At 36.7% G+C, this 288,358-nt stretch overlaps 2 protein-coding genes, 1 long non-coding RNA gene, 2 other non-coding genes and 1 pseudogene across 5 annotated transcripts; 4 read left to right on the top strand and 2 right to left on the bottom strand.

The window, feature by feature from the left end:
• Window positions 1-67,216: 67,216 nt before the first annotated feature.
• Window positions 67,217-244,153, bottom strand: LOC140014268 (oxoglutarate-dependent flavonoid 7-O-demethylase 1-like). The gene is made up of 3 exons (XM_072064716.1): window positions 244,120-244,153; window positions 68,446-68,746; window positions 67,217-67,548 (listed from the first exon to the last, which is right to left on the bottom strand). Exons 1-3 carry the CDS (start codon window positions 244,122-244,124, stop codon window positions 67,291-67,293), a joined length of 564 nt encoding a protein of 187 aa, XP_071920817.1. The 5' UTR covers window positions 244,125-244,153; the 3' UTR covers window positions 67,217-67,290.
• LOC113717437 (small nucleolar RNA R71) lies at window positions 108,707-108,813 on the top strand. The gene has a single exon (XR_003454368.1). It is a non-coding gene; the product is annotated as a small nucleolar RNA R71 (small nucleolar RNA).
• Window positions 163,058-203,619, top strand: LOC113708432 (oxoglutarate-dependent flavonoid 7-O-demethylase 1-like). The gene is made up of 5 exons (XM_072064284.1): window positions 163,058-163,140; window positions 163,302-163,476; window positions 163,900-164,147; window positions 201,834-202,158; window positions 203,056-203,619. Exons 1-5 carry the CDS (start codon window positions 163,058-163,060, stop codon window positions 203,311-203,313), a joined length of 1,089 nt encoding a protein of 362 aa, XP_071920385.1. The 3' UTR covers window positions 203,314-203,619.
• On the top strand, window positions 243,154-248,188 carry LOC113709126 (oxoglutarate-dependent flavonoid 7-O-demethylase 1-like; annotated as a pseudogene).
• A 2,419-nt stretch (window positions 248,189-250,607) lies between these two features.
• Window positions 250,608-268,040, top strand: LOC113709127 (uncharacterized). Its single transcript, XR_011820982.1, has 2 exons — window positions 250,608-250,885; window positions 267,328-268,040. It is a non-coding gene; the product is annotated as an uncharacterized lncRNA (long non-coding RNA).
• Window positions 268,041-275,445: 7,405 nt separating this feature from the next.
• On the bottom strand, window positions 275,446-275,552 carry LOC113709179 (small nucleolar RNA R71). Its single transcript, XR_003452600.2, has one exon. It is a non-coding gene; the product is annotated as a small nucleolar RNA R71 (small nucleolar RNA).
• Window positions 275,553-288,358: the final 12,806 nt, after the last annotated feature.

The following is a 288,358-nucleotide window of genomic DNA, read 5'->3' as shown; positions in this document are numbered from 1 at the left end:
GTTCAAACTAGATGGTGAATTTTATATCGTTGGAAAATTACAAATGTCTAGTTTCAAATGCCACAAATGGCACTTGATTTCAAACTTTGTACAAAGAGTTATGTTCGATCAAAGGTACACTATTTGGACAGCCAGAACCCATTTCCAGTTTTCTTCCAATTTCGAAAATTCAAGTTTTGCTTAACCAAATCAAATGATTTTTGGACAACACTTTGTACACACCATATTCAACATATAAGCATCAATGTTACAGTGAACAATCATCAAAAATTTCAAAATATCACAGAGAAACATGACCAGAAATTTTCAGCCAGCACAAGTCTCCACTTCCTTTGATTTCCTTTCACTTTTCTAACCATAATCAACTCACTTAACATATAAACAACATTAATCAAGCATTTAATCCTCAAGGAAGCTACCTAAAGGTCACACCAAGTCCGCTAGTCTAGAGTTTAAAACAAGAAATATAGATTTCCTCAAGTCCTCTGCCTAGTTTCATACTTAGGGTTCAAACCCTTGCAAATCCAACCGTAAATCTTGTATTAAATGGAGAGATTAGAAGAGTTGATGGGTTTACCTCTAACCCTTATAGAAACCAGAATTTTTCACCACTAATCTTCCAAGAATCACCACAAGATGAAGCCTTCCTCCAAGCTCAAATTAATCTCCAAGGTGTTTAGGAGTTGGGTGCAATTTTGGAGGTGAAATGGAAGCAAGAATTGAACAAGTTGAAGAAGCTTTCTTCCTCCTTTCTTTTTGCTGGTTCGGCCGAGACTATGGAGAGGAGAGAGAGAGGGTTTTATGTTGTGAAGCTTTCTTTGGAAGTTTAAGGAATTTGTGGCCAAAGTTTGTGCAAAAGTCAATTAGGCATAGTGTCGTGCGCGGGTATCGTACCACCATTTTCTCTCTTGTTTGTTACACTTGTGCACTAAACCTCCAATATAATTCCTTTAACACTATAATTATTCACTTTTAGTAGTCTAGTATAAATTTCTTAAATCTCCACTTAGTCGATTTGACGCGAAATATGCGAACTTTTGATTCGCGCGCGATAAGGCGAAATTTAAAAACGATGTAACGATAATATAATTAACCAATACTAAGGCAAATAATTATAAAAATAATTATTTTAAGAATAAAACACGAGTCTTCACATCCTCTCTCCCTTAGGAAAATTTCGTCCTCGAAATTTATACCTTGATTAGGAAATGGATCTGGATATTTTCCTCGAATTTCTTTTTCTACTTCCCAAGTTGTTTTCTCTAGTCCGTGGTTCCTCAGAACTTTCACCAACGAAATTCGCTTATTCCTCAATCCTTTCACTTTACGATCTAGAAGTTTTATTGGTTTTTCGTCATAGGTCAGTGTCTCATCAATCTCAATATTCTCCGGTTGCAAAACGTGAGACGGGTCTGGATGATATTTCTTGAGTATCGATACATGAAAAACATTATGGATCCGAGATAGAGTTGATGGCAATTCCAACTTATAAGCCATATTCCCTACAAGTTGAAGGATCTTGTATGGTCCTACAAATCTCGGTTGTAACTTCTCTTCCTTTCCTGCCAACAAACTTGCTTTTAAGGGAGTAATTTTAAAAAAAACTTGATCTCCAACCGCAAACTCTAAATCCTTCCTTCAATTGTCGGCATAACTCTTCTGACGACTCTATGCGGTTTGTATCCTCTAGCGTATTAACTTTACTTTTTCTCGCGCCTCATCAATCGAAGGAACTGTAGTTGGGTCTAAACCCTTTTTTCATCTATTTCATCCCAACAAATCGGAGATCTAGACTTCCGACCATATAGCGCTTTATATGGAGCCATTTGAATGGATGAATGGAAACTATTATTATAAGCAAACTCCACCAATATCAAATACTTACTCTAACTCTCTCCAAATTCCAAAATACAAGTTTTTAACATGTCCTTGAGAGTCTAAATCGTCCTCTCAGACTGGGGATGGTAAGTAGTACTAAAATTCAATTTAGTCCCCAACACTTCTTGTATCTTTTGCCAGAACTACGAGACAAATTTAGGGTCTCGATCGGATACAATACTTACAGGTATCTCGTATAGCCTTATAATCTCATCCGAGTATAGCTTAGTTAACTTCTCTAACGGGTATTTCATACTAATCGACAGAAAATGGGCCGATTTGATCAATCTATCCACTATTATCCAAACTGCATCATGACTCTTTTGTGTTTTAGGTAATCTAGATACAAAATCCATGGTGATATTTTCTCATTTCCACTCGGGTATCTCCAAAGGTTGCAAAAGACCTTATGGTTTCTGATGCTCGACTTTAACTTGCTGGCAAATTAAACAAGTTTGGACAAATTGGGCAATCTTCTTTTTCATACTCTCCTACCAATACAAACTTTTCAAATTTTGGTACATTTTATTCCCTCCAGGATGTACCGTATACTTAGATCAGTGTACTTTCTCCACAATTTCTTTCTTAAGCCCTTCGTTCTTAGGCACTACTATATGATTCTGAAATCTTAATGCACCATTCAATCCAAAATTAAATCCGACTTTTCTCCTCTTTTGACTTTCTCGAACCACTTTTGTACTTCAGGGTCCGTTTCCTGAGTTTTCTTGATACGTTCCAACAAAATGGATTTCACGACAGTATTTTCAAAGATCACTTTTCTTGGTTCAAGTCGAGGGCTCCATATACTAACCTCCTCCAACAAGTGTAACTCTTTAATCATCAATCTTACCACTTGCACTTGACGATTTAAAGTATCGGCCACTACGTTGGCGTTTCCTAGATGGTACTTTATCATGCAATCATAGTCTTCCAAGAATTCTATCCACCTACATTGTCTCAAATTTAGCTCCTTTTGAGAAAATAAATACTTAAGACTCTTGTGGTCTGTAAAAACCTCAAATGTTACCCCATAGAGGTAATGCCTTTACTTTTTTAATACAAACACCACAGCCGCTAACTCCAAGTCATGAGTTGGGTAATTATCTCGTGCAGTTTTAATTTCCTAGAGGCATACGCTATCAATTTCTCATTTTGCATTAATACACATCCCAAACTTTTCTTTGAAATATCTGTGTAGACCACAAAACTACCCTTCCCATTTGGTAAAGCTAATACGGGTGTTCTCATCAAACGTCTCTTTAACTTTTGGAAACTTTCTTCACACTTAGGATTTCATATAAATTTCCCACTTTTCTTAGTCAGTTCAGTCATGGGTCCAGCAATTTTAGAAAAATTCTTGATAAATCTCCGATAATACCCTGTTAACCCTATAAAACTTCGAAATTCAGTAGAGTTTTCCGGTTGTTTCCATTTAGAGATTGCTTCAACTTTGATTAGATCTACTTTAATCCCGTTCTTGAAAATTATATGACCTAAGAATGTCATTTCTTTCAACAAGAACTCACATTTGCTAAATTTCGCATACAGCTGATGTTTCCTCAAAGTTTGTAAAATAATTTTCAAATGTTTCTGATGTTCCTTCATAGTTTTAGAGTATACCAGTATATTATCAATGAACATCACTATAAACTGGTCTAGATAAGACTTAAAGACTCGATGCATTAAATTCATAAAAGCCACAGGTGAATTCGTTAACCCGAACGGCATTACAGCAAACTCAAAATGTCCATACCTTGAGTTAAAGGCAGTTTTAGGTATATCTTTTTCCAAAATCCTCAATTGATAGTAACCCTGCCTAAGATCCAATTTCGAAAATACAACCGCTCCTTGCAATTGGTCGAACAACTCATCAATATGGAGCAAAGGGTACTTGTTCTTAATATTAATATCGTTCAAGCCTCGGTAATTGATACACAATCTTAAACTCCCATCTTTCTTTTTAACAAACAAGACTGGGGCTCCCCACGGTGAATTACTCTCCTTTATAAAATCTCGCTCTAACAAATCTTGTAATTGCAATTTCAACTCTTTCAATTCAGCCGGTGCCATTCTATACGGTGACTTAAAGATAGGTGCTACTCTCGGAGTCACATCAATTTTAAAAGGTATCTCCCTTTCTGGGGGTAAAAACTATAACTCTTTAGGAAAGATATTCGGATACTCCTTTACTACAGGCATATCTTCCAATCTCACTTTATCGCTAAGGGTATTTATAAGAAAGGCCAAATATCCCTAAACTCCCTTACTTAACATTTTCCTAATCCGAATTCCTGAGATAAGTGCAGACGAAACTAATCTACCCCTTACATTCAATTTTAGGGTTGCCTCTCCTGGAATGCACAACTCTACCGTTTTCGTTTTACAGTTCAACTGAGCATGGTAGCGTGATAACCAGTCCATTCCTAAGATAATATCATACCCCTTAATTGCTAGGCCCATTAAATCGGCCAGTAATTTTCGTTCTCCAACCCAAATCTCGCAATCCTTGTACACCAAGTTAGCGATTAAACTTTGATCTCCAGTAGGTGTTCTAACCTCCAGATCATAAGGTAAGTTAATTGGTTTCACATCTATTCCACTCATAAAGTTAGGGTTTACAAAAGAATGTGTCGCATCCGGATCAATTAAAACCTTAGCTAAACGGTAGAAAATAAGGATCGTACCTTCGACTACCTCAGTAACATCGAGAATCTGCTAATAGTCCAATGCGTAAACCCTAACAGATACCTTTGGTCGACTCCCTCCAGCACTAGTCTACTTAGAGGTTGACTTTTCTGACCTTTGAATGCTACCTCCTACCTTCAGCTTATTCGGACAATTTGGGAGTTGGTGCTCGGCACTGCCACAGTACAAACACTTTCCCAGTAGGCACAACAAACTTGAGGAATTATGACCGGACCACTAGAAGGTGTTTCTCTCACTTGACCCTGTCCACTACGACCTCCTCTTGATAAAGCTTCTCTTGAAACTCCTGCGGTTCTTACTCCTCACATTCCTCTTTCTATCTTGGAAGGTGTGGCACTTTTACTTGCCTGATCAGAAGTATAACTAGAATTGTTCCTTTTCTTAGCGTGAAAGTGTGACGACCCCACCTCCCCCTAGGGCTTACCCTAGGGTTTAGCAGACCACCTGCTTACCTCTCGCCAGGATTCGCTCACGCTTAACTCGAGAAAGGATATCACGACCATAGAAAAGAAATGAAACAACAATTTCAAACTTAACATATACATTGATACTCAAATCCAACTACAAGGCTTATACACGCCCAAATACGTTAAAGTGTTTACAACCCAAGTATAATTAACTCTAGTCTAGTATTAGCGCGAGTATAATTGTAAAATCCAAAAACTAGACTACGCTAGTCTGTACAAGTCCCACGCCTCGCTCGTACCCCTTGTAAGGAAAACAAATGGCATGGAAAGAGCTAAAAGCCCAGTGAGGTTCCAAATAGCAAGTTGACCATCATTGAAAAGTTCACAAATCAAAGTAGCAAACTAGCGAGTATAACCAGTCCATAAAAGTGAGTAATAACACTTCAAATAACAAATCTCAAAATGAGCGAATGTAAAATTTTTCAAAAGAAGCAATAACCCGATAAGTAATACTCATGTCAAAGTATAAGGATACAGATGACTCTCAGTAGCCAATTTCCTGTTGTTTCACCAGAGGTTGATCAAGTATTAGTTGACACTCCGTAAATTTTCAAGTAAAGTAACCAATCCAATAGTGCTTCGCTTCACACCAATCTGTCCACCATTCTACCCCCTTACTGGGCCCAAACACCAACTAAACACTAGTGGTAATACTTGAGTATACTAATTAGTCGAGGAAATAACACTCCACTCAACAACACTAAATACCCATGGTTCGTTATCTAATCGACCAAACGCTTGTCGGCTTGACTCGATTAATTAGCCAATGGGGTTTGAGTTCCCAAGTAGTTACTATAGTTAATGACCAATAGATTTAGTCAAGAGAAAAGTATGGAGACGGGAATGAGAGGTGCCTCCCACTCGGATCGAGTGTGATACATACTGCCGCTCAGCACTTACAAGTCAAGCACAAGTATATCAAGTCGATTGCAACAATAAACAAGTACATATCACATTAGGGCAATTGCAATAAAGTATATCCATTGCCCAACCATACCAATCAAATATCATTAGATCACATCGGTCAAGTATTGAAAACAAGTGTCAAGTTCAATCAGGAATTTGGAAGCACTTACTGAAAATTTAGTGCTTGTCAAAAATCATGTTCAGGTGTAACTCCTTGGTTGGAGTCCAAATCTGTGATACAATATCATTTAAAAGCTTGAAATCAACTAGGGTTTGAAACATAGGAGTTTCATTTCAAGAAGACCAAGTAAATGAAACTCATTTAGATAGGATTCATGTTACATATTAAACTCCAGAAAATTCAAACTCGCTCTTTTAGGGTTGCTAAAGAAGCAACTAAAACTTTGGAATTCGCATTTGAGTCGTAAAGACGAGGAAAACATATTTCTATTGATTTTTCTAAGGGTACGAATTTTGGCCGAATTCTATCTTATATACGTATACGAAAGAGGACTCAAATAACCTAGATAATTCAAATTCAATTCAACCTCAATTCTTTGCTCGAATCACAAGTATACACACCTAGTTCTCGAGTGAAAATTTGGATGGCATGCCCTTTGTATTTAGCTATTTTTCAGCCATTAATGGCTTCCTTGTTTTTCTCAATTCAACCCCACAATCACACACAAGTAATGTTACTGACATAGCCCTTCAATTAGACTCTAAAATGATCCAATTACAACACAAGTGTAATAATATAATCGAAAATCAGTTTTGAAGACAAAAAGCTAAACAACAAATTTGACATCTTATAGCATTTTGGTCACAACTGGAGCTACGTTTATCGATTGGGGTACACCTGATACCGTTTCGAAACTAAGACAAAGGGTTACAACTTTCATGAAGACAACCTAACCCAGTTTGTCGCGCCCCATTTTTTGATAAATAAATAAATGGTTTTAAAAAAAAATGTATTTTTGTGATTGAAAAATGAATTTTGATTTAAAAGAAAAGTGGGTCTAAATGGGGGTTTGAGAATGCGACGATTTGACCCAAAATTATAGTTTAAAAAGGGTTTTTTGAAAAATACGAAGTCGCCACTTGGAAATGAGTTAAGGTGTACCAAGTCACCTAAAAATGTATTTTTTGAAGAAAAAATAGGAAAAAGTAGTAAGAAACCCCTTTTAAACGACTCCTAGTCCACGAAAACCAACGAAAAGGGTTCGGGAGTCACATTTGACGAAGGGGAAGGCAAGGATAAAATCCAAGGCACCCCTTCGACCTAGCCAAGGCTAGTTGCATGATTTAATCAAAGATTTTCTCGTTTTAACCAAAGAATTTATTACATTTGGATGCACTACATGAATACAAACCCTAGACCTAGGGGTATTGGGGGAAATTTCTCTTCAAAGGTTGAGTGGTGCCAACCACATTAATTGTGAATCCCAATAACGATCCTTTGAAGAAGTCACGAATAATGCGAGTGGGATGCAAATGAATGGAATGCATGTATGCAATGTGAGTACATGAGTTGGAGAAAGTAATAAAAGACAATAAATATGTAAATGAAAATGTGCACGTGAGTGGGCCAGGTACGGTATGTGAAATGATAATATGAAGTGCATGTGTGCAAGTGATGATAAAAGTGTTCGTGTGCAAGTGAAGAAACATAAAGGTGCACGTGTGCAAAATGGGAGGAAAAATGAAAGTGTGATGAGGGTACAAAATGGTAGAGTGGATTTAAAAATGCATGAGCCTAGGGAATTCATGCATATTGGGTACGGGGAGACCTAAATCGTGACTCAATTTGCCCTTTTATAGAGGGAATACAAGCGTGCTAAGGCTTAGAAAAAGCCACACTCGTCTATATCCCATGTTTTAGGGGACTCTCAAGCAAATGAACCCTATAACTAGCATGAAATGCAAAAATCCTAAAATGGAGGGAAAAGGGGTTCGAGGGGCATGCAAAATGATAAAACTAAAAGTAATGCATGACATGTAATGAACATGCAAACATGTACTAACGAGGGGAAATCCCTAAGGGTCTAGCGTTGGACTAGCCCATTCTATGAATTCCGACTAGCGTTGGACTAGCGGAAACGTACATTCATCCATCACATTCATTCATGGCTATGGAAAGCAAGTAGACATGCCACACACTCATAAACACATAGCACATAACATTTAGCATGCTCGACTAGATGCAAGGCCCTAACAAAGCAAATCAACCCGTAGCAACTAAGCATGCAAGACACATAAAACAATTAAAGCCCTAACTATTACATTTGCTAGCTAGGCACATGACTTCGATAGGTCTTCATTGAATGCTCCTCCAAGCCCTATCTATTACATTAGGGAGACCTTACTACAATCTAAAAAGGGGGAATAAGATGGAATAAAACAATTAAATCCCTAACTATTACAAGCCAAGAGGTGTACACATACCCCATAAAGAAAAACTTAAATAAAAAGCAAAAGTAAATGAAGTAAATGAAAGGAATTAAAGAAAAACAAGGGAAGCAAGTAGACATGCAATTTTCACGTAGCGTGTGAGAACCCGTAAAACCCTAATATTTTCCTAGGGTTTATTTCCCCTTAATTGCATGTTTTCTGCATTTTCTGGCTTAGAAATATTTTCTTAGTGGATTTTATGAGCAATTATAGTTTTAAGATGATTTTTCTAGCATTGGAGAATTTTTAGAAAATTAAGAGTAAATAGTGGACGTGGGACCCACTAGTGCGAAAAGTTCGGAAAAATTCGGCCAATAAGGTTAAGTTTCGGATACTGTGTAAAATTTATCGGGTGTTAAGGGATAAGTAGAGTATATGAAGTGATTGATGTGAGAGAGAAAAGAATGATAAGATTGCATTTAATAGAGTGACACATGTCACTTTCTTATTGGATACCTTTTATGAAACACTATTCACCTTTTGACATTTTTTTTGACTTTTGACCCAACTAAGTAAATATCCAAAATTCACCAAAAATCACCATTTTTCTTCTCTTGTTGGCCGGCTCTCCTTAGCTCAAGAAGGAAGGGAACTTCTCCATTTTTGCAAGCTTCCATTTGGTCCAATCTACCACAAACCAAAGCTTAGAGTTGATTTCACTCCATAAAAACTTTCCTTCTAGTGTTAGTAAGTAGTTTGGTGAGATTTGTTTGAAGGCCTAAGGTGGTCAACATCCCTCTCTCTCTTGGTTCTTGGTAAGTGAAGCTTGAAACACCCTACTATCTCTAATGATGCTTATTTTGTGCTTAATGGAGGCATGAGAGGAGTAATATGTGATTTGTTTCTTGATTGGGTTTGTTTTGGTGAAGTTTTTATTTTATTGGGAATTTTTCTGGTTTAATATGATCTTGATGTTGGGGGCTTGTATGATGAATTGTAATGGTTGGAAATGGCTCTAGTGGATGTCAAATGTGGTTAAATGCAACTAATTTTGGATTTGGATGGAAAATTGGAAAGTTAGGGTTCTTGAAGCCCCAATTCTGTCCGGTTTTAGATCACTGTGTTAGAGGCCGAATTTGACTTTGCTCAAAACATGAAAGTTTTAGGTATTGATGAGGTTGATGTGCCTGTAAAATTTCAGGTCATTTGGATTAATGTAGAATGAGTTATGACGAAATTACTGTAGCTGTTCTGCTTTGAGCAGAATGCGAAAACTGCGATAGTAATTGGCCATTTTGACTGGAATTGGTTTGGATTTTGGAGTTGGTGTCTTCTGATGAAATGTAGCTGAGTGTCTTAGCTAACATATGCCTTTGGAATTTCGGCATTTGGACTTGTAAGGACTGAGATATACCGATTACAGTTTTTTGTGTTTTGCGAACCTGTTTTAGGAATTCTGGGCTAGTATTTGGCATATTTGACCTAGTTGTGTTACGCACTGGATTGAGTGGTCTTCTACATTATTGTAGCCCTGTTTCATAGCTTCGAAATGGTGGGTCTTACACCCCCAACCGATATTTGTAGTGAGAGTTGTACCATTACCGCATAATGAGTGTAAAACAGTTTTCTATTTGGGGCCAAGACTAAGGCCATTTTCTAATTTCTGGTTTGCTATTATGCCCATTTATGCATATGAAACCCTATTAGGGTTGTGAATTGGTGTTGTTTATGGCTCGGCATGGAGTCTTATTGTATGTGTTGCATGATTCTAGGGCGTGAAGGTAGTGCACGACGGCTTGGTGATCGTGGTACATGAAATACCACTTACTTGCTTGGTGAGTATACCACTCACTAAATTGTTACTATGTGGCTTTGTTAAATGTTATGTGATGCCTTGATGGCTTATTCGAATATTGAAATTGATTAAGGTGAGGGTGTACTTGACCGCCCTCACCTCTTTTGATATTGTCACTGAATGGCTACCGTTTTATTGCATTACTGAACTTGATATATTGGTTGGTGAATTCCATTTCATGGAACTGAATTGATGTCGTTTGGACGATGTCCAACGGCCTTACTGCATTACTGAGCTCAACCCCGTTTGGTAGTCAATTGGATCGAGCCGGCGAGGGCTTGGTCGTGAAGATTGAATCGCCACGGGGACTGTACTGGGGAACCTTGTGGTAATGAGACCCTTGGTTCCGGTAAACTCGAGTATTACCAAAAATATTACTGAATGGAGTGCGGGCCCGGTTGGGGTATGTTGGGTGGAAGGAATGGAAGTAAAGAGTTGTCTACAATTTGGTATTTTAACATTGACGGAGAGTCAATGAGGTTGGTTCAAGATTGCAAGCGTGGAAATGGGCTCTTGAGAGCCGACCGTATCCTTTTACTGTTTTGCTTCATTGCTTATTTGTGCACTTTAAATGAAGGTTCATTCTTATATGACTTTGATTGCTTATTGGGTGGTATACCACTGGGCTTTAGCTCATTCCGTGTTATTTGTTTTCCTTACAGGGTTATAATTACTTTTGAGAAGGGATTGGATAGTCAATTGCCGATTGAGCATGTAAATGCCTTTTGTATTGCTCTTGAAGTGAAACCCTAATGTTAAACGGGTTCATTTCCTTTTGATAGGCAAATCGAATGTGTACTTGTTAGTGAATGGTTTTGGTTTGCCGTTGTGGCTTGTAAATGGCTAATGTTTATGTTGTATATGTTTTTAAATGCTTGGTTGGGTTTCGGACGGGTCGGTTACCATTCATGGCCGACTCTGGAGTTCGTTTCTTTTATTTTGGGTTATTTTGCCCTTTTGCATTGTTGCGCGCGTTATAAGTTTCAAAACGTGATAGATTGCTTTATACTGCACCGTTAGTCCTGGCGAGAGCTGGGCAGGCAGTCCGCTAACCTCTTTGCTTCGCCTTAGAGGAAGGTGGGGCTGTCACAGGTGGTATCAGAGCCTAGGTTTGAATTAGCCTGGGTGTTATAGGAATGCTTGATCTGAGGGTTTATTGTTTATGGTTTTTAAGCTTATTGATTCTTATTTTTACACTTTTGGTGTAGGATGGACAGTTCCAGTGGACCTAGTGATGGCCCTGCGGCCAAGCGACCCCGTGTAGCGCTCCCGATGATTAAGTACCAGATCCGGCCAAAGGGGGCCGTTATTCGTTGGAGCCCGTCTAACCGTCTTCGGCGGTGCGCGTGTAAGGAGAAGTATGCTTACCAGAATGCCCTCGTTTTGGCAGTTGTGAAGGAAAGAAAGGAGCTGGCAAAAGTTAATGCCAAGCTTGAGGTTGAGGTGAATCTGTTAAAGGCGGCCAACGAGGGGCAAGCCAAAAGGATAGAGGATCTGAAGTACGATGTACTAGAGGCGGAGGATAGAGTCGATGACCTCTGTGCCCAGCTGAGGGAGGCGCGTGAGCACGAGTCTAAGAGGGCTCGGAAGGTGAGGACTCGAGCCGCTGCAATCCTAAACCTCTGTGCCGAGGTGGTGGAAGGAGTGAGCGATAAGGACTCCTGTGCGGGGTCTGAGGCTAGGGTTGGATCCACTCCGTCGAGTGGGTCTCATAGCTCATCTTCGGGCTAGGCTATGACTCCTAGAGTTGTTATAGATAGTTTTGGTCTTGTGTACAGGGCAGATAGGGATAGAGCCTTAGCTAACCGTTTTGGATGTAGAGTTAGCTACGTGTAAATCTCTTTTTTGATAGGCCTATCCTCAGGTGGATCTTTTGTGTACGTACGTGCTTTGGCCGTACTTGACTGACTGCTTGTATATATATGTTTGGCTTGTATATATGAGTGCTTGTGACCCTGTTTGAAATGTATCAATATGTGTTAAGTGAAAGTTTATTGGTTACTTACCTGCTTTATTACTGCTTTGGTTTAGTACTTTTGCCTAGACCGAGTGAATTTATGGAAGGAACACGAAGTGGTCGGGGACGCGGGCGTGGAACTAGACAAACCGCACCGGTTAGGGAAACGGGGGAACCCTCTACTGGACCTAACCCTGGACCGCAATTAGACCCCAATGTACAAATAGCTGCTGCCATGCAGCAAATGACCAACCTACTCGCACAAGTAGTGCAACAACAGGGCCAGAACCCAAACCCTAACCCCGGAAACCCTGGCCATCATGTCGAGAGTGAAGATAGAGCGCTAGAACGGTTTCAAAAGTTTTCTCCGCCAAAGTTTATTGGGGGACCCGACCCTGATGTGGCTGAGAAATGGCTTGAGAAAATGGTTGATATATTCGCGGCCCTACACTACCCGGACGAACGGCAGGTCACTTTTGCCGTGTTTCAACTTGAAGGGGCTGCCCGTTCCTGGTGGAACGTAATTAGACAGAAATGGGAACGGGAGCAGACACCGAGGACTTGGGTGAACTTCATCCGGGAATTTAATGCCAAGTTTTTCCCTCCTTTAGTCCAGGAGAGGAAGGAGGACGAGTTTATCCGGCTCCGGCAAGGGGCTCAGACGGTGGCGGAGTACGAGAGCCAGTTTACCCGCCTGTCCAAATTCGCGCCTGAACTGATCATGACTGAGCAACGACGGGTGAGGCGCTTCATTCAGGGTTTGAATGTGGAGATCCAGAAAGACCTCGCAGCGGCTCAAATCACTACATTTAGCGAGGCAATGGAGAAGGCCCAACGGGTTGAGAGTGCACGGCTTCAGGTCCGAAACTTCCAGGCTAAAAAGCGTGGTTTTCCTGGGAGTACATCTGGACAGGGTGAGAAGAGCACTCCCTCTAAGTTTGGACGAGGCCCGGGAGGTGGTCGACAATCTGGATCAGGCAGAGGGACTCCGTTCAGGGGCGGCCAAGCTGGGCGAGGACAAAGGGGAAACGCTCGGAGTGGCTCGGCTTTGGCACCTCGCGGTCCCTGTGGGCACTGTGGGAAAGCAAACCACACCGAAGATGTTTGCTGGAGGAAACTGGGTAAGTGCCTGCGGTGTGGAAGTGCGGACCATCAACTGGCTACATGCCCGGTCCTGAAACAAGACGGAAAGGGAAGTCAGCTACCGTCGAGGACCAATACTGGACCAGCCAAGGGAGACGGATCCAAACCAAAGGTGCCAGCTAGGGTGTATTCCTTAGAGCCCCATCAGGTCCCGGAGTCTTCCGAGGTGGTGGAAGGTACGATCCCTATATTCCACCGCTTTGCCAAAGTTTTAATTGATCCGGGTGCCACTCATTCGTTTGTTAACCCTGATTTCATGTGTGGCATCGATATAAAACCTGCTAGCTTACCATATGACTTAGAGGTTAGTACACCTACGGGGAATCAACGTTTGGTGACTAGTATGGTTTATAAGGATTGCGATGTATGGGTAGGTGAAAGGAAGTTTCTAGGGGACTTGATTAGCTTATCCATTAAGGGGTACGACGTAATCCTGGGTATGGACTGGTTAGCCAAATATAACGCCCAACTGGACTGTAAAACGAAAATAGTTGAATTTCGTATTCCTGGCGAGGCAACCTTAAGGTTAGATATAAGGGGTAGGTTAGCCTCATCTGCTCTCATTTCGGGCATTCGAGCTAGGAAATTGATAAGTAGAGGGGCGCAAGGATTTTTGGCCTTCTTAATTAATACCCCTACGGATAAGTTAAAGGTAGAAGATGTGACCATAGTGAGGGAATTTCCGGATGTATTTCCTGACGAGTTAGTAGCCCTACCGCCAGAAAGAGAGATAGAATTTCGAATTGACCTTTTACCTGGAACTGCACCTATCTCAAAAACCCCTTACCGAATGGCGCCTGCAGAACTTAAGGAGCTTAAGTTGCAATTGCAAGATCTGTTGGAGCGCGGTTTCATTCACGAGAGTGAGTCTCCTTGGGGAGCTCCTGTTCTATTTGTGAAGAAAAAGGATGGAACCTTGAGGATGTGCATTGACTATCGGGGTCTAAATAATGTAACGATCAAGAATAAGTATCCACTGCCCCACATCGACGAATTGTTCGACCAGTTGCAAGGAGCAGTGGTCTTCTCCAAGTTGGACCTCCGACAGGGATACTACCAGTTGTTGATTAGGAAGGAGGACATTCCGAAAACTGCTTTCAATTCAAGATACGGGCATTACGAGTTCGCCGTTATGCCCTTTGGACTGACTAATGCTCCCGCCGCTTTCATGGACCTAATGCATAGGGTTTTCAAACCCTACCTGGACCGATTTGTCGTGGTGTTTATTGACGACATTTTGGTCTACTCTAAGACACGCGAGGAGCACGAGGAGCATTTGAGAGTGGTACTGCAGACGTTACGGGAACATCAACTGTATGTCAAGTTTAGTAAATGCGAGTTCTGGTTGGAGAAAGTAGCGTTTCTAGGGCACGTGATCTCCCACGAAGGTATTTCGGTGGACCCGGCGAAGGTTGAGGCCGTGACAAATTGGAAGAGGCCAGAAACCCCCACTGAGATTCGCAGCTTTCTAGGGCTAGCTGGATACTACCGAAGGTTTATTAAGGATTTTTCCAAACTAGCAGGACCTTTAACTGACTTGACAAAGAAGCATGGCCAGTTTATCTGGAACGGCCGTTGCGAAACGAGTTTTCAGGAATTAAAGAAAAGATTGACCATGGCTCCAGTACTGGTCTTGCCAAATGGAGTGGACGGGTTTGTAGTTTATGCGGACGCGTCGCGAGAGGGATTGGGATGTGTTTTGATGCAGAACCGGAATGTGATTGCTTTTACCTCTAGGAAATTGAAGCTTCACGAGCAGAACCATCCGACTCATGATCTGGAATTAGCCGCAGTTGTGTTTGCACTGAAAAAGTGGAGGCATTACCTATATGGGGTGACCTTCGAAGTGTTTTCGGATCACAAGAGTCTTAGATATCTTTTCTCCCAGAAAGAATTAAATATGAGACAACGACGATGGATGGAATTCCTGGAAGATTACGACTGTACGATCAATTACCATCCGGGAAAGGCAAATGTGGTAGCAGATGCCTTGAGTCGTAAGGTGCAAGTAGCAGGACTAATGATTAAGGAGTGGGAATTGCTAGAATCCGTATGTGAGTGGAAACCCTGTCTAGGGAGCCATAAGGTGATATTTGGCAATGTTAGGGTTACCTCCACTCTACTGGAACGTATAAAAGAGGCACAAGGCGAGGATTTGATGGTACGGAAGTGGAGAGAGAAATTGGAAAAGGGAGAAACTACGGACTTTAATTTGAGTCCCGAGGGTATTTTGAAGTATCGGAACCGAATCGTAGTACCAAAGGATGAATCGTTGAAAGCAGAAATTCTGGAGGAAGCTCATAGGTCTAAGTATACAATCCATCCGGGTAGCAGCAAGATGTATCAAGACCTGAAGGGAACTTACTGGTGGGATAATATGAAGAGGGAAATCGCGCAGTACGTGCAGAAATGTCTTATTTGCCAGCAAGTGAAGGCGGAGCATCAAAAACCATCGGGTTTGTTACAACCCTTGGAGATACCCGAGTGGAAGTGGGAAAACATCACTATGGACTTCGTTTCAGGTTTACCAAGGACGCAAAGGGGACACGATGCCGTTTGGGTGATCGTTGATCGATTAACCAAGTCGGCCCATTTCTTGCCGGTGAACATGAAGTACTCAATGGACAAATTGACCCGATTGTACATGGATGAAATTGTAAGGTTACACGGCGTGCCTGTGAGCATTGTCTCTGATCGGGATCCACGGTTTGTATCGCGATTTTGGCAGAAGTTTCAAGAAACCCTGGGGACGAAACTCAACTTGAGCACTACTTATCATCCTCAGACGGATGGCCAGTCAGAACGGACGATTCAAACTCTCGAGGACATGCTACGAACTTGCATTCTGGACTTTGGAGGCAGTTGGGGTCAGCACATGACCTTGGTGGAGTTCGCGTACAACAATAGCTTCCATTCGTCAATTCAAATGGCTCCGTACGAAGCTCTCTACGGACGCAAGTGCCGCTCACCGATTTACTGGGACGAAATAGGTGAAAAGAAAGCACTGGACCCGGCAACCATTCCCTGGATGGAAGAGGCTCAGGAAAAGGTCAAGTTAATTCGGCAACGACTTCAAACAGCTCAAAGTCGACAAAAGAGCTACGCGGATAATCGAAGGAAGGACTTGGAGTTTGAAGTTGGAGACTACGTATTCCTCAAGATCACACCCTTACGAAGTCTTATAGCGGGGAAAGGAAAGAAGCTTCAACCGCGGTACGTCGGACCCTACAAGATCCTTCAGAGGGTTGGAGCGGTCGCGTATCGATTGGAACTGCCATCCAATCTTTCTCGAATCCATGATGTATTCCACGTCTCGATGCTAAAGAAGTACCATCCTGATCCATCCCATGTATTGCAACCGGAAGAGATCGAAGTAGATGAATCGCTTGCCTATAAAGAGAAACCGGTTCAAGTACTCGATCGAAAGGTCAAAGAGCTCCGAAACAAGAAGATTCCACTAGTGAAAGTGCTATGGAGAAACCACGGAGTGGAGGAAGCTACCTGGGAGATGGAAAAGGAAATGCGAGATAAATACCCAAACCTTTTCGAGAATTAAGGTGAGAAATTTCGAGGGCGAAATTCTTTTAAGGGGGGGAGAGTGTGAGAACCCGTAAAACCCTAATATTTTCCTAGGGTTTATTTCCCCTTAATTGCATGTTTTCTGCATTTTCTGGCTTAGAAATATTTTCTTAGTGGATTTTATGAGCAATTATAGTTTTAAGATGATTTTTCTAGCATTGGAGAATTTTTAGAAAATTAAGAGTAAATAGTGGACGTGGGACCCACTAGTGCGAAAAGTTCGGAAAAATTCGGCCAATAAGGTTAAGTTTCGGATACTGTGTAAAATTTATCGGGTGTTAAGGGATAAGTAGAGTATATGAAGTGATTGATGTGAGAGAGAAAAGAATGATAAGATTGCATTTAATAGAGTGACACATGTCACTTTCTTATTGGATACCTTTTATGAAACACTATTCACCTTTTGACATTTTTTTTTGACTTTTGACCCAACTAAGTAAATATCCAAAATTCACCAAAAATCACCATTTTTCTTCTCTTGTTGGCCGGCTCTCCTTAGCTCAAGAAGGAAGGGAACTTCTCCATTTTTGCAAGCTTCCATTTGGTCCAATCTACCACAAACCAAAGCTTAGAGTTGATTTCACTCCATAAAAACTTTCCTTCTAGTGTTAGTAAGTAGTTTGGTGAGATTTGTTTGAAGGCCTAAGGTGGTCAACATCCCTCTCTCTCTTGGTTCTTGGTAAGTGAAGCTTGAAACACCCTACTATCTCTAATGATGCTTATTTTGTGCTTAATGGAGGCATGAGAGGAGTAATATGTGATTTGTTTCTTGATTGGGTTTGTTTTGGTGAAGTTTTTATTTTATTGGGAATTTTTCTGGTTTAATATGATCTTGATGTTGGGGGCTTGTATGATGAATTGTAATGGTTGGAAATGGCTCTAGTGGATGTCAAATGTGGTTAAATGCAACTAATTTTGGATTTGGATGGAAAATTGGAAAGTTAGGGTTCTTGAAGCCCCAATTCTGTCCGGTTTTAGATCACTGTGTTAGAGGCCGAATTTGACTTTGCTCAAAACATGAAAGTTTTAGGTATTGATGAGGTTGATGTGCCTGTAAAATTTCAGGTCATTTGGATTAATGTAGAATGAGTTATGACGAAATTACTGTAGCTGTTCTGCTTTGAGCAGAATGCGAAAACTGCGATAGTAATTGGCCATTTTGACTGGAATTGGTTTGGATTTTGGAGTTGGTGTCTTCTGATGAAATGTAGCTGAGTGTCTTAGCTAACATATGCCTTTGGAATTTCGGCATTTGGACTTGTAAGGACTGAGATATACCGATTAGAGTTTTTTGTGTTTTGCGAACCTGTTTTAGGAATTCTGGGCTAGTATTTGGCATATTTGACCTAGTTGTGTTACGAACTGGATTGAGTGGTCTTCTACATTATTGTAGCCCTGTTTCATAGCTTCGAAACGGTGGGTCTTACACCCCCAACCGATATTTGTAGTGAGAGTTGTACCATTACCGCATAATGAGTGTAAAACAGTTTTCTATTTGGGGCCAAGACTAAGGCCATTTTCTAATTTCTGGTTTGCTATTATGCCCATTTATGCATATGAAACCCTATTAGGGTTGTGAATTGGTGTTGTTTATGGCTCGGCATGGAGTTTTATTGTATGTGTTGCATGATTCTAGGGCGTGAAGGTAGTGCACGACGGCTTGGCGATCGTGGTACATGAAATACCACTTACTTGCTTGGTGAGTATACCACTCACTAAATTGTTACTATGTGGCTTTGTTAAATGTTATGTGATGCCTTGATGGCTTATTCGAATATTGAAATTGATTAAGGTGAGGGTGTACTTGACCGCCCTCACCTCTTTTGATATTGTCACTGAATGGCTACCGTTTTATTGCATTACTGAACTTGATATATTGGTTGGTGAATTCCATTTCATGGAACTGAATTGATGTCGTTTGGACGATGTCCAACGGCCTTACTGCATTACTGAGCTCAACCCCGTTTGGTAGTCAATTGGATCGAGCCGGCGAGGGCTTGGTCGTGAAGATTGAATCGCCACGGGGACTGTACTGGGGAACCTTGTGGTAATGAGACCCTTGGTTCCGGTAAACTCGAGTATTACCAAAAATATTACTGAATGGAGTGCGGGCCCGGTTGGGGTATGTTGGGTGGAAGGAATGGAAGTAAAGAGTTGTCTACGGTTTGGTATTTTAACATTGACGGAGAGTCAATGAGGTTGGTTCAAGATTGCAAGCGTGGAAATGGGCTCTTGAGAGCCGACCGTATCCTTTTACTGTTTTGCTTCATTGCTTATTTGTGCACTTTAAATGAAGGTTCATTCTTATATGACTTTGATTGCTTATTGGGTGGTATACCACTGGGCTTTAGCTCATTCCGTGTTATTTGTTTTCCTTACAGGGTTCTAATTACTTTTGAGAAGGGATTGGATAGTCAATTGCCGATTGAGCATGTAAATGCCTTTTGTATTGCTCTTGAAGTGAAACCCTAATGTTAAACGGGTTCATTTCCTTTTGATAGGCAAATCGAATGTGTACTTGTTAGTGAATGGTTTTGGTTTGCCGTTGTGGCTTGTAAATGGCTAATGTTATGTTGTATATGTTTTTAAATGCTTGGTTGGGTTTCGGACGGGTCGGTTACCATTCATGGCCGACTCTGGAGTTCGTTTCTTTTATTTTGGGTTATTTTGCCCTTTTGCATTGTTGCGCGCGTTATAAGTTTCAAAACGTGATAGATTGCTTTATACTGCACCGTTAGTCCTGGCGAGAGCTGGGCAGGCAGTCCGCTAACCTCTTTGGTTCGCCTTAGAGGAAGGTGGGGCTGTCAGATAGCACGTTGGATCACATAGGGGAGAGACAAAAAAGATAAAAGAAATTATACCTCCCTTGAAATGGAGCCCAAATGAAAGAAAACTGGCTTATTTATCCTCCAAAATAGAAGAAATGGTCAAGGTACCAATTTATTTGGGAAAATTAAAGAAAAACATGCAAACATTGGCTCACATGGTCATAAAACTCTTAAATTTTATGCATGAAGTGCAATTTAAACAAAGCATGGTAGTTAATTGAAGCAAACAAGCAATGAAATTGTAAAATCAAAACTACCAAGGACCAAATTGAGGAGATTATTCGATTGATTGGGTCATAGTAAAACAAGGGGAGACTTGGGGTGTTGGAATGCAATTTTTGGAAGTCATTTTCATGCAAAAACCATGCAAACACGTAGAAGGCCCTCTGCAATTCTGGTTTCCTTTCCTATATGATATGCTGTGTTTCATTATTAACCAAATGCGTCACCAAACATACATCAACAAACCACAAAACATCACTCCTAATCATCAACCAATTCGAGTGACAGTTCATTACAAGACGAAAACAGAAAATCTGGATTGGTGGCTACCAGAGATACAAGAAATATCAACCAAAGAAAGGAGTAAAGTGCTGCAATTTTCCAGTTGCAGCTTTGCCGCCACTCCCTTGATGCTTTGGATCAAAACATGCAACTTCGTCAATCATTTTGCACAAGATTTAACTAGCAAATTGGATGAATAAAACCCAGGTTCTTGTGACAATGCTATGAATCAAAGACATGAAAGCTAATGCAGCTTCATGCTATCCACGAAGGAAAAACAAATTTCTGCAACACTTTGCCCTTAAGATTTCAGCAGCCAAAACAAATTTCAAACGCAACTTGCTCTGAAAACACAATTTTTGATCAAAATAATGTCGTGAAACTAAGCAACAAGGACCATAACTAAAATGCAATCCTGCAAGTTCCGGCAATGCTATATACAAAGAAAATTCAGAATTTTCTTGTTTTCTGCTGCGCTTTGCATTCGACAACTTTTGCAGCTCCAAAAGGCTTTCGGCCAGCAAGGTTCATGCCAAGCCTTGATTCGTTTCTAATCCAACATGGCTACCATTTAATAACAAATGAGATTCCTGGAAGACTTCCATGCAAGTTCATGCAAAGCTTACGGGAAATCTGTTTCTGCAACTAGAGTGAATGCCGGCTGTATTTTTATCTTTAACCATAAATTTCAGAAAACTAGCTCAAACTTTGAATTAAACAACACAACACATAATTTTGACATTCAAACCAGTAAAACGCAGAAAGAAATGATGCAAAATCAAGGAAATATTCATGCCAAGCAACGTAACATGCTTCAACAAAAATTTCAGCAAGATATGAAGCTTTCAGCAATCTGAAATTCATTTTCAGCAAGCATTTGATCCTTGTCCAAATATTTCAGCCCCCCAACATGCAAATGAACTCTACTTCAAAACGTGATTCTACCTCATGGCATATGTGCACACGGTATCCCAATCACATGGCAAACAAATCACACACTTCAACAATGCAAAAAACTTCAGCCAATCGAAAGTGTAAGCCTGCTGCATTTTCTGTTTTTACAGGCAGTCATTTATCCAGGCTTCAAACTAAGCATTAAAACAAGCAACTTCCATATCCAACAAAACGGAAACAAAGCAGGAAACTATGCCAATTGTTATGAAACTTCATGCAAGCTCGAAAAGGATTTCTGCAACAGAGGGTCTCAGCAATTGATGAAGCCTTTTAGCAACCAAACTAACTGCAACTTTCATTTTTCAGGACTATGCTAAACGCAAATAATGAGAGCCAAATAGACAACATTCTTTCATCCAACAAGCAAACATGCATTGTATCATTAAGGCCCAGTCCTATACTCTGCATTCCCATGATTTTTCACCCAAATCACGCACAAAGGAAACCAAAAGGAGCAGCAGTGAACTCTTCACAGATCCATCAACTAATCCCAGAGAACTTTAACCCAGCAAGAAACCGTACAAATGACATGAGATTAAAACAATTTTCTGAACAATTTCCAGCAGAATCTATCCAAAGATCTTGAGAACCAAAGCAGACAATAATACAGGCTGTGAAATAGGTTTCCATCAAGCGTTCGCATCCAAAACTGCCGTACCATGAAATGAAAACGAATTGACTGACTTATCTAGTTTGCTCATATGCAAGTGCAGAAAATCATCTTCAAGTATAATTTCCGGTTGAACATTTCATCGAACAACATATGGGCTAAAGAAAATTCACCAATTTTTGCTTAATTGAAACCGTAGTCATCCCCCAAAATTTTCAACATGAACAATCAGAAGCAAGCAAAACAACAACTTCAGTCCAATCGAATACATAACACAAATGTATTCTAAAATCCATGAACAATCCGCATGGAAGTTAAAATAACAACTCACGAAAAAACAGGCTCTGAAGGAAAACTAAAATGTAAATGGAGAAGTCACCTTACAACGGTCTCTTACGGCGACAATTCATGGACAGCAGCAGCGGGTTCAAGCGAGGGGAAGACTCCGGTTCTTGGGCAAGCGGTTGAGGTGTTGGATGGGCAGTCGGCGGTGGGAGCAGAATTGGCAGCGCCGCCGTTGGCTTCTCCCTTCTCTCTATTTTTTCCGTGAAGCCCCTTCGACCTTCCCCTGTTTCCCTTAGCTTTTCCTCTGTTTTTTAGCCGATCCCCTCTGCCGTTCTTTTCTTTTCTTTTTTCGTTGTTGACTCCCGCAAACCCCTCAGCCGCCACTCCATTTTCTTCTCTGTTTTGTTCAGCCGTCAGCCCTTTTCAGAAACCCCCCGTAGCTCTCTTCTCTAATTGGCACCCTCTCTCGGCTCTCTTTTCTTTTTCTATCTTTTTTTGCTCGCTGAAGCCTTTCTCCTCTCATTTTCTTGCCCGATCTCCTCCGCGGCCTTTTCTTCCTCTCTTTTTGTTCTGTTTTTTTCTTTTCAGCTCTCCGCCCAGCCGAAGCCCTCTCTTCCATTTTTCAATTTTTCTTCTTCTCGTTCTATTTCCCAACCCCAAAGCCCCCTCTGTTTTCCCTTTGAGATTTTCACCCCCCTCCAACCGAGAGCCTTTCGCATTTTTTTTTAGCCTTTTTCTCCCGCTCCCTCTAATCGTTCCCCCCACCTAGCCTCCCCTTGTTTGCGGCTCTTTCATCTTTTTAAGGCACTCCAAAGAAAAACTAAACCTAAGATCAAAGGCTAAGATCTCATCCTCCCAAAAATAGGCTTATGTGCAAAAAATAAAATAAAATAAGATAAAGTAAAATCCTAACATCGAAACAAATTAAATTAAAAACTAAATGATTAAAGTTTAACTAAATGATAAAATGAAAAACAAAAAATAAAAATAAAAATAAAAATAAAATGAAATTAATCAAAATAGAAATAATAGTAAACAAAATTCCTTAAAAATTTGGTGTCTACAGTTTGCCCCTCTTTGTCTGAGTTTTGAAAAAATTTGAGACAAAGAATTAGACACCAAATACTTACCTGCATTATTCGGCTGCAAAATGATTCCATCGAACAAGAATTCTAAAATGGGAATGACCCAATCATGAAATTTAAAACGGGACTGACCCGAACAGGAATTTTAAAACGGGACTGACCCGAACAGGAATTTAAACGGGATAGACCCGAACAAGAAATTTAAATGGGATATACCCACGGGATAGACCCGAACAGGAGATTTAAAACGGGACAGACCCAGACAGAAATGGGATAGACCCAGACAGAAAATTTAAAACGGGATAGACCCGGACAGGAAATTTGAAACGGGATAGACCCAGACAGAAATGTAAATGAGATAGACCCAGACAGAAAATTTAAAACGGGATAGATCCGGACAGGAAATTTAAAACGGGATAAACCCAAACAGAAATGTAAATGGGATAGACCCACGGGATAGACCCGGACAGAAATTTAAATGGGATAGACCTAGCCAGAAATTTAAAATCATGGGACTGACCCGAATAAGCTTTAAATCATGGGACTGACCCGAATAAGCTTTTAATCATGGGACTGACCCGAATAAAAGGAAAATCATGGGACTGACCCGAATAAAATGAAAATCATGGGACTGACCCGAATCATGGGACTGGCCCGAATAAGATGAAAATTATGGGACTGGCCCGAATAAAATGAAAATCATGGGACCGGCCCGAATAAAATGAAAAACATGACTCCACTGGGGAAGTTTAAACAATGACTTGAGTTTTTACCTCAGGGTAGTTCAAATTTTGTACCAAGAGGGATGTTGATCTTGATCCCTATCTTTTGATGTTTACAAAACAAATGGATGATACTAATATTTCTTCAAGATATATTTTCAGTTATGAAATTATTTGATTCCATGAACAAGTGCAATTGGAAGAAGACAAAGTATGCTGAAGCTGTCGGACGCTCAAAAAGACTGCATCGGACGTCCGACAACCATTGAATATCTTCGGACGCAGAAAACCAGCCTATCGGACGTCCGAAAGAATTGAAGAAAATTTCTCAAACTCACTGCCTGCTGTCGGACGCATAAAACAGTGCTATCGGACGTCCGACACTACCAACGGCTAGTTGACTGTTCAGCTACTTTCTATCCGTTGGAAGCTTTAATGAGGCTCTTTTTTGGTCCTATATAAATAGTGGTTGGTCAGATACTTCAAACAACTTTGGCACACTGAAGATACAAAAGATCTAGAGAGATTTTAGTGAGAAAATACTCCAAAAAGAATATTTGTAGTTTTAGTGGTGTGAGATTCATTGTAAGCTTTTCATTTGTGAGTGAATCTTTCATGAGTGTAGCTCTGTGAGGGTTGTCCTGAGAGATAGTAAAATGTCCTGGCTTGACCGAGTGCTGCTTGGGGCAAGGAGGAGGTGAACCTTCCTTTGTACACAAGAGTGATTGTAATTCATCAACTTGAAGTAGCTTGTTTCAATTAATCTACAAGCTCAAGAGGAGTTGGGTAGTTAATTGGTTTGCAATCCTTTCCTTTTTATTTACTTATTGTTTCGTTTATGATCTTTGCATTGGTTGTTTTGGGCCTTACAATTGGTATCAGAGCTTGGTCTCCTAGAGATTAAGCTCAATCGGCTTTGGAGTAAAGATGACAACCAATAATGCTATGTTTTTTGAAGGACATTATGTTATTAGACCACCTGTGTTTAATGGGTCAAATTATATGAGTTGGAAAGAAAGAATGATTATCTTTTTGCAATCTATTGATATCGAATTGTGGTTTATTATTAGTGAAGGTCCATATGATGCCTCTCTTATAGATGAAAATACTCATGCATCTAGACCGAAAACAAGAAGTGAACTGACTGCTGTGGATAGAGTTCATCTCACCTTAAATGCAAAAGCCATGAATGTGTTATATTGTGCATTAGACTCAAATGAATCTATTAGAGTCAAGGGTTGCAAGTCAGCTAAAGAAATTTGGGACAAACTGAAAGAAATTCATGAAGGTAGTGAGAATGTTAGAGAACAAAAGAAGTCCATTCTAGTTACAAAGTATGAATCTTTCAAGATGGAACCTCATGAAAATGTTGATCAAATGTATTGTAGATTCAATGATCTCATTAAAGATTTAGAGGCGCTGGAAAAAGAATATTCTCTTGGTGAGAAAAATAGAAAAATCCTGAATGCCTTGTCCAATGATTGGGAAAATAAAGTGACTGCTATTGAGGAGGCTAGAGATTTGAATACTATACCTATTGAATCTCTTATTAATTCTCTTATCTCTTATGAGCTGAAACTTAAGACTAAGGTGCAAGAGAAAGAGGATGCAAAAGTACGAAAGAATATTGCTCTAAAAGCCTCACAAGATGAAGATGATTCTGCCTCCCTAGATGAAGAAGATGTGGAAGGTGATGACAATGATATCGCTCTCATCACAAAAAGTTTCAAAAGAATACTCAACAAGAGGAGATTCAGAAATGGTGGACCAAGCAATTCATTCCCAAATCAGTTCAACAACTCGAGAAACAAAGGGAAGTTAGAGTTCAACAAAAAGCAAACTGATCAGTGCTTTGAATGCGGCCAACCTGGACACTATGCAAGTGACTGTCCAGTGATGAAGAAGAAAGAAGGAAGAAAACCAAGAATAAACAAATTTCAATTCACATGGAATGAATGCAATTCCGATGGTGAAATTGAAGAGGAAGATCAATCTGCTCAATTGGCTTTCATGGCCATTGGAGATGATGAGGTAACATCTTCTAGCTCTCAATTTGAAAGTGATGATGAAAATGATGATGATCTTGAATCTTTCATTATAAAATTGCATGATAGTTTGAAAGAATCTTATATTAGAAACAAGGAGTTAAAACAGAAAATTAGTTTTTTGCTTCGAGATAATGCAAATCTTTTTCAACAAAACAAAAAGTTGAAAATTGAAAATGATTACTTCAGAAAAAATGAGACTGCTTTACACTTGGATCTTGATAGAAAAACAAGTGTTTGTGAAATGTTCAAAAGGGAACAAGATGATTTGAAAAGAAGAATGGATGATTTAAATGAGTTGCTTCAACATAAAAAACAGGACTGTTTTCAAAGTAATAAATCTAAACTTCATTTTAAGATAAATTCTGCTGCAAATGAGTTTGTTATCCATAGGAGAAGACAAGTAAGATTTATTAAACCTGTTCATATAAATAATTCCCTGATTATGTGTAATTTCTGTTGTCAAAAAGGTCACATGAAAAGTGATTGCTATGTGAGAAAGAATATAAAAAAAGGCATGAAATACATGTGGATAGTTAGACATAATGCTAACTTTAACAAGTAGGAAATTTTGTTAATCACTGCAGTGATTCTTGTTCACAATATTCTTCTTTTGATATTTCTGATATTTTGATTTGAGTTTTCGCTGATATTTTTGAATACTACTGAATCTATATGATGTCAAAAAGGGAGAGAAAAGAACTATTCTGATCTAACGATGATTTGCTAATTTCTCTGTAATAAGTTGGTATGTTGGTATTGCTGAATTCTGCTATCATTTCTCTGTTTTTGTTTGAAATATTGGATTTTCTGTTATTGTTGTTGGATTATGGTTGCTGGTTATTACTCTCATCTTATGATGACAAAAAGGGGGAGAGATGGATGCAATGTGTAAGGGGGAGTTATTATGAGATTATGAGTTTGGCTCTTAAAAGTTTTGATTGCAATGATTGAGGGGGAGCTTATACTTATTTTTGTTTCTTTCCATCCATTGTTTTGTCATCATCAAAAAGGGGGAGATTGTTGATCTTGATCCCTATCTTTTGATGTTTACAAAACAAATGGATGATACTAATATTTCTTCAAAATATATTTTCAGTTATGAAATTATTTGATTCCATGAACAAGTGCAATTGGAAGAAGACAAAGTATGCTGAAGCTGTCGGACGCTCAAAAAGACTGCATCGGACGTCCGACAACCATTGAGTATCTTCGGACGCAGAAAACCAGCCTATCGGACGTCCGAAAGAATTGAAGAAAATTTCTCAAACTCACTGCCTGCTGTCGGACGCATAAAACAGTGCTATCGGACGTCCGACACTACCAACGGCTAGTTGACTGTTCAGCTACTTTCTATCCGTTGGAAGCTTTAATGAGACTCTTTCTTGGTCCTATATAAATAGTGGTTGGTCAGATACTTCAAACAACTTTGGCACACTGAAGATACAAAAGATCTAGAGAGATTTTAGTGAGAAAATACTCCAAAAAGAATATTTGTAGTCTTAGTGGTGTGAGGTTCATTGTAAGCTTTTCATTTGTGAGTGAATCTTTCATGAGTGTAGCTCTGTGAGGGTTGTCCTGAGAGATAGTAAAATGTCCTGGCTTGACCGAGTGCTGCTTGGGGCAAGGAGGAGGTGAACCTTCCTTTGTACACAAGAGTGATTGTAATTCATCAACTTGAAGTAGCTTGTTTCAATTAATCTACAAGCTCAAGAGGAGTTGGGTAGTTAATTGGTTTGCAATCCTTTCCTTTTTATTTACTTATTGTTTCGTTTATGATCTTTGCATTGGTTGTTTTGGGCCTTACAAGGGAGATTTGATCTCTGTGGCTGAAATGATAGCTGATGTTATTTCTTATGATCAGGCTTTGCCATTATCTCTTCGTTTTTGCTTGCTGGCGGGACAAACCCAGCTCCAGTGGCGATGAAAATAAAATGCTTACTGGCGGGACAAACCCAGCTCTAATAGCGATGAGAATGAAATGCTTACTGACGGGACAAACCCGTCTCCAGTAGCAGTAAAATGCTTTTGACAATCGGACAGTGGGATCAAACCCGAGCCTGCCGAGGTCGGAGGGATAAAACCCGTGCCCTAATGAAAATAAAAGCGGTCAGTGGGATAAAATCCGAGCCTGTCGAGAATAAAAGCGGTCAGTGGGATAAAACCCGAGCCTGCCGAGGTCGGAGGGATAAAACCCATGCCCAACGAAAGTAAAAGCGGTCAGTGGGATAAAACCCGAGCCTGCCGAGGTCGGAGGGATAAAACCCGTGCCCAACGAAAATAAAAGCGGTCAGTGGGATAATACCCGAGCCTGCCGAGGTCGGAGAGATAAAACCCATGCCCAACGAAAGTAAAAGCTGTCAGTGGGATCATACTCGAGCCTGCCGAGGTCGGAGGGAAAAACCCATGCCCAACGAAAATAAAAGCGATCAGTGGGATGATACCCGAGCCTGCCGAGGTCAAAGGGATAAAACCCATGCCCAACGAAAGTAAAAGCGATCAGTGGGATAAAACCCGAGCCTGCCGAAGATAAAAAGCCGTCAGTGGGATAAAACCCGAGCCTGCCGAGGATAAAAGCGGTCAGTGGGATAAAACCCGAGTCTGCCGTGATGAACTTGATTTGATTTTTGATTTTTTGATTTTTTTATTTTTGATTTTTATTTTTTTTTCAAAAGATAATTTGCTCCAGTGTCAAATCCATTTTCCTCCTTCTTCTGCTTCTCTTTCCAGTATCGGCCTTCCGCCTCACTGGATGCTTTTCGTCATTTTGAACCATGAATACCTGCACAGGGGGCTTGCCAAAGTATGACATGCATTCAAATTTCTTATTTGAAAAGAGCTACGTGATTGGTTTTGACATCCTCAAATGTATTACAAAAAATTTTGCCCTAGTGTGGGCTATTTTGCAAAATCTCTCACATGAAAATTTGCCCCAATGTAGGCCTATTTAATTGCAAAAAAATTGTTTTGAATGACTCTCCATTTATTTGAACAAAGTAAGCAATTGCTTTTCCTAACATAGCATGTGAAGGAAATTGAAATGTCTTACTTAAACTCACATAGCAAATTTCATGATGAATTTCTCAAAATAATGTCAAATTACGAAAGATTTCTTCCCCACTTTAGCATCAATGCTTTGGGTGATGGGCCACCATTCCTTATTGGCTCATTTTTCAGGAGCAATCCAGTGATCGTATTTCTGATTTTTGAGGGGGTTAAGGAAAATGAGATGTCAGGATTTTATTTTTGTGTGCCCAAATTGTATGTAATCCCTTCAATACCACATCTTAGTGAAAGCAAAGAGTTTGTCACCCTTATTTCTTAAGAAAACTTAATCAACGTATAAGCTTTATAGGCTTGCAACAAAATGGGTAGAAACGATAGCTAAACATGCGAAAACTGGTTATACCCCTATGATCACAAATAATTGATGGATTTCTTACGAGCATAATCCTCACTTTGGCTTGCCATGAAGGAATAAGTCAACGATGGACTTTGTTAGCTTGTAATGTAGCTTGAAAACGATAGTTAAAGAATAAATCTTTCAAGGACATCGCACCGAAGATCGCATTTTTCAAAATTGCCCCTACGTTGGAACTCAAAGAAAAATCTCAGACTTTGTTTACATTTTTTTCCTCATCATTCACCAGGGACTTCAGCGTCGAATTTTTCTGCATTTTCTTGCATTTACTTTTCTTGTTTTGCTTTTTGCCTCTTTTTCCTTTCCCCTCGAGCTGATGGGTTTTCACATGGTGAGTAGTGTCAACCTCATACTCAAACAATTCAGAAATACAGCTAAAATTTTCCGGCATCAGAAATTTTCTTGACAGGGCCATTGCAAAGAACAGAAGTCAGGACTTTCGGCTTTTGTAATAGCGTCAGGTGGGGTGCTTAGAAAAGTTAAGGGTTGAAGGCAGATTTCAAGAGTGGTTTAAGTAATCTGAGATCGCATTGTTGTGCCAACCCTATTTTAGGGTTAAATCAAGACTTGCCCCAGAGTTTATACTTAATTGAGGCTTTTTCTCTTTCATTTCCTTTCTTCTTTTGATTTTTCGGCCTTCTGCCATTTTTTAACTTTCACAAAATTTGCCCCAGTTTATTTTTGAACTGAGGTTCTCTTTTCTTCTTTTGTCTTTTGATTTTGTGGCCTTTCACTTTTTCACTTCTTGAAATTTTCCTTTTCAACTCAAACTTGCCCCAGTGTGGGGTTTGCGATTCTCAGGGGTTGCCAAATGAAGTATTTGTTCTGATGGCTCAAAAGGGATAACTAAGGATAGAATGTTTGATTGAAAAAGAAGAGGGCCTGACCTTTGTTCCGCCCCTTACAATAACTCTGAAAGGAAACTTTCATTAATGGGAAATTTTTTTGCATGTATTTGAATTAACTGTCTGAGGAAGACCATTGTTCATCCATATTTGTGAAACATAGGCGGTCCGTGCGGACAAATCATCTTCCTTTTTTCTTTTCGAAAACTCATGATAACCAAAGTAACGAAATGGTCATTTGAAAATCCATTCCCCTTTTTGATATTTGAAAATTTTCCAATATATGGTATTGATCATTAGGGCTCTTATTTGAAACGAAATTATTCTTTTAAAGACTCAAATGGGAGAGCAAATGATAAAATGTGTATAGGTAGAGAAAAGAATGCTCAAAGTATCATTCCAAATTTTCACCTCTCTCTAGGGCTTACCCCAGAATTTAGCAGACCGCCTGCCTAACTCTCGTCAGAACTCACTTACGCTTAACTCAAGAAAAGATATCACGACCATAGAAAAGAAATGAAACAACAATTTAAAACTTAACATATACATTGATGCTCAAATCCAACTACAAGACTTATACACGCCCAAAAACGTTAAAGTGTTTACAACCCAAGTACAATCAACTCTAATCGGGTGTTAGGGCGAGTACAGTTGCAAAATCTAAAAACTAGACAACGCTAACCTGTACAAGTCTCATGCCTCGCTCGTACCCTTATAAGGAAAACAAATGGCATGGAATGAACTAAAAATCCAGTGAGATTCCAAATAGCAAGTTGACCATCATTGAAAAGTTCACGTATCAAAGTAGCAAAGTAGCGAGCATAACCAGTCCATAAAAGTGAGTAATAACACTTCAAATAACAAATTTCAAAATGAGCGAGTGTAAAATTTTTCAAAAGAAGTAATAACCCGATAAGTAATACTCATGTCAAAGTTTAAGGATACAGATGGCTCTTAGGAGACAATTTTCCGTTGCTTCACCAGAGTTTGATCAAGTATTAATTGACACTCCGTCAACCTTCAAATAAAGTAACCAATCCAGTAGTGCTTTACTTCACACCAATCCGTCCACCATTCAACCCCCTTACCGGGTCCGAACACCAACTAAACACTGGTGGTAATACTCGAGTATACCGATTAGTTGAAAAGATAACACTCCACTCGACAACACTAGATACCCATGGTTCGTTATCTAATCGACCAAACCCTTGCCGGCTCGACTCGACTAACTAGCCAATGAGGTTCGGGTTTCCAAGTAGTCACTATAGTCGATGACCAATCGACTTAGTCAAGAGAAATGTACGGAGACGGGAATAAGAGGTACCTCCCACTAGGATCGAGTGTGGTACATACTGCCGCTCAACACTTACAAATCAAGCACAAGTATATCAAGTCGATTCCAACAATAAACAAGTAAATATCACATTAGGGCAAGTGCGATAAAATACACCCTTACCCGACTATACCAATCAAATATCATTAGATCACATTGGCCAAGTATTGAAAACAAGTGTCAAGTTTAATCAAGTATTTGGAAGCACTCACCAAAGATTTAGTGCTTGTCAAAAATCACATTCAGGTGTAACTCCTTGGTTGAAGTCCAAATCTGCGATACAATATCGTTTAAAACCTTGAAATCAACTAGGGTTCGAAACATAGAGTTTCGCTTCAAGAAAACCAAGTAAATGAAACTCATTTAGATAGGATTCATGTTACGTATCAAACTCTAGAAATTCAGGCTCGCTCTTTTGGTGTTGCTAATTAAGCAACTAAAACTTTGGAATTCGCATTTGAGTCGCAAAGACGAGGAAAACGTATTGCAAGGGTACGAGTTTTGGCTGAATTCTGGCTTATATGCCTCTACGAAAGAGGACTCAAATAATCTAGATAATTCAAATTCAATTCAACCTCAATTCTTTGCCCGAATCACAAGTACACACACCTAGTTCTCGTGTAAAAATTTGGGCGACATGCCCTTTGTATTTAGCTTTTTTTTCCAGCCATTTATGGCTTTCCTTGTTTTTCTCAATTCAATCCCACAATCACACACAAGTAATGTTACTAACACAGCCCTACAATTAGGCTCCAAAATGTCTTGGTCAAAGGTCTTGGTCAAGACCTTAGTTGGATTCTTGACAAATGGCTTAATCACAAATATTTTCACCAAAATATCTCTCTTTTCCTTAGTCAATAATGGTGGCTGACTTAAGGGTTAATTAAGAGCTAATTAGCTCAACTAAACAAGGAGATTAAGGTAATAAAGTGGTGGTCAAGTGGTGTATTCCATCGGTAGCGAACGGTACCCGTCGGTTCAAACCGATTTTCCTTAAAATACGTGTACTAGGGTTTTATCTTATGATTCCCTAACTTGTTATTCTCACTTCTAATCACACACTTTTTCTTATCTAAAACTCACTCTTAACCGCCAAATTTAGTACACATTCCGTACCGAGTAATCATACTGCCAAAAGATGTAAAAAAACCTTAATTTACCTTAACGATGATAGAAAAGGGAAAACCCCTAGTTTTATGATTAATTGTAACTATTGAGAAAGTGAATGAGTAGTAAAGCTATTGTTGGATTCCAAATAAAAAGAAATTTTTAAGAAAATATGAGGGATTTTACAAGTCCTCACAATAACGCTACCAAAATGCACACAAAAACACACACCAAAACCCTAGTATGCACAAAAACCCTAACTTATGCCCTTCCTTTTGAAAAATCATAACTTGAGTTATAAATATCAAAAATTTATACAACATGGTTTGCTAAAAACTAGACTTCAAATGCTAAGAATCTTTAGAAGACATCTCAAAGAGATTTAGTTCATAAGTTGGTCCAAATTGAGTCATAAGCTATTACAATATTCCTATGTTTATTTGTGCTGGGTAGAATTTTCAGTCAATTTTGCCAATTTCCTAGAATTTATAGACATTTAATCAAACTCTGAATTTTACATTGTAGGAATCCCTCTGAGTCTAGTTTCAAATGCAACAAACAAAACTCAATTCTAACTTTCCTATACAAAGTTATAGCCAATTTCCCAAAGCCTCCTGCGAAAATTTCTAGATTTTCTAATAAGTTGAGATTATGAAACTTTTCTTAACAAAATTCACTCCATTGACTCAAATTCAACCATTAAAGTAACTAAGAATCAAAGGTAAGTGAGTTCACATAAGAGTTATAAAGAAAAGTAAAATTTCGGGGTCTCACAAAAACTCCCTAACTTGCAGTCTTGCGCTCTCAACTCTCTGCGCTTTCTCCAAAGTTTCGGTAAACGTAGAGATTTGGGTGCTGCCAACCCTTCCTGAATCTCCACATTAAGTGCTTGCATGAAACGCCTTGTCCTTTTCCGCTCATTAATCACCAATTCTAATGTGTATTTAGAAAGTTTAGTGAATTTCCCTTCACACTCGGCTATACTAAGAGTTCCTTGTCTTAACTTTATAAATTCGTCCTCCCGCTTCTCTTGGATTGATGGTGGAAGAAACTTCTCATTAAATTTCCTCGTAATGTTTTTCCAAGTTCAAGGGGTTTGGGCTCTCTACTACTTCCCCTTATCACATCCCACTAAGCACGTGCTACTCCCTCAAATTGGAAATCAGCAAAGTTCACCCTTCTCTCTTCAGTACAATCTAAAGCGGCAAAAATATTAGTTATCCGCTCTAGCCAATTCTCCGCTACCTCGGGATCTGGCTCCCCGGTGAATTTAGGTGGAGCAAACTTCAAAATCCTCTCCAAAACCCTATCATCATCTCTATTTTGGGCCTCGGGTTGGTTAATTGGCTCTAGACCCTGTCTCTCAACTAACCGTTCAAGGATATCAGTCATCCTATTAATGGTAGTAGCCACTTGGTTACCCTCTAAACTCTCTTATCCCTGAGTCCGTCCAGTTGCCGATCCCTGATCTTTCCCTTGAGGTTGGGTTTGCTTAGTCCCACGCCCATGACCTCGACTACTCTTTCGTCCGTCCATAATCCTAGTTATGCCTAGTGTAAGAAATAAAATAATTACGCGAGAAAATACTTGATATACAAGCCACTTGAAAATATCAAAAATAACAATAATTAACATGTATTTATACTTCAAAGTTCATACAATTAGCAAGTCATGTGGCATTTACAAAAATATGACATACAGGTGCCACAAAAGTACTTTTAGTCATGTACGACCAAAGTAGAGCCAAGTGCCTCAAAAGTAGGCCACACAGTCAAGCAAAATACAATAGCCTCTGTACTAGCATCACCCCAGCTATTTCTAACTATACAAGTCAAAAGATCTATCACTCTAGACTAATCCTCAGCAGGACTATCAGGTAGAACCTCCTCTTTAGGGTCCTCCATTTCCATTCTCCATCCCTGCAAAATAACCACAATTTCCAAATTAGAAAGTTAAAGTCACTAACTCGCTCAAACATCACTCAAGGTATAACTAAGGTATCTCATTTCAAATTTCCAAAGTAAAGTCTCTAATATCTCCCAAATAGATTTCTAACCTAGTGCTCTAATACCAATTGTGACGCCCCCACTTCTCCTTAAGGCAAACCAAAGGGTATCAGCGGGAGGCCTGCCCAACTCTCGCCAAGATTCAGTATAGTTCCAATTCAAACTTAAAGTATAACAACTAATAATGAAAGTCGAAATAAAGACAAGAAGCCATTTCCATAGATGAATATTCAATTTTACATCACAAGTTTCAAAATACAACCACTTTCCCAAAATATACAACTTCCAAAAGATGTCTAGTCAAATACATCCAAAACCCTAATCAAAAGTGGCCTCAAGTCGGCTTCTCCATAACTCTTTCCATCTCGGCCCCTGCTAAGGAAACAAATCTAATGGGATGAGCTAACGCTCAGTGAAACCAAGAAAACATGCAAACACATAATTCAAGGAGCAATAGCATTTAAGCGAGAATAAAGCTATAACATTCAAGCAATTCACAATTTTCAATTTAACACATTCAATGAGGATACAAGAGTTTTCAGGAGTTAGGTTCCACTTTCTTTGCCAAGGTTCGATCAAATACCTCCCCGCGATGACACTCCGTCAACAGGGTCAGCATTAAGTCCGTAGAACTCTACTTTCTTCGTCTTGGATCTATCAGGGTATTGCTTCTGAATTCTATCTCCAATGTTTTTGGGGCATAACACTGGTTATAGGTGAACTCACAAGATTACCTTGTTAACCATATCCTATTATTGAGCCTAATTGAACTTTTATGAGAATGTATGCTACATAGTACACAGTTGGGAATAATGTGACCTTTTTTTACTGAGATGCAGATTGTGACAAATGGGATTTACAAGAGTGTTGAGCATCGGGCAACTGTGAATTTGCACAGCGAAAGGCTTTCCATTGCAACGTTCTTTTCCCCAAAACTGAATGGTGACATGGGTCCAGCACCAAGTCTTATCACCCCCGAAAATCCGGCAATTTTCAGAAGAATTAGTATGATTGACTATTTAAAAGCATTTTTTTCCCGTGAACTAGATGGGAAATCATTCATTGACGCAATGAGGACCCAAATCGAAGACTTTTAGGCTCTTAGTCCCTCTATGATTTTTCTCTTTGAAACTTATGTACACTGTTGATATGGTGTCCCCTCTTCATCGCCTCCCCCAACTTTCATTCACCACAATATGTATAATTGCTTAAGAATTAATCCTGTATACACTGTATACGCTATTAGATTCGAATGCATGACAACTAATATTAATTTAAATTCAAAATTCAAAATTTGAAACAAATAGTATGCATTCAGATTTAATACTGTATACATTATTAATGTATAGAAAATTAATCTATTTTTAAATATGAAAGAGAATGATGAGTGATTGTATGTGTTATCAACGACGTATTAGAAGTCACTCTTTATGCCAGATCTTGATAAGGGGAACCAAAAAAAAAACCCTTTGCTATTTTACCTTTTCCTCTTGTACTTATTTTAGGCACAATTATAAATCTTTGAATATATTGCTATTCCATAAGTACTCTTTGTATTAAATTCAAATTTTGGGTTTTTCTATTATGTCCTTAAAAGTATAGCACAGAATAAGCATATAAAATAGAAAGGATGGACTCGCTATAAATTTCAATTATTATTATTTATTTTTTGAATTATAAAATCTTGTTCAAATAAGTGGAAAATAGATCATTTTCTTTCATGTGTCCTGAATAGAACAATTCTTAAAATTTTAAACCTTGTTACTTGATTACATCTCAACCATCAATGATTTGCAAAGATTTGCTGATTAGACAATTATATACCAAGTATTGTGAGGAGACCATTCAGGAGCAATCGGTCTGATGACCGCTCTTGCCCCTAATCACACTCTGTTGCGTGATCCATCATCGAGGTGATTGACTGAGGCACGACAATTCGTCCTTGAGACTTCATCTTCATGGTATCATTATTCAAAGCTAGAAATGAAACCATTCAATGCTATAGATCACCCTAACCATGGGGGCAGCATGGATGCCAACTTTATTCACTTTCATTCTAAATTGGCCCTTCTAATGGCACGGGAATTAAGAGATGGAGAGGGGTCACGATCGGTAAGTTTGCCCACCCCGTAGGTACAGAAATGGGGCGGAGAGAAATGCGGAGTGGGAGTAGGGGTTACGGGAATTTGTCTCAATACTATCCCCACATAAATTAAATAAATTAATTAATAGGTAACTATATTTGTCAATATCTATGAACATATTATATATAGTACGGGTGGTGGGGATTTGTATCGGTACTATCCCCACTTCTGTATATATATATATATATATTGACACACACACATACACATACAAACATATACATTATAATTTGAAAACTCATAATATCATGATTTGTGTGGTAAAATGATGATTTTGTTATTTTTAGTTTACGGAATTTTTTTTTGTGTATTGCATGTTTGCAATAAGATAATAATAGTAGCAGATATTACTTTAGTTATGCTAATAAACGGAGAAATACTTTTAAAAGATTAAAGTATATTTTAAACTTAATTTCATGTTGAATTTTAGTTAAAAGTTCAAAAGATTGATTTAAACAGTTATTTGTTGATATTATGTATGAAAAATTATGAAAAATAGAAGTTTATTTTGAACCACCCATTGGGCACCCATATTGGGTAGTGGGGTGGGGGCAGGGGGGATAGCTTAGGGCAAGAGGAAGTTTTAAAGCATAGGAGGGGAGACAGGAGAGGGTTCTCTAATTCCAAATCCATCTCGTTGTCATTCCTAGTCACCAACTCTTTAAAACCTAGAAATTTTAGTTTTCCCTCACATAAGGTTTGAAGTAAATGTTAACTTCTACCTCCAAAAAAAATTCTATAAAATATTATTACAAAATTAAATATTATTTGTATAAACATCATGAAGTGAAGGTGATGAACCATTTTCAAGGACAATAGCTAATAGACTCTTAAAAGTCAATTTTGAAGTTTGGAACGGCAAAACTTGCTTTCTTCATGTGCCCAAGATGAGTTTTTTAGATTTTAATTATCAGATTTGGAATTTTTTGGATCTATTTGATAGAGCTCACCATATTATCCTATTTTTTGATATCTGTGTATGTTTAATGATGTAATTTCTATCATTAATGCAAATTTTAATAAAACTATGATATTTTATATAAAAAAAAATGGAGGTAATTATCCAGGGACAAGGTTTAATTTATATTGTATAGTATAGGTATTTTAATGGATAGGGTTTGATTTAGATCTCTTTGATCTACATTCATACTTATTAAATTTAGTTAGATCCAAACCTATATCCAACCCCTTATGGGTTTGAAAAAGTAAACTCAAACTCGAACCCTCATAAGTTTAGGTATTCAACGGGTATTCATGAATACTTTTTTGAACATACAATGAAGAACCAAAGTAAAAATATTTTGAAAATATATAGAGTTAAAAAATAACATAAATATCATCCAATTTTTATTTTCAAATAATAAAATCAACATTCATGATGTTGAACACAATATTATGAATTCAAAGAAAGAATTATTATCAACTAAAACTATTTGTTTTCAAAGTTTCATCTGTGTCTATATTCAATCTTTTATTTTTTTGCTTTCATTTTTTCTTTTTTTCTTGAAAATGTTTGTACTAATTATAATGACATAGAATATTAGGTTATTTTCTGAATTTACTGATACACACACACATAGAATATTGCATGGGCATTGGTAGGGTCTAATTTGAATTTGAATTTGGATCTAAATCATAGAAAACCATACTCCACCCAAATTCATGATTCTCTTACGGGATCTAGATTTGGTTAGGGTCTGGGTTAATAAATTAAACCTAAACCCTACTCAAATATACTGGATTTGGATTTGATTTGGATAAAATCCGACCCACTGACATACCTAGTTCGGTACCATAGGCTACCCTTAAAACAATGCGTTTAGGTGAAATATGGATGAAATTAATTGGAATAGCACCTTTTTAATTAGATAAGACATCATTGTCAGCCTATAATCTAGTTCCGTAAACAACTTCTTTTATAATCCAAATCTAGAACGTTGCTTTCGATTAATAATAAACAATAATGTTGATTAATGAAACATACGGTGGCATGAATAATTGAAGAGTACACCTATCTTTTATTATGTTCCGTGAATAGAAGAATCCGAAAAGTTTTAAACTTCTTGTTACTTGACTTTCATCTCAACCATCAATGATGTTTTTTGACGTGCGCGGGGCCGGTATACATATATCAATTAGCTCATCCATAATCAAGTTTTACATTTATAATTCCTAAATACCCCACACGCGATTTATCGCAAGTATACGAATCGTGAGCGAGTATAGGGTATTAAGAGTCGATCCCACAGAGAAGATTGCAATTACCGGTGTTTTTCGAACTCCTTTATTATCTAGACTACCATAAACATAAAAGAAATCAAAATTAGCACTAGAAAGCTCCTAGAGATATGGAATTCCTTACTACTCTTGCAAATGAGATTACTGGTTAAGTGAATGCTATTATCTTGGCTAGTTATGGCGTAATTTCCTAATATATGTGAAACCTACTCTCGTAGTGAATCAACTATACTTGTAGCTAAATCATACCTACTCTCGTGGTTATGAAATTAACTACAAGTTCATTTCTTCTATGAAATTATATGAACAAGTCACTAAAGCCACATAGGTGCACCTCTACTCTCGTGAGTGTACTCCCTAGGTTTATCACTTCCTTGAACTAGTGTTAAATTCCAATTCTCATTGCAATCTTAACACCTTTAGATAATCACAATTAATGGCCGGTTAATCATGATTAGAAAAGCAAAAGTGATAAATAACTTGCTCAAAATAATACCATCAAATAACCAAGTAAACATAAAAAACAAGATATAGCAAGTTCAACCATAACTCTAGGCATAAACTTTAACTAAACATGTTAAAAACACAAATCCAAACTTGTATTATCGCTAAACATGAAATCTAATACAAGAGAGAAAGTAGTAGAAGAGATATCACCCTTGTCACATGAGGTCAACCTCTCAATCGTTGCTCCTCAATCTTCATCCAAATTTAGCTACAAACACAAGATGGATAAACTACACTACCTATCCCCACGCCATCCTTGCCTATAAATTAAACAAATTAATTAATATGCAGCTATATTTGCCAATATCTATGTACATATTATATTATTTATAATTTTGTAACAATAATAGTAACAGCTGTTAGTTTAGAATTGCTAACAAATACGGAGTAATGCTTTTAAAAGATTAAAGTAGATTTTAAACATAATGTAATGTTGAATATTAGTTAAAAGTCCAAAAGATTGATTTATAAAGTTATTTGTTAATATTATATATGAAAACATAAGATCAAAATAAAAAATAAAATTTTATTTTGAACCACCCATCAGGGCACCCTGGTTGGGTAGACGGATGGGGGTGGGGTAAGAGAAGTGGGGGGATAGCACTAAAGCCAGGAGAAGTTTTTAAAGCACAAGGAGGGAGACGGGTGAGGGTTTCCTAGCCTCATATCCACGTCATTGCCATTCCTTTAGTCACCCACTCTCTAAAGCCTAGAAATTTTAGTTTTCCCTCATTAAAGGTTTGAAAGCATAAATGTTAATTTTTGCCTCCAAAAAAATTTATAAAATTTAATGATAAAAGTTATATATATATATATATATATATATATATATATATATATATATATATATATATATATACAGTTTTTTTTAATCAAAGTAATTGTTATGCTTCCGTCTACGTAGCAAGGCCAGTATAATTTCAATATTTTTTTTAATCAAGAAGGTTTTATATTATTCCTTGAAGAAGAGAGACAAAGACGGAGGGGGACATCGACCTTAGCTCCTAGGAGTACAATGCATACCCTAGCATTTTCTAAGGGAAGGGAGACCACATTTGTCTAGTTTAAATGCCCCTTGGGCTTGAGTAGGGAGATCCGAAAGTTGATGATATGCTCTATCACAGCCTAGTATAATTTCAATAAATATTTGAGGATAATCTAAAATTTGGATACCATCATGAAGTGCAGGTGATGAACCATTTTTGAAGACAGTAGCTGATAGACCCTTATTCATAAGTCAATTTCAAAATTTCGAAGCAATAAAACTTGCTTTTTTTTTTAATGTGACCAAGGAGGAGGTAATTATCAATGGGTCTACCAAATCAACGTAATTTGTAGGCCTAAGAGATATGACAAGGTTTAATTTGTACTATATGGTTCCATGGGTTACCTTTGAAACACTGCATTTAGGTGGAATATGGATGAAATTAATTATAATAGCAGCTCTTTAGGTGAGACATCATTGTCAAGCCTACAACTAGTTCTGTATAGAAATTCTTATATTATCCAAACCTAGCACCTTGCATTTCGACTAATAATAAACAATGTTGGATTAATGAAACATCTAGTGCGAAAAATATATATATATTCTGAACTAGGGATTCAGTGGATAGATACAAGAATTAGAACTTTGAAGTTGAAAATAACCACAATCATGGATCCCAAGACAAGAAAGCTTGGGGGATCTCTGAAAGTTCCTTTTGTCCAAGAGTTGGCTAAGGAAAATCCCTCTTCTGTTCCAACCATGGTTCGAAATCTCGGCCGAGTCGTCACCTTTTCGGCCCCTACCGATACGAGACCGTGACGAAACGATATCGAGTTACTTGACTAGCCGAGAAATTAGCCGAGACATCACCGCGACGGATTGACTCGGCCGTTTTTTTTTGCTATTTTTTATTATTTTTGTTTAGCATACTTTTTTTATATTATTAACAATTTTTAGAATATTAAATGCCTTAAAATTTGTGTCTCACCGAGACCGCGAACCGATATGTCGAGACCGATATAGAACGTTCCGGACTGCGACCGCGACTTTGAGCATGGTTCCAACTCGTTACATGCGCCCCGACAAAGACCAATGTCCAACCATCTCTAACGGTGGTTCTTTCCACCAAATACCGGTTGTGGATATGCAATGCTTGTTTAGTTCTGCTGTGGAGGTAAGTGATTTGGAGCTTTAGAAGCTGCATTCTGCTTGCAAGGAGGGGGGTTTTCCAGGTATATATACAAGGATTGAATGTATGACAAACATATATTTGTGTGACAAGCTATTGTATGTTTGAAGTAGTTTGATTATACAACTTTTTTACAAAACTAAATTATCAAGTGTTGCTATTTCAATGTTTGAACCGTCGATTTTGTGTAAAGTTTGAACCCTAACCAACATTCTAGAAAGGAACTTTAAATTCCCCTTGGTGGCCACTTGACCAAGGCTCTATGGTTACCTTTTTCAAGGTTTGAGACCATCCCACTTTTTTTTTTTTTTTTGTATCGAAAAAAAAAGAAATCATCTTCAAATGAAATCAAAGTCCTATGAAAAATGAATCCGTTGATGACTTAATCATCTTTTACCTCAATTTTACGAGTGCAAATCAGTTGAAAGTATACATATGCTTATGTGCTATTCCATCCAGATGCTATTACTTATGAGAATAACTGTCAGCAGTTGATTAATCATGGAGTTAACTCTTCATTAGTGGAGAAATTGAAATCAGAAGTTCAAGATTTTTTCAATCTGCCGATGGCTGAAAAGAACAAATATGGTCAAGAACCAGGAGATGTAGAAGGATATGGGCAGGCCTTTGTCAAATCAGAGGAGCAAAAGCTTGACTGGGCTGGCATGTTATACATGATCACTCAACCAGAAGATTTAAGAAAACCTCATTTATTCCCTAAGCTGCCTCTTCCTCAAAGGTATATTTGACCAACCATGCACAACACACACAAAACGGGGAATTTAAATCAAGTGTGCTATCTTTAGTCTTGTAATTCTTAAACCATGCAGTTTTAGGATAAAAACTGTTTTTGACATGAACTAACATACGTAGCATGCTAAAATTTTAGGCAAACTGTACTACTAGTTACTGAACTTTCTTGAATGAAAAAAGAATTATGTTGGATGGCCGAAAAGAGACATTCACGAAAATTTAATGGCCACTGATGCACTTTGCCAGATGGTTTTGATTGAAGCAATTCAATGATACCATTTAATTTGACGTTTTCACGTCTATCTAAATTTGAACGCTAATGCATCAGATAGGTGAGATTTTTTAGTAGGTAAAGTTGATTTTTCTGTAAAGTTATCTACTGAGAAAGATAGAATAAAAGAATATGTTGATGTGATAATTTTTAAAGTTAACATTTCAGATTTTATTTTAGGGAAGTATACAGATCCAGAAATGGCTGAATACATGATGACGAAAGGTCAAGTAAAAAAATAAGCTGAAATGCCAATGAGAAATTAATTACCCTGCCGCCCTCCATCCACTATCTTCCAAACCAAATAAAAGGAGAAAAATATATTTAGAACAATAATATGAATAATTCAAAACATTAACCTATTGTACATATGCTAGTAAGTCCACTAAGGCTTAAGAAGCTCTCTTTTTCACTTTTTGTGAGATCGAGAAAAATAATGACCTGCCAAGAATTTCCGTTTGTGTTTTGATCAAAGATGATTTTTTTAAATAAAATATCATATTTTCATTAAAATTTATACTAATGGTAGAAATTATATCATCAAATATATATAGATATCAAATAACAGATCTGAAGAAAGGATACTACAGATAAGATGAACAATAAAAATTACATTATAAAGCTCTAAATTTAAAAAATAAGATAAAATAATTGTAGCTCCATATATGGATATCTATGCATGCTTGTAATCGTCAAATCTGCTGATTAACGGCTTCAAGTCCATATATTATAGTGAGATCTACTGAATATATCTAAGAAATTCCAGATCTAATAATCACAATCTGAAAAACTCAAATGTAATAAAAGAAAAATGAAAATATTATCAAAAACTCTCACTAGGAATCCTTAGGAGAGAATAAAACTCCACTAAAAAATTTAGGAGAGAAGAAAACTCTCACTAGACAACTTTAACGAGAGAAGATGACAGGTGTCGAGCTTGTACAATAATAATTATCTTCTCAAGAAAAATATAAATTTTGTATATAGCGGTGAGTAGGGTCGAATCCACAGGGATTGGGGATAATTCATTTTTTCAGTGTCCGAAGTATGGGGAATTTTTGGAGAATATAAAATATCTAATTAACTAACTAATGAAACGACTAATAGAAAATAAATAAGAATTAATTAATAACCAATACGACTCTAACCAAAGGTGCAATTTTTCAGAAACGGTTCATTCAACTGATCATCGATGCAAAGATAATTCAATTACTCATTAATAGATTGGTTATAGTTGTCATACACGCGATAAACAACCAGCCTTTCCTTACTTTTTCGATAGCTAAGGTACGACCGTTAACTATTTCTCTAACCAAAAAATAACTATAGGTACAACCGTAGGATTTAATTTATAGATTGCATTAAGAATTAGAAAAACCCAACCCTAACTAACAAACACACTACGAGGGTTTGTTTAAATTAGATCATATGTTTTCCTAACATGGAACCAATCACGCTAGTCGCCACTGGTATTAATCAATTGAACAATTACGGATTCAATCAATTAATCTGGTAGTAGATTATTAGGTCAATTTGAATATCAAGCCCTTGACATTCAAATAACAAGACAATCATAAGAAGTTAAACTAGAAAACGTACAAACACCAATGAATAAAAGAAATAAGTAAAATAATTCTATCTCACAGATGTTTGGAATCGAGTCTTCAAGTTGACCTTTGACTAGATGACGAACTTAGCCACGCCTCATAGAGAAATTTTCACGCCAATTAGTAGAATTCATGAATATCAAACTTTGTTCTTAAAACAATCTAATATGTTTCACGCAAGAAGAGTAAAGGCACGAAGAAGGAATTATCTCCTGTCTTGCGGCCTCGGGACTAAGACGAATAATAGAAGAATCTCCCTAATCTAAACAATGACTAGTCCCTCATCTCGTTGGTTTTTCCACCGAATAAGGAAAACAAAGAGATAAGGCAACTACTGAAGTTTCCTTCTTTCTTGTTTCCTAATGCTAGTAAACTCTAGTCACGAAAGGAAAGGTATTGGTTTAGCACATCTTGGAGCCGGATTTGCAAGGATTCTCAAGGCTTCCCACGTGCACGGCATTTTCTCAAGAAAGTCACACTTTTTAGTATTTTTCTGCGCCACTTCTTGTAATTAGGTCCAAATACCAAATATAAGTATATTTCATCAATTAAAATAATATTTGGCAAGGACAAAGTGGAAAATTAACCATAAAATTAATAACAAATTATGCCCTATCAATTCCCCACACACCTAAACCATGCTTGTACTCAAGCATGAGAACAACAAATCAAACAATCAAATTCAAACAATGGCTATTGCTCAAATCTTCTATTGTCAAGATACAATTAAAACATATGTCAAGTATTAGTGATTAAGTTTCAAGAAACATCTCTCCGGTTATCTTTCAAAATCAAAGACCTTTCCAATTTTCGACTAACTAATCTAAGAATATAAAATATTCAACTAACATTCGTAAGCAAATGGTTTGACTATTAAGCAAAATCTCAACATTAAAATTCATGAATCAGCAGGCTAACAATTCATTCAAACACTTCCACATTTTTTACTATTGACACATTTTTTTTCTAAAATATTCCCACACTTGATTGATTTTTTTTTTTCAGGAGAAATGCTTAGTCTTTAGCCATTTAAGCGTTTTGAAGCGGACTCCGGGCAAATGAAGGAGCCCAGTTACTCAGTCATCATCGCATAAAAACCACATACTCATAGTCATTGTCACTTTTTGACATGAAAATCGACATTCATGGTGAAGAACTCCTGTTACTAGGTAACGATACTAGCGGAGTATAGCCAAACATGATTCAAATATGCATCAAAAATAAAATTAAAGATCACACAAGCCCACTTCATTTCTTAAATATGGAGAACTAAGATTAATAGTTGAACCAATTTGCATAAAAATGCTAGACAAATATTTACAATACTTAGAGAAATTAACCAAAAAGTGCAAAAGTCACAAAATCTCAAATATTCACCAAAGAGATACCCTAAACTTAATCATGCTATACTTAACACCTTAGCGTATAAAATCTTAGCAATAGAAAAATTTGAGACATCTAACCATCGTTTATCTGAAACACTCACAAGTATGCATAAAAATAGGCAAAGATTGGATAAAATTTGACAAAATCAAAACAAAAAATTCCAACAAAAATGCCTACACTTGCACTTTTCCAATATATTATCAATATACTACTCCCCCCACACCTAAATCTTACATTATCCCAATGTAAGAGATAAAGAATAGAATACGAAACAAAAGGGACAACGAAACTTCCCTGATAATTGTAGAGGCCGTGGACAGCTACGGGTGAGGGCCAAATGATTGTGGAGCTCGACGTAAGTTGATGGTTGGCAGTGGTGGAGTTTGAATGGAGAAGGATGGAAGAAAGAAGGAAGAAAGAAAAAGAAAAGAGAAAGAAAATGGAAAAAGAAAAGGAAAAGGAAGAGAAAAGAAAAGAATTTTTTTTTAGAACCACTGTGTTAGGTGTGGGCATGCCAAGATAGGGAAAAGTAATCTGAACTTGGGAATCGCTTTTCGCAATTTAACGCGTGCTCTCCTCGCGTGGGCATTCCAAGATTTGGAAAAGTAATATGATCCTGGGGTGACTTTTTTGCAAATTAATGCATGCCCTCCTTGCGTGGGCACGCCAAGATTCCTTAACCTGCCTGTGTTGCGAACAGTTGAGGTTTTATCAACATGTCATGGGCACCCCCATGTTTTGCAAAAGCCTCCTGACCATGAGATTGAGGCTTGCAAGATTAACGCGTGCCCTCCTTGCATGGACACGCCAAGATTACCTGTCCTGGTCATAGTGGAGGAAAATATCAATATTAACTAGTACCCAAGTGAGAAACGACAAATTTAAAGCAATGAACAACGAAAAAAATAAACAAAACCAGTATTTGGGTTGCCTCCCAAAAAGCGCCTTTCTTTTAACGTCTTTGACTAGACATTGTCATGTTTGTTCAGGGAGGATAAAATCTTGTGGCTCGTTTTAGTGCTTCATTCTCTATGTAATCCTGATAGCCCTCGTAAATATAGTAATTCTTGAGCACACGAGCTACGGTCTTCCATGGACTAGTAGATGGCGCCAAACAAGTCAACAATAATCTAAATTCTCCACCCATTCCTCCATCACGCGCATTTACTGGTCCAAGATATTTTGTCATCGCCACTCTTAACTTATTCCTATCATGAAATTCAAAATTTTCTGGTATAATAAAGTCAATCTCACCAACAAAAATTGAAGAATAAGAGTCAGAAGAATATTGATTAAGGAATGGAGAAAATGTCACCGCATTTGGAGATTGTTCACAGGATTCATTCACTTGGATGAGTTGATATTGGGGTTTCGTTTCTTGCACTTCAACTTCCTTTTCAACTGCATCTTTAGATCCGTTTTCTTGAAACTCTTGCAGTTCCACGTCATTTATCCGGATAATTGCACTCTCATCTTCTTCAAGGTTGATATTAGTCTATGAGAGCAATTCTGACATCGATGATGGCTGTTGCTGTTGATATTGATGTTGAAAATCGATTGGGTCTGGTGCATAATTAAAGTTGGAGTTGCCCCACCATCTTTGATCATACCCATTTGAATAAGGGTCATGCCACGTCCGAGATTGAGGTGAGAAACCTCCAAAATTATTGAGATAGGCATTCAGGTAATCTTGATATTCAGAGCACATACTAGTTGAATGATCTGTGGCATAACAAATCCCACAAGTTGCAGCAGCCATTTTGTCTATAAGAAAGCTTAGTGAATCTGAATATTGATCATCAGAAAAAACACAAGCTTCATTTCCTTTCGTAGGAATAAAATCTAGTCTATCACCAAAATATGAAATGTCAGCAGCCATAAACTAGTAGAAAAAAGAAATAAAAGAAAAAAATAGAAATAAAAATAAGATGAACTCAAAAAGAAACAAATTAATCAGGCCCCAGTCCCCGGCAACAGGTGTCGAGCCTATGCAATAATAATTATCTACTCAAGAAAAATACAAATTTTGTATACAGCAGTAAGTAGGGTCGAATCCACAGGGACTGGAGATAATTCGTTTCTTCCAGAGTCCGAAATATGGGTTTTTTAGAGAATATAAAATAACTAATTAACCAACTAATAGAAATAAACAAGAATTAATAAATAACCAATACGACTCTAACTAAAGGTGCAACTTTTCAAATACGGTTCATTCAACTGATCATCGATCCAAAGATAATTCAATTACTCATTAATAGATTAGTTATAGTTGTCATACACGCGATAAACAACCAACCTTTCCTTACTTTTTCGATAGTTAAGGTACGACTGTTAACTATTTCTCTAACCAAAAAATAACCCTAGGTACGACCGTAGGATTTAATTTCTAGATTGCATTAAGAATTAGAAAAACCCAACCCCTAACTAACAAACACGCTACGAGGGTTTGTTTAAATTAGATCATGCGTTTCCCTAACATGGAACCAATCACGCTAGTTGCCACTGGTATTAATCAATTGAACAATTACGGATCCAATCAATTAATCTGGCAGTAGATTATTAGGTTAATTTGAATATCGAGCCCTTGACATTCAAATAACAAAACAATCATAAGAAGTTAAGCTGGAAAACGTACAAATACCAATGAATAAAAGAAATAAGTAAAATAATTTGATCTCGTAGATGTTTGGAATCGAGTCTTCAAGTTGACCTTCAACTAGATGACGAACTTAGCCACTCCTCATAGAGAAATTTTCACGCGAATTAGTAGAATTCATGAATATCAAACTTTGTTATTAAAACAATCTAATATGTTTCACGCAAGAAGAGTAAAGGCACGAAGAAGGAATTATCTCCTGTCTTGCGGCCTCGGGGCGAAGACAAATAATAGAAGAATCTCCCTAATCCAAACAATGACTAGTCCCTCATCTCGTTGGTTTTTCCACCGAATAAGGAAAACAAAGAGATAAGACAACTACTGAAGTTTCCTTCTTTCTTGTTTCCTAATGCTAGTAAACTACTAGTCACGAAAGGAAAGGAATTGGTTTAGCACATCTTGGAGCCGGATTTGCAAGGATTCTCAAGGCTTCCCACGTGCACGGCATTTTCTCAAGAAAGTCACCCTTTTTAGTATTTTTCTGCTCCACTTCCTGTAATTAGGTCCAAATACCAAATATAAGTATATTTCAACAATTAAAACAATATTTGGCAAGGACAAAGAGGAAAATTAACCATAAAATTAATAACAAATTATGCCCTATCAGAAGAAACTCTCATTAGAAAATCTTAAGAAATATTTTATTCACATAAATGAAAAGAAACTATAGAGAGAGCTCCTCACATGAAGAGAGATTAGAAAAATCTGATCTCTCTCTCATGAGAGAGTTGAATGAGAGTTTTAGTTAGATAGCTTTTTCTAAAGAAAAGAAAGATAGAAGAAGGATGGCCGAAGATATTTTAGGTCAAAATGTTACTGATATTATAAAAGATGAAGTTGAACAATAAAAAATCACCAATTCACTGTGATTTTAAGTTCATTATAATATACATCTAAATTTATACTTAGACTTAGGTATGCTCAGTTCTCCTTATAGTTTATTTGCATGTTAATCAATCCAATAACACTGCAAAACATGAAACTAACATTGAAGTTTGTGCGCAAAATTTTCTTTTCTTTTCTTTTGTTATGATACTAAACCGATATTTATGCTAGTTACCTTTATATTCCTTCAAATGTTCTTGGTTTTGCTGCATAGGGAAAGTCTTCAAGAGTACTCTATAGAGCTCAAAAGTCTTGCCTTGAAGATTCTCAACCTAATAGCAAAAGCATTAGGAATGAAGCATGAAGAAATTGAAGTGCTTTTAGAAGAAGGGTTGCAATTAGGGCTGCAAACGAATCGAGTCGCTCGCGAGTCGAGCTCGAGTCGAGCTCGATCAATATCCAGCTCGAGCTGGCTCGAGTTGGAATCGAGCTGGAACTCGAGCTCAAAATATTAAGTTCGTTAGTTCGCGAGCCGGTTCGAGTATATATATATATATATATATATATTTTTTATTTTTTTTATTTTAAGTATATATTTCTTTTATTTTAAGTGTATATTTAAATTTTTTTATTTTCTTATTTTAATAGTAAAATTACATATATATCCTTAATATTTTATTATTTATTAAGAAAAAATATTATTTTATTTATTTTTTAAAAAATAAAATAATTATTTTTATTTTTTTAAAGCTCGAGCTCGACTCGAATTGATTCGAATCGAACTTGAGCTTTAAATTGCCGGCTTGTCGAGCACGAGTTCGAGCTTGATAAAATTTAGTCGAAATTCGGCTCGATTAGCTCAAAACTCGACTCGACTCGGCTCATTTGCAGCCCTAGTTACAATCCATGAGGCTCACTTACCATCCTCCATGTCCTCAACCTGAGCTGGTCACAGGCCTATGCCATCACTTTGATCCTGTTAGCCCGCCATTTTACTTCAAATCAACGATGTACAAGGTCTCCAAATCAAGGAAAATGAAGCTTGGGTTCTTGTTATTCCACTTCCTAATGCTTTTATAGTCAACGTTGGTGATATCTTAGAGGTAAGTATTCGCATAAATATAAGGCTTTATTGTGAATTGCCCCATTAACAAGTACATGCTTTTCAATTTGCTCCATGTCAGTCACACTCTGCTCTGCTAAACTTTGGGGGTAGGCACACTTTTGACTTTACTATTACGAGCCTTAAAATTGTATGCTTGGCCCCTTGAAAACTAGTCAAAGATATAAATATTAACGTCATAAGGAAAAAATTGAGTGTAAGAATGTTAATGCCCTTTCATTTCTGAAATGATTAATAATTTATCATTATTGCCATTTTGTTTGGATCCGAACTTTATATCTTCTCTATAGTATCTAATATACAAAAAATCAAATTAATAAAACCAAAAAAAGCTTTTTCAATTTAATATCCTTAAAGTCTTTTCAAATTCATGTTGAATTAATGTTCTTTTATCTTATACATTGTTTTCAATTTATTGGACTTTAAATCTAATAGTAATAATAAATAATGTAGTAATAAAAAAATAATATAGTAATAACAATAAATAAAGTTGGCAAAATTTTGAAATCATGCTTTAATATTAAGCTTGTTACTACTTAATAGCGTAATATTTTATTCTTTTAGTTTATGTAAATTGTTAGAAGAATATTTTTGTTATATTTTGTTTGTCAGATTAGTCAACTATGAATTACTTAACTAAATTTTTAATAAGGACTAATATATATTACATCTAGACTTAGAGGAGAATAAATAGAGATTAAATAAAAAAAATCACTTTCTCCACCAGTAAAAGGGCATTAATAGTAAACTATATATAGTGTCATCAACAAAGGAGCAATATTGTCATAACACTCAATTTTCTTGACAAAGTTAAGATTGCAAACATTGACAAAGGTAAGATTTCAAATATTCACTAGATTTCTGGTGGTATGAGGTGCATATTTTTAAGGTTTAAGGTGGTAAAGTATGAGTACCTCCAAATCCAAAGCTCAGGGGAACAAAATGGTGAATAAGCTTTGTTTTGATTGAATCTGTCCTCTCCCTAGACTTCCAATATTTACATTTTGTTTCCAACATTTACCTAATGTGCCACAACACTCCTATAAAAGCCCAAATTGTCATGTGGAATGCACTTACTCTCCGAGTACAATTAGCTTACGTACCAAATTTTTAGTAACTTAGTCATCAGAATCTTTTGCTAAGCTGTGACTGATAAAGCTATCAGAACTTCCAGTGTCCACCAATACGTTCACTACTACAGTTCTCATAACCTGTTGTAGAGTAATGGTCTTTCTTTTGAGCCCAGAAGACAAAGCTAATTGTACTCGGAGAGTAAGTGCATTCCACATGACAATTTGGGCTTTTATAGGAGTGTTGTGGCACATTAGGTAAATGTTGGAAACAAAATGTAAATATTGGAAGTCTAGGGAGAGGACAGATTCAATCAAAACAAAGCTTATTCACCATTTTGTTCCCCTGAGCTTTGGATTTGGAGGTACTCATACTTTACCACCTTAAACCTTAAAAATATGCACCTCATACCACCAGAAATCTAGTGAATATTTGAAATCTTACCTTTGTCAATGTTTGCAATCTTAACTTTGTCAAGAAAATTGAGTGTTATGACAATATTGCTCCTTTGTTGATGACACTATATATAGTTTACTATTAATGCCCTTTTACTGGTGGAGAAAGTGATTTTTTTTATTTAATCTCTATTTATTCTCCTCTAAGTCTAGATGTAATATATATTAGTCCTTATTAAAAATTTAGTTAAGTAATTCATAGTTGACTAATCTGACAAACAAAATATAACAAAAATATTCTTCTAACAATTTACATAAACTAAAAGAATAAAATATTACGCTATTAAGTAGTAACAAGCTTAATATTAAAGCATGATTTCAAAATTTTGCCAACTTTATTTATTGTTATTACTATATTATTTTTTTATTACTACATTATTTATTATTACTATTAGATTTAAAGTCCAATAAATTGAAAACAATGTATAAGATAAAAGAACATTAATTCAACATGAATTTGAAAAGACTTTAAGGATATTAAATTGAAAAAGCTTTTTTTGGTTTTATTAATTTGATTTTTTGTATATTAGATACTATAGAGAAGATATAAAGTTCGGATCCAAACAAAATGGCAATAATGATAAATTATTAATCATTTCAGAAATGAAAGGGCATTAACATTCTTACACTCAATTTTTTCCTTATGACGTTAATATTTATATCTTTGACTAGTTTTCAAGGGGCCAAGCATACAATTTTAAGGCTCGTAATAGTAAAGTCAAAAGTGTGCCTACCCCCAAAGTTTAGCAGAGCAGAGTGTGACTGACATGGAGCAAATTGAAAAGCATGTACTTGTTAATGGGGCAATTCACAATAAAGCCTTATATTTATGCGAATACTTACCTCTAAGATATCACCAACGTTGACTATAAAAGCATTAGGAAGTGGAATAACAAGAACCCAAGCTTCATTTTCCTTGATTTGGAGACCTTGTACATCGTTGATTTGAAGTAAAATGGCGGGCTAACAGGATCAAAGTGATGGCATAGGCCTGTGACCAGCTCAGGTTGAGGACATGGAGGATGGTAAGTGAGCCTCATGGATTGTAACTAGGGCTGCAAATGAGCCGAGTCGAGTCGAGTTTTGAGCTAATCGAGCCGAATTTCGACTAAATTTTATCAAGCTCGAACTCGTGCTCGACAAGCCGGCAATTTAAAGCTCAAGTTCGATTCGAATCAATTCGAGTCGAGCTCGAGCTTTAAAAAAATAAAAATAATTATTTTATTTTTTAAAAAATAAATAAAATAATATTTTTTCTTAATAAATAATAAAATATTAAGGATATATATGTAATTTTACTATTAAAATAAGAAAATAAAAAAATTTAAATATACACTTAAAATAAAAGAAATATATACTTAAAATAAAAAAAATAAAAAATATTATATATATATATATATATATACTCGAACCGGCTCGCGAACTAACGAACTTAATATTTTGAGCTCGAGTTCCAGCTCGATTCCAACTCGAGCCAGCTCGAGCTGGATATTGATCGAGCTCGACTCGAGCTCGACTCGCGAGCGACTCGATTCGTTTGCAGCCCTAATTGCAACCCTTCTTCTAAAAGCACTTCAATTTCTTCATGCTTCATTCCTAATGCTTTTGCTATTAGGTTGAGAATCTTCAAGGCAAGACTTTTGAGCTCTATAGAGTACTCTTGAAGACTTTCCCTATGCAGCAAAACCAAGAACATTTGAAGGAATATAAAGGTAACTAGCATAAATATCGGTTTAGTATCATAACAAAAGAAAAGAAAAGAAAATTTTGCGCACAAACTTCAATGTTAGTTTCATGTTTTGCAGTGTTATTGGATTGATTAACATGCAAATAAACTATAAGGAGAACTGAGCATACCTAAGTCTAAGTATAAATTTAGATGTATATTATAATGAACTTAAAATCACAGTGAATTGGTGATTTTTTATTGTTCAACTTCATCTTTTATAATATCAGTAACATTTTGACCTAAAATATCTTCGGCCATCCTTCTTCTATCTTTCTTTTCTTTAGAAAAAGCTATCTAACTAAAACTCTCATTCAACTCTCTCATGAGAGAGAGATCAGATTTTTCTAATCTCTCTTCATGTGAGGAGCTCTCTCTATAGTTTCTTTTCATTTATGTGAATAAAATATTTCTTAAGATTTTCTAATGAGAGTTTCTTCTGATAGGGCATAATTTGTTATTAATTTTATGGTTAATTTTCCTCTTTGTCCTTGCCAAATATTGTTTTAATTGTTGAAATATACTTATATTTGGTATTTGGACCTAATTACAGGAAGTGGAGCAGAAAAATACTAAAAAGGGTGACTTTCTTGAGAAAATGCCGTGCACGTGGGAAGCCTTGAGAATCCTTGCAAATCCGGCTCCAAGATGTGCTAAACCAATTCCTTTCCTTTCGTGACTAGTAGTTTACTAGCATTAGGAAACAAGAAAGAAGGAAACTTCAGTAGTTGTCTTATCTCTTTGTTTTCCTTATTCGGTGGAAAAACCAACGAGATGAGGGACTAGTCATTGTTTGGATTAGGGAGATTCTTCTATTATTTGTCTTCGCCCCGAGGCCGCAAGACAGGAGATAATTCCTTCTTCGTGCCTTTACTCTTCTTGCGTGAAACATATTAGATTGTTTTAATAACAAAGTTTGATATTCATGAATTCTACTAATTCGCGTGAAAATTTCTCTATGAGGAGTGGCTAAGTTCGTCATCTAGTTGAAGGTCAACTTGAAGACTCGATTCCAAACATCTACGAGATCAAATTATTTTACTTATTTCTTTTATTCATTGGTATTTGTACGTTTTCCAGCTTAACTTCTTATGATTGTTTTGTTATTTGAATGTCAAGGGCTCGATATTCAAATTAACCTAATAATCTACTGCCAGATTAATTGATTGGATCCGTAATTGTTCAATTGATTAATACCAGTGGCAACTAGCGTGATTGGTTCCATGTTAGGGAAACGCATGATCTAATTTAAACAAACCCTCGTAGCGTGTTTGTTAGTTAGGGGTTGGGTTTTTCTAATTCTTAATGCAATCTAGAAATTAAATCCTACGGTCGTACCTAGGGTTATTTTTTGGTTAGAGAAATAGTTAACAGTCGTACCTTAACTATCGAAAAAGTAAGGAAAGGTTGGTTGTTTATCGCGTGTATGACAACTATAACTAATCTATTAATGAGTAATTGAATTATCTTTGGATCGATGATCAGTTGAATGAACCGTATTTGAAAAGTTGCACCTTTAGTTAGAGTCGTATTGGTTATTTATTAATTCTTGTTTATTTCTATTAGTTGGTTAATTAGTTATTTTATATTCTCTAAAAAACCCATATTTCGGACTCTGGAAGAAACGAATTATCTCCAGTCCCTGTGGATTCGACCCTACTTACTGCTGTATACAAAATTTGTATTTTTCTTGAGTAGATAATTATTATTGCATAGGCTCGACACCTGTTGCCGGGGACTGGGGCCTGATTAATTTGTTTCTTTTTGAGTTCATCTTATTTTTATTTCTATTTTTTTCTTTTATTTCTTTTTTCTACTAGTTTATGGCTGCTGACATTTCATATTTTGGTGATAGACTAGATTTTATTCCTACGAAAGGAAATGAAGCTTGTGTTTTTTCTGATGATCAATATTCAGATTCACTAAGCTTTCTTATAGACAAAATGGCTGCTGCAACTTGTGGGATTTGTTATGCCACAGATCATTCAACTAGTATGTGCTCTGAATATCAAGATTACCTGAATGCCTATCTCAATAATTTTGGAGGTTTCTCACCTCAATCTCGGACGTGGCATGACCCTTATTCAAATGGGTATGATCAAAGATGGTGGGGCAACTCCAACTTTAATTATGCACCAGACCCAATCGATTTTCAACATCAATATCAACAGCAACAGCCATCATCGATGTCAGAATTGCTCTCATAGACTAATATCAACCTTGAAGAAGATGAGAGTGCAATTATCCGGATAAATGACGTGGAACTGCAAGAGTTTCAAGAAAACGGATCTAAAGATGCAGTTGAAAAGGAAGTTGAAGTGCAAGAAACGAAACCCCAATATCAACTCATCCAAGTGAATGAATCCTGTGAACAATCTCCAAATGCGGTGACATTTTCTCCATTCCTTAATCAATATTCTTCTGACTCTTATTCTTCAATTTTTGTTGGTGAGATTGACTTTATTATACCAGAAAATTTTGAATTTCATGATAGGAATAAGTTAAGAGTGGCGATGACAAAATATCTTGGACCAGTAAATGCGCGTGATGGAGGAATGGGTGGAGAATTTAGATTATTGTTGACTTGTTTGGCGCCATCTACTAGTCCATGGAAGACCGTAGCTCGTGTGCTCAAGAATTACTATATTTACGAGGGCTATCAGGATTACATAGAGAATGAAGCACTAAAACGAGCCACAAGATTTTATCCTCCCTGAACAAACATGACAATGTCTAGTCAAAGACGTTAAAAGAAAGGCGCTTTTTGGGAGGCAACCCAAATACTGGTTTTGTTTATTTTTTTCGTTGTTCATTGCTTTAAATTTGTCGTTTCTCACTTGGGTACTAGTTAATATTGATATTTTCCTCCACTATGACCAGGACAGGTAATCTTGGCGTGTCCATGCAAGGAGGGCACGCGTTAATCTTGCAAGCCTCAATCTCATGGTCAGGAGGCTTTTGCAAAACATGGGGGTGCCCATGACATGTTGATAAAACCTCAACTGTTCGCAACACAGGCAGGTTAAGGAATCTTGGCGTGCCCACGCAAGGAGGGCATGCATTAATTTGCAAAAAAGTCACCCCAGGATCATATTACTTTTCCAAATCTTGGAATGCCCACGCGAGGAGAGCACGCGTTAAATTGCGAAAAGCGATTCCCAAGTTCAGATTACTTTTCCCTATCTTGGCATGCCCACACCTAACACAGTGGTTCTAAAAAAAAATTCTTTTCTTTTCTCTTCCTTTTCCTTTTCTTTTTCCATTTTCTTTCTCTTTTCTTTTTCTTTCTTCCTTCTTTCTTCCATCCTTCTCCATTCAAACTCCACCACTGCCAACCATCAACTTACGTCGAGCTCCACAATCATTTGGCCCTCACCCGTAGCTGTCCACGGCCTCTACAATTATCAGGGAAGTTTCGTTGTCCCTTTTGTTTCGTATTCTATTCTTTATCTCTTACATTGGGATAATGTAAGATTTAGGTGTGGGGGGAGTAGTATATTGATAATATATTGGAAAAGTGCAAGTGTAGGCATTTTTGTTGGAATTTTTTGTTTTGATTTTGTCAAATTTTATCCAATCTTTGCCTATTTTTATGCATACTTGTGAGTGTTTCAGATAAACGATGGTTAGATGTCTCAAATTTTTCTATTGCTAAGATTTTATACGCTAAGGTGTTAAGTATAGCATGATTAAGTTTAGGGTATCTCTTTGGTGAATATTTGAGATTTTGTGACTTTTGCACTTTTTGGTTAATTTCTCTAAGTATTGTAAATATTTGTCTAGCATTTTTATGCAAATTGGTTCAACTATTAATCTTAGTTCTCCATATTTAAGAAATGAAGTGGGCTTGTGTGATCTTTAATTTTATTTTTGATGCATATTTGAATCATGTTTGGCTATACTCCGCTAGTATCGTTACCTAGTAACAGGAGTTCTTCACCATGAATGTCGATTTTCATGTCAAAAAGTGACAATGACTATGAGTATGTGGTTTTTATGCGATGATGACTGAGTAACTGGGCTCCTTCATTTGCCCGGAGTCCGCTTCAAAACGCTTAAATGGCTAAAGACTAAGCATTTCTCCTGAAAAAAAAAAATCAATCAAGTGTGGGAATATTTTAGAAAAAAAATGTGTCAATAGTAAAAAATGTGGAAGTGTTTGAATGAATTGTTAGCCTGCTGATTCATGAATTTTAATGTTGAGATTTTGCTTAATAGTCAAACCATTTGCTTACGAATGTTAGTTGAATATTTTATATTCTTAGATTAGTTAGTCGAAAATTGGAAAGGTCTTTGATTTTGAAAGATAACCGGAGAGATGTTTCTTGAAACTTAATCACTAATACTTGACATATGTTTTAATTGTATCTTGACAATAGAAGATTTGAGCAATAGCCATTGTTTGAATTTGATTGTTTGATTTGTTGTTCTCATGCTTGAGTACAAGCATGGTTTAGGTGTGTGGGGAATTGATAGGGCATAATTTGTTATTAATTTTATGGTTAATTTTCCACTTTGTCCTTGCCAAATATTATTTTAATTGATGAAATATACTTATATTTGGTATTTGGACCTAATTACAAGAAGTGGCGCAGAAAAATACTAAAAAGTGTGACTTTCTTGAGAAAATGCCGTGCACGTGGGAAGCCTTGAGAATCCTTGCAAATCCGGCTCCAAGATGTGCTAAACCAATACCTTTCCTTTCGTGACTAGAGTTTACTAGCATTAGGAAACAAGAAAGAAGGAAACTTCAGTAGTTGCCTTATCTCTTTGTTTTCCTTATTCGGTGGAAAAACCAACGAGATGAGGGACTAGTCATTGTTTAGATTAGGGAGATTCTTCTATTATTCGTCTTAGTCCCGAGGCCGCAAGACAGGAGATAATTCCTTCTTCGTGCCTTTACTCTTCTTGCGTGAAACATATTAGATTGTTTTAAGAACAAAGTTTGATATTCATGAATTCTACTAATTGGCGTGAAAATTTCTCTATGAGGCGTGGCTAAGTTCGTCATCTAGTCAAAGGTCAACTTGAAGACTCGATTCCAAACATCTGTGAGATAGAATTATTTTACTTATTTCTTTTATTCATTGGTGTTTGTACGTTTTCTAGTTTAACTTCTTATGATTGTCTTGTTATTTGAATGTCAAGGGCTTGATATTCAAATTGACCTAATAATCTACTACCAGATTAATTGATTGAATCCGTAATTGTTCAATTGATTAATACCAGTGGCGACTAGCGTGATTGGTTCCATGTTAGGAAAACATATGATCTAATTTAAACAAACCCTCGTAGTGTGTTTGTTAGTTAGGGTTGGGTTTTTCTAATTCTTAATGCAATCTATAAATTAAATCCTACGGTTGTACCTATAGTTATTTTTTGGTTAGAGAAATAGTTAACGGTCGTACCTTAGCTATCGAAAAAGTAAGGAAAGGCTGGTTGTTTATCGCGTGTATGACAACTATAACCAATCTATTAATGAGTAATTGAATTATCTTTGCATCGATGATCAGTTGAATGAACCGTTTCTGAAAAATTGCACCTTTGGTTAGAGTCGTATTGGTTATTAATTAATTCTTATTTATTTTCTATTAGTCGTTTCATTAGTTAGTTAATTAGATATTTTATATTCTCCAAAAATTCCCCATACTTCGGACACTGAAAAAATGAATTATCCCCAATCCCTGTGGATTCGACCCTACTCACCGCTATATACAAAATTTATATTTTTCTTGAGAAGATAATTATTATTGTACAAGCTCGACACCTGTCATCTTCTCTCGTTAAAGTTGTCTAGTGAGAGTTTTCTTCTCTCCTAAATTTTTTAGTGGAGTTTTATTCTCTCCTAAGGATTCCTAGTGAGAGTTTTTGATAATATTTTCATTTTTCTTTTATTACATTTGAGTTTTTCAGATTGTGATTATTAGATCTGGAATTTCTTAGATATATTCAGTAGATCTCACTATAATATATGGACTTGAAGCCGTTAATCAGCAGATTTGACGATTACAAGCATGCATAGATATCCATATATGGAGCTACAATTATTTTATCTTATTTTTTAAATTTAGAGCTTTATAATGTAATTTTTATTGTTCATCTTATCTGTAGTATCCTTTCTTCAGATCTGTTATTTGATATCTATATATATTTGATGATATAATTTCTACCATTAGTATAAATTTTAATGAAAATATGATATTTTATTTAAAAAAATCATCTTTGATCAAAACACAAACGGAAATTCTTGGCAGGTCATTATTTTTCTCGATCTCACAAAAAGTGAAAAAGAGAGCTTCTTAAGCCTTAGTGGACTTACTAGCATATGTACAATAGGTTAATGTTTTGAATTATTCATATTATTGTTCTAAATATATTTTTCTCCTTTTATTTGGTTTGGAAGATAGTGGATGGAGGGCGGCAGGGTAATTAATTTCTCATTGGCATTTCAGCTTATTTTTTTACTTGACCTTTCGTCATCATGTATTCAGCCATTTCTGGATCTGTATACTTCCCTAAAATAAAATCTGAAATGTTAACTTTAAAAATTATCACATCAACATATTCTTTTATTCTATCTTTCTCAGTAGATAACTTTACAGAAAAATCAACTTTACCTACTAAAAAATCTCACCTATCTGATGCATTAGCGTTCAAATTTAGATAGACGTGAAAACGTCAAATTAAATGGTATCATTGAATTGCTTCAATCAAAACCATCTGGCAAAGTGCATCAGTGGCCATTAAATTTTCGTGAATGTCTCTTTTCGGCCATCCAACATAATTCTTTTTTCATTCAAGAAAGTTCAGTAACTAGTAGTACAGTTTGCCTAAAATTTTAGCATGCTACGTATGTTAGTTCATGTCAAAAACAGTTTTTATCCTAAAACTGCATGGTTTAAGAATTACAAGACTAAAGATAGCACACTTGATTTAAATTCCCCGTTTTGTGTGTGTTGTGCATGGTTGGTCAAATATACCTTTGAGGAAGAGGCAGCTTAGGGAATAAATGAGGTTTTCTTAAATCTTCTGGTTGAGTGATCATGTATAACATGCCAGCCCAGTCAAGCTTTTGCTCCTCTGATTTGACAAAGGCCTGCCCATATCCTTCTACATCTCCTGGTTCTTGACCATATTTGTTCTTTTCAGCCATCGGCAGATTGAAAAAATCTTGAACTTCTGATTTCAATTTCTCCACTAATGAAGAGTTAACTCCATGATTAATCAACTGCTGACAGTTATTCTCATAAGTAATAGCATCTGGATGGAATAGCACATAAGCATATGTATACTTTCAACTGATTTGCACTCGTAAAATTGAGGTAAAAGATGATTAAGTCATCAACGGATTCATTTTTCATAGGACTTTGATTTCATTTGAAGATGATTTCTTTTTTTTTCGATACAAAAAAAAAAAAAAAAGTGGGATGGTCTCAAACCTTGAAAAAGGTAACCATAGAGCCTTGGTCAAGTGGCCACCAAGGGGAATTTAAAGTTCCTTTCTAGAATGTTGGTTAGGGTTCAAACTTTACACAAAATCGACGGTTCAAACATTGAAATAGCAACACTTGATAATTTAGTTTTGTAAAAAAGTTGTATAATCAAACTACTTCAAACATACAATAGCTTGTCACACAAATATATGTTTGTCATACATTCAATCCTTGTATATATACCTGGAAAACCCCCCTCCTTGCAAGCAGAATGCAGCTTCTAAAGCTCCAAATCACTTACCTCCACAGCAGAACTAAACAAGCATTGCATATCCACAACCGGTATTTGGTGGAAAGAACCACCGTTAGAGATGGTTGGACATTGGTCTTTGTCGGGGCGCATGTAACGAGTTGGAACCATGCTCAAAGTCGCGGTCGCAGTCCGGAACGTTCTATATCGGTCTCGACATATCGGTTCGCGGTCTCGGTGAGACACAAATTTTAAGGCATTTAATATTCTAAAAATTGTTAATAATATAAAAAAAGTATGCTAAACAAAAATAATAAAAAATAGCAAAAAAAAACGGCCGAGTCAATCCGTCGCGGTGATGTCTCGGCTAATTTCTCGGCTAGTCAAGTAACTCGATATCGTTTCGTCACGGTCTCGTATCGGTAGGGGCCGAAAAGGTGACGACTCGGCCGAGATTTCGAACCATGGTTGGAACAGAAGAGGGATTTTCCTTAGCCAACTCTTGGACAAAAGGAACTTTCAGAGATCCCCCAAGCTTTCTTGTCTTGGGATCCATGATTGTGGTTATTTTCAACTTCAAAGTTCTAATTCTTGTATCTATCCACTGAATCCCTAGTTCAGAATATATATATATTTTTCGCACTAGATGTTTCATTAATCCAACATTGTTTATTATTAGTCGAAATGCAAGGTGCTAGGTTTGGATAATATAAGAATTTCTATACAGAACTAGTTGTAGGCTTGACAATGATGTCTCACCTAAAGAGCTGCTATTATAATTAATTTCATCCATATTCCACCTAAATGCAGTGTTTCAAAGGTAACCCATGGAACCATATAGTACAAATTAAACCTTGTCATATCTCTTAGGCCTACAAATTACGTTGATTTGGTAGACCCATTGATAATTACCTCCTCCTTGGTCACATTAAAAAAAAAAGCAAGTTTTATTGCTTCGAAATTTTGAAATTGACTTATGAATAAGGGTCTATCAGCTACTGTCTTCAAAAATGGTTCATCACCTGCACTTCATGATGGTATCCAAATTTTAGATTATCCTCAAATATTTATTGAAATTATACTAGGCTGTGATAGAGCATATCATCAACTTTCGGATCTCCCTACTCAAGCCCAAGGGGCATTTAAACTAGACAAATGTGGTCTCCCTTCCCTTAGAAAATGCTAGGGTATGCATTGTACTCCTAGGAGCTAAGGTCGATGTCCCCCTCCGTCTTTGTCTCTCTTCTTCAAGGAATAATATAAAACCTTCTTGATTAAAAAAAATATTGAAATTATACTGGCCTTGCTACGTAGACGGAAGCATAACAATTACTTTGATTAAAAAAAACTGTATATATATATATATATATATATATATATATATATATATATATATATATATATATATATAACTTTTATCATTAAATTTTATAAATTTTTTTGGAGGCAAAAATTAACATTTATGCTTTCAAACCTTTAATGAGGGAAAACTAAAATTTCTAGGCTTTAGAGAGTGGGTGACTAAAGGAATGGCAATGACGTGGATATGAGGCTAGGAAACCCTCACCCGTCTCCCTCCTTGTGCTTTAAAAACTTCTCCTGGCTTTAGTGCTATCCCCCCACTTCTCTTACCCCACCCCCATCCGTCTACCCAACCAGGGTGCCCTGATGGGTGGTTCAAAATAAAATTTTATTTTTTATTTTGATCTTATGTTTTCATATATAATATTAACAAATAACTTTATAAATCAATCTTTTGGACTTTTAACTAATATTCAACATTACATTATGTTTAAAATCTACTTTAATCTTTTAAAAGCATTACTCCGTATTTGTTAGCAATTCTAAACTAACAGCTGTTACTATTATTGTTACAAAATTATAAATAATATAATATGTACATAGATATTGGCAAATATAGCTGCATATTAATTAATTTGTTTAATTTATAGGCAAGGATGGCGTGGGGATAGGTAGTGTAGTTTATCCATCTTGTGTTTGTAGCTAAATTTGGATGAAGATTGAGGAGCAACGATTGAGAGGTTGACCTCATGTGACAAGGGTGATATCTCTTCTACTACTTTCTCTCTTGTATTAGATTTCATGTTTAGCGATAATACAAGTTTGGATTTGTGTTTTTAACATGTTTAGTTAAAGTTTATGCCTAGAGTTATGGTTGAACTTGCTATATCTTGTTTTTTATGTTTACTTGGTTATTTGATGGTATTATTTTGAGCAAGTTATTTATCACTTTTGCTTTTCTAATCATGATTAACCGGCCATTAATTGTGATTATCTAAAGGTGTTAAGATTGCAATGAGAATTGGAATTTAACACTAGTTCAAGGAAGTGATAAACCTAGGGAGTACACTCACGAGAGTAGAGGTGCACCTATGTGGCTTTAGTGACTTGTTCATATAATTTCATAGAAGAAATGAACTTGTAGTTAATTTCATAACCACGAGAGTAGGTATGATTTAGCTACAAGTATAGTTGATTCACTACGAGAGTAGGTTTCACATATATTAGGAAATTACGCCATAACTAGCCAAGATAATAGCATTCACTTAACCAGTAATCTCATTTGCAAGAGTAGTAAGGAATTCCATATCTCTAGGAGCTTTCTAGTGCTAATTTTGATTTCTTTTATGTTTATGGTAGTCTAGATAATAAAGGAGTTCGAAAAACACCGGTAATTGCAATCTTCTCTGTGGGATCGACTCTTAATACCCTATACTCGCTCACGATTCGTATACTTGCGATAAATCGCGTGTGGGGTATTTAGGAATTATAAATGTAAAACTTGATTATGGATGAGCTAATTGATATATGTATACCGGCCCCGCGCACGTCAAAAAACATCATTGATGGTTGAGATGAAAGTCAAGTAACAAGAAGTTTAAAACTTTTCGGATTCTTCTATTCACGGAACATAATAAAAGATAGGTGTACTCTTCAATTATTCATGCCACCGTATGTTTCATTAATCAACATTATTGTTTATTATTAATCGAAAGCAACGTTCTAGATTTGGATTATAAAAGAAGTTGTTTACGGAACTAGATTATAGGCTGACAATGATGTCTTATCTAATTAAAAAGGTGCTATTCCAATTAATTTCATCCATATTTCACCTAAACGCATTGTTTTAAGGGTAGCCTATGGTACCGAACTAGGTATGTCAGTGGGTCGGATTTTATCCAAATCAAATCCAAATCCAGTATATTTGAGTAGGGTTTAGGTTTAATTTATTAACCCAGACCCTAACCAAATCTAGATCCCGTAAGAGAATCATGAATTTGGGTGGAGTATGGTTTTCTATGATTTAGATCCAAATTCAAATTCAAATTAGACCCTACCAATGCCCATGCAATATTCTATGTGTGTGTGTATCAGTAAATTCAGAAAATAACCTAATATTCTATGTCATTATAATTAGTACAAACATTTTCAAGAAAAAAAGAAAAAATGAAAGCAAAAAAATAAAAGATTGAATATAGACACAGATGAAACTTTGAAAACAAATAGTTTTAGTTGATAATAATTCTTTCTTTGAATTCATAATATTGTGTTCAACATCATGAATGTTGATTTTATTATTTGAAAATAAAAATTGGATGATATTTATGTTATTTTTTAACTCTATATATTTTCAAAATATTTTTACTTTGGTTCTTCATTGTATGTTCAAAAAAGTATTCATGAATACCCGTTGAATACCTAAACTTATGAGGGTTCGAGTTTGAGTTTACTTTTTCAAACCCATAAGGGGTTGGATATAGGTTTGGATCTAACTAAATTTAATAAGTATGAATGTAGATCAAAGAGATCTAAATCAAACCCTATCCATTAAAATACCTATACTATACAATATAAATTAAACCTTGTCAAATCCCTTGGGCCCACAAATTATGTTGACTTGGTAAACCCCTGGATAATTACCTCCATTTTTTTTTATATAAAATATCATAGTTTTATTAAAATTTGCATTAATGATAGAAATTACATCATTAAACATACACAGATATCAAAAAATAGGATAATATGGTGAGCTCTATCAAATAGATCCAAAAAATTCCAAATCTGATAATTAAAATCTAAAAAACTCATCTTGGGCACATGAAGAAAGCAAGTTTTGCCGTTCCAAACTTCAAAATTGACTTTTAAGAGTCTATTAGCTATTGTCCTTGAAAATGGTTCATCACCTTCACTTCATGATGTTTATACAAATAATATTTAATTTTGTAATAATATTTTATAGAATTTTTTTTGGAGGTAGAAGTTAACATTTACTTCAAACCTTATGTGAGGGAAAACTAAAATTTCTAGGTTTTAAAGAGTTGGTGACTAGGAATGACAACGAGATGGATTTGGAATTAGAGAACCCTCTCCTGTCTCCCCTCCTATGCTTTAAAACTTCCTCTTGCCCTAAGCTATCCCCCCTGCCCCCACCCCACTACCCAATATGGGTGCCCAATGGGTGGTTCAAAATAAACTTCTATTTTTCATAATTTTTCATACATAATATCAACAAATAACTGTTTAAATCAATCTTTTGAACTTTTAACTAAAATTCAACATGAAATTAAGTTTAAAATATACTTTAATCTTTTAAAAGTATTTCTCCGTTTATTAGCATAACTAAAGTAATATCTGCTACTATTATTATCTTATTGCAAACATGCAATACACAAAAAAAAATTCCGTAAACTAAAAATAACAAAATCATCATTTTACCACACAAATCATGATATTATGAGTTTTCAAATTATAATGTATATGTTTGTATGTGTATGTGTGTGTGTCAATATATATATATATATATACAGAAGTGGGGATAGTACCGATACAAATCCCCACCACCCGTACTATATATAATATGTTCATAGATATTGACAAATATAGTTACCTATTAATTAATTTATTTAATTTATGTGGGGATAGTATTGAGACAAATTCCCGTAACCCCTACTCCCACTCCGCATTTCTCTCCGCCCCATTTCTGTACCTACGGGGTGGGCAAACTTACCGATCGTGACCCCTCTCCATCTCTTAATTCCCGTGCCATTAGAAGGGCCAATTTAGAATGAAAGTGAATAAAGTTGGCATCCATGCTGCCCCCATGGTTAGGGTGATCTATAGCATTGAATGGTTTCATTTCTAGCTTTGAATAATGATACCATGAAGATGAAGTCTCAAGGACGAATTGTCGTGCCTCAGTCAATCACCTCGATGATGGATCACGCAACAGAGTGTGATTAGGGGCAAGAGCGGTCATCAGACCGATTGCTCCTGAATGGTCTCCTCACAATACTTGGTATATAATTGTCTAATCAGCAAATCTTTGCAAATCATTGATGGTTGAGATGTAATCAAGTAACAAGGTTTAAAATTTTAAGAATTGTTCTATTCAGGACACATGAAAGAAAATGATCTATTTTCCACTTATTTGAACAAGATTTTATAATTCAAAAAATAAATAATAATAATTGAAATTTATAGCGAGTCCATCCTTTCTATTTTATATGCTTATTCTGTGCTATACTTTTAAGGACATAATAGAAAAACCCAAAATTTGAATTTAATACAAAGAGTACTTATGGAATAGCAATATATTCAAAGATTTATAATTGTGCCTAAAATAAGTACAAGAGGAAAAGGTAAAATAGCAAAGGGTTTTTTTTTTGGTTCCCCTTATCAAGATCTGGCATAAAGAGTGACTTCTAATACGTCGTTGATAACACATACAATCACTCATCATTCTCTTTCATATTTAAAAATAGATTAATTTTCTATACATTAATAATGTATACAGTATTAAATCTGAATGCATACTATTTGTTTCAAATTTTGAATTTTGAATTTAAATTAATATTAGTTGTCATGCATTCGAATCTAATAGCGTATACAGTGTATACAGGATTAATTCTTAAGCAATTATACATATTGTGGTGAATGAAAGTTGGGGGAGGCGATGAAGAGGGGACACCATATCAACAGTGTACATAAGTTTCAAAGAGAAAAATCATAGAGGGACTAAGAGCCTAAAAGTCTTCGATTTGGGTCCTCATTGCGTCAATGAATGATTTCCCATCTAGTTCACGGGAAAAAAATGCTTTTAAATAGTCAATCATACTAATTCTTCTGAAAATTGCCGGATTTTCGGGGGTGATAAGACTTGGTGCTGGACCCATGTCACCATTCAGTTTTGGGGAAAAGAACGTTGCAATGGAAAGCCTTTCGCTGTGCAAATTCACAGTTGCCCGATGCTCAACACTCTTGTAAATCCCATTTGTCACAATCTGCATCTCAGTAAAAAAAGGTCACATTATTCCCAACTGTGTACTATGTAGCATACATTCTCATAAAAGTTCAATTAGGCTCAATAATAGGATATGGTTAACAAGGTAATCTTGTGAGTTCACCTATAACCAGTGTTATGCCCCAAAAACATTGGAGATAGAATTCAGAAGCAATACCCTGATAGATCCAAGACATGATTTGTAAGTAACTCGTGTAATTAGCATTGAAATCAAGACAAAAAGTAAATTCCTTTCTGAAAATGAAAACAAATTTGTTGGGGAAAAGAGCAAGTATTTTTTTCAAAACAATGAAAGGAAAGTAGTTTGAATTTTACCACTCGTACATCACAAGTAAGCAATAATTTGGAGGGTGGGGTGTAAGGGCATGTACAATACTAATTTTGAAGTTATTATGCTCGAGTTTTTTCAATATAAGACCTTTTCATCCATATATTTTATGCTTTTTTTGACTTTATAAAGATACATGTTCTATTAAAATAGTTAATATTCTACCAATAAACAACATTCGTTTAACTCTGACAAAGTAGCCAAAGTTAGAAGTTTAGGCACAAATTTGTCAAAAGTTAAATTTTGGGATGAAAGCTACACTTTGACCTTGCCTCATTTTCTGGGCGGTGCAAGTTGATAATTAGTCTTACACATCAACCTAGTGTAGGCATCATAATCGGAAAGATTATCTCTTGAATCCTATTAAAATATGGGAAGGACATTCTAATTTCCATATATGTTCATAATTGTAGAAACCAATTTGAAAATATCTCATAAGGGAGGCCAAAAACTAGATAGATGTTGTAATTATATAAACAGAAAAGCAATTTGAAGAGATTGTTCATATTCACATTGCATCTTGGGAGAAAGGATTTTGAGCATGATTACCTCTAAAATGTCTCCAACATTGACTATGAATGCATTGGGAAGTGGTACAACAGGAACCCAAGCTCCAGCCTTTTTGATTTGGAGGCCTTCCACTTCATTGCCTTGAAGCACTACGGTAAGCCCAGCAGCATCAGAGTGGGGGCAAAGGCCCATCACTAGCTCAGGTTGGGGACACGGTGGATAATTGTTCATCCTCATTGATTGCAGCCCTTCTTGAAAAAGCATTGTCATATCTTCAAGCTTCATTCCTAATGCTTTTGTCATTTGCTCAAGGACCTTGATGGCAAGGATTTTCAATTTCCTTGAGTACTGGTCTAGAGTTTCTCTACAATGTTTAAAAAGTTGTAAATAAAAAGTAAAGAATATCCAATATATAATAACAATGCACAATGCTTTAGATGTTAACTAATTTTTAATGCATGCAAGGAGCCTTCCGTTCTTGAGTTCTTGATTGGTTTAATCTTAACCAGAATTTCAGCCACGAAACTTTGTTGTTATAGCCTCACAACTTGAACCATTAGACACCAAAAATCACACCCAAATTGGTGTTTTTGAGGGTGACACTACAGCTGAACAATAAAAACAACAAAACAGCAGCAACTACAACCCAAATCCCTTTTGGATTATAAACCCTGAATCCGACAGCCCTTTATTCCAACTTTGTTTCGGAAACTTGTGAAACCAGCTGTTAAATCCTTAAACCAGTGGGAAAAGGGGATCGAAACAGACTTGTTTCAAGATATCATAGTCCAAAAAAAAAGATTCCAGATTGCAACAATCAGTCATGAACAAGTCCAGAAATTGGAGTTGAGTCACCAAGTACCAAATTGTCTTGCATCGAGTCTTTAGTTTTTCCTTGTGGCATTATTTTACTCCTTTTGTGACGGCCCCACCTCCTCCTAAGGCGAACCAAAGGTTCGGCGGGCCCGCCTGCCCCAGCTCTCGTCAGGACTACGGATCAAATCATCGGAGAGTGCTAAGGACTGCGGCTGCGTCAAAAATCCGACAAAATTTTTTTTTCTTCTTCGTTCAAGCTTCACACTCGCTCGTTTTTTCCCCAATGGATACAAGAAAGTTGACATAGCTATAGAAACATACAATTTCAAATGAATACGTGTGAAACACTTGATTAAACACTTATTTACATATGTACATCGGAGTTTTCAACCAGTTAACTTGAAGTGCAAACCATAGTAGTCATACTTATATAAATTATATTTAGAGTTTGCCAGTACAGAAAAGCCTAATCAAAGGAAACGTTTAGAACTGGCTCAACTCTTATCTTCAAAAATCATAACTCTCAAAATATTGAACCCTGTAAGGAAGATAAAGATAACGGAAACGGGGTGAGTTTACGCTCAATGAGGTACTACAAGTACAAGTAGTAAAGAATCATGGCCATTTCACTTTTAAGGCATATACACAAACATATAAGAAAATGAATAAACACCTCAGATAGAAAGGATACAGGTGACTCTCAGGAGCCAAATTCCCGTTGCAGTACTTGATCCACCCTCGTTGACTCTCCGTCAACATTTAGAGAACATACATGACCGTAGACCCCACTTGTCAACAAATTCCGTCCACCGACCATACCTCTTGCCAGGCCCGAACACCACATACAGAGCAGAGGTGATAACACTCCCAAAGGATGGCTTTGATTACCATCACGTCCTATCAACAACCAAGATAGAACAATTATGGTTTCTCCCATCCACTAACCCAGGAAACGAAATGCACAAATGAAGCTCGACTATAAGTCGTGTGCCCAGCCAAGTGAACTACTAGTGCGAAGAAATAACAATGTGACGTTGGAGTAAAAAGGTAGCAGTTGGTCTTAAAACCTGAACAACCCTAAAAAACCTTTGCTCAAGTCATAAGTACATCCAACTAGCCAGTGAGTGAAGATTTGGGCAGCATACCCCTTGTGTTTACCTATTTTTCAGCCATTTATGGCTTCATTATTTTCCTCAAATCAGCCCCAATGTCACACACAAGAAAGGTATCATCATAGTCCTTCAATTAGGCTCCACAATCACCCAAGCACAACACAAGTATAATGATTCAAGCGGAAATCAAGATTTGAAGGCAAAAAGCCTAAATAGCAGATTTGACATCCCTTAGCGTTTCGATCACAACGGATGGTACACTTATCGGATTGGGGTGAATTTTATACCGTTTTGAAAATAAGACAAAGGGCTACAACTTTCATGAAGACCACTAGATCCAGTTCACAAGTGATCTAGGGTCAAAAGTATAGAATACAGAACCAGAAGGTCCTTGTCAGTATGGTTGTCAGTACTGAATTCAAATGGCAATAACTCAGGCTACACAATTCCGTTTGAGGTGTTTTTTGATTGTGTTAGAAAGCTGAAACATAGGGCTAAAACTTTTATGTTTTGGCCAAAGGCTGATTTGAAAACGGATCAAGGTGAAAAAAATGCAGCCAGAAAGATGAAATGTCAAAACTGTCCACAGAGCTCTACCTATGGCAGTCAAGGGTATTTTTTGTCTTTTCACATGATACAGTTCTCGGATTGAACTGAATTTTTACAGGAATCTATAAAAAATCATTTCCTACAACTTTCATGTTTTAAGCTAAGCCCAATTCGGCCTCCATCATGGCCGAATGAAACTGGTCAGAACAAGACAAATTGGTTTCCAACTTCTGGAATTTGAACTTTTCCTCTAAAAATTCATATCTAACAAGTACTCTATCATCAAAAACCATCAACTACTAGCTCAATAACATCAATTAAGAGGTAGATAACTATAATCAAAGCTGAAATGTAAAACCCTAGCTCCATATTCCAACAAATCAATCAAAAACTAACCGATTAACCGTCATAAGGCAAGATTAAGAGCTTCTAACTAAACTTTAACAAGATTAAAGAAGAGAAAAGGGATAGGTAGCCATGGTACCTTCCAAAGGTCCCTTGTAAGTGAGAAACACACCACTTTCTTCCAAAAAATTTTTTCACACAAAGCTTGCCAAACACCACAAGGTAAGTTTAATCGGTTTAGGTTTTGAAATTTCACTCAAACAAGAAGGATTCAAGGTTAAAGTGGAACTTTTCTCTCTTGGTTTTTCTCCTCCCTCAAGCTCGGCCACAAGATGCAGAAATGAAGAAGAAATGAAGTAAAGTTGGTGATAAAAATGAAAGAAAATTGGTTGGTCAAAACAACCATTGGATGGTTGCCACTTGTCACTCTAAGATTAGGTCTTGAATTTTTCTTCTTTTCCTTTCTTTTTGGGTCAATATTTTCGGCCCTTTGGAGGAGATATTTAGGGCCAATTTTGCTGAAATAAAAGTGAGAAAATTAAGGTAATAAAGTAGTGGTCAAGTGGTGTACTCAATCGGTAACGAACGGTACCTGTCGATTCAACCCGTTTTTCCTTATTTTCGCATGTACTAGGGTTTTAACTCGTTCGTCCGGATAGTGTAAAGCCGCGAATATGTCTACCATCTTCTCCAGCCATTTCTCAGCAACATCAGGGTCGGGTCCCCCAATAAACTTTGGCGGAGAAAACTTTTGAAACCGTTCTAGCGCTCTATCTTCACTCTCGACATGATGGCCAGGGTTTCCGGGGTTAGGGTTTGGGTTCTGGCCCTGTTGTTGCACTACTTGTGCGAGTAGGTTGGTCATTTGCTGCATGGCAGCAGCTATTTGTACATTGGGGTCTAATTGCGGTCCAGGGTTAGGTCCAGTAGAGGGTTCCCCCGTTTCCCTAACCGGTGCGGTTTGTCTAGTTCCGCGCCCGCGTCCCCGACTACTTCGTGTTCCTTCCATAGGGTATACTTTGTCTAGGCAAGAGTACTAAACCAAAGCGGTAACAAAACATGTAAGTAACACATAACTTTTCACATAACACATATTGATGCATTTCAAACAAGATCACAAGCACACATATATACAGGCCAAACATATATTTACAATCAGTCAGTCAAGTACGGCCAAAGCACGTACATACATACACGATCCTCCCGAGGATAGGCCTATCAAAATAAATTTACACGTAGCTAACCCTACATCCAAAACGGTTAGCTAAGGCTCTATCCCTATCCCTAGGTACATACCAAAACCACCACCTATCCAAAAGAAGCTTCTAAGATCAAGGCCTAATCAGTCGCCGGGGTCTGAGACCCAGACGATGGGGTAGACTCCTCCCCAGTCTCGGCCCCAGCGTACGAGGCCTCATCACTAGACTCCTCGAGTCCGTCGTCGCATAAGTTAAGGATCGCCTCCGCACGACCCCTGACCTTGCGAGCTCTCTTAGTCTCACGCTCACGTGCATCTCTCAGTTGATCACATAGATCATCGACTCGATCCTCGGCCTCATGCACGTCATACTCTAGCTCCATGATACGTGCGGCTTGCTTCTCATTGGTTGCCTTAGCCTGAGTCACCTCGGCTTCCAGCGTAGCAACCACAGCTTCAAGCTTAGTGTTATCCTTAGCAAACTCCTCACGTTCCTTAGCCACCGCCAACACTAGGGCGTTCGGATAGGCGTAGTTGCTACGGTACTCGCACTGTCGAACGCGGCTGGCCGGGCTCCAACGCACCACGACCCCCTTTTGCCTAAGTTGATACTTAATTGGCGGCAGCGAGCTACGAGGACGATCTCCTGCCGGGCGGTCATTCGGATCACCACTCGCATCCATCCTATAACAAAGGAAAATCACATGAATAAACTTAATAGGCATAAACAATAGCATCCCCAAGTCGAGCACTTCTATTATCCCCAGGCTAATTCAAACCTAGGCTCTGATACCACCTGTGACAGCCCCACCTTCCCCTAAGGCGAACCAAAGAGGTTAGCGGACTGCCTGCCCAACTCTCGCCAGGACTAACGGTGCAGTATAAAGCGATCTATCACGTTTGAAACTTATAACGCGCGCAACAAGGCAAAAGGGTAAAATATCCCAAAATAAAAGAAACGAACTCCAGAGTCGGCCATGAATAGTAACCGACCCGTCTGAAACCCAACCAAGCATCGAAATACATATACAACATAACATTAGCCATTTACAAGCCACAACGGCAAGCCAAAACCATTCACTAAGGAAGTACACATTCGATTTGCCTATCAAAAGGAAATGAACCCGTTATACATTAGGGTTTCACTTCAAGAGCAATACAAAAGACATTTACATGCTCAATTCGGCAATTGACTATCCAATCCATTCTCAAAAGTAATTATCACCCTGTAAGGAAAACAAATAACACGGAATGAGCTAAAGCCCAGTGGTATACCACCCAATAAGCAATCAAAGTCATATAAGAATGAACTTTCATTTAAAGTGCACAATTAAGCAATGAAGCAAAACGGTAAAAGGATACGGTCGGCTCTCAAGAGCCCATTTCCACGCTTGCAATCTTGATCCAACCTCATTGACTCTCCGTCAATGTAAAAGTACCAAACCATAGACCACCCTTTACTTCCAATCCTTCCACCTAACATACCCCAACCGGGCCCGCACTTCATTTCAGTAGTTTTTGGTAATACTCGAGTTTACCGGAACCAAGGGTCTCATTACCACAAGGTTCTCCAGTACAGTCCCCGTGGCAATTCAATCTTCACGACCAAGCCCTCGCCGGCTCGATCCAATTGACTACCAAACGGGGTTGAGCTCAGTAATGCAGTAAGGCCGTTGGACACCGTCCAAACGACATCAATTCAGTTTCCATGAAATGGAATTCACCAACCAATATATCAAGTTAGATAAAAACCAGAAATTTTAGCACTCTTGTCACTAATAAGCACAACATAAGCATCATTAGGTGTAGTAGGGTGTTTCAAGCTTCACTTACCAAGAACCAAGAGAGAAGAAGATGTTGGGCACCTTAATCCTTCAAACAAAGTTCACCAAACAACTTACTAGCTCTAGAAGGAAGAATTTTATGGAGTGAAATGGATGGAAGCAAATGTTTTTGGTTGATTTGCACCAAGTAGAAGCTTGAAAATTGAAGAAATCTCCTTCCTTTCTTGCTCAAGGTGGCCGGCCAACAAGGAGAGAAAAATGGTGAATTTTGTGCAATTTTTGGATATTTAACCTTTGGTCAAAAAAGTCAAAATTGTGAATAGTAATTCTTAAAAGGCATCCAATAAGAAGGTGACACTTGTCACCTTCATAAATGCATTCTTATCTTTCTTTCCTCTCTCACATCAATCACTTCACACACTCTACTTATCATTTAACACCCGATAAATTTTACACAGTATCCGAAACTTAACCTTATTGGCCGAATTTTTCCGAACTTGTCGCACTAGTGGGTCCCACATCCAATATATATTCTTAATTTTCTAAAAATTCACCAATGCTAGAAAAATCATCTTAAAACTATAATTGCTCATAAAATCCACTAAGAAAATATTTCTAAGCCAGAAAATGCAGAAAACATGCAATTAAGGGAAAATAAACCCTAGGAAAATAATTAGGGTTTTACGGGTTCTCACACACTCACCAAAAGTGAAGCTCAAAAGTCAAGCTGGGAATCGAAGTCCATGCCCTTGCTAAACCCTATAAATCCAAGTTTCAAAAACTATAAGTTTTACTAAACAAACCCTTGGTTTATATACAAAAGATTATCTGGTATTAAACTAATTTATTTACTCGGAATAAATCAATAAATCTCTTCGAATTAACTCTAGTAAAGTAATAAAATATTTCGTACAATTCCTTTAAAGCTACTTTTCTTTCTAGAGGTACAACCAAAGCCAATTTAATTCAAACAAATTTTCTTGCCGAACAAGTTTTCTAAGTCTTTCTTTTTAAAAGTATTAAAATCTCATGTTTTTAACAATTTTCCTCTAAAATAACTAGCCAAGGATAATTTTATGAAAAACTTAAAGTTTGGAAGTTAATACAATTATTTCTTAAAAAAAAAATACTAGAACTAGTTTGAGCAAAGAAAAGAATTAACTAGTTAGCACGGTTCTAAAAAAAATCCTGACATTTAAATTTTAGTTTTATCGTACTACACATAATTTCTATAACTTGATATTAAGATAAAATATTTCAATAAAGCTTGATAAAAAATACTCGAATTCAAAAGACCAAAACGGACTTCACGATTCCAACTCATTTGCACTTTAAATTCCAAGTCACCAATATAGAAAAATCACAAACCAAACATCAATTTCACTAGGGCTTCATCAATCATTAGCCCTAGGTCTCAACAGATTCAGTTCCAAACAAAATTCAACAAAGAAAGTCCAAGGTATCACAACAAACCCAAATCACAACCCATGGACCTTCCAAGTACATTTCAACCAACTACTTGAACGAATTCTCCAAAAATTAAACTCTTGCAAAAATTACTCAAATGGCCAAGAGTTTCATCAATCATTAGCTCTTGGCATCAAACAAATATTTCTTGTAACAAATCAACTAGAAATTTAACTCAAACATAAAAGAAAGTCACGGTTAGCTTACTCACAAATACACTTAGGAACTCAGATTTTCTTTTCTTGTTTCAACAATCAAGAAAAATCCAGCAATTGCCAATTCAAGACATCCGTTAAATCTCCATCTTTTATTTGCTTGAAACACCAAATATATAGCTCATAATCCATCCAACCGAAATCAAAACAAGTAACACACAATTCCAGAAAATAACCTCACTCAAACACCTCAATTAATTCGGCCAGCCTCCAAATCCAATTTCCCAGCAATATAGTAGTTTATTTATAGAGCTTTTGTCCCTAGTTTTCTTCAAAAAAAAATTTTTCCAACTCAACATGCAAAAGGTGATTAGCAAGCTACAAGCAAATCTTAAACATCCAATATGAAAATCTCAGCTACAAATTCGAAGAAAACTAATCAAATGTTCAACCCCTTTTCTTGGCCGCAAATTTCAGATTTCTTTTCTTTCTTTTCTTTTTTTTTTATCCACGATTCATATTCAAATCTTTCATGCATGTCCAAACCAAGTTAATATACAGCATATATTACAGTTTAACATAGGAATTCAAGGCCAAAATTCATAAAAATAGTTGGAAACTTCACCATTTCCTTCGTTCGGACAACCTGGAAAAAATTTCCAGCAAAACTCCTCCCACGGTCTCACCCAAAAATTCCAACTTTTCCTTTAGTTTCTTCAACTAGACTTCACTTAACACATAAAGCTAACAAATTACATGCATTACCCAACATAAATTTCCATTTTACTGGAATCACAAGCAGCAAGACAAACATGCAAGCTCTTGGTTCCTCATCTTTGACCCAGCTCCCATATTTTTTTCTCTTATCAAAATTCCCTTCAGCCAAATATTATTATTCATTGCTAAACCAACATGCAGCTCGTAATTCAGCTACATGCATGACCAAATAAACAGCTATCCATCAGATTTGATCCAAACCATGTGCGGACAACATAAAAAAAAAATTATCATCCAACCAGAAATTCATCCAATTCCTCTCGGTTGACTTGCATGTAAACAGATTTCGTATCCCTTCACTTTTCTTGATTAATCAAGGCTAATTAACCTCATGCAAAGCTTGATCATTCAATTTTTGGTTAGTTAACTACACATTTAAACTCAAATTATCACAAATTGGCCAAATCAAGCTGCAAATTTCCAGCTTACTCAATCGGCAACTCCAATTCCTTCACAATCAATTTTCCTTGTGACTTAATCTATCATCCAACCGCACAACCACCACATGCATGCTTATAATCAACATCATCTACCCCTAAACAACTAGTCTAGATCCAGAAATTACCTCAGCTTGGAGCTCAACACACACGGCTAGCAGCTGCAAAATTTTTTTCTTCTCGGACAGTCCAGAATTGCAGCCCGTCAGCTCTCCCTCTCCCTTGCTCAAGCTTGCGACTAGAATGGAGGAAATTTGGCTCTCAATCTCTTCACCAGCTCACGTATGGAAGGAATGATAACAAAAAGTCTCTCTTTTCTCTTCCTTGCTCATGGACAGAAAGGAAAAGAAATGAAAGCTCGGCTCTCTCTCACTTTCTCACTTCACTCTTGGCGTGCGGCAGAAAAATGAGAGGAAAGATTGATGTTGTGGTGATTTGGGCTGGTAGAATGAAATGCGTGAAGTGGAATGTATATATTGAGATGTGTTTAGTGGAGCTGGGTCGGTATTATAAATGGTGGAAATGCTGAAATGAATCATGGAGCCGGCATGCTGGAATTGTTTGGATTTGAAGATTGTTCTAGGAAGTTCCATGGCTACATGGTTAATTTGAAATGGAGGAAAGGCTAATTTGGTCTTTTAACATCTTGTTCGGCCTTCTACTTAGGTTCTCAGTCGTAAGCTAAAACCAAAGTCTTACCCCAGATGAAATTCGATAGCCTACTAGTGTACTAATCTCGTGGAAAATTCAATTATCGAGATTTCATCTTAATTCTAGGTTTCCGTTAACACCTAACATTATTGATACTTAAAATTAGCTATTGAAATTCAAGGAATTAATATTAAAACAATAAAACACTCTATGTCAAGAAATATTAACTTAACTTGGCAAAAATTCAAATAATCTAATATTTTGCACAATTAACTTATTTGCGACTTTAAACTTATTATTTTTTTTTCATACTTATCTAAGAACCAACAATAATAAAATTTATTCAAAGTCTAAAATGTACAAGCAACAAGTATGAATATATGTAAGTATATATTTATTTACTATTATTATTATTTTTTTTTTTAAGGTTCTCACATCCTCCCCCCCTTAAATGAATTTTGTTCTCAAAATTTTCACCTTCTAATGAAATAACTCAAGGTATTTCCTCTGCATATCTTCTTCCAGTTCCCAAGTTGCTTCCTCTATTTCATGATTTTTCCATAGAATCTTCACCAAAGGAATTTTCTTATTTCGCAATTCCTTCACTTCTTTTTCCAAAATCTTAACCGGTCCTTCCTCATAAGTTAATGATTCATCCACTTCAATTCCTTCCAATTGCAACACGTGGCTTGGATCGGGGTGATATTTCTTGAGCATAGAAACATGAAATACATTGTGAATTTTGGCCATGCTCGAAGGCAATTGCAGTTGATACGTCACCTTTCCGATTCGTTTCAAAATTTCAAAAGGTCCAATGTACCTCGGCTTTAACTTTTTACCCTTTTTGGACCCTACTCCGCCCTTCATGGGTTTAACTCTTAGGAACACTTTGTCTCCTACTTCAAAATTCAGATCTTTCCTCCTTGTGTCGGCGTAGCTCTTTTGCCGACTCTGGGCAGTTTGAAGCCTTTCCCTAATTAGTTTCACTTTCTCATGAGTTTCTTCCATCCAAGGTATAACCGTTGGATTTAAAATTTTCTTCTCTCCTATTTCATCCCAATGAATCGGAGATCGACACCTCCTCCCATATAATGCTTTATAAGGTGCCATTTGAATTGAAGCGTGATAGCTATTATTATAGGTAAATTCTACTAAGGCCATATATTGACTCCATTTACCTCCAAAATCCAATATACATGACCTTAGCATATCCTCCAAAGTCTGAATTGTCCTTTCTGACTGCCCGTCTGTTTGGGGATGATAAGCGGTACTAAACTTCAACTTGGTCCCCAATGTCTCTTGAAATTTCTGCCAAAAACGCGAAACAAACCTTGGATCACGATCAGACACAATGCTTATAGGAATACCATGCAATCTCATGATCTCTTCTGTGTACAACTTGGCCAATTTTTCCAAAGAAAAGCTCATATTCATAGGTAGAAAATGTGCGGACTTGGTAAGCCTGTCAACTATTACCGAAACCGCATTAAATCCTTTTTGATTTCGAGGCAATCCCGTTACAAAATCCATGTTTATGTGTTCCCACTTCCATTCAGGGATTTCTAGTGGCTGCAATAGACCAAAGGGTTTCTGATGTTCAGTTTTTACTTGTTGGCAGATCAGACATTTTTGGACAAACTTTGCCACGTCCTTTTTCAAACCGTCCTACCAATATAATTCCTTCACATCGTGATACATTTTGTTCACTCCTGGGTGTATGGTATACCTCGATCGATGTGATTCTTCTAGAATCTCTCTCCTTAATTCTTCATCAACTGGAACCACAATTCGATCTCGAAACCTTAACACTCCTTCAGACCCTAATTTAAAGTCTAGGTTTTCTCCGTTTTGCACTTTCTCCAACTTTTCCTGGATCATAGGGTCCATTTTTTGTGCCTCCTTAATACGCTCCAACAATGGTGATTTCAACGTCAGGTTCCCAAATAAAACCTTCAATCTCTCCAAGCGAGGGTTCCAACTACTAACCTCTTCTAACATGCCCCATTCTTTTACCATTAACCCCGCTACTTGGGCCTTTCTGCTTAAAGCGTCTGCCACCACGTTGGCTTTTCCTGGGTGGTAGTTTATTGAACAATCATAATCCTTCAAAAATTCTACCCATCGCCTCTGTCTCAAATTCAATTCCTTTTGAGAAAACAAGTACTTAAGACTCTTGTGGTCCGTAAAAACTTCAAAGGTCACACCGTACAAGTAATGTCTCCATTTCTTTAAGGCAAAGACCACTGCGGGCAGTTCTAGGTCATGCGTTGGGTAATTTTGTTCATGAGACTTCAATTTTCTAGAGGCATAGACAACCACTTTACCCTTTTGCATTAGTACGCATCCTAGACCTTCCCTAGAGGCATCGGAGTATATGACATAACCTTCTATTCCGTCCGGCAACGCCAAAACAGGAGCTGATGTTAAGTGCCTCTTTAACTCCTGAAAACTTGACTCGCACTTTGGAGTCCAAATAAACTTATTATTTTTCTTTGTCAGCTTTGTCATAGGTCCAGTAATTTTTGAAAAGTCCTTGATGAACCGCCTGTAATAACCTGCTAAACCCAGAAAACTTCTAACCTCGGTTGGAGTTTTGGCTGCTTCCACATTGTGACTGCCTCAACTTTTGCCGGATCCATGACAATTCTATCTTTAGAAACTTTGTGCCCCAGAAAAGAAATTTCATCCAACCAAAACTCACACTTACTAAATTTAGCATACAATTTATGTTCCCTTAAGATCTACAGAACCACCTTCAAGTGTTGAACATGATCTTTTCGAGTCTTAGAATATACTAAGATATCATCAATAAAGACCACTACAAACTGATCCAAGTACTTTTTAAAGACCCTCTGCATTAAGTCCATGAAGACAGCTGGTGCATTGGTTAATTCAAATGGCATGACTACAAACTCAAAGTGTCCATATCTTGTATTGAAAGCAGTCTTGGGTATGTCTTCCTTCTTAATTTTCAACTAATAGTACCCTTGCCTCAAATCCAGCTTGGAGAAAACTACTGATCCTTGCAGCTGGTCAAATAAGCTGTCAATCAATGGTAGAGGATATTTATTTTTAATTGTACCCTTATTTAATCCTCGATAATCAATACACAACTTCAAACTTCCATCCTTTTTCTTAACAAATAGAACAGGTGCGCCCCATGGCGAATCACTTTCTCTAACAAAACCTCTCTCCAATAGATCCTGTAATTGTATTTTCAATTCTTTTAGCTCTGCAGGAGCCATTCGGTACGGAGTCTTAGAAATCGGGGCCATTTCCGGCACTAGTTCAATCTTAAACTCCACTTCTCTCTCTGGAGGTAATGTTTTTAATTCTTCGGGAAACACATCTGAAAATTTCCTTACCACTGGCACATCCTCCAACTTTACTTGATCATTGGGAGCGTTAATCAGGAAAGCTAAGAAACCTTGCGCTCCTCTATACAACATTTTCCTTGCCCGAACTCCCGAAATCATAGCAGACGATACTAACCTACCTTTCACATCCAATTTCAGGGTTGCTTCCCCGGGAATCCAAAATTCTACCACTTTTGCTTTACAATCAAGCTTAGCATGGTAATGAGTTAGGAAATCCATTCCTATGATAACATCATACCCTTTTATGTCCAAACTGACTAGATCTACTAGCATCTTACGCTCTCCAACCCAGAACTTGCAGTTCTTATAGGCCAGGCTAGTGATTATACTTTTATTACCCATAGGTGTCCTAACTTCAAGATCAAAGGGTAACTTAACAGGTTGTACATCGATTCCGGACATAAAAATTGGATTCACAAATGAATGAGTTGCGCCAGGATCAATTAGTACTCTAGCTAATCGGTGAAAGATTGGAAGAGTACCTTCCACAACCTCCGAGAAATCAGGTACAGGTTGATCGTCCATAGCGTACACCCTGGCAGGAACTTTCGGCCTGTTTCCTCCAGAAGTGGCTTGTCTAGCACTTGGGGTACCGCCTTCTTGTATTTTTGAACAACCGGCAATCTGGTGTTCACTGCTTCCGCATCTCAAGCACTTCCCTTCTTTCCTCTAGCATCCGTTCTCAGTATGGCTAGCCCTCCTGCAATATCCACAAGTTACCTGAGGGGTGGTCACACGACCTCCTTGCGGGGCGTTCCTAATTTGATTCCTTCCACTTGGTCCTCCTCTAGTACCGATATCTCTTCTTCCGGTACCTCTTGCCCCAGCTCCTCTTGCTAGAGCGTCTCGTGGTGCTCCAGGACTATTTACTCCACCCATTCCTCGACCTACTTTGGCCGGTGGAGCATTTGCATAAGTCGGCTCCCGACTGCTGCTAGGGCCAAATCTTTTCTTGGCCTGGAAGGATTTTACTTGAGCTCTGGCAACTTCAACCCTCTGAGCTCTCTCTACGACATCAGCAAATGTCTCTATCCGAACAGCAGCTAATCCCTCCTAAATTTCCACGTTTAGTCCCTGCACAAACCTCCTTACACGCCTTTGCTCCGTGGCTATCAATTAAGGAGCAAAACGGGACAATTTTGTGAATTGGATTTCATATTTGGCGACACTCACCGCCCCCTGCCTACACTTGATAAAGTCATGCTCTCTTTTCTCTTGGATGAGAGGGGGTAGAAACTTGGCGTTGAACTCCCTTATGAAGTTCGCCCAGGTCCTAGGAATATGGTTCCTATCCCAATTGATCCTAATTAAATTCCACCAGGAACGAGCAGCTCCTTCAAATTGGAATGCTGCAAAAGTCACTTGTCTCTCCTCTGTATAATTTAAAGCTGCAAAAATGTCAAAGATCCTCTCCCACCAACCTTCTGGTACCTCAGGCTCTGCGCCTCCATAGAACTTAGGAAGTTCAAACTTCGAGAATCTCTCTAATGCCCGATCCTTTGTATTGATTGGGCCTCCTTGATGATGCACCGCTCCAAGGGCTTGGTGTTCAGTCATGCGCTCTAGTACAACGGTTATTTTATTGATTGCGGTGGCCACTGGGTCTCCGGCCACGCTTCCTTGACCCTGGTCTTGATTGACCTCAGGTTCCCTATCACCACCACCCTCAGGGTGTTGTCTAGTTGATCTCCCACATTCTCTACCTCTAACTCGTCGATCCATAACCTAGTTATGCCTATTGATATAAATGAAGTAATAAGCGAAGATATTGTTACTTATTTACTTATTATATTTTCTTTTATAAGTAAAATCATCATGAACATTAAGAAAAGGTAAATAAAACACTTAACACATATATTCACATACCAAAGTTCGTACAACTAGCAGGTTAGGGTGCCTTCCGAAAATATGGCGTACAAGTTTAGTAAATATATACAAACAATCCCTTAAACCAAAAATAGGGATATAGTGCCTCAAAAGTAGGCCATCTAGTTAGACAAAATGCTATGACCTAAACTAGTGTCACCCTAACTAACCCTGGATAAGTAGATACAAACAGATCAAACCTAGCTAACCCTCAGGAGGGCTACCAGGAGCAACGTTCTCCTCAGGGTCCTCCTCCGGATCCTCCTCCGGGTCCTCCTCCACACCTGCCTGAGCAGTACCCTGAATAATCCCCATGACCTCGTCTATCATCATAGTGGTGTCGGCCCTAATACCCGCACTCCTATCTCGTACCTCCTCAGCTACCCGAGTCAATTGAGACCTCTGTCTTCCTAACTCCTCACGAGCAGCCTCTGACCTAGCCCTCTCGGCTGCTAACCTCTGCTCGAGCTCAGCTATACGATCCATCTGAGTATCAACCATGATGCTCAATTCCTCGACATCTTAGGTCAAAATGTGATTAGCATCCCTCAACTGGCAACGCTTGTCCTCCAAAGACAGCACTAACTCATTAGGGTAAGCATATGTGACCCTACACTCACATCGGGGATACCTATCAGCTGGTGTATAACGTATACGAGGTCCTCAGTCTCGTGGCCTATAGGAGATGGACCTAAGAGGCTCTACATGTCCATTAGCCACTCCATTACCATTAGCATGTCCGTTTCCATTTTCCATACCTGCAAAATAACCAAAATCCAAAGGTTAATACTTAAATAGCTAACTTGCTCAAGTACTACTTAGAATGCTTCTAATTATCTCGCTTCTTAACTCTAAAAAGGTTCAGAGTTTCTAACACTTCTAATGAATCATTCAAATAATTTCCTAACCTAGACTCTAATACCACCTGTGGCGGCCCCACTTCTCCCTAAGGCGAACCAGAGGGTTGGCGGGTCGCCTGCCTAGCTTTCGCCAGGACTCACGAAAGAAAACCGACTAAACCCTTTCCACGTATAACTTAAACCAAAACAAAATTCGTCATCCGAACATGCCAAACCTTTAAACGATCAGAATATTAAAACACATTAACTTCAGAGATAACATTGCCATTGGACATCTGAACGTTCACTCTTACTTACATCTCCGACCAATTCAACACGAAACTACAAATACACATTACAAACCACACAGTAACCTCATAAAGGTCAAATAAATTCATACAAGCCAAAACTTAGGGTGTGCACTTTTCCAGCTTCAAGTGACAACCCAAAACAAAAGATATATAGTCGATTCAACACAATAGTTACAAAAGCTAAAAGCAGACTTCAAATCTCTCGAATGCCAAAACCTGTTAAGGAAAACAAATATCGTGTGGTGAGCTAAAGCTCAGTGGTGCCCAAAACATGCAATCATATAACACAAATAGTAAATAACAACTTCAAGCTTAAATTCATCAAGTAGAAAAGCGTATAACATCACAGGGTAGGATACAGGGGCTCTCAGGAGCCATTTTCCACTAGTTTGATCAAAATTAACCGCAGTTGACCCTCTGTCAACTCTCACTATCTAAAGTCCATGTAGATTCATTATATTTTTTTTCTTAACACGCTCCAACCAACTTACTCCCACCGGGCCCGCACACCTCACGAGAGAGTTTGGTATTACTCGAGTATACCTTTTTATAAACTAGTCGAGGGATTCACCCAATGACGTCACAACACGAGGTTACCAGGTCAGGATAAGAGGCCCTCCTACCCTAAGGTGTGGTACATTCCCCTGCCTGGTAGATTAGTTGTCGAGTCCATGCTCCAGTCAACAATTGCAAAATTTTAGTACTTGAGATAGGATAAGAGGCCCTCCCACCCTCAAGTGTGTACATTGCCCTACTCAGTACATAGCTAGTACAAGCGAGACATTCGAGAAAACGTTTCAAGCAAGTCACCACTCGAAAGGCTAGTGCGATAAAGTACACACTGCTACTTCAATGGATCAGGAAAACCACTTTCCAACTATCACATAACAAATCAAGAAAGCACTTTAACAAATTAGTCATAGAGCAAGCACTGATACTCACTAAAAGTGAAGCTCAAAAGTCAAGCTGGGAATCGAAGTCCACGCCCTTGCTAAACCCTAGAAATCCAAGTTGCAAAAACTATAAGTTTTACTAAACAAACCCTTGGTTTATATACAAAAGATTATCTGGTATTAAACTAATTTATTTACTCGGAATAAATCAATAAATCTCTTAGAATTAAAGCTAGTAAAGTAATAAAATATTTTGTACGATTCCTTTAAAGCTACTTTTCTTTCTAGAGGTACAACCAAAGCCAATTTAATTCAAACAAGTTTTCTTGCCGAACAAATTTTCTAAGTCTTTCTTTTTAAAAGTATTAAAATCTCATGTTTTTAACAATTTTCCTCTAAAATAACTAGCCAAGGATAATTTTATGAAAAACCTAAAGTTTGGAAGTTAATACAATTATTTCTTAAAAAAAATATTAAAACTAGTTTGAGCAAAGAAAAGAATTCACTAGTTAGCACGGTTCTAAAAAAATCCCGACATTTAAATTTTAGTTTTATCATACTATACATAATTTCTATAACTTGATATTAAGATAAAATATTTCAATAAAGCTTGATAAAAAATACTCGAATTCAAAAGACCAAAACGGACTTCACGATTCCAACTCATTTGCACTTTAAATTCCAAGTCACCAATATAGAAAAATCACAAACCAAACATCAATTTCACTAGGGCTTCATCAATCATTAGCCCTAGGTCTCAACAGATTCAGTTCCAAACAAAATTCAACAAAGAAAGTCCAAGGTATCACAACAAACCCAAATCACAACCCATGGACCTTCCAAGTACATTTCAACCAACTACTTGAACGAATTCTCCAAAAATTAAACTCTTGCAAAAATTACTCAAATGGCCAAGAGTTTCATCAATCATTAGCTCTTGGCATCAAACAAATATTTCTTGTAACAAATCAACTAGAAATTTAACTCAAACATAAAAGAAAGTCACGGTTAGCTTACTCACAAATACACTTAGGAACTCAGATTTTCTTTTCTTGTTTCGACAATCAAGAAAAATCCAGCAATTGCCAATTCAAGACATCCATTAAATCTCCATCTTTTATTTGCTTGAAACACCAAATATATAGCTCATAATCCATCCAACTGAAACCAAAACAAGTAACACACAATTCCATAAAATAACCTCACTCAAAAACCTCAATTAATTCGGCCAGCCTCCAAATCCAATTTCCCAGCAATATAGTAGTTTATTAATAGAGCTTTTGTCCCTAGTTTTCTTCAAAAAAAAATTTTTCCAACTCAACATGCAAAAGGTGATTAGCAAGCTACAAGCAAATCTTAAACATCCAATATGAAAATCTCAGCTACAAATTCGAAGAAAACTAATCAAATGTTCAACCTCTTTTCTTGGCCGCAAATTTCAGATTTCTTTTCTTTCTTTTCTCTTTTTTTTTATCCACGATTCATATTCAAATCTTTCATGCATGTCCAAACCAAGTTAATATATAGTGTATATTACAGTTTAACATAGGAATTCAAGGCCAAAATTCATAAAAATAGTTGGAAACTTCACCATTTCCTTCATTCGGACAACCTGGAAAAAATTTCCAGCAAAACTCCTCCCACGGTCTCACCCAAAAATTCCAACTTTTCCTTTAGTTTCTTCAACTAGACTTCACTTAACACATAAAGCTAACAAATTACATGCATTACCCAACACAAATTTCCATTTTACTGGAATCACAAGCTGCACGACAAACATGCAAGCTCTCAGTTCCTCATCTTTGATCCAGCTCCCATATTTTTTTCTCTTATCAAAATTCCCTTCAGCCAAATATTATTATTCATGGCTAAACCAACATGCAGCCCGTAATTCAGCTACATGCATGACCAAATAAACAGCTATCCATAAGATTTGATCCAAACCATGTGCGGACAACATAAAAAAAAATAAATATCATCCAACCAGAAATTCATCCAATTCCTCTCGGTTGACTTGCATGTAAACAGATCTCGTATCCCTTCACTTTTCTTGATTAATCAAGGCTAATTAACCTCATGCAAAGCTTGATCATTCAATTTTTGGTTAGTTAACTACACATTTAAACTCAAATTATCACAAATTGGCCAAATCAAGCTGCAAATTTCCAGCTTACTCAATCGGCAACTCCAATTCCTTCACAATCAGTTTTTCTTGTGACTTAATCTATCATCCAACCGCACAACCACCACATGCATGCTTATAATCAACATCATCTACCCCTAAACAACTAGTCTAGGTCCAGAAATTACCTCAGCTTGGAGCTCAACACACACGGCTAGCAGCTGCAAATTGTTTTTTCTTCTCGGACAGTCAAGAATTGCAGCCCGTCAGCTCTCCCTCTCCCTTGCTCAAGCTTGCGACTAGAATGGAGGAAATTTGGTTCTCAATCTCTTCACCAGCTCACGGATGGAAGGAATGATAACAACAAGTCTCTCTTTTCTCTTCCTTGCTCACGGACAGAAAAGAAAAGAAATGAAAGCTCGGCTCTCTCTCACTTTCTCACTTCACTCTTGGCGTGCGGCAGAAAAAGGAGAGGAAAGATTGATGTTGTGGTGATTTGGGCTGGTAGAATGAAATGTGTGAAGTGGAATGTATATATTGAGATGTGTTTAGTGGAGCTGGGTCGGTATTATAAATGGTGGAAATGCTGAAATGAATCATGGAGCCGGCATGCTGGAATTGTTTGGATTTGAAGATTGTTCTAGGAAGTTCCATGGCTGCATGGTTAATTTGAAATGGAGGAAAGGCTAATTTGGTCTTTTAACATCTTGTTCGGCCATCTACTTAGGTTCTCACTCGTAAGCTAAAACCAAAGTCTTACCCCAAATGAAATTCGATAGCCTACTAGTGTACTAATCTCGCGGAAAATTTAATTATCGAGATTTCATCTTAATTCTAGGTTCCCGTTAACACCTAACGTTATTGATACTTAAAATTTGCTATTGAAATTCAAGGAATTAATATTAAAACAATAAAACACTTTACGTCAAGAAATATTAACTTAACTTGGTAAAAATTCAAATAATCTAATATTTTGCACAATTAACTTATTTTCGACTTTAAACTTTTTATTTTTTTTTCATACTTATCTAAGAACCAACAATAATAAAATTTATTCAAAGTCTAAAATGTACAACCAACAAGTATGAATATATGTAAGTATATAGTTATTTACTATTATTATTATTTTTTTTTTAAGGTTCTCACAAAATTAATTGATTGCAAAGGCATTGCGTTTTTTACTAGAAAGTAAGGAATAAAAGATATTCTTCCCGTTGGGAAATATTGTCGAACACCTGGAATGCGTTAAAGGCCAGCAAGAAAAAGAAAACTAAAAACTATGCTAAAAGCTAAAAACTAGAGCCGTCCCAAAAGAGATGTCCCTGGCCTCTGTACGACTCCCCCTTAAAAGCCAGAAGCCAATGACTCAATGCTTTCTACCTCGTGGTCCCTACCAAAATTGAAAGCCAAAACAAGGTATACAAAAGATGTGGCTCAATTTCCTTTTTGTTTTCTCGGCTCCTAGGGCTCTCATAGCCCTCACTTCATCAGATCAATCCGTTTGTTTTCTCTCTTGTGAGCCACGTTGAGGGAGTTTTGCAGAAGACTCCACTTGTGAAGTAATTTGCTTCTGAAAGTCCCTCTTTTTTGTAGTTTTCTACTCCAATTCCTGAAATTAATTCCAGATACCAAATATAAGTAGATATCGACAATTAACACAATATTTCACAGGGACAAAAGGGAAAATTAATAATAAAATTGCTAACAAATAATGCCCTATCAACCACAAACTTAACTCAAGCACAATCAAGATACAAACCCTTATTCTAGTGCTCTTTGGTACTCAAGTACAAGAATCCATAATAAGATAATTCACATCTCGAGTCGGTTGGTCCCAAGAGTAAATCACCCCTACTAGAGATTCCTACCTGACGTACATATCTATCCATGATAAGGGATTTTCACTTATAATCGGCACGATTCATAGCTTACGTCCAAGAAGAGCACATAATTCTTTACACTTATTCACATAATCGGGACCATATCACCACTTGCCCCAAATTCACTCCGCACAGAGATCACACGAAACAGCTCTAATACCATCTGTGATGACCCCACCTCCCCCTAGGCCTTACCCCAGGGTTTAGTGGACCGCCTGCCCAACTCTCGCCAGGACTCACTTACGCTTGACTCGAGAAAAGATATCACGACCATAGAAAAGAAATGAAACAACAATTTCAAACTTAACATATACATTGATGCTCAAATCCAACTACAAGGCTTATATATGCCCAAATACGTTAAATTGTTTACAACTTAAGTACAATCAACCCTAGTCAGGTGTTAGCGCGAGTACAATTGCAAAATCTAAAAACTAGACTAGCTAGCCTGCACAAGTCTCACGCCTTGCTCGTACCCCTTGTAAGAAAAATAAATGGCATGGAATGAGCTAAAAATCCAGTAAGATTCCAAATAGCAAGTTGACCATCATTGAAAAGTTCACGTATTAAAGTAGCAAAGTAGCGAGCATAACCAATCCATAAAAGTGAACAATAACACTTCAAATAACAAATCTCAAAATGAACGAGTGTAAAATTTTTCAAAAGAAGCAATAACCCGATAAGTAATACTCATGTCAAAGTATAAGAATACAGATGGCTCTCAGGAGCCAATTTCCCGTTGTTTCACTAGAGCTTGATCAAGTATTAGTTAACACTCCGTCAATCTTCAAGTAAAGTAACCAATCCTATAGTGCTTCGCTTCACACCAATCTGTCCACCATTCAACCCCCTTACCGAGCCCAAACACCAACTAAACACTGGTGGTAATACTCGAGTATACCGATCAGTCGAGGCGATAACACTCCACTCAACAACATTAGATATCCATGGTTCGCTATCTAATCAACCAAACCCTTGCCGGCTCGACTCAATTAACTAGCTAGTGGGGTTTGGATTTTCAAGTAGTCACTATAGTCAATGACCAATCGATTTAGTCAAGAGGAAAGTACGGAGACGGGAATGAGAGGTACCTCCCACTCGAATCGAGTGTTGTACATACTGCCGCTCAGCTCTTACAAGTCAAGCACAAGTATATCAAGTCGATTGTAACAATAAACAAGTTCATATCACATTAGGGCAAGTGCGATAAAGTACACTTTTACCCGACCATACCAATCAAATATAATTAGATTACATTGGCCAAGTATTGTAAACAAGTGTCAAGTTCAATCAAGTATTTGGAAGTACTCACCAAAGATTTAGTGCTTGTCAAAAATCATGTTCAGGTGTAACTCCTTGGTTGGAGACCAAATCTGCGATACAATATCATTTAAAACCTTGAAATCAACTAGGGTTCGAAACATAGGAGTTTCGCTTCAAGAAGACCAAGTAAATGAAACTCATTTAGATAGGATTCATGTTACATATCAAACTCTAGAAAATTCAGACACGCTCTTTTGGTGTTGCTAAATAAGCAACTAAAACTTTGGAATTCGCATTTGAGTCGCAAAGATGAGGAAAACGTATTTCTATTGATTTTTTCCAAGGGTACGAGTTTTGACCGAATTCTAGCTTATATACCTCTATGAAAGAGGATTCAAATAACCTAGATAATTCAAATTCAATTCAACTTCAATTCTTTGCTCGAATCACAAGTACACACACCTAGTTCTCGAGTGAAAATTTGGGCGGCATGCCCTTTGTATTTAGCTATTTTTCCAGCCATTTATGGCGTCCTTATTTTTCTAAATTGAGCCCCACAATCACACACAAGTAATGTTACTAACACAGTCCTTCATTTTGGCTCCAAAATCATCCAATTACAACACAAGTGTAATAATACAATCGGAAATCAGTTTTGAAGATAAAAAGCGAAACAGCAAATATGACATCTTATAGTATTTTGGCCACAACTAGAGCTACGTTTATCGGATTGGCGTGCACCTGATACTATTTTGAAGCAAAGACAAAGGGTAACAGAACTTTCATAAAGACAACCTAACCCAATTCACAGTTGATCTAGGTCAAATTTGCAAATTACAGAACCAGAAGTTCATGGTCAGTCTGGTTGTTAGTACTGAATTCAAATGGCAATAACTCAAGCTACACAATTCCGTTTGAGGTATTTTCAGATGCGTTGGAAAGCTGAAACATAGAGCTAAAAGTTTTGAGTTTTGGCCAAAGACGGATTTGATACGGATCAAGGTGAAAAATGAAGCCAAACGTATGTAATCTCAAAACTGTCCATGAAATGAGGCTTTTGGCAGTCAGGAGTATTTCGTCATTTCACATGCTACAGTGCTTTGATCGAGCTGAAATTTTACAGGCAGCTATATAACATCATTACCTATAATTTTCATGTTTTAACCTAAGCCTAATTGAGCCTGTAGGATAGACAAATGATGCTGGTCAGAACAGGGTAGTTTCAATCCTTAAAACTGGAATTTGATGAAACCAAAGTAGAAAATGCTCATTCATGTTTTACACCACTATCCCAACTCCCTATCCAAGATTATAGACATCATATGTTCTCTAAACAACAAGGAATATAACTGAACAACTCAAATCCTAACTCAAAATCCACCATATCCATCAAAACTACCAAAAGAACTATCATTTGCTACAAGTATGTGTTGTTATACAAACGTAAGCAAGAGTAAGGAAAAGATAAAGGAAGACAGCCATAATACCTCTCTAAGATGCTTGCAAGAGAAATCTTTTACCTTTTCTTTCAAAAACTTTAGCACCCCAAGCTTCCTAAGCTCCCAATTTAGAGGTTAATCAGTTTAGATTTTCAATTTTCACTTGCCTAAGCTAGAAATCAAGATGGAATGAAATGGTTTTCAATCTTTTCTTTTTCTTCTCATAAGTCACGACCAAGATGAAGGAAAATGAAGAAAAATGAGCCAAGAAGAAAGATAAGAAGAAAGGAAAATGCCTTGGTCAAGACCTTGGTTGGATTCTTGACAAATGGCTTAATCACAAATATTTTCACCAAAATATCTCTCTTTTCCTTAGTCAATAATGGTGGCTGACTTAAGGGTTAAATAAGAGCTAATTAGCTCAACTAAACAAGGAAATTAAGGTAATAAAGTGGTGTATTCCATCGGTAGCGAATGGTATCCGTCGGTTCAAACCGATTTTTCTTAAATCGCATGTACTAGGGTTTTATCTTATGATTCCTTACCTTATTAGTCTAAGTTTTAATCACACACTTTCTCTTATCTGAAATTCATTCTTAATTGCCAAATTTAGTACACACTCCGTACCGAGTAATCACACTACCAAAAGACGTAAAAAAAATCATAGTTTACCTTAATGATGAAAGACAAAGAAAAACCCTTGATTCTATGATTAATTGTAACTATTGAGAAAGTAAATTAGTAGTAAAGCTATTGTAAAATAATGGATTCCAAACAAAAGGAAATTTTTAAGAAAATATGAGGGATTTTACAAGGCCTCACAATTACGCTACCAAAATTAAACAAAAACATGCATCAAAACCCTACTATGCACAAAAACCCTAACTTATACCCTTCCTTTAGAAAAATCATAACTTGAGTTATAAATATAAAAAATTTATACAACTTGACTTGTTAAAAACTAGACTTCAAATACTAAGAATTTTTAGAAGACAACTCAAAGATATTTTGTTCAGAAATTGGTCCAAATCGAGCCATAAACTACTACAACATTCCTATGTTTACTTGTGCAGGGCAGAATTTTCATTCAACTTTGCCAATTTTGTAGAATTTATAGATATTGAATCAAACTCTGAATTTTACACCGTAGGAAGCCCTCTGAATCTATTTTCAAACACAACAAACAGAACTCAATTCTGACTTTCCTATACAATGTAATATCCAATTTCCCAAAACTGTACAGAGCCTCCTGCGAAAATTTCTAGATTTTCTACCAACTCAAGATTATGAAACTTTTCTTAACAAAATTCACTCCCTTGACTCGAATTCAACTATTAAAGCAACCATGAATCAAAGGTAAGTGAGTTCACATAAGAGTTATAAAGAAAAGTAAAATTTCAAGATCTCACACTCTCTCCCCCACAAAAGAATTTCGTCCTTGAAATTCTAACCTTTGCTCACACAAAACATGATGCTACAAGTTTTTTCTCCAATTTTCAAGTGATTTTTTCTCACTTACAGTGCTACCACTGACAGAGTGTCGAGCCTGTGCAATAATAATAATAAAAACTTAAATACCACTAAAAGCAGTCAATAATTAATCCTAGGTACTGGAGCAGGGACTCTAGGTGTGCAATGGGTTACTTGATTCACCCTGTTCTCGAAGAGTTTACTTAATCCGATATGCTAGAACTAATTAGTTGACAAAAATTACTAAATAGTAGACAGTGGTAAATAGGATCTGTCGCGCCCCATTTTTTGATAAAATAAATAAATGGTTTGAGAAAATGTATTTTTTGATTCAATTTGTGATTGGAAAATGAATTGTTATTTAAAAGAAAAATGGGTCTAAATGGGGGCTTGAGAATGCGACGATTTGACCCAAAATTATAGTTTAAAAAGGGTTTTTGAAGTAAAAAAATCGGAGTCGCCACTTGGTAATGAGTTAAGGTGTACCAAGTCACCTAAAAATGAATTTTTAAAGAAAAATAGGAAAAAATATTAAGAAACCCCTTTTAAACGACTCCTAGTCCACGTAAACCAACGAAAAAGGTTCGGGAGTCACATTTGACGAAGGGGAAGGCAAGGATAAAAATCCAAAGCACCCCTTCGACCTAGCCAAGGCTAGTTGCGTGATTTAATCAAATATTTTCTTGTTTTAACCAAAGAATTTATTACATTTGGATGTACTATATGAATGCAAACCCTAGACCTAGGGGTATTGGGGGAAATTTCTCTTCAAAGGTTGAATGGTGCCAATCACATTAATTGTGAAGCCCAATAATGACCCTTTGGAGAGGTCACGAATAATGCGAGTGAGATGCAAATGAATGAAATGCATGTATGCAATGTGAGGACATGAGTTTGAAAAAGTAATAAAAAACAATAAATATGTAAATGAAAATGTGCACGTGAGTGGGCAAGGTACGGTATGTGAAATGATAATATGAAGTGCATGTATGCAAGTGATGATAAAAGTGTTCGTGTGCAAGTGAAGAAAAATAAAGATGCACGTGTGCAAAATGGGAGGAAAAATGAAAGTGTGATGAGGGTATAAAATGGTAGAGTGGATTTGAAAATGCATGAGCCTAGGGAATTCATGCATATTGGGTACGGGGAGACCTAAATCGTGACTCAATTTGCCCTTTTATAGAGGGAATACAAGCGTGCTAAGGCTTAGAAAAAGCCACACTCGTCTATATCCCATATTTAAGGGGACCCTCAAGCAGATGAACCCTATAACTAGCATGAAATGCAAAAATCCTAAAATGGAGGGAAAAGGGGTTCGAGGGGCATGCAAAATGATAAAATAAAAAAAAAATGCATGACATGTAATGAACATGCAAACATGTACTAACGAGGGGAAGTCCCTAAGGGTCTAGCGTTGGACTAGCCCATTCTATGAATTCCGACTAGCGTTGGACTAGTGGAAACGTACATTCATCCATCACATTCATTTATAAATATAGAAAGCAAGTAGACATGCAAAATCACTTATAACACGTAGCACATAACACTTAGCATGCTCGACTAGATGCAATAGCTTAATAAAGCAAATTAAACACATAGCAAACCAAATAATACCCCAAAAGCAAATGAAACTATTACATGGGCTAACTAAAACAAATGGGGGAAGGGGGAAAAATGGACAAAGTGCTCTCCAATGCCCTATCTATTACAAGCCAAGAGGTGTACACATACCCCATAAATAAAATAAAAGAAAGACTTAAAAATGAAAGGAATTAAAGAAAACTTAAGAAAGCCAAGTAGACATGCAATTCACGTAACACGTAGGAGCACGTAAGAGAGAAGTAAAGAGGATAAAAGAAAGTTATACCTTCCCCTAATGGTAAGCAAATGAAGGAAAATGGCTTCAAAACAATAAAGGGGTCAAGGCATCAATTTAAAAGTAAAGTATAAGCAAAAACATCAAAAACCACCTAATTGCAACTTGAATGAGCTCAAAAGCAAGGAAGGGGGCCAAGTCATGACTCAAATTGCAATTATTTTGGAACCCAATTGTAAGCTACTAGAACATAGTTGGGCCTTAGTAATATGCGGAGGAACATGGGGGACTGATTTGCAATTTTTTGAAACTTTTTACATGCCAAATTCATGCAACAAAGAAAACAACGTAAACAAGTTTCTGCAATAAACTTTCGGCAGCTTCCTCTTGTAAACTTCATGCCAGATTTTAAACAAACTAACTAACTAACACCAACTCTCAAACACCCTTGACAACTGAACATTTTTGTTAACTCAATCCCTTCATAAACAACCAACCCTTAAAATGAAATGAAAGATCAAATGATGAACCATATTGCGGCAGAAAATAGAACTTGCTGGAAATTTTATTTCCCAAAAACGCAGGTTCCCATCCAAATGCCCAATTTTGATCTAAACTTTGTTCCCCAGACACCAAAATAGAAAACTAAGCAACCAAAATAAGAACTTCCGCATCTAAAAAGGCTAAAAAACTTAACAGGATATCACGCCACATTCTGAAAGAAAAACATGCAAACATTTGATATTCAAAATCTGCTACAACTAAAGGAGAAGTCTGCTGCAGCTTCATTTACAAATGGGCTCTAGACAGCCTTAAGTATAACCATTTCATTTGTCCAAACTCTGGATTAAGCAATCAAAACAAATAAAACTCACATCCAACAAGCAAAACATAGAAGGAAATTATATAAAACACTTATGGAACTTTTAGGCAAGATGGAAAAAGATTGCTGTAATTTTATTGATTCACTTTGAGTTGAGCGCATATGATATAGCAAGGGTGAAATATCTTGAAGACTTTGCTGGACAGCCTCAATAATAGCCTTTGGTATATAAAAATCCTCCAAACACACACTAAACCCCTCGGAATACAGATTTTCCATCAACAAGAGTGTCAAAAAATTGAAGAATCTTAACACCTCCTTAGGACCTTTTGAGAAGAAAATAGATGTAATAACATCAATAAAAGTAGACTGCAATAGATCCTTATTAAAATCAAGTTTGACCAATTCGCTACTGTGAGTCAAGTATCTTTCTCCACTACATTCAAAGGAAGCAGGTAATGCAGTCTGGCCGAATTGATAAAAAATGCAGCAGAATTTCTGGCGTGAACTTTGCAGCTCAAATATTTTAGATGTTTAAACACTCAAACTCAACACCCAACCTTCCATTTCCTCTCTTCAAAACACAATTAAACATGCAGCTGAAGTACAAACTCAGAAAGCAGCCATGGAAAGAAACAGTAAGAAGAAAAATGCAGCAATTTTCTTGTTCATTTTTATTTCTTGCTTAACCGAACTAATGAACTGCATGCAAAGCTTAATCATCTTGTCTTAAGTTAGTTAAACACATAACCCAGTGAGAATCAAACACTTTCCAGCAAATCTCATTCTAAAATACCCATACAACTCCCAAAACAACTTCATCAGCTAAGCTGGAAAAGTGTTTAGCAGTCCAACAACTTCTAAAAAAAAAAAAAAAAATTCCAGCCATGCAATCAGATTTCTGGCCATAAGGTTCGCATGCAATACTAAGTAAGGAGCTTATCTATCAGGTTGATTCAAGATTAAGCTCAAATCATCACACCCAGCAAATTAAAACCAAAATTTCCAGCTCAAGCTCTCGGCAGAAAACATAACTAGCGCACAGAAATTTTCTTCTTTTCTTAATTACAAATCTGGCCGCCTAAACTCACATGCAAAGCTATAACTAGCTTAATCCACTCAGTTTTTGTTAGCTAATCATCGATTCATGCTCAGATGATGTCAGGGAAACAAGAATTAAAACTGCAACTCCTAATCTACTCTCGGCAGAACCAGATGCTACCAAGACAGATTTCAACATCCGAACATACAAATCCCACATGCAAGTACTTAAACACCATCATCAACCTCTAGAAAGCTAATCTAAAAATAGAATCTACCTCAATTGGAAGCTCAGCTCACGCACAAAAACTCGGAAATTTTTCTTCCTCTCGGCTCTCACGCACGGCTGAAATTCTGATTTGCGTGGGCTGTGGCAGATGATGGAACTGGTGGTTGTTGCGGCTGGAAACTTGATTGCAGCTGGTAGAACAGAAATGCAGAAGGGTGAAGCTCGCTCACAGCTTCTCTCTGTCTTACTTCAACTCACGGATGGAACCAGAAAAATTTTTGCCGCTCGCGGATCCTTTTCTTCCCTCTCGGATGCACGGTTGCCGCTCTCTCTCTCTCGCACTTTCTGTCGATGGTCACAAGGCAGAGGCTGGAGAGGAAGTGTTTTTGGAATGTTGGAGTTGCTCCAATGGGAAACAAGTCACGAATGAAGGGAAATGGGGTGTGAGTGGAGACTCAGATGTCATCCGGCAGAATTGGAGATGTTTTTGTTTTAAAGTTGGCCCAGGAAGCCTTGCTCACCCACGGCTGAAAAGCCATTGAAAAGAAATATATTGTGGTGGATGGTAGTTGATATACTAGTGTGTGATATAGTGGAGTGCATTAGTGGTTATAAGTCGGCATAGAGATGGAAGGTGCTGGAATGTAAAATGGAAATGGATTCGGCAGAAATAGAATTGTGATTTTTTGATTTTTTGATTTTTTGATTTTTTGATTTTTTTTTTTTTGAAACAAACAAAATTGATAATAATAAAAAGAAATAACCAAAACAAAATAATTAACATTTGATGAAAAATAAACTAGAACAATAAAGTGCAATTTCCATTTCTTTTCCATTTCCTATTTTCATCGTTTTTCTCTTTTTTTTTCTTTTTTTTTTTCAAAATAACTTAACAAAAATAAACAAAATGCCAAAAGATTGAATTTAGAAGACATAAAACATATTTTGTGGGCAATTTTCTTTTTTTTTTCTTTTCTCTCCTCTTTTCTTTTCACTTTCTCATTTTCATTCATTTTCCAAGAGATTCTATGCTAACAGCTTAAAAATAAAAATAAAACTAGAAACTAAAACTAAAAATCGAATAAAACTAAAATGAAAAAATTAAAAATAAACAGCAAATGAAATTACACCAAAATTTGGTGTCTACAGGATCGTCTCCTCAGGGATTGGGGATATTTGTCTCTTTTAAATTCCAATTGGTAAAGGGGGATTTTATCAGAACGAAACTAAAAAAATTAAGCAATTAAACTAAAAATGAATAATTAACTAGCACGAATGTAACAGGAATCAAATCAAGAATAGGTAAATTCTAGCCAAGGATACAACTTCTTAGACACAGTCCACTTACTCGATCATTGATGCAAGAGAGGTTCACTTAATTTATTAATAGGCTAGTTATAGTCGCCGATGGACTCTAACGACTAATTTTTCCTTAATTCATTGATAACCAAGGTACGACCATTGATTACCCCTAACCAGAAAATACTCCTTGGTATGACCATAGGAATTAATTTTTCAATTGTATTAATAATTAGAAAAACCTAACCCCAATCAATAACACGCTACGAGGGTTATTTAAATTAGATTGCACGTTCCCCTAGTGTGTAAATATGCCAGTTGCAACTATTACTAATCAATTAAACAATTACAAATTTAATTGACTAACTTGGCAGGAGATTAATAAATCACATTGAACATCGGGCCCTTGACATCCAATTAATAAAATAATCCCATGAAAATTCAAGCAGACAACATGCAAATATTAATAAATTGAGAGACGCGTGAAAACTAATTAGATCTCACAGATTTTCAAGATTGCACCATCGAGTTGATCCTTGACTAGATGAAAGGCTTAGTCACGCCGCATAATTAAATTTTCACGTAAATTAATTGATTGCAAAGACATTGCGTTTTTTTACTAGAAAGCAAGGAATAAAAGATATTCTTCCCGTTAGAAAATATTGTCGAACACCTGGAATGCGTTAAAGGCCAGTAAGAAGAAAGAAAACTAAAAATTATGCTACAAGCTAAAAACTAGAGCCGTCCCAAAAGAGATGTCCCTGGCCTCTGTACGACTCCCCCTTAAAAGCCAAAAGCAAATGACTCAATGCTTTCTACCCGTGGTCCCCACCGAAATTGAAAGCCAAAAAAGGAATACAAAAGATGCGGCTCAATTTCCTTTTTGTTTCCTCGGCTCCTTGGGCTCTCATAGCCCTCTCTTCATCAGCTCAATCCGTTTGTTTTCTCTCTTGTGGACCACGTTGAGGGAGCTTTGCAGAAGACTCCCACTTGTAAAGTAATTTGCTTCAAAAAGTCCCTCCTTTTGTAGTTTTTCACTCCAATCCCTGAAATTAATTCCAGATACCAAATATAAGTAGATGTCGACAATTAACACAATATTTGATAGGGACAAAAGGGGAAATTAATAATAAAATTGCTAACAAATAATACACTATCAATTCCCCCCACACCTGAATCATGCTTGTTTTCATGCATGGGGACAACTCAACTCAACAATGGCTAGCTCTCACGTTATCTATTGCCATCTGTGCTTACACCAAAATCAAGATTTAGTGGCTAAGTATCAAGTCATATCTCTCCTGGTTAGCTCCTAAGTTCATAGACTCGTCCAATTCATGGCTAACTCACCTAGAAAATTCAAATATTAACTAGCAACAGTCAACAATTAAGTCAACTGGCAAACAAAATCTCAACATTGAGAACCAAGGATCGGCGGGCCAACATGATCATAGACTTACATATTTCCCACATCTGATATTTTTTTTTTCTTTTTCTTTTTTTTTTTGATTGAACGAATAAATGCTTAGTCCTAAGCCATTCAAGTCTTTTGACGTGAACTCTGACATTTTTAGATGAAAGAGTCCAGTTACTCAACTTTTCACAGTTCCAGAACTACTTACTCATAGATATCGCCATTTTTTGACGCGAGAGTCGACACTTGTGGTAAAAACTCCTGATTACTAGGTGACGATACTAGCGGAGTATAGCCATATGTTATTCACAATAAAATACCAAAATACCAGGTAATTAAAGATCATAGCCCACGCTATCTCCTAAATATGGAGAACCAAGGTCAACAGGGGACCAATCCACACAACAGTGCCAGCAAAATATTTATATTGCCTAAACAAGTTAACCATAAATTGCACCAAGTCATTAAACTCAAAATATTCACCAAGACAACATGCTCTTACTTGCCGCCGAAACTAAATTCATAGAGTAAACTGCAACTAGCAATACAAGAGTGAGCTGCCAAAATATTCGCCAAGTTAACAGCAAGCCAGGCAGAAAATTGTCGAATCTAAGCCCCTCCTAGGTCAAACAGGAAAAACATCTAAACTAAAAACAAAGGGAAAACACCCATAAATCGAAAACAGGAAATACTAGCACCTAAACCGACCCCCCACACCTAAGTCACACATTGTCCTCAATGTGATAATGTAATAGCAAAAAGGAAGGAAAAGGGCAACGGTACTTCTCTAAAGTCGTCAAAACAGGGGTGGATCGGGTGCGAACTGAAGAGCAATCTGGCATGTTGCATAAATGCTGCCAGATTTTGTGCCATGCTATACAAGTTGATGCCAATATGGGTCACGCTAATCTCCAGTTTCTCAACTGTGTTTCGAAGTTGGACCAGTCGTCGGCCATTGGGGTGGGAAGGGGCGGAGAGGAGGTAAACGGGCTGGGATCATCTCCAGCAGTGGAGGCTCGGGCAAAAGATGACCGAGGGGGAGCGCGTAGCGGTCCTGGGGGAACAACCTCCCATCCGTCGTCACCCTCCTGAACCAAACCCATTTTCTCTAAACACGGAATGTCCAAAGGCTCCATGTAATAGGCTGTATGCAAATCATGGTTGAAAATATCAAGTACATGCAAATTAATAGCCAAGTGAGTAATGTATGACCCAAGAATCAAGGGGCGATTCTTTTTAGGCAAAACAGACTTGAACTGAGAAGCGTGCCAGCACCCAAGATTGACCTTAATATTGTTATGTATGCACTATATAAAGAAAAATTCGGGTTTAGACATAATGCCCGAACTATCTCGCCTACCCGAGAAACTATAGGCCAAGAAACGGTGGATATAGCGAGACGCCGGGTCCTTCAGATAAGAACCCTTAGATAGACGAGAGTCATAATTATCCCTATCTACGGACATCTTCTCCCAAATATGTCGATAGCGGGTAAAAAAGGGTTGGACGTAGTCACATGCACTCTCGGCATACTCACGAGACTCGACATAGGCTGGATCAATAAAACCAAGGGCCAGATTGAAGTCAGTAATGGAATGGTGGAACTCCTGACCCATTAAACGAAAGCGGATGACATTAGGGGTAGAAATTGTGTAACCAATAGGGAGGTCGAACTCAAATGTGGCATAGAACTCCCTAACTAATTCAACAAAGGCTGGACGGTTAGTAATACGAGAATAGGGAAGCCACCCAATGGCCTCAATCAACCGGTCAAAATCAATTCGAATATTTAGAAGGCCCAAGGTGGCGGCATCTCGATAACGACAGGGAATAATCTGCCGTTCACAACAAGCAGCATATCGCCGCTTGTCGGCTGCCCTGGTGAAATCCAAATTACCTCCAAAATGTGCAGGGTCAGAGATATGGACGGCTCTTTGCCTTCCAAGGCGAGTCCTCCTCCCAGAAGAAGAAGAGTCGTGCAATGGGTCAGAGGCGGGTATGGAGTGCTGGGGTAAAGGTGGCTGTGAGGTCTAGGAGTCCTAGACCTAGAGGAGGATCGGGGTAGTACCATGGGTACGAAGAGATCACTTAATCAACCAGAATTAGAATGTGCACAATATATGATATGAAAGACCTTTAGGGAACCCAACCAGCACAATAGTAGAAAGTAGCAATGCCAGAAAGCAAGTCCAAAGAGTACAAAAGTTATGAGTAGTGCTAGTGTTTAAAACGATCACCAAATTTCAGCAATTAGCCACACTACCACCGAAACAAGGCAAATAGAGACAACCTATGTCAACAGACAAATGCAACTGTCTCCAATTGGACAGTTAAGTACCCAATTCCACCTACTAAAATTAGCAAATGACTCAAGGAAATGGCACTCCAGCAACAGCAGTACAGAAGTGGGATGGAAATAACTCAATAAAGATGCCCAGTAGTCAATGAGGCAACCAATAACACAGGAGTGACGTATTATATAAACTACCCTCACCAGTACCACCGGTGTAAGCACAGGGAAAAATTAAATCCAATAGCTAACCCTATCAACAAAATGTACACTTTAGGCACCCAAGGTCGAGACAAACGTCTCAACAAAGCATCAATTACAGGCAATAAGCAATGGTGGTCCCAATGGAGTCAAACGCAAAATCAATTCAATAAATATCATAACACACCCCCACATATAGCAACAATTAAACTCAATTCTGTCCAAAATGAATAGCAAAAAATGCCCAATGAAGTCAACTGTCAAAAACGCCCTAAAAAATCAACCCTAAAATTGCAAGAGAAACCCTAATTAAATCATCAGATGACAAATCAAGCAAATTACCCCATTTGCGAACCAAATCCAGCAATTAGTGTCTAGAAATTGTGAAGGAGGAAGGGCAAACAATACCTCCACCTATCAATTTTTGACAGGTGGCGAAGGTACGCTGAAGAGGGAAACGCGAGAGGGGGCTCGCCTGCGCAGTGGAGCTGGTGGTGTTGGTGGCGGTCGTGCATGGGCTAGTCGAGCTGTGCAGAGGAAGGAGGCAGCGTGCAGCACAAGAGGAGCTGCGGCGGCGGTCAAAGGCGCTGGATGTCGAGTTGAGGTAGAGAAGCACGCTGGTGGAGGTCGCTCGATCTGGTGGTGGATGAGCTGAGGTGGCGCTGGTGGGTAGCTGTGGAGAGAAAAAAGCGGCTCGGTCTGTCAGCTTGGGCTTTGTCGACGGCGCGCTGGTTTGGTGTCGCGCCAGTTGGGCCGGCGGCATTCGCCGCTGGTGTTGCGTGAAGTCGCCCGCTGGCGGCGTGTGGCTTGGCCGCGAGCCAGTGGAGGCTCTAGCCGAGGATGAAGCTGGAGGACAGTTGGTGCTGGTCGCGTAGTGATGCGGCTGGTGGAGGTGCGGCGAAGTGGAGCTTGGGGCCGGCGGCAGCGGTGAACTTCAGGTGGCGCGTTGGGGATGTCGGACGAAGAGGAAAGCAAAAGGGGAAAAAGGGAAAGCAGCGGGGAAGAAGGAAGAAAGAAAAGAAAGGAAGAAAGAAAGAAAGAAAGAAGAAAAAAAGAAAAGAGAAAAGGAAAAATAAAATAGATTTTTTTTGTCTTTTATTTTTCCCTTTTTTTTTGGTTTTTTCTTCATTTATATTTTTTTAAAAATTATTCAAACGTAAATTGTCCAAATTTGAAATTTCTTTTAAAGTATTTTTTTTATTTAAAGGTTTATAAAAAAAACAATCTTTTTTCCTTTTCCTTTTAATAATAATAATAAATAAATAAATATTTTTTTCAGTTTTTGGGTCACCAAACACCGCGCGGGGCACGCCTAGATTGATAAACGTCCACTGGGCACGCCATGATCGTATCTCCTGAGATCAGTGGACGTTTACCAATTTTGGTGTGCCCTGCACGGTGTTAGTGTCTCCTAAGGTACGCTATGATTGGTAAATATCCACTGACCTCAGGAGACACTAACACCGCATGGGCGTACCAAGATCCATAAACGTCCACTGACCTCAAGAGACATGAATATGGCGTGGGCACGCCAAGATTGCACTTCTTGGTCATACTGGAGGAAAATATTAATACTGATACTACCCAATGGGGAAACGACAAAACAAAAGAAATGGACAACTAAAAATAATAAAACCAATATTCGGGTTGCCTTTTAAAAAAGCGTCTTTCTTTAATGTTTTTGGCTAGACATAGCCCCAAACTTGCTTAAATTAAGCAAATCAGGTCCTCTAAATGCATCATCTCCACTCGTTCAACTGGAACCACTTCATAATGCTGCTTGAGACAATGACCATTCACCACAAATTTCTTTTCCATCCTTGAACTATGGATCTCCACTGCACCATAATGAAAGACATTAGTTACAACGTAGGGACCGATCCAACGAGAACGTAACTTACCCGGAAATATCCTCAATTTCGAGTGGTACAGTAGAACTTTTTGCTCACATTCAAACGTCTTCCTAGAGATCTGCTAGTCATGAAATATTTTATTCTTCTCCTTATAAATCACGGCATTCTCGTAGGCTTCATTGCGAATCTCTTTCAATTCTTGTAATTGCAACTTTCTTTGAATTCCGCCCTCCTCGATATCCATATTGTATTGTTTGACAGCCCAAAATGCTCTATACTCGAACTCGACGGGGAGGTGACATGGCTTTCCAAATACCAAATGATAAGGGGACATGCCGATTGGCGTCTTGTACGCCGTTCTATATGCCCATAGGGCATCTTCAAGTTTCATACTCCAATCCTTTCTATTGGGTTGAACCATCTTCTTTAAAATCGACTTGACCTCTCGGTTCGATACTTCCGCCTGACCATTTGTTTGAGAATGATAGGATGTAGATACCTTATGTAAGACGACATACCTCATGAAAAGTGCAGCAATCGTCTTGTTGCAGAAATGAGTATCCCGATCACTTACAATCACTCACGGCATCTTAAAGTGAACAAAAATGTTAGATTTGACAAATTCTGCAACCACCTTGGAATCATTAGTACGGGTGAGTTTTGCTTCCACCTATTTCAAAACATAGTTTACGGCAAGCAATATATATAGAAAACCATAAGACGAAGGAAAAGGCCCCATAAAATCAATACCCCAGATGTCAAAAATCTCAACAAAAATCATTGGGATTTGGGTCATTTGATCCCTACGAGAAATATTACCTACTCGTTGACACTTATCACATGACTTACAAAATGAGTAGGCATCTTTGAAGAGGGTCAGCCAATAGAATCCACTCTCTAGAACCTTACAAGCCGTCCTCGTTGGTCCAAAATGACCTCTACACGCAAAAGAGTGACAATAAACTAAGATAGATTGGAATTCGTTTTCACTTACACATTTACGAATGATTTGGTCGGCACCACACTTCCAGAGGTAAGGGTCATTCCAGATGTAAGACTTTGCATCACTCCTTAACATGTCTCTCTTTGCCTTAGGCCATCCTGCAAGAAACTTGTCCGTGACTAGAAAATTAACAATATCCGCATACCAAGGCAAGGATAAATTAACAGAAAATAAATGCTCATCGGGGAAAGTTTCTCTCAACGGGAGGTCGTCTTCGGTGACTTGTACTCGACTCAAGTGATCTGCTACCAAATTTTTCGCCTCTTTCTTGTATCTGATCTCCAGGTCAAACTCTTGTAGCAACAGTATCCACCTTATAAGTCGTGGTTTTGCCTCTTTCTTGGTGAACAGATATCACAATGCTGCATGATCAGAGAAAATAATCACTTTAACACCTAGCAAATAAGACCTAAATTTCTCTAAAACAAAAACTACCGCCAAGAGCTCCTTTTCAATGGTGGAATAGTTTAATTGAACTCCGTTCAAGGCTCGAGATGCGTAGTATATAGCATGGGCTGCCCTTCCTACTCTTTGATCTAGAACCGCGCCCACGGCATAATCGCTAGCATCGCACATGATCTCAAATAGTAGGTTCCAATCAGGAGGTTGGATAATAGGTGAGGAGGTCAATAACTCCTTTAACCTATGAAATGCCCTCTTACATGCTTCATCGAACTCGAAGAGCACCTCTTTCTGCAAAAGTTGGAACATGGATGCTCTAATTTTCGAGAAATCTTTGATAAATCTTCTGTAGAAACCTGCGTGACCCAAGAAAGAACGCATTTCCCGCACACTCGCAGGGTAAGGTAAAGTAGATATAACATCTAGTTTTGCTTTATCAATCTCAATACCCCTAGACGACACTACATGACCCAAAATTATTCCGTACTCAACTATAAAGTGGCATTTTTCCCAATTAAGCACGGGATTAGCTTCTATACACCTTATCAAAATTAATTTGAAGTTATCCAAACAGTTATCAAAACTTTCTCCATACACATTGAAATTATCCATAAAGACCTCAATAATGTTCTCAATATACTCTGAAAAGATACTTACCATGCATCATTGGAAGGTAGCAAGTGCATTGCAGAGCTCAAATGGCATTCTTCGGTATGCAAATGTTCCAAACAGGCACGTGAATGTTATCTTCTCTTGGTCCTCGGGTGCGATAGCAATCTAGAAATAACCTGAAAATTCATCCAAAAAATAATAGTAAACTCGGTCTGCTAATCGCTCTACCATCTTATCAATGAATGAAAGGGGAAAATGATCCTTTTTCATGATGGCGTTTAGCTTCCTATAGTCTATACACTGCAGCCACCCGGTGGGCTTTCGAACTGGTACGAGCTCACTCTCTTGGTTTGACTCCACCGTCACCCCTGCCTTCTTTGGGACCACCTGTACTGGACTCACCCAGGTGCTATCTGATATTGCAAAGATTATCCCCACATCAAATAGTTTTAGGATCTCTTTCTTTACTACCTCAATCATGAGGGGATTTAGTCTCCTCTGAGCCTACCGCACAGGCTTAGCACCCTTCTCGAGTCGAATCTGATGCATACATACCGTGGGGTTAATTCCCTTGATATCGGCAATGGTCCATCCTATCGCCTGCTTATGGTCCCTCAAAATTCGAATCAATTTGTTTTCTTGGACTTTTGATAGACTCGCGGAGATGATCACCAGGAGTGTCTCCCCCTCACCCAAGTATGCATACTTGAGGTGTTTCGGCAGAGGTTTCAACTCTAAGATAGGCGCCTGCACCACAGATGATTCAGGCGTAAAAATGGGTGCGAGATCATACCTTATTTTTGTGATTGGCAATGTTTTCAACGCTCCAATCACACATCTCAGTTCTTCACTCAACTCTACTCCAGACGTCATCTCTGACTTGAAGTGCTTGGTCAAGGCAACTTCTAACTCATCCCTGCCTTCAATTTCAAAAACTTCTTGTATAGCAGGGTCAATAACATTTATAGAGAAAACAGAGCCAGCATGCAATTCTAAAGATATTTCATAGTTTCAAAAATGTTAAAATGAACAATCTCGCCATCAAATTTCATAGACAAAGTACCCTTATTTACATCAATTTTGGTTTGAACTGTGCTCAAGAAGGGTCTGCTTAATAATAATGGTGATGGGTCATGAGAGTGTTCATAATTCATATTAAGCACATAAAAATCGGTTGGAAAAACTAATTCATTAACTTTCACTAAAACATCTTCAATCAACCCGTCAAGGTATGCATTGGTTCATTCAGCCAGTTGAATTATTATTCCAGTCTCTTTTAAAGGACCTAAATTCAAAGAAGCATATATAAACTTGGGCATCATATTAATCGAATCTCCTAGGTTTAACATAGCCTTCCCAATCAAAGGTATTACCTATCCTACAGGGAATGGTGAACATACCTGGATCTCCGCATTTCGGTGAGAGTTTTCTTTGTAAGATTGCTGACACGTTTTTCCCTACTACCACTCGCTCATCTCCTTTCAACCACTTTCGGTTGACACACAAGTCTCTCAAAAACCTTGCATTTCGAGGTACTTGCTTGATCGCATCCAGTAGGGGAATGTTGATTTCCACCTTGCGAAAGATCTCCAGGTCCTCTTTCTCCTTGTCCTGTTTTTTTGGTTTTTCTAACCTGCTAGGAAAGGGAGGTGGATTAGTCCTAATTGTAATTATTGGGTCCAAAGTTACCTTGGAAATCTTTGGTATCTCTGCTCTCCTCTTCCAACTCTTTTTCAATTCGTTCTTCATCCTTGTCCTTAGGTATCACCGGGTCGGGTCCTTGGACCTCCTCGCTATTTCTCAAGGTCATTGCACTCACATTTTTCGGGCTCAACTCAGTTTGAGATGGCAACTTCCCTTGAACATGGGATTCCAAACGGCTGATCGCGATGGCCATTTGATTCACTTGAGTTTGCAACGATTGTACTTGTCCCAATTGATTCCTCATGCTTTGCAGGTCTAAATCCATCTTTTGTTGATTCGCAAGTAATTGTTTCATCATCTCTTCTATGGACGGATTCGAGTTCGAAGATGGTGGTGGTGGGCGAGGCTGGTACTGCTGCTGGTACCCTTGCTGCCTATTTGGTACGAAATTTGACTGCCTATTCACTCCATAGTTGAGGTTGGGATGATCTCTCCAACCAGAATTATAGGTGCTTGAGTAAGGGTCGTACTGCTTTCTTGGCGAAGGCGCGTGGCCGGCCATATTCACTTGCTCTGCACTTTCTTCCTGAATTAATGGGCATATCTCAGTAGAATGACCCAAGGCAGCACATACCCCACACACCTTGGCTTGTGAGGCACTTTTCACAGCTAACTGTTGCACGAAGGATGTCGATTCAGAAATTTGTTGTTGGATGGAGGATGTTTCTACCTCATTCACCCTGCGGGTCGAGACATCCTCTCTTGAACTGAACTGCTGTGAATTTTCAGTCATCCCTTCAATCAACTCCCATACTGCCCGAGGAGTCTTATTCACTAACGCTCTTCCACTTGTAGCATCGATTATACTCCTGTCTCTGAAAAGTACCCCTCATAGAAATATTGGATGAGCAATTGCTCACTTATCTGATGTTGAGGGCATTTGATACATAGTTTCTTAAACCTCTCCCAATACTCATAGAGAGACTCGCCTGGGTGTTGTTTGATACCATAGATTTCCTTCTTTAAACTAGCAGCTCGACATGCCGGAAAGTACTTGTTTAAAAATTTTTTCTTCAATTGGTCTCACATGGTGATACTACCTGGTGGTAGGTAGTTCAACCAATCTTTCGCGGAATCCTTCAAAGAGAAGGGAAAGACTCTCATTTTTATCTGTTCATCAGTAATTCCCGGGGGTTTCATACTGTTGCAGACGACGTCGAACTCTTGCAAGTGCTTGTAGGACTCCTCACCTGGTAAACCATGGAAAGATGGTAAGAGAAGAATTAGGCCAAATTTTAACTCCAAAAATGTGTTATCATTTAAATTTGAAAAAGTAATGCACAAAGGTTGCTGATTTAAATTAGAAGCAGCCAACTTCCTTAGTATTTGTGCATTTACCATGGTGATTTCCTCTTGATCCGAGTCACTCGAAGTGTCACCAGATGAATCTGTTGGTTTAATTTCTGGATCAGGTCTCTGGGATGCAGCACTGGAGTGCTCCTCTCTGAGCTGTCTGGTTTCTTTCCTCATTCTACGCGCAGTCTTCTCTACTTCAAGATCGAAAATTAATTCGCCTATACAAGAAGATCGAGGTATAAATTAGAAAAATACCAGAAAATTAGAACAAAATTAAGATTAATAAGAAACAAATACTTAACGTCAGTCCCTGGCAACGGTACCAAAAATTGACAGGGTGTCGAGCCTGCGCAATAATAATAATAAAAATCTAAATACCACTAAAATCAGTCTATAATTAATCCTAGGTACCGGAGCAGAGACTTTAGGTGTGCAATGGGTTACTTGATTCACCCTGTTCTCGAAGAGTTTGCTTAATCCGATATACCAGAATTAATTAGTTGACAAAAATTATTAAATAGTAGACAGTGGCAAGTAGGATCGTTTTCTCAGGGATTGGAGATATTTGTCTCTTTTAAATTTCAATTGGTAATGGGAAATTTTATCGGAATGAAACTAAAAATAATTAAACAATTAAACTAAAAATGAATAATTAACTAGCACAAATGCAGCAGAAATTAAATCAAGAATAGATAAATTCTAACTAAGGATACAACTTCTTAGACAGAGTCCACTTACCCGATCATTGATGCAAGGGAGGTTCACTTAATTTATTAATAGGCTAGTTATAGTCGCCGAAGGACTCTAACGACCAATATTTTCTTAATTTATTGATAACCAAGGTACGACCATTGATTACCCCTAACCAGAAAATACTCCTAGGTACGACCGTAGGAATTAATTTTTCAATTGCATTAATAACTAGAAAACCTAACCCCAATCAATAACACGCTGCGAGGGTTATTTAAATTAGATTGCATGTTCCCTTAGTGTGTAAACACGCCGTTGCTAATATTAATCAATCAAACAATTACGGATTTAATTGACTAACTTGACAAGAGATTAATAAATCACATTAAACATCGGACCCTTGACATCCAATCAATAAAATAATTCCATGAAAATTCAAGCAGACAACGTGCAAATATTAATAAATTGAGAGACGCGTGAAAACTAATTAGATCTCACAAATTTTCGGGACTACACCGTTGAATTGATCCTTGACTAGATGAAAGGTTTAGCCACGCCGCATAATTAAATCTTCATGCAAATTAATTGATTGTAAAAACATTGCAGTTTTTACTAGAAAGCAAGGAATAAAAGATATTCTTCCCGTTGGAAAATATTGTCAAACATTTGGAATGCGTTAAAGGCCAGTATGAAGAAAGAAAACTAAAAACTATGCTAAAAGCTAAAAACTAGAGCCGTCCCAAAAGAGATGTCCCTGGCCTCTGTACGACTCCCCCTTAAAGGCCAAAAGCCAATGACTCAATGCTTTCTACCCCGTGGTCCCCACCGAAATTGAAAGCCAAAAAAAGGAATACAAAAGATGCGGCTCAATTTCCTTTTTGTTTCCTCGGCTCCTAGGGCTCTCATGGCCCTCTCTTCGTCAGCTCAATCCGTTTGTTTTCTCTCTTGTGGGCCACGTTGAGGGACCTTTGCAGAAGACTCCCATTTGTGAAGTAATTTGCTTCAGAAAGTGCCTCCTTTTTGTAGTTTTCTGCTCTAATCCCTGAAATTAATTCCAGATACCAAATATAAGTAGATATCGACAATTAACACAATATTTGACAGGGACAAAAGGGAAAATTAATAATAAAATTGCTAACAAATAATACCCTATCAACCACAAACTTACCTCAAGTGCAATCAAAATACAGACCTTATTCTAGTGCTCTCCACTATTTAGTACTCAAGTACAAGAATCCATAATAAGATAATTCACATCTCGAGTCAGCCGGTTCCAAGAGTAAATCACCCCTACTAGAGATTCCTACCTGACGTACATATCTATCCATGATAAGGGATTTCCACTTATAATAGGCACGATTCATAGTTTACGTCCAAAAAATAGCACTTAGTCCTTTACACTTATTTACATAATCGGGACCATATCACCACTTGCCCTAAACTCACTCTGCGCAAAGACCACGCGAAGCAGCTCTGATACCATCTGTTTAGCGGACCGCCTGCCCAACTCTCACTAGGACTCATTTACGCTTGACTCGAGAAAAGATATCATGATCATAGGAAAGAAATGAAACAATAATTTCAAACTTAACATATACATTGATGCTCAAATCCAACTACAAGGCTTATACACGCCCAAATACGTTAAAGTGTTTACAACCCAAGTACAATCAACCTAGTCGGGTGTTAGCGCGAGTACAATTGCAAAATCTAAAAACTAGACAACGCTATCCTGTACAAGTCTCACGCCTCGCTCGTACCCCCTATAAAAAAACAAATGGCATGGAATGAGTTAAAAATCCAGTGAGGTTCCAAATAGCAAGTTGACCATCATTGAAAAGTTCACGTATCAAAGTAGCAAAGTAGCGAGCATAACTAGTCCATAAAAGTGAGCAATAACACTTCAAATAACAAATCTCAAAATGAACAAGTGTAAAATTTTTCAAAAGAAGCAATAACCCGATAAGTAATACTCATGTCAAAGTATAAGGATATAGATGGCTCTCACGAGCCAATTTCCCGTTGTTTCACCAGAGCTTGATCAAGTATTAGTTAACACTCCGTTAACCTTCAAGTAAAGTAACCAATCCTGTAGTGCTTCGCTTCACACCAATCCGTCCACCATTCAACCCCCTTACCGAGCCTAAACACCAACTAAACAATGGTGGTAATACTCGAGTATATCGATTAGTCGAGAAGATAGTACTCCACTCAATAACATTAGATACCCATAGTTCGTTATTTAATCGACCAAACCCTTGCTGGCTCGACTCAAATAACTAGCCAGTGGGGTTTGGATTCCCAAGTATTCACTATAGTCAACGACCAATCGATTTAGTCAAGAGAAAAGTACGGAGACGGGAATGAGAGGTATCTCCCACTCGAATCGAGTGTGGTACATACTACCGCTCAGCACTTACAAGTCAAGCATAAGTATATCAAGTCGATTGCAACAATAAACAAGTACATATCACATTAGGGCAAGTGCGATAAAGTACACCCTGCCCGACCATATCAATCAAATATCATTACATCACATTGACCAAGTATTGAAAACAATTGTCAAGTTCAATCAGGTATTTGGAAGCACTCACCGAAGATTTAGTGCTTGTCAAAAATTACGTTCAGGTATAACTCCTTGGTTGGAGTCCAAATCTGCGATACAATATTATTTAAAAGTTTAAAATCAACTAGGGTTCGAAACATAAGAGTTTCACTTCAAGAAAACCAAGTAAATGAAACTCATTTAGATATGATTCATGTTACGTATCAAACTCTAGAAAATTCAGACCCGCTCTTTTGGTGTTGCTAAATAAACAACTAAAACTTTGGAATTCACATTTGAGTCGGAAAGACGAGGAAAACGTATTTCTATTGATTTTTTCCAAGGGTACGAGTTTTGACCGAATTCTAATTTATATACCTCTACGAAAGAGGACTCAAATAACCTAGATAATTCAAATTCAATTCAACTTCAATTCTTTGCTCGAATCACAAGTACACATACCTAGTTCTTGAGTGAAAATTTGGGCGGCATGCTCTTTGTATTTAGCTAATTTTTCAGCCATTTATGGATTCCTTGTTTTTCTCAATTCAGCCCAACAATCACACACAAGTAATGTTACTAACATACCCCTTCAATTAGGCTCCAAAATCATCCAATTACAACACAAGTGTAATAATACAATTGGAAATCAGTTTTGAAGACAAAAAGCTAAACAACAGATTTGACATCTTATAGCATTTTGGTCACAACTGGAGCTACGTTTATCGAATTGGGGTGCACCTGATACAGTTTTGAAGCTAAAACAAAGGGTTACACAACTTTCATGAAGACAACCTAACCCAGTTCACAGTTGATCTAGGTCAAATTTGCAAATTATAGAACCAGAAGTTCATGGTTAGTCTGGTTGTTAGTACTGAATTCAAACGGCAATAACTCAAGCTACACAATTCCGTTTGAGGCGTTTTCAGATGTGTTGAAAAGCTGAAATATAGGGCTAAAAGTTTTAAGTTTTGGCCAAAGGCTGATTTGATACGGATCAAGGTAAAAAACGATGCCAAACTTGTGAAATCTCAAAACTGTCCACAAAATGAGACTTTTGGCAGCCAGGGGTATTTTGGTCATTTTACATGCTACAGTACTTTGATCGCGTTGAAATTTTACAGGCAATTATATAACATCATTGCCTACAACTTTGATGTTTTAACCTAAGCCTAATTTAGCCTGTAACATAGACGAATGATGCTAGTCAGAACAGGGCAGTTTCAATCCTTAAAACTGGAATTTGATGAAACCAAAGTAGAAAATGCTCATTCATGTCTTACACCACTATCCCAACTCCCTATCCAAGATTATAGATATCATATGTTCTCTAAACAACAAGGAATACAACTGAACAACTCAAACCCTAACTCAAAATCCACCATATCCATCAAAACTACCAAAAGAACTATCATTTGCCACAAGTATGAGTTGTTATACAAACGTAAGCAAGAGTAAGAAAGAAATAAAGGAATACTGCCATAATACCTCTCTAAGATGCTTGCAAGAGAAATCCTTCACCTTTCCTTTCAAAAACTTTAGCACACCAAGCTTCCGAAGCTCTCAATTTAGAGGTTAATCGATTTAGATTTTTGATTTTCACTCACCTAAGCTGGAAATCAAGATGGAATGAAATGGTTTTCACTCTTTTCTTTTTCCTCTCATAAGTCACGACCAAGATGAAGGAAAATGAGCCAAGAAAAAAGATAAGAAGAAAGGAAAATGTCTTGGTCAAGACCTTAGTTGGATTCTTGACAAATAGTTTAATCACAAATATTTCCACCAAAATATCTCTCTTTTCCTTAGTGAATAATAGTGGCTGACTTAAGGGTTAATTAAGAGCTAATTAGCTCAACTAAACAAGGAGATTAAGGTAATAAAGTGGTGGTCAAGTGGTGTATTCGATCGGTAGCGAACGGTACCCGTCGGTTCAAACCGATTTTCCTTAAATCACGTGTACTAGGGTTTTATCTTATGATTCCCTAACTTGTTATTCTCACTTCTAATCACACACTTTCTCTTATCTAAAACTTACTCTTAACTGCCAAATTTAGTACACATTCCGTACCGAGTAATCACACTGCCAAAGGATGTAAAAAAACCCTAGTTTACCTTAACGATAAAAGAAAAGGGAAAACCCCTGGTTCTATGATTAATTGTAACTATTGAAAAAATGAATGAGTAGTAAAGCTATTGTTGGATTCCAAATAAAAGGAAATTTTTAAGAAAATATGAGGGATTTTACAAGTCCTCACAATCACGCTACCAAAATGCACATAAAAACACACACCAAAACCCTAGTATGCACAAAAACCCTAACTTATGCCCTTCCTTTAGAAAAATCATAACTTGAGTTATAAATATCAAAAATTTATACAACATGGTTTGCTAAAAACTAGATTTCAAATGCTAAGAATCTTTAGAAGACATCTCAAAGAGATTTAGTTCATAAGTTGGTCCAAATTGAGTCATAAGCTACTACAATATTCCTATGTTTATTTGTGCTGGGTAGAATTTTTAGTCAATTTTGCCAATTTCCTAGAATTTATAGACATTGAATCAAACTCTAAATTTTACATTGTAGGAAGCCCTCTGAGTCTAGTTTCAAACGCAACAAAAGAAACTCAATTCTGACTTTCCAATACAAAGTTATAGCCAATTTCCTGAAGCCTCCTGCGAAAATTTCTAAATTTTCTAATAAGTTGAGATTATGAAACTTTTCTTAACAAAATTCACTCCATTGACTCAAATTCAACCATTAAAGTAACTAAGAATCAGAGGTAAGTGAGTTCACATAAGAGTTATAAAGAAAAGTAAAATTTCGGGGTCTCACAAAAACTCCCTAACTTGTAGTCTTGCGCTCTCAACTCTCTGCGCTTTCTCCAAAGTTTCGGTAAACGTAGAGATTTGGGTTGCTGCCAACCCTTCCTAAATCTCCACATTAAGTGCTTGCATGAAACGCCTTGTCCTTTTCCGCTCATTAATCATCAATTTTAAAGTGTATTTAGAAAATTTAGTGAATTTCCCTTCACACTCGACTATACTAAGAGTTCCTTGTCTTAACTTTATAAATTCGTCCTCCCGTTTCTCTTGGATTGGCGGTGGAAGAAATTTCTCATTAAATTCCCTCGTAAAGTTTTTCCAAGTTCAAGGGGTTTGGGCTCTCTACCACTTTCCCCTTATCACGTCCCACTAAGCACGTGTTACTCCCTCAAATTGGAAAGCAGCAAAGTTCACCCTTCTCTCTTCAGTACAATCTAAAGCGGCGAAAATATTAGTCATCCGCTCTAGCCAATTCTCCGCTACCTTGGGATCTGGCTCCCCACTGAATTTAGGTGGAGCAAACTTCAAAAATCTCTCCAAAGCCCTATCATCATCTCTATCTTGGGCCCCGGGTTGGTTAATTGTCTCTGGACCCTGTATCTCAACTAACCGTTCAAGGATATCAGTCATCCTATTAATGGTAGTAGCCACTTGGTTACTCTCTAAATTCTCTTATCCCTGAGTCTGTCCAGTTGCCGATCCCTGATCTTCCCCTTGAGGTTGGGTTTGCCTAGTCCCATGCCCATGACCTCGACTACTCCTTCATCCGTTTATAATCCTAGTTCTGCCTAGTGTAAGAAATAAAATAATTACGCGAGAAAGTACTTGATATACAAGCCACTTGAAAACATAAAAAAAAACAATAATTAACATGTATTTATACTTCAAAGTTCATACAATTAGCAAGTCATGTGGCATTTACCAAAATATGACATACAGGTGCCACAAAAGTACTTTTAGTCATGTACGACCAAAGTAGAGCCAAGTGCCTCAAAAGTAGGCCACACAGTCAAGCAAAATACAATAACCTCTGCACTAGCATCACCCCAACTATTTCTAACTATACAAGTTAAAAGATCTATCACTCTAGTCTAATCCTCAGCAGGACTATCAGGTAGAACCTCCTCTTCAGGGTCCTCCATTTCCATTCTCCATCCCTGCAAAATAACCACAATTTCCAGATTAGAAAGTTAAAGTCACTAACTGGCTCAAACATCACTCAAGGTATAACTAAGGTATCTCATTTCTAATTTCCAGAGTAAAGTCTCTAATATCTCCCAAATAGATTTCTAACGTAGTGCTCTAATACCAACTGTGACGCCCCACTTCTCCCTAAGGCGAACCAAGGGGTATCCATGGGACGCCTGCCCAACTCTCGCCAGGACTCAAGCAATTCCATTCAAGCTTATTACCAGTCTACACAACACAAGTAAATAACTCAAATACAGTAAATGCGGAAGCGTTCAAGCTTAACAATAGTCATCAATTATCCAACCCGTACATCGGGTGTTCAAAATACAACTTAAATCCCAAATATACATCGTGTCCAAATATTACATTTCGATTCCAAAAGTACAACCCAAAACCAAGGCATAGCCAAAATATAATGGAAACTCTAAGACAAGAGTACATCATGAGGGTTTCTCCAATACATCTCCGAGTTCAATCCTGTTAAGGAAAACAAATCTACAGGGTGAGCAAAACGCTCGTGAGGCAAAGGACACACATGCAATCACATAGTTCAAATAACAAGCCCAATTAACAGGTCAAATAATAAAGTACAAGTAATTGCCAATTCAAATGGAATGTAAATAGAAACAATTTAAGGATATGGTAGCTCTAAGGAGCTAAGTTCCACTTGCATTGCCAGGGTCATTCGTATACCTTCCCGCGATGACTCTCCGTCAACCGGGTTGGTATTTCCAATCCGTAATTCTCCACTTACTTCCCTCCATCCAACATTTCACCCCCTCGGATCCGTAACCAACAGGCATGTAAAGGCGATACTATACCAGTATGCCAAGCAAGATCTCAAAAGATCAAGCTTCAGGTCCCAAGATTTACCAAGTTCTCCCGACCAAGACCTCACGATTGGCTGCGAGATTACGAGGTATAACCATTGGGTTTTGGGCATCCCCACAAGTTAGGTTTTCAGAAACAAACCAAGTTTTAGTCGATGAGATTTTCTCTGCATCCGACTTTAGGTCATGTACATGTAAAATCCAGCAATTTCATGTAATTCATGTAGCAAGTCATGTATTGATCCAAGTAAAGGAGATAAAGTGCGGTAAAGTACACACTTTCCCCAACAAGTACAATTCAAGTAACAACAGGTTCAAGCAGAGCTCATGTAGGCAACAAATCTCAAGCGAAATACGAGTAAGCATGCACTTGACACTCACCCAGTCAATCAAGGAGAAATGTTACTTGAAGTTCAAGCGTCTACCGTAGGATCCTCTTGAAGGTACTCGTGCGAGCCTGAGCAATTAATAGTGAAAATCACTTAGAAACCCCATTTATCAAGGAAGTTTGCACCCTTGCGCAATTCTAGAAAATTTTACTAAAAATGAGCCTAAATTACTCACAAATTAAGGCTCAAATGTGGAGTTTTAAAGTGCAAGAGAAATCAAGTTTTCATCTTTAAAATCAAGTATAAAACGTTCAGGTAATATCAAAGGAATAAGGAGTACTTTTAAAAACTCCATTTCCTTGGAATTTGGAAAATTTTAGTTTTGATATGATACATTAGAAAAATCGTATCTCACGTTTTACAAGTCAAAAATTGGAAACCTTGGACCATTAGAAACCTCTTATAAGGTACTAAAAGTTTCTAGAATACACATTTCAAAGATTCCAAATGGAAAACATTCAAAAATAAGCTCAAAGTTTCTGTTTTGGTTTCTAAGGCAATTTAGGTTGGTTTTTGGCCAACTTTGAAAATTTGGCAAAATTCACTTGATTGGAACTAGCTTTTGAAATTTGGAACCCTTTTAGAGTCGCAATCCAAGTTTACAACCAAATAAACGGAATGAGAAACGGAGTTTTGAGTACTAAGATATGGCAACTCAATTTTATCAAAATTTCCTTGTGAAACATGGGTTTTTCAAACTCAAGTCATGAACTTTGGTAATTTATTTGAGCCATGAAAAGGCCTCAGAATAATACCATAACTACCAGTATAATAATACCATATAAGGGTTGTTCCTCTACCAAATTTCATGGAGAAATAACTTCGGAATGGTGATCAACCAAACAACCAAAGTTTCGAAAATCCTAAGGCAAAACTGTCTTGAGCTTTTTCTTTTCCATTCCAACCATTTGGCCAAGAAAAATCCTTCAAACATGGTTCATTTGTATAGGAAAAGCCTAAGGAACATTCATGGTACATTTGGTAGATGTTTTAACTCCAAAAACTCAATTGGCAAGTCCATACCAAGTCTAACATTAATTCTGTCCAAGTTTAAGGGTTTTCAAAGACATAGCAGGTTTCGTATTTTGATCACAAATCACTCAATTCAACTCGGAATTGAGCATGGTTGGTGGATTTGGAAAATACATTCACAAAGCTATAATTTCACAGAACAAATCGTTTTGAAATTCAGCACACAATTAGCTCAAATTCGAGCCTCAAGTGGTAGCTTCTAAACTTCGTTCCAGGAAAACAGAGAAACAGGACAGTCATCTTTAAACGGTTGGTACACTCGGCTGGAATTAGGGGTTGAATTTTAAACCAAATGAAAGCTGGGAATGTCTAGTTTCCAGTGCCACAAGCGTCACTTGATTCTGACATCGGAGCAATGAATTATAGCCGAACAAAACTGGCTGTCTAGTAGTGACGGGAATCATTTCCCGGTTTTGGTAGATTCTAAAACTCAACATGCACTCACCCAAATCACGTAAAATTTTGAAGAAACCTTAAACACAACCTATATTTCATATTTTCATCAAAATCAAGTCAATTGGACTTCAAAAAAAAATACACTAAAATGCATGAAATTAGCATGGCAGAATCGGCAACATCACATGCAGCTCCTCATTTGACTTCCTTTTCATTTTTGCCACTTAACTCTACTAAATTAGCACTTAATCAACACAATCAGCATCCAATCCTAGATAATCAGATCATCCAAGTCATTGTGGGATTTCATAGAGGCCACTCACCAATTTCTCAACAATTTAAAGCTGCCCATGAGAATTCAAGAGCTCATGAGTGTAATTTAGCTTCCATAAACCAAGAATTAAGTAGTGGATCATTACTTACTTTCTTAGAGAGCCAAGACAGAGATTTTCGGTCACTTTGAGCTGGAGAAAAACCGTGTGAGTTAGCTCTATTCCTAGCTTATCTTGATCATCAAATGATTTGAGGGTTGCATGTGAAATTTGGAGGAAATTGAGCAAGGAATTGAGGAGAGAGAGTGGAGGAATTTTCTGGTTTAGCTCTCCCTTGGCTGCTCGGCTGTTTGTGCATAGGAGAGAAATGAAATGCAGATGATATGAGCTTCTAATGGTAAGCTTATATGTGTAGCTCAATTGCACTTAAGCTGTCCACTAACTTAGTGCACATCCGCGTGCGTTTCGGCTCGATTCCTCGCGAGTTTATTGCATTAGTGCACTAAACCTCTAATGCACTTGCATTTATATTATTATTATTCACTCTTAATAGTCCCAAAATAATGGCCTAAGGTTCCTCAATTACTCACGTACGTAAAAACGCGTATTTCTAATTTAAGCGCGAGATAATGAAATTTCTAAGAAATTCCTATAACGGTAATATAACTAACTAACCTTTGAACACTTAAATATAAAAATACCTATTTTGAAACTAATGTGCAAGTCTCCAACTTTCCAATCTTATTGTATTTCCAAATCAGCTAAAATCCCCAATCGCATAATCACTATTTTCACTTAACGAGCTTCCAAAAATTAAATTTTGACACAAGTCACTTTAAAAATATAACGAAACTATAGACCCATGTAATTAGGTCTAAAGAGGTTAGAAAATAATATTCGGAATAAATGGGCAATTAAATATTCAAATGAGTTCGAAATAGGAATTTAAAATAATAAATTTTGCGAGTCCTCACATGAGTCTAGTATTAATTCCTCGATTAACCTTTCTTAATCTACTATTGATCATTTTTAATTCTCTAATATTAATACACTCCTGATTCAAGTATAGCCTCGAAAACGTGTACTTGTTATTCCGAACTAAACGAATTTTTGAAAAGTGAATTTTCCAACAAAACGTTTTAAAATATAAAAGAGGCGTTGTTCCATTTAAATGGATTTTTAAATGGTCGAAATGAATAATTCGGAGAAAATGAGTAAATAAATATTTAAGTAAACTTGTAATATCCGATAAATAAGAAAATTTTTTGGGTCCTCACATCCTCCCCTCCTTAAAAGGAATTTCGTCCTCGAAATTCACACCTAGGACATTATCATTCTCTTAATAGTTAAGTCTACCAGATTAATCACTAACTTACATTTTTCAACTTATACTTCACAATTTCTATTCATTCAACTAGTAATCAAAAAAATTTTTTTTTTTCCAGTAGGTATTTTAACTTTCGAATCATAGGGTAACTTAATCGGCCTCATGTCTACCTTACATAGGTAATGTGCTCACTTCTTTAATGTCATTATTACTGCCACTAACTCCAAATCATGAGTTGGTTACTTTCTCTCGTGATATCTTAACTTTCCCGAGGCATGCACAATCACCTCGTTATGTATCAGTAGTATACATTGTAAACCATCATTTGAAGCATCTATATAAATAACAAAACTGCCTTCTCAGCTTGGTAGGGCTAACACAAGTGCATCGATTAAACATTTTTCACTTTCAAAATTCCTCCTCACATTTAAAATCCCACATAACTTGCCAAGTTTTGCACTCTTAGAAAATTCCTTGATCAAACCAAAGGAAAGGTTCGACTACCATCAAGAACTCCAAATTTCGATAGGATTTTCTATTCGTTTTCTCTTAAACAACTTCCACTGTAGTTGAGTCAACAACAATTCCTTCCTTAGATATTGTATAACCTAGAAAGGCTATTTCCTTCCAATCGAACTCACATTTGTTGAACTTAACGAAAGTTGGTGCATTCTTGGGATCTTCTCAAATCTTAGAGTATACCGATATATCATCAATAAATGCCACCACAGATTAATCCAATTACGATCTAAAACCCCAATGCATTCAGGTCATAGTTGCTACTAGTGCATTGGTCAACCCAATGGCGTAATTGAAAGTTCAAAGTGTTTCTATCTTGAATTGGAAGTGATTTTAAACACATCAGTTTCTACAGTCCTCAACTGGTAATAGCTCTACTTTAAATTTAACTTGAATAATATCACGGCTCCTTGCCATTGGTCGAAATTTCCGACTATGTGAGACAATGGAGCATTTTCTCTTAGTGGTCACATCGTTCAAGTCTCGTCAATGTATATATATATATATACCCTCAAGCTTCCATTCCAAATGTGATATCCGACTCCTCAATCATTATGCTCAGGAAACCTACCAAAGATTTTCTTTCACTAACCTAAGTCTCACAGTATTAATATATCAAATTGGTAACCAAACATTGGATTCCAACTTCAACACCAAGCTCTCGATTTGGTCACGATCCCTAGTCGCCTCCAAACCTTAGGGTGGTCTATATTCTCAAGCACAATCTCGACTATGTCTAACACCGTTCGTGTCTTATTATAAGTCTAAAAGTGTGGGGCAAGATTTTGAATATACATGTAAGTCGTAAAACCAATCAAAAGCGGAGTAAAGTTTCAAATGTCATAAGGATCATAATAGGTACATCAAGTTGGAATAGATTTATCAAATCATTTCAAAAGGAAAAAGGGAAACAACAAGATCGTAACAAAACGTGCCAAATTGCCAAGATACAAAACAACAAAAGACTTTTTCCCTTTTTCACAAGGTTAAATTTCCAAAAGTGCTAGTCTAGTCTAGGGTACTACAACCCCTATCCCTCGAGTGTAGTTAAAACATCCTCACTCGTAAAACTTCCACTACTAGAACCCCCGTCATAACCATTAGTACTAATTACTTCCATCTGGCACTTGATTGCTTTGTAGCGGCCTAGCTGGCTGCTGAGTATTTCCTCATTTTGATAGGGTTACCAGGGCAACTCGAAAACTTATGCTCGGTACTACCGCACTTAAAACATTTTCCTTGCTTTCTCCAGCACCCGGCTTCAGTGTGGTTAATCTTGCCACAGTATCCACAAGTTACATGAGAAGTGACGGCCTGACTAGTTTGAGAATTTCCTTTGTGTTTCTTCTCCAGTTCTACGTTCTGGCGTAGCAACTCAGTTTTCTTTGCATATTCTTGTTTCTACCGTCCTTCCCAGTACTCGGCTAGTTTTCTTTGAAATTCTACCTCATTTCGAAGAATATCCATTTCCTTACGCATTTCTTCCAAGGTTGTCATCTTACCAGTTGGCTTAAGTCAAATGCTAGCCTGCTAGGTAGATCAGAAGATCAAAATAAGTAACTATTCATAATGGAAGCTCGAGTCATAGTTCTCTTTCATTCTTTTGCTTATAGATTACCCAGGAATACAAATCTTAACTATCCTCTACTTAATACGGCGAGTTCTTAAGTCTCTAAGAGATTGTTATCATTACTTACAAATATAACCAGATGCAGGGACCATATTCCTTAATATAAAATTTTCAAGTCTTAGTTCACTCTCCAATACTTACTTATAAGTTACTCGAGAAGAAACTCTAATATCTTGTTTACACTAGTACCTTATTTGATTTCCTTAAATCGATCCTACTATTTCGAGATTAGATTCTCCGTGAAACTTAGATGGAGCGAACTTCAAGAATTGCTCAACTCCTCAACCTTACTTGGTTCTTAGGTTGGTTGACTGGTTTAGGGTTTTAGTGCTCCACTAATCGTGCTAGGGCATCAATCGTCTGGTTAATAGCAATAACTACGCGATTATTTTCATTCATTTCTAGGGTTTTGATTCAGTCCAGCAGTCGTTCTATAATCGTCTCCTTGAGCTTGGGGTTGCTTAACCCCTCGCCCTCAATCCTTTTCACTCTTTTGGTCACCCATAAATTTAACATATTTAAAAGCATGACATAAAGTGAGTGCATATAAACGGAGTTTGAAAAGTGATACCTTTATCACGCCAAACAAATACAAGAATAAAAAAGGAAGATACCAAAATAATCGCAAATGGGTACAACCCAATCATGGATTTGAAATCATGAAACAGTAAAGTCAAGCATGCCATGAGTAACGTTTAATTGCCTCAAAAGGTAGGAAACATTGTGAAACAAGATACAAAATGCAATGGCCTTTAAGCGAGTGCCACCCCTTCTATCTTTGGCAAAAACTATTAAAATATTTTAAATCACTAACTTAGTGGTTGGCGGAATGGGAAACGGAGTTTTGAGTACTAAGATATGGCAACTCAAAGTTATCAAAATTTCCTTGTGAAACATGGGTTTTTCAAACTCAAGTCATGAACTTTGGTAATTTATTTGAGCCATGAAACGGCCTCAGAATAATACCATAATTAGCAGTATAATACTACCATATAAGGGTTGTCCCTCTACCAAATTTCATGGAGAAATGACTTTGGAATGGTGATCAACCAAACAACCAAAGTTTCGAAAATCCTAAGGCAAAACTGTCTTGAGCTTTTTCATTTCCATTCCAACCATTTGGCCAAGAAAAATCCTTCAAGCGTGGTTCATTTGTATAGGAAAAGCCTAAGGAACATTCATGGTACATTTGGTAGATGTTTTAACTCCAAAAACTCAATTGGCAAGTCCATACCAAGTCAAACATTAATTCTGTCCAAGATTAAGGGTTTTCAAAGACAGAGCAGGTTTCGTATTTTGATCACAAATCACTCAATTCAACTCGGAATCGAGCATGGTTGGTGGAGTTGGAAAATACATTCACAAAGCTATAATTTCACAAAAGAAATCGTTTTGAAATTCAGCATACAATTAGCTCAAATTTGAGCCTCAAGTTGTAGCTTCTGAACTTCGTTCCAGGAAAACAGAGAAACAGGACAGTCATCTTTAAACGGCTGGTACGGGGTACTCGGGTGGAATTAGGGGTTGAATTTTATACCAAATGAAAGCTGGGAATGTCTAGTTTCCAGTGCCATAAGCAACACTTGATTCCGACATCGGAGCGATGAATTATAGCCGAAACAAACTGGCTATCTAGTAGTGACGGGAATCATTTCCCGGTTTTGGCAGATTCTAAAACTCAACATGCACTCACCCAAATCACGTAAAATTTTGAGGAAACCTTAACCACAACCTATATTTCATATTTTCATCAGAATCAAGTCAATTGGACTTCAAAAAAAAAACACTAAAATGCATGAAATTAGCAGGGCAGAATCGGCAACATCACATGCAGCTCCTCATTTGACTTCCTTTTCATTTTTGCCACTTAACTCTACTAAATTAGCACTTAATCAACACAATCAGCATCCAATCCTAGCTAATCAGATCATCCAAGTCATTGTGGGATTTCATAGAGGCCACTCACCAATTTCTCAACAATTTAAAGCTGCCCATGAGAATTCAAGAGCTCATGAGTGTAATTTAGCTTCCATAAACCAAGAATTAAGTAGTGGATCATTACTTACTTTCTTAGAGAGCCAAGACAGAGATTTTCGGTCACTTTGAGCTGGAGAAAAACCGTGTGAGTTAGCTCTATTCCTAGCTTATCTTGATCATCAAATGATTTGAGGGTTGCATGTGAAATTTGGAGGAAATTGAGCAAGGAATTGAGGAGAGAGGGTGGAGGAATTTTCTGGTTTAGCTCTCCCTTGGCTGCTCGGCTGTTTGTGCGTAGGAGAGAAATGAAATGCAGATGATATGAGCTTCTAATGGTAAGCTTATATGTGTAGCTCAATTGCACTTAAGCTGTCCACTAACTTAGTGCACATCCGCGTGCGTTTCGGCTCGATTCCTCGTGAATTTATTGCATTAGTGCACTAAACCTCTAATGCACTTGCATTCATATTATTATTATTCACTCTTAATAGTCCCAAAATAATGGTCTAAGGTTCCTCAATTACTCACGTACGTAAAAACGCGTATTTCCAATTTAAGCGCGAGATAATGAAATTTCTAAGAAATTCCTATAACGGTAATATAACTAACTAACCTTTGAACACTTAAATATAAAAATACCTATTTTGAGACTAATGTGCAAGTCTCCAATTTTCCAATCTTATTGTATTTTCAAATCAGCTAAAATCCCTAATCCCATAATCACTATTTTCACTTAACAAGCTTCCAAAAATTAAATTTTGACACAAGTCACTTTAAAAATATAACGAAACTATAGACCCATGTAATTAGGTCTAAAGAAGTTAGAAAATAATATTCGGAATAAATGGGCAATTAAATATTCAAATGAGCTTGAAATAGGAATTTAAAATAATAAATTTTGCGAGTCCTCACATGAGTCTAGTATTAATTCCTCGATAAACCTTTCTTAATCTACTATTGATCATTTTTAATTCTCCAATATTAATACACTCCTGATTCAAGTATAGCCTCGAAAACGTGTACTTGTTATTCCGAACTAAACGAATTTTTGAAAAGTGAATTTTCCAACAAAACATTTTAAAATATAAAAAAGGCGTTGTTCCATATAAATGGATTTTTAAATGGTCGAAATGAATAATTCGGAGAAAATGAGTAAATAAATATTTAAGTAAACTTGTAATATCCGATAAATAAGAAAATTTTTTGGGTCCACACACCTACTTCTCCCTAAGGCAAACCAAAGGGTATCGGCGGGACGCCTGCCCAACTCTCGCCAAGATTCAGTATAATTCCAATTCAAACTTAAAGTATAACGACTAATAACAAAAGTCGAAATAAATACAAGAAGCCATTTCCATAGATGAATATTCAATCTTGCATCACAAGTTTCAAAATACAACCACTTTCCCAAAATATACAACTTCCAAAAGTTGTCTAGTCAAATACATCCAAAACCCTAATCAAAAGTGGCCTCAAGTCGGCTTCTCCATAACTCTTTCCATCTCGGCCCCTGCTAAGGAAAACAAATCTAATGGGATGAGCTAACGCTCAGTGAAGCCAAGAAAACATGCAAACACATAATTCAAGGAGCAATAGCATTTAAGTGAGAATAAAGCTATAACATTCAAGTAATTCACAATTTTCAATTTAACACATTCAATGAGGATACAGGAGTTTTCAAGAGCTAGGTTCCACTTTTGTTGCCAAGATTCGATCAAATACCTCCCCGCAATGACACTCCGTCAACCGGGTCGGCATTAAGTCCGTAGAACTCTACTTTCTTCACAGTTCTGTTTACCATTTCAACCACACCGAGCCCGTACTTCCATAAAAGCCACTACTACTCGAGTAGGCCAAGCGAGATCTCTTAATAGATCAAGCTTACAGTTATCTCATGGTTCACCGAGCTTCTCGACCAAGCCCTTGCTGGCTCGAGTCGCAAGGTCGGCCAATTGAGATTTTGGGCGTCCCCCAGTTCAGTTATAGGTCGAGGAGATTCACTCCAAACGACATCCAGTCAATCAATTACAATTCAGTCATGAGCAATTCAGTATTTCAATCAGTTAAAAGAGAATGAGTGCGATAACGTACACACTCGACTCAACAATTATCAATCATTCAATCCATAAGAAGCAATTCACATAATTGCAACAAGTCATGCACTTGACACTCACCAAGTCAAAACAAAAGTGAGTGAGTGAGCAATTAAGTCTTTAGGCGTCCGCTTCAAGATTCCCTTGAGGACTTCTTGAGCACTTGGACAAATAACAAGTACTTTCACTCACAATTACGTATTAACCATAAAAGAAGGTACACTTATTGAGGCTAGTCAATACCTCAAAAGAGAATCATAATCACTCAAAAATCAAGGTTCAAAAGTGTAGACTTAATAACACAAGAGAAACTGATTTCCTTCATGAAATCGAGTTTAAAACAATTAATCAATATCAAAGAATAGGGAAAAGTTTTCAAAAACTCATTTTCCATCGAGTCGGAAAATTTCAGTTTTGCGCGTCAAATTTCGAAAAATCAGAACTTGTACTCAGTAGGTCTAAATTGGAAAACTTTAACCATTGGAATCTTGGTTCAAAGTACTAAAAGTTCCTAGAAGACACTTTCCCATGATTCCAAACGGAAGGTATTAAATTTTTAGCTCAAATTGGCTGATCTGAGCAAGCAAGGCAGTTTCAGTCATTTTTTTGGCAATCTTTAGAAATTCGGCAAAATTCACAGAAAGTGAACTAGCCTTTGAAATTCATAACACATTATGAGTTCCTAACATAGTTTCAAACAGGGCAACCGGAACTAAATTCGGGGTTTTGAGCGTGGCTGACTTTTGTACACTATTCAGAAATGTTTCAGATTTGAAGAGCAAATTTTGGGACATCATTTGGGTATCAAAATGGTTTTAGAATAACACCAAATTAGGTACACTTAAAATTTAATATGAGGACTATTTCTCTATCAAATTTCATGCAAAAAATCATGTGGGAAGACAGTTAACAAAGCTACCAAAGTTTAAGAAATTCTCAAAGCAAATCTGTCCTCTTGCTTTTCTTTTCTTTTTCAAATATTTTGCACCATGAAATTAATCCCAATTCAGTTCATTTTTGAAACCAAGGTCCTATGAACATCTAATAAGCAATTGGTAGGTAATTGACACCAAAATTTTTGAAACAAAACGTCCCAAACCAAACCTAACCATTCGGCTACCAAGAAGAGAAAGATTTCCAGATTTCCAGCTTTGTTACAGTTTGGAAATTGAACCATATCTCACTCAATACAAATTGAAATTGAGAATGGTTTGTGGCGTTGGAAACTAGATTAAAAAATATACATTTTATCAGAACAAGTCATTTTCAAAATCACTTCACAAGTAAAAGAAAATAGAGCCAAAAGATGCAGCTTCTACCTTTCTCTCGGATAGACCATCAGAACAGGACAGTAAAATTTGAGGAATCACTACAGCTCACTCAGTTTGAACTCGAAGTTGAATTTTATACCGTTGGAAAGCTACAAATATCTAGTTTCAAATGCCACAAACGGCACTTGATTTTGACCTTTATACAAAGAGTTATGTTCGATCAAAGGTACACTGTTCAGACAACCAGAACCCATTTCCAGTTTTCTTCCAATTTCGAAAATTCAAGTTTTGCTCAACCAAATCATATGATTTTTGGACAACCCTTTGTACACACCATAGACAACACATAAGCATCAATTTCACAGCCAAAAATCATCAAAAATTTCGAAATATCACCTAGAAACATGACCAGAAATTTTCGGCCAGCTCAAGTCTCCACTTTCTTTGATTTCCTTTCACTTTTCTAACCATAATCAGCTCACTTAACATATAAACAGCATTAATCAAGCATTTAATCCTCAAGGCAGCTACCTAAAGGTCACACGAAGTCCGCTAGCCTAGAGTTTAAAACAAGAAATATAGATTTCCTCAAGTCCTCTACCTAGTGTCATGCTTAGGATTCAAACCCTTGCAAATCCAACCGTAAATCTTATATTAAATGGAGAGATTAGAAGAGTTGATGGGTTTACCTCTAACCCTTGTAGAAACCAGAATTTTTCACCACTAATCTTCCTAGAATCACCACAAGATGAAGCCTTCCTCCAAGTTCAAGTTAATCTCCAAGGTGTTTAGGAGTTGGGTGCAATTTTGGAGGTGAAATGGAAGCAAGAATTGAACAAGTCGAAGAAGCTTTCTTCTCCCTTTCTTTTTGCTGGTTCGGCCAAGACTACGGAGAGGGGAGAGAGAGGGTTTTGTGTTGTGAAGCTTCATTTGGAAGCTTAAGGAATTTGTGGCCAAAGTTTGTGCAAAAGTCAACTAAGAATAGTGTCACGCGCGGGTGTCGTACCACCATTTTATTTCTTGTTTGTTATACTTGTGCACTAAACCTCCAATGTAATTCTTTTAATACTATAATTCACTCTTAGTAGTCTAGTATAATTTTCTTAAATCTCCACTTAGTCGATTTGATGCAAAATATGCGAACTTTTGATTTGTGTGCGATAATGCGAAATTTAAAAACGATTCATGTAACGATAATATAATTAACCAATAATAAGGTAAATAATTATAAAAATAATTATTTTAAGAATAAAACATGAGACCTCGCATATTCGATAAAGCTCACCATATTATCCTATTTTTTGATATCTGCGTATGTTTAATGATGTAATTTCTATCATTAATGCAAATTTTAATAAAACTATGACATTTTATATAAAAAAAGATGGAGGTAATTATCCAAGGGTTTACCAAGTCAACATAATTTGTGGGCCCAAGGGATTTGACAAGGTTTAATTTATATTGTATAGTATAGGTATTTTATAGGTATTTTAATGGATAGGGTTTGATTTAGATCCCTTTGATCTACATTCATACTTATTAAATTTAGTTAGATCCAAACCCATACCCAACCCCTTATGGGTTTGAAAAAGTAAACTCGAACTCGAACCCTCATAGGTTTAGGTATTCAACGGGTATTCGTGAATACTTTTTTGAACATACAATGAAGAACCAAAGTAAAAATATTTTGAAAATATATAGAGTTAAAAAATAACATAAATATCATCCAATTTTTATTTTCAAATAATAAAATCAACATTCATGATGTTGAACACAATATTATGATCTCAAAGAAAGAATTATTATCAACTAAAACTATTTGTTTTCAAAGTTTCATCTGTGTCTATATTCAATCTTTTATTTATTTGCTTTCATTTTTTCTTTTTTTTCTTGAAAATGTTAGTACTAAATATAATGACCTAGAATATTTGGTTATTTTTCGAATTTACTGATACACACACACACATAGAATATTGCATGGGTATTGGTAGGGTCTAATTTGAATATAAATCATAGAAAACCATACTCCACCCAAATTCATGATTCTCTTACGGGATCTAGATTTGGTTAGGGTCTGGGTTAATAAATTAAACCTAAACCCTACTCAGATATACTGGGTTTGGATTTCATTTGGATAAAATCCAACCCATTGACATACCTAGTTCGGTACCGTAGGCTACCCTTAAAACAGTGCGTTTAGGTGAAATATGGATGAAATTAATTGGAATAGCACATTTTTAATAAGATAAGACATCATTGTCAGCCTATAATCTAGTTCTGTATATAACTTCTTTTATAATCCAAATCTAGAACGTTGCATTTGATTAATAATAAACGATAATGTTGATTAATGAAACATACGGTGGCATGAATAATTGAAAAGTGCACCTATCTTTTATTATGTTCCGTGAATAGAAGAATCCGAAAAGTTTTAAACCTCTTGTTACTTGACTTTCATCTCAACCATCAATGATGTTTTCAAAATTTGCTAATTGGACAATAACATACCAAGAATCACGCCGTTGCATGATCCATCTTCGAGTTCATTGATTGAGACACGACAATTTGTCTAGAATTTTTATCTTCCTGGTTTCATCACTCAAAGCTGGAAATGGCATGAGAATTAAGAGGTCACCTCCTTTCCATAACGACTTAAACCATAGGGCAGATAGATGCCAACTTTATTCACTTTCCCTCTAAATCGGCCCATCCAATGGCATGAGAATTAAGAGGTGGGGAGGGTTCATGATAGGAATGGATGCCCGTCCTTTGGGGAGCGAAATGGAGTGAAGAGAGGTGTGGGGCAGGAGTGGGGTGGTGGGGATTTTTCTCCCCCCACCATGTGGCTACCATCCCCACGCCATCCTTGCCTATAAATTAAATTAATTAATTAATATGCAGCTATATTTGCCAATATCTATGTACATATTATATTATTTATAATTTTGTAACAATAATAGTAACAGCTGTTAGTTTAGATTTGCTAACAAATACAGAGAAATGTGTTTAGAAGATTAAAGTAGATTTTAAACATAATGTAATGTTGAATATTAGTTAAAAGTCCAAAAGATTGATTTATAAAGTTATTTGTTAATATTATATATGAAAACATAAGATCCAAATAAAAAATAAAATTTTATTTTGAACCACCCATCAGGGCACCCCTGGTTGGGTAGACGGATGGGGGTGGGGGGTAAGAGAAGTGGGAGGATAGCACTAAAGCCAGGAGAGGTTTTTAAAGGACAAGGAGGGAGACGGGTGAGGGTTTCCTAGCCTCATATCCACCTCATTGCCATTCCTCTAATCACCGACTCTCTAAAGCCTAGAAATTTTAGTTTTCCCTCATTAAAGGTTTGAGAGAGTTGGTGGTGGTCGTGTGGTGATGTGGCTGGTGGAGGTGCGGCGAAGTGGAGCTTGGGGGAGGGCGGCAGCGGTGAACTTCAGGTGGCGCGCTAGGGATGTCGGGTGAAGAAGAAAGCAAAAGGGGAAAAAGGGAAAGCAGCGGGGAAGAAGGAAGAAAGAAAAGAAAGGAAGAAAGAAAGAAAGAAGAAAAAAAAGAAAAGAGAAAAGGAAAAATAAAATAGATTTTTTTTTGTCTTTTGTTTTTCCCTTTTTTTTTTTGGTTTTTTCTTCATTTAAATTTTTTAAAAAATTATTCAAACGTAAATTGTCCAAATTTGAAAAATTTTTTTACAGTATTTTTTTTATTTAAAGGTTTATAAAGAAAACAATCTTTTTTCCTTTTCCTTTTAATAATAATAATAAATAAATAAATATTTTTTTCAGTTTTTGGGTCGCCAAACACCGAGCGGGGCACACCAAGATTGATAAACGTCCACTGACCTCAGGAGACGCTAATATTGCGCGGGGCACATCAAGATTGGTAAACGTCCACTGACCTCAGGAGACACGAACATGGCGTGGGCACGCCATGATTGGTAAATATCCACTGACCTCAGGAGACACTAATACCGCGTGGGCGCGCCAAGATCCATAAACGTCCACTGACCTCAAGAGACACGAATATGGCGTGGGCACGCCAAGATTGCACTTCCTGGTCGTACTGGAGGAAAATATTAATACTGATACTACCCAATGGGGAAACGACAAAACAAAAGAAATGGACAACAAAAAACAATAAAACTAACATTCGGGTTGCCTTCCACAAAAGCGCCTTTCTTTAATGTTTTTTGCTAGACATAGCCCAAAACTTGCTTAAACTAAGCAAATCGGGTCCTCCAAATGTATCATCTCCACTCGTTCAACTGGAACCCCTTCATAATACGGCTTGAGACGATGACCATTCACCACAAATTTCTTTTCTGTCCTTGAACTCTGGATCTCCACTGTACCATAATGAAAGACGTTAGTTACAATGTAGGGACCGATCCAACGAGAACGTAAAATTTCAAGTGGTACAGTAGAACTTTTTGCTCACATTCGAACGTCTTCCTAGAGATCTGCTAGTCATGAAATATTTTATTCTTCTCCTTATAAATCACGGCATTTTCGTAGGTTTCATTGCGAATCTCCTCCAATTCTTGTAATTGCAACTTTCTTTGAATTCCGCCTTCTCGATATCCATATTGTATTGTTTGACGGCCCAAAATGTTCTATACTCGAACTCGACGGGGAGGTGACATGGCTTCCCAAATACCAAATGATAAGGGGACATGCCGATTGGCGTCTTGTACGCCGTTCTATATGCCCATAGGGCATCTTCAAGTCTCATACCCAGTCCTTTCTATTGGGTCGAACCATCTTCTCTAAAATCGACTTGATCTCTCGGTTCGATACTTCCGCCTGACCATTTGTTTGAGGATGATAGGATGTAGATACCTTATGTAAGACGACATACCTCATGAAAAGTGCAACAATCGTCTTGTTGCAGAAATGAGTATCCCGATCACTTACAATCACTCGCGGCATCTCAAAGTGAACAAAAATGTTAGATTTGACAAATTCTGCAACCACCTTGGAATCATTAGTACGGGTGAGTTTTGCTTCCATCCATTTCGAAACATAGTTTACGGCAAGCAATATATATAGAAAATCATAAGACGAAGGAAAAGGCCCCATAAAATCAATACCCCAGACGTCAAAAATCTCAACAAAAATCATTGGGGTTTGGGTCATTTGATCCCTACGAGAAATATTACCTACTCGTTGACACTTATCACATGATTTACAAAATGAGTAGGCATCTTTGAAGAGGGTCGGTCAATAGAATCCACTCTCTAGAACCTTACAAGCCGTCCTCTTTGGTCCAAAGTGACCTCCACACGCAAAAGAGTGACAATAAACTAAGATAGATTGGAATTCATTTTCACTTACACATTTACAAATGATTTGGTCGGCACCACACTTCCAGAGGTAAGGGTCATCCCAGATGTAAGACTTTGCATCACTCCTTAACTTGTCTCTCTTTGCCTTAGGCCATCCTGCAGGAAACTTTTCCGTGACTAAAAAATTAACAATATCCGCATACCAAGGTAAGAATAAATTAACAGAAAATAAATGCTCATCAGGGAAAGTTTCTCTCAATGGGAGGTCGTCTTCGGTGACTTGTACTCGACTCAAGTGATCTGCTATCAAATTTTTCGCCTCTTTTTTGTATCTAATCTCCAGGTCAAACTCTTGTAGCAACAATATCCACCTTGTAAGTCGCGGTTTTGCCTCTTTCTTGGTCAACAGATACCACAATGTTGCATGATCAGAGAAAATAATAACTTTAGCACCTAACAAATAAGATCTGAATTTCTCTAAAACAAAAACTACCGCCAAGAGCTCCTTTTCAGTGGTGGAATAGTTTAATTGAGCTCCATTCAAGGCTCGAGATGCGTAGTATATAGCATGAGCTGCCCTTCCTACTCTTTGATCTAGCACCACGCCCACGGCATAATCGCTGGCATCGCACATGATCTCAAATAGTAGGTTCCAGTCAGGAGGTTGAATAATAGGTGAGGAGCTCAATAACTTCTTTAACCTATGAAACGCCCTCTTACACGCTTCATCGAACTCGAAAGGCACCTCTTTCTGCAAAAGTTGGAACAGGGATGCTTCAATTTTCGAGAAATCTTTGATAAATCTTCTGTAGAAACCTGCGTGACCCAAGAAAGAACGCATTTCCCGCACACTCGCAGGGTAAGGTAAAGTAGATATAATATCTATTTTTGTTTTATCAATCTCAATACCCCTAGACGACACTACATGACCCAAAACTATTCCGTACTCAACCATAAAGTGGCATTTTTCCCAATTAAGCATGAGATTAGCTTCTATACACCTTATCAAAATTAATTTGAGGTTATCCAGACAGTTATCAAAACTTTCTCCATGCACACTGAAATTATCCATAAAGACCTCAATAATCTTCTCAATATACTCTGAAAAAATACTTACCATGCATCATTGGAAGGTAGCAAGTGCATTGCAGAGCCCAAATGGCATTCTTTGGTATGCAAATGTTCCAAACAGGCACATGAAGGTTATCTTCTCCTGGTCCTCGAGTGCGATAGCAATCTAGAAATAACCTGAAAATTCATCCAAAAAATAATAGTAAACTCGGCCTGCTAATCGCTCTACCATCTGATCAATGAAAGAAAGGGGAAAATTATCCTTTTTCATGATGGCATTTAGCTTCCTATAGTCTATACACTGCCGCCACCCTGTGGGTTTTCGAACTGGTACGAGCTCACTCTCTTGGTTTGACTCCACTGTCACCCCTGCCTTCTTTGGGACCACCTGTACTGGACTCATCCAGGGGTTATCTGATATTGCAAAGATTATCCCCACATCCAATAGTTTCAGGATCTCTTTCTTCACTACCTCCATCATGAGCGGATTTAGTCTCCTCTGAGCCTACCGCACAGGCTTAGCACCCTCCTTGAGTCGAATCTGATGCATACATACCGTGGGGTTAATTCCCTTGATATCGGCAATGGTCCATCCTATCGCCTGCTTATGGTCCCTCAAAACTTGAATCAATTTGTCTTCTTGGACTTTTGATAGACTCGCGGAGATGATCACCGGAAGTGTCTCCCCCTCACCCAAGTATGCATACTTGAGGTGTTTCGGCAGAGGTTTCAACTCTAAGATAGGCGTCTACACCACAGATGATTCAGGTGTAAAAATGGGTGCGAGATCATACCTTATTTTTGTGATTGGCAACGTTTGCAACGCTCCAATCACACATCTGAGTTCTTCACTCAACTCTACTCCACACGTCATCTCTGACTCGAAGTGTTTGGTCAAGGCAACTTCTAACTCATCCCTGCCTTCAATTTCAAAAACTTCTTGTACAGCAGGGTCAATAACATTTATAGAGAAAACAGAGCCAGCATGCAATTCTGAAAGATATTTCATAGTTTCAAAAATGTTAAAATGAATAATCTCGCCATCAAATTTCATAGACAAAGTACCCTTATTTACATCAATTTTGGTTCGAGCTGTGCTCAAGAAGGGTCTGCTTAATAATAACGGTGATGGGTCATTAGAGTGTTCATCATTCATATCAAGCACATAAAAATCGGTTGGAAAAACTAATTCATTAATTTTCACTAAAACATCTTCAATCAACCCGTCAAGGTATGCATTGGTTCGTTCAGCCAGTTGAATTATTATCCCAATCTCTTTTAAAGGACCTAAATTCAAAGAAGCATATATAAACTTGGGCATTATATTAATCGAATCTCCTAGGTTTAACATAGCCTTCCCAATCAAGGTATTACCTATCCTATAGGGAATGGTGAACATACCTGGATCTCCGCATTTCGGTGAGAGTTTCCTTTGTAAGATTACTGACACGTTTTTCCCTACTACTACTCGCTCATCTCCTTTCAACCACTTTCAGTTCACACACAAGTCTCTCAAAAACCTTGCATTTCGAGGTATTTGCTTGATCGCATCCAGTAGGGGAATGTTGATTTCCACCTTGCGAAAGATCTCCAGGACCTCTTTTGTGACAGCCCCACCTTCCCCTAAGGCGAACCAAAGAGGTTAGCGGACTGCCTGCCCAGCTCTCGCCAGGACTAACGGTGCAGTATAAAGCGATCTATCACGTTTGAAACTTATAACGCGCGCAACAAGGCAAAAGGGCAAAATATCCCAAAATAAAAGAAATGAACTCCAGAGTCGGCCATGAATAGTAACCGACCCGTCCGAAACCCAACCAAGCATCGAAAAACATATACAACATAACATTAGCCATTTACAAGCCACAACGGCAAGCCAAAACCATTCACTAAGGAAGTACACATTCGATTTGCCTATCAAAAGGAAATGAACCCGTTATACATTAGGGTTTCACTTCAAGAGCAATACAAAAGACATTTACATGCTCAATTCGGCAATTGACTATCCAATCCATTCTCAAAAGTAATTATCACCCTGTAAGGAAAACAAATAACACGGAATGAGCTAAAGCCCAGTGGTATACTACCCAATAAGCAATCAAAGTCATATAAGAATGAACTCTCATTTAAAGTGCACAAATAAGCAATGAAGCAAAACGGTAAAAGGATACGGTCGGCTCTCAAGAGCCCAATTCCACGCTTGTAATCTTGATCCAACCTCATTGACCCTCCGTCAATGTCAAAAGTATCAAACCGTAGACCTCACTTTACTTCCATTCCTTCCACCCAACATACCCCAACCGGGCCCGCACTCCATTCAGTAATATTTTGGTAATACTCGAGTTTACCGGAACCAAGGGTCTCGTTACCACAAGGTTCCCCAGTACAGTCCCCGTGGCAATTCAATCTTCACGACCAAGCCCTCGCCGGCTCGATCCAATTGACTACCAAACGGGGTTGAGCTCAGTAATGCAGTAAGGCCGTTGGACATCGTCCAAACGACATCAATTCAGTTTCCATGAAATGGAATTCACCGACCAATATATCAAGTTCAGTAATGCAATAAAACGGTAGCCATCCAGTGACAATATCAAAAGAGGTGAGGGCGGTCAAGTACACCCTCACCTTAATCAATTTCAATATTCGAGTAAGCCATCAAGGCATCACATAACATTTAACAAAGCCACATAGTAACAATATAGTGAGTGGTATACTCACCAAGCAAGTAAGTGGTATTTCATGTACCACGATCACCAAGCCGTCGTGCACTACCTTCAAGCCCTAGAACATATAACACATACAATGAGACTCGATAACGAGTCATATAGCAACGCTAAACACAACCCCAATAGGGTTTCATATACATAAATGAGCATAATAGCAAACCAGAAATTAGAAAATGGCCTTAGTCTTGGCCCCAAATAGAAAACTGTTTTACACTCATTATGCGGTAATGGCGTCAAATTCTCTACGGTTATCGGATGGGGGTGTAAGACCCACCGTTTCGAAGCTATGAAACAGGGCTACAACAATGTAGAAGGTCCGTCAATCCAGTTCCTAGCTTAACTAGGTCGAAAATGCCAAATACTAACCCAGAATTCCTAAAACAGGTTCGCAAAACACAAAAAACTGTAATCGGTATATCTCAGTCCATACAAGTCCAAATGCCAAAATTCCAAAGGTATAAGTTAGCTAAGTCATCCAACTACATTTCATCAGAAGACACCAACTTCAAAATCCAAACCAATTCCAGTCAAAATGTCCAATTACTATCGCAGTTTTCGCATTCTGATCAAAGCAGAACAGCTACAGTAAAAACGGCATAACTCACTCTACACTCATCCAAATGACCTGAAATGTTACAGGCACCTCAAACACATCAATACCTACAACTTTCATGTTTTGAGCAAAGTCTAATTCGGCCTCTAACCCAGTGATCTAAAACCGGACAGAATTGTGGTTCAAGAACCCTAACTTTTCAAATTTCACACCAAATCCAAAATTGATTGTATTTAACCACATTTCACATCCACTAGAGCCATTTTAGTCCATTGCAAATCATCATACAAGCCCCCAACATCAAGATCATATTAAACCAGAAAAAATCCCAATAAAATAAAAACTTCACCAAAACTCTTCAAATCAAGAAATAAATCACATTTTCACACACTCATGCCACTTCTAAGCATCATATAACCATCATTAAAGGTAGTAGGGTGTTTCAAGCTTCACTTACCAAGAAACAAGAGAGAGGAAGATGTGGATCACCTTAGTCCTTCAAACAAAGTTCACCAAACAACTTGCTAGCACTAGAAGGAAAGTTTTTATGGAGTGAAATCTTGTTTATGGCCTTGATTGAGATGATTTGCTAGTAGAAACTTGAAGATTGGTGAAGTTTTCCTTCTTGCAAGAGTGAGAGAGAGAGCCGGCCAAACAAGAGAGAAAAATGGTGATTTTTTGGTGAATTTTGGATATTTAATCCCTTGGTCAAATAAGTCAAGACAATGAATAGTAATTCTTAAAAGTTCAACCAATAAGAAAATGACACGTGGCACCTTATTAAATGCATTCCTATCCTTCTTTTCTCTCTCACATCAATCACTTCACACACTCTACTTATCCCTTAACACCCGATAAATTTTACACAGTATCCGAAACTTAACCTTATTGGCCGAATTTTTCCGAACTTTTCGCACTAGTGGGTCCCACGTCCAATATTTATTCTTAATTTTCTAAAAACTCACCAATGCTAGAGAAATCATCTTAAAACTATAATTGCTCATAAAATCCACTAAGAAAATATTTCTAAGCCAGAAAATGCAGAAAACATGCAATTAAGGGGAAAATAAACCCTAGGAAAAAAATTAGGGTTTTTACGGGATCTCACATCTTTCTCCTTGTCCTTTTTTTTGGTTTTTCTAATCTGCTAGGAAAGGGAGGTGGATTAGTCCTAATTGTAATTATTGGGTCCGAAGTTACCTTGGAAATCTTTGGTGTCTCTGCCCTCCTCTTCCAACTCTTTTTCAATTCGTTCTTCATCCTTGTCCTTAGGTATCACCGGGTTGGGTCCTTGGACCTCCTTGCTACTTCTCAAGGTCATTGCACTCACACTTTTCGAGCTCAATTCAGGTTGAGATGGCAACTTCCCTTGAACATGGGATTCGAAATGGTTGATCGCGATGGCCATTTGATTCGCTTGAGTTTGCAATGATTGCACTTGTCCCAATTGATTCCTCATGCTTTGCAGGTCTAAATCCATCTTTTGTTGATTCGCAAGTAATTGTTTCATCATCTCTTCTATGGACGGACTCGAGTTCGAAGATGGTGGTGGTGGGCGAGACTGGTACTGCTGCTGGTACCCTTACTGCCTATTTGGTACGAAGTTGGACTGCCTATTCACTCCATAGTTGAGGATGGGATGATCTCTCCAACCAGAATTGTAGGTGCTTGAGTAAGGGTCATATTGCTTTCTTAGCGAAGGCGCGTGGCCGGCCATGTTCACTTGCTCTGCACTTTCTTCCTGAATTAATGGGCATATCTCTGTAGAATGACCCAAGGCAGCACATACCCCACACACCTTGGCTTGTGAGGCACTTTCCACAGCTAACTGTTGCACGAAGGATGTCAATTCAGAAATTTGTTATTGGATGGAGGATGTTTCTACCTCATTCACCCTACGGGTCGAGACATCCTCTCTTGAACTGAACTGCTGTGAATTTTCAGCCATCCCTTCAATCAACTCCCATACTGCCCGAGGAGTCTTGTTCACTAACGCTCTTCCACTTGCAGTATCGATTATACTCCTGTCTCGGAAAAGTACCCCTCATAGAAATATTGGATGAGCAGTTCCTCACTTATCTGATGTTGAGGGCATTTGATACATAGTTTCTCAAACCTATCCCAATACTCATAGAGAGACTCGCTTGGGTGTTGTTTGATACCACAGATTTCCTTCTTTAAACTCGCAGCTCGAGACGCCGGAAAGTACTTGTTTAGAAATTTTTTCTTCAATTGGTCCCACATGGTGATACTACCTGGTGGTAGGTAGTTCAACCAATCTTTCGCGAAATCCTTCAAAGAGAAGGGAAAGGCCCTCATTTTTATCTGTTCATCAGTAATTCCCGGGGGTTTCATACTATTGCAGACGACGTCGAACTCTTGCAAGTGCTTGTAGGGCTCCTCACCTGTTAAACCATGGAAAGATGGTAAGAGATGAATTAGACCAGATTTTAACTCCAAAAATATGTTATCATTTAAATTTTAAAAAGTAATGCACAAATATTGCTGATTCAAATTAGAAGCAGCCAACTTCCTTAGTGTTTGTGCATTTACCATGGTGATTTTCTCTTGATCCGAGTCACTCGAAGTGTCACCAAACGAATCTGTTGGTTCAACTTCTGGCTCAGGTCTCTGGGATGTAGCACTGGAGTGCTCCTCTCTGAGCTGTCTGGTTTCTTTCCTCATTCTACGCGCAGTTTTCTCTACTTCAGGATCGAAAATTAATTCGCCTGTACGAGAAGATCGAGGCATAAACTAGAAAAATACCAGAAAATTAGAACAAAATTAAAATTAATAAGAAACAAATACTTAACGTCAGTCCGTGGCAACGGCGCCAAAAATTGACAGGGTGTCGAGTCTGTGCAATAATAATAATAAAAACCTAAATACCACTAAAATCAGTCCATAATTAATCCTAGGTACTGGAGCAGAGACTTTAGGTGTACAATGGGTTACTTGATTCACTCTGTTCTCGAAGAGTTTGCTTAATCTGATATATCAGAATTAATTAGTTGACAAAATTTATTAAATAGTAGACAGTGACAAGTAGAGTCGTTTCCTCAGGGATTGGGGATATTTGTCTCTTTTAAATTTCAATTGGTAAAGGGGAATTTTATCGGAATGAAACTAAAAATAATTAAACAATTAAACTAAAAATGAATAATTAACTAGCACAAATGTAGCAGGAATTAAATCAAGAATAGATAAATTCTAACTAAGGATACAACTTCTTAGATAGAGTCCACTTACCCGATCATTGATGCAAAGGAGGTTCACTTAATTTATTAATAGGCTAGTTATAGTCGCCGAAGGACTCTAACGACCAATATTTTCTTAATTTATTGATAACTAATATACGACCATTGATTATCCCTAACCAGAAAATACTCCTAGGTACGACCGTAGGAATTAATTTTTCAATTGCATTAATAACTAGAAAAATCTAACCCCAATCAATAACACGCTGCGAGGGTTATTTAAATTAGATTGCATATTTCCTTAGTGTGTAAACACGCCAGTTGCCACTAATATTAATCAATCAAACAATTACAAATTTAATTGTCTAACTTGACAAGAGATTAATAAATCACATCAAACATCGGTCCCTTAACATCCAACCAATAAAATAATTCCATGAAATTTCAAGCAGATAACGTGCAAATATTAATAAATTGAGAGACGCGTGAAAACTAATTAGATCTCATAGATTTTCGGGACTACACCGTCGAATTGATCCTTGACTAGATGAAAGGTTTAGCCACGCCGCATAATTAAATCTTCACGCAAATTAATTGATTGAAAAAACATTGCATTTTTTACTACAAAGCAAGGAATAAAAGATATTCTTTCCGTTGGAAAATATTGTCAAACATCTGGAATGCGGTAAAGGCCAGTAAGAAGAAAGAAAACTAAAAACTATGCTAAAAGCTAAAAACTAGAGCCATCCCAAAAGAGATGTCCCTGGCCTCTGTACGACTCCCCCTTAAAGGCCAAAAGCCAATGACTCAATGCTTTCTACCCCGTGGTCCCCACCGAAATTGAAAGCCAAAAAAAAGGAATACAAAAGATACGGCTCAATTTCCTTTTTGTTTCCTCGGCTCCTAGGGCTCTCATGGCCCTCTCTTCGTCAGCTCAATCCGTTTGTTTTCTCCCTTGTGGGCCACGTTGAGGGACCTTTGCAGAAGACTCCCATTTGTGAAGTAATTTGCTTTAGAAAGTGCCTCCTTTTTGTAGTTTTCTGCTCTAATCCCTGAAATTAATTTCAGATACCAAATATAAGTAGATATTGACAATGAACACAATATTTGACAGGGACAAAAAAAGAAATTAATAATAAAATTGCTAACAAATAATACCCTATCAACCACAAACTTACCTCAAGTGCAATCAAGATACAGACCCTTATTCTAGTGCTCTCCACTATTTAGTACTCAAGTACAAGAATCCATAATATGATAATTCACATCTCGAATCGGCCGGTCCCAAAAGTAAATCACCCCTACTAGAGATTCCTATCTGACGTACATATCTATCCATGATAAGGGATTTCCACTTATAATAGGCACGATTCATAGTTTACATCCAAGAATAGCACTTAGTCCTTTACACTTATTCATATAATCGGGACCATATCACCACTTGCCCTAAACTCACTCCCCGCAAAGACCACGTGAAGCAGCTTTGATACCATCTGTGACGACCCCACCTCCTTCTAAGACTCACCCCAGGGTTTAGCGGACCGCCTGCCCAACTCTTGCTAGGATTCATTTACGCTTGATTCGAGAAAAGATATCACGATCATAGGAAAGAAATGAAACAATAATTTCAAACTTAACATATACATTGATACTCAAATCCAACTACAAGACTTATACACACCCAAATACGTTAAAGTGTTTACAACCCAAGTACAATCAACCCTAGTCGGGTGTTAGCGCGAGTACAATTGCAAAATCTAAAAACTAGAGTACGCTATCCTGTACAAGTCTCACGCCTCGCTCGTATCCCCTGTAAAAAAAACAAATGGCATGGAATAAGTTAAAAATCCAGTGACGTTCCAAATAGTAAGTTGACCATCATTGAAAAGTTCACGTATCAAAGTAGCAAAGTAGCGAGCATAACTAGTCCATAAAAGTGAGCAATAACACTTCAAATAACAAATCTCAAAATGAACGAGTGTAAAATTTTCAAAAGAAGCAATAACTCGATAAGTAATACTCATGTCAAAGTATAAGGATACAGATGGCTCTCAGGAGCCAATTTCCCGTTGTTTCACCAGAGCTTGATCAAGTATTAGTTAACACTCCGTCAACCTTCAAGTAAAGTAACCAATCCTGTAGTGCTTCGCTTCACACCAATCCGTCCACCATTCAACCCCTTTACCGAGTCCAAACACCAACTAAACACAGGTGGTAATACTCAAGTATACCGATTAGTCGAGAAGATAGCGCTCCACTCAACAACATTAGATACCCATAGTTCGTTATTTAATCGACCAAACCCTTGCTGGCTCGACTCAAATAACTTGCCAGTGGGGTTTGGATTCCCAAATATTCACTATAGTCAATGACCAATCGATTTAGTCAAGAGAAAAGTACGGAGACGGGAATGAGAGGTACCTCCCACTCGGATCGAGTATGGTACATACTGCTGCTCAGCACTTACAAGTCAAGTACAAGTATATCAAGTCGATTGCAACAATAAACAAGTACATATCACATTAGGGCAAGTGCGATAAAATACACCATGCCCGACCATATCAATCAAATATCATTACATCACATTGGACAAGTATTGAAAACAAGTGTCAAGTTCAATCAGGTATTTGGAAGCACTCACCGAAGATTTAGTGCTTGTCAAAAATTACGTTCTGGTATAACTCCTTGGTTGAAGTCCAAAGCTGCAATACAATATCATTTAAAAGTTTAAAATCAACTAGGGTTCGAAACATAGGAGTTTCGCTTCAAGAAAACCAAGTAAATGAAACTCATTTAGATAGGATTCATGTTACGTATCAAACTCTAGAAAATTCAGACTCGCTCTTTTGGTGTTGCTAAATAAGCAACTAAAACTTTGGAATTCGCATTTGAGTCGGAAAGACGAGGAAAACGTATTTCTATTGATTTTTTCCAAGGGTACGAGTTTTGACCGAATTCTAACTTATATACCTCCACGAAAGAGGACTCAAATAACCTAGATAATTCAACTTCAATTCTTTGATCGAATCACAAGTACACAAACCTAGTTCTTGAGTGAAAATTTGGGCGGCATGCTCTTTGTATTTAGCTATTTTTTCAGCCATTTATGGCTTCCTTGTTTTTCTCAATTCAGCCCCACAATCACACACAAGTAATGTTACTAACATACCCCTTCAATTAGGCTCCAAAATCATCCAATTACAACACAAGTGTAATAATACAATTGGAAATCAATTTTGAAGACAAAAAGCTAAACAGCAGATTTGACATCTTATAGCATTTTGGTCACAACTGGAGCTACGTTTATCGAATTGGGGTGCACCTGATACAGTTTCGAAGCTAAAACAAAGGGTTACACAACTTTCATGAAGACAACCTAACCCAGTTCACAGTTGATCTAGGTCAAATTTACAAATTACAGAACCAGAAGTTCATGGTTAGTCTGGTTGTTAGTACTGAATTCAAACGGCAATAAATCAAGCTACACAATTCCGTTTGAGGCGTTTTCAGATGTGTTGAAAAGCTGAAACATAGGGCTAAAAGTTTTGAGTTTTGGCTAAAGGCTGATTTGATACGGATCAAGGTAAAAAACGAAGCCAAACTTGTGAAATCTCAAAACTGTCCACAAAATGAGACTTTTGGCTGCCAGGGGTATTTTGGTCATTTTACATGCTACAGTGCTTTGATCGAGCTGAAATTTTACAGGAAATTATATAAAATCATTGCCTACAACTTTCATATTTTAACCTAAGCCTAATTTAGCCTTTAACAAAGACGAATGATTCTGGTCAGAACAGGGCAATTTCAATCCTTAAAACTGGAATTTGATGAAACCAAAGTAGAAAATGCTCATTCATGTCTTACACCACTATCCCAACTCCCTATCCAAGATTATAGATATCATATGTTCTCTAAACAACAAGGAGTACAATTGAACAACTCAAACCCTAACTCAAAATCCACCATATCCATCAAAACTACCAAAAGAACTATCATTTACCACAAGTATGAGTTGTTATACAAACGTAAGCAAGAGTAAGAAAGAAATAAAGGAATACTGCCATAATACCTCTCTAAGATGCTTGCAAGAGAAATCCTTCACCTTTCCTTTCAAAAACTTTAGCATACCAAGCTTCCTAAGCTCTCAATTTAGAGGTTAATCGATTTAGATTTTCGATTTTCACTCACCTAAGCTAGAAATCAAGATGGAATGAAATGGTTTTCACTCTTTTATTTTTCCTCTCATAAGTCACGACCAAGATGAAGCAAAATGAGCCAAGAAAAAAGATAAGAAGAAAGGAAAATGTCTTGGTCAAAGGTCTTGGTCAAGACCTTAGTTGGATTCTTGACAAATGGCTTAATCACAAATATTTTCACCAAAATATCTCTCTTTTCCTTAGTCAATAATGGTGGCTGACTTAAGGGTTAATTAAGAGCTAATTAGCTCAACTAAACAAGGAGATTAAGGTAATAAAGTGGTGGTCAAGTGGTGTATTCCATCGGTAGCGAACGGTACCCGTCGGTTCAAACCGATTTTCCTTAAAATACGTGTACTAGGGTTTTATCTTATGATTCCCTAACTTGTTATTCTCACTTCTAATCACACACTTTTTCTTATCTAAAACTCACTCTTAACCGCCAAATTTAGTACACATTCCGTACCGAGTAATCATACTGCCAAAAGATGTAAAAAAACCTTAATTTACCTTAACGATGATAGAAAAGGGAAAACCCCTAGTTTTATGATTAATTGTAACTATTGAGAAAGTGAATGAGTAGTAAAGCTATTGTTGGATTCCAAATAAAAAGAAATTTTTAAGAAAATATGAGGGATTTTACAAGTCCTCACAATAACGCTACCAAAATGCACACAAAAACACACACCAAAACCCTAGTATGCACAAAAACCCTAACTTATGCCCTTCCTTTTGAAAAATCATAACTTGAGTTATAAATATCAAAAATTTATACAACATGGTTTGCTAAAAACTAGACTTCAAATGCTAAGAATCTTTAGAAGACATCTCAAAGAGATTTAGTTCATAAGTTGGTCCAAATTGAGTCATAAGCTATTACAATATTCCTATGTTTATTTGTGCTGGGTAGAATTTTCAGTCAATTTTGCCAATTTCCTAGAATTTATAGACATTTAATCAAACTCTGAATTTTACATTGTAGGAATCCCTCTGAGTCTAGTTTCAAATGCAACAAACAAAACTCAATTCTAACTTTCCTATACAAAGTTATAGCCAATTTCCCAAAGCCTCCTGCGAAAATTTCTAGATTTTCTAATAAGTTGAGATTATGAAACTTTTCTTAACAAAATTCACTCCATTGACTCAAATTCAACCATTAAAGTAACTAAGAATCAAAGGTAAGTGAGTTCACATAAGAGTTATAAAGAAAAGTAAAATTTCGGGGTCTCACAAAAACTCCCTAACTTGCAGTCTTGCGCTCTCAACTCTCTGCGCTTTCTCCAAAGTTTCGGTAAACGTAGAGATTTGGGTTGCTGCCAACCCTTCCTGAATCTCCACATTAAGTGCTTGCATGAAACGCCTTGTCCTTTTCCGCTCATTAATCACCAATTCTAATGTGTATTTAGAAAGTTTAGTGAATTTCCCTTCACACTCGGCTATACTAAGAGTTCCTTGTCTTAACTTTATAAATTCGTCCTCCCGCTTCTCTTGGATTGATGGTGGAAGAAACTTCTCATTAAATTTCCTCGTAATGTTTTTCCAAGTTCAAGGGGTTTGGGCTCTCTACTACTTCCCCTTATCACATCCCACTAAGCACGTGCTACTCCCTCAAATTGGAAATCAGCAAAGTTCACCCTTCTCTCTTCAGTACAATCTAAAGCGGCAAAAATATTAGTTATCCGCTCTAGCCAATTCTCCGCTACCTCGGGATCTGGCTCCCCGGTGAATTTAGGTGGAGCAAACTTCAAAATCCTCTCCAAAACCCTATCATCATCTCTATTTTGGGCCTCGGGTTGGTTAATTGGCTCTAGACCCTGTCTCTCAACTAACCGTTCAAGGATATCAGTCATCCTATTAATGGTAGTAGCCACTTGGTTACCCTCTAAACTCTCTTATCCCTGAGTCCGTCCAGTTGCCGATCCCTGATCTTTCCCTTGAGGTTGGGTTTGCTTAGTCCCACGCCCATGACCTCGACTACTCTTTCGTCCGTCCATAATCCTAGTTATGCCTAGTGTAAGAAATAAAATAATTACGCGAGAAAATACTTGATATACAAGCCACTTGAAAATATCAAAAATAACAATAATTAACATGTATTTATACTTCAAAGTTCATACAATTAGCAAGTCATGTGGCATTTACAAAAATATGACATACAGGTGCCACAAAAGTACTTTTAGTCATGTACGACCAAAGTAGAGCCAAGTGCCTCAAAAGTAGGCCACACAGTCAAGCAAAATACAATAGCCTCTGTACTAGCATCACCCCAGCTATTTCTAACTATACAAGTCAAAAGATCTATCACTCTAGACTAATCCTCAGCAGGACTATCAGGTAGAACCTCCTCTTTAGGGTCCTCCATTTCCATTCTCCATCCCTGCAAAATAACCACAATTTCCAAATTAGAAAGTTAAAGTCACTAACTCGCTCAAACATCACTCAAGGTATAACTAAGGTATCTCATTTCAAATTTCCAAAGTAAAGTCTCTAATATCTCCCAAATAGATTTCTAACCTAGTGCTCTAATACCAATTGTGACGCCCCCACTTCTCCTTAAGGCAAACCAAAGGGTATCAGCGGGAGGCCTGCCCAACTCTCGCCAAGATTCAGTATAGTTCCAATTCAAACTTAAAGTATAACAACTAATAATGAAAGTCGAAATAAAGACAAGAAGCCATTTCCATAGATGAATATTCAATTTTACATCACAAGTTTCAAAATACAACCACTTTCCCAAAATATACAACTTCCAAAAGATGTCTAGTCAAATACATCCAAAACCCTAATCAAAAGTGGCCTCAAGTCGGCTTCTCCATAACTCTTTCCATCTCGGCCCCTGCTAAGGAAACAAATCTAATGGGATGAGCTAACGCTCAGTGAAACCAAGAAAACATGCAAACACATAATTCAAGGAGCAATAGCATTTAAGCGAGAATAAAGCTATAACATTCAAGCAATTCACAATTTTCAATTTAACACATTCAATGAGGATACAAGAGTTTTCAGGAGTTAGGTTCCACTTTCTTTGCCAAGGTTCGATCAAATACCTCCCCGCGATGACACTCCGTCAACAGGGTCAGCATTAAGTCCGTAGAACTCTACTTTCTTCACAGTTCTGTTTACCATTTCAACCACACCGGGCCCGTACTTCCTTAAAAGTCACTACTACTCGAGTAGGCCAAGCGAGATCTCTTAATAGATCAAGGTTATAGTTATCTCATGGTTCACCGAACTTCTCGACCAAGCCCTTGCTGGCTCGAGTCGCAAGGTCGGCCAATTGAGATTTTGAGCGTCCCTCAGTTCAGTTATAGGTCGAGGAGATTCACTCCAAACGACATCCAGTCAATCAATTACAATTCAGTCATGAGCAATTCAGTATTTCAATCAGTTAAACGAGAACGAGTGCGATAACGTGCACACTCGACTCAACAATTATCAATCATTCAATCCATAAGAATCAATTCACATAATTGCAACAAGTCATGCACTTGACACTCACCAAGTCAAAACAAAAGTGAGTGAGTGAGCAATTAAGTCTTTAGGCGTCCGCTTCGAGATTCCCTTGAAGATCTTCTTGAGCACCTGGACAAATAACAAGTACTTTCACTCACAATCACGTATTAACCATAAAAGAAGGTACACTTATTGAGGCTAGTCAATACCTCAAAAGAGAACCTTAATCACTCAAAAATCAAGATTCAAAAGTGTAGACTTAATAACACAAGAGAAACTGATTTCCTTCATGAAATCGAGTTTAAAACAATCAATCAATATCAAAGAATAGGAAAAAGTTTCCAAAAACTCATTTTCCATCAAGTCGGAAAATTTCAGTTTTGCGCGTCAAATTTAGAAAAATCAGAACTTGCACTCAGTAGGTCTAAAATTGGAAAACTTTAACCATTGGAATCTTGGTTCAAAGTACTTAAAGTTCCTAGAAGACACTTTCCCATGATTCCAAACGGAAGGCATTAAATTTTTAGCTCAAATTGGCTGATCTGAGCAAGCAAGGCAGTTTCAGTCATTTTTTTGGCAATCTTTAGAAATTCGGCAAAATTCACAGAAAGTGAACTAGCCTTTGAAATTCATAACACATTACGAGTTCCTAACATAGTTTCAAACAGGACAACCGGAACTAAATTCGGGGTTTTGAGCGTAAAGATATAATAGTTTAAAGTCGGCTGACTTTTGTACACTATTCAGAAATTTTTCAGATTTGAAGAGCAAATTTTGGGACATCATTTGGGTATCAAAATGGTTTTAGAATAACACCAAATTAGGTACACTTAAAATTTAATATGAGGACTATTTCTCTATCAAATTTCATGCAAAAAATCATGTGGGAAGACAGTTAACAAAGCTACCAAAGTTTAAGAAATTCTCAAAGCAAATCTGTCCTCTTGCTTTTCTTTTCTTTTTCAAATATTTTGCACCATGAAATTAATCCCAATTCAGTTCATTTTTGAAACCAAGGTCCTATGAACATCTAATAAGCAATTGGTAGGTAATTGACACCAAAATTTTTGAAACAAAACGTCCCAAACCAAACCTAACCATTCGGCTACCAAGAAGAGAAAGATTTCCAGATTTCCAGCTTTGTTACAGTTTGAACCATATCTCAGTCAATACAACTTGAAATTGAGAATGGTTTGTGGCGTTGGAAACTAGATTAAAAAATATACATTTTATCAGAACAAGTCATTTTCAAAATCAGTTCACAAGTGAGAGAAAATAGAGCCAAAAGATGCAGCTTCTACCTTTCTCTCGGATAGACCATCAGAACAGGACAGCAAAATTTGAGGAATCACTACAGCTCACTCAGTTTGAACTCGAAGGTGAATTTTATACCGTTGGAAAGCTACAAATGTCTAGTTTCAAATGCCACAAACGGGACTTGATTTTGACCTTTATACAAAGAGTTATGTTCGATCAAAGGTACACTGTTCAGACAACCAGAACCCATTTCCAGTTTTCTTCCAATTTCTAAAATTCAAGTTTTGCTCAACCAAATCATATGATTTTTGGACAACCCTTTGTACACACCATAGACAACATATAAGCATCAATTTCACTGCCAAATATCATCAAAAATTTTGAAATATCATAGAGAAACATGACCAGAAATTTTCGTCCAGCTCAAGTCTCCACTTTCTTTGATTTCCTTTCACTTTTCTAACCATAATCAGCTCACTTAACATATAAACAACATTAATCAAGCATTTAATCCTCAAGGCAGCTACCTAAAGGTCACATGAAGTCCGCTAGCCTAGAGTTTAAAACAAGAAATATAGATTTCCTCAAGTCCTCTACCTAGTTTCATGCTTAGGATTCAAACCCTTGCAAATCCACCGTAAATCTTATATTAAATGGAGAGATTAGAAGAGTTGATGGGTTTACCTCTAACCCTTGTAGAAACCAGAATTTTTCACCACTAATCTTCCTAGAATCACCACAAGATGAAGCCTTCCTCCAAGCTCAAGTTAATCTCCAAGGTGTTTAGGAGTTGGGTGCAATTTTGGAGGTGAAATGGAAGCAAGAATTGAACAAGTCGAAGAAGCTTTCTTCCCCCTTTCTTTTTGCTGGATCGGCCGAGAGTACGGAGAGGGGAGAGAGAGGGTTTTGTGTTGCGAAGCTTCCTTTGGAAGCTTAAGGAATTTGTGGCCAAAGTTTGTGCAAAAGTCAACTAAGAATAGTGTCGCGCGCGGGTGTCGTACCACCGTTTTCTCTCTTGTTTGTTATACTTGTGCACTAAACCTCCAATGTAATTCTTTTAATACTATAATTCACTCTTAGTAGTCTAGTATAATTTTCTTAAATCTCCACTTAGTCAATTTGATGCGAAATATGCGAACTTTTGATTTGTGTGCGATAATGCGAAATTTAAAAACGATTCATGTAACGATAATATAATTAACCAATAATAAGGTAAATAATTATAAAAATAATTATTTTAAGAATAAAACATGAGACCTCGCATATTCGATAAAGCTCACCATATTATCCTATTTTTTGATATCTTTGTATGTTTAATGATGTAATTTCTATCATTAATGCAAATTTTAATAAAACTATGACATTTTATATAAAAAAAAAAGATAGAGGTAATTATCCAAGGGATTACCAAGTCAACATAATTTGTCGGCCCAAGGGATTTGACAAGGTTTAATTTATATTGTATAGTATAGGTATTTTATAGGTATTTTAATGGATAGGGTTTGATTTAGATCCCTTTGATCTACATTCATACTCATTAAATTTAGTTAGATCCAAACCCATACCCAACCCCTTATGGGTTTGAAAAAGTAAACTCAAACTCGAACCCTCATAGGTTTAGGTATTCAACGGGTATTCGTGAATACTTTTTTGAACATACAATGAAGAACCAAAGTAAAAACATTTTGAAAATATATAGAGTTAAAAAATAACATAAATATCATCCAATTTTTATTTTCAAATAATAAAATCAACATTCATGATGTTGAACACAATACTATGAACTCAAAGAAAGAATTATTATCAACTAAAACTATTTGTTTTCAAAGTTTCATCTGTGTCTATATTCAATCTTTTATTTTCTTGAAAATGTTAGTACTAAATATAATGACATAGAATATTAGGTTATTTTCTGAATTTACTGATACACACACACACATAGAATATTGCATGGGTATTGGTAGGGTCTAATTTGGATCTAAATCATAGAAAACCATACTCCACCCAAATTCATGATTCTCTTACGGGATCCAGATTTGGTTAGGGTCTGGGTTAATAAATTAAACCTAAACCCTACTCAGATATACTGGGTTTGGATTTGATTTGGATAAAATCCAACCCATTGACATACCTAGTTCGGTACCATAGGCTACCCTTAAAACAGTGCGTTTAGGTGAAATATGGATGAAATTAATTGGAATAGCACATTTTTAATTAGATAAGACATCATTGTCAGCCTATAATCTAGTTCTGTATATAACTTCTTTTATAATCCAAATCTAGAACGTTGCATTCGATTAATAATAAACGATAATGTTGATTAATGAAACATACGGTGGCATGAATAATTGAAAAGTGCACCTATCTTTTATTATGTTCCGTGAATTGAAGAATCCGAAAAGTTTTAAACCTCTTGTTACTTGACTTTCATCTCAACCATCAATGATGTTTTCAAAATTTGCTAATTGGACAATAACATACCAAGAATCACGCCGTTGCATGATCCATCTTCGAGTTCATTGATTGAGACACGACAATTTGTCTAGAATTTTCATCTTCCTGGTTTCATCACTCAAAGCTGGAAATGGCATGAGAATTAAGAGGTCACCTCCTTTCCATAACGACTTAAACCATAGGACAGATAGATGCCAACTTTATTCACTTTCCCTCTAAATCGGCCCATCCAATGGCATGAGAATTAAGAGGTGGGGAGGGTTCATGATAGGAATGGATGCCCGTCCTTTGGGGAGCGAAATGGAGTGAAGAGAGGTATGGGGGCAGGAGTGGGGTGGTGGGGATTTTTCTCCCCCCACCATGTGGCTACCATCCCCGCGCCATCCTTGCCTATAAATTAAATTAATTAATTAATATGCAGCTATATTTGCCAATATCTATGTACATATTATATTATTTATAATTTTGTAACAATAATAGTAACAGCTGTTAGTTTAGATTTGCTAACAAATACGGAGAAATGTGTTTAGAAGACTAAAGTAGATTTTAAACATAATGTAATGTTGAATATTAGTTAAAAGTCCAAAAGATTGATTTATAAAGTTATTTGTTAATATTATATATGAAAACATAAGATCAAAATAAAAAATAAAATTTTATTTTGAACCACCCATCAGGGCACCCCTGGTTGGGTAGACGGATAGGGGTGGGGGTAAGAGAAGTGGGAGGATAGCACTAAAGCCAGGAGAAGTTTTTAAAGGACAAGGAGGGAGACGGGTGAGGGTTTCCTAGCCTCATATCCACCTCATTGCCATTCCTCTAATCACCGACTCTCTAAAGCCTAGAAATTTTAGTTTTCCCTCATTAAAGGTTTGAAAGCATATATATATATATATATATATATATATATATATATATATATATATATATATATATATATATACAGTTTTTTTTAATCAAAGTAATTGTTATGCTTCCGTCTACGTAGCAAGGCCAGTATAATTTCAATAAATATTTGAGGATAATCTAAAATTTGGATAACATCATGAAGTGCAGGTGATGAATCATTTTCGAAGACAGTAGCTGATAGACCCTTAATCATAAGTCAATTTTAAAATTTCGAAGCGATAAAACTTGCTTTTTTTTTAATGTGACCAAGGAGGAGGTAATTATCAATGGGTCTACCAAATCAACGTAATTTGTAGGCCTAAGAGATTTGAAAAGGTTTAATTTGTACTATATGGTTCCATGGGTTACTGATAAGTGACTAATTTACGTAATAATTGTATGATATTTTATATTATTTTTAGTCACTTTCATTATATTATTGGAAGAAAATGAATCAATTTGGCTATAATTGGTGAAAAATGCTTTTAAGTGATTAAATGAGGTTTTTATCACTTTTTAGTGGGATTTTGTGTATTTTGACAGTTTTGACACATTTTCGTATTTCGGCTATAACTTGAGTTACAGTGATCAGATTGAGATGATTCTTGAACCAATTTGAAGATAAGAGATAGATCTACAACTTTGGTGAAGACATCTGAATTACAGTAGCAAATTTCTACCGGTCGAAGCTGAAACAGGGCAATGAGCAGGAAAGGGTATTTCGGTCATTTCTCAGCCTACATATATCCAAATGAGATGATTCTTGATGCATTGGAAAGCTAACTCAAAAATATACAAGTTTTATGTTTTGGTCAAGAGCTAAATCAGCTTTTATCATCAAGAAAAGTTCAGTGGAAGTTTATGCAAAATCAAAGCAGAGCTGGAAATTGAACCAGAAGTGACCAAATGGTCACTTTAGCAATCCGGCTAGAATTTGGCCGGATTGACGTCAGAGAAGGCTGCTATGTACGCGTAAAACTCAATTTCACCTCCACCAACTCACATGTGATGCTAGACATGTGAGAAACATTTCCAGCTATAAAAGGGAGGTGTAAACCTCAAGTCTTGACCAATCTTCCATCTTTATATAGCCAAATTCATTGCAAGATTGAGGGGAATAGAGAGACATACGGGAGAAGCTTGGAGTGCAGAAATGTAGTTCCTACATCTTCTGAGTATTAGATTATTTAAGTGTAGACTAGTATAGTTCATCCATTTTTGTATATTGGCTAGATTAGGATGAAGATGGAGATGAAGAAGAAGGAGTTGAAGCTCAAGTGACATGGGTTATCTCTTCTCCAACTCTTTATCTTTTGTACTTGATTCCAAGTTTAATTAATATACAAGTTCTGGATTTTGTGTTCAATATGTGTCTCTAAAATTTATGCCTTGGGTTTGGTTGAACTTTCTATAATTGTTAGTGTTTATTATTTGGTTATTTGATTGCTATGATTTGAGCAAGTTATTTAGCACTTTGGCTCTTTAAATCATGATTAATCTGGTACCATTGATTGTGATTATCTAAGGTGTTATTTATGTAATGAAAATTGAGATTTAACACTAGTTCAAGAAGTGCTAAACATAGGGAGTACACTCATGAAAGTAGAGATGCACCTATGTGGTTTTTAGTGATTCATTTCATGTAATTTCACTGACGAAATGAACTTGTAGCTAATTTCATAACCATGAGAATATGTATGGATTAGTTATAAATATAATTGATTCACTACGAAAGTAGGATTCAAATGCATAAGGAAATTACACCATAACTAGCCTAGATATAGTACTCAATGATCCAAATATAGTATTTGCATGAGTAGTTAGCGATACCACAACCTAAGGAGCTTTTATTTGTTATTTTGTATAATTTCAGTAGGTTAAATTTGTTATAATTCATTGATAGTCTAAATAATAGAGAAGCTTTAATAATACCGGTAATTGTTCACTCTTCCCTGTGGGATCGACCCGATATATACCCTAAACTACTAGTTGACCTGTATACTTGCAGTGAATGGGTATAATTCGGTTTTTTAACTTGTACGTATGTAAAATACCCGTCACGTTTTTGGCGCCATTGCCAGGGAAGATTTGGTAATATCGGTGTGAAGAGCAACTTTATTAGTTTAGACATTTCATTAGTTATAGTGTGAATGTTATTTTCTGTTATTTTAGTGTTTTATATGTGTATGTGTTTTATCACCTATTCTTCTTACTAATTTTGCTCTTAAGTTGTTTAAAAGCATTTTTAGGTGATGAGGAGGATAGGTCAATTGGGAGGACAATGGTTGAGAAATGGATGTTTGGCAATGGATGGTTACCAAGTACAAAGCTCCTTCAACAGAGGTAATCAAGAATTTACTGAATGTATGTCTTTTGTAGATGGTTTAAGGTGTTTAAAGGCTAAATTTGATGTTATGATGCTACAAGTTCAAATGGACACAATTATGAATGAAATTGAGCAAGGGAGGAATGTTAATGCTTTTAATTCTTATCATGTGATTTGTAACTTGTGTGGAAGTTATCATGCTACTAATACATGTATGCAAGCACAGAATGTGGATTATTATGATGAATTCGAGCGTTACAATCCCTGTTTTGATCGATATAGTGCTAATTGGAGCAATTCTCCTGCTTATGGTTGAAATAATCAATGTACTTATAGTGATTATTCGTATTTTTATGATTACCAACCTGAACGTGTCTAATATGAATCAAAACCATCTTGGGAGTTGGCAATAGAGAAGTTAGCTAATGCACCTCTACCTTGGGAGTTAGAAAGTGAACCATTAGCTAATGATTCTAATGCATCTTGGGAGCTAGCTGTAGAAAATTTTTCTAATCAAGTTGATTTAGCAATAGAAAAGCTAGCAAATGCAACTTCCGATCGTTTTGATAGGATTGAGGAAAGAATAGATGAATTAGCTTCTCACTTTGGTAGAATACATGAGCAATTGAATGCATTGTGTGAAGTTATTTCCTCTAAGAATTTACAAAATGATCCTAGCATGAATGGTAGGAATGTTGTATTTGAAAATAGGTTGCATTTTGATCAAAATGATGATTCTAACTTGTGTTTCAATGAGGAAATGTCCATTTCACATAATAATATCTTTGGAGCTAACTTTGAATCTCAAGAGGTGAGCTTTAATGACTCATTTTTCACCCCTCTTCAGGAATGTATAAAAAGTACAAGTTTTAAAGATATTCCTACCCAAGATACTCTCATGGCAATTCCTTTGGTGAATTCGCAAGTGGTGCATATTCAAGGTAATATCTATGAAACACTTGGGATAGGTAAGTCACTTTCGTTTCTCAAACCATTAAATCATGTGACTTTTGTTATGAAGTCACCATTTAATGATCCACCACGTCCAAAAATGGTGGATTATTCGTTAACTAAGCCTCCTTGAAAAATGAGGTGATATAGTCAAGCTAATGACTATAAAGAAGCGCTAGTTGGGAGGCAACCCAACGATTTCTTGTTTTTAGTAAGTTTAAATTGTTTAATTAAGTATTTTTGTGTGTTTTATAGGGGGCAACGGCAATGGCTTATGCAAATGGCTTCAAGTGCAAAATAGCTTACAAGGAAGCAAAAAGGGGTTTTCTTGATCCAATTAATGCATTTAAAGTGCTTAATTCTTAAGTTATATTGATGTATGATTTCATGTTTTAAGGTGCAATTGGTTGAGAAAGCACATTTTTCATGTTTAAGGTGAGTTTTTCTTGAAAAAAATAAAGAAAGTTGAAAAGTGGGTGAGTGAAAACCTTGGTAAATGAAAAAACAGAAGGAAAAACTGCAGAAATAAAAAATTTCTGTAGTAAATCCGGCCAATTTTTGGCCGGATTAATGGCCGGATAGTCAAGGGGGGCAAAACAAAAAAATTTTTGGCCACTTTTTCATATCCGGCCGGATATGCAGAGTTTTAAAAAAAAAAAGAAAAAAAAAGAAAAGAAAGTGGCATTGTAGCAAATCCGGCCAACAATCCGGCCAACTTTAGGCCGGATTGTCCGGAAAAATTGAAAAAAAAAAAATTTCGATTCTACTGGCAGAATTCTGGCCACTTTTGCGCATAAGAGGGGAATCCGCACACGGATTCCCAAATTTCTTCTTACCTTTCTTCTTCAACACTTCACACACACTCACACCTAAACACACACTACTCCTAAAATCCATCTTTTCACCATCCAATCTCCAAACTAAATACACCAAAACACTTCCCTGTCCCTTGTGAGTTGATTTCATAGTTTAAAATCCTTCAAAAATAAGTTTTAATTCGGATTTGAGCTTTAGAAGAACAAGGGTTTCAAAATTTTGAACTCTTCATTTGAGGCCAAATTGGGGTGAAATTTTTGGGGGTTTCTTCACCATTTGCATCCACAATCATCAACAAACGAGTTTGAGGTAACAAATCTTCACCAAATGTTGTCATTTGAATTTTGCCAATTTTCACTTTTTCCTATTTTTGGGCAATTTCGAATTTTTTTTTTCATTTTGTGAATTTGATGCTTGTTATTATGATTATTGAGCTTATTGATGATTATTGGTGATGTTTAACTCATGGGTTTGTAATTATATGGTGAATTTAGCAATTTTTAGCTACTTTTGAGGATTAATTTGATTTGATCATTATTAGCTAAATTTTTGGGCTAACTGGATTGAATAAAATTGTATGAGATTAATTGATTGCTCTAAGATATTTACATGCTAAATTTAGGTTTAATTTGGCTTATCTTTGAAATTTTAGCATGTTTATTCTAGAAATTTTGGTAAAAGGAGAATTAATGACCTTTTTAAGTTTAAAATTCATGGTAAAGATGTTATTAACACTTAATTAAGCCATTTGGGAGTAAGTTGAAAATTTATTTCATTTTGTTTCCTCTAATGGGTTTGTTTACTTAAATGTTTCAATTGGAAAAGAATAAAAGAAGCATTCGTTGTTGATAATCTATTGTAAAGTCTTGCTTATGAACTTAATTGCTAATTATTATGTGAGTAAGTTGATAAGATTGGCTAATTAAAGATAAAGAGGTAAAAGTGAATGAGTTTTCATTATCTTTACTTAGCAATGTACCTATTAAATGAAGTTAATGTTTAATTATTGAATTTAGGTACAATGGCTCGCACTAAGAAAGTTAGTGTGAAATCTCCTCCCAATAGGAGAGGAGAAGCGTCTACGTCTAGACCACTGCGCTTGAAAAGAAAAGCGAGTAGACGCCTTGTGCTTCAAGACGAGCCATCATCCGAGGAGGAGAATCAATAACAAGAACAACAAGAGGAACAAGAGGCACAAGGGAAACAAGAGGAGGAAGTCTCATATGATAAGTCGCGCTTCACTTCCGCCGAAAATGAAGCTTGGTACAATGCTAGGAGAGGAGCTAAGGTATTGGTGAAAAAGGATGTCACTCTGGATGTTGAGGAGGTCTACCATCTCAAGGCCTCCTTTGCCAGGTTGGGATGGGAAAACTTCTTTAACATCCCCAACTTTTATTATGAGGAGCTTGTCCGAGAATTCTACGCGAATGTGGAGGACAAAAAGATTTTTCAATACGACACGGAGGTGATTACTAGTACAGTACGAGGGAGAAAAGTTCGAGCCCATAGAGCTGATTTGAAAAGCTATCTTCATGTTTCGAATGTGGGGCACAAGGTAGATTTGAAGAAAGCCTTCAAACCCAACGATTTGGACTCTTGGAACATGCTAGAGGCACTTGTACGCTTGGGGGTTGAGTATAAAGCTACTAGGACGACCGGGCGATATTCCATATTGACTTCGTCATTTCCGGAGTCGCAACGTCTTCTTATTCACCTATTTTCCTCCAACATTATTCCGAGAGCGAGTGGAACCAATGAGGCGCGCACAAACGACATCTATTTCTTGGATAAAATGGAGCATGGTCTAGGTAACATCCAAGGCATTCCATTGGGAAGCATTATCACCAACCACATGTGGACAGTGGTTTGCAGTAACGATATCAAACATGCTTTCCCATATCCTCGGTTTTTTACCTTGAAATTTCAAAGGGCTGGAGTGGATTTTTCTAACGCTATCCCTATGGGTCTTAAGAAGAAGGATGTCTTTACACTGGATTTTTGCAGGTTCATTCTGAAAAGTAAAGATGTAGGTGGTCCTTCAACTCAAGAAGGTGCTCAAGGAGACATTCGGCATGAGGAGGAAGCTGAGATTGAACGTATTGAAGGAGCTCAAGGGGTTAAACAATCATCCCACCGTTCTCAACTGAGCCGTCTTCCTCCCGTCGTCCATCCTCACCTCAGGACACTCGGTCATTTTTTAAGAAGGTAATGGATAAGCTGCTTTGCATCGAGGCTAAGGTGAAGAAGAGCCGCCAAGAGAACAAAAGGAACTCCGAGCGTCTTCGTCGCATCGAGACCAAGCTGGGTATTGAAGCTCCTCCGACTCTACCATCTTCACCTGACCAAGCGACTACTTGAGGGAGTGCTCGTCACCTCGTGACATTGCCACTAGTTTTTCTTTTATTTTCCGTAGTATTTGTGATGTTTAATTTTTAGTGATTTTCATTATTTCTTTTGTGTGAACTAATCCAAGTGATCTTCATCTATGTTTTCAGACTTCTTAAGGTTGGAAATTCGTCACTTGGCCATGGATTCTGATTACGCAAGTTCAATTGAGCAGTATTTTCTTTCACTCTTTATTTATTTTCCTTTTCTCACATTGAGGACAATGTGAAGTTTAAGTGTGGGGGAGGAAAATATTGAACTTGCATTTACTTGCTAGGTGATGATATTTTGTGGATATAAATGCTTAGAAATATTGGAATTGTGTTTGAATTATTTGCCATGTGGATAAATTGCTTGAATTTGGGCATGTTGGCAGAGAGTTTCGTCCATTTATAAGGGGAAACTCTGTCAAAATTTTTCTAAAATCTTTTCCAATATTTAATTATGGCCCAAAAATTCTTCAAATTTTTGCATTCAAAAAGGGCCAAAGTATTCCAACCTTAAGTGTCTAATTCTTCCAATTATTGAAACTTTATGTGTATTTTGGAAGGTTTAGTCCTCAGTTAACTTGGAAATAGTTATTATGCAATTAGAATTTTTACATTTTAGAAAGTATATTTGGTAAAGTGAGGAAAATTATGCCTATAATTTTACATGTTTAATAAGATTTCTTCTCTTTACTTAATTTTGCAAGTAAGTGATTGATATAGTCGATAAAGGTTATACTCCTCATTTGATTATTCTTATATATTTTCTAAGAGAGAATATCTATTTATTGTCCTTTCTTTTTGAAAAAGAAAAAAAAACAAAGAGAGAAAAATAAAAAAAAAAAGAGAAAAGAAAGTAAATAAAAATTGTTCTACTCCAATGATTCTCGTACCAAGTAACCGGGGTTGGCATCTACAAATGTCGACATTCGCGTAAAAAGGTACTTGAATTAAGAGTATGCATAGCAACTTGAATAAGTGAAATGTTAAGTAACCAGGGATCTTCACCTAAAAGTGTCGATTTTCGCGTAGAAAGGCATTTTCACTATTTAAGTAAAATTAGTATGAATAAATCCCTCTTAGTTATAGAATTTTGAGAAAAAGATGATTACAGGAAGAGGAAGGCTATAAATTGACTATATGATTTGCTTATTTGTAAAATTAAGTTAGGGTAAGAGATTAAGTTTAACTTGTTGAATTTAGGGTATAATTATCTTTTCTTTACTTGATATTATGAGTATTTAGTGTAATTTGAACAATGATATAATGATTATTTTCCAAGTTTTGAGGAATTAAATTGGACAAAGTGCATATATTGTTTCACCTCTTGAATTATTGTAGTTGATTATGTGTGGATTGCTTGAGGACAAGCAATGATTCAAATGTGGGGGAGTTTGATAAGTGACTAATTTACGTAATAATTGTATGATATTTTATATTATTTTTAGTCACTTTCGTTATATTATTGGAAGAAAATGAATCATTTTGGCTATAATTGGTGAAAAATGCTTTTAAGTGATTAAATGAGGTTTTTATCACTTTTTAGTGGGATTTTGTGTATTTTGACAGTTTTGATACATTTTCGTATTTCGGCTATAACTTGAGTTACAGTGATCGGATTGAGATGATTCTTGAACCAATTTGAAGATAAGAGATAGATCTACAACTTTGGTGAAGGCATCTGAATCCAGTTTGAAGGTTTCAAAGTCAAAAGGCTGAATTACAGTAGCAAATTTCTACTGGTCAAAGCTGAAACAGGACAATGAGCAGGCAAGGGTATTTTGGTCATTTCTCAGCCTACACAGATCCAAATGAGATAATTCTTGATGCATTGGAAAGCTAACTCAAAGAGATACAAGTTTCATGTTTTGGTCAAGAGTTAAATCAGCTTTTATCATCAAGAAAAGTTCAGTGGAAGTTTATGTAAAATCGGAGCAGAGCTGGAAATTGAACCAGAAGTGACCAAATGGTCACTGTAGCAATCCGGCCGGATTTGTGGCCGGATTGAGGTCAGAGAAGGCTGCTATGTACGCGTAAAACTCAATTTCACCTCCACCAACTCACATGTGATGCTAGACATATGAGAAACATTTCTAGCTGTAAAAGGGAGGTGTAAACCTCAAGTCTTGACCAATCTTTCATCTTTATATAGCCAAATTCATTGCAAGATTGAGGGGAATAGATAGACATACGGGAGAAGTTTGGAGTGCAGAAATGTAGTTCCTACATCTTCTGAGTATTAGATTAGTTTTAGTGTAGACTAGTATAGTTCATCCATTTTTGTATATTGGCTAGATTAGGATGAAGATGGAGATAAAGAAGGAGGAGTTGAAGCTCCAGTGACATGGGTTATCTCTTCTCCAACTCTTTATCTTTTGTACTTGATTCCAAGTTTAGTTAATATACAAGTTCTGGATTTTGTGTTCAATATGTGTCTCTAAAGTTTATGCCTTGGGTTTGGTTGAACTTTCTATAATTGTTAGTATTTATTATTTGGTTATTTGATTGCTTTGATTTGAGCAAGTTATTTAACACTTTGGCTCTTTAAATCATGATTAATCTGGTACCATTGATTGTAATTATCTAAGGTGTTGTTTATGTAATGAAAATTGAGATTTAACACTAGTTCAAGAAGTGCTAAACATAGGGAGTACACTCATGAAAGTAGAGATGCACCTATGTGGTTTTTAGTGATTCATTTCATGTAATTTCACTGAAGAAATGAACTTGTAGCTAATTTTATAACCATGAGAATAGGTATGGATTATTTATAAGTATAATTGATTCACTACGAAAGTAGGATTCAAATGCATAAGGAAATTACACCATAACTATTCTAGATATAGTACTCAATGATCCAAATATAGCACTTGCATGAGTAGTTAGCGATACCACAACCTAAGGAGCTTTTATTTGTTATTTTGTATAATTTCAGTAGGTTAAATTTGTTATAATTAATTGATAGTCTAAATAATAGAGAAGTTTTAGTAATACCGGTAATTATTCACTCTTCCCTGTGGGATCGACCCGATATATACCCTAAACTACTAGTTGACCTGTATACTTGTAGTGAACGGATGTAATTCGGTTTTTTAACTTGTACGTATGTAAAATACCCGTCAGTTACCTTTGAAACACTGCATTTAGGTGGAATATGGATGAAATTAATTATAATAGCAGCTCTTTAGGTGAGACATCGTTGTCAAGCCTAGAACTAGTTCCGTATAGAGCTTCTTATATTATCCAAACCTAGCACCTTGCATTTCGACTAATAATAAACAATGTTGGATTAATGAAACATCTGGTGCGAAAAAATATATATATTCTGAACTAGGGATTCAGTGGATAGATACAAGAATTAGAACTTTGAAGTTGAAAATAACCACAATCATGGATCCCAAGACAAGAAAGCTTGGGAGATCTCTGAAAGTTCCTTTTGTCCAAGAGTTGGCTAAGGAAAATCCCTCTTCTGTTCCAACCATGGTTCGAAGTCTCGGCCGAGTCGCCACCATCTCGGTCCCTACCGATATGATACTGTGACGAAACGATACCGAGATACTTGACTAGTCAAGAAATCGGCCGAGTTATCCCAAATCAAGATGAGAAATCGGCCGAGTCACACCACGACGGAACATCCAACTCGTTACATACGCCCCGACAAAGACCAATGTCCAACCATCTCTAACGGTGGTTCTTTCCACCAAATACCAGTTGTGGATATGCAATGCTTGTTTAGTTCTGCTGTGGAGGTAAGTGATTTGGAGCTTCAGAAGCTGCATTCTGCTTGCAAGAAGTGGGGTTTTTTCCAAGTATATACAAGGTTTGAATGTATGACAAACATATATTTGTGTGACAAGCTATTGTATATTTGAAATAGTTTGATTATACAACTTTTTTACAAAACTAAATTATCAAGTGTTGTTATTTCGACGTTTGAACCATCGATTTTGTGTAAGGTTTGAACCCTAACTTTAAATTCCCCTTGGTGGCCACTAGACCAAGACTCTATGGTTACCTTTTCAAGGTTTGAGACCATCACACCTTTTTTTTTTTTTGTATCGAAAAAAAAGAAACCATCTTCAAATGAAATCAAAGTCCTATGAAAAATGAGTCCATTGATGACTTAATCATCTTTTACTTGAATTTTACGAGTGCAAATCAGTTGAAAGTATACATATGCTTATGCGCTGTTCCATCCAGACGCTATTACTTATGAGAATAACTGTCAGCAGCTGATTAATCATGAAGTTAGCTCTTCATTGGTGGAGAAATTGAAATCAGAAGTTCAAGGTTTTTATAATCTGCCGATGGCTGAAAAGAACAAATATGGTCAAGAACGAGGAGATGTAGAAGGATATGGGCAGGCCTTTGTCAAATCAGAGGAGCAAAAGCTTGACTGGGCTGACATGTTATGCATGATCACTCAACCAGAAGATTTAAGAAAACCTCATTTATTCCCTAAGCTGCCTCTTCCTCTAAGGTATATTTGACCAACCATGCACAACACACACAAAACGGGGAATTTAAATCAAGTGTTCTATCTTTAGTCTTGTAATTCTTTAACCATGCAGTTTTAGGATAAAAACTGTTTTTGACATGAACTAACATACGTAGTATGCTAAAATTTTAGGCAAACTGTACTACTAGTTACTGAACTTTCTTGAATGGAAAAAAAATTGGATGGCCGAAAAGAGACATTCATGAAAATTTAATGGCCACTGAAGCACATTGCCAAATGGTTTTGATTGAAGCAATTCAATGATACCATTTAATTTACCGTTTTCTCGTCTATCTAAATTTGAACGCTAATGCATCAGAAAGGTGAGATTTTTTAGTAGGTAAAGTTGATTTTTCTGTAAAATTATCTACTGAGAAAGACAGAATAAAAGAATATGTTGATGTGATAATTTTTAAAGTTAACATTTCAGATTTATGTTTGAGGAAGTATAAAGATCCAGAAGTGGCTGAATACATGATGATGAGAGGTTAAGCAAAAAAATAAGCTGAAATGCCAATGAGAAATTAACCGCCCTCCATGCACTATCTTCCAAACCAAATAAAAAGAGAAAAATTTATTAAGAACAACAATATGAATAATTCAAAACATTAACCTATTGTACATATGCTAGTAAGTCCACTAAGGCTTAAGAAGCTTTCTTTCACTTTTTGTGAGATTGAGAAAAATAATGACCTGCCAAGAATTTCCGTTTGTGTTTTGATCAAAGATGATTTTTTTAAATAAAATATCATATTTTCATTAAAATCTACACTAATGGTAGAAATTATATCATCGAATATATACAGATATCAAATAACAGATTTGAAGAAAGGATACTACAGATATGAAGAACAATAAAAATTACATTATAAAACAGTAGCACTAGTCTGCAGGGGGGGTTTCACTTTGGTTTCTCCTGCTTCTTTGGTGTCACCACTAGTCTGCAGGCTGAGATTCAAGCCTTGCTTTATGGGGTAAAACAGTGTGTAGCGCGGGGCTACAAGGAGCTGCATTTGGAAGTGGATTCTCAGGTTTTGGTTCGGATCCTGTCAAGGGACCTAGCCTTGGCGTTTGCAGGTGGAGTTGGATGATCTATTGCGGTTTCAGGGAATTTTTCGGTCTATAACACACTACTTTTGCTAGGCAAATAATCCTTTGGATCGGTTAGCCAAGATAGGGGCGACCCAGGGGCGAGACATCTTGTTTGAGTCCTTTGCAGGCCTCCCGCCTCTGGCGCGGGAAGACATTCGCATGGATAGGTTAGGCTTTCCAAGTTTTCGGAGACGGATCTTTTAGTTCGTTCTTTCTAATGTAATCGCTTTGGGAATGATTCAATAAAAAGTCATTGATATAAAAAAAAATGTTAAGATAAAAAAAAAGGCTCCAAATTTAAAAAATAAGATAAAATAATTGTAGCTCCATGGATATCTATGCATGCTTGTAATCGTCAAATCTGCTGATTAACGGCTTCAAGTCCATATATTATAGTGAGATCTACCGAATAGATCTAAGAAATTCCAAATCTAATAATCAAAATCTGAAAAACTCAAATGTAATGAAAGAAAAATGAAAAATTATCAAAAACTCTCACTAGGAATCCTTAGGAGAGAATAAAACTCCACTAAAAAATTTAGAAGAGAAGAAAACTCTCACTAGACAACTCTAAGGAGAGAAGAAACTCTCATTAGAAAACCTTAAGGGTACGTTTGGTTCCCCATAGAATTGGAGTGTAGAATTGGAATTGGAGCTCCAATTTCAATTCTTGTGTTTGGGTACTATCTTTCCTATAGAATTAGAATCGCATTGCAATTCCAAATCGATCGAATTCCATGGTTCCAATTCTTTGGTTGGACCAAAGAATTCCAATTCCAATTCCACAACTGAACTCCTAAATCGGGTCAACACGCGGGTCTTATACGGGTAAAATCTCAAAAATGGGTCAACTATAAAATTGATGGAAAAAACTCAAACCTCTCTCTTCTCTTTCCATTATCAATCGCCATATCTAATGCTTTGTTGGAGCATTCCTGCCGCTGCTTCCTCCACTTGTGCTGCCTTCACCTATCACTTTTGCTGCCACCTCCACCCCTCCATGCTCCACTCGCTGGCCATTGCATAACTCAGGTTGAAATTAAGGGGTTTTAATTAGTTTCCGCAACAGATCTTCTGTCCCACACCCTGTGTCACTCTCTGTCCCACTTTTTATTATGTTGCTATTTTTCATTCATAAACATCATGTTTTAATTCTTTTTTGCTTCTTTAAAATCCAATAACTATTAATTGAGTAATACACAAAATTTAACAAACTCAAAAAATAAAAATGCATAAAAAATGAGATTTTTTATGAATTTTCTGCTGTATTTTTTAATTTTCTATTATATATTACTTTTTTGAAGCTGTTGTATTTATTTTTTACTTAATTAATAGTTATTGAATCTTAAGAAAACAAATAAGAATTAAAACATGTTATTTATATAGGAGAAATATTAATATAATAAAAAGTGGGACAGAGAGTGGCACAGGGTGTGGGACAGAAGATCCGTTACGATTAGTTTCTGTCAGTCTCCTCCTTCCCTTCTAGTGAATGAATTGAGAATTGATTCGATGAGAGAAGAATGAAATTTCATTACCAATTTGACAAAATTCATTGATCAATTCCATCTAAGGGTCCAGGAACAAACAAAAGTGCCCAACTTCTTCGTTATTTCCTTGAAGCCGATACTTGTTCAGGAGAGAACGAGGAATAGTCTCTATTATTAGCAGTTGAATTGGTAAAAAGGGGCAATTTCCTCGTACAAAAATTGAAGCTACATTAGAAGAAGTCGTCTTCGGCCCTTCCAAACTTCATTCGCTTGCTTTGTAGTTCCAGATCTTCATCAAGTCAAGAAATCCCAGCTGCAAACAATAAATACCACACTTGTACGGTTTACTCCAGGATTGACGGATACTATAACGAATATGACATGGCTTTGCAATTTACTCCCTACTATTCCAGATTTTTCAGATAGAATTAGAGTTTATAAAGGTAACTTCATAATTTAATTTTTTTTCTATTAAACATTGTTTTTTTAAGGTATTTTTTTATAATTTGTGGTATTGATTGATTCTATGCGATTATTATTATTATTTTAAGCTTATAATTTACGATGTTATGAGAACAAAAGTACAAGCTGGTCTTTGGTTTCCATTTTCTTGTTTGTTTGAGTTTTAGTTAATTAGTCAAAGTTTGACTTGGAACCCATTCAGGATAATGCCTGAATGTGTAGGATTTGAGAGTACTTATTAGGAACTTGGACATTTTTTTATTGATCCTGAGGCTTTTGGAAAAATCAACTTTGATTAGAAGTAAACTAATAATACCACTACTACCACCATTATATTCATCTCTTAATTTTCTATCTCTTGCTTTTAGCTTGATTCTCAATATTAACTAGTAGTACTTCTTAATTGCCTTTGTTGTTTATTTTTAAATGTCTCCTATCCTAGTAATTCCTCAGCATGTCCTATCGTTTGGTTTGAGCTGACTTTATGTGCAGGCAGATTGAATTCTTGCTCCATTTACAACAGTCGTTTTATTGACTTCAAACTGGAGGCTCTGAGGGCGGGGGAGGGGGTGGGAATACTTTTGGGGAGATATTGAATATAAAGTTGGGTCAGTGAAGCTCATGATGGTGGTTGTTTTTGTAAGTATCGAGTTGTTGAATTGAGTTGCATTGCTAGCTCGACAACGGTCAAAATCAAAATCGTCATCTTCAACAAATGATAGTGGCACAAAGAGGAAACTAACAAGCTCTCAAGCACTTTACAAGGTGTTGGGACGAATGGCAGATTCACTGGATAAGTACTTAAATTTAGAATGTTCAAAAGTTACAACTAAAATGGTGGAAGATGAGTTATGTAAAATTGAATTGGATAGATTTCAATTGTTAAAGTGTATCGATTTACTTATGAATGACAGGACAAAATATGATACTTTCTGGTCTCTGAGATGACTTAAAAAAGGATTGGCTATTGATGCATGTGACGCCCCGAAAAAAAAGAGAGTTTGAGAACCCGGAAATTTTCTAATTTTCTAGGGTTTATCTTTTTTAACGCCCGCCTTTTCTACATTTTCTTGATTAGAAAAATTTCCCAGATAAAGTTTATGAGCAAAAATAGTTTTAAAATGATTTTTCTAGTATCGGTTAGTTTTTGAGAAATTAAAAGCGTATTTTGGACGTGGGACCCACTAGTGCGAAAAGTTCGAAAAAATTCGGCCAATTAGGTTAAATTCCGGATACTGTGTAGAATTTATCGGGTGTTAAGAGATAAGTAGAGTGTGTGAAATGATTGATGTGAGAGAAGAAAGAAAGGATAGGAATGCATTTAATGAGGTGACAAGTGTCACTTTCTTATTGGTTGAACTTTTAAGAATTACTATTCATTGTCTTGACTTATTTGACCAAAGGATTAAATATCCAAAATTCACCAAAAAATCACCATTTTTCTCTCCTTGTTGGCCGGCCACCTTGAGCAAGAAAGGAAGGAGATTTCTTCAATTTTCAAGCTTCTACTTGGTGCAAATCAACCAAAAACATTTGCTTCCATCCATTTCACTCCATAAAATCCTATCTTCTAGTGTTAGTGAGTGTAGAGGTGAACTTTGTTTGAAGGATTAAGGTGCCCAACATCCTCCTCTCTCTTGGTTCTTGGTAAGTGAAGCTTGAAACACCTTACTACCTCTAATGATACTTATTTTGTGCTTAATGGGGGCATGAGAGAAGGAATATATGATTTGTTTCTTGATTTGGTTTGTTTTGGTTTGTTTTGCATTTTATGATGATTTTTCTGGTTTAATTGGATTATGATGGTGTGGTTGTTGGTGATGATTGGCAATGGACTAATATGACTCTAGTGGGTGTGAAAGGTGGATAAATGCAACCAATTTTGGATTTGGTGTGAAAATTGAAAAGTTAGGGTTCTTAAATCCCCAATTCTGTCCGGTTTTGGATCATAGGGTTAGAGGCCGAATTTGACTTTGCTCAAAACATGAAAGTTGTAGGTATTGATATGATTGAGATGTCTACAAAATTTCAGGTCATTTGGATTAATGTAGAATGAGTTATGACGAAATTACTGTAGCTGTTCTGCTTTGATCAGAATGCGAAAACTGTGATAGTAATTGGCCATTTTGACTGGAATTGGTTTGGATTTGGATGTTGGTGTCTTCTGATGAAATGTAGCTGGATGTCTTAGCTACCATATGCCTTTGGAATTTTGGCATTTGGACCTGTATAGACTGAGTTGTGTTCATTACAGCATTGTGTGATTTGTGAACCTGTTTTAGTGGTTCTGGTTTGGTATTTTTGGCGTATGTGACCTAGTTGTGCTAGGAACTGGACTGAGTGACCTTCTACATTGTTGTAGCCCTGGTTCTTAGCTTCGAAACGGTGGGTCTTACACCCCCATCCGACAATCGTAGCGCCTTTGGTACCATTACCGCAAAATGACGTCAAAACTGTTTTTCTGGTTTTGAGCTTAACCTTCATTTCCGGACTTCTCCCTAGCTTGACTTGTCTTTGTACTACTTGGAGCTTGCTGAATGGATATTAGATGAACTTATTTGTGTACCTTTGGGACTGGCTGAGGAAATAATGAGGCCATGATGGCTGGGAAAGTAAGCAAATTCAGGGGAAGTGCTGTCCGAACTTTTAAAGGACTTGTTTGCATTGAGTTTGTGATCTAAGACTTGGATTTGAGCAAGGCAATGATACATGATGGATGGTTTCTGAGCCGTGGAGGTGAGTGACCCTAAACTGTTTTCAAAGTTACTTATGAACCGTTTATTGCACTATTTACTTGATTGCATATCATGAGTGCTTGCATGTGGCCCATGACATGTTTTGGCTTAAATGAGTGCTTGGAATTCGCGTGCTGAACACCAACGTCTCCACCTCTGTGTACTGTTCATCTGGAGCAAATGGCTCCCCACTGACTGTTTACTGTTAAATGTTTGTTTGGAGCGTTGGGTGTTTAAGTACAACGATTTCGCTGGCTCACGAGAGCAATAAGTGTACATTTGATCTTGAAATCATGACATCACTGAAATGAACGACTGTGAAACTGAATTGATTACTGATTTTAATGGTTACTCGCTGAGCTTCTAGCTCACCCCAAAAATGTTTTATTTCCCCCCCCACAGGGCTCAAGGCGAAGGAAAGCTTGGAGTGCTTATTCACGTGACTGGATGGCTTATATCGTGTACAGTTTAAGTTTGGATCTATTTTATGTATGAGTTGGTCTTGTATAAATATTTGAAATTGATATGGATGTAAGTATACGTTCCACGATTGGAATCAGTTTCCGCTGCATTTGTAATATGTAATCATTGGAGAATTTGATGAAATTTTGAGATTTATATTGTAATTGGGTTGAGGACTGTAGTGAGCGATTGAGTCCCGGCGAGAGCTGGGCGGGCGGCCCGCCGAACCCTGGGGTACGCCCTAGGGGGAGGTGGGGCCGTCACAATGCACATTGGTAATTGATTTTATTTGGTAACCTCCATTTGAAGTTGTTTCTGTTGGGAAAAGAAGTTGAGCATATTGCAGGAAGCCAAGTAGAGAAAGCAGAGGCTATTATTACTCCATCATATATCCACATGACTTTTTCAATTCTGATGAGTTCTTTTTTTTTTTCATGTAATGGATCAAAACAAGATTATAGAAAGATTCTAGGGAGTATTTCAGCTATTTTCTGTCTGATTTTTGAGATGATAAGAATGGGACATTGGATCTTTTGTTTGCATGAACACAGCAGCCTATGTTGATGACCTGACTTGTCCTTGAGCTGCATGAACCTATGTGGTGATCAATGTTGCTGTTTTTTTTTTTTTTTCATGCTATCCAAATGCTTGTTGAGCACATTTCACATCATACTAGAGATTGGTTAAGAAGTGTTATTTGTCGAGTCTAATTGGACATGCAAGTCAGAAAATGATACTTGTGTTGGCATTTAAATTTTGCTTCCAAATTTTTATGCTGGCCTTCGGCATTTTCACTTGGTTGTATTGTTAGGTCACTGGAGGAAGAGCATCTAGGAGTCTTGAGTTGCTGTAATTTCTATGTTTTTGCACTCGCTGAATGTGTATTTTAGGTATTTTTGCTGTTGAGGTTTTACACATAATTAAATCTTAAACACATTGGTGTTGGAGTAATCAGTAATTTCTGACTACTGCGACACATTGTAGAAAATTTGAAGTATGGGGAGTGAAATGGAGACTTGGAACTTGTAGTAGTTATGACTAACGAACTTGAAAGTTAATAAATTACAGATGAATGGGTTATGGTACATGGTTTCTGGTGTATCCCTCGACCGATATTGGATGTTGCACAAATTGGACAATTCCTGTGTACAATTGTCTTTGCCATCTGATGCATGTTGGCTCCATGCGCCACAGGAAAAGTTCTAACTCTCTAAATCTTTTTTGAATTTTGTGTAAGTATTAGAAGTAAGAAAGAAGTTTGCTTTATTATAATATATCAAAACACAGTTGAAATACCACGTTTGAGATGGGGATATATTTCTTCACAAAAAGGGATAATGGATCAAAACATGTTAAAGGAAATGTTCACCAAAGAAATTGATATGAGAGTGGGAAAAAATAAATTATTAAAGGCATAAATTGGTTTTTTCTTTTAAATCTTTAGTAAAGATTAGCTAAATGTAAGAAAAAAAGAAATTATTATATAGAAAAAAAAAAGAAAAATTATATGTAAGCAAATGTTTCATGAAAACAATTCTAATTCCTAATGAATTCTTCTCTCATGCAAACAAAGAATTTGGAATTCCAAATAAATTCGGTATCAATTCTATGCATTTTCCAAACGAAAGAATTGAAATGACTTGGAATTCCAATTCATAGAATTCCAATTTTATAGAATTCCAATTCTAATTCAATTCTAATTATATAGAACCAAACGCACCCTAAGAAATATTTTATTCACATAAATGAAAAGAAAAGAGATTAGAAAAATCTGATGTCTCTCTCATGAGAGAGTTAAATGAGAGTTTTAGTTAGAGAGCTTTTTCTAAAGAGAAGAAAGATAGAAGAAGGATGGCCTAAGATATTTTAGGTCAAAATGTTACTGATACTATAAAAGATGAAGTTGAACAATAAAAAATCACCAATTCACTGTGACAAATGGTTACAATGAGCTCAAATTTATTGAAATATCTTGATTCACTGTGCAATTTGAAAATAAACAAATCAGTTATGATTGAAGTTCATTATAATATACATCTAAATTTATACTTAGACTTAGGAATTGCTAAATTCTCCTTATAGTTTATTTGCATGTTAATCAATCCAATAACACTACAAAACATGAAACTAACAGTGAAGTTTGTGCGCAAAATTTACTTTTCTGAAATGATGCCCTTTCATTTCTGAAATGATTAATAATTTATCATTATTGCCATTTTGTTGCTAAAAAATTTATATCTTCTCTATAGTATCTAATATACAAAAAATCAAATTAATAAAACCGAAAAAAGCTTTTTCAATTTAATATCCTTAAAGTCTTTTCAAATTCATGTTGAATTAATGTTCTTTTATCTTATACATTGTTTTCAATTTATTGGACTTTAAATCTAATAGTAATAATAAATAATGTAGTAATAAAAAAATAATATAGTAATAATAATAAATAAAGTTGACAAAATTTTGAAATCATGCGATAATATTAAGCTTGTTACTACTTAACAGCGTAATATTGTATTCTTTTAGTTTATGTAAATTGTTAGAAGAATATTTTTGTTATATTTTGTTTGTCGGATTAGTCAACTATGAATTACTTAACTAAATTTTTAATAAGGACTAATATATATTACATCTAGACTTAGAGGAGAATTAATAGAGATTAAATAAAAAAAATCACTTTCTTCACCAGTAAAAGGGCATTAAAAGTAAACTACATTTAATTTCATCAACAAAAGAGCAATATTGTCATAACACTCAATTTTCTTGACAAAGTTAAGATTTCAAACATTGACAAAGGTAAGATTTCAAAAATTCACTAGATTTCTGGTGGTGTGAGGTGCATATTTTTAAGGTTTAAGGTGGTAAAGTATGAATACCTCCAAATCCAAAGCTCAGGGGAACAAAATGGTGAATAAGCTTTGTTTTGATTGGATCTGTCCTCTCCCTAGACTTCCAATATTTACTTTTTTTTTTCCAACATTTACCTAATGTGCCACAACACTCCTATAAAAGTCCAAATTGTCATGTGGAATGCACTTACTCTCCGACTACAATTAGCTTACGTGGCAAATTTTTAGTAACTTAGTCATCAGAATCTTTTGCTAAGCTGTGACTGATAAAGCTATCAGAACTTCCAGTGTCCACCAATACGTTCACTACCACACTTCTCATAACATGTTGTAGAATAATGGTCTTTCTTTTGAGTCCAGAAGACAAAGAATGAAATAACATGTCTACCACAACCCCAAGATTACTAGTAACCTCACCTTGCTTCCCTTGAACATCTGCAAACTCAATTTCCTCCTCTTCGTCTTCTGCCATCAGATGCAGCTGCTTCATTTTACTTTGATGTCCTGCTCCAAATTTGTTGGCACACTTGAAACAAAAATTATTATTCCTCTGGTATTGGATAGTGAAATTTTCTATATGATGTTAGGACTAGGATCCTGATTAGCAGAAGCTCCTTTTTCAACTCGATAATGAGGGAGCCTATAGCTATTAGTTCCAATACCATGGCCAATTTTGATTTTATATAATTCAAATCTGGAGTCCACATTCTGCCTACCCCCTTGTCTAATCTGTCTACGTCAAATGCTACTATTAAAATCTCAGGTTTGAACATCTTGACTGTGCCTAATTTCTTCTCTAAGCCCGCTAATGAAACTGGAGACAGAATATCGTTCACTAAGTCTTATTACTCCTGACGAGCATCAAAGTTTTCAGCTGTTCAAACTTCTCTTGGTATTCTTCTAAATTACCAATCTATTGCGACTTATTGAATTTTTCCAAATTTCCTCTGTCAACAAATGTGTGCACGATAGTTCTTTAATTCCTTCCAAGACAATCTTGACCCCCAGAAACTAGTTATCTATTATTCCCTCATAATACATTCCAATCACATTCATTCTATTTTCAACAAAAAAATTTGTAAAACAAGAATAATTTATGGCATTTTCTGACTCATTCCCTGAGATTATCCCCAAAGAACATAGGTAATTCAACCTTAAGAGTAACTGGGAAAAGGAATCCTACTCCAGTTCTCCTTAGTAGTCGCTCCAGGCTCATTGGTGGACAGCAACTTCTGTTGCCTCTGGGGGGTGGGAATCCCAAAATTTTCTTCTTCGCAGATCACTTTCTGATCGTCTTTACAAGACATCACCATCATAGAGGAGCTGAATTCTGATACACATTGTGAATCATGGACTCCATCTTCTTGCCATTACTTTCCCACTCATCTTTAAAATGTTGCTGGAAATTATTCATGGAGTCTAACTGCTGCTAAAAATTTCCTATGGAAGCCAGAGCCTTGCTCAACCTCGCTTCTGTTTCTTGACCTACTCCTTCAAAGACTGACAAGAAGTAGTTTCAGCCATGATCAGGGGGTATTCAACCAGCCAGAGTCAACCGCTTCATACCAACAACTATCAGGACTCATACATTGGAGTCCAAATTAAGTATTGATTTGGGAGAAAAATGAACTAGAGAAGGAAAGAATTAGTTCAAGAATGAGGAATGATCAGAACGAGAGAAGAAGAAAGAAATGCAGAGGGAAAGATTGACTACAAGAAAGGAATGACTACCAAACTCCTTTCCTAACTAGTTTCACTAACTGAAGGAAATTAAACCAAGCTATCTTAGTATTTAGTTTCCTAATTCTTCTAATTTCTTGTTTTGGTGTCTTGTTTGTTTAGTTTTCATATTAGTTTAGGAATTCGTTTGTTTGTTTATAAATATTTCGCTGCCATGCTATTTCCTCGAGTGTGTGATTTGTTTTGATTACTTATCCTATGGGCTATTTTCCTACAATGTATTAGAGGTCTGGACTTTGATTCTAGGGCTTGTTCGTGAAATTGAAGAATGGATCAATGTTATTCATCACATTGTGATGTTTTTATTTTTGATGGTAAAAATGATTTTGAGATTTGGAGTTGGATGATGAAAAAAAATTTCAAGCTATTGGAATTTGGGATTTTATATAAAAGGGGTTCACGAAACCTATAGAAGGTACGAATTATCAAGCAGTTTAAGAGTTAGAGAAGAATAAATAGTTAGATTGCAAGGCATTCCAATATCTCAACACTCAAGTCCAATTGCATGTAGCCAAAAAAATTATAGATGTAAATACAGCAACGGAGGTTTGGAAAATTTTGATGAATTTCTATGGTCATGGTGGAGAAGAATTTTGTGATGAGGTAGGAGAAATTTTTTTTTTGTTTTATGAGTCAAAGAAAGAAGAAATTGCAAAAATTATGGGTACACATGAAGATGAAAAATTTGTGGCCGAAAAAGAAATTTCACATGTGGTTGAGAAAGAAGGTGAAGTTGTTGTGATATGGAAAATGTAACTAAAGATTGTGATAAGAGAGAAATTTTTTATTTCATTGTGGTTGATGAATTTTTTGAAGTGAAAGATGCGATTGTTAAAATTGATGCAATTGTTAGTGTGAAAAAATTAAAGGAAAAATATGGTGATGTTAAAAAAATTGGAGGTGGCAACTATGATTTTCTAGTGTTGGGAAATTTTCTTGGTGACGTGGAGTAATGAATGGAGTTTGGATGAACATGTTTAATTTTTTTGACATAAGTGATCAAGGTAAGAAATTGTTCAAAAAGTATAAGTTTCAACCACTGTTACGTGTAAAGATGAAACTGAAAATCAATCACAATTTGGAGTTAAATGTTGTGTCTACTGCAACTGAGTTTTTCATAGAGATTCAAGTTCGAAATGACATTGGAGGTGAGCACAATAACGAGCATGGTTTAAGGAAGGAAATAAAGGAAATTAAACCCAACTATCTTAGTATTTAGTTTTCTAATTCTTGTTTCGGTGTTTTGTTTGTTTAGTTCCCATATTGGTTTAGGAGATTTCAAATCAGTTCCAAATAAGTTTCGGTTTATAATTGTATTTGTTTAATAAGTTTAACAATGCATAAATACTACTAGAGTAGTAGATTATTACTTGAAAAATTGAGTCGAGTTTTGAGAGTAAATTTTTGAGGGAAAGTCTCATAGTTTAGATTCGTAAGTTGTCGTAAGCGAAAAGTTACAATTTGATATTGCTATGATTGAGTTTTGAGTTAATAAATAGTTAAATGTTTGTTTTGTATATTTATTCTCCTTCTCTTCCCAAATACTTTTATATGTGTTAAAATTGCTTTTGTTTCTTATTCGTGCCCTATTATCAAAAAAAAAAAAAGAGTCTTCCCTACTTATCTAAATGGGGCCAATGGGTGATTGAAAAGGCCCATGGCCTAGGTTGGCCACCTCTAGGGGTGTCAATGGGTCAGGTTTGGATCCGAACTCAGCTCAGGCTAGATAATTTTTTCCGAATATAGGTAGAGAAATAATTCCGATATTCGGATCCGTTTACTCTAACCAAAAATAGGTTGGATACGGAATACAGGATTTCAACCCGGATCCAAACAATATATTAATAATTATAAAATATAAATATTTCTAAATACATTCTTTTACCAAATTAACAATTTAGTAATGATTTTGTAGATTGATTTGTGGTTAGTTTTGTATTGACTATTGAGTTATTTGTGATTTAGTTTTGTAATTTGATTTGTTTAATTTTGGAGATGGATTTATGATTGGTTTTGGATTTAATTTTAAAATGTTTAAATTTGGATTTTTTTCTGAATAGACCTAGATCCAACCCACGGCCCGTCGAACCCAATTCCAAAACTCTAAGATCAAGACCCATTGGGTATACGGGTCGGGTCTGGATTTACTACATAAAAATGGGTTGGGTTCAGAATTTTCAGTTTCGATCAGAACCCTGACCCGTTGACAAGCCTAGCCACCTCCATTGTACTTGGGAGGGGTTCCTGCCTAAGGTCTATCTAAGTGGCCGGGTCTATGTAATAATTTGTGATAGTGAGGGTTTTCATTCGCAAACAAAAAAAATAGAAGAGGTTAAAAAAAACTCTTGCCAAGTCAGCATACTACATGTCTTTTGACTTAAGCCATTATTAAAATCACGAAAATGATGTCCAATGATTCATGCAGGGTTCCCCCTTGCGGATCTTGTGTTCTAAATTGCTAGCGACACAGCGAGACATTCAGGATTGGAATAAGCAGTCATTTGGGAATGTATTTGATGCGGTCCGGGAGGCAGAGGCGGGAGTATTGAGAGCAGAGGCGGCTGTGGAGAATGAAGCATCGGAGGAGGCGCAGATTGAGCTACAAAAAGCTCAAGCTGAACTTACGAGGTCACTATCAATCGAAGAGCAATTTTGGAGGCAGAAGGCAAGAGTGAAATGATTTCATAATGGGAACCAGAACACCAAATGCTTTCATGCGGTGGTTAAGAAGAGGAGAGTGCACGAAATGACACAGAATTAGGATGGTAGATGGGCAATGGATGGAGGATGACGATGCAATAGCATATGAGGCGATCGCTCACTTTTCGGATCTTTTTTCTGGAGACACGACCTATGCCTCGGGTGGACTACTACATTCAATTCCATCCTTGATCACGGGGGAAGACAATTCGCTGTTAAAGGAGGCGCCGACACTGGAGGAAGTCAAATGAGTTGTATTTGCAATGGATGGGGATAGTGCTGCAAGCCTGGATGGGTATACGGGTAGGTTTTTAACATTTGCGTGGGACATCATTGCTAGTGATGTATATAGGGCAGTGGTGAGTTTCTTTTGTGGAGCAGAGCAACCTCGGTTTGTAATGTCTACCTCTATAGTGCTTCTTCCAAAAGTTCCGAATTCCCAAGAATTCTCCAAGTTTCGACCGATCATGTGGCAGCCCCACTTCTCCCTAAGGCGAACCAAAGGGTTGGCGGGTCGCCTGCCTAGCTCTCGCTAGGACTCACGCACTCTAGTAACTAATTTCACCAAATATAAATCGAAAATAAACCTTACTTCTCGAGCAAATCACGTACTTAAATAATTCATACAATTCAACTTATACAGCCCAAAACACAATTCTAAGTACCAACGAAAACGTCGAGCTTAGTATACTTAAATTCAACTTAATTTACAATTTAAAGTTCCCAATCCAGGGCACAGAAGCACCACAGGATTCATATATTTTCCCAAAAACACAAAAATCATCCAAAAGATACTAACGTTTCCAAAAATACAATTACAAAAGTGGGCATTCAAAATATAACATTTCTGTTCTAGTTCTCCAAGACTTCATGCATTTCAGAACCTGTCAAGGAAAACAATTTGGAAGGGATGAGCCAATAGCTCAGTGGTGCCTCGAAACATGCAATTCACATAAGGCAATTTAACAAGTACAAATAGACAAGTAAGCACTTAACAATTTAAGAAAGCGAAATAACATGACAAGAAAAGGATACGGGGCTCTCGGGAGCCAAAGTCCACGCACTTGATCAGAAAATTTATAGTAGTTGACACTCCATCAACTTTCACTACCTAAACTCCATGTAGACATTTTTCCTAATCTACACATCTCCTAGCAACGTCTTCCCCCTTATTTTCGGGCCCGACTCCAACACGAATATTGGAAGCACTTTTACCAAGACGGCAGAGAGGTACCTCCCACTCGAATAGAGCGTGGTACGTGCATCCGTTTGGTTTATTTAGTCGACGAGACCACGCTCCAATCGACATTGCAACACTTGTACTTGTGGCATTTCACGCAATCACATAGCATATAACATTTCATGATATCTCTAGCAAGTACTTTTAACAAGTAGTTCAACTAGCAGTTAAATACGATTCATGCAAGAGACACTCACCTCAAGTGAAGTGTCTAGAATTCCAAACTTTGATCGAGATTATGCTCTTCACCAACTCCTAAAATCATACAAATAATTCACATAAATTTTCACTTTTGAGCTGGCGAATTTAACTCGAGTCAACTAGCATTTAATTTCACTCAAAAATCCCAAACTAGTATTAATCGTTTTCTCAAAGGATTTAAAGTGAAATCCACAAATCGAGTGAAATTAAATTTTGAGGTTTCTTTAAAACCCAAAAACTTGCTAAATTCGTCAAATATTCCAACATCCAAGTTCTAGAATCATATAAGCCATTTAACACCAATTTTGTGTCACAAGTTGAGAAAAATCACATTTAAATCATTTAGAGGAATTTTCCCCTCAAATTTTTCCCAAACATGTCTTGGGAAATTCCTTTAAGAGGCAATCATATAAACCAAGTAAAACTAGTCGTTAGAATTTCTATAAAATAGAAACTCCTTAAGTTTACCAAATTCCACGACCAACCTAGTCCAATGATTTTCATGAAGGCAAAAACTTGAGTTTTTTAGGAAAATTTCCAGATTTGACAAATTCCTCAAAATAGGGTATTTGGTCTAATAAAATTCAAGGTTATCAACTCAAAGTGGGTCTAGTAACAACGGTTAATGCTAGAAAACATTTTCGGGACAACTTTGGTCCACATTTACCCACAATGAAATCCAAACATCAAACCATTTCTAATTTCAAACAAAAATTCTGTTTTGGTATCTTCTTGGAGAATAAGATTTTGGTCCACTTTTTGGACGTAACCTCTACTAGATGTAACCTCTACTAGATTTTTGTCCCAAATTGAGCTATACAAACCCCTTAATTAATACACAAATCATTTGAGCTCAAGTTATCGTGAAAACAGTTCACAATTATCATTCAAAGCTGGAAAATTTTCAGGTGCATTCGGTAGCAAGTAGTCCATTTCCCCTTCAATTTATCCAAAATTTTTCAACTACCCAAAAGCTACATTTTCACCCAAACAATACTACCCATATAGGTTAACATGTATACAGCCCAAGTAGTTCAAAAATTTGTCAAAATTGACCCCCAAAACTCGACTAAAATCTGGAAAATTTCCAGAATTTTTTGGACAGCATATACCTTCCTTTTCCTTCAATTCCTCAACATCATTTCAACTACGAAAGTGGTGCATTTTCCCTCAAATGACCATAGACATTCAGCTTAACATTTACACAATCCATGAAGCTCAATTTCTTGTCAAGAATCAGATCAAAAACTCGAACACAAACTGGGAAAATTTTGACAGTTTGGTTCAACAGCAGAGCAGTTTTCGTATTTTGGTCACATCTCATTCAATTCAACTTAGATTTGAGCATCGTTGGTAGCTTTGGAAACTACACTCATAGGGATACAATTTTTCAGAAGAAATCGTTTTAAAATTCTACTCATAACTAGCTCGAAATCTGGCAACAAAACGCAGCTCATATCCTGGCTTCCAGTGAACCAGTGGAGCAGGACAGGTGAATTTAAAAGACTGCCACGGTTCACTCAACTGGAACCAGGACATGCATTTTACACTGTTGGAAAGCTGGAAGAGTCTAGTTTCTAATGGCACTAACGGTACTCAATTTCGATGTCGGAGGACAGAGTAATGATCGAAACAAAATGGCTGCCTGAGCCATACGGGAAAAATTTCCAGATTTTGCTGGTTTTTGGAACTCATCACCTTTGGTCAACCAAACCTCAATATCTTTCAATGAAACTTTACACACAACTCCAACAACACATAAACATCAAATACAAGCCATTAAAACCTCAGAATTTTGCATGAAAAAGGTCGGTCTTGGCAGGGGCAGAATCGGAACTTTTTTGCTTCAAGAGCTCAATGAAGTTTCTAGCAATAATGCACCTTTAATCTACTTTGTTAAGCACTAATTCAACAATAAAACCATCATCAAACATCATCACAGCCATCAACTCAAAGTGGGAGTTCATAGAGCCCACATTTAACAATTTCCAACAATAATAAGCTACCCATAAGCATAATCAAGCTCTTAAGTGTGAGTTGGCCTTCATTGAACAAAAATTGAAGAGTGGATCATGGTTACCTTACTTGTGTGCTAAAAGGTCAGATTTTGGTGTCCCAAAAGCCCCAAGAAAATCCGTGGATGTGCAGCTCCTTCTTTGTCCAAGTGATTGTCCATGTTGTCTTGAGCTTGTGTGGTGAATTTGGTGTGAATTGGAGCAAGAAAATGGTGGAGGAAAAATTGTGAAATTTGGAGTGTGAGAGAGAGTAGAGACCGGCGGTTATGGTGAGGGGAAAGGGAGGGAAAAATCTGAAATGGAAAGCTTCCTTGAGAAGCTTGAGTGTGGTACAACTTTTGTGCTCCCAAGTCAACCGTGAACAGTGTATCGCGCGCGCGTTTCGCGCCCGTTTCCTCTGAGGTTTGTTTTAACTGTGCACTAAACCTCTAATGTACATATATTCATGTAATTATCATTCACTCTTAATGACCTCAAAATAAGGTTCTAAAGTCCTTCAAATAAATCGCGCGCGTAAAACGCGTATTTCCCACTTATGCGCGATAAGGTGAAATTTTTTTAAGAAATTCTTATAACGATGGCATTTCTAACTAATACATGGATATTTAGGCATAAAAATACCTATTTTAAGACTAGGGTATAAATCTCCCATTATTCGGGCTCATGAACTCTCAAGTCAGTTACTATTCTTGAGCCTACGGGCACTATTCACACTTAACAACTTTCAAGACTTGAATTGCGAACTAATTGCCTTAAAATTACTCATGAGCTATAATGCTATAGAACTGGGTCCAATAGGGCTAGAAAATAATATTCGAAATAATTGAACAATTAACTAATTAAATAACCTCAGAATGGGAATTTAAAAGAAATAAATTGCGAGTCCTCACATTCCTCATCTAACATTTCTCCAACTTAATTATACCTTTTTATAGCCTCTACATATACTACATTTCAGCTTAGGACTAATTCGCGCGTCGGTGCGCGAAAATTCAACTTAGGGCTTTGCCGAACGCAAACCGTCAATTAAATCTTAAAAATTCAAATAAATTGAAATGTAACATTTGAATGATTGAAAACAATATTATTTAAATATAAATACATATTATTGGATAATTTTAATATTTTCAATAATATTTTGATTTAATTTTCCAGAGGATAATGAAATTTTTGAGGACCTCACAGATCAGCCTTTGTAATTTCTTTAATAAACTGATTTCCAGGATATTGGTGGACCGTGTAGCTCCGATTTTACCAAAACTCATCTCCCCTCAACAGACGGGGTTTTTCAAAGGGCGAGCCATCACGGAAAATTATTTGTTAGCCCAGGAGCTGGTGATGGACATTGGTAAGAAGTCGAGGGGGGGTAATGTGGCTTTAAAGCTGGACATGACGAAGGCATATGATCGCATGTTTTGGATGCATATTATTGCTGTTCTGCAGAGATTTGGCTTTGGGGAAAGATTTATAGACATGGTATGGCGCCTAGTTTCGAATGTCTGGTTCTCGATTCTAATTAACGGGGTGTCTCATGGATTTTTTAGATCTAGCAGTGGTGTACGGCAAAGGGATCCCCTATCCCCCGTGCTTTTTATTATTGGGGCGGAGGTGTTGTCACGTGGTTTAAATAATTTAACTCAGCAAGTGGGTTTTTTGGGATTTAGGGTCCCAAGGGGTTGTCCTACTGTTACGCACCTCACTTTCACAGACGGCGTACTAATTTTTTCGACTGGGTCTACCGCTGCATTACAAAACGTTATGCAAGTTTTGGGGGAGTATCAGCAGTCATCGGGCCAATTGGTGAATGTCCAAAAAAGTGGGTATCTAGTGTACCCGTCCACATCCTCGGCTCGCAGAAGGGTGATTGAGCGAGTTACACGATTTTCAAGGCAGGTTTTTTCATTTCGATATCTTGGTTTCCCTCTATACATCGGCAGGAGTAAACCGTCATACCTTGAGGAGGTTGGTCAGGCTATGCTGCGTCAAATCATCTCCTGGAAATCTATGCTGGTCAGGCATGTTTTGATGTCCATTCCAGTACATTTGCTAGTAGCAACTGTGATACCAACCTTGGTGTTCAAAATGGTGGAAAAGATATGTGCAAGTTTTCTCTGGGGTGAATCGAAGGCAGGGTTGAAATACCATTGGATTGGATGGTCTCAGTTGTATTACCCGCATGGGGAGAGAGGAGTGGGGATTAGACGTTTAAGTGATGTGCATGCGGCATTCTCTTGCAACTGTAGTGGCAGTTTAGGACAGGCTCATCACTTTGGGCAAGTTTTCTACGGGCTAAATACTGCAGAGATCTTCACCCATATCAGGTTGAGCTGAATCGACAGGCCTCGGGGACATGGTGGAGGATGTTCAGTGTTAGTCGGCAAGTGGAGTTGTCTATGGTATGGCTGATCCAAGAGGGAACTTGTCATTTTTGGTTGATAACTGGCGCATTGTTTCTTAAAACCACAGTGCATCCAACCCTCTTTTTCAAAGATTTCATTACAAATGGAAAGTGGGATGCAAGTTTGCTCTCCCGGGTCATTACTCTTGACCTTTTCCCTTCGATTTTACATCATCCGGTTCCCCAGCATGGGCGGGCGGATGAGGTCGTTTAGAGCTTGTTTTCATCTGGCAAATTCTCTCTATCATCGGCGTTCAAGGAGATACGGCAAGGCCGAAGCTCCTCATTTGTTCTCTCTCACATCTGGCATTGTCGCATTCTGACAAAGGTGTCCTTCTTCATGTTGCTCTTGTTGCTCAGACGACTGCCAACCCCAGACGTCTTCGGTAAGATGGGATTTCATATGCCTTCCAAATGTTTTTGCTGTTATAATGGAGCAAATGAGACATTGGAGCATCTCTTCTCGGAGGGACAGATCGCGAAGGAGGTATGGACCTATTTTATTGGCTTAAGTGGGCTCCAGACTGTCGTGTCAACTTTACGGGTTCGAGTAGTGGTTTGGTGGATGGTAGGTCCAAGAGCTGAGAAAAGGCGCATACTCTTCAGGATTTTGCCTTGTTATATTTGTTGGCACATATGGAAGGCAAGGAACCAAGCAGTATTTGAGGGGACTCGGATGTGGGCGGTCACTATCCGACAAGCTATTATGTCAGACGTTGCGGCAGAACTGGAAATTCATTTTAATCATAGGCTGGGAAGAGTCACGTTTTCCCAGCTGTATGACTGGTCGGGTCAACAAGCGGGCGGCGTCAGCTATCAAATTGTACGGTTGCAGGCAAAGAAATAGGGAGGTTTAACGCTGAATACGGATGGGTGTTCCAATGGCAACCCAAGTTGGAGTGGTAGGGGAGGGATATTGCGGGATTCTTTGGGCAGCCCGGTATTCGCTTACTCGGCATTCTTTGGGAGAAGATCCAGTTTGCATGCGGAAGCTCTAATAATGCTAACGGGGCTGCAGCTATGTGTAGAGAAGGATTTCAGCAGTGTTGACATCCAATCGGATTCTTAGGTATTGGTGGGAATTGTACAACGTCGCTTTCGATGCCCATGGCAGATTTGTCGAGAAATAGAGTAGATCTGGCAAATGGTGGGAGACGTGACGCGGGTTTCTCATTGTTTCCGAGAGGCTAATCGTGTGGCATAGAAATTCGGACAAATCAGGTAAAAAATTGAATTTGATTGAGTTTGACCAGAAAAACTGGAAGAATCTATTGGTGTCAAAGTTTTTTTTTTTTGTTGAAAAAGTCAAAGCATTTTCAGTATTATGTTTTGACCCCTAGGTTGTTAAAAATTATTAATATATCTCAAATATTTCATACTTTATAAATATTGTCCTAAAGTTTGGTGTTATTTTTCAATCAAATCCATAATTTTAATTCTAGACTTGTTAATGTTCATTAAATAATATAAATTGCTACTTGATCATTCTAATTTCTTTGTATTTTCTTATTAAATATATTTGAAACATCAAATATATATGAATATACATTTATTTATATTAACATGTGCTTAAGTATTTTACATACAATATTTAAATTTTTAAATAATTTTTATTTATGACGTTATCTGATTTAACCCCGATTGAACCCATTAACCCCTGACACCTGAATTCAACCAAGTTGATACTCAGTCCGAGTCTAAAAATATAGTTTTTGTGAGGACTCGCAAAAACTATTATTTTATGCCTAATTTATGGCTTAATAAATTATTTAATTAGATTTTATTTCCAAGGAATATTTTCTAGTCTTATTAGACCTAAATAAGTGGTAAAATATCTTCGTTATATTTTTTAAAAGGATTCGTTTCGAAAATTAATTTCCTAGAGCGCGTTTAGTAAAAATAGTGAATAGTACTTGGAGATTTTATCCGCGTAGTAGCACAATAAGCTTGGAATATTGGAGATTTGTACTATGGTCCTAAAATAGGTAATCTTATGAATAAATATTCAAGTGATAGTTAGTAGTGCAATCGTTATAAGAATTTTTCGAAAGTTTCGCGTTATAGCGTTAAATTTGACGATACGCGTTTTCACACGCGCGACTTCATTTGAGGGACTTTAGACCCTTATTCCGGGACAATTAAGAGTGAATAATATTTACATGAATATATATGCCTTGGAGGTTTAGTGCACTAGTGAACCAAACGCGCGAGAAATCGAGTCCAAACGCATCCTAATTGCACTATTTCAAGTTGACTTTGAGATGTATTTTGCACCACACAATGAATCTTCCTTAGGAAGCCACAATTGAACCAACACTCCCTCTCTCCTCACTTCACTTGGCCGAGCAACAAGAAAGAAGAAGAGCTCTCCATTGTCTTCATTTTTCATCTTCAATTCATGCACCAAAATTCATCCAAATCACACCAAACTTGGAGACCACTTAGCAAACCCCTTGGAGATTATATCTAGCTAAGGAAGAGGGGAGCTTTCACGGTTTCTTGGAGCTTCAAGAGGACCGAAAATTCTGACCTTGCAACCCAAAGGAGTAGGTAATGATCAACCCTTGGATTCTTATCTTATGGAGATTATATGACAAGATTAAGCTCATGCATGCACTTAGTTACTTGATTATGGTGTAAAAATGTGATTGTGGGCTCTTGGAATTCCCACACTTGGGTTGTTGTTGCTGATTTGATGATTGATGGTGATTATATTGTTGGTTTAGTGGTTATAATGATGCATTAGTGGTGGGTAATTAGTAGGAACTTCATTGGGTGTAAGAAGCTAAAATTTCCGATTTTGCCCCTGCCATGTTCGGCCATTTCCAGGCCAATTTTTAATGGTTTAATTGCTTGAATTGGATGTTTGTAGGATGTATTAGATGTGTGAAAAATTTCATTGAAAAATAATGAGGTTTGAATGGGCAAATGAATTTTTGTTCGAAACCAGCAAATCTGGAAAACTGATTCGAGTATGCTCTGACCAGCAGTAGTATTTTGGCTATAACTCTGTCCTCGGATGTCTAAATAATGTGCCGTTGGTGGCGTTTGAAACTAGACATTCCTAGCTTTAATTTGGTATATAATGCACGTTCTGATTCTTTGTGAGCGAGCCGAACCAAATGTTTTAAGTTCGCTGTCCTGTTACTCTGTTCATCTGGAATGAAGTGTTCAGGCAGCAACTTGATGCCCGAATTTGAATCAGATGGGTGCCGAATTTGGAAACGATTTCTTCTGTGATATTTTAACTCTATGAATGTATTTTCCAACGGCGTAAGCCATGCTCGATTTCGAGCTATATTGACTGAGTTGTGACTGAAACAAGTGGACTGCTCTGTTTTGGAAAACCCTAATCTTTGGACTGGTTTGGAACAAAATCTTGGAGTGAACTTGTTAGTTGATGTTCTTGATATTAAACACTTACCAAAGGTATCATGGGTATATCTTAGACCCTTATTTCACAAATGAACCATGGTTGGATAACTTTCTTGGTTAAACGATTGGAATTTTGGAAAATGAAAGTCAAAGGCAGTTTGCCTTAGGATTTTTCTTGAACTTTGGTTGGCTAATTAACTACCTTGCCGAAGGTATTTTTCCCCGAAATTCGATAGAGGGATACTTTCCATATAGTATTGAAATACTGCCAATTTTGGTACCAATTCGAGTTCGTTTCGATACCCAATTAAATTACTAAAGTTAGAGGTTCAAATCTGGAAATTCTTCTCCAGTCTTGAATTTCCCCAACTTCGGGCTACCGTATCTCGGTACTCGAAACTCCGATTCTTGATCCGCTTGTTTTTTCATACACTTCACTTGCAACACTAATTGAGCTGAAAATTTCAGAGGCCGGTTTGCAACGTGTGAATCGTGCCGAATTTCCAAAGTTGGCCGAAATCCAACTTGATTCTGCCATGAAAACCAACCCTGCGTCTTCAAGCTCAATTTTGACCACTTTCCACTTCAATTCATGGAAAAGTGTCTTCTAGGGACTTATAGTACTCTCTAAGAGGGTTCCAACGGTATAAAGTTTTCCAATTTTCGACTTATACCGAGTGAGTTACGATTTTTCAAAGATTCATCATAAAACTGGAAAATTTTCCAATTTCAAAGAAATAGAGTTTTCGAGAACTCTTTATTCTTTCGATATTCTTAAAACGTTTTGCTTACTATTTTCATGATAAAAACTCAAATAATATTGTACATAATAAAAGGCAAGTTAAACCTCGATTTACGTGTAATTGAGGTTCCTTTTTGCAAAATAATTCTTAGATTGTACTAGTGTACAATCTTCCTTGATAAGTGGGTTAATTGTGTGATTATCCACTATTAAATTGCCAGGCGCGCAAGGAGACCTTCAAGAGGATCTCACCGTGGACACTTGAACTTCCGGAAAATAATTCTTTTTGAATTGCTCGGTGAGTGTCAAGTGTGTGAATTTTGATACTTGCTTATTTGTGGTATTTGTTGAAAGTTTTAAAAATAAGGGTGGGTGCGTACTTTATCGCACTCGTTCTAATTTCAAATGAATGAATGAAATGTATTGAATGAATGAATGAAATGCAATGTTATGTCATGAATGCTTATGTCGTTGGAGTAAACCTCCTCGACTTTCAAATAAATGGGGGACGCCCAAACTCATAGGCCGTCCTTAGACTCGAGCCAGCAATGGGCTTGGTCGGGGATTTGGATGAGCCATGAGATACAAATAAGCTCGACCTAATAAGAGGTCTTGCTTGGCATACTCGTTGAGTATCGCCCAATATTGGTCATTGTGGGCCCTTGGGGTGTACGGTGGACGGAGGAAAGTAAGTGGTGATCTACGGAAATGGAAATACCGACCCGATTGACAGGAGGGTCAATGCGGGAAGGTATACGAATGACAACGGCAGATCGAGTGGAACTTAGCTCCTGAGAGCTACTATATCCTTGAATTGTTTCTGATTACTTTTCCTGTATGATCGATTGATTATTGAAAAGACATGGCTTTATTTATTAAATCTGGGATTGTTATTTGACTAAGTGCTTGCATGTGTGTTCTTGGCCTCACGTGCGTTTAGCTCACCCTATAGTTTTGTTTTCCTTAACAGGACCGACTCTTGGAGAAATATGGAGAAACCATCCGTTGTAATTTTGTTAAGACTCCTGTTATATATTTTGACTAGGCCCTGGTTTGGGTTGTACTTTTGGGAATTGTAAACTTGAAAAGTTTGGGCCCTGATGTGTACTTTGAATTTAAGTCGTTTCATAATTACCCGATATGCTGGTTATACATTAAGTGACTTATTAAGCTTGAACGCTTCCGCATTATTGTATTCATGTTGTTCTCATCGAAGTGATTAGTTCGGTTTGAAATTGAATGGAATTGCTTGAGTCCTGGCGTGAGCTGGGCAGGCGTCCGCGGATACCCTTTGGTCCGCCTTAGGGAGATGTGGGGCGTCACAGTTGGTATCAGAGCACTAGGTTAGAGGTCTATATGGGAGACATATTAGATACTCTACCTTTAAGACTCGATATGGGATGACTTAATCCTACCCTAAGTGATACTTGAGGCGAGCTAGCAACTAAGTTAGTCCTACCTCAAGTGACGATTGGGATGAACCAACGATTAAGTTAGGCATGCATTGCAGGATATTGGAATTAGGTGGTGATTTAAGTTTCTAACCTGAAAAATATTATTATTGTTATTATTTTGCAGGGATGGCTGATGGAAACGGAGCCCCGGCAGCTAACGGGAATGGCCATGCGAATGGTCATTACGAGCCCCTTAGGACTATCTACTATCGATCTATAGCAGGAGGAGCTCGTGTACGCTACTCACCCTATGACAGATACCCGCGATGTTTGTGTAGGTTGACTTTCGCCTACCCGAACCATCTAGTGCATGCTCTGGACGACGAGTGTCGTCAGTTGGCGGATGCCAACCGTGATTTACAGGCTGAGGTAGATGAGCTTAGGCAGATGGTTGGCGCTCAGGGTGAGCGGATTGCTGAGCTCGAGGAGGTGTTGGAGGGTGAGGTAGCCACATCTGCAGTGGTTAACGAGGAGCTTCGGGATACTAGGGCTCGACTCATTAGGTTAGCACGGGATGTCCGTACTCGGGCTTTCGAGATGCTGGTTGATGCTACTAGTCTGGTTGAGAACGCTGCTGCGGTGATTCCTGACGATGAGGAGGAGGATCCGGAGGAGGACCCCGAGGAGGAGGTTCCTCCTGCTAGCCCCGCTGTGGACTAGGATCTTAGTCGTTGACTCCCTTTTGACTTTTGACTGGTACAGTTAGGACTAGTTAGGGTGACGCGAGTGCCGAGGCCATGATATTTTGCATGCTTGTGTGGCCTACTTCTGGGCACTTGTTCTTATTTTAGTCTTCTGCGACTAAAAGTATACTTTTGAACACCTGTGTGCTATATTTTGTGAATTGTCCCTAACTTGCTAATTGTACGAACTTGACATGCTTATGAATGTAAATTATTGTTAATTTTAATGCTTTCTTGGTTAGTTCTAAATTCGATATAATTCTTGTTTTCTGCTTAAATTAATTTATTTCTTGCACTAGGCACGTTTAGACTATGGAAGGATTAAGGAGTGGTCGAGGCCGTGGGCGAGCGTTTAGACAGGCCCAACCTCAGGGGGATGACCAGGGATCGGCAACTGGACCGACCCAGGGACAGGAAAACGTTGAGGGCAACCAAGTGGCTACTGCCATCAATAGGATGACTGATATCCTAGAACGTCTAGCGGAGAGACAGGGTCCTGGACCATTTAACCAACCTGGGGGCCAGGATAGGGGAGAGGATAGAGCCCTGGAAAGATTCCTAAAGTTTAACCCGCCTAAGTTTATGGGTGAACCTGACCCCGAAGTAGCGGAGAATTGGTTAGAAAGGATGACCAACATATTCGCCGCTCTAGATTACACTGAGGATAGGCGAGTGAACTTTGCTGCTTTTCAATTTGAGGGAGTAGCCCGTGCTTGGTGGGATTTGATAAAAGGAAAATGGGAAAGAGCTCAAACCCCTTGGACTTGTGAGAATTTCACAAGGGAGTTTAATGAAAAGTTTCTTCCGCCCTTAATTCAAGAGAAAAGGGAGGACGAATTTATTAAGTTGAAACAAGGAACCCTTACTGTAGCAGAGTATGAAGGGAAGTTCACTAAACTTTCCAAATATGCTCCTGAGCTAGTGGCCAATGAACGGAGAAGGATTAGAAGGTTCATACAGGGACTTAATGTGGAACTTCAGGAGGGCCTGACTGCAGCCCAAATCTCTACTTTTACTGAGGCTTTAGAGAAAGCGCAAAGGGTTGAGAATGCAAGATCTCAAGTGAGGGATTTCCACAATAGAAAAAGGAATTTCCCTAGTCGCACTATTGGGCAGACCAGTAAGTTTGTACACCCTTCTAAAAAGGGAAGAGGGGAAGGAGGAACGAGAACTGCAGGAGCTTCGAGGGGAGCTCTATCTAGGGGAGGTCGTAGCGGGACGACTCAAGCTAGGGGAGCACCATCTGTTGGATCGACTGTGAACCCTCAAGTTACTTGTAGGTATTGTGGTAAATCCAACCACTCTGAGAATGACTGCTGGAGAAAGTTGGGAAAATGCTTGCTGTGTGGGAGCACTGAGCATCAAATCGCGAATTGTCCGAAATCGTTGAAGACAGGGGGAAGCCTGCAGAGGCCTGAAAAATCAACCTCTAAGCAGACCAGTTCCGGAGGGAGTCGACCGAAAGTACCGGCTAGGGTCTACGCATTGGACTATCCACAAGCTCCAGATGCGACCGAAGTGGTCGAAGGTACAATTCCAATCTTTCACCGCCTAGCTAGGGTTTTAATTGATCCGGGTGCAACGCACTCTTTTGTAAACCCTGATTTCATGAGTGGAATAGACTTGAAGCCAATTAAGTTACCATATGACTTGGAGGTTAAAACACCCACTGGGGACAAAAGTCTAATTGCTAATATGGTGTATAGGAATAGTGAAATTTGCGTGAGGGAAAGAAAATTGCTAGCCGATTTGATAGGCTTAACGATTAAAGGATATGATGTGATCCTAGGGATGGATTGGTTAGCCCGTTATAATGCCCAACTGAATTGTAGGACGAAAATTGTAGAATTGTGTATTCCAGGGGAGGCAACCCTGAAATTGGATGTGAGGGGTAAGTTAGCCTCGTCTGCACTTATTTCGGGAATTCGGGCTAGAAAGTTGTTAAGTAAAGGAGCTCAAGGGTATTTGGCTTTTCTTATTAATACCCCTAACGATAAGGTGAATCTGGAGGACACACCGGTAGTAAAAGAATTTTCTGATGTTTTTCCTGAAAAATTGGAGTCTCTACCTCCGGAACGGGAAATATCTTTTAAAATTGATTTAGCTCCGGGAACAGCACCTATATCAAGGACACCATACAGGATGGCTCCGGCTGAGTTGAAGGAGTTGAAGTTACAATTACAGGATTTGTTGGAACGGGGTTTTATACGAGAGAGTGATTCTCCGTGGGGAGCCCCAGTTTTGTTTGTAAAGAAGAAGGATGGGAGTTTGAGGTTATGTATAGATTATCGAGGTTTAAATGATGTTACGGTTAAGAATAAATACCCACTACCCCACATTGATGAACTATTTGACCAACTGCAAGGGGCGGTAGTGTTTTCAAAGTTGGATCTAAGGCAAGGTTACTATCAATTGAGGATTTTGGAGAAGGACATACCTAAGACTGCTTTTAACTCGAGGTATGGGCACTTCGAGTTTGCAGTAATGCCTTTTGGGTTAACCAATGCACCTGCCGCTTTCATGGATTTAATGCATAGGGTTTTTAAGCCTTACTTGGATCAATTTGTGGTGATCTTCATTGATGACATTTTGGTGTATTCTAAGAATGTGAAAGATCATGAGAAACATTTGAGAATGGTTTTACAAATCTTGAGGGAACATCAGTTATATGCTAAGTTTAGCAAATGTGAATTCTGGCTAAAAGAAGTAACTTTCCTAGGGCATATAATTTCTAAGGATGGGATTAAAGTGGATCCAGCTAAAGTGGAAGCTGTTTCGAAATGGAAGCGACCGGAAAATCCAACGGAAGTTCGGAGTTTTATAGGATTGGCAGGGTATTATCGGAGATTCATCCAGAATTTTTCGAAAATCGCTGGACCTATGACTGAGTTGACCAAGAAAAATGGAAAATTTATTTGGAGTTCTAAGTGTGAAGGAAGTTTTCAGGAGTTGAAAAGACGGTTGACTAGAGCGCCTGTTCTAGCTCTACCAAATGGACATGATAGTTTTGTGGTTTACACAGATGCATCTAAGGAAGGTTTGGGATGTGTTTTGATGCAAAATGATAAAGTGATAGCTTATGCCTCTAGAAAATTGAAGCCGCATGAAGGAAACTATCCGACCCATGATTTGGAGTTAGCGGCTGTGGTCTTTGCTTTGAAGAAATGGAGACACTATTTATACGGAGTGACATTTGAGGTTTTTACAAATCACAAAAGCCTTAAGTACTTATTTTCTCAGAAGGAACTGAATTTGAGGCAACGTAGATGGATGGAATTTCTGGAAGATTATGACTGCATTATTAAGTACCATCCTGGGAAGGCCAATGTAGTGGCCGATGCTTTGAGCCGTCAGGTACAAATGGCTGGATTGATGGTTAAGGAATTTCGATTGTTGGAGGAAGTTAGCTATTGGAATCCTCGATTAGAACCAAGGAAAGTGATTTTGGGGAATATTGTGATAACCTCCACTTTATTAGGACATATTAAGGAATCTCAGGAAAAGAACCCTGAAATGCAAAAGTTGGTGGAGAAAGTCAAGATGGGAGACCAGACCGATTTCACTTTGGGATCAGATGGAATATTAAGATTTCGAAATCGGGTGGTTATGCCAAAGGATGAAGGGCTTAGAAAAGAAATTTTGGAAGAGGCACACCGATCAAAGTTTACAGTACATCCAGGAGGGAATAAAATGTACCAAGACTTGAAGAGTCTATATTGGTGGAAAAATATGAAGAAAGAAATTGCCCAATTTGTTCAGACATGCTTGGTTTGTCAACAGGTTAAAGCCGAACATCAGAAACCATCTGGGCTTTTGCAACCTCTAGAAATACCTGAGTGGAAATGGGAAAATATTACCATGGATTTTGTATCAAGCTTACCAAGGACACAGAGAGGCCACGATGCCATTTGGGTGATAGTAGATAGATTGACTAAATCGGCTCATTTTCTGCCGATTAATATGAAATATCCATTGGAGAAGTTGGCCAGATTGTACTTGGATGAGATCATCAGATTACATGGTATACCTGTGAGTATTGTGTCGGATAGGGATCCAAGATTTGTTTCGAGGTTTTGGCAAAAGATGCAAGAAGTGTTGGGGACTAAGTTGAACTTTAGTACCACCTATCATCCCCAGACTGATGGACAATCTGAAAGAACAATTCAAACTCTTGAGGACATGTTGAGGACTTGTGTACTGGACTTTGGAGAGAATTGGAGTAAGTTCTTGACTTAAGTGGAATTTGCCTATAACAATAGTTTCCACTCTTCTATTCAAATGGCTCCGTATGAGGCACTTTATGGTCGGAAGTGTAGATCCCCAATTTGTTGGGATGAAGTAGGTGAACGGAAAATCTTAGACACGACTACTGTATCTTGGATTGAGGAGGCTAATGAAAAGGTGAAATTGGTACGGCAAAGAATTCAAACCGCTCAGAGTAGACAAAAAAGTTATGCCGACAATCGGAGGAAGGATTTGGAGTTCACTGTTGGAGATATGGTATTTCTCAAGATTACGCCTTTAAAAGCAAGTTTGATGTCCGGAAAAGGGAAGAAACTACAACCAAGGTTTGTAGGGCCTTATAAGATTATTCAGCGAGTTGGGAATGTAGCCTATAAGCTGGAATTGCCACCGAGTTTATCTCGTATTCATAACGTGTTTCATGTGTCCATGCTTAAGAAGTATCATCCAGACCCCTCTCATGTTTTACAACCGGAGAATATTGAGATTGATGAAACCCTGACCTATGAGGAGAGACCGGTAAAACTTTTGGATCGAAAGGTGAAGGAATTGAGGAACAAGCAGATACCACTAGTGAAAGTTTTATGGAAGAACCATGGAGTAGAGGAAGCAACATGGGAAGTTGAAGAGACAATCAGGGAGAAGTATCCAGACTTGTTCATCGACCAAGGTAAATTTCGAGGACGAAATTTTCTTAAGGGGGAGAGGATGTGAGGACTCGCAAAAACTATTATTTTATGCCTAATTTATGGCTTAATAAATTATTTAATTAGATTTTATTTCCAAGGAATATTTTCTAGTCTTATTAGACCTAAATAAGTGGTAAAATATCTTCGTTATATTTTTTAAAAGGATTCGTTTCGAAAATTAATTTCCTAGAGCGCGTTTAGAAAAAATAGTGAATAGTACTTGGAGATTTTATCCGCGTAGTAGCACAATAAGCTTGGAATATTGGAGATTTGTACTATGGTCCTAAAATAGGTAATCTTATGAATAAATATTCAAGTGATAGTTAGTAGTGCAATCGTTATAAGAATTTTCGAAAGTTTCGCGTTATAGCGTTAAATTTGACGATACGCGTTTTCACACGCGCGACTTCATTTGAGGGACTTTAGACCCTTATTCCGGGACAATTAAGAGTGAATAATATTTACATGAATATATATGCTTTGGAGGTTTAGTGCACTAGTGAACCAAACGCGCGAGAAATCGAGTCCAAACGCATCCTAATTGCACTATTTCAAGTTGACTTTGAGATGTATTTTGCACCACACAATGAATCTTCCTTAGGAAGCCACAATTGAACCAACACTCCCTCTCTCCTCACTTCACTTGGCCGAGCAACAAGAAAGGAGAAGAGCTCTCCATTGTCTTCATTTTTCATCTTCAATTCATGCACCAAAATTCATCCAAATCACACCAAACTTGGAGACCACTTAGCAAACCCCTTGGAGATTATATCTAGCTAAGGAAGAGGGGAGCTTTCACGGTTTCTTGGAGCTTCAAGAGGACCGAAAATTCTGACCTTGCAACCCAAAGGAGTAGGTAATGATCAACCCTTGGATTCTTATCTTATGGAGATTATATGACAAGATTAAGCTCATGCATGCACTTAGTTACTTGATTATGGTGTAAAAATGTGATTGTGGGCTCTTGGAATTCCCACACTTGGGTTGTTGTTGCTGATTTGATGATTGATGGTGATTATATTGTTGGTTTAGTGGTTATAATGATGCATTAGTGGTGGGTAATTAGTAGGAACTTCATTGGGTGTAAGAAGCTAAAATTTCCGATTTTGCCCCTGCCATGTTCGGCCATTTCCAGGCCAATTTTTAATGGTTTAATTGCTTGAATTGGATGTTTGTAGGATGTATTAGATGTGTGAAAAATTTCATTGAAAAATAATGAGGTTTGAATGGGCAAATGAATTTTTGTTCGAAACCAGCAAATCTGGAAAACTGATTCGCGTATGCTCTGACCAGCAGTAGTATTTTGGCTATAACTCTGTCCTCGGATGTCTAAATAATGTGCCGTTGGTGGCCTTTGAAACTAGACATTCCTAGCTTTAATTTGGTATATAATGCACGTTCTGATTCTTTGTGAGCGAGCCGAACCAAATGTTTTAAGTTCGCTGTCCTGTTACTCTGTTCATCTGGAATGAAGTGTTCAGGCAGCAACTTGATGCCCGAATTTGAATCAGATGGGTGCCGAATTTGAAAACGATTTCTTCTGTGATATTTTAACTCTATGAATGTATTTTCCAACGGCGTAAGCCATGCTCGATTTCGAGCTATATTGACTGAGTTGTGACTGAAACAAGTGGACTGCTCTGTTTTGGAAAACCCTAATCTTTGGACTGGTTTGGAACAAAATCTTGGAGTGAACTTCTTAGTTGATGTTCTTGATATTAAACACTTACCAAAGGTATCATGGGTATATCTTAGACCCTTATTTCACAAATGAACCATGGTTGGATAACTTTCTTGGTTAAACGATTGGAATTTTGGAAAATGAAAGTCAAAGGCAGTTTGCCTTAGGATTTTTCTTGAACTTTGGTTGGCTAATTAACTACCTTGCCGAAGGTATTTTTCCCCGAAATTCGATAGAGGGATACTTTCCATATAGTATTGAAATACTGCCAATTTTGGTACCAATTCGAGTTCGTTTCGATACCCAATTAAATTACTAAAGTTAGAGGTTCAAATCTGGAAATTCTTCTCCAGTCTTGAATTTCCCCAACTTCGGGCTACCGTATCTCGGTACTCGAAACTCCGATTCTTGATCCGCTTGTTTTTTCATACACTTCACTTGCAACACTAATTGAGCTGAAAATTTCAGAGGCCGGTTTGTAACGTGTGAATCGTGCCGAATTTCCAAAGTTGGCCGAAATCCAACTTGATTCTGCCATGAAAACCAACCCTGCGTCTTCAAGCTCAATTTTGACCACTTTCCACTTCAATTCATGGAAAAGTGTCTTCTAGGGACTTATAGTACTCTCTAAGAGGGTTCCAACGGTATAAAGTTTTCCAATTTTCGACTTATACCGAGTGAGTTACGATTTTTCAAAGATTCATCATAAAACTGGAAAATTTTCCAATTTCAAAGAAATAGAGTTTTCGAGAACTCTTTATTCTTTCGATATTCTTAAAACGTTTTGCTTACAATTTTCATGATAAAAACTCAAATAATATTGTACATAATAAAAGGCAAGTTAAACCTCGATTTACGTGTAATTGAGGTTCCTTTTTGCAAAATAATTCTTAGATTGTACTAGTGTACAATCTTCCTTGATAAGTGGGTTAATTGTGTGATTATCCACTATTAAATTGCCAGGCGCGCAAGGAGACCTTCAAGAGGATCTCACCGTGGACACTTGAACTTCCGGAAAATAATTCTTTTTGAATTGCTCGGTGAGTGTCAAGTGTGTGAATTTTGATACTTGCTTATTTGTGGTATTTGTTGAAAGTTTTAAAAATAAGGGCGGGTGCGTACTTTATCGCACTCGTTCTAATTTCAAATGAATGAATGAAATGTATTGAATGAATGAATAAAATGCAATGTTATGTCATGAATGCTTATGTCGTTGGAGTGAACCTCCTCGACTTTCAAATAAATGGGGGACGCCCAAACTCATAGGCCGTCCTTAGACTCGAGCCAGCAATGGGCTTGGTCGGGGATTTGGATGAGCCATGAGATACAAATAAGCTCGACCTAATAAGAGGTCTTGCTTGGCATACTCGTTGAGTATCGCCCAATATTGGTCATTGTGGGCCCTTGGGGTGTACGGTGGACGGAGGAAAGTAAGTGGTGATCTACGGAAATGGAAATACCGACCCGATTGACAGGAGGGTCAATGCGGGAAGGTATACGAATGACAACGGCAGATCGAGTGGAACTTAGCTCCTGAGAGCTACTATATCCTTGAATTGTTTCTGATTACTTTTCCTGTATGATCGATTGATTATTGAAAAGACATGGCTTTATTTATTAAATCTGGGATTGTTATTTGACTAAGTGCTTGCATGTGTGTTCTTGGCCTCACGAGCGTTTAGCTCACCCTATAGTTTTGTTTTCCTTAACAGGACCGACTCTTGGAGAAATATGGAGAAACCATCCGTTGTAATTTTGTTAAGACTCCTGTTATATATTTTGACTAGGCCCTGGTTTGGGTTGTACTTTTGGGAATTGTAAACTTGAAAAGTTTGGGCCCTGATGTGTACTTTGAATTTAAGTCGTTTCATAATTACCCGATGTGCTGGTTATACATTAAGTGACTTATTAAGCTTGAACGCTTCCGCATTATTGTATTCATGTTGTTCTCATCGAAGTGATTAGTTCGGTTTGAAATTGAATGGAATTGCTTGAGTCCTGGCGTGAGCTGGGCAGGCGTCCGCGGATACCCTTTGGTCCGCCTTAGGGAGATGTGGGGCGTCACAGTTTTTCATGTGTTGACATCCACATGATGGCATCTATTTGTGGGATTACATGGCGTTAAAAACAATCGAAGGTTTCCTATAGTTATTGATCCAATTGAATTAGTGAGGAGAAAATGTATTATTTGGTCTTGTGTGGACTTTGGAGCAAAATATTGAATTTTACCCTTTTATGCTTGCTCGCATGCGCATTCGCACATACACACACATTTATTTATAAACACGCTAGCCTCTCTCTTTTACCCTTTTATGCCTGCTGGCACGTACACATGCACATACACATGTTCGCATGATTATTGAGTACGCAAAGAGAGAGATTGGTATATACTATTGCTTTGTATAAGGCATGAGAGTGGGAAGGGACAACTTTTAGCAAACGCAAAAGAATTGTTATGTTTCTAAAGATTGTAGCCTTTGTGTGTAGAATTAGTACTTGTGATTGCAGGGGATCGATCCCGTGACTTAAACTATTGATGCCAGTTAAGTAACTATCCTTTCGCTATTTTCATTTGGAAATTAGTTTACAATTATCCCTTTTTCCTCAAAACAAAAAATTCCTACATGAAAATCTTTTGAAAGTTACAAACAAGTGCATTATGTCTTATACGAAGTATGGATACTAAACTATTGAACAACAGGTAATCTGTCTGTCTTATTTTCTATTAAAAGTTAGGGATGAGATGATCATAGACTAGTAATAAGTTAAAAAAATAAGTGGTTAGTAGCAGTCTGTAACTTTGCAAATCACCGTACCTGTAATCTTTCTATTTTCTTTTACATAAATTGTCAACATCTTGATATATATAAAGAAACTGAAAGTCTAGAATCGAAATTGTAAAGAGATGTAATGATGATTTTTATGATTTATAAACTGGATTTACAATAAGAGACATTATTTAAGTGTGGCGGTTTGATGCTTTCATGTATTTTAATTGATGGAAATATGAACATTTTGGTCCTTTATTATAGCAGTGGTGGTTAATTTGGTTCTTTATATACTACCGCTTGCTAATTTATTCCTTATCTCCTCTGCTCCTTTATTTCTACAGTGGCAATGTCGATTATCTTTGTAATACCAACATTGCATGGAAGTTCATGAATTAAGGGTCGTAATTAGAGATTTGGGAAAATTAGGAGAGGGGAAATCGATAGATTACAAATACTGCATTGATTTTATTTTATGGAAATCAGGGATTAATTGGTAGACGGAAGTACGCAATAAATCTTCATCACTGAAATATAGGACTTGAACTATATAATTCCCTTCTAATAAGCAAAGTAATAAAGGACTTGATGAGGTAATTAAGTACTTTGTCTTAAATCTTAAAGAACAGTAAATAAAGAAAGATGTAGATAATGGTTATGCAGCATCTTAATCACTGTTTGTGAATTTTGTTTTGTCCAAAAAAATAATAATATATGTCTCATTCAGTTGTTGAGGGGTAAAAAAGGCGATAACCACTCAATTATTCTTTTATTCTAGGTCACAATTTGTTTATAAAAAGTATTCCATAATTTCCATTGACGACTAAAATGCTTTATTCAGAAAAAAAAATTTGATAATGCTGGTAGGTAGCCCGCCAGAACTAAACATATAATTGGTTAACAGAAAAAAGCTTTTACATATAATTGAAACCGAGGAGGCAATAATCAAGCCAAATGCTGTTACATGAAAAATTGTAGCAGAGAATATCCAAGTGTACGTAATATATATATTTTTTTTATTATTAGATGCATTTATTTGGAAGTCGTACTATCTTAGGGGCCGACGTACGACATGAAACATCGAATGTTATCCCTTCAATAAAATTCCATGTGTAATGATCAAGACAGCTTATCAACCATCCCTTCAAAGAAAGAAAAAAAAAAAAAAACAGCTTATCAGCCACAAAGTGTCCTAAGGATTGAAAATTTTGATCATTATCTCTCTTAAAGTCTCCACATGATAGGCCTTTTCTTCTTATTTTTTTACCTTGGAGGCATTCTTAATGGTTTTCCAACATTTCTCTTCTTTTAATAATATGGCTATTGGCCACCCAATGACTTAAAGTCTTGGTGGAGTGGGAGGTTAAAGGTTCAAATCTTACCCCCATCACTTTGCTACTATATGTGGTTTTCTCAAATCCATATGAGTGCGTACATTTGATTCAATGGTGATTCAATTCCCGTCAGTTTTTCAATGGATTCAGTTGAGCCTTCCCCTAAAATAGATTAGAGTAGAAATAGTTTGATTCGATGATGATTCAATCCCCATCGATTCCCCAATAGATTCAGTTGGGTCTCCCCGTATAATAGGTTAGAGTATGAATAGAGTAGATCATGACGATTGACAAAAAATAAATTATATCATCTCTCTCTCTCTCTCTCTCTCTCTCTCTCTCTCTCTTGCTTTTCTTAAAGGGACAATTTCAGAAACCTCTCCTCAGGTTTCTGATAATTTCATTGAGCTCCTTCGAGATTATAAAAATAACATTTACCTCCTTTGCCCACATAAAATGATAATATTAGTTTTAACATTTTAATAAAACTCTCTTGTTAGATATACTTTTACAAAGAATGGTATTAATAATTATTTTTCTTTTCTTTTTCTATTCTTATTCCCCCTTTTTATATTTTTGCCAATAAAACCATAAAATATAAACATTGACAGCATAAATGTTTTACTTGTGACATTTTTTATGACTTTGAATGTGATCTAATTTTTATTTGCTGATTGTTTTTGGTACCAAAAGCAACATTAACTAAAAAAAAAGGCCAAAATTGCTACCAAGCTATGATAGTTCCACCGATCCAAAATTCTACAAACTCTAAAAGAATTATGACTGTATTTTCTTTCTCAAATTAAAAAATACATAACCTGGTAAATCACCATTAAAAGTAGTTTATCATAGTGATAGAACTATTGTCATCTTTGCTTATCAAATAATAAATATGGTGTTAAAAACTTCACACTCTTTTTGTATATTTGTGTTAAATATATTATGATTGTTCTGGAAAGTAATTCAAACGTTATAAGTTGAGGGTATTTTAGGATATTCATTAAAAATTTTGACCAAGTCTAAGGTTTGGTTACCAAAAGTGTCAAATTAGGGGAGGCAGGTGTAATTTTTGAAACCTTAAGGGAGCTCAATGAAATTGTTAAAAATCTTAGGGAAGGTTTATGAAATTATCCCTTTCTTAAATCTTACCTTCTTAATTGCCTTTATGAGGAAAATTAATAGGCCATGTCACCGTGAGATGATAATAAAACATCCATCCTTGCATGCATTAAAAATTAGTTAACATCTAAAGCATTGTGCATTGTTATTATATATTGGATATTCTTTACTTTTTATTTACAACTTTTTAAACATTGTAGAGAAACTCTAGACCAGTACTCAAGGAAATTGAAAATCCTTGCCATCAAGGTCCTTGAGCAAATGACAAAAGCATTAGGAATGAAGCTTGAAGATATGACAATGCTTTTTCAAGAAGGGCTGCAATCAATGAGGATGAACAATTATCCACCGTGTCCCCAACCTGAGCTAGTGATGGGCCTTTGCCCCCACTCTGATGCTGCTGGGCTTACCGTAGTGCTTCAAGGCAATGAAGTGGAAGGCCTCCAAATCAAAAAGGCTGGAGCTTGGGTTCCTGTTGTACCACTTCCCAATGCATTCATAGTCAATGTTGGAGACATTTTAGAGGTAATCATGCTCAAAATCCTTTCTCCCAAGATGCAATGTGAATATGAACAATCTCTTCAAATTGCTTTTCTGTTTATATAATTACAACATCTATCTAGTTTTTGGCCTCCCTTATGAGATATTTTCAAATTGGTTTCTACAATTATGAACATATATGGAAATTAGAATGTCCTTCCCATATTTTAATAGGATTCAAGAGATAATCTTTCCGATTATGATGCCTACACTAGGTTGATGTGTAAGACTAATTATCAACTTGCACCGCCCAGAAAATGAGGCAAGGTCAAAGTGTAGCTTTCATCCCAAAATTTAACTTTTGACAAATTTGTGCCTAAACTTCTAACTTTGGCTACTTTGTCAGAGTTAAACGAATGTTGTTTATTGGTAGAATATTAACTATTTTAATAGAACATGTATCTTTATAAAGTCAAAAAAAGCATAAAATATATGGATGAAAAGGTCTTATATTGAAAAAACTCGAGCATAATAACTTCAAAATTAGTATTGTACATGCCCTTACACCCCACCCTCCAAATTATTGCTTACTTGTGATGTACGAGTGGTAAAATTCAAACTACTTTCCTTTCATTGTTTTGAAAAAAATACTTGCTCTTTTCCCCAACAAATTTGTTTTCATTTTCAGAAAGGAATTTACTTTTTGTCTTGATTTCAATGCTAATTACACGAGTTACTTACAAATCATGTCTTGGATCTATCAGGGTATTGCTTCTGAATTCTATCTCCAATGTTTTTGGGGCATAACACTGGTTATAGGTGAACTCACAAGATTACCTTGTTAACCATATCCTATTATTGAGCCTAATTGAACTTTTATGAGAATGTATGCTACATAGTACACAGTTGGGAATAATGTGACCTTTTTTTACTGAGATGCAGATTGTGACAAATGGGATTTACAAGAGTGTTGAGCATCGGGCAACTGTGAATTTGCACAGCGAAAGGCTTTCCATTGCAACGTTCTTTTCCCCAAAACTGAATGGTGACATGGGTCCAGCACCAAGTCTTATCACCCCCGAAAATCCGGCAATTTTCAGAAGAATTAGTATGATTGACTATTTAAAAGCATTTTTTTCCCGTGAACTAGATGGGAAATCATTCATTGACGCAATGAGGACCCAAATCGAAGACTTTTAGGCTCTTAGTCCCTCTATGATTTTTCTCTTTGAAACTTATGTACACTGTTGATATGGTGTCCCCTCTTCATCGCCTCCCCCAACTTTCATTCACCACAATATGTATAATTGCTTAAGAATTAATCCTGTATACACTGTATACGCTATTAGATTCGAATGCATGACAACTAATATTAATTTAAATTCAAAATTCAAAATTTGAAACAAATAGTATGCATTCAGATTTAATACTGTATACATTATTAATGTATAGAAAATTAATCTATTTTTAAATATGAAAGAGAATGATGAGTGATTGTATGTGTTATCAACGACGTATTAGAAGTCACTCTTTATGCCAGATCTTGATAAGGGGAACCAAAAAAAAAACCCTTTGCTATTTTACCTTTTCCTCTTGTACTTATTTTAGGCACAATTATAAATCTTTGAATATATTGCTATTCCATAAGTACTCTTTGTATTAAATTCAAATTTTGGGTTTTTCTATTATGTCCTTAAAAGTATAGCACAGAATAAGCATATAAAATAGAAAGGATGGACTCGCTATAAATTTCAATTATTATTATTTATTTTTTGAATTATAAAATCTTGTTCAAATAAGTGGAAAATAGATCATTTTCTTTCATGTGTCCTGAATAGAACAATTCTTAAAATTTTAAACCTTGTTACTTGATTACATCTCAACCATCAATGATTTGCAAAGATTTGCTGATTAGACAATTATATACCAAGTATTGTGAGGAGACCATTCAGGAGCAATCGGTCTGATGACCGCTCTTGCCCCTAATCACACTCTGTTGCGTGATCCATCATCGAGGTGATTGACTGAGGCACGACAATTCGTCCTTGAGACTTCATCTTCATGGTATCATTATTCAAAGCTAGAAATGAAACCATTCAATGCTATAGATCACCCTAACCATGGGGGCAGCATGGATGCCAACTTTATTCACTTTCATTCTAAATTGGCCCTTCTAATGGCACGGGAATTAAGAGATGGAGAGGGGTCACGATCGGTAAGTTTGCCCACCCCGTAGGTACAGAAATGGGGCGGAGAGAAATGCGGAGTGGGAGTAGGGGTTACGGGAATTTGTCTCAATACTATCCCCACATAAATTAAATAAATTAATTAATAGGTAACTATATTTGTCAATATCTATGAACATATTATATATAGTACGGGTGGTGGGGATTTGTATCGGTACTATCCCCACTTCTGTATATATATATATATATATTGACACACACACATACACATACAAACATATACATTATAATTTGAAAACTCATAATATCATGATTTGTGTGGTAAAATGATGATTTTGTTATTTTTAGTTTACGGAATTTTTTTTTGTGTATTGCATGTTTGCAATAAGATAATAATAGTAGCAGATATTACTTTAGTTATGCTAATAAACGGAGAAATACTTTTAAAAGATTAAAGTATATTTTAAACTTAATTTCATGTTGAATTTTAGTTAAAAGTTCAAAAGATTGATTTAAACAGTTATTTGTTGATATTATGTATGAAAAATTATGAAAAATAGAAGTTTATTTTGAACCACCCATTGGGCACCCATATTGGGTAGTGGGGTGGGGGCAGGGGGGATAGCTTAGGGCAAGAGGAAGTTTTAAAGCATAGGAGGGGAGACAGGAGAGGGTTCTCTAATTCCAAATCCATCTCGTTGTCATTCCTAGTCACCAACTCTTTAAAACCTAGAAATTTTAGTTTTCCCTCACATAAGGTTTGAAGTAAATGTTAACTTCTACCTCCAAAAAAAATTCTATAAAATATTATTACAAAATTAAATATTATTTGTATAAACATCATGAAGTGAAGGTGATGAACCATTTTCAAGGACAATAGCTAATAGACTCTTAAAAGTCAATTTTGAAGTTTGGAACGGCAAAACTTGCTTTCTTCATGTGCCCAAGATGAGTTTTTTAGATTTTAATTATCAGATTTGGAATTTTTTGGATCTATTTGATAGAGCTCACCATATTATCCTATTTTTTGATATCTGTGTATGTTTAATGATGTAATTTCTATCATTAATGCAAATTTTAATAAAACTATGATATTTTATATAAAAAAAAATGGAGGTAATTATCCAGGGGTTTACCAAGTCAACATAATTTGTGGGCCCAAGGGATTTGACAAGGTTTAATTTATATTGTATAGTATAGGTATTTTAATGGATAGGGTTTGATTTAGATCTCTTTGATCTACATTCATACTTATTAAATTTAGTTAGATCCAAACCTATATCCAACCCCTTATGGGTTTGAAAAAGTAAACTCAAACTCGAACCCTCATAAGTTTAGGTATTCAACGGGTATTCATGAATACTTTTTTGAACATACAATGAAGAACCAAAGTAAAAATATTTTGAAAATATATAGAGTTAAAAAATAACATAAATATCATCCAATTTTTATTTTCAAATAATAAAATCAACATTCATGATGTTGAACACAATATTATGAATTCAAAGAAAGAATTATTATCAACTAAAACTATTTGTTTTCAAAGTTTCATCTGTGTCTATATTCAATCTTTTATTTTTTTGCTTTCATTTTTTCTTTTTTTCTTGAAAATGTTTGTACTAATTATAATGACATAGAATATTAGGTTATTTTCTGAATTTACTGATACACACACACATAGAATATTGCATGGGCATTGGTAGGGTCTAATTTGAATTTGAATTTGGATCTAAATCATAGAAAACCATACTCCACCCAAATTCATGATTCTCTTACGGGATCTAGATTTGGTTAGGGTCTGGGTTAATAAATTAAACCTAAACCCTACTCAAATATACTGGATTTGGATTTGATTTGGATAAAATCCGACCCACTGACATACCTAGTTCGGTACCATAGGCTACCCTTAAAACAATGCGTTTAGGTGAAATATGGATGAAATTAATTGGAATAGCACCTTTTTAATTAGATAAGACATCATTGTCAGCCTATAATCTAGTTCCGTAAACAACTTCTTTTATAATCCAAATCTAGAACGTTGCTTTCGATTAATAATAAACAATAATGTTGATTAATGAAACATACGGTGGCATGAATAATTGAAGAGTACACCTATCTTTTATTATGTTCCGTGAATAGAAGAATCCGAAAAGTTTTAAACTTCTTGTTACTTGACTTTCATCTCAACCATCAATGATGTTTTTTGACGTGCGCGGGGCCGGTATACATATATCAATTAGCTCATCCATAATCAAGTTTTACATTTATAATTCCTAAATACCCCACACGCGATTTATCGCAAGTATACGAATCGTGAGCGAGTATAGGGTATTAAGAGTCGATCCCACAGAGAAGATTGCAATTACCGGTGTTTTTCGAACTCCTTTATTATCTAGACTACCATAAACATAAAAGAAATCAAAATTAGCACTAGAAAGCTCCTAGAGATATGGAATTCCTTACTACTCTTGCAAATGAGATTACTGGTTAAGTGAATGCTATTATCTTGGCTAGTTATGGCGTAATTTCCTAATATATGTGAAACCTACTCTCGTAGTGAATCAACTATACTTGTAGCTAAATCATACCTACTCTCGTGGTTATGAAATTAACTACAAGTTCATTTCTTCTATGAAATTATATGAACAAGTCACTAAAGCCACATAGGTGCACCTCTACTCTCGTGAGTGTACTCCCTAGGTTTATCACTTCCTTGAACTAGTGTTAAATTCCAATTCTCATTGCAATCTTAACACCTTTAGATAATCACAATTAATGGCCGGTTAATCATGATTAGAAAAGCAAAAGTGATAAATAACTTGCTCAAAATAATACCATCAAATAACCAAGTAAACATAAAAAACAAGATATAGCAAGTTCAACCATAACTCTAGGCATAAACTTTAACTAAACATGTTAAAAACACAAATCCAAACTTGTATTATCGCTAAACATGAAATCTAATACAAGAGAGAAAGTAGTAGAAGAGATATCACCCTTGTCACATGAGGTCAACCTCTCAATCGTTGCTCCTCAATCTTCATCCAAATTTAGCTACAAACACAAGATGGATAAACTACACTACCTATCCCCACGCCATCCTTGCCTATAAATTAAACAAATTAATTAATATGCAGCTATATTTGCCAATATCTATGTACATATTATATTATTTATAATTTTGTAACAATAATAGTAACAGCTGTTAGTTTAGAATTGCTAACAAATACGGAGTAATGCTTTTAAAAGATTAAAGTAGATTTTAAACATAATGTAATGTTGAATATTAGTTAAAAGTCCAAAAGATTGATTTATAAAGTTATTTGTTAATATTATATATGAAAACATAAGATCAAAATAAAAAATAAAATTTTATTTTGAACCACCCATCAGGGCACCCTGGTTGGGTAGACGGATGGGGGTGGGGTAAGAGAAGTGGGGGGATAGCACTAAAGCCAGGAGAAGTTTTTAAAGCACAAGGAGGGAGACGGGTGAGGGTTTCCTAGCCTCATATCCACGTCATTGCCATTCCTTTAGTCACCCACTCTCTAAAGCCTAGAAATTTTAGTTTTCCCTCATTAAAGGTTTGAAAGCATAAATGTTAATTTTTGCCTCCAAAAAAATTTATAAAATTTAATGATAAAAGTTATATATATATATATATATATATATATATATATATATATATATATATATATATATATACAGTTTTTTTTAATCAAAGTAATTGTTATGCTTCCGTCTACGTAGCAAGGCCAGTATAATTTCAATATTTTTTTTAATCAAGAAGGTTTTATATTATTCCTTGAAGAAGAGAGACAAAGACGGAGGGGGACATCGACCTTAGCTCCTAGGAGTACAATGCATACCCTAGCATTTTCTAAGGGAAGGGAGACCACATTTGTCTAGTTTAAATGCCCCTTGGGCTTGAGTAGGGAGATCCGAAAGTTGATGATATGCTCTATCACAGCCTAGTATAATTTCAATAAATATTTGAGGATAATCTAAAATTTGGATACCATCATGAAGTGCAGGTGATGAACCATTTTTGAAGACAGTAGCTGATAGACCCTTATTCATAAGTCAATTTCAAAATTTCGAAGCAATAAAACTTGCTTTTTTTTTTAATGTGACCAAGGAGGAGGTAATTATCAATGGGTCTACCAAATCAACGTAATTTGTAGGCCTAAGAGATATGACAAGGTTTAATTTGTACTATATGGTTCCATGGGTTACCTTTGAAACACTGCATTTAGGTGGAATATGGATGAAATTAATTATAATAGCAGCTCTTTAGGTGAGACATCATTGTCAAGCCTACAACTAGTTCTGTATAGAAATTCTTATATTATCCAAACCTAGCACCTTGCATTTCGACTAATAATAAACAATGTTGGATTAATGAAACATCTAGTGCGAAAAATATATATATATTCTGAACTAGGGATTCAGTGGATAGATACAAGAATTAGAACTTTGAAGTTGAAAATAACCACAATCATGGATCCCAAGACAAGAAAGCTTGGGGGATCTCTGAAAGTTCCTTTTGTCCAAGAGTTGGCTAAGGAAAATCCCTCTTCTGTTCCAACCATGGTTCGAAATCTCGGCCGAGTCGTCACCTTTTCGGCCCCTACCGATACGAGACCGTGACGAAACGATATCGAGTTACTTGACTAGCCGAGAAATTAGCCGAGACATCACCGCGACGGATTGACTCGGCCGTTTTTTTTTGCTATTTTTTATTATTTTTGTTTAGCATACTTTTTTTATATTATTAACAATTTTTAGAATATTAAATGCCTTAAAATTTGTGTCTCACCGAGACCGCGAACCGATATGTCGAGACCGATATAGAACGTTCCGGACTGCGACCGCGACTTTGAGCATGGTTCCAACTCGTTACATGCGCCCCGACAAAGACCAATGTCCAACCATCTCTAACGGTGGTTCTTTCCACCAAATACCGGTTGTGGATATGCAATGCTTGTTTAGTTCTGCTGTGGAGGTAAGTGATTTGGAGCTTTAGAAGCTGCATTCTGCTTGCAAGGAGGGGGGTTTTCCAGGTATATATACAAGGATTGAATGTATGACAAACATATATTTGTGTGACAAGCTATTGTATGTTTGAAGTAGTTTGATTATACAACTTTTTTACAAAACTAAATTATCAAGTGTTGCTATTTCAATGTTTGAACCGTCGATTTTGTGTAAAGTTTGAACCCTAACCAACATTCTAGAAAGGAACTTTAAATTCCCCTTGGTGGCCACTTGACCAAGGCTCTATGGTTACCTTTTTCAAGGTTTGAGACCATCCCACTTTTTTTTTTTTTTTTGTATCGAAAAAAAAAGAAATCATCTTCAAATGAAATCAAAGTCCTATGAAAAATGAATCCGTTGATGACTTAATCATCTTTTACCTCAATTTTACGAGTGCAAATCAGTTGAAAGTATACATATGCTTATGTGCTATTCCATCCAGATGCTATTACTTATGAGAATAACTGTCAGCAGTTGATTAATCATGGAGTTAACTCTTCATTAGTGGAGAAATTGAAATCAGAAGTTCAAGATTTTTTCAATCTGCCGATGGCTGAAAAGAACAAATATGGTCAAGAACCAGGAGATGTAGAAGGATATGGGCAGGCCTTTGTCAAATCAGAGGAGCAAAAGCTTGACTGGGCTGGCATGTTATACATGATCACTCAACCAGAAGATTTAAGAAAACCTCATTTATTCCCTAAGCTGCCTCTTCCTCAAAGGTATATTTGACCAACCATGCACAACACACACAAAACGGGGAATTTAAATCAAGTGTGCTATCTTTAGTCTTGTAATTCTTAAACCATGCAGTTTTAGGATAAAAACTGTTTTTGACATGAACTAACATACGTAGCATGCTAAAATTTTAGGCAAACTGTACTACTAGTTACTGAACTTTCTTGAATGAAAAAAGAATTATGTTGGATGGCCGAAAAGAGACATTCACGAAAATTTAATGGCCACTGATGCACTTTGCCAGATGGTTTTGATTGAAGCAATTCAATGATACCATTTAATTTGACGTTTTCACGTCTATCTAAATTTGAACGCTAATGCATCAGATAGGTGAGATTTTTTAGTAGGTAAAGTTGATTTTTCTGTAAAGTTATCTACTGAGAAAGATAGAATAAAAGAATATGTTGATGTGATAATTTTTAAAGTTAACATTTCAGATTTTATTTTAGGGAAGTATACAGATCCAGAAATGGCTGAATACATGATGACGAAAGGTCAAGTAAAAAAATAAGCTGAAATGCCAATGAGAAATTAATTACCCTGCCGCCCTCCATCCACTATCTTCCAAACCAAATAAAAGGAGAAAAATATATTTAGAACAATAATATGAATAATTCAAAACATTAACCTATTGTACATATGCTAGTAAGTCCACTAAGGCTTAAGAAGCTCTCTTTTTCACTTTTTGTGAGATCGAGAAAAATAATGACCTGCCAAGAATTTCCGTTTGTGTTTTGATCAAAGATGATTTTTTTAAATAAAATATCATATTTTCATTAAAATTTATACTAATGGTAGAAATTATATCATCAAATATATATAGATATCAAATAACAGATCTGAAGAAAGGATACTACAGATAAGATGAACAATAAAAATTACATTATAAAGCTCTAAATTTAAAAAATAAGATAAAATAATTGTAGCTCCATATATGGATATCTATGCATGCTTGTAATCGTCAAATCTGCTGATTAACGGCTTCAAGTCCATATATTATAGTGAGATCTACTGAATATATCTAAGAAATTCCAGATCTAATAATCACAATCTGAAAAACTCAAATGTAATAAAAGAAAAATGAAAATATTATCAAAAACTCTCACTAGGAATCCTTAGGAGAGAATAAAACTCCACTAAAAAATTTAGGAGAGAAGAAAACTCTCACTAGACAACTTTAACGAGAGAAGATGACAGGTGTCGAGCTTGTACAATAATAATTATCTTCTCAAGAAAAATATAAATTTTGTATATAGCGGTGAGTAGGGTCGAATCCACAGGGATTGGGGATAATTCATTTTTTCAGTGTCCGAAGTATGGGGAATTTTTGGAGAATATAAAATATCTAATTAACTAACTAATGAAACGACTAATAGAAAATAAATAAGAATTAATTAATAACCAATACGACTCTAACCAAAGGTGCAATTTTTCAGAAACGGTTCATTCAACTGATCATCGATGCAAAGATAATTCAATTACTCATTAATAGATTGGTTATAGTTGTCATACACGCGATAAACAACCAGCCTTTCCTTACTTTTTCGATAGCTAAGGTACGACCGTTAACTATTTCTCTAACCAAAAAATAACTATAGGTACAACCGTAGGATTTAATTTATAGATTGCATTAAGAATTAGAAAAACCCAACCCTAACTAACAAACACACTACGAGGGTTTGTTTAAATTAGATCATATGTTTTCCTAACATGGAACCAATCACGCTAGTCGCCACTGGTATTAATCAATTGAACAATTACGGATTCAATCAATTAATCTGGTAGTAGATTATTAGGTCAATTTGAATATCAAGCCCTTGACATTCAAATAACAAGACAATCATAAGAAGTTAAACTAGAAAACGTACAAACACCAATGAATAAAAGAAATAAGTAAAATAATTCTATCTCACAGATGTTTGGAATCGAGTCTTCAAGTTGACCTTTGACTAGATGACGAACTTAGCCACGCCTCATAGAGAAATTTTCACGCCAATTAGTAGAATTCATGAATATCAAACTTTGTTCTTAAAACAATCTAATATGTTTCACGCAAGAAGAGTAAAGGCACGAAGAAGGAATTATCTCCTGTCTTGCGGCCTCGGGACTAAGACGAATAATAGAAGAATCTCCCTAATCTAAACAATGACTAGTCCCTCATCTCGTTGGTTTTTCCACCGAATAAGGAAAACAAAGAGATAAGGCAACTACTGAAGTTTCCTTCTTTCTTGTTTCCTAATGCTAGTAAACTCTAGTCACGAAAGGAAAGGTATTGGTTTAGCACATCTTGGAGCCGGATTTGCAAGGATTCTCAAGGCTTCCCACGTGCACGGCATTTTCTCAAGAAAGTCACACTTTTTAGTATTTTTCTGCGCCACTTCTTGTAATTAGGTCCAAATACCAAATATAAGTATATTTCATCAATTAAAATAATATTTGGCAAGGACAAAGTGGAAAATTAACCATAAAATTAATAACAAATTATGCCCTATCAATTCCCCACACACCTAAACCATGCTTGTACTCAAGCATGAGAACAACAAATCAAACAATCAAATTCAAACAATGGCTATTGCTCAAATCTTCTATTGTCAAGATACAATTAAAACATATGTCAAGTATTAGTGATTAAGTTTCAAGAAACATCTCTCCGGTTATCTTTCAAAATCAAAGACCTTTCCAATTTTCGACTAACTAATCTAAGAATATAAAATATTCAACTAACATTCGTAAGCAAATGGTTTGACTATTAAGCAAAATCTCAACATTAAAATTCATGAATCAGCAGGCTAACAATTCATTCAAACACTTCCACATTTTTTACTATTGACACATTTTTTTTCTAAAATATTCCCACACTTGATTGATTTTTTTTTTTCAGGAGAAATGCTTAGTCTTTAGCCATTTAAGCGTTTTGAAGCGGACTCCGGGCAAATGAAGGAGCCCAGTTACTCAGTCATCATCGCATAAAAACCACATACTCATAGTCATTGTCACTTTTTGACATGAAAATCGACATTCATGGTGAAGAACTCCTGTTACTAGGTAACGATACTAGCGGAGTATAGCCAAACATGATTCAAATATGCATCAAAAATAAAATTAAAGATCACACAAGCCCACTTCATTTCTTAAATATGGAGAACTAAGATTAATAGTTGAACCAATTTGCATAAAAATGCTAGACAAATATTTACAATACTTAGAGAAATTAACCAAAAAGTGCAAAAGTCACAAAATCTCAAATATTCACCAAAGAGATACCCTAAACTTAATCATGCTATACTTAACACCTTAGCGTATAAAATCTTAGCAATAGAAAAATTTGAGACATCTAACCATCGTTTATCTGAAACACTCACAAGTATGCATAAAAATAGGCAAAGATTGGATAAAATTTGACAAAATCAAAACAAAAAATTCCAACAAAAATGCCTACACTTGCACTTTTCCAATATATTATCAATATACTACTCCCCCCACACCTAAATCTTACATTATCCCAATGTAAGAGATAAAGAATAGAATACGAAACAAAAGGGACAACGAAACTTCCCTGATAATTGTAGAGGCCGTGGACAGCTACGGGTGAGGGCCAAATGATTGTGGAGCTCGACGTAAGTTGATGGTTGGCAGTGGTGGAGTTTGAATGGAGAAGGATGGAAGAAAGAAGGAAGAAAGAAAAAGAAAAGAGAAAGAAAATGGAAAAAGAAAAGGAAAAGGAAGAGAAAAGAAAAGAATTTTTTTTTAGAACCACTGTGTTAGGTGTGGGCATGCCAAGATAGGGAAAAGTAATCTGAACTTGGGAATCGCTTTTCGCAATTTAACGCGTGCTCTCCTCGCGTGGGCATTCCAAGATTTGGAAAAGTAATATGATCCTGGGGTGACTTTTTTGCAAATTAATGCATGCCCTCCTTGCGTGGGCACGCCAAGATTCCTTAACCTGCCTGTGTTGCGAACAGTTGAGGTTTTATCAACATGTCATGGGCACCCCCATGTTTTGCAAAAGCCTCCTGACCATGAGATTGAGGCTTGCAAGATTAACGCGTGCCCTCCTTGCATGGACACGCCAAGATTACCTGTCCTGGTCATAGTGGAGGAAAATATCAATATTAACTAGTACCCAAGTGAGAAACGACAAATTTAAAGCAATGAACAACGAAAAAAATAAACAAAACCAGTATTTGGGTTGCCTCCCAAAAAGCGCCTTTCTTTTAACGTCTTTGACTAGACATTGTCATGTTTGTTCAGGGAGGATAAAATCTTGTGGCTCGTTTTAGTGCTTCATTCTCTATGTAATCCTGATAGCCCTCGTAAATATAGTAATTCTTGAGCACACGAGCTACGGTCTTCCATGGACTAGTAGATGGCGCCAAACAAGTCAACAATAATCTAAATTCTCCACCCATTCCTCCATCACGCGCATTTACTGGTCCAAGATATTTTGTCATCGCCACTCTTAACTTATTCCTATCATGAAATTCAAAATTTTCTGGTATAATAAAGTCAATCTCACCAACAAAAATTGAAGAATAAGAGTCAGAAGAATATTGATTAAGGAATGGAGAAAATGTCACCGCATTTGGAGATTGTTCACAGGATTCATTCACTTGGATGAGTTGATATTGGGGTTTCGTTTCTTGCACTTCAACTTCCTTTTCAACTGCATCTTTAGATCCGTTTTCTTGAAACTCTTGCAGTTCCACGTCATTTATCCGGATAATTGCACTCTCATCTTCTTCAAGGTTGATATTAGTCTATGAGAGCAATTCTGACATCGATGATGGCTGTTGCTGTTGATATTGATGTTGAAAATCGATTGGGTCTGGTGCATAATTAAAGTTGGAGTTGCCCCACCATCTTTGATCATACCCATTTGAATAAGGGTCATGCCACGTCCGAGATTGAGGTGAGAAACCTCCAAAATTATTGAGATAGGCATTCAGGTAATCTTGATATTCAGAGCACATACTAGTTGAATGATCTGTGGCATAACAAATCCCACAAGTTGCAGCAGCCATTTTGTCTATAAGAAAGCTTAGTGAATCTGAATATTGATCATCAGAAAAAACACAAGCTTCATTTCCTTTCGTAGGAATAAAATCTAGTCTATCACCAAAATATGAAATGTCAGCAGCCATAAACTAGTAGAAAAAAGAAATAAAAGAAAAAAATAGAAATAAAAATAAGATGAACTCAAAAAGAAACAAATTAATCAGGCCCCAGTCCCCGGCAACAGGTGTCGAGCCTATGCAATAATAATTATCTACTCAAGAAAAATACAAATTTTGTATACAGCAGTAAGTAGGGTCGAATCCACAGGGACTGGAGATAATTCGTTTCTTCCAGAGTCCGAAATATGGGTTTTTTAGAGAATATAAAATAACTAATTAACCAACTAATAGAAATAAACAAGAATTAATAAATAACCAATACGACTCTAACTAAAGGTGCAACTTTTCAAATACGGTTCATTCAACTGATCATCGATCCAAAGATAATTCAATTACTCATTAATAGATTAGTTATAGTTGTCATACACGCGATAAACAACCAACCTTTCCTTACTTTTTCGATAGTTAAGGTACGACTGTTAACTATTTCTCTAACCAAAAAATAACCCTAGGTACGACCGTAGGATTTAATTTCTAGATTGCATTAAGAATTAGAAAAACCCAACCCCTAACTAACAAACACGCTACGAGGGTTTGTTTAAATTAGATCATGCGTTTCCCTAACATGGAACCAATCACGCTAGTTGCCACTGGTATTAATCAATTGAACAATTACGGATCCAATCAATTAATCTGGCAGTAGATTATTAGGTTAATTTGAATATCGAGCCCTTGACATTCAAATAACAAAACAATCATAAGAAGTTAAGCTGGAAAACGTACAAATACCAATGAATAAAAGAAATAAGTAAAATAATTTGATCTCGTAGATGTTTGGAATCGAGTCTTCAAGTTGACCTTCAACTAGATGACGAACTTAGCCACTCCTCATAGAGAAATTTTCACGCGAATTAGTAGAATTCATGAATATCAAACTTTGTTATTAAAACAATCTAATATGTTTCACGCAAGAAGAGTAAAGGCACGAAGAAGGAATTATCTCCTGTCTTGCGGCCTCGGGGCGAAGACAAATAATAGAAGAATCTCCCTAATCCAAACAATGACTAGTCCCTCATCTCGTTGGTTTTTCCACCGAATAAGGAAAACAAAGAGATAAGACAACTACTGAAGTTTCCTTCTTTCTTGTTTCCTAATGCTAGTAAACTACTAGTCACGAAAGGAAAGGAATTGGTTTAGCACATCTTGGAGCCGGATTTGCAAGGATTCTCAAGGCTTCCCACGTGCACGGCATTTTCTCAAGAAAGTCACCCTTTTTAGTATTTTTCTGCTCCACTTCCTGTAATTAGGTCCAAATACCAAATATAAGTATATTTCAACAATTAAAACAATATTTGGCAAGGACAAAGAGGAAAATTAACCATAAAATTAATAACAAATTATGCCCTATCAGAAGAAACTCTCATTAGAAAATCTTAAGAAATATTTTATTCACATAAATGAAAAGAAACTATAGAGAGAGCTCCTCACATGAAGAGAGATTAGAAAAATCTGATCTCTCTCTCATGAGAGAGTTGAATGAGAGTTTTAGTTAGATAGCTTTTTCTAAAGAAAAGAAAGATAGAAGAAGGATGGCCGAAGATATTTTAGGTCAAAATGTTACTGATATTATAAAAGATGAAGTTGAACAATAAAAAATCACCAATTCACTGTGATTTTAAGTTCATTATAATATACATCTAAATTTATACTTAGACTTAGGTATGCTCAGTTCTCCTTATAGTTTATTTGCATGTTAATCAATCCAATAACACTGCAAAACATGAAACTAACATTGAAGTTTGTGCGCAAAATTTTCTTTTCTTTTCTTTTGTTATGATACTAAACCGATATTTATGCTAGTTACCTTTATATTCCTTCAAATGTTCTTGGTTTTGCTGCATAGGGAAAGTCTTCAAGAGTACTCTATAGAGCTCAAAAGTCTTGCCTTGAAGATTCTCAACCTAATAGCAAAAGCATTAGGAATGAAGCATGAAGAAATTGAAGTGCTTTTAGAAGAAGGGTTGCAATTAGGGCTGCAAACGAATCGAGTCGCTCGCGAGTCGAGCTCGAGTCGAGCTCGATCAATATCCAGCTCGAGCTGGCTCGAGTTGGAATCGAGCTGGAACTCGAGCTCAAAATATTAAGTTCGTTAGTTCGCGAGCCGGTTCGAGTATATATATATATATATATATAATATTTTTTATTTTTTTTATTTTAAGTATATATTTCTTTTATTTTAAGTGTATATTTAAATTTTTTTATTTTCTTATTTTAATAGTAAAATTACATATATATCCTTAATATTTTATTATTTATTAAGAAAAAATATTATTTTATTTATTTTTTAAAAAATAAAATAATTATTTTTATTTTTTTAAAGCTCGAGCTCGACTCGAATTGATTCGAATCGAACTTGAGCTTTAAATTGCCGGCTTGTCGAGCACGAGTTCGAGCTTGATAAAATTTAGTCGAAATTCGGCTCGATTAGCTCAAAACTCGACTCGACTCGGCTCATTTGCAGCCCTAGTTACAATCCATGAGGCTCACTTACCATCCTCCATGTCCTCAACCTGAGCTGGTCACAGGCCTATGCCATCACTTTGATCCTGTTAGCCCGCCATTTTACTTCAAATCAACGATGTACAAGGTCTCCAAATCAAGGAAAATGAAGCTTGGGTTCTTGTTATTCCACTTCCTAATGCTTTTATAGTCAACGTTGGTGATATCTTAGAGGTAAGTATTCGCATAAATATAAGGCTTTATTGTGAATTGCCCCATTAACAAGTACATGCTTTTCAATTTGCTCCATGTCAGTCACACTCTGCTCTGCTAAACTTTGGGGGTAGGCACACTTTTGACTTTACTATTACGAGCCTTAAAATTGTATGCTTGGCCCCTTGAAAACTAGTCAAAGATATAAATATTAACGTCATAAGGAAAAAATTGAGTGTAAGAATGTTAATGCCCTTTCATTTCTGAAATGATTAATAATTTATCATTATTGCCATTTTGTTTGGATCCGAACTTTATATCTTCTCTATAGTATCTAATATACAAAAAATCAAATTAATAAAACCAAAAAAAGCTTTTTCAATTTAATATCCTTAAAGTCTTTTCAAATTCATGTTGAATTAATGTTCTTTTATCTTATACATTGTTTTCAATTTATTGGACTTTAAATCTAATAGTAATAATAAATAATGTAGTAATAAAAAAATAATATAGTAATAACAATAAATAAAGTTGGCAAAATTTTGAAATCATGCTTTAATATTAAGCTTGTTACTACTTAATAGCGTAATATTTTATTCTTTTAGTTTATGTAAATTGTTAGAAGAATATTTTTGTTATATTTTGTTTGTCAGATTAGTCAACTATGAATTACTTAACTAAATTTTTAATAAGGACTAATATATATTACATCTAGACTTAGAGGAGAATAAATAGAGATTAAATAAAAAAAATCACTTTCTCCACCAGTAAAAGGGCATTAATAGTAAACTATATATAGTGTCATCAACAAAGGAGCAATATTGTCATAACACTCAATTTTCTTGACAAAGTTAAGATTGCAAACATTGACAAAGGTAAGATTTCAAATATTCACTAGATTTCTGGTGGTATGAGGTGCATATTTTTAAGGTTTAAGGTGGTAAAGTATGAGTACCTCCAAATCCAAAGCTCAGGGGAACAAAATGGTGAATAAGCTTTGTTTTGATTGAATCTGTCCTCTCCCTAGACTTCCAATATTTACATTTTGTTTCCAACATTTACCTAATGTGCCACAACACTCCTATAAAAGCCCAAATTGTCATGTGGAATGCACTTACTCTCCGAGTACAATTAGCTTACGTACCAAATTTTTAGTAACTTAGTCATCAGAATCTTTTGCTAAGCTGTGACTGATAAAGCTATCAGAACTTCCAGTGTCCACCAATACGTTCACTACTACAGTTCTCATAACCTGTTGTAGAGTAATGGTCTTTCTTTTGAGCCCAGAAGACAATGTATGAAATGACATGCCGACCACAACTCCAATATTACTAGTAACCTCATCTTGCTTCCCTTGGACATCTGCAAACTCAATTTCCTCCTCCTTGTCTTCTGCCATCTGATGCAGCTGCTTCATTTTGCTTTGATGTCCTGCTCCAAATTTGTTGGCACACTTGAAACAAAAATTATTATTCCTCTGGTATTGGATGGTGAAATTTTCTATATGATGTTAGGACTAGAATCCTAATTAGCAGAAGCTCCTTTTTCAACTCGATAATGAGGGAGCCTATAGCTATTAGTTCCAATACCATGGCCAATTTTGATTTTATATAATTCAAATCTGGAGTCCACATTCTGCCTACCCCCTTGTCTAATCTGTCTACGTCAAATGCTACTATTAAAATCTCAGGTTTGAACATCTTGACTGTGCCTAATTTCTTCTCTAAGCCCGCTAATGAAACTGGAGACAGAATATCGTTCACTAAGTCTTATTACTCCTGAGGAGCACTTCTGTTGCTTCTAGGAGGTGGGAATCCCAAAATTTTCTTCTTCGCAGATCACTTTCTGATTGTCTTTACGAGACATCAACATAATAGAGGAGCTGAATTTCCGATGCACATTGTGAATCATGGACTCCATCCTCCTGCCATTACTTTCCCACTCATCTTTAAAATGTTGCTGGAAATTATTCATGGAGTCTAATTGCTGCTAAAAATTTCCTATGGAAGCCAGAGCCTTGCTCAACCTTGCTTCTGTTTCTTGACCTGCTCCTTCAAAGACTTAAAACAAGTAGTTTCAACCATGATCAGGGGGTATTCAAGCAGTCAGAGTCAACCGCTTCATACCAACAACTATCAGGGACTCAAACATTGGAGCCAAATTAAGTATTGATATGGGAGAAAAATGAACTAGAAAAGGAAAGAATTAGTTCAAGAATGAGGAATGATCAGAACGAGAGAAGAAGAAAAAGATGCAGAGGGAAAGATTGACTATAAGAAAGGAATGACTACCAAACTCCTTTCCTAACTAGTTTCACTAACTGAAGGAAATTAAACCAAGCTATCTTAGTATTTAGTTTCCTAATTCTTCTAATTTCTTGTTTTGGTGTCTTGTTTGTTTAGTTTTCATATTAGTTTAGGAATTAGTTTCCCTCATTTCTTTCTTCAGCCCGGTCCGTTTGTTTGTTTATAAATACTTCGCTGCCATGCTATTTATTCGAGTGTGTGATTTGTTTTGATTATTTATCCTATGGGCTATTTTCCTACAAAGTATTAGAGGTCTGGACTTTGATTCTAGGGCTTGTTCATGAAATTGAAGCATGGATCAATGTTATTCATCATGTTGTGATGATTTTATTTTTGATGGCAAAAATGATTTTGAGATTTTGAGTTGGTTGATGAAAAAAAAAATTTCAAGCCATTGGAATTTGGGATTTTGTCTAAAAGGGGTTCACGAAACCTATAGAAGGTACGAATTATCAAGCTGTTTAAGAGTTAGAAAAGAATAAATAGTTAGATTGTAAGGCATTCCAATATCTCAACACCCAAGTCCAATTGCATGTAGCCAAAAAATTTATAGATGTAAATGCAGCAACGGAGGTTTGGAAAATTTTGATGAATTTCTATGGTCATGGTGGAGAAGAATTTTGTGATGAGGTAGGAGAAAATTTTTTTTTTGATGAGTCAAAGAAAGAAGAAATTGCAGAAATTATGGGTACTTGTGAAGATGAAAAATTTGTGGCTGAAAAGGAAATTTCACATGTGGTTGAGAAAGAAGGTGAAGTCGTTGGTGATATGGAAAATGTAACTAAAGATTGTGATAAGAGAGAAATTTTGATTTCATTGTAGTTGATGAATTTTTTGAAGCGAAAGATGTGATTGTTAAAATTGATGTGATTGTTAGTGTGAAAAAATTAAAGGAAAAATATGGTAATGTTAAAAACATTGGAGGTGGCAACTATGATTTTCTAGTGTTGGGAAATTTTCTTGGTGATGTGGAGTAATGAATGGAGTTTGGATGAACATGTTTAACTTTTTTGACATAAGTGATCAAGGTTAGAAATTGTTCAAAAAGTATAAGTTCGACCACTGTTACGTGCAAAGATGAAACTAAAAATCAATCATAAGTTGGAGTCAACTGTTGTGTCTACTGCAACTGAGCTTTTCATAGAGATTCAAGCTCGAAATCCCACCCCGTAGGTACAGAAATGGGGCGGAGAGAAATGCGGAGTGGGAGTAGGGGTTACGGGAATTTGTCTCAATACTATCCCCACATAAATTAAATAAATTAATTAATAGGTAACTATATTTGTCAATATCTATGAACATATTATATATAGTACGGGTGGTGGGGATTTGTATCGGTACTATCCCCACTTCTGTATATATATATATATATATTGACACACACACATACACATACAAACATATACATTATAATTTGAAAACTCATAATATCATGATTTGTGTGGTAAAATGATGATTTTGTTATTTTTAGTTTACGGAATTTTTTTTTGTGTATTGCATGTTTGCAATAAGATAATAATAGTAGCAGATATTACTTTAGTTATGCTAATAAACGGAGAAATACTTTTAAAAGATTAAAGTATATTTTAAACTTAATTTCATGTTGAATTTTAGTTAAAAGTTCAAAAGATTGATTTAAACAGTTATTTGTTGATATTATGTATGAAAAATTATGAAAAATAGAAGTTTATTTTGAACCACCCATTGGGCACCCATATTGGGTAGTGGGGTGGGGGCAGGGGGGATAGCTTAGGGCAAGAGGAAGTTTTAAAGCATAGGAGGGGAGACAGGAGAGGGTTCTCTAATTCCAAATCCATCTCGTTGTCATTCCTAGTCACCAACTCTTTAAAACCTAGAAATTTTAGTTTTCCCTCACATAAGGTTTGAAGTAAATGTTAACTTCTACCTCCAAAAAAAATTCTATAAAATATTATTACAAAATTAAATATTATTTGTATAAACATCATGAAGTGAAGGTGATGAACCATTTTCAAGGACAATAGCTAATAGACTCTTAAAAGTCAATTTTGAAGTTTGGAACGGCAAAACTTGCTTTCTTCATGTGCCCAAGATGAGTTTTTTAGATTTTAATTATCAGATTTGGAATTTTTTGGATCTATTTGATAGAGCTCACCATATTATCCTATTTTTTGATATCTGTGTATGTTTAATGATGTAATTTCTATCATTAATGCAAATTTTAATAAAACTATGATATTTTATATAAAAAAAAATGGAGGTAATTATCCAGGGGTTTACCAAGTCAACATAATTTGTGGGCCCAAGGGATTTGACAAGGTTTAATTTATATTGTATAGTATAGGTATTTTAATGGATAGGGTTTGATTTAGATCTCTTTGATCTACATTCATACTTATTAAATTTAGTTAGATCCAAACCTATATCCAACCCCTTATGGGTTTGAAAAAGTAAACTCAAACTCGAACCCTCATAAGTTTAGGTATTCAACGGGTATTCATGATGGATCTAAATCATAGAAAACCATACTCCACCCAAATTCATGATTCTCTTACGGGATCTAGATTTGGTTAGGGTCTGGGTTAATAAATTAAACCTAAACCCTACTCAAATATACTGGATTTGGATTTGATTTGGATAAAATCCGACCCACTGACATACCTAGTTCGGTACCATAGGCTACCCTTAAAACAATGCGTTTAGGTGAAATATGGATGAAATTAATTGGAATAGCACCTTTTTAATTAGATAAGACATCATTGTCAGCCTATAATCTAGTTCCGTAAACAACTTCTTTTATAATCCAAATCTAGAACGTTGCTTTCGATTAATAATAAACAATAATGTTGATTAATGAAACATACGGTGGCATGAATAATTGAAGAGTACACCTATCTTTTATTATGTTCCGTGAATAGAAGAATCCGAAAAGTTTTAAACTTCTTGTTACTTGACTTTCATCTCAACCATCAATGATGTTTTTTGACGTGCGCGGGGCCGGTATACATATATCAATTAGCTCATCCATAATCAAGTTTTACATTTATAATTCCTAAATACCCCACACGCGATTTATCGCAAGTATACGAATCGTGAGCGAGTATAGGGTATTAAGAGTCGATCCCACAGAGAAGATTGCAATTACCGGTGTTTTTCGAACTCCTTTATTATCTAGACTACCATAAACATAAAAGAAATCAAAATTAGCACTAGAAAGCTCCTAGAGATATGGAATTCCTTACTACTCTTGCAAATGAGATTACTGGTTAAGTGAATGCTATTATCTTGGCTAGTTATGGCGTAATTTCCTAATATATGTGAAACCTACTCTCGTAGTGAATCAACTATACTTGTAGCTAAATCATACCTACTCTCGTGGTTATGAAATTAACTACAAGTTCATTTCTTCTATGAAATTATATGAACAAGTCACTAAAGCCACATAGGTGCACCTCTACTCTCGTGAGTGTACTCCCTAGGTTTATCACTTCCTTGAACTAGTGTTAAATTCCAATTCTCATTGCAATCTTAACACCTTTAGATAATCACAATTAATGGCCGGTTAATCATGATTAGAAAAGCAAAAGTGATAAATAACTTGCTCAAAATAATACCATCAAATAACCAAGTAAACATAAAAAACAAGATATAGCAAGTTCAACCATAACTCTAGGCATAAACTTTAACTAAACATGTTAAAAACACAAATCCAAACTTGTATTATCGCTAAACATGAAATCTAATACAAGAGAGAAAGTAGTAGAAGAGATATCACCCTTGTCACATGAGGTCAACCTCTCAATCGTTGCTCCTCAATCTTCATCCAAATTTAGCTACAAACACAAGATGGATAAACTACACTACCTATCCCCACGCCATCCTTGCCTATAAATTAAACAAATTAATTAATATGCAGCTATATTTGCCAATATCTATGTACATATTATATTATTTATAATTTTGTAACAATAATAGTAACAGCTGTTAGTTTAGAATTGCTAACAAATACGGAGTAATGCTTTTAAAAGATTAAAGTAGATTTTAAACATAATGTAATGTTGAATATTAGTTAAAAGTCCAAAAGATTGATTTATAAAGTTATTTGTTAATATTATATATGAAAACATAAGATCAAAATAAAAAATAAAATTTTATTTTGAACCACCCATCAGGGCACCCTGGTTGGGTAGACGGATGGGGGTGGGGTAAGAGAAGTGGGGGGATAGCACTAAAGCCAGGAGAAGTTTTTAAAGCACAAGGAGGGAGACGGGTGAGGGTTTCCTAGCCTCATATCCACGTCATTGCCATTCCTTTAGTCACCCACTCTCTAAAGCCTAGAAATTTTAGTTTTCCCTCATTAAAGGTTTGAAAGCATAAATGTTAATTTTTGCCTCCAAAAAAATTTATAAAATTTAATGATAAAAGTTATATATATATATATATATATATATATATATATATATATATATATATATATATATATATACAGTTTTTTTTAATCAAAGTAATTGTTATGCTTCCGTCTACGTAGCAAGGCCAGTATAATTTCAATATTTTTTTTAATCAAGAAGGTTTTATATTATTCCTTGAAGAAGAGAGACAAAGACGGAGGGGGACATCGACCTTAGCTCCTAGGAGTACAATGCATACCCTAGCATTTTCTAAGGGAAGGGAGACCACATTTGTCTAGTTTAAATGCCCCTTGGGCTTGAGTAGGGAGATCCGAAAGTTGATGATATGCTCTATCACAGCCTAGTATAATTTCAATAAATATTTGAGGATAATCTAAAATTTGGATACCATCATGAAGTGCAGGTGATGAACCATTTTTGAAGACAGTAGCTGATAGACCCTTATTCATAAGTCAATTTCAAAATTTCGAAGCAATAAAACTTGCTTTTTTTTTTAATGTGACCAAGGAGGAGGTAATTATCAATGGGTCTACCAAATCAACGTAATTTGTAGGCCTAAGAGATATGACAAGGTTTAATTTGTACTATATGGTTCCATGGGTTACCTTTGAAACACTGCATTTAGGTGGAATATGGATGAAATTAATTATAATAGCAGCTCTTTAGGTGAGACATCATTGTCAAGCCTACAACTAGTTCTGTATAGAAATTCTTATATTATCCAAACCTAGCACCTTGCATTTCGACTAATAATAAACAATGTTGGATTAATGAAACATCTAGTGCGAAAAATATATATATATTCTGAACTAGGGATTCAGTGGATAGATACAAGAATTAGAACTTTGAAGTTGAAAATAACCACAATCATGGATCCCAAGACAAGAAAGCTTGGGGGATCTCTGAAAGTTCCTTTTGTCCAAGAGTTGGCTAAGGAAAATCCCTCTTCTGTTCCAACCATGGTTCGAAATCTCGGCCGAGTCGTCACCTTTTCGGCCCCTACCGATACGAGACCGTGACGAAACGATATCGAGTTACTTGACTAGCCGAGAAATTAGCCGAGACATCACCGCGACGGATTGACTCGGCCGTTTTTTTTTGCTATTTTTTATTATTTTTGTTTAGCATACTTTTTTTATATTATTAACAATTTTTAGAATATTAAATGCCTTAAAATTTGTGTCTCACCGAGACCGCGAACCGATATGTCGAGACCGATATAGAACGTTCCGGACTGCGACCGCGACTTTGAGCATGGTTCCAACTCGTTACATGCGCCCCGACAAAGACCAATGTCCAACCATCTCTAACGGTGGTTCTTTCCACCAAATACCGGTTGTGGATATGCAATGCTTGTTTAGTTCTGCTGTGGAGGTAAGTGATTTGGAGCTTTAGAAGCTGCATTCTGCTTGCAAGGAGGGGGGTTTTCCAGGTATATATACAAGGATTGAATGTATGACAAACATATATTTGTGTGACAAGCTATTGTATGTTTGAAGTAGTTTGATTATACAACTTTTTTACAAAACTAAATTATCAAGTGTTGCTATTTCAATGTTTGAACCGTCGATTTTGTGTAAAGTTTGAACCCTAACCAACATTCTAGAAAGGAACTTTAAATTCCCCTTGGTGGCCACTTGACCAAGGCTCTATGGTTACCTTTTTCAAGGTTTGAGACCATCCCACTTTTTTTTTTTTTTTTGTATCGAAAAAAAAAGAAATCATCTTCAAATGAAATCAAAGTCCTATGAAAAATGAATCCGTTGATGACTTAATCATCTTTTACCTCAATTTTACGAGTGCAAATCAGTTGAAAGTATACATATGCTTATGTGCTATTCCATCCAGATGCTATTACTTATGAGAATAACTGTCAGCAGTTGATTAATCATGGAGTTAACTCTTCATTAGTGGAGAAATTGAAATCAGAAGTTCAAGATTTTTTCAATCTGCCGATGGCTGAAAAGAACAAATATGGTCAAGAACCAGGAGATGTAGAAGGATATGGGCAGGCCTTTGTCAAATCAGAGGAGCAAAAGCTTGACTGGGCTGGCATGTTATACATGATCACTCAACCAGAAGATTTAAGAAAACCTCATTTATTCCCTAAGCTGCCTCTTCCTCAAAGGTATATTTGACCAACCATGCACAACACACACAAAACGGGGAATTTAAATCAAGTGTGCTATCTTTAGTCTTGTAATTCTTAAACCATGCAGTTTTAGGATAAAAACTGTTTTTGACATGAACTAACATACGTAGCATGCTAAAATTTTAGGCAAACTGTACTACTAGTTACTGAACTTTCTTGAATGAAAAAAGAATTATGTTGGATGGCCGAAAAGAGACATTCACGAAAATTTAATGGCCACTGATGCACTTTGCCAGATGGTTTTGATTGAAGCAATTCAATGATACCATTTAATTTGACGTTTTCACGTCTATCTAAATTTGAACGCTAATGCATCAGATAGGTGAGATTTTTTAGTAGGTAAAGTTGATTTTTCTGTAAAGTTATCTACTGAGAAAGATAGAATAAAAGAATATGTTGATGTGATAATTTTTAAAGTTAACATTTCAGATTTTATTTTAGGGAAGTATACAGATCCAGAAATGGCTGAATACATGATGACGAAAGGTCAAGTAAAAAAATAAGCTGAAATGCCAATGAGAAATTAATTACCCTGCCGCCCTCCATCCACTATCTTCCAAACCAAATAAAAGGAGAAAAATATATTTAGAACAATAATATGAATAATTCAAAACATTAACCTATTGTACATATGCTAGTAAGTCCACTAAGGCTTAAGAAGCTCTCTTTTTCACTTTTTGTGAGATCGAGAAAAATAATGACCTGCCAAGAATTTCCGTTTGTGTTTTGATCAAAGATGATTTTTTTAAATAAAATATCATATTTTCATTAAAATTTATACTAATGGTAGAAATTATATCATCAAATATATATAGATATCAAATAACAGATCTGAAGAAAGGATACTACAGATAAGATGAACAATAAAAATTACATTATAAAGCTCTAAATTTAAAAAATAAGATAAAATAATTGTAGCTCCATATATGGATATCTATGCATGCTTGTAATCGTCAAATCTGCTGATTAACGGCTTCAAGTCCATATATTATAGTGAGATCTACTGAATATATCTAAGAAATTCCAGATCTAATAATCACAATCTGAAAAACTCAAATGTAATAAAAGAAAAATGAAAATATTATCAAAAACTCTCACTAGGAATCCTTAGGAGAGAATAAAACTCCACTAAAAAATTTAGGAGAGAAGAAAACTCTCACTAGACAACTTTAACGAGAGAAGATGACAGGTGTCGAGCTTGTACAATAATAATTATCTTCTCAAGAAAAATATAAATTTTGTATATAGCGGTGAGTAGGGTCGAATCCACAGGGATTGGGGATAATTCATTTTTTCAGTGTCCGAAGTATGGGGAATTTTTGGAGAATATAAAATATCTAATTAACTAACTAATGAAACGACTAATAGAAAATAAATAAGAATTAATTAATAACCAATACGACTCTAACCAAAGGTGCAATTTTTCAGAAACGGTTCATTCAACTGATCATCGATGCAAAGATAATTCAATTACTCATTAATAGATTGGTTATAGTTGTCATACACGCGATAAACAACCAGCCTTTCCTTACTTTTTCGATAGCTAAGGTACGACCGTTAACTATTTCTCTAACCAAAAAATAACTATAGGTACAACCGTAGGATTTAATTTATAGATTGCATTAAGAATTAGAAAAACCCAACCCTAACTAACAAACACACTACGAGGGTTTGTTTAAATTAGATCATATGTTTTCCTAACATGGAACCAATCACGCTAGTCGCCACTGGTATTAATCAATTGAACAATTACGGATTCAATCAATTAATCTGGTAGTAGATTATTAGGTCAATTTGAATATCAAGCCCTTGACATTCAAATAACAAGACAATCATAAGAAGTTAAACTAGAAAACGTACAAACACCAATGAATAAAAGAAATAAGTAAAATAATTCTATCTCACAGATGTTTGGAATCGAGTCTTCAAGTTGACCTTTGACTAGATGACGAACTTAGCCACGCCTCATAGAGAAATTTTCACGCCAATTAGTAGAATTCATGAATATCAAACTTTGTTCTTAAAACAATCTAATATGTTTCACGCAAGAAGAGTAAAGGCACGAAGAAGGAATTATCTCCTGTCTTGCGGCCTCGGGACTAAGACGAATAATAGAAGAATCTCCCTAATCTAAACAATGACTAGTCCCTCATCTCGTTGGTTTTTCCACCGAATAAGGAAAACAAAGAGATAAGGCAACTACTGAAGTTTCCTTCTTTCTTGTTTCCTAATGCTAGTAAACTCTAGTCACGAAAGGAAAGGTATTGGTTTAGCACATCTTGGAGCCGGATTTGCAAGGATTCTCAAGGCTTCCCACGTGCACGGCATTTTCTCAAGAAAGTCACACTTTTTAGTATTTTTCTGCGCCACTTCTTGTAATTAGGTCCAAATACCAAATATAAGTATATTTCATCAATTAAAATAATATTTGGCAAGGACAAAGTGGAAAATTAACCATAAAATTAATAACAAATTATGCCCTATCAATTCCCCACACACCTAAACCATGCTTGTACTCAAGCATGAGAACAACAAATCAAACAATCAAATTCAAACAATGGCTATTGCTCAAATCTTCTATTGTCAAGATACAATTAAAACATATGTCAAGTATTAGTGATTAAGTTTCAAGAAACATCTCTCCGGTTATCTTTCAAAATCAAAGACCTTTCCAATTTTCGACTAACTAATCTAAGAATATAAAATATTCAACTAACATTCGTAAGCAAATGGTTTGACTATTAAGCAAAATCTCAACATTAAAATTCATGAATCAGCAGGCTAACAATTCATTCAAACACTTCCACATTTTTTACTATTGACACATTTTTTTTCTAAAATATTCCCACACTTGATTGATTTTTTTTTTTCAGGAGAAATGCTTAGTCTTTAGCCATTTAAGCGTTTTGAAGCGGACTCCGGGCAAATGAAGGAGCCCAGTTACTCAGTCATCATCGCATAAAAACCACATACTCATAGTCATTGTCACTTTTTGACATGAAAATCGACATTCATGGTGAAGAACTCCTGTTACTAGGTAACGATACTAGCGGAGTATAGCCAAACATGATTCAAATATGCATCAAAAATAAAATTAAAGATCACACAAGCCCACTTCATTTCTTAAATATGGAGAACTAAGATTAATAGTTGAACCAATTTGCATAAAAATGCTAGACAAATATTTACAATACTTAGAGAAATTAACCAAAAAGTGCAAAAGTCACAAAATCTCAAATATTCACCAAAGAGATACCCTAAACTTAATCATGCTATACTTAACACCTTAGCGTATAAAATCTTAGCAATAGAAAAATTTGAGACATCTAACCATCGTTTATCTGAAACACTCACAAGTATGCATAAAAATAGGCAAAGATTGGATAAAATTTGACAAAATCAAAACAAAAAATTCCAACAAAAATGCCTACACTTGCACTTTTCCAATATATTATCAATATACTACTCCCCCCACACCTAAATCTTACATTATCCCAATGTAAGAGATAAAGAATAGAATACGAAACAAAAGGGACAACGAAACTTCCCTGATAATTGTAGAGGCCGTGGACAGCTACGGGTGAGGGCCAAATGATTGTGGAGCTCGACGTAAGTTGATGGTTGGCAGTGGTGGAGTTTGAATGGAGAAGGATGGAAGAAAGAAGGAAGAAAGAAAAAGAAAAGAGAAAGAAAATGGAAAAAGAAAAGGAAAAGGAAGAGAAAAGAAAAGAATTTTTTTTTAGAACCACTGTGTTAGGTGTGGGCATGCCAAGATAGGGAAAAGTAATCTGAACTTGGGAATCGCTTTTCGCAATTTAACGCGTGCTCTCCTCGCGTGGGCATTCCAAGATTTGGAAAAGTAATATGATCCTGGGGTGACTTTTTTGCAAATTAATGCATGCCCTCCTTGCGTGGGCACGCCAAGATTCCTTAACCTGCCTGTGTTGCGAACAGTTGAGGTTTTATCAACATGTCATGGGCACCCCCATGTTTTGCAAAAGCCTCCTGACCATGAGATTGAGGCTTGCAAGATTAACGCGTGCCCTCCTTGCATGGACACGCCAAGATTACCTGTCCTGGTCATAGTGGAGGAAAATATCAATATTAACTAGTACCCAAGTGAGAAACGACAAATTTAAAGCAATGAACAACGAAAAAAATAAACAAAACCAGTATTTGGGTTGCCTCCCAAAAAGCGCCTTTCTTTTAACGTCTTTGACTAGACATTGTCATGTTTGTTCAGGGAGGATAAAATCTTGTGGCTCGTTTTAGTGCTTCATTCTCTATGTAATCCTGATAGCCCTCGTAAATATAGTAATTCTTGAGCACACGAGCTACGGTCTTCCATGGACTAGTAGATGGCGCCAAACAAGTCAACAATAATCTAAATTCTCCACCCATTCCTCCATCACGCGCATTTACTGGTCCAAGATATTTTGTCATCGCCACTCTTAACTTATTCCTATCATGAAATTCAAAATTTTCTGGTATAATAAAGTCAATCTCACCAACAAAAATTGAAGAATAAGAGTCAGAAGAATATTGATTAAGGAATGGAGAAAATGTCACCGCATTTGGAGATTGTTCACAGGATTCATTCACTTGGATGAGTTGATATTGGGGTTTCGTTTCTTGCACTTCAACTTCCTTTTCAACTGCATCTTTAGATCCGTTTTCTTGAAACTCTTGCAGTTCCACGTCATTTATCCGGATAATTGCACTCTCATCTTCTTCAAGGTTGATATTAGTCTATGAGAGCAATTCTGACATCGATGATGGCTGTTGCTGTTGATATTGATGTTGAAAATCGATTGGGTCTGGTGCATAATTAAAGTTGGAGTTGCCCCACCATCTTTGATCATACCCATTTGAATAAGGGTCATGCCACGTCCGAGATTGAGGTGAGAAACCTCCAAAATTATTGAGATAGGCATTCAGGTAATCTTGATATTCAGAGCACATACTAGTTGAATGATCTGTGGCATAACAAATCCCACAAGTTGCAGCAGCCATTTTGTCTATAAGAAAGCTTAGTGAATCTGAATATTGATCATCAGAAAAAACACAAGCTTCATTTCCTTTCGTAGGAATAAAATCTAGTCTATCACCAAAATATGAAATGTCAGCAGCCATAAACTAGTAGAAAAAAGAAATAAAAGAAAAAAATAGAAATAAAAATAAGATGAACTCAAAAAGAAACAAATTAATCAGGCCCCAGTCCCCGGCAACAGGTGTCGAGCCTATGCAATAATAATTATCTACTCAAGAAAAATACAAATTTTGTATACAGCAGTAAGTAGGGTCGAATCCACAGGGACTGGAGATAATTCGTTTCTTCCAGAGTCCGAAATATGGGTTTTTTAGAGAATATAAAATAACTAATTAACCAACTAATAGAAATAAACAAGAATTAATAAATAACCAATACGACTCTAACTAAAGGTGCAACTTTTCAAATACGGTTCATTCAACTGATCATCGATCCAAAGATAATTCAATTACTCATTAATAGATTAGTTATAGTTGTCATACACGCGATAAACAACCAACCTTTCCTTACTTTTTCGATAGTTAAGGTACGACTGTTAACTATTTCTCTAACCAAAAAATAACCCTAGGTACGACCGTAGGATTTAATTTCTAGATTGCATTAAGAATTAGAAAAACCCAACCCCTAACTAACAAACACGCTACGAGGGTTTGTTTAAATTAGATCATGCGTTTCCCTAACATGGAACCAATCACGCTAGTTGCCACTGGTATTAATCAATTGAACAATTACGGATCCAATCAATTAATCTGGCAGTAGATTATTAGGTTAATTTGAATATCGAGCCCTTGACATTCAAATAACAAAACAATCATAAGAAGTTAAGCTGGAAAACGTACAAATACCAATGAATAAAAGAAATAAGTAAAATAATTTGATCTCGTAGATGTTTGGAATCGAGTCTTCAAGTTGACCTTCAACTAGATGACGAACTTAGCCACTCCTCATAGAGAAATTTTCACGCGAATTAGTAGAATTCATGAATATCAAACTTTGTTATTAAAACAATCTAATATGTTTCACGCAAGAAGAGTAAAGGCACGAAGAAGGAATTATCTCCTGTCTTGCGGCCTCGGGGCGAAGACAAATAATAGAAGAATCTCCCTAATCCAAACAATGACTAGTCCCTCATCTCGTTGGTTTTTCCACCGAATAAGGAAAACAAAGAGATAAGACAACTACTGAAGTTTCCTTCTTTCTTGTTTCCTAATGCTAGTAAACTACTAGTCACGAAAGGAAAGGAATTGGTTTAGCACATCTTGGAGCCGGATTTGCAAGGATTCTCAAGGCTTCCCACGTGCACGGCATTTTCTCAAGAAAGTCACCCTTTTTAGTATTTTTCTGCTCCACTTCCTGTAATTAGGTCCAAATACCAAATATAAGTATATTTCAACAATTAAAACAATATTTGGCAAGGACAAAGAGGAAAATTAACCATAAAATTAATAACAAATTATGCCCTATCAGAAGAAACTCTCATTAGAAAATCTTAAGAAATATTTTATTCACATAAATGAAAAGAAACTATAGAGAGAGCTCCTCACATGAAGAGAGATTAGAAAAATCTGATCTCTCTCTCATGAGAGAGTTGAATGAGAGTTTTAGTTAGATAGCTTTTTCTAAAGAAAAGAAAGATAGAAGAAGGATGGCCGAAGATATTTTAGGTCAAAATGTTACTGATATTATAAAAGATGAAGTTGAACAATAAAAAATCACCAATTCACTGTGATTTTAAGTTCATTATAATATACATCTAAATTTATACTTAGACTTAGGTATGCTCAGTTCTCCTTATAGTTTATTTGCATGTTAATCAATCCAATAACACTGCAAAACATGAAACTAACATTGAAGTTTGTGCGCAAAATTTTCTTTTCTTTTCTTTTGTTATGATACTAAACCGATATTTATGCTAGTTACCTTTATATTCCTTCAAATGTTCTTGGTTTTGCTGCATAGGGAAAGTCTTCAAGAGTACTCTATAGAGCTCAAAAGTCTTGCCTTGAAGATTCTCAACCTAATAGCAAAAGCATTAGGAATGAAGCATGAAGAAATTGAAGTGCTTTTAGAAGAAGGGTTGCAATTAGGGCTGCAAACGAATCGAGTCGCTCGCGAGTCGAGCTCGAGTCGAGCTCGATCAATATCCAGCTCGAGCTGGCTCGAGTTGGAATCGAGCTGGAACTCGAGCTCAAAATATTAAGTTCGTTAGTTCGCGAGCCGGTTCGAGTATATATATATATATATATATAATATTTTTTATTTTTTTTATTTTAAGTATATATTTCTTTTATTTTAAGTGTATATTTAAATTTTTTTATTTTCTTATTTTAATAGTAAAATTACATATATATCCTTAATATTTTATTATTTATTAAGAAAAAATATTATTTTATTTATTTTTTAAAAAATAAAATAATTATTTTTATTTTTTTAAAGCTCGAGCTCGACTCGAATTGATTCGAATCGAACTTGAGCTTTAAATTGCCGGCTTGTCGAGCACGAGTTCGAGCTTGATAAAATTTAGTCGAAATTCGGCTCGATTAGCTCAAAACTCGACTCGACTCGGCTCATTTGCAGCCCTAGTTACAATCCATGAGGCTCACTTACCATCCTCCATGTCCTCAACCTGAGCTGGTCACAGGCCTATGCCATCACTTTGATCCTGTTAGCCCGCCATTTTACTTCAAATCAACGATGTACAAGGTCTCCAAATCAAGGAAAATGAAGCTTGGGTTCTTGTTATTCCACTTCCTAATGCTTTTATAGTCAACGTTGGTGATATCTTAGAGGTAAGTATTCGCATAAATATAAGGCTTTATTGTGAATTGCCCCATTAACAAGTACATGCTTTTCAATTTGCTCCATGTCAGTCACACTCTGCTCTGCTAAACTTTGGGGGTAGGCACACTTTTGACTTTACTATTACGAGCCTTAAAATTGTATGCTTGGCCCCTTGAAAACTAGTCAAAGATATAAATATTAACGTCATAAGGAAAAAATTGAGTGTAAGAATGTTAATGCCCTTTCATTTCTGAAATGATTAATAATTTATCATTATTGCCATTTTGTTTGGATCCGAACTTTATATCTTCTCTATAGTATCTAATATACAAAAAATCAAATTAATAAAACCAAAAAAAGCTTTTTCAATTTAATATCCTTAAAGTCTTTTCAAATTCATGTTGAATTAATGTTCTTTTATCTTATACATTGTTTTCAATTTATTGGACTTTAAATCTAATAGTAATAATAAATAATGTAGTAATAAAAAAATAATATAGTAATAACAATAAATAAAGTTGGCAAAATTTTGAAATCATGCTTTAATATTAAGCTTGTTACTACTTAATAGCGTAATATTTTATTCTTTTAGTTTATGTAAATTGTTAGAAGAATATTTTTGTTATATTTTGTTTGTCAGATTAGTCAACTATGAATTACTTAACTAAATTTTTAATAAGGACTAATATATATTACATCTAGACTTAGAGGAGAATAAATAGAGATTAAATAAAAAAAATCACTTTCTCCACCAGTAAAAGGGCATTAATAGTAAACTATATATAGTGTCATCAACAAAGGAGCAATATTGTCATAACACTCAATTTTCTTGACAAAGTTAAGATTGCAAACATTGACAAAGGTAAGATTTCAAATATTCACTAGATTTCTGGTGGTATGAGGTGCATATTTTTAAGGTTTAAGGTGGTAAAGTATGAGTACCTCCAAATCCAAAGCTCAGGGGAACAAAATGGTGAATAAGCTTTGTTTTGATTGAATCTGTCCTCTCCCTAGACTTCCAATATTTACATTTTGTTTCCAACATTTACCTAATGTGCCACAACACTCCTATAAAAGCCCAAATTGTCATGTGGAATGCACTTACTCTCCGAGTACAATTAGCTTACGTACCAAATTTTTAGTAACTTAGTCATCAGAATCTTTTGCTAAGCTGTGACTGATAAAGCTATCAGAACTTCCAGTGTCCACCAATACGTTCACTACTACAGTTCTCATAACCTGTTGTAGAGTAATGGTCTTTCTTTTGAGCCCAGAAGACAATGTATGAAATGACATGCCGACCACAACTCCAATATTACTAGTAACCTCATCTTGCTTCCCTTGGACATCTGCAAACTCAATTTCCTCCTCCTTGTCTTCTGCCATCTGATGCAGCTGCTTCATTTTGCTTTGATGTCCTGCTCCAAATTTGTTGGCACACTTGAAACAAAAATTATTATTCCTCTGGTATTGGATGGTGAAATTTTCTATATGATGTTAGGACTAGAATCCTAATTAGCAGAAGCTCCTTTTTCAACTCGATAATGAGGGAGCCTATAGCTATTAGTTCCAATACCATGGCCAATTTTGATTTTATATAATTCAAATCTGGAGTCCACATTCTGCCTACCCCCTTGTCTAATCTGTCTACGTCAAATGCTACTATTAAAATCTCAGGTTTGAACATCTTGACTGTGCCTAATTTCTTCTCTAAGCCCGCTAATGAAACTGGAGACAGAATATCGTTCACTAAGTCTTATTACTCCTGAGGAGCATCAAAGTTTTCAACTGTTCAAACTTCTCTTGTTATTCTTCTAAATTACCAATATATTGCGACTTATTGAATTTTTCCAAATTTCCTCTGTCAAAAAATGTGTGCACGATAGTTCTTTAATTCCTTCCAAGACAAACTAGCTAGGTTTTTCAATCTTGACCCCCAGAAACTAGTTATCTGTTATTCCCTCATAATACATTCCAATCACATTCATTCTATTTTCATTAAAAAAATTTGTAACACAAGAATAATTTATGGCATTTTCTGACTCATTCCCTGAGATTATCCCCAAAGAACATAGGTAATTCAACCTTAAGAGTAACTGGGAAAAGGAATCCTACTCCAGTTCTCCTTAGTAGTCGCCCCAGGCTCATTGGTGGACAGCAACTTCTGTTGCTTCTAGGAGGTGGGAATCCCAAAATTTTCTTCTTCGCAGATCACTTTCTGATTGTCTTTACGAGACATCAACATAATAGAGGAGCTGAATTTCCGATGCACATTGTGAATCATGGACTCCATCCTCCTGCCATTACTTTCCCACTCATCTTTAAAATGTTGCTGGAAATTATTCATGGAGTCTAATTGCTGCTAAAAATTTCCTATGGAAGCCAGAGCCTTGCTCAACCTTGCTTCTGTTTCTTGACCTGCTCCTTCAAAGACTTAAAACAAGTAGTTTCAACCATGATCAGGGGGTATTCAAGCAGTCAGAGTCAACCGCTTCATACCAACAACTATCAGGGACTCAAACATTGGAGCCAAATTAAGTATTGATATGGGAGAAAAATGAACTAGAAAAGGAAAGAATTAGTTCAAGAATGAGGAATGATCAGAACGAGAGAAGAAGAAAAAGATGCAGAGGGAAAGATTGACTATAAGAAAGGAATGACTACCAAACTCCTTTCCTAACTAGTTTCACTAACTGAAGGAAATTAAACCAAGCTATCTTAGTATTTAGTTTCCTAATTCTTCTAATTTCTTGTTTTGGTGTCTTGTTTGTTTAGTTTTCATATTAGTTTAGGAATTAGTTTCCCTCATTTCTTTCTTCAGCCCGGTCCGTTTGTTTGTTTATAAATACTTCGCTGCCATGCTATTTATTCGAGTGTGTGATTTGTTTTGATTATTTATCCTATGGGCTATTTTCCTACAAAGTATTAGAGGTCTGGACTTTGATTCTAGGGCTTGTTCATGAAATTGAAGCATGGATCAATGTTATTCATCATGTTGTGATGATTTTATTTTTGATGGCAAAAATGATTTTGAGATTTTGAGTTGGTTGATGAAAAAAAAAATTTCAAGCCATTGGAATTTGGGATTTTGTCTAAAAGGGGTTCACGAAACCTATAGAAGGTACGAATTATCAAGCTGTTTAAGAGTTAGAAAAGAATAAATAGTTAGATTGTAAGGCATTCCAATATCTCAACACCCAAGTCCAATTGCATGTAGCCAAAAAATTTATAGATGTAAATGCAGCAACGGAGGTTTGGAAAATTTTGATGAATTTCTATGGTCATGGTGGAGAAGAATTTTGTGATGAGGTAGGAGAAAATTTTTTTTTTGATGAGTCAAAGAAAGAAGAAATTGCAGAAATTATGGGTACTTGTGAAGATGAAAAATTTGTGGCTGAAAAGGAAATTTCACATGTGGTTGAGAAAGAAGGTGAAGTCGTTGGTGATATGGAAAATGTAACTAAAGATTGTGATAAGAGAGAAATTTTGATTTCATTGTAGTTGATGAATTTTTTGAAGCGAAAGATGTGATTGTTAAAATTGATGTGATTGTTAGTGTGAAAAAATTAAAGGAAAAATATGGTAATGTTAAAAACATTGGAGGTGGCAACTATGATTTTCTAGTGTTGGGAAATTTTCTTGGTGATGTGGAGTAATGAATGGAGTTTGGATGAACATGTTTAACTTTTTTGACATAAGTGATCAAGGTTAGAAATTGTTCAAAAAGTATAAGTTCGACCACTGTTACGTGCAAAGATGAAACTAAAAATCAATCATAAGTTGGAGTCAACTGTTGTGTCTACTGCAACTGAGCTTTTCATAGAGATTCAAGCTCGAAATGACATTGGAGGTGAGCACAATAATGAGCATGGTTTAAGGAAGGCAATAAAGGAAATTAAACCCAACTATCTTAGTATTTAGTTTTCTAATTCTTCTAGTTTCTTGTTTCGGTGTCTTGTTTGTTTAGTTCCCACATTGGTTTAGGAGATTTCAAATCAGTTCCAAATAAGTTTCGGTTTATAACTGTATTTGTTTAATAAGTTTAACAATGCATAAATACTACTAGAGTAATAGATTATTACTTGAAAAATTGAGTCGAGTTTTGAGAGTAAATTTGAGGGAAAGTCTCATAGTTTAGATTCGTAAGTTGTTGCAAGCGAAAAGTTACAATTTGATATTGCCATGATTGAGTTTTGAGTTAATAAATAGTTAAATGTTTTTTTGTATATTTATTCTCATTCTCTTCCCAAATACTTTTATATGTGTTAAAATTGCTTTTGTTTCTCATTTGTGCCCTATTATAAAAAAAAAAAAAAAAGTCTTCCCTACTTATCTAAATGGGGCCAATGGGTGATAGAAAAGGCCCATGGCCTAGGTTGGCCACCTCTAGGGGTGTCAATGGGCCAAGTCTGGATCCGAACTCGGCTCAGGCCAGATAATTTTTTTCCGAATATGGGTTGAGAAATAATTCCGATACCCGGATCCGTTTACTTTAACAAAAAATAGGTTGGATACGGAATATAGGATTCCAACCCGGATCCAAACAATATATTAATAATTATAAAATATAAATATTTCTAAATACATTCTTTTACCAAATTAACAATTTAGTAATGATTTTGTAGATTGATTTGTGGTTAGTTTTGTATTGACTATTGAGTTATTTGTAATTTGATTTGTTTAATTTTGGAGATGGATTTATAATTAGTTTTGGATTTAATTTTAAAATGTTTAAATTTGAATTTTTTTTTCGGAATAGACCTAGATTCGACTCATAGCCCATCGAACCCAATTCCAAAACTCTAAGATCAAGACCCGTTGGGTATACGGTTCGAGTCTGGATTTACTACATAAAAACGAGTTGGGTTCAGAATTTTCAGTTTTGATCAAAACCCTGACCCGTTGACAAGCCTAGCCACCTCATTGCACTTGGGGGTACCTGCCTAAGGTCTGTCTAAGTGGCACGGTTTATGTAATAATTTGTGATAGCGATTTCATTCGCAAACGAAAAAAATAGAAGAGGTTAAAAAAAAAAAACTCTCGCCAAGTCAGCATACTACATGTCTTTTGACTTAAGCCATTATTAAAATCACGAAAATGATGTCCAATGATTCATTCAACTTTTTTTTTTTGAGGGTAATGACATTCAACTTGAATATCCGATCTATGTGGCAATACGAAAAGACAATTTCAGTTCCCAATCTTAGTTTAATATAGCCCAAAATGCAACGAAGCCCTTTCATGGTATATTCCTAATACACTTGTCCAACCTCATCCAGTCGATGGACCAAATGAGCTAGACCTCTGAAGTATCACTTCTAAGAGCATTATCTCTTCGTGTCTTTTTCATCTATGTTTTTAAACTTGGACCGGACCTCTTCATTCGATCGATCGAACTGAAAATCGGCCAAATGCCTAGTCTAAATTATCCTAAAAAATCGAATAGATAGAAATTCGGTCAAATCAGATAAAAAATTGGATTTGATTGAGTTTGACTAGAAAAATTGGAAGAATCTATTGGTGTTAAAGTTTTTTTTTTTTTTTAAGTCAAAGCATTTTCAGTATTATGTTTTGACCCTAGGTTGTTAAAAATTATTAATATATCTCAAATATTTCATACTTTATAAATGTTGTCCTAAAGTTTGGTGTTATTTTTCAATCAAGTCCAGAATTTTAATTCTAAACTTGTTAATGTTCATTAAATATTGCTACTTGATCATTCTAATTTCTTTGTATTTTCTTGTTAAATATATTTGAAACATCAAATATATTTATGGATATACATTTATTAATATTAACATGTGCTTAAGTATTTTACATACAATATTTAAAATTTTAAATAATTTTTATTTATGACATTATCTGATTTAACCCCGATCGAATCTATTAACCCCTGACTCCTGAATTCGACCGAGTTGATACTCAGTCCGGGTCTAAAAACATAGTTTTTCATGTGTTGACATCCACATGATGACATCTATTTGTGGGATTACATGGCGTTAAAAACAATCGAAGGTTTCCTATAGTTATCGATCCAATTGAATTAGTGAGGAGAAAATGTATTATTTGGTCTTGTGTGGACTTCGGAGCAAAATATTGAATTTTACCCTTTTATGCTTGCTCGCATGCGCATTCACACATACACACATTTATTTATAAACACACTAGCCTCTCTCTTTTACCCTTTTATGCCTGCTGGCACGTACACATGCACATACACATGTTCGCATGAGTATTGAGTACGCAAAGAGAGAGATTGGTATATACTATTGCTTTGTATGAGGCATGAGATTGGGAAGGGACAACTTTTAGCAAACGCAAAAGAATTGTTATGTTTCTAAAGATTGTAGCCTTTGTGTGTAGAATTTGTACTTGTGATTGCAGAGGATCGATCCCGTGACTTAAACTATTGATGCCAGTTAAGTAACTATCCGTTCGCTATTGTCATTCGGAAATTAGTTTACAATTATCCCTTTTTCCTCAAAACAAAAAATTCCTACATGAAAATCTTTTGAAAGTTACAAACAAGTGCATTATGTCTTATACGAAGTATGGATACTAAACTATTGAACAACAGGTAATCTGTCTAGCTTATTTACAATAATGGTTAGACTTACAAACCTTTTGCTTTGGTATGAAACTAATTCTTGATAGAGGGAAACATCTCAAGAGAGTCTACCAAAGGGTCCAATATGAAAGTTAGGGACCCAACTTTGACCCAAAAGCTTAAGCCATTAGATCTTGGGTCATTTTTTACATATTAACCACTCTTTCTCCGTCTCTCGGACCAAATGTGGGACGTAATATTTTTAATCATGAACCTAACACCTCTGATGTATACGAGTCATTTAAGAAGCAAAACAACTCCATGGGTAGTAATGTTAAATTTAAAATTCTATCCTAAAACCAATCCATTTATAGTTGAAGTGCAAAATTCCAAACGACATATTAATTGTATATACGTAGTTTGGGAAAAGTCTCAAATTGGATGAAGATTCTCTACTATTGATAGAGCAATTGCAATTGATGGTTTAAATAGTTTTAGTACGAACGTTCGCTAGATGAGATTGATTTTGAGACACAATTTTTAATAAGTGATAAAACTTGCTGTATTATTAGGTACGTTATTATTATTTGTATTTTCAATGTCTTAATGGTTAAATATTTGTGTTAGTAGTTACATTTTGTAGTACAATTGGCACTGATATTTTGTGACTGGCTGGGCACTGATGTGCTCTCTTTAGGCTGATGTTGTCTACTTTAATAATGAACAATCGCAAGCTCATCTGCGTAGCAAAGTATGTGGATCCTATTTTGTAAGTCATCAATTTTTGGAGATGGACTAATCCAATTTGAATACATCACTCAAGAGACGTTCCTTGAAGACTTTAAGTCGCCGACATTTTATCAACAATTTTGTAGAAACATTTATAACCGTAGCTGGTGCTTTCTCTGAGATTACTTTTTCAGATGACCAATACCAAAGAAATTCCATTTAGTTGTACTAAACAAGCTTATTATTCAAGTGTCACTGATATTGAAAGCGAACGATAAGCTCTTTTTCAGTTGAGAGAAAACTCGATAAACAAAATCAAATCGTCAGCCATGGTGGATTGTGTTGCGCATGAGTCATGAAAGGAGTTAGCTATAACAAAAACACTAGTCTTGTCATAAAACAAATCAAAAAATTTGTGTGTATTTATATATGAATTAATCTTTTCTATACATACATATATATATATATATGTATGTACATATGTATGTATGTATGTATGTATGTGTGTGTGTGTGTATGTGGATTGTGTTTTGCATAATTCATGAAAGGAGTTAGTCATGACAAAAATACTGACCTTGTCATAAAACAAATCAGAAAATTTACTTTATATATATATATATATATATATATATATATATATATATATATATATTTATTTATGTGGAGACGTACATTTTTCAACCTAAACCTCTCAGTGAGCCTTCAGCTCCCCATTTGTTTTTCTCAGATTTTAATTTATTTCATTGATCAAAATATCATTAATGCTTTTTGTTTGGGTTAAATCTAAAAATATTGTTTTATTAGTTAAGTTTAGTTTCTAAAAGCAGAATATTCGAAATGTGACATATCAAAAATAGGAAAGAGTGCCAATAATTGTGAAATCTAAATTTCATTTTTTTAATTAATCTTCCCAAAGTAGCATATGATCAGGTTTGAGGTTGGCTAATTTACCAAAAATTAGAATAAACAATTAAACGTTATGAACATAATATTAAGGAAAATTTCCAAAACTAAGTAAGTATGTTTGTCCAAGAACTATAACATGTCACTAAGGAAACATCTTTCGAATATCTAAGTATATAAACTGTGATTTGAATCTGTGGTACTAAAATTTTGTGTCATCTTTTACATTATCTCTAAAAATTTCAAAATGTAAAACCAAATTTTAGTAAAATAACTTTTACACATATGACACATATAAAGTGTGCCTTGATCACGAATTGATATCAATTGCAACTTGGGGCTACGTGTATATATATATATATATATATATATATATATATATAGGTAGAGATTTACACAAACCACAAACATGGAATCTGGTATGATAAATTTGGGAAGCTCTCTAAAAGTACCCTATGTTCAGGAGTTGGCTAAGGAGAAATTTGCATCAGTTCCACCCCGATACATACGACCTGATCCAACCAAACTTCATGGGGGTCTCCACAGAGGAAATCCCAGTAATTGACATGCAAAGGTTGCTTTCTGATGAATCAGTGAATCCAGAGCTTGAAAAGTTGCATTTTGCCTGCAAAGAATGGGGCTTCTTCCAGGTTTGTCATTTCGTATTTGTATATGCAGATATTAGGTACTGTTGTTGACCTAATAATGGAGTCTGATTGTAATAGTATTTCCTCAAAATCTACTAGTCATTTCAATTTGGTTTTTACCACAACTTTAACTTACTTTCAAGGGAATAAAATAATTCTGAAATATTTATTATGTTAATAACTATGACTTTTCAGGACTGTAGGTAAATGATATATCTTGCCACAAGTTTTTTTTTTCATATTGAAATGTTTCTTTTCTTGTAATTATCCAGAAATTTTATGTCAAAAGCAAGCATGCCTACCCTAATATATGAACTCATTTGACTAGAATGTAATAGGAGTGATCTCCTTTTCTTTCCTGCTTTTCCTAGGATCTTCTTTGAATTGTTATACAAGGACAATCATCTAATTTAAATTGATATACATGCCTGCTGTTAAAATGGAGAAGTGTTATAATAGTCAGCACCAAATAATTAGTGACTGTACAATTTGTCACCAGCTGATTAATCATGGAGTGAGCTCTTCATTAGTGGACAAACTGAAACTAGAGATGCAAAAGTTTTTCAATTTGACGATTGAAGAGAAGAAGAGATTTGCCCAGGAACCGGGCGATGTAGAAGGATATGGACAGGTCTTTGTTGTATCTGAGGAACAAAAACTTGACTGGGCTGACATGTTTTTCATGGTCACTCTGCCAACTCACTTGAGAAAACCTCATTTACTTCCCAACCTTCCTCTTCCATTCAGGTACAAGAAAATTTGCACACACATTCATATCATTGTATTTAGGATGCATTTGATAAAATTAAAGTTTGAAAACTGAAATCTGAAATCTGAATCCATTAAGTTATTGAATTATTAAGTATTAAATCAAATACAATTGAATGTATATCACATTCGGTGATAAGTGAAAAGTTTATCACTTATTTTTTATAGCAAGTTTTGCTTAAAAATTTTAATGACATTTAATTAATTCATATATTCAATTTTTGGTTATCAAATGTATCTGAATATATTAAGATCTAAATAAATTAAGTTTAAATGATGAATGTTGTCAAACAGGACTATAGTAACATCACACACGGTATAACTTTTGAAAGTCATAAGCGTCTAAAATTCTCTACACTTGTCTAAAATTTTAAAATTTTGTGGGTGAAAATACTTAAAAGCTAGGGATAAGATGACCATAGACTAGTAATATGTTAAGAAAATAAGTGGTTAGTAGCAGTCTGTAACTTTGCAAATCACCGTACCTGTAATCTTTCTATTTTCTTTTACATAAATTGTCAACATCTTGATATATATAAAGAAACTGAAAGTCTAGAATCGAAATTGTAAAGAGATATAATGATGATTTTTATGATTTATAAACTGGATTTACAATAAGAGACATTATTTAATTGTGGCGGTTTGATTCTTTCATGTATTTTAATTGATGGAAATATGAACATTTTGGTCCTTTATTATAGCAGTGGTGGTTAATTTGGTTCTTTATATACTACCGCTTGCTAATTTATTCCTTATCTCCTCTGCTCCTTTATTTCTACAGTGGCAATGTCGATTATCTTTGTAATACCAACATTGCATGGAAGTTCATGAATTAAGGGTCGTAATTAGAGATTTGGGAAAATTAGGAGAGGGGAAATCGATAGATTACAAATACTGCATTGATTTTATTTTATGGAAATCAGGGATTAATTGGTAGACGGAAGTACGCAATAAATCTTCATCACTGAAATAAAGGACTTGAACTATATAATTCCCTTCTAATAAGCAAAGTAATAAAGGACTTGATGAGGTAATTAAGTACTTTGTCTTAAATCTTAAAGAACAGTAAATAAAGAAAGATGTAGATAATGGTTATGCAGCATCTTAATCACTGTTTGTGAATTTTGTTTTGTCGAAAAAAATAATAATATATGTCTCATTCAGTTGTTGAGGGGTAAAAAAGATGATAACCACTCAATTATTCTTTATTCTAGGTCACAATTTGTTTATAAAAAGTATTCCATTGATGACTAAAATGCTTTATTCAGAAAAAAAAAATTTGATAATGCTGGTAGGTAGCCCGCCAGAACTAAACATATAATTGGTTAACAGAAAAAAGCTTTTACATATAATTGAAACCGAGGAGGCAATAATAAAGCCAAATGCTGTTATATGAAAAATTGTAGTGGAGAATATCCGAGTGTACATAATATATATATTTTTTATTATGTAGATGCATTTATTTGGAAGTCGTACTGTCTTAGGGGCCGACGTACAACATGAAACATCGAATGTTACCCCTTCAATAAAATTCCATGTGTAAGACAGCTTATCAGCCACTCCTTCAAAGAAAGAAAAAAAAAAAGACAGCTTATCAGCCACAAAGTGTCCTAAGGATTGAATATTTTGATCATTATCTGTCTTAAAGTCTCCACATGATAGGCCTTTTCTTCTTATTTTTTAACCCAAAATTGCTACCAAGCTATGATAGTTCCATCGATCCAAAATTCTACTAACTCTAAAAGAATTATGATGGTATTTTCTTTTTCAAATTAAAAAATACATACCCTGGTAAATCACCATTAAAAGTAGTTTATCATAGTGATAGAACTATTGTCATCTTTGCTTATCAAATAATAAATATGGTGTTAAAACTTTCACACTCTTTTTGTATATTTGTGTTAAATATATTATGATTGTTCTGGAAAGTAATTCAAACGTCATAAGATTCATTAAAAATTTTGACCAAGTCTAAGGTTTGGTTACCAAAAGTGTCAAATTAGGGGAGGTAGGTGTAATTTTTGAAACCTTAAGGGAGCTCAATAAAATTGTTAAAAATCTTAGGGAAGGTTTATGAAATTATCCCTTTCTTAAATCTTACCTTCTTAATTGTCTTTATGAGGAAAATTAATAAGCCATGTCACCGTGAGATGATGATAAAACATCCATCCTTGCATGCATCAAAAATTAGTTAACATCTAAAGCATTGTGTATTGTTATTATATATTGGATATTCTTTACTTTTTATTTACATTTTTTTTATCATTGTAGAGAAACTCTAGACCAGTACTCAAGGGAATTGAAAATCCTTGCCATCAAGGTCCTTGAGCAAATGACAAAAGCATTAGGAATGAAGCTTGAAGATATGACAATGCTTTTTCAAGAAGGGCTGCAATCAATGAGGATGAACAATTATCCACCGTGTCCCCAACCTGAGCTAGTGATCGGCCCTTGCCCCCACTCTGATGCTACTGGGCTTACCATATTACTGCAAGTCAATGAAGTGGAAGGCCTCCAAATCAAAAAGGCTGGAGCTTGGGTTCCTGTTGTACAACTTCCTAATGCATTCACAGTCAATGTTGGAGACATTTTAGAGGTAATCATGCTCAAAATCCTTTCTCCCAAGATGCAATGTGAATATGAGCAATCTCTTCAAATTGCTTTTCTGTTTATATAATTACAACATCTATCTATTTTTTGGCCTCCCTTATGAGATATTTTCAAATTGGTTTCTACAATTATGAACATATATGGAAATTAGAATGTCCTTCCCATATTTCAATAGTATTCAAGAGATAATCTTTCCGATTATGATTAGTATGCCTACACTAGGTTGATGTGTAAGACTAATTATCAACTTGCACTGCCTAGAAAATGAGGCCAGGTCAAAGTGTAGCTTTCATGCCAAAATTTAACTTTTGACAAATTTGTGCCTGAACTTCTAACTTTGGCTGCTTTGTCAGAGTTAACAAATGTTGTTTATTGGTAGAATATTGAGTACTTTAATAAAACACGTATCTTTATAAAGTAAAAAAAAAAACATAAAATATATGAATGAAAAGGTCTTTATATTGAAAAAGCAGTTTTATTCATATTAGTAACCAATTTAATTGATTAATTACTTCATTATTCGAGTAATATTTCCCAAGAATGTAAAACTTGGGCATAATAACTTCAAAATTAGTATTGTACATGCTCTTACACTCCACCCTCCAAATTATTGCTTACCTGTGATGTACGAGTGATAAAATTCAAACTACTTTCCTTTCATCGTTTTGAAAAAAGTGCTTGCTCTTTTTCCCAACAAGTTTGTTATGATTTTCAGAAAGGAATTTACTTTTTGTCTTGATTTCAATGCTAATTACACAAGTTACTTACAAATCATGTCCTGGATCTATCAGGGTATGGCTTCTGAATTCTATCTCCAATGTTTTTGGGGCATAACAGTAGTTATAGGTGGACTCACAAGATTGCCCTGTCAACTATATCCTATTATTGAGCCTAATTGAACTTTTATGAGAATGTATGCTACACAGTACACAGTTGGGAATAATGTGATTTTTTAAACTGAGATGCAGATTGTGACAAATGGGATTTACAAGAGTGTTGAGCATCGGGCAACTGTGAATTTGCACAACGAAAGGCTTTCCATTGCGACGTTTCTCGCCCCAAAATTGGATGGTGGTATGGGTCCAACGCCAAGTCTTATCACCCCTGAAAATTCAGCAATTTTCAAAAGAATTAGTATGATTGACTATTCAAAAGCCTTTTTTTTTCCCGTGAACTAGATGGGAAATCATTCATTGACGCAATGAGGACCCAAATCGAAGACTTTTAGGCTCTTAGTACATTTATGATTTTTCTCTTTGAAACTTATATACACTGTTGACATGGTGTCCCCTCTTCATCGCCTCCCCCAACTTTCATTCACCACAAATTGTATAATTGTTTAAGAATTAATCCTGTATATACTGACACTATATATGCTATTAGATTCGAATGCATGACAACTAATATTAATTTAAATTTAAAATTTAAAATTTGAAACAAATAGTATGCATACAAGTCGAATACTGTATACATTATTAATGTATTGAAAATTAATCTATTTTTTAAATATGAAAGAGAATGATGAGTAATTGTATATGCTATCAACGACGTATTAGAAGTCTTTTTTATGCCAGATCTTGATAAGGGGAACCAAAAAAAACCAAAAAAAAAAAAATCTTTGCTATTTTACACAACTATAAATCTTTGAATATATTGCTATTTCATAAGTTTGATTTTCGTTTATTTCATATTCTATTCACTGACATAGCTTCACTCCTTCGAATCTTACCCCATCAACATTGTGGAAATTTAGCCAGATGAAACCGACTGGGAATGTTTTAAAAGGCAAAAGTGTTAGGCTGATGGCCCCAATTCTAAGCGGACCTCTCACAATTCCCTTTTTTTCCCCTTAAAAGGTAAAACGTCAACTTCCAAGTGCATGGGATAAGAAACCTTAATCAATAGAAGAATTATAGAGTCAATGCCATGTCCACTTCTATCAACAGCTTGTCAAATTAGTTTCATTAACTCTAACATTTATCAAATAAATATCAATCTTACGTGGCAACATAGAAAAATCAAAAGGAAAACTATGTGTTGATATGGTATTAAATTCAAATTTTGGGTTTTTCTATTATGTCCTTATAAGTTTAGCACAGAATAAGCATATAAAATAGAAAGGGTGGACTCGCTATAAATTTCAGTTATTATTATTTATTTTTTAAATTATAAAATTTTGTACAAATAATTGGAAAGTAGATTCATCTCCTATCGTGCCTCCTGAATGAAACAATTCTTAAAGTTTTAAACCTTGTTACTTGACTATATCTCAATCATCCATGTTGTTGCAAAGATTTGTTAATTAGACAATCATATACCAAGTATCACTCCGTTGCGTGATCTATCATCGAGGTGATTGACTGAGGCACCACAATTCGTCCTTGAGACTTCATTTTCATGGTTTCATTATTCAAAGCTAGAAATGAAACCATTCAATGCTATAGGTCACCTAACCATAGGGCAGCATAGACGCCAACTTTATTCACTTTCATTCTAAATTGGCCCTTCTAATGGCACGGGAATTAAGAGATGGAGAGGGGTCACGATCGGTAAGGATGCCTGCCCCGTAGGGATAGAAATGTGGTGGAGAGAAATGCGGAGTGGGACTAGGGGTTGCGGGAATTTGTCTCAGTACTATCCCCACCTATAAATTAAATAAATTAATTAATACATAACTATATTTGTCAATATCTATGTACATATTATATATAGTAGGGGTGGAGGGGATTTGTATCGGTACTATTCCCACCTATATATATATATATAGACACAGACACATACACATACAGACATATACATTATAATTTGAAACTCATGATATCATGATTTGTGTGGTAAAATGATGATTTTGTTATTTTTAGTTTAATGAATTTTTTTTGTGTAGTGCATGTTTGCAATAAGATAATAATAGTAGCAGATATTACTTTAGTTATGCTAATAAATACGGAGAAATATTTTTAAAAGACTAAAGTATATTTTAAACTTCATTTCATGTTGAATATAAGTTAAAAGTTCAAAAGATTGATTTATATAGTTATTTGTTGATACTATATATGAAAAATTAGGAAAAATAGAAGTTTATTTTGAACCACCCATTGGGGCACCCTGGTTGGGTAGTGGGGTGGGGGCAGGGGGGATAGCTTAGGGCAAGGGGAAGCTTTTAAAGCACAGGAGGGGAGACGGGAGAAGGTTCTCTAATTCCAAATCCATCTCATTGTCATTCCTAGTCACTAACTCTTTAAAATCTTGAAATTTTAGTTTTCCCTCACATAAGATTTGAAGTAAATGTTAACTTCTACCTCCAAAAATTTTTTATAAAATATTACTATAAAATTTAATGGTATTTGTATATACTGTTTTTCGATCAAAGTAATTGTTATGCTTCCTTCTACATAGGTAACATAGCAAGGCCAGTATAATTTTAATAAAAAATTTAAGGATAATCTAAAATTTGGATAACATCATGAAGTGTAGGTGATGAACCATTTTCGAGGACAGTAGCTGATAGACCCTTAATCATAAGTCAAGTTTAAAATTTTGAAGCAATAAAACTTTTTTTTTTAATGTGACCAAGGAGGAGGTAATTATCAATGGGTGTACCAAATCAACGTAATTTGCAGGCCCAAGAGATTTGAGAAGGTTTAATTTGTACTACATGGTTCCATGGGTTACCTTTGAAACATTGCATTTAGGAGGAATATGGATGAAATTAATTATAATAGCAGCTCTTTAGGTGAGCCATCATTGTCAAGCCTAGAACTAGTTCCGTATAGAACTTCTTATATTATCCACACCTAGTACTGAATCAAAGTGGGACCACTGAATTCATTGTTAACCAAACAATGAATCGTGCAATTCATGAATTGCCTACTGCCATGAAAACTGGATTATAACATGGATGCCTACTGCCATGAGGAAGTGGTGGATTATTTTCAGTAGCTATTCACTTCTGATAATCGTACAGAGTTTGAGGAAATTTTGGAAGGGATCCCACTGTCTATAACTGTTGAGATGAACAGAATGCTAACCAGACAAGTCTCAGAACAGGAAATCTGCCATGCAGTCAAATCCATGCATCCTAACAAGTCTCCAGGCCAGACGGTATGTCCCCTGTCTTTTTTCAGAAATTTTGGCATGTGGTTAAAGATGATGTTATTTGTGCAATTCGTGGCTTTTTCCATTCTGGTCATATTCTTAAGTCCACCAATGAAACTCTGATTAGTCTCATTCCTAAAACGGACTGTCCAACTAAGATAACTGAGTATAGGCCTATTAGTTTGTGTAATGTTCTTTATAAGATCATCTCAAAAGTGCTGTCTAATAGGCTCAAATCTGTTCTTGATCGCTGTATTAGTCCCTCCCAATCCGTTTTCGTCCCTGGCAGGCAGATTTTAGATAACATGCTTATCGCACATGAAAGCATTCACTTCCTGAAAAACAAAAGAACTGGGAAAAATGGGTATATGGCTATTAAGTTGGATATGTCTAAGCTTACGATAGGGTAGAACGGATTTTTTTGGCAAAGGTTATGCAAAAAATGGGCTTTTGTCCTATATGGATCCAGTGGATTCTTGAGTGTCTCTCTAGTGTCTCTTATTCTATAAACATTAATGGGGAAAAGAGGGGGTTTATTAAGCCATCCAGGGGGCTAAGGTAGGGAGATCCCTTATTGCCTTATCTTTTTCTAATTTGTGCTGAAGGTTTTTCGGCTTTGCTTAGTAAGGCAACTAGAAGGGGTACGATAGTTGGTATGAAAGTAGCTAAGGGTGCTCCTAGTTTGTCTCATTTACTCTTTGCAGACGATTCACTTATATTCTGTCGAGCCAAGGTTGCTGATGCTAGGCAGCTTATGAGAATTCTGGAGGTCTATGGGAAAGCTTCAGGACAGCTCATAAACAAGGAGAAGTCTTTGGTCTTTTTTAGTAGAAATGTAAATGAGAGGCAGAAGGAAGAAGTACTGCAGTCACTGGAAGGTATGCAACATGTGCAACAGAGCAAATACTTAGGATTGCCATTAGTTGTGGGGAGATCGAAAAGGCAAGTGTTTGACTTTGTCAGACAGAGGACAGTCAACAGGCTGAAGGGATGGAAGGAAAAGTTACCGAGTCAAGCTGGCAAGGAGGTTTTGTTAAAATCTGTTATTCTAGCTCTCCCCACTTATGTGATGTCATGCTGTAGATTGCCAAAGGATTTATGCAGACACATTTGCTCAGAAATGGCCAGGTTTTGGTGGGGACAGAGGGAGGAGGACAGGAAGATTCATTGGATCAGGTGGAGTAAAATGACTGAGCCTAAATCAGAGGGGGGACTTGGCTTCAGGGATTTGCTGGATTTCAATCTGGCTTTGTTGGGGAAGCAGCTATGGAGGATCCAAATGAGGCCAGATCTTCTAATGAGTAGCATAATGAGGGCTAGGTATTTTCCAGGGAAGTCTGTGTGGGAGGCAAGGCAAAAGGGCACTGAGTCTTGGTGTTGGAGAAGTCTTCTGAGTGCCAGAGGGATGTTGGAGGAGGGGATGTGCATAAGGGTAGGAGATGGTGAACATATTAATGTTTGGGAGGACTGATGGCTGCCTAATACCGAGCAGGGGAGGATAAGATCCAAGAGGAACCCAGAGAGTAAAATTCAGTGGGTTAGTGAGCTGATTAAGGAGGGACAATGGGATAAAGAGCTGCTCTTGCAGGAGTTTGAGGAACCAGACAGAGCAAGCATCACACAGATTCCATTAAGCCTGGGCAAGCAACCAGATAAGGTGTATTGGGCAAAGTCAAATTCAGGTGGCTATACTGTAAAGTCTGGCTACCATCAAGTAAAGGTAATGAAAAGGGAAAACAGCTATGCTAGAGGTTTCCAAGAGTCAACTAGCATAAGGAGAACGAAGTCCCAGAACTGGAACTTCCTGTGGGGACTAAACATGAAGGACAAGCTAAAACACTTTGTTTGGAAGTGTTTGCAGGGAATTGTACCAACTAATGCAGTGATTAGGGAGAAAAGTGTGAAAGGGGACCCAATGTGCAAGTGCTGTGGAGAGAGTGTGGAAACATTGGAGCACATGTTGTTTAGGTGTAGTAGTGCTAGAGCAATCTGGAAGGTTGCTCCCTTGAGCTGGGAAGGGTTGGAGGTGTTTGATAAGAGCTTTTGGCATTGGTGGGAAGAACTTAGAGGGGCCTCGAGTAGGGAAAATGGGAGAGACCACATAACTCTAACAGTGAACCTTCTGTGGCAGATTTGGAAGGCCAGGAATGACAAGTAATTCAACAATAATTGTATGGATCCAAGGGTGGTAGTAGATAAGGCAGTGCTGGAATGGAATGAGTACCACTTGGCTCAGGAAGCAGGGATAGTAAAAGAGGGTCACAGCGCAGGACTGAAGGGGGTAAGCAAGAGTTGGGAGAAACCACAAGGTAACTGGATTAAGGTCAATACGGATGCAGCTTTGAACGGGACGCATGGTAAAGCCGGATGGGGCATCGTGGCAAGAGATAGTCATGGAATGGTGATAAGATCCTGGGCATGTCCATCGGCAAGCAATGCTGAGGCGAAAGTTGAAGAAGCGCTGGCAATCAGGGAGGTGATGGTTCGGGCCAGCAGAGAGGGATGGTTGATGGTAGAGTTTGAATCTGATTGTAAATTGGTAGTAGACAAGATTAATGCGTAGGAGAAGGAGGTCAGATTAGCCACCATTTTAGCAGATATTTGGAGTCTGTGAACGAATTTTGACAAATGTTGTTTCTCCTTCACTAGAAGGCCAAACAACTCTGTTAGTCACCAGTTAGCAAAAGTTGCTACAGATTTGATAGATACCGCTGAATAGAAGTGTGACTTCCCAGCATGGCTGCCAGAGTTAGCTCAGGCAAACCTGATTGTCGATTGATTTCTGACTCTGTATTGTTTTTATGATTAATATGATGTTGCCGTTGGGTAAAAAAGAAAACATGGATGGTTATATAGTGGAGACAGTACGGATATCTCCAGGAAGAGTAAAGCAACGGTTTGGAAGGATGTGGTGTGCAATGAGCCACCGCAGCAGCATTGATGGGAAGGGCCAGCACGTGCTGTTTGGTTGCAGCCCAACAGTATCGGTTTCTTACCGGTTTGATAGTGAGTTAGGTGTTGTTCATGGGACCCGTAAATGCTTAGTGGGCGGTCGAAGTGGTAGCGGGTAATGAAAATAATTCAAATGAATCAGCACCGCGTACTGTTTTGCAAACTAAAAGTACAAATATTACATATATATTCGATTCATCCTTCAGAATTATATCACATCCCATATTTAATAAAATAAGATGAATTGAAATGGTATTTTGTAAAGACATAAGCACCTTCAATATATTTTTTCGATTGCCTAGAAAGGACAAAAGGAATATCTTGTTGTTTTTTCAACAATTTTTTTAACTCTAAATTATTGTACCTCTCAGTACGATTCAAACCCAGATGAAATTATGACCATTTATCAGAGACATAATAATGAACCAATCTTGTAAGATTCCCAACAAATTCTTGGATTGTTTTGGCAAGAATTCTCATTTTAATGTCCTCACTATTGGCTATTTTAGACTAAAGTAAATTATATAAGTACAAACTACTACACATTTCCATACAATTAGTTATTTCATTTTTAACATTCACATTTTAAATTATCTTAATTATGTGAATACTATTTTGTACGATAGGCATTCAAAAAAGGTACACACAAATGAGATGCATTGACACCTATGATAAATATTATTGATGTTACATTCGTTGACCGATTTTAATCTTTTTGGGACTTCATTAAAGCAACATATAGCATCACTAAGTTCTCTCAAAATTGTTCCCATTTTAGAGGTTAACAACACAACTCGGCAATTTTCCCATTTTTTTTAATCGATAAACTCATTTTTATGCAACGTTGTAACTGCATCGAGCATATAGTCTTAACTAGGTTTTAAAGCATTGCTAATATCTTGTACATTTTGCTCTCTGCCAAATTACCCAAAACAAATGTTTTCCTTTTTTCTACTTAGCAATCGATCATTCATCTACTTTCCATTCACTTTCTCTACCATTTAATTTTACTAGGTTCACAGATTTTCTTACCTTTATTATACTTGTATAATATGTTTTCCATGAGCCAAATCCATTATATTTCATGATGTTCAACATATGTTCACATATTATATGAACATAATTTGACCTTGATTGAATATTAAACGACCTATAAATGTTGCTCGAATTCACTTCAATAATTTGTATATATGTTCGACTTCAAATTCGATGTCAATTTGTTAAAATATTCTGGAATCGAATTCAACCTTGAGCTCTAACTACAATTTCAGTTTGAAAACTATTTCATTTTGCATTTTAAAAATCATTCATGATTTAGAATAAATTTAATTACGCTTCTTTTTTTTTACAAATTAAATAATATTCATTTAATGTATAATTACTTTTTTAATGAAACAAGACATATATATCCTATATTTAAAAAGATGAATATATTAAAGGTATGAACAATAATCTACACACCTAAAAAAACGTAACAATACTTAACTCTTCTTTGCTTCCATCCTAGAACTTTTAATCACATCCTTCTTATGGACCATAAATCTCACTTCTCATATCCGCCAAAAGTGCGCCTATATGGAATGTTCGACTTCATCGTGATTACTAATACATACACATATACACATGTATGCACGCATGCACACACATATACCATATTTATTATTTCAAGAATTGATCATTTATACTCTACCAATTTCGATAATTATCTATTTTGATTGTATAACAACTAATTTGTTCTACTTGATTTTTACTTATTTTTGCATCTAACTCTCTTCCAACTAATTTCATTTATAATTTGTCTCTTCTAATAACCTCTATCACACCTAATGCATTTGAGTTATTCGTTTTATCCTTGCCTTCTAATTTTATTTATCCTTTTTCAATACACTTGCATTATCATACAGAGTACTTTGCGTGTATATTTATTAATTCATTTTTTATATTTGTTACATAGTAATACGCCAGTAATGCACAAATGCATTATGCTATCTTTCCTTTTATTTCTACTTAAAATGACTACCGATGTCAATATAATCGCATACATCATAAATTTAATTACCACCCCAGAGAATACATTTCATCTATTGTATGAATTGTAGTATTTAGTAGATATGATTGCACCACACTATTTTTGTATACATAAATTTTTAAAGACTACGATGGTACATAAATACTTCAAATGCAATTATTTCATCATACAACTATGAATACTTTGACAAAAGATTATTACAGATTTATTTACACCTTGGATCAATTCATAATTAATCATTAAGCAAAAAAAAAAATTTTTGCACCCGCAAAATAAAAGTTGTTATTTATGAACATACTAAACCTGCGACAAATTACTTGCATCTATACTATGCTTTTTATTTGGGGATGATATAGGAAACCTCTCATGAGGTTTCTGACAATTTCATTGAACTCTCGTGAAATTTGAAAAATTACGCTTAGCTCCATTAATTCAATAGTTTTAGTAACAATATATTAAAATAATATTGATTTTGACAAATTTAAATAAATACCCATAAATGCCCTTGTATGATCGAACTCGACAAGAGATGCTAAGAACAATGACTCCTTTGCCAACCGATCACTGGCCCTTTATGAGCAAGGGAGATGGAAAAGGTATTTGGATACCTAGCCCACACACCCCAAAGGCACCAAGGCATGGTCCTAGGCCTCCCTCGCGTCTCAAGTTTACTGAGATGCGGCAAATTGCAGCTGTTCTCTTCCAGGAGTCGGCATTTCCTTCAAGGTGCTTGGTACCATCAGCATTATCCCAACCTATATGCAAATCCTTGGCTTCTAATAGAGCATTATTTTATGAGGAGGAGTTATGCCAGGCGGTTGCTCAGAATAAACTCCGTTGATCTTTATGGTCGTATAATATTTATCTGCTATTGGTATGTATATAGTATGATATCTACCTCTTTGCCTTTAGTTGTTTCAATTGGAGAGTGCAGTTTTGTAGTCTTGCTGGAGCACTTGTTCTGAGTTTAAGGATGGCAAAGATATATATATATATATATATATATATATATATATATTTTTTTTTTTTTTTTGAAAATGAAAACTCTGGTGTCTATAGATTTTTTTTTTTTTTTTTATAAAACTACGATTTTATTAAAATCAAGAAAATCCAAAAATACAAGCTTCAGTGGGAAATAGCTCGAGTACGAATCGTAGGAGTCTGCGACCTATCTAAACGTAAGGCCCCCCTTGCCACCCTTGGCAACTCAGACTGTGTCGTATACAAGATAACACCCTCAGCATGGGCCCCAACCTTGGCTAAGGCATCCGCCACTTGATTCATTTCCCGATAACAATGCCCCACCGTCCATTCCAAGCCCTGGACTGCCCGTAACGATTCCAGATCCGACCGAACTGACCACGGACACCTGAATTGTCTCATCAGTAGGTTTACTAACACAAGAGAATCCACCTCCACCCGAATCCGCGAGAAACCCCGAAGACAGCATTGTTGCACCCCAAACACCAAAGCCTTGATCTCCGCTTGCAGACAAGTAAGTACTTCAGACAGGGTCTCTTGTATAAAAAACAAAAACAAAAAAAAAGAGTTTAAATTGTTTTCAATACAATTATAAGATTATTTAGTACAATTATACAGAATAGGTGCCAAATTTTTTTATGTCCATATCTACTATTTTATAAACAATTATAATAATAATTTTATTATTATGATTGGAAACTTTTTCATGATATTTTATTATGGATTTAGATTTATAAACTAGAAAAAATATGTTAAAAAAATCATTTAGACTTTATTAATTTTTCAAGTGATGGAATTATCATAAATTAATAGTGGTTTTGGCCCATTTCTTTTTCATTTTTTGTCGATTAAAAAAATGGAAACAAGATAAATAAAAACATTGATTTACATATAAAATTAACTATTACAAAAATTACTAATTCGACATTTAATTACAATAGAAACTAGAGACAATAGTAACCGTTCTACAGTTTAATTGACGAAAAAATAACAACAACAAATAAGGAGGAAAAAGAATTAACAAATAATTTGGAAACTCATTGTAAATATACGTATACCAAATAAGAGAATTTCATTACAATATTTAGCAGTTCAATTGTCTTTTTTAAATCTCAACAGAGGTATGTGTACTTGTTAAAAATTGTGAGGGATGTTTCTGAAATTACCCCTTTTACTAGCAAGCCTTTTTTAGGAGCCATTTGCAATTTAGTGTTCCGTTGGTCTCCGTTCTTAAATTAATCATCTTTCCACGTTTGCAATGATGCGGACGTCCAACTGGAACATCACAGATTTCTCGCCATCTGCTTGGACGTGGACGTCCAGCTGGAACATGTGCCGCCTGCAACAACACCGGCTCAGCAATTCTCCTTTCCGTTTCCATGTAGCCTTGATTTCCGCGGCTGGACAGGTGCCAATGGATCCTTCATCTGGCCAGCTTTTCTCTTGGTGGAGACATCCGTACTGTCTCCATTATAGAAAAATCCATTATAACATATGCAAACAATCATGATGCCGTAAACCCGAAAGCCGAAGCACAAAGCAATAAATTGTGAATAAAAAAGTCAACAATCATGGTTTTATCAAATATCTCGTTGGCCAATTCTTCACAAATATCATACAGAATTATTTTTAAAGATAAAAATTATCGAATCCAAATTATTTCCTAATAATCAATCATATGGGCTCTGATATGACTTGTTAGAGTAGTTGTTTATATTTAACTTTTGGTGAAAATTATCACCTATTAAATCCAAAATCTATATGGCAATTATTAAAAAATAAATTAACAGAAAAATTGCGGAAGCGTATCTTGATTCATGTTGACAAATTAGCACTTGAATCCTTGAAGATTTTGGGGTGACCTTCTAGGTCAACATGTATTTGCTAATCCTCGAGAGAACCCTTGAAGATTATGTGCCTAGAAGTATTTTGATTTTTTTCGAAGACAATAAATGAACTGATTTTATATTTAAAACCTTCAACAACTTTTTCGCTATCAACCACAAGACTTGGCCATAATTTTATCTAAATCGACATGCATAAGATTAACTTAAAGTAATGACTATGAATTAATGAAAATAAATATCGAAAACTATGGATGTACCATCACCTATAGGTTCGATTAGGGCTGTAAACGAGTCGAGTCGAGTTTTGGACTAATCGAGCCGAGTCTCGACTAAATTTTACCAAGCTCGAGCTCGATGAGCTGGCAATTTAAAGCTCGAGCTCGACTCGAATCGATTCGAGTCAAGCTCGAGCTCGAAAACAAAAAAAATAATTATTTTATTTTTTAAAAAATAAATAAAATAAATTTTTTTCTTAATAAATAATAAATTATTAATGATATATATAATTTTACTATTAAAATAAGAAAATTTAAAAATATATATATACTTAAAATTAAAAATATATATATACTTAAAATAAAAAATATTATATATATACTCGAGCTCGCGAATCGGCTCGCGAGCTAACGAGCTTAATATTTTGAGCTCGATTTCAACTCGAGCCAGCTCGAGCTCGATATTGATCGAGTTCTACTCGAGCTTGACTTGAGCCACTCGCGAGCGGTTTGATTCGTTTGTAGCCCTAGGTTCAATGATATACAGCCACCTAACAAAACAAAAGGTAAAATAATCAAAGCCCCCAACTTTTAGTGTAATTTGCACTTTTTCCTTAACGTTATCTTAATTTTTTGCTCTTTGCCACTTCTAGTAATGGAATTACTAATTTTACCAGTACTTCCATCTTTCTACATATATAGCATTTCAAAGGGGTTAGAATAGTTGGCTTGCGATTCTAATACTTTCAATTATTGTCGAGGCCTCAACCAATAAGGTACTATCTGTTCATGCCTCTGATGTATACGAGTCATTTAAGATGCAAAAACAACTCCCAGAATAAAGCCAACCTGTGGGTAATAATGTTAAATTTAAAATTCTATCCTAAAACCAATCCATTTATAGTTGAAGTGCAAAATTCCAAACGACATATTAATTGTATATACGTAGTTTCGGAAAAGTCTCAAATTGGATGAAGATTCTCTACTATTGATAGAGCAATTGCAATTGATGGTTTAAATAGTTTTAGTACGAACGTTCGCCATGTTATCAACAATTTTGTAGATGTTATGAAAGAATTAAAAGTATGGATGTCCCTTTGTATTCCCAAGAGGATTAATTCTTGATTTATGGCTACATTATGTATAGAAGTTACAATCCATAAATCTATTCATATAGTAAAGAAACCGTTTAATAGGTTTCTTCATATTCTTATAGTAGTGGGTGTTTAATAGGATTAATGTACCTTTAATCTTGTAATACCTATGTATAGAGGTACATTGACACCCTTTGGGAGGACTTTGGTATTTGTTGAAATATAAGAATATCATTCTCCATTTCCCTACTTTTCAATTCCTATTATAGTATTTCATTTTATTAGTTTTACAAAACGTTATCAGCACGAGTCTCTATTTTTGAGCAAAAGGTGAAAACGGAGCCTCTACCTTGAGTAAAAGTGAAACAAGAGATTCTGCCCGTATTTTTTCGCCAACTTCTGTCTACTTATTGAGGTAAATTTTTTACACATAAATTTATTTCAATTTCTTATGGCTAACATTTGAATGGTCGAAAAAATACAATTGCCTATTGTTGAGCAATCATTAAACACAAATATATACTGTTTGACATCTTTGAGATAATATTTCTCCTTTTAATTCTACTTATTTATCTTTAGAATTATTTGTTATAAATACTTATATTCTGATGCAATGAATTTTAGAGATGCTATTATAGAAAATCAATTATATTTGAGGATCTACTTGTCCTTTGAAACATTTAAAGAAAAAGATTCGATCACCTGAAAATGGTCGTTCTTTAACAAAAAGATTTGGCCACCAGAAGATGGTCATTATTTCAAAAGCCTAGTATGATAAATTTACCTATGGCTACAAGAACATAATTCTGCTATGTTTAGAATTATTTCTTAGTTGAAAATAATATTCTCTACATATTTCTCAAATATGCTCTTGTAGTAGCAATATTGAGAGAAATTTTGAAAAATATTTTGTACTTATTACATACTAGTTCTAGTCCATTCTCAGAAGTAAATGCGACTAAATTTCAATTTATTAGTTATGGTAGCTGTCATGACTATGATTTTGGTAAATATATATTTTACCATGACAAAAGAAAAAGTTACCACTTAAAGTGGGATAATAATGATAAAGACAAGAAAGTAAGAATTCTGAAGATAAATGTCCCGAAGTACATTTGACGAATCAAAATTATAATATCATCTTCACATGGCCAATTTCTTTAAACACCCTGAAGGTGTATGATAATTGATTTAATTAACTTTTCTTCCTAAAGAAGAAATTGATGTTAAATATTTGGGATCAAAGGATTATGGTGATGATGTTTGTCCCATAAGAATTATAGTGACAATGATATGTGTCTCATTAATAAGTGCTAGTATATATACTATATTCCAATAAAAGAGACAAACATAATCAGTTGTAGTATTTAAGTGATTGAAAGATCCAAAAAAGCCACTACTATATTTTTCCCTGTAGGAGAAAAGTTTATCATAAATAAATCACTACTTTTTACGATGTCTCGAAAAATTTATTGAATTTGAATATCCGTCGAAATGGATATCAAATTGAGACACTAAATGAAATAATGATAAAGATCATGTTTAGAAATCAAATGAGATAAAGGTTAATTATATCATAATAATCATTCGAGAGAGAAATGGTTATCGATATAGTTGTCTTCATTCTCATTTAATTTATAATTATCACCTGCAGTAAATCAGAAGTTTACTGATCCCAATAGATATATGATTTGGCAAAAGTGAAAATATTTGAGAGCCCACAAATATTTATACATATCCCCTTTATATTATATATGGCACTAAAAGAAATTTAAAATTTATGTTGGGTATGAATCACCTTTTATGATTAAATATTGTAAAACATTGATGGGTGATCTATTGAATGATTTATTTATTCTGATGAGTTACGATTCCCGACATTAGGGGGAGGAAAAAGTCAACCGAAAGGAAATCACCTGAAAATTTAAATTTCCTCGATCCTCATAAAAATAATGTGAACTAGAAGTTCAAGAAATTCTTCCAATATGACTGGCACAGTCCTAATATGACTGCACGTCTTGCAAGACAAGTAAAGTAGTATACAGGTTCTCAACCTCTACCTCTTGTTACAACTATAAATAGAGGTCTATCAACCAAATTAAAGACACAGAGAAATCCAGAGGTATCTCATATGCTCAAACATTGAAACTCCGAGCCACGAGAGGTCCGGGTCTTCAAACTCTTCAAGTCTTCCATATATCAAGACTTGAGTTTCAAATATCTTCCAAACCCTTCAAGTCTTCCATATCAAGATTTGAAGGAACCGGTGGTGGATCCAAGAACAAGCTGCAAAGCCCTTGGATTTGTGTTTGAGGAGGAAAATCGAAGGAAACTCTCCACAAGTTCGAGAAAACCCTAGAAATTGTACTCACATATTTTCTTAAATTTATATATCATATATTTGTCGTGTATTTTTCTTGTCGTTTTGCAGACTTGAAATTTTATCACGTACAAATTTTTGGCACACCCGGTGGGACCATCTTTGCCTTCCATCTCTTCTCCTCGAATATTCAACTATGTATATCACCAATGGCACCAAAGAGCAACAAAATCATGATTGCACGTTCCAAGGCTACTGATGCTAAGCCTGTTTAGGAAGCTGCACATGTTGCCACCAATACCCGTGCTATTGGGCTTGTGACAAGGAGTATGACGAGAGCCTCCATCCAAAGTAATATGGAAGCTCCATCGGCGCCAACTCCCGTCTTCGGTTCGATATCACCAATGAGCTATTCCTCCACGATGGGGATCCAAGACATTCCTGCCTCGATTGAGAAGGCTCTTGCCATGCTCGAATTTGGATCCGAATCCAAGTTTTCTAAGCATGACGATGATTCATCAAGCACTGGATCAGCTTCTTCACATGAAGCTATTCATTCAAGATTTTATATTGAAGATTCTGCTGCTTCTTCTGCTGCAGTGCCTGCCATGATGACAAATACTTTGAGTCTCAAAGAACAAGTTTCGAACATGTCCAAGATGATAGAAATCGTTATGAAACACATCAAGGACCAAGATGCTCTCATTGCTCAACTGCTCACCCAGAAAGATCACGCTCCTGAAGGAAGCCATGCGAATCCTAAGGAGCACCAAGAGCGTGAAATTTCCTCATCTAAACGTAAGAACAACGTGAAGGAAGTATATGTGACCGCCGATAGAACTATCCCCGTGGAACAACTGAAGGAACTTGTTGAAGGCGTGATCAAAGATAAAAAGGAGGGTGGTTCAAAGTCAAGTTTTACCTACTGCAAGCCTTACACTGCTAGAATTGACAACCTAGTAATGCCTGCTGGATATCAACCGCCTAAATTTCAACAGTTCGATGGGAAAGGTAGTCCAAAGTAACATGTGGCCCATTTTGTCGAAACCTGCAATAACGGTGGAACCTATGGTGACCTGCTAGTTAAACAGTTCGTCTGATCCTTGAAGGGCAACGCGTTTGATTGGTACACTGATCTCACTCCGGGGTCCATCGACAGTTGGGAACAGCTGGAACAAGAGTTTTTAAATCGCTTCTACAGTACTAGAAGAACCGTTAGTATGCTGGAGTTGACTAACACTCGTCAATGGAAGGATGAGCCTGTGGTCAACTACATTAATAGGTGGAGAAGTCTGAGTCTCAACTGCAAGGATAGACTGTCTGAACCCTCTGCCATAGAAATGTGCATCCGAAGAATGCATTGGAGCTTGAGCTACATTCTACAGGGTATATGTCCAAATACATTTGAAAAATTAGCTACTCGTGCTCATGATATGGAGTTAAGCATCACGGCCAATGCAACTGATGGGCTTCTCATTCAAGCTCCGCGAGTGCAGCCACCTCATCAAAGCAATGAAAGGCAAGAAAATAAAAAAGGGGGCAAACCTCCTTCAAGATTTAGTAATAAGGAGTCCATGGCAATAAACACAACTCCCATGAAAATTGCTACCAATGTGAGTCGAAAAGTCACCGAAAAAGTAGACTCCCCTCAAAATGGGTCGGTAAGAAGACCTACTCTAAAAGAAATGCAAGAAAAGAAATACCCCTTCCTCGAATCCGATTTACAAGGAATGTTTGATGATCTTTTCAAGAAGAAACTCCTTGAACTTCCCCACATGAAGAGCCCAGAGGAAGCTGGTCAAGTCAATGATCCAAATTATTGTTGTTATCATCACTTGATTGGCCACTTTCTCACTAAATGCTTTGTCTTTAAAGACAAAATTATGAAATTGACTCGTCAAGGAAAAATCCTTCTCGAGGAAGATAAAGCATCGACAAACCAAACAACAATAATGTTTGGGTCTATGTGTTGTCCGATAGAAGTTTTATCCACAACAAACAGTGCTTCGTCCAAGGAGCTTGAAGAATCCTCAATTGAAAATGTTATTAAAGATGACAACGAATGATGGACTTTAGTCACTCGAAAAAGGACTTGCAAGCCAAAAATAAGGAAGTACATCTTTTCGAAAAGCATTCGTTCGACAAAGCCTGAAGTGACAATAAAATGACGAAATGCAACAAAGAAACAAAAGGGAGTGGCCACAAAACCAAATCCTTCAGATTTTCAACTCTTTCAAGAGGTTCGACAACCCGTGACACTGAGAGAATTTATACCCAAGGGGTATTTAAGTGACGATTCTGATAACTCCACCTCTTGTAATGTCGTCAAAGTTGAAAATTCTCAGGTCACACAAATTGGCACGAAATTTGAGAAAAAACTCAAAATCGATGATAAACCACCAGTGGATTGTGCAACGACTATCATTTTTTATGATGACGATTTAACTGTTGAGTTCAAAACCTACAATCGACCTTTGTTTGTTAGTGCGTATGTCCGAGAGCAGAAGATGAATCGGATACACATTGATGGGGGATCTGCTGTCAATATCATGTCCGTGCGTGCTATGAAAGAGTTAGGAATCTCAAGCGATGAACTCTCCCAGAGTCACCTCATGATCCAAGAATTTAACCAAGGGGGGCAAAAAGCAATTGGTTTCATAAGGTTTGAATTGCTCATTGGCAAGTTATCTTCAAGCGCGTTATTTCATATCATTGAAGCTAAAACCTCTTATAACATGCTCTTGGGAAGATCCTGGATTCACGAGAATGAAATTATATCGTCTACTCTGCATCAATGTTTCAAATATTGTCGAGACAGCATAGTTAAGAAGATTATTGCCGATGATAAACCTTTCACTGAGGCCGAATCTCACTTTGCCGATGCCAAATTTTACCTTCAGAAAGAAGCAAAAAGAAAATAATCAGTAAAGGAAGAAAATCAAGATTTAAAGGTACCCATTTTGCGGTATATTCCAAGATCAAAGAGAGAAGAAAGTCAATCCTTTTTTATCAGGAATGATACATTAAATGTTCTGCTCATCAAAGTAGAGCCTGTTAAGGGTGAGAAAGTGATCTTGCAAGGATTTGTTCGTTCCAAAGAAGAACCGGCAGTAGAACATTACTCACTACCAACTAATCGGACTCAAGAAGGTTTTGATTCAAACGCATATAGACTTCTTGCTAAGGTCGGTTATAATCCAAATGAGAAGCATGCATTGGAAAAACTTCCTCTTGAGGTGACTGGCGAGAAGACTCATGGATTAATACCTACGCAGAAAATGTTGAAAGAAAAAGGCTATAATGTTGAAAGTTCATCGATGGGTCTTGATTATCAACCACCTTCTCCAGTGCGTATAATAATCAAAAGGGCAAGCTATAACTACATGAACGAAGAAATGGAGGTCACAAGCCGAAAGAGATCTGTGTTCTATAGGTTGGGAAATAAGTCGAAGCGTACTTCTGTATTTGACAGACTTGGCCCGCAACCGAAATATTTAAAACCGCCTGATGGGGATATAATTGTGCATTTTATTTGTGGTTATTTGGTCTTAATTTTGGCAGTTTAGTATGCAAAGTATTGGATTTCTGCTCATAATTAGTATTTGTATTAATTGTAGGTGGTAGGCATGAAAGATGATCTCGCGAGGTAAATTTCCAGAAGACTTTTCGTCTCAGAGCGTGGCCACACCTTAGAAGGTGGACGAAACCGAAAGACGGACCATGGTCCACGTGAACCCGAAGCACTGGATTGGAACCTTGAAACAAAAATTGTGGGCCTTCTAACCCTTTGAAGACTACTGGCGGCTACAACAGGCGGAAAAGACCAAAATAAAAGGGGATTTGACGTTTTGTGAATTGGGAGATTAGCTCTAGTTTTCTTATTTTTGTTCCCTAGCCGTCAGACGTCGGGAGACCCTTTCGTTTTCGCACTGGGTCTTGGACTTTCTTTTTTTCTTTTCTTTTGCTTTGTGATTCCTGTGGCCTAGCGGCCGCACAACTTTTCACTGCATTTTTCATTCAGCAAAAACTCCATGAAAACTCCAAATTGCTTCATGATTATGCGGCAAGGCTAGTTCGTTTATCTAGTTGAGGAATAAATCAAGGATCGGGGCACCATAACTGTGAGATCGTTTTAATTGTTTTAATTTTAATTTATATGTTCATGGGTATTTGATTATTCTCTATTTTTCCCTGAGTTATTATTGTTTAGATTTATTGGATAATTAGGCCTGTTATTCGATTGTCTAAATAATTGATAGCCGATTAGGATGTTGGCGCGTCGCCTTTAAACATCTTGATTAGTGGCAAACGAGACAATTTCACCGCCTCGCAAGCGGTTTAATTTGGATCGTGGGGATAATTAATCTAGCCTAAATAAACCCGCATGTATGTTTGTCATCTAGAATTAGGTCTTTCTAATTCCTAATGCTGTGGCTACATTAAATCCTGTGAGCGTTTCTGGGGTTGTCTAGTCACAAGAGGGTAGTTTATGAGCGTCTCTTGACTACCATAAAATTAAGAAAAGATTGGTGGTTGGGCGCGTCGCTTGACCACTATAACCAATTTATTCGTGAGTATATGAATTGTCCCTTGTATCTGTGATCAGTTGTGTGCTTCGGTGCCAAGATTAATTCCTTGACTAGGTTGTTTTAATTAATTGTTATTTGTGTAGTTTGGTTCCTGCTATCTTAATCAACTTTAAATTTCAGTTTTTATTCCTTTTTAATTAGTTGGTACTACTGCTAAAAAACCCCCCCATTTTCCTGTGTGATTTGCCTACCTGTTCCCTGAGGAGACGACCCTATTCACCACTATACTCATTCAGTTTTGGTAGTAGGTCTAATATAAATTTTATTTTTGGTGGTTTGACAGCCACCAAATTTTGGCGCCGCTGCCGGGGAACTGGTGTTTTAAGTGACTTATTGCACAGGCTTTAGTTTTATTTTTATTTTTATTTTTATTTATTTATTTAGTTTTTTATTTATTTTATGCCTCGATCTTCTCGTACAGGAGAATCAGAATTTGATCCAGAGATTGAGAAGACTGCAAGAAGGTTGACCAAGGAGGCAAAGTTGCGTAAGCAACAAGATTCAACGTCATCTTCAGAATCTAAGCAAGAGTTTGTTTCCAGTTATTCATCAAGTGAATGATAGAACGGTTATTTGGCGTATTTTGCACTGCTATTTTGTCCTAATTTTGGTTATTCACGGTTCTAAGAATTGGAATTTCACTCATATTCGATATTTGTGTGAATTGTAGGTGGTCGGCATGAAAAATGATCTCGCAGGGTGAACTTCCAGAAGACTTTTCATTTCAGAGCGTGGCCACGCCTTGGAAGGTGGACGAAACCGAAAGACGGACCGTGGTCCACGTGAACCCGAAGCGTAGGATCAAAACTCCAAAAGAGATGGTTTCTTTTAGATGATTTGCTCCAGACGTCTCTGACTTTTCACTGCTGATGTGCGGCGGCTATATAAGGAAAAGGAAAGCAAGATTCAACATCAATTTTTTAGCCTTAGCTTTAATTCTTCTTTTCCTACTTTTTGTCAGCCGCTTTGTCCTGGCTTTCGCCTGATCTCTTTTTTTTTACTTTTGTTTCACCTGCAGCTAGCGGCCAGACATTGAATATTTCTGCGGATTGCACTTGGGCTCCGTACAACGGAAACCCTTTTTCACTTTTTGCTTTTGACTCTTCTAAATTCCGTGAGATTCCCCTTGTGTTTCTCCAATTCTTCGGAAATCAATTGAATGTATTCAACTAAATTACGCGGGATTGACACGATGAGGAGCGGTTAATTTCCTCCTCTACCCAAAGGGTGACGCAAGGGCGCGGTCCATAATATCTGTGAGATCTAATCGAATCTTTATTATTTCTCCCAATTTATTGCTATTCGTGTGTTTCCTGAATTAATTGTTCATGGGTATTTGATTAATTGAATATCAGCGGCCGGGTATTTGATTTAATTTAATATCCTACTGCCACGTTAATTAAATAGAATCCGTAATTGTTCATTTAATTGACACCCCGTGGCGACCACCATAATTGGCTTTATGATGGGGAAACGCAAGATCTAATTTAAATAAACCCTCTTAGCGTGTTTATTGGTTAGGGTTGGGTTCTTCTAGCTTTAATGCAATTGGGTAATTAAATTCCTACGGTCGTACCTAGGGTTGTTATCTGGTTAGGGAAGCAGTCAATGGTCATACCTTGACTGTCGAAAAGGTAAGGAAGAGCTGGTTGTCAGAGCTTATTGATAGCTATAACCAACCTAGTGATAAATGGAGGAAATATCTTTGCATCGATGATCATTTAATTGGACCGTGCCTGAGCAGTTGATCCTTTGGGTGGAATCTTATTAATTGCTATTTTTAGTGACTTGTGCTTTATGAGTTGGTTTTGAATTTAGTTCGCTTTGTTTTTATTTTACTTTTATTTTATTTATTCCTCTCCCATTGAAAATTCCCCAATTTTGCTCTGCTGATTTGGAAAGAAATAATTTCCTACCTGCTCCCTGTGGAATCGACCCTACTTGCCATTGTACGCAAAATTAGTATTTTTATAGACGAATCCGGTATATCGGATCAAGCAAACTCTTCGGGAACAGGGTGAATCAAGTAACCCATTGCACACCTAGGGTCCCTGCTCCAGTACTTGGATTCGTTTTATAATTATTTAATTGAGGTGGTAATTAGGACTTTTTAGTAATTATTATTGCACAGGTTCGGCACCTGTCAATTTTTGGCGCCGTTGCCGGGGAGTTGACATTTGGATTATTTGTTTCTTTTCAAACTCAGTTTTTATTTTATCTTATTTTATTCTTCTTGATACTTTTGCTAGTTTATGCCCCGTTCTTCTCGCACAGGTGAATTGATATACGACGCAGAGGTTGAGAAGGCGGCGCGTAAGCGGAGGCAAGAGACCAAGAGACGAAAACAAGGGCACTTATTTGCTGCAAACGAGTCAGCGGAAGACGAAGTAAGCATGGCCAACAACCAAACATTGAGGGAGCTGGCTGCCCCGGAGCTGACTCACCAGCCCTTATGCATCACATTCCCCACTTTGGCTGAGAATACTGCTTTTGAACTGAAGTCGGGGTTGATTCACCTCCTACCTTCTTTCCATGGTCTCTCTGGTGAAGAACCCCACAAGCACGTCAAGGAGTTCGAGGTAGTTTGATCTAGTATGAAACCTCCTGGGGTCACTGAAGAGCAAATTAGACTGAGAGCCTTCCCGTTTTCTCTCAAAGATGCAGCTTAAGATTGGCTGTACTACCTACCAGCAGGTAGTATTACCACATGGGCGCAGCTGAAAAAGAAATTCTTAGAAAAATTCTTCCCTGCATCCCAGGCTGCGAGTTTGAGGAAGGAAATCTGCGGTATTAAACAATATCCCGGTGAGTCCTTGTATGAATACTGGGACAGGTTTAACAAGTTGTGCACTAGATACCCGCAGCATCAAATTAGTGAACAACTGTTAATGCAGTACTTCTATGAAGGGCTCCAACCAACAGATAGGAGTATCATTGATGCTGCGAGTGGGGGAGCACTAGCGAACAAGACACCGAGGGAAGCGTGGGAGCTCATCGAGGCCATGGCAGAGAACTCTCAGCAATTTGGCTTCCGTGAGAGCAACCCTCCCCGTAAAATCAACGAGGTAGAGATTTCACCCCTACAGCAGCAAATGTCAGAATTGACATCGGTTGTTAGGCAATTAGCCATGAGAGACACGCCGAGAGCGAAAGTATGTGGGATCTGCACTAGCATGGACCATTGCACAGACTCGTGCCCCATTTTGCAAGAGAACGGGGCGGAACAGGTGAACATGGCTGGAGGCGTGCCCGCGCCTCGTAGGCAGTATGATCCATACTCCAACACGTACAATCCGGGTTGGAGAGACCATCCCAATTTCAGCTATGGGAACAGGCAACAAAATTCATTTCCGAATCGTCCACCAGGATTTCAGCAACCATGGCAACCGAAATCACAACCATCATCCTCCAACACAGGGAGTTCCTTGGAGGATATTGTCAAGAGTCTGGCTACGACTACCGCCCAGATCCAGCAAGAGACTAGACAGTTCCAGCAGGAGACCAGGTCATTGACCACAAATATGGCTCAACTCCAGCAAGAAACTAGAGCTTTAACCATGAGCACCACTTAGTTTCAACAGGACACCAAAGCAGGCATGAAGGACATGGAGATTCGAATGAGTCAAATGGCAACTGCCATTAATCGCCTGGAGTCCCACGTCTATGGGAAATTGCCATCACAACCCGAGGCAAATTCCAGGAATGTAAGTGCCATGACATTAAGGAGTGGCAAAGAGGTGGATGGACCTAAAGTGGTAAATTCGAAAAGCAAAAGTGAGGAGGAGATAGAAAAGGAGATTGAAGAGGAAGGGCGCATTCGCGAAGAGCCTAAGGTAACATCTATTCTTTCGATCCCTATTAAATCTAATATAGCTCCTTTTCCTTGCAGGTTGGAAAAGATAAAGAGGGCAGAAAAGGAAAAAGAAATCCTGGATGTGTTCCGCAAAGTTCAAGTAAACATCCCCCTATTGGACGCGATCAAGCAGGTACCCAAGTACGCAAAGTTCTTGAAAGACTTGTGCGTTAACAAAAGAAAGCTAAGGGGTGATGAAAGAGTGATGGTAGGAGAGAATGTATCAGCTGTACTTCAAAGGAAACTCCCACCCAAATGCGGAGATCCAGGTATGTTTGCTATCCCCTGTAAGATTGGTCATTCTAGTATCAAAAATGCCATGATAGATTTAGGAGCTTCTATTAATGTGATGCCTAAGTCAATCTATGATTCCCTAAATTTAGGACCTTTAAAAGAAACGGGGATAATAATTCAATTGGCTGATCGTACATGTGCTTATCCGGATGGGATAGTTGAGGATGTTCTAGTGCAAGTAGATGGATTAATTTTTCCTGCTGATTTTTATGTGCTTTACATGGATGATAGAAGTGCCCCAAATCCATCACCCATTATATTAGGAAGACCATTTTTGAGTACTGCCCAAACTAAAATTGATGTTAGTAAGGGTACTCTCACGATGGAATTTGATGGAGAAATAGTCCACTTTAATATTTTTGATACAATGAAACATCCTGTTAACTCTCATTCTGTGTTTGCTATGTATACCACTAATTCCTCTGTGCAAGAATTTCCTAAGTTTGCTTATAGGGGTAAATCCAAGGTTGCTGCGAACAAGTCCTATAGGATGAAAGCAATTCATGAGGTAAAAATGGAGAGAAAATTTAGAAAAAAAGTTGCACTCAATGGCCATGTGGATCCTGGAGGAGGGCCACCAATTACAAGGAAAATTCAATTACATCCAGACTAAAGAGTGGTGCTATGTCTAGCCAAAGACATTAAAGAAAGGCGCTGCTTGGGAGGCAACCCAAGGATTATTTTGTTTTAGTTTCCTTATATTTTTGAAATTTTTATTAAGTGTTAGGGTCATTTAGTGGATTGTTGTTTTGTGGCAGGAAGTTGGCAGCTAGACATGCCCACGCTAGGTCATCACACCTAAGGAATGGAGTTTTGGAATTGACGGTCAGACGACTATAACTTCTAAGGCGTGCCCACGCCTTCCAATCCTTCCGAAAAAGAAACTTCAGTCTTCTCCCTCCTGTTGATGTTGCGTCCGCCACCACCACACCACCTTGTGCACGCAGCCGTCTCACCTCCTCCGCCTTAGTGTCTCACTTTCTCTCCCCGGTGGTCAGGGAAGTTTCTTCTCTTTTCCCCTAATACTTCATTTGTCTTTTCTACATTGAGGACAATGTAAGTTTTAGGTGTGGGGGGATTAGTGGCTTCCATTATTTCTTTTTTCTTTGTTACTCAAAAAAAAAAAACAAAAACAAAAAAAAAATGAAAAACATTGTACTTAGTCGTCTTTTTGGTTATTTTTGCTTGTTAATGCTTGAGCATGTTGCTGTGATAAATAACACAATCAAGATGCGTGGGTATGTGGGTAAATATACTAGCTATGCATTTTGTTTCCTTTGGCAGTGTCGTTGAATGTTGGATATACTGGATTAGACCTATTTTTGAAACTTTTGGGAGCTTTTGAGCCTTATATGAGCACATTATTCTTGTTTGCTCTATTTTTATTTGATTGAGTGGGTATCACACATGGTATTGGCATTCTAGAATTTGCTAGTTTATACATGTCGAGGCCACATTTTTGTTGAATTGGATGCATTTGAAATGATAAGGGCATTTAGGATTTAACCCTCTTTAGCTATCTAAAAAAAAAAAAAACAAACCCTCATCTTATCTCCCAATAGTGAACCAATTTGAGCTTTTGTCCTTCGTTTCTGGTTGTTATCCGTGTTTGTTAACCCAAGCCCTCTTTAAACTTTCTTGTTTACCCCTGTGTTGTCAAGAGATGCCTGAATTCCATCATTTGTGCAAAGCAAACAAAATTGGGGTTGCAAGTGCTGTTAGATTAGGAGCTATATGATTCTATCCTTGTACAAAGAAGGAAAAATTGGAAAAAGGCCACTGACCAGAGGACTTTGGCTTACAGGGCGTGCCCACGCCTTACAGGACTTTCTCCTTAAAAAAAAAAAAAAAATCCTGAAGAGACCTTGTGACCAGAGGACTATGGGGTACAAGGCGTGCCCACGCCTTGCGAGCAGTATTCAAAAAAAAAAAAGTGACAAAGAGAAAAAATTGGGGACACTTGTACAAAGGGTACAGCAAATGAAAACTGCCTTGTTTGTGAAACTCCTCCGGTGAAGCACTGTGGTTATTGGTGGGTTTCAGACATTCTCTTGACACTTTACCCCCTATCTATACCTTCTTAACCCGCCTTTCACCTGAGCCCCATTACAACCCTATTAAAGTCCCTTTGATTTATGTGTTTGGTTTACTTTTAAGTGGTGGAGATGTGATAAATGTGCAAGCCTATGGTAATGGCATTCCGTGATGTTGAATAGAGCGTTCCTAGTATTCATTCTTTGAATTAAAACATGTCCGGTGTGTTCTACCTTTGGTGATATTGTCAGGGACCCTAGATGCTTGCGTTAGTATAGACTACTACGTGACCTTTGCTCTATTGACTGTACTTCTGAGCTCCGAAATGCTTGAGGACAAGCATTGACTAGGTGTGGGGGGATTTGATAGAACGGTTATTTGGCGTATTTTGCACTGCTATTTTGTCCTAATTTTGGTTATTCACGGTGCTAAGAATTGGAATTTCACTCATATTCGATATTTGTGTGAATTGTAGGTGGTCGGCATGAAAAATGATCTCGCAGGGTGAACTTCCAGAAGACTTTTCATTTCAGAGCGTGGCCACGCCTTGGAAGGTGGACGAAACCGAAAGACGGACCGTGGTCCACATGAACCCGAAGCGTAGGATCAAAACTCCAAAAGAGATGGTTTCTTTTAGATGATTTGCTCCAGACGTCTCTGACTTTTCACTGCTGATGTGCGGCGGCTATATAAGGAAAAGGAAAGCAAGATTCAACATCAATTTTTTAGCCTTAGCTTTAATTCTTCTTTTCCTACTTTTTGTCAGCCGCTTTGTCCTGGCTTTCGCCTGTTCTCTTTTTTTTTACTTTTGTTTCGCCTGCGGCTAGCGGCCAGACATTGAATATTTCTGCGGATTGCACTTGGGCTCCGTACAACGGAAACCCTTTTTCACTTTTTGCTTTTGACTCTTCTAAATTCCGTGAGATTCCCCTTGTGTTTCTCCAATTCTTCGGAAATCAATTGAATGTATTCAACTAAATTACGCGGGATTGACACGATGAGGAGCGGCTAATTTCCTCCTCTACCCAAAGGGTGACGCAAGGGCGCGGTCCATAATATCTGTGAGATCTAATCGAATCTTTATTATTTCTCCCAATTTATTGCTATTCGTGTGTTTCCTGAATTAATTGTTCATGGGTATTTGATTAATTGAATATCAGCGGCCGGGTATTTGATTTAATTTAATATCCTACTGCCACGTTAATTAAATAGAATCCGTAATTGTTCATTTAATTGACACCCCGTGGCGACCACCATAATTGGCTTTATGATGGGGAAATGCAAGATCTAATTTAAATAAACCCTCTTAGCGTGTTTATTGGTTAGGGTTGGGTTCTTCTAGCTTTAATGCAATTGGGTAATTAAATTCCTACGGTCGTACCTAGGGTTGTTATCTGGTTAGGGAAGCAGTCAATGGTCGTACCTTGACTGTCGAAAAGGTAAGGAAGAGCTGGTTGTCAGAGCTTATTGATAGCTATAACCAACCTAGTGATAAATGGAGGAAATATCTTTGCATCGATGATCATTTAATTGGACCGTGCCTGAGCAGTTGATCCTTTGGGTGGAATCTTATTAATTGCTATTTTTAGTGACTTGTGCTTTGTGAGTTGGTTTTGAATTTAGTTCGCTTTGTTTTTATTTTACTTTTATTTTATTTATTCCTCTCCCATTGAAAATCCCCCAATTTTGCTCTGCTGATTTGGAAAGAAATAATTTCCTACCTGCTCCCTGTGGAATCGACCCTACTTGCCATTGTACGCAAAATTAGTATTTTTATAGACGAATCCGGTATATCGGATCAAGCAAACTCTTCGGGAACAGGGTGAATCAAGTAACCCATTGCACACCTAGGGTCCCTGCTCCAGTACTTGGATTCGTTTTATAATTATTTAATTGATGTGGTAATTAGGACTTTTTAGTAATTATTATTGCACAGGTTCGGCACCTGTCAGTGAATCTGAAAAAGAAGAAGTGCATATTCCCCGAGTAGCAATGGCAGCCCCAAGAACTTTGAGGGAGTTGGCAACTCCTAACGTGAACCAGCAGCCATTATGCATTACATTTCCTAACACGGAAGAGGCATTTGAGCTTAAATCTGGTCTTATTCATTTACTTCCTACTTTTCGTGGTATTGCAGGTGAAGACCCACATAAACACTTGAAGGAATTTCATGTGGTGTGCTCCACAATGAAACCTCAAGGAGTCACTGAGGACCACATCAAGTTGAGAGCCTTCCCTTTCTCTTTGGCAGATAAGGCTAAAGATTGGTTATTTTACCTGCCATCTGGATCCATCACTACGTGGGAAGAATTGAAGAGAAGATTCCTCGAGAAATTTTTCCCTGCCTCTAGAGCCGCCAATATAAGGAAAGAAATATGTGACGTTAGGCAGGCAAATGGGGAAATTCTATATGAGTACTGGGAGCGCTTTAAACAACTGTGTGCCAGCTGCCCGCATCATCAAATCCCTGATCAACTCTTAATACAATATTTCTACGAGGGATTATCACCCATGGATAGGAGCATGTCAGATGCAGCCAGTGGCGGTGCTCTGGTTAACAAGACCACAGACGAAGCCACGTTATTGATCTCCACCATGGCTGAAAATTCCCAACAATTTGGAGTGAGAGCTGATGGAGCAATAAGAAGGGTCAATGAAGTGAATCATTCTGACTTAGAGGGTAAACTATCTGAGCTTACCTCTCTGGTACGTCAAATGGCAAGAGGGCAATTACAATCTGTGAACACTTGTGGTATCTGTGCTGCTCCCGGACACATGACTGACACGTGCCCAACTCTTCAGGAGGATTCACCTGAACAAGCCAACATATTGAAAGATTTTTCTGGACCACCTTCACGAAGGAATGATCCTTTTGCACCCACTTACAATCCAGGGTGGCGAAATCATCCTAACTTTAGCTATGCTTCAAAACCCCCTGGCTTTCAACAATATTTCCAGCCACGGCCACCAGTGCAACAACCATCCACTTCCAATTCAAACATGTCTCTTGAAGATATGGTGAAGTCACTAGCCCAAAGCACGAGTCAATTACAGCAAGAGACTCAAAGATCTCAGCAGGAGTCTCACAGATTTCAACAAGAGACTCGTGCTAGCATTAGGAATTTGGAAGTACAGATGTCTCAATTGGCAACTTCCATGAGCAACCTGGAAAATAGCAATAGAGGGAAGTTACCATCTCAAGTAATTCCTAATCCCAAGGAGAATGCCAGTGCAATGCAATTACGGAGTGGCAAGGAGGTACAGTCTCCTAGGCTTGCCCACGCCAAAGAAGAAGAAGTGCCCAGGAAGGGGGAAGAGGAAGGTGAGAAACAATCCTCTGAAGTCTCAAAGAAAGTTGACATTCCTCCTCCTTTTCCTGACAGGTTTACAAGAGCCAAAAAGGAAGAATCTGAGCAAGAGATTTTGGACACCTTCAGGAAAGTGGAGATCAATATTCCTTTATTGGATGCTATTAGGCAATTGCCTAAATATGCTAAATTTTTGAAGGGCTTATGCACTAATCGCAATAAGTTGAGTCTGGATGACAAGGTGAAGGTGGGGGAGAATGTCTCAGCGATGTTTCAAAGGAAGTTGCCCCAGAAATGCAAGGATCCAGGTATGTTTACTATACCATGCATAATTGGCAATCAAAGAATTGAAAAAAGCATGCTTGACTTAGGTGCTTCAATAAATGTCATGCCTCTCTCAATTTTTAAAGTTTTGAATTTAGGACCCCTCAAAGAAACTAGGGTAATCATTCAACTAGCTGATAGGTCGAATGTCTACCCTGAGGGCCTAGTTGAAGATGTTCTAGTAAAGGTCAATGAATTCATTTTTCCTGTGGATTTTTACATTGTTGATATGAATGATGAATACTCTACTGATTCAGCAGTGATTCTTTTGGGTAGATCCTTCATGAGTACAGCAAGGACTAAAATAGATGTACATGAAGGGACTTTATCTGTGAAATTTGATGGAGAGAAAGTCACTTTCAATATTTTTGATGCAATGAAGCATCCTGTGGATACTGAATCTGTAAATTTTGTTGGCATGACTAACACCATTGTGCAAGAGAATTTTGAACAGAATTTCATGAGGGACAAGTTGGACTTTGTCTTACAACAAGGCAAGACCAATTTGGAAGTGGACGACATGGAGGAGGAGGAAGTCAAAGAAGCTATCATGTCCTTACATTCACTACATCCGCTTCCAGGCAGGTTTGAAAATTCTTTTTTACCATTACCCACTTCTAATGAAAGAATTCTACCTTCTGTTCAACAGGCACCTAATGTGGAATTGAAGGAACTGCCCGAGCATTTGAAATATGCTTACTTGGGAGATAACAAGACTTTGCCTGTAATCATTGCCAATGATTTAACTGCGTTGCAAGAAGAGAGGCTCTTACGGGTCTTAAGGGAATTTAAACCAGCAATTGGATGGACGTTAGCAGACATTAAAGGCATCAATCCATCCATTTGCATGCATCACATCCTTTTGGAGTCGGACGTAAAACCCGTGAGAGAGCATCAACGCAAGCTCAATCCCGCAATGAAGGAGGTGGTGATGAAAGAGATTCTCAAACTCTTCGAATTAGGAATTATTTTTCCTATTTCTGACAGCCAGTGGGTGAGTCCAGTCCATGTTGTTCCCAAGAAAACTGGAACCACGTTGGTGAAAAATGAAAAGAATGAGTTAGTGCCAATGAGATTGCAAAATGGGTGGAGAATGTGCATTGACTTTAGGAAGTTAAATGCCGCAACTCGGAAAGACCATTTTCCACTCCCAATTATTGATGAAATGCTTGAGAGGTTGGCAGGTAAGTGTTTCTTTTGCTTTTTAGATGGTTACTCTGGAAATTATCAAATTATTGTTGCTCAAGAGGACCAACATAAAACCACTTTTACCTGCCCTTTTGGAACTTTTGCATATCGCCGTATGCCTTTTGGTTTATGTAATGCTCCTGGAACATTTCAAAGATGCATGATGAGTATTTTCTCTGATATGATTGATAATTGCATTGAAATTTTCATGGATGATTTTACAGTATACGGTGATTCTTTTGATCAGTGCCTAGACCATTTAACAAAGGTTTTGAAAAGATGCATTGAAACGAACTTGGTTCTTAATTATGAAAAATGTCATTTCATGGTTAAGGAAGGCATAGTCTTGGGCCATGTTGTTTCATCAAGGGGTATTGAGGTAGATAAGGCTAAAATTGATTTGATCACTAGTCTACCTTACCCTACTAATGTCAAGGATATTCGTAGTTTTCTAGGCCATGCAGATTTTTCAGGCGTTTCATAAAAGATTTTTCAAAAATTGCTCAACCATTGTCTCGCCTGCTTCAAAAGGAGGTGCCATTCAACTTTGGAGATGATTGCAAATTGTCCTTTGACACACTCAAGGGTATGTTGACCACGGCACCAATCATCCAACCCCCAGACTGGAAGCTATCCTTTGAGCTCATGTGTGACGCCAGTCAGTATGCCGTAGGAGCTGTGCTTGGACAGCGGAGTGGGAAGTGTAGTCATGTGATATACTATGCGTCAAAAACATTGACATCAGCTCAATGCAACTACACCACCACGGAGAAGGAGCTTCTAGCCATTGTTTTCGCTTTTGAGAAATTTAGATAATATCTATTGGGGTCAAAAGTAACGGTTTACTCTGATCATGCAGCTTTGAAGTATCTCTTGTCAAAAAAGGAGTCCAAGTCAAGACTCATTCGTTGGGTGCTATTGCTGCAAGAATTTGACTGGGAGATCAAGGATCGGAGAGGGGTGGATAATTCAGTAGCTGATCATTTGAGTAGGTTGATAAGAGAAGAGGAAGCAGTTCCCATATCTGAGGTATTTCCTGATGAACATAATTTCTATCTCAAAGGTAAGGAACCTTGGTATGCAGATATTGTGAACTTTTTGGTCAGTCATAAATTCCCTATTGGCATGAGTAAGAGTAAGAGAGATAAGATAGTCCATGATTCTCGATACTATATTTGGGACGAGCCATATCTGTGGAAAATAGGCTCTGATCAAATTATTCGTAGATGTGTACCTGAAAGTGAAACTCCTTCTATCCTTGCTCATTGTCATAATTATGCATGTGGTGGCCATTTTGGACCTAAGAGAACTGCTAGAAAAATCCTTGATTGTGGCTTTTATTGGGAAACATTGTTTCGTGATGCTTATACATTTTGTAAAAGCTGTGAAAAATGTCAAAAATTTGGAAGTTTGTCTCATAGGGATGAAATGCCTCAAGTGCCTATGTTATTTTGTGAAGTGTTTGATGTTTGGGGTATGGACTTTATGGGACCTTTTCCTAACTCTTTTGGATTTTTGTATATTCTGTTAGCAGTTGACTATGTATCGAAATGGGTAGAAGCAAAGGCTACCCGGACTAATGATTCTCAAGTTGTTGTAGGATTTCTCAAATCCCATATTTTTAGTAGGTTCGGGGTGCCGAGAGCCATCATCAGTGATCAAGGTACCCATTTCTGCAATCGCACCATTGCAGCTCTCATGAGAAAATATGGAGTGCACCATCGTGTGAGTACAACATATCACCCTCAGACCAATGGGCAAGTTGAAGTCTCCAACCGAGAGATCAAGAGCGTATTGGAGAAAACGGTTAACCCCAACCGTAAGGATTGGAGCTTGCGATTGGATGATGCTTTGTGGGCATATCGAACCGCGTATAAAACGCCCATTGGAATGTCTCCATATAGGTTGGTGTTTGGTAAGATGTGTCATTTACCTGTGGCTATTGAGCATCGTGCATTCTGGGCAGTCAAGCAATGCAATTTGCATGCGGATAGAGATGGCAAAGAGAGAAAGCTCCAACTCCAGGAGTTGGAGGAAATTCGTCTTGAAGCATATGACAATGCACGTTTGTACAAAGAGCGTACCAAGCAGTTTCATGACCGCCTATTGCGTGCGAAACACTTTTCTCCAGGACAAAAGGTACTCTTGTTCAATTCACGGTTGAAATTCATGCCAGGTAAGTTAAAATCTCGTTGGATTGGACCATATGTGGTAGTCAATGTTTTTCCCAATGGTGTGGTTGAAATCCAGAGTTTAGAGACTAATAAGAGTTTTACAGTTAATGGTCATCGCTTAAAACCGTTTGTTGATGTTTCAGACATTGGCACTTTGGAAGAGGTACACTTGATAGATCCTATCTATGCCTAATTGTTCACTGTGGAGTCGTCTAGCCAAAGATGTTAAAGAAAGGCGCTTCTTGGGAGGCAACCCAGGGCCTCCATTTTTTGTTATAGTTCTCTTTCGTTTTTCGTTGATTTTGGGTTGTTTTGTTTCATTGCAAGTGTTCTTTTTCGTGTTGGGCAGGAGACTTGGATTTACAAGGCATGCCCACGCCTTATAAGTGATGCTCTTGAACACTGTAGAAATGCTTGGGCAGAAAACTCTGCCTTGTAAGGCGTGGGCACGCCTTACAGCAACTCTGGTCCACTCTGGGGACACAGGCTTGGATTGAAGACTTCCGCTTCCATCTGAAGCAACGCTACACCACACTACCGTCGGAGGCTCCACGCTGCCAGTCCCTGACACCTCCTCTACCATGGTGTTCTGCTGCAGTTTTATTCATTCAGGGAAGTTTTTTGCTCCCTTCACTTGACTTCAACTTTTCGTTCTTACATTGAGGACAATGTAGACTTTAGGTGTGGGGGTAGTCTAGCTTTTCCTTCTTACTGCTTTTCTTTCTTTCAAAAAAAAAAAAAAAAAAACCCTTTACCATGCCTTTTGGATTTTTGTGGTTAGCCTTGATAAGCAATGGCTAGATTTTCAAATTTAACTATTGTTACGGTTTTAGATGATAATATGTTAAGTATGATATGGTAAAATTTTAGAATGACTCTCTGGTAAATATTTGAGATTTTGTGACTCTTGCAATTTCTTTTGGTTAACTTTTCTAGGCATTGTAAATATTTTTCTGACATTTTTGTGTGAACTGGTTCAACTATTAATCTTAGTTCTCCATGTTAAGGAAAGGAAGCAGGCTTGCATGGTTTTAATTTTACTTGGGTGTTTATTTGTGAATAACATTCGGCTATACTCTGCTGGTTATCATTGACTAGTAACCGGGGGTCTTCACCTAAAGTGTCGATTTTCGCGTCAAAAAGCAGCGATAACCATGAGTATGTGGTCTTTAAGCGGTTTAAGTTGAGTAACCGGGCTCCTTCACTGAAGAGATGTCGGAGTTCGCGTCAAAAGACTTGAATGGCTCAAGACTAAGCATTTCCTTCAAGAAAAAAAAGGAGGGAAAAGAAACAAAAAAAAAATGAAAATGATGAAAAAAGAAAAAAAAGAAGTATACGAGCATGAAAGTATCCGAATAATTGTATTGCCTGCGGATCCATGAGTCTTTATGTTGAGATTTTGCTTAATGGTTGGACCAGTTATTAAAGAATATTGGTTGGATATTTTCTATTCTTAGATTGGTTAGTCTGGATTTGAAAGAGTCATTGGCTTTAAAAGTTAGTTGGAGAGTTATCTCGTAAAACTTGTCATCAGTACTTGACAGTTATCTAAATTACACATTGGCAATAGTTGCTTTGATTAATAGCCATTGTTTTGAATTCAACTGCTGCAAAATGTTTGCTCGCTTGGTTGTGTATTTAAAGTTTGAAATGCTTGAGGACAAGCATTGTCTTGGTGTGGGGGAATTTGATGGGGATATAATTGTGCATTTTATTTGTGGTTATTTGGTCTTAATTTTGGCAGTTTAGTATGCAAAGTATTGGATTTCTGCTCATAATTAGTATTTGTGTTAATTGTAGGTGGTAGGCATGAAAGATGATCTCGCGAGGTAAATTTCCAGAAGACTTTTCGTCTCAGAGCGTGGCCACGCCTTAGAAGGTGGACGAAACCGAAAGACGGACCATGGTCCACGTGAACCCGAAGCACTGGATTGGAACCTTGAAACAAAAGTTGTGGGCCTTCTAACCCTTTGAAGACTACTGGCGGCTACAACAGGCGGAAAAGACCAAAATAAAAGGGGATTTGACGTTTTGTGAATTGGGAGATTAGCTCTAGTTTTCTTATTTTTGTTCCCTAGCCGTCAGACGTCGGGAGACCCTTTCGTTTTCGCACTGGGTCTTGGACTTTCTTTTTTTCTTTTCTTTTGCTTTGTGATTCCTGTGGCCTAGCGGCCGCACAACTTTTCACTGCGTTTTTCATTCAGCAAAAACTCCATGAAAACTCCAAATTGCTTCATGATTATGCGGCAAGGCTAGTTCGTTTATCTAGTTGAGGAATAAATCAAGGATCGGGGCACCATAACTGTGAGATCGTTTTAATTGTTTTAATTTTAATTTATATGTTCATGGGTATTTGATTATTTTCTATTTTTCCCTGAGTTATTATTGTTTAGATTTATTGGATAATTAGGCCTATTATTCGATTGTCTAAATAATTGATAGCCGATTAGGATGTTGGCGCGTCGCCTTTAAACATCTTGATTAGTGGCAAACGAGACAATTTCACCGCCTCGCAAGCGGTTTAATTTGGATCGTGGGGATAATTAATCTAGCCTAAATAAACCCGCATGTGTGTTTGTCATCTAGAATTGGGTCTTTCTAATTCCTAATGCTGTGGCTACATTAAATCCTGTGAGCGTTTCTGGGGTTGTCTAGTCACAAGAGGGTAGTTTATGAGCGTCTCTTGACTACCATAAAATTAAGAAAAGATTGGTGGTTGGGCGCGTCGCTTGACCACTATAACCAATTTATTCGTGAGTATATGAATTGTCCCTTGTATCTGTGATCAGTTGTGTGCTTCGGTGCCAAGATTAATTCCTTGACTAGGTTGTTTTAATTAATTGTTATTTGTGTAGTTTGGTTCCTGCTATCTTAATCAACTTTAAATTTCAGTTTTTATTCCTTTTTAATTAGTTGGTACTACTGCTAAAAAACCCCCCCATTTTCCTGTGTGATTTGCCTACCTGTTCCCTGAGGAGACGACCCTATTCACCACTATACTCATTCAGTTTTGGTAGTAGGTCTAATATAAATTTTATTTTTGGTGGTTTGACAGCCACCAAATTTTGCCGTCTATGAAAGATTAAGCAATAAAAAACAACAATACCAAGTTGCCAAGAAAGAAAGTCTTACTCTAATAAAGAAGAACGGACCAAGAAAGTGAGTCTCCAATTTCTTTATGTACTATGGAGACTTATTCAATGTAAGAATTGAAACTATTTTTGAAGAACAGGGTCAAGAAAGTACGGCTCCCTGTCATCATATTATGATCAGTGATCTTAAAAAAGAAGAAGAAGATGCAGATGACGCTCCTGCTGAATTTGAGCAGGGAGTAAAAAATACAGTCGATGCCCTAAAAGAAATTAATCTTGACACAAGTGACGACCCTCGCCCAATTTACATAGGTTTTTGTATGACTCCTGAAGAAGAGAAAGAGTATGTTGATTTGCTACTTGAATTCAAAGATGTCTTTGCCTGGAATTACTCAGAAATGCCTGATTTGAATCCTAGAGTTGTTGTTCATAATTTATCTGTCAAGCGAGGGACAAGACCTGTCAAGCAAACTCAAAGGCGCTTTTCGGCCTGAATTGATTCCTCAGATAGAAAATGAGATAAATAGACTGATTGAATCTGGGTTCATACGAGAAGTGAAATATCCAACATGGATTTCAAGCATTGTCCCTGTGAGAAAGAAGAATGGGCAAATCCGAATTTGTGTTGATTTTCGAGACTTAAATGAGGCTTGCCCCAAAGATGATTTTCCACTCCCCATCACAGAATTGACGATAGATGTTACGACCGGGCACGAAGCATTATCTTTCCTCGATGGATCGTCTGGCTACAATCAAATATGTATGGCGCCCGAGGATGAGGAGTTCACTGTCTTCCGCACCTCCAAGAGAATTTATTGCTATAAAGTGATGCCGTTTGGCTTGAAGAACGCTGGAGCGACATATCAAAGGGCAATGCAAAGAATTTTTGATAATATACTCCATAGAAATGTGGAGTGCTACGTTGATGACCTTGTGGTGAAATCAAAGAAGCGAGAGGATGATATTCGAGACCTTCGAAGAGCTTTTCAACGCCTTCGAAGATACCAACTGAAGATGAATCCTTTGAAGTGCGCATTCGGAGTCACTTCTGGCAAGTTTCTCGGTTTCATCGTTCATAAACGGGGAATAGAGGTCGATCGATCTAAAATTGATGCCATTGTGAACATGCTTGAACCGCGAAATATTCATGAATTGAAGAGCCTTCCAGGAAAGTTGGCTTATATCCGGAGGTTTATCTTTAATTTGGCTGGACGATGCCAACCCTTCATCGACTGATGAAGAAAGGGGTGCCCTTCGAGTGGGATGAATCGTGTAAAAATGCTTTTACAAGTATCAAAACGTACCTCATGAATTCTCCAGTGTTGGCTGCACCCATCCCAGGAATACCATTGATTCTTCATATTTCCGCTCAAGACCGGTTGGTGGGAGTCTTACTTGCTCAAGAAAATGATGAAGGTAAGGAGAATGCGCTGTATGACTTGAGTCGGATGATGATACCTAATGAGTTGAATTACTCACCCATCGAAAAATTGTGTTTGGCACTTATATTTGTCATTCAGAAGTTAAAATATTATTTTCAAGCACACACTATTCTACTCATATCTAAATCTAATCCCATTAAATATGTCATGACAAAACCTGTACTGTCTGATCGGCTCACGAGATAGTACCTCCAGTTTCAACAATTTAAAATTATTTATGTGCCTGCGAAGGCAGTCAAAGGACAAATATTGGCAGACTTTTTAGCCGATCATCCCATACATGCCGAGTAGGAGTTGACTGATGAACTCCCCGATAAAGAAGTGTTTATGGTCGAATCGCCGTGGTCAATGTATTTCGATGGAGCTGCTCACCGTGATGGAGCTGGTGCGAGAGTTATCTTTTATACTCCTGAAACAGATATATTACCGTACTCTTTTACTTTAACACGCCAGTGTTCAAACAATGTGGTCGAATATCTGGCGTTGATTCTCGGTCTTGAAACGGCTGTAGACATGAAGCAGTTGCATCTTAGAGTCTATGGTGATTCAAAATTGGTGGTAAATCAACTTCTTGATATTTATGATGTCAAGAAACCTGATTTGATCCCATATTATAAGTATGCAAGACAACTCATGAGATATTTAGATAGTGTCACTATAGAACATATCCCTAGAAATTTCAACCAATAAGCTGACTCTTTGGCAAGGGTGGCGTCCATGATCACTCTACCTTCTCATCGAAATCAAATTTCAATATGTCAAAATTGGGTCATATCTTCGGTGTTTGATGAAGAAGATGATGGTGAGGAAGAAAATACTTATCATATTTTTGTCCATGAGATCGAAAAAGAGGATTGGCATTACCTCATCATTGATTACCTTAATCATGGGAAGTTACCAGAAGATCCTAAGAAAATGGTTGATATACGTTGTCGAGCGCCACGTTTCATTTACTACAAAGGGACGCTTTACCGAAGATCATTCGATGGGGTGTTTCTACGATATCTTGGAGAAGATGAGGCCATGCAAGCAATGGAGGAAGCTCACTCTGGGATATGCGGTGCTCACCAGTCTGGCCCGAAATTACACTTTCGCATTAAAAGAATGGGATATTACTGGCCAACAATGGTAAAGGATTGCATTAACTTTGCTAGAAGATGTCAAGCATGTCAATTCCATTGCAATTTCATCTATCAACCTCCTGAACCATTGCACCCAACTGTGGCTTCTTGGCCATTCGATGCTTGGAGTTTGGATATAGTTGGACCACTTCCAAAGTCTTCTGGCCGATATATTTTCATTTTGGCGGCGACAGATTACTTTTCAAAGTGGGTTGAAACGGTTCCTCTAAGAGAGGTCAAAAAGGAGAATGTAGTAGATTTCATTCGCTTGCACATCATTTATCGGTATGGAGTCCCGCGTTATATCATCACCGATAATGGTAAACCTTTTTGCAATGTAGCAATGAACAACCTTTGCGAAAAGTTTCATTTCAAACAATATAATTCATCCATGTACTACGCTGCTGCAAATGGACTCGTTGAAGCATTCAACAAGACCTTATGTAATCTGTTGAAGAAAATCGTGGATAAATCGAAAAGGGATTGGTATCTTCGAATTGGAGAAGTACTTTGGGCATACCGAACTACTTTTCGAACTCCCACACAAGCAACCCCATACGCGCTTGTTTACGGTGTTGAAGCTGTTCTTCCACTTGAGTGTCACATACCTTCGCTAAGAATTGCAATTCAAGAAGGGCTCAGTGAAGAAGATAATGTTCATCTTCGCCTTGAGGAGTTAGAAGCACTTGACGAAAAGAGATTAGAAGCTCAGCAACGGATTGAGTGCTATCAGGCTCGCCTTTCAAAAGCATTCAATAAGCACGTCCGATCTCGCTCTTTCCAAATTGGAGAGTTAGTGCTCGCTGTTTGGAGACCAATCATTCTCACTCATGGCGGACAAAGAAAGCTTACTCCTATGTGGGATGGTCCATATGTCGTTCGAGAAATATATACAAATGGCTCATACAAGTTGGTTGCTGAAAATGGATTAAGGGTTGGCCCTATCAATGGCAAGTACCTAAAAAGGTACTATGCGTAATCGGAACCGCGCGATACTCCTGGCCCGCATGAGCTAAAACTGTGGATGGCAACCACCAATAGTGTAGTATGTGGTTAAACTGCTGAAACACTCCACCAAGTCTAAAGTGGTAAACAAATAGATACTTCTGCCCCGCATGAGATTAAAATGTGAACGGTAGGAACTACTTGTGACTTGATTCCCTCCGGGGATACGTAGGCAGCTTAGAGGGTAATTTCTAAGTTCAGTTACACCTCCTAAACCAAACCTTCTTTCCTTGCAAAAAAAAAAAAAAAAGAAAGAAAGAAAAAAAGAACTTCTCTTTTTCTTTGAGATAAAATGCTAAATTTATAAGTTCTTTTCTCTAAAAAAAAAAGAGAGAGAGATAAGAAATGAAAAGCATTTTATTATTTAAAAAAACTCATTACATGAAAAAAAATGATAAAAGAATTCAGGAAAAAGAAGAACATGGTGGAAAGCCTAAATATCAAATTTGTATTCCACTACAGCTACTTTGTGTGATTCAAATGCAGACTTCATGTCTTCAAGTTCCTTTACAGCGTCATCAGTCAAGATGCTAGTATTTTTAATGGAAAATAGCTCATCATGCACTTGGGTTATTTCGGCCTGGATCTCTTTGAAAGTTTCATGCTTTTGATCGATAGTTGAGTTGATTTCCAGGCTTTGTTTCTCCAAATTGATGAGCTCCTATTGCAGAACCTTCTTCCTGTTTTCAATGGACTGCAACTTTTTTTCAAGACTTTGCAAATGACAAGTTAGTTCTTCTCCCTTTGCCTTAATTCTCTCAAGTTGGACGGTCGCTTTGGAAAGGAGTTTTGCATATGTTTCTTTGCTCATCCTTTCCTACGATGAAGATGTCAGAACATCATACGCCTCCGCCTTGGCAAACAATTCCATCAAGTGGTCTTTTAAAGGGAGATCATTGGTGGGATCCGTTCTTGTGATTTCCGCGATTATTTCTTCTGCACACTCTTTTAAAGAAGAGATCTGCTCAGTTGGAATGTCAAGAATCTGTCCGCGAAAATCCATCCACAAACTCTGCAAGTACTTTTTTCGATGTGCTTGGATCAACTTTTGGCCATGAAATTCTGAAACCAATGCTACCTTAAGTCTTTTTAGAATTTCGTGTGAACTAGTCAGCTCCTTCTTATGCATGGACGAGGTACCTCCATTGGGGGCAAATTGTCTTGAAGTACTGATAGCTATTTCGTCACTTTTGTTGTTTGAGATTATATCATCAATTTCGAGTTCGAGTGGTGAATTGTTACCAACACCTTCTTGACGGAATTCAAGAAACGGAGGCTGAAAAGGAAAAAGTTACAAAAAAAAATTATTACAAAAAGGGAAAAGGATGGAAAGATGATTACCTTAAGTGACGACACTCCAATCGACGGTGGTGTAAAGGAAACCTCCTCCAAATCAGAAGATGTTCTCTTCTTTGATCGGTTCCAGTGACGGTCTTGACTATTACTACCGCTCGCCAACGAATGGGCTCCTCCTTGGGTAGATTCGATGCCCTGAGCTTGGATCCCTTCATTTTCTATAGCCTCAATAGAATCACAATCGTCCACCGTTTCCATTTCGACATCTTCTTCAGTGTGAGTCGCCGATACGGATTTTGAAACTTTGGGTGGCGTTTTCTT

Source organism: Coffea arabica, chromosome 9c (assembly GCF_036785885.1).
Source record: "Coffea arabica cultivar ET-39 chromosome 9c, Coffea Arabica ET-39 HiFi, whole genome shotgun sequence".
Lineage (NCBI taxonomy): Eukaryota > Viridiplantae > Streptophyta > Magnoliopsida > Gentianales > Rubiaceae > Coffea > Coffea arabica.
The sequence above is the reverse complement of the archived record's forward strand: the minus strand, read 5'-3'. Positions and strand labels throughout refer to the sequence as shown.

Coding starts and splice junctions, on each gene's coding strand:
- LOC113708432 (XM_072064284.1), top strand. CDS start 163,058: ATGGATCCCAAGACAAGAAAGCTTGGGAGATCTCTGAAAGTTCCTTTT. Junction 164,148..201,833: donor AAGCTGCCTCTTCCTCTAAG/GTATATTTGACC, acceptor TAAACATTGTAG/AGAAACTCTAGACCAGTACT. Junction 202,159..203,055: donor ATGTTGGAGACATTTTAGAG/GTAATCATGCTC, acceptor ACTGAGATGCAG/ATTGTGACAAATGGGATTTA.
- LOC140014268 (XM_072064716.1), bottom strand. Junction 67,549..68,445: donor ATGTTGGAGACATTTTAGAG/GTAATCATGCTC, acceptor ACTGAGATGCAG/ATTGTGACAAATGGGATTTA.